This window comes from Botryllus schlosseri, chromosome 8 (genome assembly GCF_051294905.1).
Source record: "Botryllus schlosseri isolate E-star chromosome 8, Bs_hap1, whole genome shotgun sequence".
Classification (NCBI taxonomy): domain Eukaryota; kingdom Metazoa; phylum Chordata; class Ascidiacea; order Stolidobranchia; family Styelidae; genus Botryllus; species Botryllus schlosseri.
In genome coordinates this window covers 12,547,438-12,807,097 of record NC_137243.1, presented here as the reverse complement: position 1 = coordinate 12,807,097, position 259,660 = coordinate 12,547,438, and the positions used below count along the sequence as shown (strand labels likewise).

Here is a 259,660-nt window from a genome sequence, read left to right as displayed (position 1 = left end):
CAACAACTGATTTTTTATGCGAAACCAGACCTAGAATACTGACCTTTTTAATTACTTGTGCTCGGAAGCCTTTACTTGTAATTGAGTAGAAATTCAATGAAGTTACTCCTACCTCTACTTGAGCACCAACGCTGAATACTTCGACCACCTTCGTTAGTTAGCCAGATGTGGTCAAAGTAGGCACTGATGATACCCAAGTAAGTAATGTCAGATCTTTGTACTCTATCACAAGTAGAAGTGTCGATTTTCCATACACACAAATAACACTTCAGCGGTGGACTGGAAAATACTCAAGTAATTTGGGGTACATTGAGACGAGGGGTCGCTAACTTCATCTTGTCAATCGCCAGTCACGCGCATAAAGATTGCGGAATGCATCTTTGGGACTAATGCATAATGACTAGGGCAAGTTTTTGTTGCAGATAAATCCGTGGAAAGTTGCATTTATTTTACACAGAAGTTGCAGTAACAAGTTGCATTTATCTTTCACAAAAGTTGCATTAGAAGACCACATTTTGGTCGGTTGACTAAAAAAAACAGGCCAACTTTCCGGCTCAGCTCACGAATTACCCGCTAGAGCGTTACCACAGTGCTGATTTACGGTATTTCAGTCGAATTTGGCAGTGCATTTCACAAAAATTATCATAAAACAATGACACAATCAAGCGATCTATTTACATATACTGCCAAATATTTCCAGTAAAAAGTTGGTTGCATGAAAAATCGAAAAAGTTGCGAAAATTTGCATGAAAAAAATGGACAAAAGTTGCACTATAAGATTCCTTCAAACAGCATTCTATATATCTTCCGAGTATTTAGGATGCTGTGAAAAAAGTTGCAAAAACTTGCCCTAATAATGACTAATGGCATCACAAGTAGGCGGTGTATTCTGCAACCTTGATAGAGGGACTTGATAATTTACTGGAACATAATAATTGGGGTTATCATATTTTGGGATCCGAAAAAGAGGACCCTTTTCAAAAATTCTGAAAGTCCAGCATCGGAAAAGAAAACTGGGGATTTCAACTAATACTACCAGTGTTGACTAAAATAAAGGTCATCACTTCGGCTCCACTCCCCAATTACCAGCTTTTTTATGATGTGTGGTGGTGTTTACCAATTTTTTTTACGAAAATCTAACGTCCGCTGCGCCTGAGGTAGAGTTTTTAATCACATTTTAATGTATGTTTTCGAGAAATAGAAGACAAATTCCCAACAAAAGAACATTTAGGTGTCCTACGAGGACACTTTCAATCTATTGAAAAAAGAGGAAAAATCGTCTTAATAGAAGACGTATGGTAACCCTAATAAGTAATAATAATGATACGACACTATTCAAACCCTGCTTTCTAATTAAAAAAAATCTATATTATTCAGTTGGCTTCAAAAACTGTTACGCTAGTTAAAGTAGTGTCAAAGTAAAACCACATGAGTAAGTGTAGCGTGTAAGTCAAGTGATATGCAAAACTAATTGGCAATCTACACTCTAAAGAAAAGATGCTCTATCCTTCAAAACATAGTGCAAAACAACAGTATCCAACAACTATAATATATTTAAAAATTAGCTCTCAACGTGGTAAATACATGCATTTGCTGACGTCAACATTGCACCTAAGGTAATAGATTGTTAGGGTTAAATAGAATGTGCTCTTAGTACCTACAGACACACTACCGTGAACGTAACATACAAATGACAGCTCACACATCATCAAATATATTGGTGGGAAATCGTTTTTTCGAAGCCCCGTAACTGCTACTAGGCAACGTGGAATCTGATGAGAATCCTTTTGACGTACTTTCCCCGGGACTGTCCAGCAGCGCGGTCCGATCGCTCGAGTTATGCGTCTTCGAATTCCAATCCTCCGCTTCTCTCATAAATCTACCTTGCCACTGTCTTGTAGAGATATCTTCCCCGACAGCCGGCTCTTTGGCGCGCCTCAAACTCAACTCCAGCCGGCGTTCTTCACGAGACACGAGTCTCCGACCCTCTTCTATCAGATCAGTCGTGAAATCGTCACTCTCGTCACCATCGATGAACTGCTGAAATCCGAGGGCAGACAGACATCTGTGGCCCAGACGGAAATAGGTGGCGAAACACAATACAACCACCAAGATGGGGAAATATATGTTGAAGCCATTGGCGATAATCGGGATGAAATCTAAATGTCCCATGATCATTGTGTACGCAGTTTCGTTTGTGGATACCCGACTGATATGAGCGTCCATATGTATCAGACCCAGAAAATTCAAACACAACGGAGGCGTCAAACGACACAGCATAATACCAACAAACATGATGCTAGTTTCGTTAGTTTGGTGGTGACCGGCGATATAATATATATTAAAAATCTTCATTCTAAATACAGTATAGTAAGCACACACACATAGATATGTTATGATTGCACTGCATACGAGCTCCATACAAATATAATTTTCACTAGCTTTCAGATGGTTAATGAAAATGGCGAAAAGCGACAAAACTGGCTCTTCCTTAAAAAACGTACATTCCGACCATATCACCATTAAGGAGACAATAACAAAGCAAACAGCCAGTGATTTGAATAAAATTAGCCTGATTTTACATTCCCAGTGCCACTTAAAGTAAGGATTGCAGCGTGACTGTGATAGTGTTGAGTTTTTGTTAGAAATCCAAAGGTTAGGTTTGGCAAGGTTGGATATCACCGTATTCAAATGCAGCGCTCTATCCATCAGTATCTTCCACTGAATCGTTGTTCTTTGTTCTGTCTCTAAAACTCGGAGAAGCTTAGTGTGAAGTTGAACCAAGTACTTTTCAGTTATGGTACTTTCCGAAGCGTCATCGTACCGTACAAAGTCATTCATCCCGTTTCTCATTTTTTCACGAAATTCATGCGGACACTTGGAGATGATCACATCCAAAAACTTGCGTAGCGGATGATTGTACCGCACAATATCTCCCGCTTTTTCAATCTCCACCAACAGATCATCCATGTTCTCCTGGGCCTCTTGCTTCTCCGTGCTTAGTTTTGCAAGCTGGAAATATGCGTGTGCCCTGGTAAGCAACGGATTGCCAGCCCGCCAAGCGCTCCGCGGCACCTCCACCAGCCCATATCCGAGTAGCAATATGAGCAAAAACATTCCCCATGTGTTTGACGCTGTGATGCATATGACTTTAAGTCTCGAAAAATCCAGTCCAATATTGGGACTTGCTGCGACATATATAAGAAGTACAATAACGATGAGTAAATACGTGCCATAATAAAGAGCATTGCGTATCAGGGAATCTTTCATTTTACCAGCAGTGGAAAACTGCCCCGATGTCGAGTATGATTGCATGAACGGCAATACCATCCACGTCAAAGCCTGTGATGTCCAATATACAACTCTCCATAAAGCAGGCAACGTTCCTTTTGGAGTCGTGCTCCAAGGTTTTTCGCATTTTGTTGAAGACACTACGGTGTTCCTCGCAGTCTGATTCATCAAATCAGACATATTGTCTTTGTAAGTCATACTAGCGTTTGTACACGAGTTATAGAAAGTTGAAGACACGTCCAGTGGTAGAACGAATATTATAATGAGACTGAAGTACCATGCCGTCAGTGTTGCGAATGTCACTACAGGATGTTGCTTCTTCACGTTGCCATAATAATGGAGGAGCCAAAGTGCAATACAAAACACCACGAAAAGTTCTGTTATAAGGGGCGCAATGCTCATGGTTTGAAAATTATGAAAGAAGCTGTAGTGCAAGGATCTAGATTGAGAGGATGGACATTAGATACAACAGACATACCATACAAATGATATTCGGACACAATGGTTCCATTCACTTTTGGGCAAATTAAGCAGAAAATCAATTGTCCGCTTTGTGGTCATATACGTAAAGGCAGACAACACATTAAAAAGGCAGCAATGTTGTATAATAAATGAAATGCAACTGCGCTATTCTGCAGTAATTGGCACTGACTGCATAGCTCATAACCTTCAGGTTAGTTGTGTTGAACAAGAGTATTTTGACACCTAACTATTCAACAAATATTGAGTTGATGTGCAACACACACAGAGGGATAAACTTCAAATTGTACAAAATACTGTAATTACCTACAGTACTAAGCCATGCAGCAAGGGCTGATAATCTTGCAAAGTCATTTTGTTATCGTCACTCCGGCAATACTTGATATGTCATATATTATTCAAATTTTATAATTTCACAATATATTGTCCTTGAATCTAGAGGAATTGCTTTTCGGCATTCAATATCGATTTAGTTAAAGTTGACCAGTGTCATTAGTGTTCGGTTTTCTTGATACTTTACAATTCAGTTTTGATTAATTAAAATTCAAGAATTATTATATATAGCTTCAAGTCGTTTCCATATCAGGCAGCTGTTCAGTACTGTTGCCTTATAATGTCTAAATTATCAGTACTGGTATATGCCTGATCTAATCCAGGCCTTCATTTCTAAATGGCTATGAAACTACAATACAATATATATACAAGTATGGTATGGTGTACTTGTACATCAATACATATCGACTAACTATTAAGACTTATATCGGCTCAGAACCTTTCTCTAAATCTATGATGGCCTCTTGAGATTTCACTTAATCTGCTATACCGAGCATTGACGCGTAAAGTCTCTCTCTACATATATTTGTCGAATATACTGGCTGGTATAATTTCACTCACAGAACTCCGAACGAAAACAACAACTGCGGAAATGAAAACGTGTCTAGAGAGTACACATACTGGTGCACAAACAAATAATAATAAACTATTATTACTATGCAATATATATCAACTGCAGTTCATATACACGTCGTCCACCCCAGAAAACTATATAGCTGCTATCACGACCGATGATTGAATGAAGACCTGAATCCTAAATCAATAACACATATTCTGACCTATGACCTCATCTTTGTCATTCAACCACTGAGCACTGATAACTTTACATAACATCGTTGAGTTATATTTTTCATCTGAACAAGTCACACACAATCAGAGATGAGCGGATTTGAAATTTCTATGTCCTAATCCAATCCAAATCCGAACCTTCGAATTCAAATCCTAATCCATAACTTTTTTTTCATATTCAAGTCCACGTCCAATCCTAATCCGATTCCAACTGGAAATTCAGAAAAAATACCAATTTATGCAATGGAGGGATTCGAAAATTTTCTTTCACAACCAACGATTCACTTGATTCAAGATAACTTAGTAACCAAAAGTACTTTAATAACTGATCTGAATAAAGTTTGTCGCCATTCGCCACACGACATTTCAATCTCCCCGAAAATCGGTCAATCCAATCCAAATCCTAATCCGTTCTGAAAAAAATGTCTAATCCAAATCCGACAAAATTTCACAAATCCTGTTTTTTCAAAACCTAATCCTAATCCATGCTCATCTCTGCAGTCACACAATGTACAATGCGATGTCACGAACAGATAGATAGGAGGAAGTCGAACGACACGCATCAGTAGCGATCCTTTACTCTAACATCCACCTCGGCCTAGAGTGCCCGACGACCAGAGATGGCCACAGTCCGGTTCAGGAGCCGGAGCCGGAGCAGGATTTTGATGAATTTTACTGTGGCCGGATCGGAGCCGGATTCTGAAACTGCCTTATGAGCCGGATTTAAACAGGATTTGATATTCATAAAAAATATTGGGTGATAAAGGTTCCAGATATCTCATATTCAATGAAAAAAGCTGCTTCGATATTATTTCCGTAGTTAAATGCATTCATTGCTATGGATCAAGCCCAGGCTGGTTCCGACAATAAATGACAACGTTGAAGCCGCTGCTACCGGTCACGTCGTTGAAATGCGTAAGCAACATAAGTAAAGTTTCTGCAATGAAAAGATTACTGCTGGATGAGATGAGGATTGAGGACGAAGGCAGGCTCCAGCAAGCGAGCTGCAGAAGTGTTTGTTTTCGAATTCAGTTGTTCCTTAGATGTTGATTCTTATACTTCCTGTTCATCAGCCATTAGGGTACCTGATACCAGTTGTCAGGAGGACAGAAAAGCGAGGTATCGGTGTTGTTGCAGAATGCAGAGGTAGCTCATGGTGATTCTGATTTCTGATGTCATTTGGAATGATTGTGTGGTGTGGTAATGTATGAATATATGCTGGCATGGTCAATTGGTCATGTTTATGATTTCGGAAACACACTAGAACTGAAGTACCACCGGTACTCTCTGATTGATTGTGCACATCATCATGCTGAGTATATAATATTATATATATTTCCTATTCATTGCTGCTCTATCAACTCAAGTGATCATTTAGATTGATTCATCCATTTTATTTGATACATGTTTGTTCTGTGAAAATTTAGCTCCATTCTTCAGTAGTACTATTGGCCTAGTTGTCTTGGCCAAGTCACTTGCACAATATCTGATTTTGTTGTTGGCATCATGGCATGCCTGAGTTACTATGTTTACCCTCTCCGTATAGCAATTAATATTGCTTTCTCTGTTCTCACAGTCTTTTTAGGTCATTTCCCCTGCCTAGTTACTACTACTCGCATTTATATTCAAGATATATACCGTACCTAACATTATTGATTCGAAATGTGATATAAATAAACCCTTGTAAGGCATTACTTGATACTAATTTGTTGATTATAATATTCATATCTGTTTTGCAGGCTATATTTAATGTGAAATAGCACTAAAGCAATAGCAGGATTTTTTCGGATCCTAATTTTGGTGCTCAACTGTCGGGCTCCGAAATCCTATTTGACTGTCGGATCAGGACGGATACGGATTCCCAAAATCTGGAATCCGCCCATCTCTGCCGACGACACAGTTCGTTTCGATGTTGATCTTTTTTGAAGCCGCGGCCCTTTCTACTAGTTTTTCGTCACCGTAACAACGGCAACGGCGGGGGAAGAGGAACCAAGATAAACCTCCGACGGGAATCGAACCCGCTTATCGTAACCACTACACTATCTCCCCCGAGTCGATATCAACTACTAATCTATATAAACAACATAAATAAACATCACCATCATCAATATCAGTTTATTGTATATTTTTATCGTTTCAAAACACCACCATACTGCGATACAATGAAAAGATAGGAAGGTGTCTTTGAAATCAGACACCCACCTGGGCCTTGCTAGGCGTTGTAAAAGAGAGGCATGCACTGCATCCTGAATGAAAAGTAATGTAGAGAATATAAAAGGCAAGTGACAAAATGAGGTGTAATGTGGCGAAATGTGAGATCGATATGCTAGGAAGGACCGCAAGTGCCGCACCCCAACCCCCCAATTGAGGGGGGCTAAATCATTTCGTGAATGAACATAAATTACAGATGATTTTTTTAGATAGATAGATAGATAGATAGTCTTTTATTCGTCACATCAATAAATAAAGAAATATACGAAACAAATATTGCGGTATAGACTGGGAGACGACGAGGGGCCGTTAGGCCTTTTAAATTGATGTAACTTTATTCTGACGATTTCATCATCATCATCATTGGTTTATTAGCAATTTTATCAGTTCAATACACCACAAAAATGCGATACAATGAAAAGACAGGAAGATGTCGAAGCGACAAGGAGTAGTCTATGGAATCTGACACCCACCTTGGCCTAGGCGATGTAAAGAGGAGGCATGCACACTGAATGAAAGTAAAGAAGATAGTATAGAATAAGAATGCGACAAGAAATAGGGCGGCATGTCATGGGAAGCGAGATCGATAGGTCAGTCGTGGTCCGGTAATTTTGAGGATGGACTGTATTTATTTAGTAGTAATTGCTTGTATTTCGACTTGAATGTGGACATGCTCGTCGACTGTCGAATGGCCGGCGGGATACTGTTCCGATTTGATTCTTATATTATTATCATCATAATAATCTGACATATCCAATGATAGCCACCTAAACGGAAAGATCTCTATAGTTCCACTGCGGCCACTGCCCTGAAAACTTCAATGACTTCTTTACCTCGGTATCAAAAGTGCGTAAGTACGACACACGCGCGTTTCGTCGTCCAACTATCATATGCTGGTTGACAAAAAAGATCATCGCTCTATAAAATATGCCGGACCTGAAGTGTGGAACAGCCGACTATCCGACGGTCGTCGAGCATATCCATTGTCCACATCAGCACCGTACTGCCGCACCCCAAACCCCCAAATTGGGGGGGCCGAGCTCGAAGGGGGCCCAAAATTATTTCGTGAATTAGCATAAATCATACGGTATTTTTTCAACATTTATGCAATTTTTTCAAAATTTTTTCGCGCTGCGCGCGAATTCAAGTAACTGTTTATCTTTATTATTGGGTATTGGGCCATTACCGCGCCACGACCCACCAAGACATACGCCCAAGTTTTAGGCCATATAACATGCGACTCCAAGAAGTGTGCCAGAACGATAGGCAGCGAGGAAACCTTGGCCGAAAAGGTCTATGCTTTCCGAAGACTTCGTTATGTACACAAAATACACATAATCGTCCACAGGCGCCTAAATTATTATTATTATTATTAATATTACTACAACAACAGTGGCGCTTATAGCCTGTAGCCTTATAGCTTTGTGCTCCACGACATGATAATTCAACGGTCCGGTTCAATGCATTTCTTGTGGTCTTTTTACTTCGTTTCTTGGACTCTCTCAGGCACGCTTCATCGGTTCTGTTGCTGCCGAATTATAGCTCGGCTCAGTGCAGTTGTACTTTTTAAGTCACTGCTTAGCAGTGAGGTCGGCGATGAGGAGCCCATATAACCACCGACGCATAGTAGTAAGTCCGAACCGGGAGAGAGAGAGAGAGTCTTTATTTTCATCGAACCAAAATACATAACAAACGGCAGTGAATGTGGTACAGAAAATATGCGTGCACAGTATTCGGTATTAGATAGGAATGATCGATAAGACCGTGAAGGTCATCTAGTCTGATCACACCAGCATCAAACAGGTACACTTGACTCAGAACAGTCTGGCTGTAAAAAAATGTTTAGTTAGGAAAGGAAAATAGAAAAAAATTAAACAATGGTAGCAAATTATCAATGAAGCAATGTCTGGGCGAGGTAGGGCAACAGTGTTAGTGTAACGACAAGAGGTGATCAAGTAGGGCTTTTTTGAATCTATTATAAGGCAATTCACGGATATGTGATGGTAATGCATTCCAGATGATAGGTCCCGAGTAGTCGATAGATCTCTTAGTTATTCGAACCACTGCCATTGGTGACGTGACGCTGGTGCTTAACCAACTGCGCCACTCGTTTCCCAGGCACCTAAATGACTGGCGCCGAATGTTGCTGTCTGCAATCTGAACCTCACAAGACAAATACCATCCCGCTGAGAAAAATTTTATGCCAGTGAAGAAATACCAATTTGAAATCGTGTGCGTCTCTTAGTTTAGAAGCCTACGTTTGGGCGATTCTGTATTTTGTGATATAGCAGACTGGAAGTCACGAAATAACATCATGCAACGAAGTCATATCAACGGGTCCGCCCGCCCGAAGACGTTTAATTATCATTTACGGGCCCTCCCGTTTTCACGACACTTCACTCAGCTCTAACGGTAAAACTAATTACGTGAGTAGAGAGGACAATAAATTTATAGCATAATATATATGCAATCGCCGATCTGATTGACCGATTTTATCATAAATTATCGAAAATGTTCGCGCTTCGCGCTGCCTCACAATACAGTACAGATGATTTCGTGACAAACGCGAACAACGTGATGGGAGGTCGTTTTACACCCTATGGGAGCCCAAGACCCACGTTTTTGAGGGCCTGACGAGGTACTGTTTCGTTCCTGCCAACGGGTAGGGCCTATACGCCCGAAGATGTTTAATTATTATTGAGTGGTCCTACCTTTTCAAACACACCTCACTCAGCTCTACCGGCAAATCTGATTACGTGAGCAGAGAGAAGATAAAAATTGATAACAATATATATGCAATTCCCGATCATACTGACCGATTCAATCATGGATTCTAGAAATTTTCCGCGCTTTGGCGCGCTTAGGCGAGAAAATCTGATTCACTAAACAAACTCCCAATGAATATGAGAAATAGCGGTAAACAGTGTATCGCCGGAGGGGGGTACACTGCAGTGTTGGGATGACTCGAGTCATGACTTGACTCGAGTCACATTTTTCGTATGACTTGACTTGACTCGAGTCACTTTGCTAAAATGACTTGACTCGTCGTATCAGAAATGTGGATTGACTCGTGACTCGGAGCAAAATTCACGAGTCAATTTCAAGTCATCAAGTAATCGGTGTTAATAAAAATCACTGCATCTTACATATCATCGGATTGTTTGCGAAACGCTGGTGTAACCCGTGAGAGCGACCAATCAATCAATGATCGTGCGTTTTACTGAGCCTCCATTGTTAACTCACAAAAAATTGGCCGCTAACGAAGTGATCGAAGCTTACAGCTTACGTTGTCGTAAACTAGTATAGTTAAGTAATTTAATAGCAAAAGGTCTATTTCTGTTCTCTGTTCCTACCTTAACCAAACCTCCTGTTTCATTGAAATTGAATTCGAATAAACTTTATATAGTACTCAACCATTGGCGCAAGCTCGAATTGTATCATATCAATTTGTAAATGGGTAATGTATTGCATCTTATCATTTCGTTTCTCTATTCTCTATTTCGGTTGGTAATTATAAACCGAGTCTATGCAATCCGCAGTTTTACGTATATGTGAGCGATACAATGCCTTCTTGCGTGTATATTCAACTCTATATTCGTTCATCTGTTCCCAATCAATGACCACGCAAACGGTACTTCAGACAGCTAGCAAAATGCAATGACGTAACCATGCCTCATACTTCGAAAAGGTAACTTGACTTGAATTGTGACTTGACTCGTGACTTGACTTGACTTGACTCGACTTGACTCGAGTCACCTGCAAAAATCGAGTGACTTGACTTGACTCGAGTCACCTTCGAAAATCGATTGACTTGACTTGACTCGAGTCAAATTGTGCAATGACTCGAAATGACTCGTGACTCGAAGGTAGTGACTTGATCCCAACACTGGCTACACTGTCCAGACGTTCGGCCTATAACCCTATGGGGGCCCAAGACCAAGTTTGGAGGGGTCTGACGAAGTGCTGTTACGGCCCTGGTCCACATTCAAGTCGAAATACAAAGACTTTCTGTTGAATAAATACTATAGTCAGCCCTCACAGTTTACCGGACCACGACCTGACATATCGATCTCGCCTTCCGCCACTGCCACCTGATTTCATCGCTTGCCGATTTATATTATATCTTCTTTTACGTTCATCCAGCGTGCATGCCTCCTCTTTACATCGCCTAGGCCCAGGTGGGTGTCTGATCTTAAGTAGGCTATACTCCTAGTCGTTTCGACATCTTCCTATCATTCATTGTATTGCAGTCTTGTGATGTTTTGAAGTGATGAAATTTTATGAATAAACTTGAACTTGAACATGAGCATATCGAATCGCTATTCGCATTAGATATTGCAGAAGCAGTCGGTCGGTTTCGTATTGGGTGAATTGACTTTCAAACACCGTTGTCAATTCGGCTTTTACTGCCGCTGTTTGATGACACAAAGTGGATACTGTACGTGTTGCGACTTTCGTTTTATACGTTAGATTATACTATACAGCGTTTTACATTGTTAATTCGAGTAGGGCCTATACAAATATGAATTCCTGGAGATGCCAAAACTGCCAAAAATAAAATCTGAAAAGTGCCAAAAATAAGCTATTTTTGGTATTTTTGGCATAAGTCAAAAATAACGCGGCCTGAAGGTACGCGATTTTGCCCAGCCCTAGGGATAGGTATAGTAAGTTTTCAGCCTCACTTCCCTCCCCTGACCGCACGTCACTGTACAGCAATATATGAGCTACATTGCTAGATATATTTTATTTTGCAAGATATAGTCAGTAAAACTATAATATATTTACTATCATCTGTAACTACATTTACAGGTGTACTATACATAACTTTTCGTGATCTCTGTATCACAAGATTCGTAAACGACGTATGGATTAACAACTGCTGCATGCATCATTATCATATAATGAGAGAGCTCATGCATGATAGTATACGTATAGGCCTGTAGGCCAGTGGTTCTCAACCGCCGGTCCGCGGACCGGTGCCGGTCCGCGACGACATTCCTGCCGGTCCGCGAGGAATATTACAATTTTATACTTTAAATTCAAGATGCAATGTTGAATTTTGAACTGATTCAAAACTTCGTGAGGTAACATTAGGGCTAGAAACATTTTCGATTCGACTTAAAGTACAAGACGTTTCATTTGACGACATGCGAGCGACAAATCCAGAACAGATACGAACTCACTCATCGCTAAGCAGCGCAGTTTGATTATTCATTTTCGATTCATTTATTTTTGTGCAGGACCGTAACTGGGGAACCCCAAACCGCCCAATTGGAGAGGGGCCGAGCTTGAAAAGGGCCCAAAATTATTTCGCAAATGAATATAAATCATAGCGTTTTATTTGAAAATTTTTCCAACATTTTTTAATTGCTTTTCGGGCTTTGCACGATTTAGTGTCCCTAAATGTCTTGCTTATTAGGTGCCCTTCTCCGAGAAATACGCATGATTTATAGGCATTTCGGCGTCAGCCATTGCCGCACCACGACGTATCCACATATAATGAAGTTTAGGTTAACATATGGGACTCCGAAATTTGGGGATAAAATTCGACCTCGAGAAAAGCGCTTCAGTCGTGAATGATCGAAAATTGTCGCCATTGTCGCGATAAGCTACGTAAACTCTCTGCTTACGGTGAGTAGAATGGATGTGATCACAAGTACAGGTGAAAAAACATCCACCAAAGTGTAGGGTCTTGGGGCGAAGCCCCCGGAAGTTTGGCATATCGGCGGTTATCGCCCTGTGGGGGCCCCAAGATCAACGTTTTTTGGGGTGGGCTGACGAAGTGCTTTTTCGACCCGGATTTGCGGATGGCCGGTATAGCTGCTGTAATGTGTTTTCTTGCGGCACGCACTGTATTCGCAGTTGTCGGAGTAGCCTGCGTCTGGTGGCAGTGGGCAATGAGCAAGGTAGCACGACAAGGTGCTTGGTTCGAATCCGATACGCTTCTTCTCTTGATACTGTCGGTCGGTATTAACTTGGCGTGGCCGTTTAAACCCACGGCCTTTGGCGCGAAAGACTGTAAACGACTCTCAGCGGTAGCACGTTTGTCTGGACAAGGCTATTTTACCTCGACTTGGCAGACTCTTTACCATAAAATCACATGGATCCCATCATGAATATTATTAAATACGATCATAAACCCTCCAAATGTCACTCTTTAGCATCATATAATTGCCAAAAATGGTTGCATACTTTACATTTTGGCTTCATTTCAATTTTGACAGTTCACCGGTCCACCAGACATTTTTTGAAATTTTACCGGTCCGCGAGGCGAAAAGGGTTGAGAACCACTGCTATAGGCTATACTCTTTTCTGGTGTTTACAAGACATAGATATATTTGATATGGTCTTTAATAAGTTGACATGATAGAGATACATTTCATGGTCTTTGAACATATTCATAACGAATTAGGATGTATTTCAGGAGGCATTGTTGTGGCGCACTCCATTCATTATATTCCTATCCCTTTTTCGGGGCCGTGCTGTTGAAGTTGTTTGGGAGTCATTGCAGTTCCCAACCATGAGAGCTTCAAGTAACATCGCCTTGCATGCATCAGAATTTCTAATCAACGGTTTGTCATAGATCGCATGTCGGAGGAAACGGCTTTCCAGCTCGTGGAAATGCACGTTTTGCAGTAGATCTGGTAGATATATCCATCTACCAGCTTCGTGGTGTTCAACCCATTCGATTATACTCAAGGCTTTGGTCTCTTCGGGACATCTCAAATCACTCGACTCCAGCACGAAGCAGAACTCTTCAAATTCAAGGGCGACGAGGCCGTTGTGGCTGCGTATGCTGCTGAAATTCGAAGCAACGAAGCTTAGCGTAATGTGTGTTATTTGTTTGTATTGTTCCCTGCCGTAAAGTTTCACAGTTTGGAGGAGAACAGACCAGTTCTTGGTTGTGATAAAGCTCGGTTTCAAAACATTTTGCATCCCCGATAAGAATAATTCCGCACATTGAGGGGAGGCTTTGATCATATCGTTTTCGTGTAAATATCTGTACAATATGCTGAAAGGAAACCCTTCTAGTTTCAATCCCCGTATCAAAGCGACTAGCTCCACGTCATCGGCAGTCTCATTTTCGCGAATCCACTTCATGATGCCCTGGATTTGGCGTTCTGGCGTGGTTGAACTAATTTCAGGAGAATTGAGCAAGTTTAAGACTTCTTCCAAAGTGAGATCTTTGAAATGTGCGCTTTGCGTCACCACAGTGAAGTTTGCCGACATGAATTGTTTCACCTTGTCAATGAGTTCGGAATCAACATCTTCACGTGTCTTCAAAATTGCCAAGAGTTCGTACCAGTTTACGTGGTTGATGTCGGAATACTTCATGTTCCTTAGCATTGCAGAGATACAATGCTCTTTACAATGCTCATTATGCTGAATACGAGACTGGCACAACACCTTTTTCTCCAGGAAATTGAAGTCGAAGAGATCCAGCTGAAGATTTTCGACGATTTGAACAAGGTACTGCACCCTCGTTTCGTCGCGACATACCCACGAATACATAGGTTCCCATTTTTGTGAGGGTGAGTATCTTCGGAATATTTCAGAGTTGAGGATGTATTCAATCGTCTCGAAATCCAAACGAAAGAAATATTGTTGTGCTGCGACATCCGGGAAACACATTACAAAGTAGTTTCTGATCTTTGCAACAGCAGACAATACCTCTTCGGCCTCAAAGTGCTTTGTCAACATGAAGAGATCATAGCAATTTTGGGGTGATATGTCAGTAGTGTTCATCACATGAAGAAGAGCTAATGCTACTACCTTTTTGCACGGGTCAGACTCGTGAATGAGCAATTCATTAAACACGCATTCGTATAGTAATTTGAAACTCCATTGATTCAAATCCAGACACTTCAAGATTTCGGGCAGCAACTCCTTCCTTACCTCGACATCTCTGTTGATCCAATTCTTTGCAGCTTCCCATTTTACGGAATCAGCACAAGCTGTCTTCACTTCCGGCCTTTGCAGCAACACCATCAGGTCGACAGGCGAGATTTTCCCGAAATACTCGCACGACGAAATAAGATGAAAGTTTACGCTTGCGAAGGTTAAAATCTTCTTCGAACAGTCTGGTTTAAACACGTCCTCGTGAGCTTTAGAAATCTCAAGTAGATCAAACCAATTATTAGGAGTGATGTCTCCTTCCTTCATGAGACGCAGGAGAATTTTCGCCGCATGAATACGACACGTTTTCGAGTGTTGAATAAGAAAGTCGCGAAACACGTTGTGCAAGAAATACGAAAAGCAACAATCCCACTTTATTTTTCTCATAATTTTACCCAGGTACTTGCGCCGACACTGTAAGTCGCTTTTCACCCAAGCGCTAACACTTTCCCATTTAACTTCAGCCGTGAATAATTTGCAAGTGTCAGAGCCTAATATTTCCAATAGGTCTTCTCCGGGAAGGTTTCTGAAACCGTCGGTATCACATAGGCGGACGTAATTCGCCGCGACAAAGTCGTAGATTAATCTCCTTTTTTCGGTAAAGTCAGTGTGTGTCGTAAATGCTATTTCCAACAGAGAAAAGCAATTTTCCAGGGTCAATTTCGAAGCTGTTATATTCTTAAAAATCGTGTCAGCTAATGACAGACGACATTGTCTCATTTCCGCTATCGGACGCTCGGCCCACATCACATTGAAAACAAATTCGAAGGTACAGTCTGGCAGGATAATCTCCAAAAACTCGGGGAAATCAAACCGTCTGTTTGCAAAATCAGCTTTCACCCACAATAATGCCGCTTCCCACTTTTGCTCAGGACTCATCAAGTTTTGGATGTAAGACACAAGATCTTGAGATCTCAGACTGCGAAACGCATCGGTTCGAATGACGAACTGGAAATATTGGGCTGAATACTTGTCGGCAGTATACTTTAACGGCATCATGCCGCTTTTGTGGGCTATTTTGGACACTCTTAAACAGCTTCCAACAGAAACGGTAGCCAACAAGAACTTTGAGGAGGCCTTCGTGAGTCCATGAAGTTTCAATTTTCCCGATGCTTCCAATACATCTTCCACGTTTTCTATTGACAGATGTGCCTCGCCTTCATACATATAATTCAAACAGAATCGAAATGCCTCCGGTTTGATTCCTTGGATTTCAACCGGGGAGTCAGTGGTCGGAAGAGTGGAGAAATATTTCACGAAGAAGTCGGAAGACGCGGCCAGTACTGCTTTATGCGCAGGCACCAAATCATTACCAATCACCAGCTCCACGTCGCAGATAAAGCGGTTTCTTTTCAGTTCCTTCAACATTGCAAGAACCGCAAGAGAATGTTCTATCCTATCGAATTCCATTTTGCTATTTAGTATCTGGGAGAGAAAAAGCAAGACGCAATATTCACTGTAAAAACTGGGCCCTCCTCAAGAAGTGGTAAAATGATGCGATTTTCACGTAGAGAATCGTGGAAAATTTTTCACCACACAACCCGGATAAACTATCCCTGGTAGCCTACACTCAGTGATAATCCCTATCCCTTTCTCATTGCGGACAATATACAGCAGGTTGACTCCTGAATGTGCAGTGTGCACCTTGTTAACTTGTATTATTATTACTATTAACTAATAAATCATGGTATGGTGCTTATCACAACGAAAGTCTTCTGCGCCACAAGCTAGTTAATTTCCTCAACTAACACAAGCTTGTATAAGAGTTATACATATACGGCAAGTAGATATAAAAAATCTAATCAAGATTCTGATGGCTTTATCTGCACCAAACCATACAGTCCGCTCTTTCTTTTCTCGGGGCATGCATGGAAAAAATGGGATAAGAAGATTCAGGTGCATCATAATAATCCCCTACCCGCCGGCTGCACTTTTTAAAGTATCCCAACGATCTCATTTCAGTAAATTATGCGTATTATTTTATTTCAATTTATGTTTTTGGCAGGGGAACCCATATTAAATTCAAAAGATAAAGTGACACCACTATGGTAACACTGAATCGCGGGAAGCGCGACGAAATTTCAAGTTGGAACAAATCTGCCAGTCTTCAGGATTACCGGACCACGACCTAACAACGACCTCGCCCTCCGCCACATGCCACCTCATTTTGTCGCTTGCGTCTTATATTCTCTGCATTACTTTTCAGTCAGTGTGCAACTGTGCATGCCTCTTATTTACTTCGCCTAGGCTAAGGTGGGTGTCTGATCTTAAATGCTACTCCAAGTTGTTCCGACGCCTTCCTATCTTTTCATTGTATCGCAGTCTTGTGATGTTTTGAAACGATGAAAATATTAATAAACCTGATTGGTGGATTGATTGATTGATTGCCCAAAAATAATCTCCTTTATGTTGATTTACGAAAAAAATATTTAAGCTCCCTCCGATCCCATGGCAGTTACGGACCGGCTTACCTGATTACACGAAATATTATGTACTGCCAAAAGTTTGCTGATACCTCAATTGTTAACAAAATTGAGGTTTCATCGACGTCCGAATGCGCATTACAATGCGTAGAACTAATAAGAAGCGAAGCAAATGCGACAAAATTGCTCAACTCATTGTGATTCGTGCTGAATGTGGAGGAGGAAGTCAACAGCGTTACGAACGATAACTCCTTATCATTTATGATCGTGAACCACCATTTCATATCAGTTGATTGCCAAGGAAACACACACTTGCGGTAGCACCAGGCAAACACGACGGCTTATTGATATTTGTGATCAACAAGTGTCGGTCGGTAAGACCAGACTAAAATACAAATGCGCTCACGACACCCACGATGCCCATTGTCCAGGCTATTTCATTGTGTCGTGTGTATCGCATTGTATACATTATGCGTCCTGAGCGGATAATACTAATAGTATCGCTGATTGATTGATTTGAATTGTTCTACCATCAGCTTCTTTATAGGAAGGTGATCTCCGGGTCGCGGATTTTACAAGCCGACGCCAGGGTCGCTCTGGAGGCGACCGAAAGCCAAATATCTCCTAATAAACACGAATACGTAAAAGCCGATTCCATTGTCGGATTCGAACATAGCCTTTCGGTGTGATTCATATAAATGCGCCATTCACTGTCTAGTATTTATTTGTGGTACCACGTACCAGATATAGTCTAGGCTAGGGTTACCATATGTCCTCCTTTTAGAGGATTTGTCACCCTTTTTCAAGAAATCTATGATGTCCTTCGAGGACGTCCAAATGTCCCCCTTTTTGAGTTTTTAAACTACTACCCACCACAACGTGGCTGTGATAGACATATTCAAGCCTTTTGAACATAAAGTCAAAATCGCACTACAGACTTGATGTTGTAAATATAGTGTTGTGTTCAAAACCAAAATCTATTGAAAACCAACATGTTTAAAACAAGGATCTTGTTTAAAACATGTTTTTATTGTATTTTTTAAGTAATGACGTCACGAATATTCACTTATGACGTCATAATGTATTGACAATTGAAAATATAGGGTAAATATAGCTCCTTTGACGAAATAGGCTTCCTAGTGTTTCCCGGTTCCAACGAATTAGGGTCCGTATATGAGGCCTTAACCGATCGGATTGCGTCTACCAGACTTCCCATTGAGCGTCTCAACGAATTGACGCCGCCACGAACTGACTCCGTTACGTGGTGTCCTTGTTCTCAGCTAATTTAGAATTACTTCTAGCCTGCTTCTAGCCGACAACAATGACAAGCAATGGAAGATATCGCCAGCTCCGTCGATTCACGTGACTAACAACGTGTTGAGTGGTATTTGATTGTTCCGGGAAATAAAAGAGAACTATTATCATTTTTCATGAGCCAGTTTCCATGGCGCAGTCAAATATTACCATTGAACAACGTAGTTGATCATTGACGTATCAACTCCACACAAAAGATATTTGTCGTTGTGGTATTGCCGCTGAGACGGGCAAAGAAAGACCTCAGTAAACGACGCGGTTGTAAACCAATGTGCATTTGTGCATGCCTCCTATTTATATCGCCTAGGCCCAGGTGGGTGTCTGATCTCAAAGACTACTCCAATTCGTTTCGGCATCTTCCTGTCTTTCATTGTATCGCAGTCTTGTGATTGTTGAAACGATTAAAGTTGATTTTTATAATAAATACTAACCAAAACGCAAAGTGGCAGCCCGTACGACAGGCATCCAAGCTATTCATCATTGCAAAATAAGTCATTCTGGATAGAGTTTGGTTGCATATGCATATACCTTGTGGTACCCCAGTATAGGCGTGCTACCTGGGTAGCCAGTTTTAGCCACCTGCGCAACTTTCGGCATCGAACGTATGGTCTACTATTGTAGGTTGGATATTGTGACATGATTTTTACTTACGTCACATATCTGCTTTGTCGCTCCCATCTCAATGCTCGTAACGAGCAACACCACCAGTTAAACCTCAGATTATGCTGTATAATTTCTACCATGACGGTCCGGCATTTGCGTTTTTAATATAGACTGATTGACTTCTCCTCAAGTCGTTTCGGGTTGCATTTAAAACAAATAATGTTTTCCAACAATTTGTTTAAAACATATTTCAAACAGTGTTTTAGAAAAAATGACCTAAAATGAAATTGTTATGGAATTATGCCATAATTGTGTAAGTACTTTAGAAAAAACATGAAGTATTAGCCTGCGGTCGATTTACACCCGATAGAGTAAACGTATTATAGTTGATTTGCGTTCTGAAGTAGCAAAGTAGCGTAACGATAGACTGTAGGTAATGCGGCGCTGTACTAAACTTAATCGTCAGCTCTTGTAAGTTCTTGAACCAAGAGATTGCTCAATACAGATTTATTCGTAGTGTAATATTTTGTAATTAGTAAATGCTACAGCATGCACAATGTGTAGTACGTGGTGTATTTATAATAGCTTCGTGCTAGATATTGGCTGGGTGTCGCCGAGCAACGGCAGTATACAATATGGAATGGTTAGAACCCTTGAAGTCATCGTCGGTTCAACAGTTATAGCACGTAGATATATAGGTTATTGGTACGGAATGGATGTTCTGCTGATGATGACCGCCGACAGTAAGATGCTGCATGACGACGAAGTCCTGGTTAAAGATAATTTCTGTCCGATTATGACAGAGCTCGGAAACCTTTTTCGTCGAAGGAGCCATATTTACCCTAGATATTCAATAGTCAAGGTAAACCCCGGGTGACGTCACAACTAAAGATTCGTGGCGTCATGACTAAAAAACCAGTGAAAACATATTTAAATAAGGCCAATATTTTAAACATGTTTGTTTCAAATTGATTTTTTTTATAATTGCAACCCTTTTTCGACTCCTGCCTTCATTATATCGCAATCTTGTGATGTTGGATTTGATGGAATTATAAATAAACTGAACTGAACTAAGCTGATATAGCATTTTGACCGACGAACTTGGGAACGAGGGAGCTCCGACGCTGCCATTTTACTGATATAAATAATCTAGTGAAAAATTAAGACCCGTCATCGACAGATTCTCCAGCTCTCGAAAAATAGTCAAATCAGCTGTATTAGCGCATCGCGGCGCTAACCTATAACTCGGCGACATCCTGTCATCTCCCTTGTTGTAGGGTTACCCTTACCTAAATGTCCACACCTTTTTGAGATTATGCCCTCATTTGTTACAATTTTGGTTAAACACAGGGCAAAATTCGACCGAGATAGCATAAAATAGCACTGAACTAACGCTCGGGCGGGTGTTTCGGGAGTTGAGCGAAAGGTGACTTTTTTTTAGTCAACCACCTGATAAAGCGAAAGAAAACAGTATTTTGGGCGCTGAGCGAGAAAGTTGACCTTTTTTTAGTCAACCGACTACGAATTGGAAAAAATTTACCATTTTATATGGATTTTCCATCGGCATTCTAACTTTGAAAATTTTGAGAAAGTGTCCTCCTCTCCCGATTCCAAAATATGATAACCCTACCTCATTGCATTTAAATTGCAGCCGAGTCTCACCCTAGTCGCGTCCTGTAACTAGAGCAAATCAACACTGAATTCACTGAACGCTCTTTCTATACAAGGACATTCATTATTATCGCTCAGCAGAAAGAAACACATTCGGTGGTTACCGCTTGCTGTGTACATAATACCCTTCACTCCCAACGATACCTTGGTATCGGGAAATTCGAGAATTAGGCTGCGCGAGCCTGTCTTCTTCTACGCGGGACGTCTTATGTTACATTCCAGCAGCTCCGAAACGATGTTATATATATATATATATATTAAAGGAAGCGATCTCGCGCACAACACAAAGTCATCATAGCGTATGCAAACTATATTATATATATATATGGTATATTGGATTGTCTCATGCAATGACAAACCGCGACCATTACTATTGTTTCGAATAACAATCATCGACCGTGTAACTATTCTATTACCTCACGCCTCCCGGTCAATCATTTTGAGTTACAGTAGCAGAGTATATGAAATACCGGCGCAGTAAAGAGAATTTCCTATTGCTCTTGCCTGGCGCGGATCGTAGAGATAAGTTCATCAGACGTGATACTAAAGAATAATTACCGCGTTGGTATAGCCTACTTACTGCATGCTTATTGCTCACTGTCAGACATGGGACGATTGCTGCATCATTGCAATTACTATTATGATTACAGTCATCTCCCGGTTAAGTACGCAACTTGATCCTGAGTAATTTATGCGAACTTATGTGGTACGGCGTACTTAGCAGATATACAGCCACCTGGGGTACCAAATTCACAAATTTTGCATTTATTAACGTAGTCATTCACTGTGCGTTGTCCATGTGCGGTTTTGTATGTCATTCTTTTATGCTAGTGTACAGTACAGCACAAGTAATTTGTTGGGTACCATTTTCTCGTTTGCATGATGTCAGGTAAAGGTAAGTGTTGAAGGAAGTAAATCCCAAAGATTGGAAGTCATCGCCAAGTTGTGTGTGTATAGGGATTGTATTGTGTGCCGTCCGCTCCGAGTAGAAGACGTCTCGCAAGATAGTATGGCGCGAGTGAAGCTGCTATCCGAAAGATTTTGAAAAACCGGGAAGTTATTCGAAAGCGTTCTGCTTTGATGTCTGAGGAGACAACGACAAAGAGTTTTGAACATTACGTTGGTCGGTTTCCTGAGCTGGAAGATATTTTATATCTTTGGATTGATAGCATGCGCCGTGCAAGTTTTCCCGTCCCCCTCACTGGTCTTTGCAAAATCAAAACATCGCTCAACAATTATCGATATCCGGAGATGATTTTCAGGCATCGTGGCAGTGGCTTAGCCGATTCATATCGCATCAAGGATTGCAGAAATATCTTTTTCATGGCGAAGAAGCTGGGATAGAAAAGAAGACCCAGAGCTTTTGGCTGCACCGAATGCTTTACATGTTATAATTGCACTTAGGATCCTGAAAATGTCGTCTGCTACCTACATATACCTTGCTTATGCCATTCGTATATCTCAGCAGCATCCGAGGGAAGAAGAAAGCCGTACACCGGATGTCTCTGGTTGTTTGTGCAAATGCCACAGGAACACACAAAGTCCCATGCACATTGATTGGGAAGCCTAACTCTCCGGCCTGAATAACAAATCGGCGATTCACATGCGATTTTGGGTGACGTGAATGAGGTGTTGGAAACGATGCAGACTGAAAATGACACTGACGATGGCCCAAGCAACAATTGTGCGCCTGTCGAAAACACCATCGTTTTTCATGGCTTTGTACAACTTTAAAAGAAGGTGTCTCAAATTGAGGATCAGTTGAGTGTCCTGCCTTACCAGATCAAGCAGCAGATGCTTACGATAATCTCAAAAGCACTCTGGAATGCTTTCAGCGAATACTATGTGACGGGTGACGTGGGAAGCCAAGCAAAAAAGAACGCAAAATATGCGTCAAATGACTGTGCACGATATGTTCAGGCAGTGAACTTTTGTTAAGTTGACTTTCAACTTTTCCTGACATCTAGTTCACTGTTTAAAATGAATGAATTGTTGAACAAGTTGAACCCAGAATTTGTGAATAATTTTTGCGTACTTATCTGGGATGCGAACTTAAATGGGTGCGTACTTAACCGGTAGTTAACTGTAGAGCAAAATCTTGAAGTAGTCAATTGCGATTACAAAGTAGCCTAATCACGATTACTAACGAATACATTTAATTTGCTCATTTGAACTTAAGTCTTGAACATGGGCAGTGAACTTTATAGCCGACGAATTCCCGTCCTAACGATTTTCATCCGATACAACCTATACAATCCAACCCAAGTCATGTGACTCCAGACATTCTATATGACATGATTCAAGTCATTCTATATGACATGATTCAAGTCATATAATTTAATAGCCTATCTCAAGTGTCTCATATTTACTCATGCTGGTTTTAGAGATGCGTTAATCCCACAATTGTTGCATGAAAATTCAAGCTTTTGAGATGCCTACAACACCCTACATGCAGCATGAGCAATGGGCATTGAGCAATAATCATTTTATGTTTAGCACAAGTTCAAGGCTTAAATCATGCCGAAGTAGGCCTACTTCGTTACCACCCTGTTACTATATCACCAATATTATCAAAATCATACAGCTGTTAGTCTATTTTTAATGCCTATGTCACTCTAACACAGGGCTGGGCAATCTTTTTAGGCCTACTTCTACTTTTCGATGATTTCACCTTTCCACTACTTCCTCAATTCGTTATGGTTTTGACTAGGCCTAGAATACTTACTTTTTACTTACTTGTAAATACCTACTCCTACTGGACTACCGACGGTGACTACTTTGGCCATCCCTGTACACCACACGGCCAAGGCAAGCATTTCATTGTAACTTCGAAGAAAAGTAAAGTTGCCACATTATTGGTATCTCGTCTATAAGTACCGATACTTGAAAAATAGTGCCATAAACCGTCTTTTATCTGTTAAAGCAAACATATTAAGAGTGAGAAAAATTCGCAGTTTATGAATGCCGGGCATTCGATATCACCATGCATTGCAACCGTAGTTGTAAAAAGTGAGTTGAACACGACTAGAACTCGAGACTGAAAAGAGAACACTATAAGTTGAACTCGGACTTGTCTTGGAGGTGAATTGAAAATCACGTGACTTGACTCGAGTCAAAACTATAAAAGTAAGATTGACTGTGGCTTATTGCTTTGATACGGATGAAAATAATAGAACCGTCGATTATTAGGCTATCATTATAATTGATATTCTATATTCTCATTTGCGTTGACGCACACGACCTCACTCACAATCATTTCCACGAAAACACAACCACGGGTCCATGTGGCAAATTGATGTATTACGTAACACCAGCCCACAAATTCGTCACACTCGATATGAGACGATATAAATCTATGTTCACCCACGTGCCACGAAATAAGGACAAGTCAACACTAAAAGAGTTGGCCCGATAAAATATGTAAAAATCACAGGAAGGCTACCTTGTTTTTATTGTCGATGATCATGCCAGCTGTGATACTGCCAATCAGCATCCCACACAGGGCCACGGCAATTGATACCAGCCCGCCAACGTCGCGAACACTTCTGACTTATCGTATATGAGCGCTGTCAACAGTAAGTGCTCATGATTCATTATTATCAACTCGTAGCGAAACTTCAATAAACGGCTAATTATGGAATCACAGCAGCTACTGCTGACACGTCATGAATTGCGTCAAATGTTTTGGGCCAATCATCACCAACGATCCTCCCCGGAGCTCACTTGTGGAATCGCATGTTTACCGACATCTAACATATGTGCGTGACCTAGCTCGGAGAGGCCTGACGATGAAATGTCAGTTAGGGTTACCATATTTTGGAATCGGGGAAGCAGGACACTTTTTCAAAATTTTCAAACTTAGAATACCGGTGGAAAATCCTGAAAAATGGTAAATCTTTTTCACTTCGTAGTCGGTTGACTAAAAAAAGGTCAACTTTCTCGCTCAGCGACCAAATACTGTTTTTCCTTCACTTTATCGGATGGTTGACTAAAAAAGGTCAACTTTTGCTCGGCTCCCGAAATACCCGCCTGAGGGTTAATTCAGTGCAATTTTATGGTAGGCCTATCTCGGTCGAGTTTTAACTAAAATTCTAAAGAGGACAAAATCTCAAAAAGGAGGACATTTAGGCGTCCTCGGAGGACATATTTTCAAAAACCCGAAAAAGGAGGACGTATATGGTAACCCTAATGTCTGTCCCTCACGTGGGCTGCACACCACTAGACTAGACTAGGGTAGGGTTACCATATTTCTGAAACCCAAATTCCAGACACTCTTTAGCGCCCACTAGTGGATTTCAAAATCAGTTATGACGTCACACTAGCAAAGCTTTGCTCATAGACCAGAGGGGGTCACGATCCGGTTTGAGAGTATGAGGCTGCGTGTTGTGTAACCGGGACCGAAAGCACATGTTTTCAGCCCTTTCCCACCCAAATAAACAATGATTTTGAGCCCACACTATAGGGTAATCGATGCCACTTCTGGGGGGGGGGGCTTGTTAGATGAATCTGGTTTCTATATGCATCTGGTCGTTAAATTATTTGAATGAATTCTGTCAATAATATTGGTTGTTCCATATATTACTATATAGATACTACTCTCCACCCACATGATCAGAGTTAGCGGTAGAGCTGGTGGAGGATGATGAGTTCGAAAATACAGAGAGCGTAATTGCACATCGTAAAGTCATGTTCATGTCCTGGCGATAAGATTGTTTATCAGCCAAATGCCGAGGCGCACCTCGGAGCTTTATGAACACCTCGCATCCGGTGGTTTCCAACCTTTATGGTCGCGACTCCATTTCCAATTTGAAAATATTCCGGCCGTGGCCCAGCTCAAAATTTGATGAGCTAATTACTAATTAAAGGTCGGCACATTCGCGCAGAGTTAGTCACGGCCTATTTCGGAAGCTGATTACGTTCAACATCTTCGCGAACCCCGGAATAAAGGCAAACTACCCCTAGTTTAGAACCACTATCTTTGAATGTATCCATACGGCCTAAACCGACTCTATGAATATGGGGTTATCATGTAATTGCGATTACAATTAGACTTATTTTTGTAAATGAATGTTATTTTTATTTATTTTTGATCGCAGATTTTGCAATGGTGGTAGTCAGCATATTAAATCCAATATACGTGCTACTAAATCGCGTAGAGAGTGGCGAGATAGTGCAGTGGTATAATCCGCGGCTGCAACACCAATGGGCGCGGGTTCGAGTCCGACCGAGGTCGACTTCCGAATTCCGATACCTAAGTGTTGGAGGTTTACCTAGGCTCCTCCTCGCCACCTCATCCGCGTCAGCGGTGTCTTACCAAAAGCCTAGAGGTGGGTCGTGCTATAAGTCGGCAGTTACGGAAAAATAAGATGAATATCGACCTGGTGTAAATGACCATAGTAGTCGACAAACACCATGGATACCCCAAAACAAACAAACAAATCGCGCGGAGCGCGAAGAAAAATTTCATGTAGCATAAATCTGTCCAAAATTAATATTGTTCATGTTGATTTACGAAAAAAATATGAGCTTACTTCAAGCCATTAAAATTCCGGACAATTAGGCATATTTCAGAAATTCCTCCCGGACGCAACTTTAACAGTGAAATTCCGGACATGTTCGGGAAACTCCGGACGTATGGCAACCCTACACTGACTGACGCATGCCAACAGCGTCAAGTAATACCGGGAACAGTCCGTCCTCTCCTCATTGCGCATACAGTTACACTCCTGACAGCACCGTAACTGCCGCACCGAGCCGGGCGAGCTCGAAGGGGTCCCAAAATTATTTCGTGAATTAGCATAAATCATGGAGTATTTTTTGAAAATTAATGCAACTTTTTCAACATTTTTTCGCGCTGCGCGCGAATTCAAGTAGATATTTATCTTTATTATTGGGTATTGGGCCATTACCGCGCCACGACCCCCCAAGACTTACAATCAAGTTTTAGGCCATATAACATGCGACCCCAAGAAGTGTGCCAGAACGATCGGCAGCGAGAAAACCTTGGCCGAAAAGGTGTATGCCCGTATGCTGACCGAAGACTTCGTCATATATACAAAATACATATAGGTTTAATTGTCCTTAGGCGCCTAAATGACTGGCGCCGAATGTTCCTGTCTTTGCAATCTGAACCTCACAAGACAAATACCATCCCGCTGGGAAAACCTTTATGCCAGTGAAGAAATACCAATCTGAAATCGTGTGCGTCTCTTAGTTTAGAAACCTGTATGGGCGATTCTATATTTTTTGATATAGCGGACTGGAAGTCACGAAATAACATCATGTAACGAAGTCATATCAACGGGTCCGCCCGCCCGAAGATGTTTAATTAATATTTACGGGCCCTCCCATTTTCAAGACACTTCACTCAGCTCTACCTGTAAATCTAATTACGTGAGTAAAGAGGACAATTAATTGATAGCATAATATATATGCAATCGCCGATCTGATTGACTGATTTTATCATAAATTATCGAAAATTTTCGCGTTTCGCGCTGCCTCACAATACAGTACAGATGATTTCGTGACAAACGCGAACAACGTGATGGGGGGGGGGGGTCGTTTTACACCCTGTGGGAGCCCAAGACCCACGTTTTGGGGGCCTGACGAGGTACTGTTTCGTTCCTGCCAACGGGTATACGCCCGAAGATGTTTAATTATATTGAGTTGTCCTACCTTTTCAAACACACCTCACTCAGCTCTACCGGTAAATCTGATTACGTGAGCAGAGAGAAGATAAAAATTGATAACAGTATATATGCAATTCCCGATCATACTGACCGATTCAATCATGAATTCTAGAAATTTTCCGCGCTTTGCGCGCATAGGCGACAAAAGCTGATTCACTAAACAAACTCCCAATGAATACGATGAATCGCTGTAAACAGCAGTGTATCGCCGGAGGGGGGTCTGGGGGGCGAAGCGAAGCCCCCAGAAGTTAGGCCTATAACCCTGTGGGGGGCCCAATACCAAAGTTTTTTTGGGGGGGCTGACGAAGTGCTGTTACGGCCATGCTCCTGATACAAGAATTGAGTTGTAATGGCACACCGGGACGCCCAAAATCTAAGATAAGTTGGCAATACTGGACGACTGTGCATCACACCGCGGGCATCAGTCCTTGTGGTGTTTTGTGCCAACACTGTTTTCTTGTGAAATACCTTGTGCATAAAAGTTCTCAAGTAGAAGCAGAACGACCTCTCAGACTTTACTATTCGCCCCGAAATCGCGAGTATTGATGGTATGAAAAGTGAATGTCATTCGTGTGGTGGCTGGAGTCGGAGTCGTGGAAAAATCCTGACTGGAGTTGGAGTTTGTGAAAATGACCCTGACTTCGACTCCAACTTCTTTGTCATGAAAACAATTGCTTTCAAAGGTAACTACTAATCTATGATAGGATTTTTATATACCTTCAATCACTGTTATTGGTACGATGCAGATCAGGGGCAACCGAACCGTGCCCACAGGCCAAATGTGGCCCGCGAGAAGGTTTTGTGTGGCCTGCGACGTAATTCTCGAAATATACTATAACATCAGGTGAAATTGCAAGGCCAACCAAAATTTGATTAGCCTGACTGCGAAATTTGATGATGGCTTTAACATCAATTTCGACGCATTGGCGTAACCGGGGGCCTGCCACATTCATCGTACCATGTTTATTTTGACTTGAAATTTTTCTTAGCACTTCACATGATTTATTGTCACATTTCTTACATTTAGCATTGGAACCCTCCTGGTAATTATACAAACGCGTTCTTTAATTTAATTGAGTCCAACGATACTCGCAATTGGGAGATAACGTGTCGTCCAACATGCAACTTCGATTGTGCGCTCAAAGCGAGATCGTTGGCGATGAAACATTTGCACAAAATGACAGAGGCATGGTCACCAAAACTGTCGATATTGCTATGTCTAAAACGTCAAGTAATCCTGTACTTGCCAAATGAGCCCATTGCTATACACAGGCACCCCAATATATCATAATCAACGTCGATATACTAGGCTACGTTACAAGATTTACCGCACAACGTGGGGTCGTCGATTACCGGCCCTATAGGCACGAATCACACTGCAGCTGAGTTTCCGCGTATTGACACTGACAGTGAAATCGAAAATACACGAGACACACTTTTCCTATTCTGTATTGCACGGCGATCACTGTCAAAAATACCAAGGCGAAATAAAATATACAGAGCACGTAAGAAAGAGTCGAAACGATGGATCGACTATATTGAAAAAATAATCATTCTTCTAGCAAGGCTTTGGTTTTAGATAGTCGGTACGGAGCTATTGCACGCGATTTGATTGTACATCACCTTGGCACATAGATACAATACAATACAGCATCGCACACATCTGAATGGAAATGTAGACGAAATGCAGTATATGCGGAGCTTCGCGAAATAGCTGATCCCTACATATACCAGGGCAGCGGAGTCGGAACAGAAATTATGGAACACTCTCGAGTCGGAGTTGGGGTAACGCATACTGGCTCGGGAGTTAAACTGCTCTGACCCAATCCCAACTACTTTAAAAATCGAACACGTTCTCAAATGTTACTGCAAAGTGACGTTACAATTCGGATGTTATCAAGTCTTCCACGTAAGCCGACCTTTACACAATTAATTTCTTTCTGTGAGCACAATTTTACAGTAAAAAATAGGCTGATTCACCGGGTAATCAAAATAATTAATAATGTATTAAACGTTTAATTTTCCAAGTCGATTTACAGGAATGTTGGATTGACAGTTCTTAATAGAAAATATTACAGTAGGAGTGTTTATTTAGACTTTAGAGCAGAGGTGGCGAATCTTTTCAGCCAACGGGCCACATGCAATTGACGAAAAATTGCGCTGGCCGCAAGCCGCGCGAATTTATTTTCAAAGTTCATAGGTCAATAATGTTGTTACTTGAGTATATTGCGGGTCTGCTGTATATCACCGGGCTCAGTTTGCAAGGACAGGACTTTCCGGCGTCTGGACATATCGATATCGAAAGTTTCGGCCTGGTTTCGGCCAACATGCGTCAATCATTATGTTGGACGAACCTCTCTCTCGACAACATATGCGGGAAGCGTGGAGAATTTTTTTACTTTAGATAAATCTACCGCAGAATATCCTACTTTATAGTAATATACGGAGATTTACCAAAAGGTGACTGCCCCATGGATCTGCACATGCTGATGCGTCGGAAATGATATCTTAGTCAACAACATCCCAAGTGTTGCGGCCACAATAATCAATTTTTTGGTTGGCCTTGCACGTTCACAATCTGGGAAATCCATTTTTAATAATATACCTAATTTTGAAAATAGTTTGCGCGCCACGGTTTGGCCGCCCCTGCTTTAGAGCGTCCGGAGACGGAGTACATAGATTCAAAATGTCCGTAGTCGGTGGTAAAGTGAACAGACTCAGCAGCCCTGCTATACACATAACACTCCAAACTATCTGCGAGGATATGACATAAAATATAATGTAATGAGGCAATTATTCCGAGCAATATTCATTCGCGTCTATCCTTGAGCTAAAAAAATCCCGACTCATCATCAAAATAGTTTCCGATAAAACCCAAAAGCAGCGTAAAAGCATCAGGCGACGGTGGGCAGAGGGTTTTCGTCGTCCGAACTTGAACAGTTGGCGCTGCTGCTGTTGTTTTTATTGCGGTTAGTCGCCGGCCCGCGATTTACGGACTCGTCCTTCGTGGACAGCCTTTCGTAACGAGGCCTGTTCCAGTCTTGCTCCTCGCCCGACGCCATCAGACTGAACAAGATTGCGCCCACCACGTACACGCCGGCGGCGATGAAGAATACTATCCTCCAGGCGGCTCTTGTTTCCTATCAAGCGGAGGTGGACAAGGTAGTCAGAGTTCTTGCTCAGGTAGAAGTAACGCCATAACTTTTAATTGATTAGAAGAAGCAGCTATTTCCAAGAAGAGTAAAACTACTTCGAGCGTAAATGGAACTTAAAAAGGTCAGAATAGTACTCGCCTACTTTTAGCAGATTAGCCTGTGGGCCTTAAAGGGGCGCTGTGCTCTAAAAATGATGTTTCAAATTGCACCGCAGATCGAAGAAAATATCTTTGGCCGCAGCCATTAAATGGATTTTGCGTAAGACCAACTGACGCGGCTGCGCGTCATCGTTTCTTAACCCGTTGCGAAATTTCTGAAGCGATATCTTCACCGTCGCACTTGCTCACACAACCTTCACGTATATTGCAGCTCAAATTCTTCATGTAGTATATGGTAAACATATGCTGCGACGCTCGGTTTGCTTCCACGTGATACAACAGCACGGACTCTCAATGCCACTTGCAACATATGCATAATCACTGTACGGTATACTGTCGAGGCTCTGTTGTACACTACCCGTGCACTGCTGTGCAAATTCCGTCTGATCGAATGGGGAATTAATATAGATGTCATGTATAATTTGACAATATATTAACGAATGCACAATTCACAAGAATGATATAACGAAGGTGGTGCCTATCGTGCCTCATTATAATGGATGTAAATGATAGCATTTTTGTAATGCTTACGTTACAGTACTGCGACAATACTTATTGGCCAAGAACGTTCGGTGGCTGTGACTTCATCCGGATAATTCCCGGTAGACGCCTGTTTCTAATATTTATGGCGAATTTGAATGTGTCCTTGAGAATGTTCATTGTTTAATCGTGGCTAGTGTCAGATCATAGGACATTAGCACGGCACAACACAGTACCTGTAGCGTACAACCGAGCCTCGACCAGTATGTTGATTATACAAATGCATACATATGTTGCAAGTGGCATTGAGAGTCCGTGCTGTTGTATCACGTGGAAGCAAAATGAGCGCGACAGCATATGTTTACCGCATACTACATAAAGAAATTGAGTTACAATATGGAGGTAGCGTCGAGCAAGTGCGACGGTGAAGATATCGCGCCTGAAATTTCGCAACGGGTTAAGAAACTCGGTAGCTGGAGCAGAATGGGTCTTATGCAAAATGTCTTCAATTGCAGCTCCATCACGATGGCTTTCTGAAGAAAATGGCCGCGGCCAAAAATCTTTTTCAATCTGCGCTTCAATTTGAGACCACGTCATTTTTAGAGCGCAGTGCCCCTTTAACCGGGGTTTGCTGAGCCAGTCCCAGGGATTTGGCGGAGGTCAAGTCACGCATTCAACTGATTCTTTATAATCACCTTGTTTTGTGTGAAAATCATGTTTCAATGATTTTGTTCTTCCACCACTGTTGTTTATGTGCAGTTCATTTTGTGCAACAGTATTCTGTAGTAATTAATGTATTAGATGTGAAATATGGTAGGTGTATATTAGGGTTGCCATACGTCCGGAATTTCACTGTTGAAAGTAGCGACCGGGAGGAATTTCTAAAATATGCCAAATGTCCGGAATTTTGAAGACTTGACGTAGGCTCATAATTTTTTCGTAAATCAACATAAAAACATTATTTTTGGGAACATCTATGCTGATGCATGATATTTTTCTTCATGCTTTGCGCGATTTACCATCACATTTATTGATTTTATTATGGGGACTACCACCCCTGCCAAAACTGCAATAAAATATAAATAAAAACAACCTTCATTAACTGGAATAAGTCTAATTGTAATCGCAATTATACGAGAACGGTATATTCCCAGAGATCGTTAAGGCCGTTAAAATGCTTTCTTCAAAGATAGCGGTTCCAAACGTTGGGTCGTTTGCCTTTATTCCGGGGTTTCGCGAATATGTTGAACGTAATCAGCTTCCAAAATAGTCCGTGAGTAAGTCTGGGCAAAGGTGCTGACTTCTTTTAGTTATCAGCTCGTCAAATTTTGATCTGGGCCACGGAACATTTTCGAATTGGAGATGGAGTCGCGACCATAAATGGTTGGGCACCACTGGATGTGGGGTGTTTATAAAGCTCCGTGGTGCGCACGGGCAAAACGCTGATAAACAATCTTATCGGTGGGACATGAACAATTGAACATGACTTAACAATGTACAATTACGCTCCCTGTATTTCCGACATCATCATCATCCACCAGCTCTACCCCTAACTCTGATCATGTGGGACGAGAGTAGTAACTATATAGTAATATATGGAACAACCAATATTACTGACAGAAATAATTCAAAAAATTTAACGACCAGATGCATATAGAACACACAACACACAGCCACATACTCCTGAACCGGATCGTGACCACCTCTGGTCTATGAGCGAAGCTTTGCTAGTGTGACGTCACAACTCACTTTGAAATCCACAAGTGGGCGATAAAGAGTGTCCGGAATTTGGGTCACAGAAATAAGGTAACCCTAGTTTATATGTGTGTGACTTGGTGTAGCCGAACTCAACACGTACGTCGTACATATGATTCGTGATGATACACCCGTCTTGGCCTTCATTGCCTGTCAGTAATTTCGGGCGGTCCATAGGCGAATTACGGCCGCTGTGTGCAGTGGTGTATGCAGGGGAGTTTGGGGCTCAAAATCGAAACACAGTCCTTTTGAAAAGCCAATTTCAACTCCAATATACATTAGCCAATTTGTAATCAAGCAATTGGTATCGCACTTTTGTGTTTCGAACGAACAATACGATGGAACTTCCCAAGGTGAAGCCTATAGCATTTCTGAATTTGTCCCTGAAAGTCAACAGCAGACGTCGCACTGATCTAAGCAGTGAATATTCATTATAATCGTTTTGTTTGAAAATAGTGTTTTAATGGTTTTTTTCTTTTAACACAGTTGTTGATGCACAAGTCATCTTGTGCAACAGTATTCTATTGTAATGTTAGATGCGTAATGTGGCAGAATTTTGTTTCCACAACTCGGCAAACGATTGCATAGTTCACAGAAGGCCTGCAGATTAGCACAAGGTTCTGCTCTAGATTGGGCGAGACACCACAGCTACTTACGTTTTCGCCTGTCAACTTTTGCACGACGAGCGGCGATACGAAGCCGGGTATCGTGGCTACAGTGTTGGTGATGCCCATCAAAATACCAGCGTATCTGTTGGCAGAAATAGAAGCTGTTCGTGACACAGCGCTTACACTCGACACAATGCACTGTCCATTTCACTCTCACAAGTCACGCCGTTTCGTATTTACAATCTAGAGCTAGAGTGATGGCTGTCAAGGTCTGGAGTTTCTGAACAAGTTAAGAAATGTTGCAAGCACTCGGCAACGAAATTTTCAGGTGACTCTCCAGGGCTGGTCAAAGCAGTTGATGTTGGTAGCCGAGTACGAATAGATGTTCAAACATGCGCGAATTTTTACTCAATTACAAGTTGAAGTAAAAATTTCTGCGACGCGTCAAATCTACTTCGAGCGGAAGTAGAAAAACAAGGTCTGAGAAGTACTACAGGAAGTAGTTTAAAAAAGTAGAATTGGTCAATGGGTGGCCCACTTTCGCACCGGCAGCTACTTCTAGAATTGCAGCACTAGTCTCCGAGACTGACGTAAAATGACTTATGATAGTTGGTGCCGGTTGTTATGCCAGTTTTGCCCCCAAGAATGACGTAACGTGTCAGAAAACGACATTTTACCTCTACTACAAACTAAGTAGTTTTACCTCAAAAGTAAAAGTAGCATTACCGGTATTTCAAAAGCATAACCGCCTGGGTGGTAATGCAAGCAGGTAAAACCTACCAGAGTACTCCAAAAAAGTATAAGTGTTTCGTTACTGTTTGCGGAATGCGGAGTAGGCAGCAGAGTCGGAGTATCGATTCCAAATAGAACGGACTCACCATTCAGAGGGGAGGGGGGTTAGCGCGGAACATTGTGTGACCCCCCAGCAGCGGGCCATAAAAGTGTAACCCGCGAGTGACAGGATGACAATACTTGCTTGTCGCAGACTTTTCGCTATCCTCATCTACTCCAAGTAGTTGTAACGTGCCCTGAAAATAGCTACTTCCGCTCGAAAACAAGCAGAAATGGTGTGGCATTACCCCAACCTCTATTCCGCTACTAACGATAAATGCTTTGACCGCCTCTGCTAATATCAACGTCGGCAAATTACGACAGCCAGAAACATCGACCAAGCGTAGTCGACTGCTGCACGCGTTACCTCGAAGCGATATCGATATGGTTGGAATTGTATCCGGAGAAGGTGCATCCGTTGAACATAGTGGCGATGCAGATAAAAGCGACCGTCTGCATGTTGTCGCAGCCGGTGTAGCCAGCGGCAATTAAAAATACGGCCGGCCCGAGCAGACCTGGAACGATATCGAGTAATCACGGAGGTGGTCAGCAACGAAGTAATACTACTACCGTCATTTTCAGAATAAAGTGCGCCCCCATGTATAATACGCACCCTTAAAATGGCGTGTAAATTCTGGGAAAAAGCCTGCACCCATGTATAGTACGCACCCTGCATTTGCAGTTCATGAATAGTTATGTTTTAGTATTCGATGTCACTGTTGAACAATCATGACATAACCATCGCTAATCATTATACACTTAACGGCATTGTCTCAAAACGATAGTAGATAGCAGCCAAAGCCTGCGAGGTCCGCGACGCGAAAGTTCAGGCCAACGACCAATGTTCCCTCTAATTTTTCACGAGTCTGCGCAAATACGCCAACTCACTGCGCAGGCCCTTGGACAACAGTGCGCAACCAGGCCCCCCCATAGGGTGATAAACCGAACTTCTGGGGGGCTTCGCCCCCCAGACCCCCCTCGGGCTGCACGCTTTCCCCCGCTACTAATCATCTGTGTCTGGTATTCGTTTAGTGGGCGTTCCAACTAAACGCGCGAAGCGCTAAAATTTTCTATAATTCATGATCAAATCGGTCAATATCATCGAGAAATGCATATATTGCTATCAATTTTAATCCTGTCTCTGCTCACGTAATCACATTTACAGGTAAAGCTGATCGAGTGAGATGTGTTAGTAGTATAATTGCTCGCTCGTGAAGCGTAAAATACCGGAAGTCAAGAATGTTGCATTTCGAAGCCAGAAACGCAGCATTTTGAGCTAGCTAGCAGTCGAAAATCAGCCTATGGAGCTTCGGAAAAGCGTCATTGTGGTGCTTCATGGACGTGCATTGTGTATTTCGTGGAACTAATTACACTGTATATCGTGCATATTGTTGATTTTCCACGATCGGTTTTGAAAACAGGTGTTTTTAATGTGTAGTGACCTACATATTCCGCGGGGACAAATGACTATGGTATCCTGTCCACTGAATCACTATAGTGGTTATATCGCGAATTGTTTCCCGTGGAACAGGTTGGTCTAGAACAGGGGTCGCCAACTCAAAATAGGTCGCGGGCCACTTTTCCAAATTCCTGGAGGCCGCGGGCCGCATGACATCAATATCGATATAAAAGTAGGCAACGCAGTTCAACAACCACGTCTGATAACTCTACGTTATTACAACGCTGTGCTTTCTAACATAGGCGACGGTTATAGTCACCACAAAAGAACTAATATTTTATTGAACAAACACAAATACAACAAAAAGTATCATGATCATCAATGTCATTATATTTTGGACTATGAGCTGTACACGATACCTGACAATGACAACACTCTTTAGCCGCTAAAACAGGGGTGGCCAACATTTTTGTAATTCACGGCCGCATTTCGCGTACTCATGTAGCCTGCGGCCGCATACCGGTGGTTAGTCGTGATAAACTAGCTGGGGCCAAATACCCACGTTATCATGTCCATGTCCATTGCCGGTACACTCCGAACTAATCTATATGCACATATCGGCTTACTATGCGCACCAAATCGTTAGTAGTTATGTTGTAAAGAGCCACAGAGAACCAATCTGTAGTCGCGCGAAGCGCGAAAAATTTTTCATGTTCATGAGTGAATTTCGTCAATAAATATTAGTATAGTTTCACATATTACTATAAAATATTTATCCTTTCTCGGCCAATGTGATCAGATTCCCAGATACAGCTGAGGCAGGGGGTATCTGCGAAAACTTAGGGTTGTTATTACAAGTGTCGACAGCCGCATAATATTCCTTCTACTGCTGCAGATTGGCCACCCATGGATTGAAGAATCAATATTGGGGTTAGCTATACACGGTAGGCCTACTTGCTAGACAACTATCTCCTCGTAAAGCATGGTCTTTTGGAGCGCCCGAAGTCGTTTTGCAGGCGTCTCGGTCTTGGCAGTGGTGGGCCATTGCACGTCAAGGCAATATGCCCATTCGTACCAGCAAATTCTTCATCCATGGAATGATATTACCATGCCGAAGCCGTATCAACTAGTGAGTAATAGTGATAGTGGGCACATAGAATGGCTCACTTTGAAAAACAACAACATTATGTTTCAACTGAAATCAATTTTAGCGTTTCAACATGATTTACTAAGCGTTTTTCTGAATTTTTTTCAAATCAGGTCGCGGGCCGCAAAATAGGACCTCGCGGGCCGCGTGTTGGAGACCCCTGGTCTAGAAGCAATCCGTGAGCGTACACAATACGAACCAAATACAACCGCTCAGCGCAAAACTGACTCACTGTGTTAAGTATATCACGAATCACAGATGTATACATTTAATGTGTTTATTAGGCACCTGTAATCAAGCTCTTTACAAAAACACGAACAATTTTATCATTCTCACATTTTTTATCACCAAAATAATTTAGATACTGTTCAGTTGAAAAACCTTGACATCTTTTAATTAAATATGAAATACAATGATCAGTGCACATATCAGATTTTTTACTTTGAAGCTGTTGCCTGGTAACGGTGAAGTCCTCTGGACCTAGAAACTCGACTATCTGAGGTTTTAGGGGTGGGATCATAACCGTGTTAGCTTTAAACACGCTTCTACTATATATGTGTAGATTTCGCGCCCCCTTATCGCCATATCACAAAACGCAACCAGCATGCTATAGCCAACCTAACGGATAGTTTGGTGGCATGGGAGGTTACGACTATTGATGAGAGATTTTTAAATATGAAATTCATACTAAAATACAGAGCTATAATTATGAATTGGAAGTAAATCGCGCAGAGCGCGAGAAAATTTTTCTGTTGAGCTCAGCGTCGCGATCCCCTTCAGATGCTTTCATGACCTCAAGGGGCACGGGTCCCCCAGGTTGAGACCCACTGCCTTAGAATTATCATGGTGAAATATAGCCTACTAAGAATAAGTTTAATCAAGTCCCCGCATTAATTCGATTTTTAGTACGCATTTTATCAATATCTTAGTAAGTTTCTTCAGACTCTCGCGGGCCGCACAGTCTAGATATCCCTGAAAGAAGGTTTGGTTACTTCTTGTGACTTTAATTGTAACGGTATAATTTGCTACTTTGACTTTACTTTGAATCTGGATTAGGCATGTGAGGTACGTATAGGCTGCGTAATCGCAGCATGTTAACGAATGGGCTTGATAGTAAACGAATTTCAGCTTCAATTTATACATCCTATGGTTTTAGTCCATACACAGCAACATTAAAAAGTAGGTTTTATATTTTCAATTTCAAGCAACCTTTCGCGGGCCGTACAGAATAGCTCCGCTGGCCGAATTTGGCCCGCGGGTCGCACTTTGCTCAGGCCTGGTATAGGGTATCTTGGGTTTGGAGAGGTGAATAAGACTTTAGATTAGTTCATCATCTCCCATCAACTACTACCATATGCATCGTAGTGCTCCGACAAGGCAAAAGTTCGTTTAATCCTGAAAGTCGTCATTTTGTGGCTATTTCCCTGAAAAATTGCGTTAAATAATCCCCAAAGGCAACACGCTTTCAATATCAAATACTGCCCCTCAATATCCCCTCTAATTTTTCACGAGTCTGCGCACACTCAACAACTCACTGGCGCGGTCCCTCGGAAAACAGTGCGTAACGACAGAAAAAAAGGTCATCACTTCGGCTTTCTTGTGCGCGGGATACGTTTTTCTGTGCGCGGAGACTTCGTCAGCAGTGCGCGGCCGCGCACGCGCGCAGCTTAAAGGGAACATTGCCAACGACGATATTTTGCGCACGAGGCCTATTATAGATGCGATTGCCCAGGCAAACAATTATGTTGTGCGCACCAGGCCTGTTGGAGATGCGACTAGAGTGTTTAGGCCAGCGATTACATCCTGCGCACATGGCGTGTTGTTAATGCGATTGTTCAGGCCTGTCGTTGACGCGATAAATTAGTGAGCATTGCCGCGTGCGCGTACAGCAATCCAATGACTTAATTGCGCTCGTACAAACGGCAAACCAACTCAGCTGAAGATCGCTTGCTGTTGTACATCGCAGACGCTAATTGGCAACACGTGGTATCGCGTAACACTGATAATACGAATTACAGGGCGAGGGCATGATGTCTGAATGTGATGCGCGATTAAAATAAACATGAAGAAAGGGTGATTTCAAGTTATGCTTCGAGGGAGACTTTTTTTAAGGAGTGTTGTACCCATGCATAATACGCACCCTCGATTTTAGGCCAAAGAATCGGGAAAATTTTGCGCATTATACATGGAAAATTACGGTATTTCCTAGTACTAAAGTAGATTTTACCTACTTACAATACTTACCTGCTTACTCACAGCACTAGCTACTCCTGCTTGTAATTTGGTGTAAATTTACAGTATCACTTTTACTTTATTTCAGTAGCAACGACAACTACTTTGACCACCCCTTAGAAGTTACTTTGGATATGAGAAATCTTCCCTGAGGCGGGCAGGTTGACAACATCGTGAAAATCGATCTAGCAGCAATATTATAATTATTATGGATGCAAGATGTATTTGAGCGGGACGCATTGCAGCATCTCATTTTGAAGACATTACTGGCATTTACACAATGCTGGGACCTACCTACGGTGTTAAAAAGCTTCCTCGTTTGAGTCGTATTGAGTATGCCGCGCTCTCGTAAAAGATCGGCGACGAATCCGGATACATTGATGGAAGCCCACATCACAAAATACGGAAGAGCTGATATTAGTCCATTCTGTATTACAACAAATGCTCCATTACATAATAGTTCCTAAGTACTAAAAAGCCGACTAATTTAATTTGGTCAACTGCCGTGTGTTATCTTCTCTCAAAATTCAGAGGCAGTCAGTTTCAGTAACAAAGTAATTCTACTTGTTCAGAGCACTGAAGTAGGATTTGCCTGCTTACACTACTCAGTCAAGTGGTTATGTTTCAAGAGTAGCTTTACTTCCTCTGAAGAGTATTTTTGGCGGAGCCACTTTTTTCAGATTTTGGTTCTCGTAAAGTGGAAAGTAGACTTGGGGTATATTTTTATCACCTTTGTGAGTAAAATCGTCAATGCAACTGTGCAAAGTAATCCCTGTACCAACGGAATGGAATTTATGTTCGAAAACAGCACCTACTTGTGGTGTCATTAGTCATTTTACGTTAGTCACGAAGATGCACCCTGCAATTTCATCAGTAATCTCCTCCGATTTACTGCCAGAAATACGAAACCCCTTGACCAAATCTACTTTTACAAAATACTTGCTTGATTACTTTTCAGACATTCGCGATTTGTTTCCACTCAAAGTACTTTTGACATGTCTCGGTAATTGTTACTTCCACTTTTACTTGAGTACAAACATGCCTATTTTAACTACCTCTGACAAAATTCCAGATTTTAGCATATTTCCACTATACATTGTCCATTGGCAAATGAAATAGCCCAGGACAGTAGCGTCAAATATAATTTGCGTATGTAAGGAATGCTGCACTAGTCGACTAATAATATTGTAGTAAAAGTGCTCGCACTGCCGGGTATCGGCTGCAAACAGATACATCGTGCCTGCTTCAGAATTTGAAAAAAGGTCGTCACCTGTGTCATGTCAAACCGCAGAACGTACTTGAGGTACATCGGCAAGCATGTGAGAAGAGTGTAAAATCCCCAGTTGTTGGCGAAGTGCGCGCAAACAATTCCCCACAACGGTACGCTCGTTAAAATGTCTTTCCACGGTATATCAGACATTGAAGTCCGTTCCTGATACGCAACGGATCAAAGTATTGAATTTCAGGAAATCAGGTCCGATCATGATTCATACCATGCGAGTTGATAATTCAGTGGTCGGGAACCTTTTTTGTCGAAAGAGCCGTATTGGTCCTATTTTTTGATTTCAACTCCCAAAGAGCCATACATGTCAATCAACTGTTATGTCACAATTGAAATTCGGTGACGTCATTGTAGCACTAATTCGAATTATAAGGGATTCGTCGTGTGCGTCACATTTTCTCTGTAAAAACTCGGATTAATCATGCTGGTTGCCTTATTTCAGCTTGATCTTTAAACTTGTGTTACGAGAACTAAGTTTGTCGTTTTCTCCTTTAAATGTGAGAACACATGATCACATGCTTAGGTAGGTGGAGCCAAATATGTTTACTACAGTATTATATATCCATACCCACTCTTAGTTGTAATACATCAGCGACGTCAGGGGAAGCAAGTGGGGCGGTACCTCGCCTTTCGTCTGGATGAGTAAACGAAATTTGTGAAACGTTCAATTACTATTGCTATATTTTATCGATTTTCAGTTCATGAATGACAAGATTATGATCATTTTTCTCCGAAAATCACACAATTTGCGTATTTATTGCTCGGAAATATATCGCGAAACGAGAGACAGACCTACGGACGGGCCAAGCTTCGCCATTGGTAAACAATTCATCGAAAATAGCTTTCAATTTATTGTTATTGTTATTGATGTCGAATTCTCAAATCTCAAAGAATTCGGCAGTAACATATAACGTTGCGCTGCACGCCTACATTTTATCGCCGGTACTAGAGAGCTACTTACCATCCAAGAACGTGGATAGCTATGGCGTTGTTTGTAATTCGAGTTTGTTATTGTGAATGTACCGTGCACGCCAGCTCATTTCGTACCGTAGATCAGGAAGACAATGCGTATTTGAAAACTGCCTTGTCATATGAGCGTCGCCATGACTGCTGTTCTCTCTGATCAATCAACGGCTCGTTCAATTCAAGATTTCGAGTAGGTTACACCAAATTGGCGAGTGATATTGGTCGCTGGCGCGGCAGCAACTTGAATTTGAGGATTTTGAAAGAGGGGTCCGAACCCCTAAACCTGAATACGGATTGCCTTAGCCTCTCAACGACATGTTCATACTGTCACGAGAATAATTATTCTGCCAGTGATGAAAATTTACTAAAAAGTAGCTGCAATATTGATCAATTCAATACAAAAAATAAATATTTGGCAAAGAGCCATACCGGTATCTTATACCCAAAAGAGCCATATATGGCTCGCGAGCCATAGGTTCCCGTCCACTGGGATAATTGATTAATGTCGACATCATCTACCAGACTGTGAACATGTGTGTGTGTGTGACATTTATCAAACTGTGAAGATTACAAGTTCCCCTTCAAAGGAAGAGATGGCTACAACTCACACACAGTACCATTTACCATTCCCCGGTTCACATCAGCGCTGATGAAATTATGCTAGTGTCTGCATATAGACATGCATTACAATATGTTGTAATTGTCAACACCGCGCACCTTGGATAAGTTGCTTTGCGATAAAATAAGGTAACAAAAATAAATTCAAGGGTCAGTCATTTTAGTCAAGCTTCATTGGAGAACAATAACATGGAGCAATGAATTTCCAAATAGTTTATTTCTTCATCCGGAATAGGTTAAATTTTTGACTTTGTAATTTCAATCATCAAGGTTATAATTTTTGGAGATCCGGCTTACTACTACGGCATCTGTATTTGAATGCCATCCCCAAGTAACTTAGTTTATAGTTGAGTTAATCAATACTTGTAGTGTTATCAAGTTAGTCGGTTACATTTCCCAAATTTACAAGTCTGACAATTACCGCATGGTAGATGACATCCGTCAATATGCATATAGCATATCGGAAGCGAATTGCATTAAAAAATGTTTAGTCGCATTACAAATTAATGCTGTACGACATTAAATTTTTTCCAATCAATTGCAAAGGTGTGTTGTTGCCGTGTTATAAACAATTCAGGCTGCGCCTGATGCAGTATATTAATAGAATCAAATGTTTGCTCAATACATATGCAAGCACAACACTTCTCAAGTTTCAGCGACAAAATGTAGTCATGTGACCATGCAATCTGATGATCAGTTTGTTTGAACTCAATTGTCAAATAATACGAGAACGAATAATAGCTGGTCAACACAACGGATTGTGCAAACGATTGGACAATTGCCACATGAAATATTCAGAATGCATGACACATAAGAGTAATACGGGGTATTGCGATTTGATTACAAAGCACCAAGCGTAAGCTTATTTCTTGTGATTGTGCTAAATGAATAATGACTTTTCACCATCAATCTGAAGTAGGTATTAGAAAAGAAACTATGTCAAGTGACAGATAGGTGGTGGAGTGCTCTTGAAAATCGATATCGAGGTCACACAGAGGACCAATTTTCTCACCAAAACCTCTGTATTTTTCCACCATACCTGAGACACTTGACTCTCGATGTATTCCAATTCTGCGCTACTAATTCTAGGATGATCGCGAGGCCTGTTATGAATGAGAATGGTCCACATGACACACCAGACCAGCGCGACACTGCCTGGAAATAGACAATTGAATACGGTGAAACTTGAAAATTCAAACGCTGGAGGACATAGCTTATGTAGGCCTAGTGTTGGGATTGGCATATTTTGTCTCGCAAATGACAGGTCGAATAATATATTCATATTGAAATGAACCCGAACATTTTCGGCTGACACTCGTCAGGGGTAATCGTCAGCAACTAGTAGAGAATTCAAAAGAACAGCCTTTATCAACAATCGTAACACAAAATATGACGTCACCGGCACGAAATGTCGAATACGAGAGCGTTCAATGTACTATTTTTAGATGATACACGAACTCTTTTGATGACACAGCCTTGGCTGGTGTATTTTGATAAAAGTCGACTCCAAGGCACACAGATGAAAGTGTGAGGACCCTTTCCAATGACAGGTCGTTAAACTAGACAGAGAGACGCAATCGACAGGATATAGGAAAATGTGTGAATTGGTCTGTTTGAGTCGGTCATAAAGAAGTTGCAGAAATTGTGCGCATACTGTGCAACCATTGCACCCGACTAACAATCTCATAACACTCCAAGCCTTTAGCAAGAATCCAAATTTTTTCTAAGGAGTAGTGAGGAATAGATGATTTTCAGAAATCAATTTTTGGTAAACACATTACTAGATTGCACACTGGAAACTTTGATGACATGATATCAAACAAATACCACTGACCAGATGAATTTTCGTAAATCTTAACTGCCAAATTAATGATTGCAAACGCAATCCAAGAACTGTACACATGTGAATTCTGAAAAAATACCCCCTCTAACACACAGACAGGGATAATAGCAAACAGTCATTCTCAAAGAATAACAAAACAACTTACCAAATAAATAAAATACAGATGGCCATCCGCCAAGAAAATCCGACGCACACAAGATGCCTGATATCGGCTGAGCGATAAAGGTGCCGAAGTGACAGCCGGCATATCCGAGAGACACCAAACGGCTTCTTTCCAACGGTGGCACCCATACTCCCCACATCGCATGCATTGCCGGAAATGTGACTCCCTACGGAACGATAAATATATCACAAATGCAACGCAACTCAGTGGCTGAGGGTTCCATGCAGTCAAAACTACTCAAGTAGATGTAGAAAATGAAGGTCGACAGTACTCAAGTATTTAGTTTAAAAAATTACATTTAGATGATGGGTCACATACTTTTAGTAACAAATGATACCACAAATAGCTGCAGTTTTCGAAAATATATTCAGCGACTGCGAGACAGGGCTGTTTTGCCCAGTTGTTAGTACAGTTTCACTCATAAAAGTGGTGCAAAGATATACATAAAACACTTACTACTTCACAAAACCAAAAGTTTAAGCAGGAAGTACTTAAACGGAAAAACTGTGAATTAGAAGTAATTTAGAAAATTAACGACTTGGGTATGTATTGCAGGTAGGCAAAACTATTTGAGTGATACAAAAAGTAGAAGTACTGCGCTTCGTTACTGACCACCCCTGGTCACAATACAATTGTGCCACCTAAATCCTACATTTCTTGTCCATATTCACCGTAATGCGAACATTACACCACAACATCGTGCAGTTTTTAAAAGCTCTGTAATTCCCACAATCACGCGTAAGTGTAACTAAGGTGAAGTTAAATTTGTGCTTCAGATATTTGATATGAGTCTGATAAAAAATTTCACACCTCACCAAGCCCTTCAATTACTCTTGTCGCAATGAGAAGAGCAAAACTTGTTCTGGCTGCGATAGGAGTTAATAAAGTGAACAGGGTGGTGCACAATATCCCACATCCAAACAGCCATTTTCCTCCATACCTGTAGAAAAAATATTGTTGAAATTGTAAAATAAAAAAGGAATCGTGCAACCAGATCTTTCCAGTATAACTTGCACAGAGGTTGACGAAGTAGGCTATACTGGCTGAAGATGTGTTATATTAATACAAATCAGCAGACTTGTAGCAATCTAAATCACATACCTAGATGCCAAATATCCTCCTAGGACCTGTGTGCATATATATCCATAGAAAAATGCGCCAAGAATTAGACCTTTTTCAGAAGATGTCCAATTGAACTCTCCGGGCTGAGAATGCAGAGGTTAGTGTTCGTTATAGGAAACTTATCACATAATGTATATCCTTACTTTAGAAGTCTTGTTAGCGGAAGCACTTGGGCATTCGTCGGAGTACTTGTGACCATCGTCTGTGGTGTTTGCCATTGAAACAATAGCCACACTCAGATTGACACGCAACGCATACACATTGAAGAATCCAAAGAAGGCCATGTATGCAAGGCAGTAACGTGTGGAAGACCATACTGGAACTGAATAAGAAATGTATTTACTGATAAGCAGAGTTCAACACTTGGATGAATCAGAACTGAGTCTAGCGCTCATTCTTCTAGAAAACAATAGAATAAGGGGAACACTGGTTTGTGATGGTCGCCTTGTTGTGGATAGGAGAGTACACTAGAGCCGCAGGACTTACCATTGGCGGGAACTCCTTCTGGCTTTTTCTGAATATTGGTAGCTGAGCCATTGGACCTCCATCCTGATGTTTTATCTTCATTCATACTTGAGATATGTGCTTGTTGAACTACTTGAATGAAAAGCAACCCATTCGCGCGTAGGATAGGCCACAGCAAATGCCTGGCATTAAGCTATCCACAACAAAACAAGCCAACCAAACCAATCGTGCGCCTTCGTACTTTGCACCAGCTCCAGCTGAGCAGCTGTTTGATTGACATGTTTTTCTACAACTATAGTGCGGTGCAAGCGCGACGCCTACCGGAGCTCAGTCAGTCATATCATAGCAATTTACAACGTTCTAAATTGCTATGGTCATATATTGATATTGTTATTGATTCAAAACACCACAAGATTGCGATATAATCAAAACATAGGAGCAGGGTTGTAACCAAGTCACATGGTTCCGAGTCACGAGTCAATCTTACTTTTGTGGTTTTGACTCGAGTCATTTTCAATTCATCAATTGAGTCGAGTCCGAGTCCAAGTCCCCGTTCAAAGGGTCAAGTCCGAGTCATAGTGTTATGACTCGAGTCCGAGTCCAAGTCACAGTATTGAAGTCATGTTCATCCCATGTTTTCAATCCTGCTTGGGTGATATCGAATTCCTTGCTCGCCAAACATGCTTATTTTGTCCCTGTCAGAATCTTGGCACATGCTCATTTAGGTAGATTACAGACAGTTCCTGGCCTCATTTACCGATACTACAGATAGACGAGACAGGCCGTCAATATGATAACTTTACTAATCTTAGAACTTCAAATCAAATATCTGTCTTGTCAGTCTGATACATCACAAATACAAGCATTCAGTTTTTATTACGAGCACATCGACGACAGCTCACAAATAGCTGATTGAGAACCAACGAATTCAAGTCTACATAATATCTGATAGAGAACCTACGAATTCTACTTGAATGTGGACACTGGACATGCTCGACGACTGTCGGACAGCCGGCGAGATTCTGATCCAAATTTTAGGTCCGGCGTATTTGATCGCGATGATGATCTATTTTGTCGACCATATGGTAGTTGGACGACGTGGACGCGCATGTGTTGTAGGCCTAGTGTGGAACATTATCTCGCCGGCTATCCGGCAGTCACCGAGCATGTCCAATATTGTCCATATTCAAATATAAATACAAACAATTTCTACTGAATCAATATTAGTCAGCCCTCTAGTTTGCCGGACCAGGACCTGACATAGCGATCTCGCCTTCCGACACACATGCCACCTATTTTTGTCGCCTGTCCTTATATATTATCTTCTTTCAACTTTTCATTCAGTGTGCACTGTACAATTATCGAATGTATACATGTTTACATTCGATAGTGCATGCCTCCTTTTTTACATCGCCTAGGCCAGGTGGGCGTCTGATTTCGAAGGACAACTCGAAGTCCTGTCTTTTCATTGTATCGCAGTCTTGCGGTGTATTGAAATGATTAAATTGTTAGCAATAAATTTAATTTGATAAGTTTTCAAATCGTTATTTTTTCTGTTGTGAATGATCTGGAACCCGAATCTAATCACTGATGCACTCGGTTTTGTGTAGCACTAGTCGCGTTATTGGATGTATATAATCCACTGCTTCGTCACGAAAGATTGATATGAACTCATCTTTCATACATAACGAGGTCTGGCGCCGCCATCGGAAACCGTGTTCATTCCTCTTAGTCATGTATTCATCGAATGTCCAACATTTTAGCATATGGACTTCATACCTAAACCCAACCCTAACTAGCTTCAACACACCGCATGAACAAGAATAGAGAGATTCACTGAAAATCCCGTCGATTCGGCGCTCAGCATTAAAATCACGGACATGCAAAATTTACAGCACCTAGCTTTTCAAGCATACGTGTTTCACGCAACTTTCGACTGAATCGTCCCATCTTTCAGAGCCACGCTGACAAAGCATATCGACGAGCTTAGAGGCTACCTGTGATTATACGCGGTTCTTATCCGCGCAGGGCAGCGTGGTTGTTAATTGATAGACTTCACAAGGTGTCTCAACTCTCCTATATCTTTCTATCGTCTCGGGGCTTGTAGCGTTTCGAACCAAAGACGCAAACCCGGTGCTTCGTCACGACGGATACCTACGAACACGTGACGTAGTCATGCCGAGCCACCAATCCTATAGCCAACATCACTTCAACCATTCCGACGTCACGTACGATCAATGATCACGCTTTCCCAGGCGCTCGCTAGGTCAGCAGTGAACTGCTCAAGTGCTCATGCTCCCTAAATTTCTGAAACTCAAGATACCCGCAACCCGAAAATCGAACACAGACTTTACGATTCAGTCCCTGTCTCACGACCGACACACGCCGGCCAACAAGAATAGTGCGATTCACTGAAGACCCGTCGATTCGCCGACTTGACTAGTAATCACAATCATGGACTCCAGACAAAATTCACAGCGTCGAGTTTTTGACACATACGTATGTTTAGGCAAATTTCAACTGTAGCGTCCCATCCTCTGTTTACACTCCTTCAGAGCCTCGTTAAAACCTTGACAAAGCGACACGTCGGGCTGGTTTTGCGCACAAGCCATAAACTGATCCAGCTCGTAAGCGCACGCGGATTGTTGTTGATTATACTGAGGCGGCGGATTGCCGTACTGCGCTGGTGGCTGTTCTTGGTACGTCACGTCCTGGCTAGGTTCGGATTTACTACCCCCTCCGAATAAAGCACTCGAAATTCCGTGCCCCACCACGCTTCCGATCGCGACACCCCCAGCGGTAGCGGCCATCTGCCCCATAAGTCCAGGACCCTGCTGAGCTGGTGCCGCCATCTGTGTAGGTGGGGCAGGCGCGGGTGCTGTTGTTCTTTGCATGGGCCGCTGCGGTGGGGGGCTGGGTCTTCTTTCGGCGGCTGGTCTGGGGGACGCGGCCCGAGGCGCGGCTCTTCCTCTTCGCGGCATTGTCCTTATAGTTTTGCGACACTAGATATGGTATTGTAGTCCGATATATCTAGATAGAATAGAAAACACATTATGCGGGTGGATACGTACTACTCATGAAACGTAAAGAGCGATACATATAACGATAATAATACAAGACATCGTGAGTCGGAAAGAATTAGTCAGATAAAGATAAGACACCAGTAGCAGTGCCGGTTGATGCAGTCAGCATTCTTAAAGTCAAAGTAATTCGATACATTTCTATAAATTTCAGTTACAAGTACATATTGCAATTTCCAGGATATGCCAGAGCTACTTCAAATAGAAGTAGAAAGTAACAAGTCTGAAAAATACTCAAGTAGTCTTAAAAGTAGATTTGGACAAGACCCAGCATACCTTTATTAGTCTATCGGATCTGGCCACTTTCAAAATTGAAACCATCGCGACCAACACAAAATTGCCAATATCAATGAAAACAGATGCACTGTTTGAAAAATATTCAGAACAAATGATACACGAGCTATTCCATTCGGTTGTCATGACAATTTCACTCTTAACAGTAATGCTAAACCACTCCCAAAACGTCTTTCTACTTTACAAAAGCTAGTATAAGTAAAAGTGGAAATGATCAGAATACAAAAGCACTCAAGAAAAGTATCCAAAAGTTACCTAAGTACTCGGAAAAAGCAGAGGTACCTCAATTACGGAACCAGCCTCAAAATCAAAATTATTGAAGCATTCTGTCGGTGCTTAGACATCTCTCCCTCAGCATCCAGTCTACAGTGTAACTTACAACAGTAAATGCGGTATACAGATGATAGCAGAATAACAATTGATACAACAAAAACGCCAACATTGAGCTCAAATGGTCTCACTAACTTAACCGTAATTCAATTTGCACTGTTTGTAAGGTGAAGGATGCCCTAACAACATAACTATTGAATCAAATCGTCGCCTTTATGCCCCTGTGAGGATATAAATTTGTTCACTCAATTTTCATTTTAGACAGAATATGACTGAATACAAAAAATTACCACTGTAATAATGAATATTGCAGTAGGCTGTAAAAATGAAGCAATGAATCACAGATGAATGAAATACCTTGGTGATGCAATTATACATGAAATGTGATTGAACGACAAGTAGATCAACGCAATGAGAATGATAAAAGCGATCGAAATGCAGATCAATCAATATATCCTAAATCCAATATAATGTGCTATGAATACAAGTTTAGCGTATGGAAACAGATTATTGCTATTGATATATTTTAAAATATACATATTCTTTGTTATAAAGAGATTGCACGAATGCCGTTGTAAAGGCAGATTGTATAGTTAGAAGTTGAGTAAAATGGTACCCTTGACAACGAATTTAACATATTCGGAAGACATTAGTAGATACGTCAGATACTAGTCACTTCCTAAAACTATTTGCAGAATTAAAAGCATGGATATCATCGGGAAATAAAATCATTGGGAACACAATGAAATTTGGATATATCATGCTATATAATTCGACATCACATATAAACCATTGTCATGGTAAAATAGGTAAGTTTTTCAAGTATTTAGAATTTCATTGATAAAAATGGCCTACATAGCACTAGTATGTATTGGATTCAGCAGTCCAAATATGTTATTATTTCATCGTTTTGACATAATATCTTCGAAACGAAGTTGTTTTGAAGAGCCCTTGAACCAAGGTTACAGTAATGTCATACATTGCACCATCATTACTGAGCAAACACTGTATTTTCATCATCCGACGTATCATTGCCATTCAGGATAACACGGTACGACTCTGTGTCTTGAGTTCCGCAAGCCAGCCATCCTCTCGAGAAAAGCAGCTGGATTTCTTCCAGAGGTTTACCTTTGGTTTCGGGAAGATACAAAAACACAAACAGAAATCCCAACAATGCAAAACCGGCGTAAAGCAGAAACGCTCCTTGGTATGTGAGACTCTGAGATATATGCAAAAATGTCAACGAAATAGCGACATTGAACACCCAATTAGTGCCAGTGCTAAATGCATTTCCAGTACCACGAGCCCACTGCGGGTATATTTCAGAATTCACAGTCCAAGGAACTGGTCCAAGTCCAGGGGCAAAACAAAACAAATAAAACACCAACCCAAAAAGGGCCATCCACGAATACTCAGTGGGGCAGTAGTTCTCGGCGAAAAATGGCCCGTATTTACTATCGGTGGTATTTTTGCATCTACCAATAGTTGAATACTTTGGGTCCGTCGAAGTGGGTACACAAGTTGATTCAGTGACGTTTCCGCCTTCAAATTCCTTGTAACAGAAGCCACAATTTTCATCAAGCATACACGGCTCACAGGTATGATGCAAGTAGCAACCGTGTGTATCGAAAGCTACGTCCGTCGAATTCATGTTGACCTTCGGGGTATGTATCGCAGGCAGAAGGAAGGCTAAAGACAGCAATAGCAACGCAAAAAAGGATCCAGCTAAACTCAGCAATAACAATGTTCTTCTCCCCAATTTTTCAACCAAGTATATTCCAATGGCAGAACCGAAGAAATTCATTGAGGCCACGGCAGCAGCTAGCCAGATAGCAACTGTATCATCGCGTACGCCTGACATTTGAATAATTGTAGCAGAGTAATACATCACCGTGTTGATACCCACTAGTTGTTGAATCATCTGCACACCACATCCAACAACTAAAGCACGTCGTACCGCGGGCTCGGAAAATATCCGGAAGCACGAAGCTTCGCTTTGATCCTCCATCGTACGCTGTAGCATTTCAACCTCGCGCTTTGCACGATTGCTAGATCCGTGAATTCTCTCTAGCGCTGCCGCAGCGCGCGATAACTTGCCTTTCTGAATCAACCATCGAGGGCTCTCGGACAAGGTTAGGAATCCGAAAAATTGCAAAATCGCAGGCACCGCCGCGAGACCCAGCATGTAGCGCCATCCATTTTCTTGATCACCGCTGAACAGCCCGTCAACACAACTGGCAACAACCTGACCCCCTGTTACAAATAATATGTTCACGGTAACCAGTCTGCCTCGGATTTCCGGAGGTGACGACTCGGCGATATACATTGGTATCGTCATAGACGACATACCAATCGCAGCACCTACTGTGGCCCGTCCAGCCAGTAACATACGTTTGTTTTTCGCAAAACCAAGAATTAAAGAGCCGGCAGTAAAAACAAGACTTGAAATTAAAATAACGCCTTTCCGGCCGATCCAGTTATTCAACGGACTGCCAAGAAGAGCGAATATAGCAGCAAAGCCTACTGTCACAGCCACTATCAATTCCTGCCACGTATTATTCAATCCGAATTGCTCTTTCAGCAATATCATTGCTCCGCTGATAACTCCAGTATCGTATCCGAATAGGAATCCGCCAATCGCAGCAATGACAGTGAGAAGGTAGAGGTAAGCTCTCGACTTGGGAGCGTGATCATCTCTTCTGATGAGAATGGGACCGTTTCCCACTTCCTCGGCGGAGTTACCTTCAAAGTTGCCCATGCTTATCCCATTAAATAGCCTCAGTGTTTCCTATGGATGCCACAGCAGACAGTGGTATGAGATAAAATATGGTAAACACCTGCTTCACCATGAAATTTTGTTGAATTGATTCGAACTTGGAAGTAGTGAAACAGAAATCAATATGGCTTTGAGTGCTTTGACAACCAAGACCTTAAATGTAGGCTACATCTATTTTATGCATGCCGACTAAGTCACAAGTAGGCCATGTCACTATTGCTACCCAAGCTCACATTCCTATGTTTAGGCAGGGAATGCATGTTTCGGATCAAAATCAAGCCGCTATGGAATCTCGGTTCATTTTTTGAAATAAATCCTGTGTGATAAGAGCTTTTCTGCATAGAATAATTAAGTAATTAAACAGAAAGTTATGCGTGACGTTGCCACCAATTCCACTCTGGAATCAAGGTATAGCGTTTTTACAGACTGCTGCACTTCAACAACAGGGCCGTATTTGATTGCGATAATGCATTCTGAATTATACTACTATCGTTTCGACATGATTTATCCTCCTTACTCTACTACTGAATTCGTCTGTTAGCACTATGGTAGCCTTGCAGTTAATAGCCAATCTCAACAGTTACTTGATTTCATTTGCTGTGAATCTGCTAATCTATGCCCTGCCTTAATGGTGCATAGTGCATACCAATGTGAAATTGTTGCAGAACTGAAGTAATTGTTATATCGTGTTTTTACAGTGGTTTTACTTCTAGCTACTGTAACGTAAACAAAGTTGTAGACCAAATACAATCAAAAACCTTCGAACTGTTCACGTTAGCACACTATATCAGCGTGCAAACGTTACAGAACCACTGAGATCTGAGATCACGGACTTCCTTCCTTCCAATTTTCACCACATGATGCAAACACTAACCGAAACCACATACTGAACCCTGTTAGATACCTCACTTCCGCAAAAATATTGGAAACAATTCATTCATGCAACGTTGCAAGCCCTAAGCCATCAAGTTCAAGCCATCACACAGCTCGGTGTTATGAACCGATCACGAGCGGCAGATCGGAGCTGCGGAACGAGAACCGAGAATACGCAGAAGGTCAAAACTTTCATAACACAGCGCGTGATGGCGTAATCATTATGGCTCTTGTTATCGGCTGCACATGTGCATGCTGCTCCTGTTGTGCTGATACCTGTATATATATAGGCTTACCATACGTCCTCTTTTTTGAAAGTGTCCTCGGAGGATGCCTTTTTGTCCTCTTTTTTGAAAATTTAGGCAGATTTAGAGCAAATTGCGAGTGATATGCCGCATATTAGCACAGAAGTGAAGCTCCGACGGGTATTTCGGAGTGAAAAACGGTGATTTTAGCTGTGAGCGAAAAGATGACTTTTTTTTTTTTTTGTCATCCACCTGGCAATGTGGAGTAAAAAACGTTATTTTGAGCTCTGAGCAGAAGTGATGACCTTTTTTTTTTTAGTCAACAAAATGGGAAAAATTAACCGGTTTTTGAGAATTTTACTCCGGTTTTGCAAGTTGCAAATTTCTGAAAAAGTGTCCTCTTTTTTGATTTCCAAAATATGGTAAGCCTATATATATATCATTGGCAGATACACTCCCCAACAGAGGTGAGGCTAGTTGACTTTTTAGCAAAAACACGCAGAGAAATACTTGGTATGGCGTAGTCTTATTGCAGTACCTAACGCAGACATCGAGGAACGAAATTCTTCACTGTATAAAAGTAGGGTTACCATATTTTGGTATCAGGAAAGGAGGACACTTTTTACAAATCATAAAAGCCAGATTACCGGACCAGAAAACTGCTGATTATACATTTGTACTAGAAATCTTGTTATGTTGACTGAAAATAAACTCACCTTTCTGACTCGCCTGCCGAATTAGCCACTTTTTTTACCTATACTGATGTGGTGTTGAGAAAAATAAGGTCATCTTTCCGACTCGATTCCCGGATCACCCAATTTTTTAACAACGATGCTGCTGCGGTGTTGACCACAAAAAAGTTCATTTTGCCAATCCTACTTCCGAATGACCCCCTCGAACGGCCGCATTACAGATTTCGCGTCATTTATACCATTTTTTAGTTCAGCCCTGGCTGTCAAAGCTATGGAGGACATTTTCCATTTCCTGAAAACGTAGGACATTATGGTAACCCCACTAAAAGTAGCTGTTGATATAGAAGTTACTTTTCTTGCAGAAAATTGAACGTCAGTGAGGCTCGACTGTGAACGGAAGATATAGCCGAAACTAGTGTCACGATCAAGTATCACGTAAACCGCATACAATACATAGAAATGCTAACTTGGCGAGTACTGAGCAGCAATGATCGAGCGCTGCAGGTATTCCCAGGCAAGCCATTAATACGGTGTACGTTGGCGCCCATACTTTACGTTACAAGTCTAGCCTCACAACCAAAAGAACTGTCACCCATACTGCTGCAATCAACATCTACTGATACTGCAATAAAATATTACTCGTTATCGAATATTAGCTATCGTTATCAGTCACTGGATGAATTTCGTAAGCTGATGTCAGCGCCGCAATATGACAATACAACACCAAGCATTTCTGCTGGAGAGTACCAACCGTTGCGGAGCAGGCGCATCGAATATAGACTCGCCTCAAATTAAATCCAACACCGTGACAATGCTACTGCGACTAGTTTAAATGATAATATTGCTAACAGCACCAGAACCAATGAGTAGATCGCAAACTAGTCAATCATTGCTATTCGCAACAAATCATGGGACAAAAGTCTTGCATAATAACCTAGCCGATTAACTAACGTCTTTTTACAATACATCAAACTCTTGTGGGCTCGTTAGGCTGACTACTAGCATCTTCGCATGAATTCTGCTATTTCTGGCCCTGGACCTATACCAATAGACAACACACTGGACACAAAAAGTAAAAGAATGCCACTCAAGCAGCAGCTCAAACATTCTACATTGCTACAAAAATAAAGTAACGCATGTACAAAAGAAAAACACTTCTAAAGTGAACTGAAAACTGACACAATTGATATCATTACACGCGTACATTATACAGTCCCACGAAGCTATAGGACGTCACAAATGGCGAGATAGCCTCGCTAAAACATCACCTAATCACAACGGGACAGGCAGACTGTAAATATATCGTTGACACAAAGAAACAACTCACACAGGTGCTAAAATCTACTGAATGAAGCAGGCCTATATATCGTCAACGGGGCGAGAATTCTCACATAACAACCGCGCTGACGCAAAAAGATCACGAGTCACACTCAATCCGACAAGGGCGTATAAAAACATTTCAAAATCATGGTAGTAAGCATCAGGAAGGTGTCAGACACCCACAATTGTTACAAAAATGATTTCCGAGCTCCCGCTACCACTCTAGATTTGACGACTGCATTGCTTTGGAGGGATAGTACTAAAAACCGCATCGGTACGCGGGTCATAAGTCCCACTTCATTCGCTCCGATCCGAACCCGCATTTTCAGACTTTGCCTCGACAACCTCCTCCGGGTCCCCCGCGCCCGAATCAGGTTTCCGAGCGCTGTCCGAAGTCTGCTGCATCGAAGTGCACACCTCGGGCTCTTTGTAGTCGTAATCATCTCCGGACCCATCTTCTTCGTCCTCGCCACTGCCGTAGCTAGTCAGCGGCTTAGTCTCACTGACTGACAAATCCAAGGTGACCGGGTCTGCTGATCCGCGCGAACCAACATTATCAACCTCTGCCACAGCACCACCGACTTCGGAATCTTCGTTCTTCTCATCGCCGTTCGAGGATGCGTCAGACCCCAGCACAGCCACTTTTTTAGTTGGTCCGTCTTTCGGGGTGGACACATCCCCACCACCATTACCGGGGCTATGTCCCTCCCCACTCAAGTCGCGCATCATATAAAAAAACGCGAGCTCGTTAAACAGCACCTCGGACAGACTGACGATTACATCTTCACCACAAGAACCAACGCGACGCCCAGCAAACTTAGACAAGCACTGGTCCAGAACCGGTTTGAGCTGACGGGCGAAAAACTCACCCACGCCGGCCCTGTCCGCGACTGACGCCTCGCCCCGGCCCAAATCGCCTCCCGACACACACCTGAACACTCTCCCGCGCATTTTTCGCAGCAGCCTGTCGTCCACGGTCCGGTCGTGATTCGCTTTCAGGACCGGTATGATTTCGGACACTATGTTTTTGATCCAAGAACGCAAAACTTTTGTGTCGACCTGCGGCATTTCAGCTTTCTGTGCAGGGCCGGTCACCGTTTTCAACTCTTGTTTCAGCCTTTCCACCTCTCTCATGTGTCTCAGTGCGGCGTCCAAGTGTATCACAGTGTCCCCCAAGTCGTCGTCGGCGAACGGGGCGTTGCCTACGTCTGACAGTGACGACAATTCGCTAGCGCTGGACACTTTAAGGGAGAAGTCGTAATTAACCCCTTCAGACATTTTCGGCTTTGTATCACGAAAATAAGCGTCATCGCTGGCACCGCCACTTTCGCTGGGAGTATTCTCCGAACAAGACGCGCTTTTACCGACTTTCTTTTTGCTGACATTTGATCGATTGTTACCAGGATTTTTCTCTCTCCCAGGGCTGCCCGGCAGATAACCTCTCACCACGTCTTGCAGGGCGTACAACGCGTGCTGACGCAGAAAATCTGTGTCGAGCCTCTGTAAAGTGTGAAACAGCTCCACTAGGAAATGAGGACGCGATTCGTTTTGAGATATCAAAATTGCGGCTTCCGAGTAGATACTGTCGCGCAAGGCTTCGAACAAGTCTGCCTCCGCATTTTGTACCTCTCTCTTTGCGTTGCCGAGGCTGTTGTCTGCTGTGTCGCCAGGCAGCGTCACAGATATGTCGTTAAAAAGAGACAAATTCGCCGGTTCCGTGGTAGGAGACTGTACTTGAAGACAGAATTCATCGTTAGCGCCGGGTTTAAAGTTACCTGCGTTTTGCCGTTGATTCAAAACATTCGGCAGCGTGGACAACACATTGCTCGGTGCCGGCATATTTCGATAAGCCCCATATAAGTCGCCGCCCTTAGTCACACTGTACAGTCGCCACTGCAGTTCCTTCGTCTCTTCGAGAATAGCGGCAAACTGTGCCGAACAATTATCCAGCTGGTAGATCAGAAAGTCGGGTGATATCCCGTAGCACATCTTGCTAGGCGCGTAACTCCTTTGCAGTGTTGAGGCGTTCAGCAGAAGCTTTGACAAAGCCTGCTGGTCTTCGAGCAGCACGTGCATTGTGGCATTTGACGCATACAGCTGGTCTTGTATCTCATTCAAGCCGATATCTGCGCCTTTCTCCGAAACGATAGACTTACTGCGAGCATCCGGCTGCGTGATGTTTCTTCGGCGACGTGTCGGTGGTCGAAAATCAATTTCGTGTTCCTGGCGAATGTTCATTTGGGTGAACGCGTCCTTTACCGATGTACTTGATGAATGGTCCCTATTTAGTTTCGTACTCGCTTTGCTCTTTGATACTACTCGAGGCGCCGACACAATTTCGTTTTCTTCAACATCATCATCATCGTCGCTACCAGAAGTCGAGCTTCCCCAGGTAGCCGTAGTCTTATCGGTTGCCGGTGCAGTCGCCCCTGTCATTTTCTGATTACGGATTAAATCGATGAGTCTGGCAGTGTCAGCGTCACTAAGACCAAAAAGCTGACTGCTTTGATTAGCTGCGTCATCTTTCTCGACACAATCCTCTGCGCAATCCTTCTCGGATACGGACCTATTTTCAAAGTTTGATCCGTCAGTAGATTTGATACTTGCGTTTGTGTTGTTGTAATCCTCTGCGGGTTCGAGAGCCAGTGGCGTCTGACCGCTTGTACTCGCCATGCTCATGAGATTCTCCAACTCCTGTTTTCTCTCTCTTAGCTCTTGGAGGAGCTGTTGGTGGCGGTTCATTTCTTCAAAAAGTTTCAAAGTGGCTTCGATATCTTCTGGATCATCATCGGTAGATTTGGCAGCGGTCTGTTTCACCTTTTTCACCTGACTTGTGGACGACTGATTTGGCTTTTGATATGGCAGGTACGCGTTCATCGAATGATGCCCGTAGTCTTTGGATTTACGTTTCGGCGATTTGAGAGACGGTTGCGAAGGGCTGTTGTTATCCGATTCTTGAAATTGCACCACGCTCACTTCGGGCAGTACTGATTGATAATCGGGGTCGTAATAACCCTTTGCTGGCGAGGGTTGGATCGCATTCGCGAATACTGGCTCCATGGTCGCGGCCGGTTTTTTCGCGCCGTCACTGTTGGAACTCATCACGCCGATCATATCTTTCAGTTCCGTCAGTTCGCGTAATGCTTTCCGAACTTTAGTCGCCTTGTCTCGATTTTGTGGATTATCGCCGCCTTCGCCTTGTCCAGTGACTTCAGCCGACTTGATAGTAGTTACAAGCTGTTGTAGTTCATCTAGCCTCGTTTTTGCTGTGTTTAGTTTGCCGAGTTTTTCTTCTAATGACTCCTCAGCTGTCGATTCCATATCGGCCAATTGCTTTTGGAGCATCAGCACGCGTCTCTGACGCTCCTTCAGTTCTTGTAGTTGTTTCTGTTGATCTAACATGCGATCCAGTAATTCCTTTTCGTTTCGCAGCTCTTCCAAATCTGTGTAAGACTCATTCAACGACATGGATTCTTCGTTTCCTGATTGGTCGCCGTTAGGCGTTTCGTATACGCTCGACCTCGCTGAACTGTCGTTGTTCATTCTCGAATATGTTCGCGTCGACATGGCACTGCTGGATTTCACAGCTCTTTCGGGGACGGCTGGTTTTGTTCTCGGTACGTACAGGCTTCTTGGCATCGCGAGGAAGCCGGGACTGTTTTTGCTCTTTTTTCGACTCATTATATGTATAGAATCGTATCAAGTTGAAGCTGAATAAATCAGGATCACACGAAATTGAATAATGTGTTTTGTATAAAGATACGGTAAATAACTTCGACTCTGACACTTCTCAAGGCTCAAGGGTAATCGTCAGCGACTATATAGTAAATAATAAAAGTTGTATTTATTTTCAAGTTGCTGACGGACGACTTAGTCCCTGTCCAGACTGGAATTGGTGGCAACTTCACGCAGAACCTAATTATTCTATGCAGAAAAGCTCTCATCAGACAGGATTTATTCCAAAAAATGAACCGAGATTCCATAGGGGGTCCCTGTGATGAGTGTCAGATGAAAATATTCCGTTTCATTACTTATCAAATGCAACTAATTGTCACGCGCAACTTATTGCCAAAAACAGGCACTGTTTCCAATCTGGTCCTATATGTATTCACCAAGTCAAAAAATAGATCAATTTTCAAACGATTCTGATGGGTCCGAATCGAAAGTTGAAATATCAATTCTTATATAAGACAATGACACAGTCCATTGTGTTACTTCAAGAAGACACTTCACTGTCAGCGATGTGGCTAAACCATGAGTTGCCTAATTCAAGAAGAAAAAGCGGTTACCACCACATATACGCCAACCAAGAGCATCTTATGCTATGGAATAGCCAATAGAACAATTATACGTAAACTATATACAGACAAGACGCCCACTCTGGAGACCGAGAAAACTCTTTAGCTAAATGGCCCCGAAAATCTCACGACGAAACTAGCTATAAACTGCAGCCATTACAGCAGAGTGACCAGACTATCACTCTAGCCACTCGACTAATGAAAGGTGTCAACTATGAATTTGCAACCGTCGAATCCGAATAAATGCGGAAAGCGCGTCTACAGTAACCACATGGTGGCGATATTTCCTTTAATCATTGTTGCTCCAAAATACCGTTCCTGCTAGTTCTAATTCTGACCCACGGATCGGAAAAATACAACGCGTCCTAAATTTACCACTACATGACGAAAAGGTCGGAATATGAAGTCGTTTTACCCATGGATTCAGATAAAACGAAGCTAAAACTCATCCCGCAGTTCTGCGAATGTGCGAGGTAATGTCGTCGATTTCTGTGAGATATCTATTCGTGCATGGGTTTTACCGTTATTTGCACCCCTAAAAAAGAAATGCCCTAAAAGCTACGCAGATCCATTTTCCGCACCTATTTTTGACTGCGACTAACCGTAAGGTCTCATAAAATGACCAGATGTGGGGAGAATGGCCGAATCAGTAATAGACATATAACCTCCACTGTGTCGTTGAAACGACCAGCAACATTGTACGGAGTGTTCGCAATCCACATTGCACACTAAACATTGGCGTCTCACGCAACTGCTATGCACGGCCTGGCCTATCTATACCAGCAAGAAAAGATAACCACTGAGACAACGTTACAGTATAATATTGAGATAGGCTCAACAAGGGAGCATTCCACAGAAATAAAACATGATCACGAACAAATCATTCAATCAACCAGTTGGCAATCATAAATATTCAAAAATACTGCTAAATTGAAAATACAATTGGTAAATAATATTGCTCGCCAGGACTGCGCAGTGCACATAGCTATTTCACAATAGGATTCTGGACGGCTTCATCCTTGTGGTTCATTCCATTTTCACTTTACTTCTGCTACCTTCGTCACCAAGATATTTTTGAAGTCTACATGAAAAGTTTCTCACTATCCAGTCGGGGCACCATTTGATAACCAGCATCTGGAAGTGAAACAATTTACATATTATGGCGGCAGATGTGTGGCAAACATAAAATTTGTCATGATTTATTATTACCCACCATGAATATGAATAGTCATTTTGAAAACGGAACTTGATTGTAAGACTAGGATCGGACTAATAATACGGTTTTTGCGAAACTGAATCAGGGTATCGATGAATTCAGAAAAATCTCATGACAATAAGTTTCGTTAGGTTGTTTAAATCAACACAATTTTAGCCCCACTAGATTAGGACATAGCTCAGGACTTGTAAATTCTGAATAACTCCCGACATTTAACAAATTTTGATTTGTACATGATACGCATTGGAAGTAGGACTTCGACTCAAAAAGTCCAAATACGTTACTAAGGTAGCAATCTGAGCGGCAAGATTGTACAAATGTACATACCAGTTTACGTACATCCGCGTATTGTGATATCGGACTAAAGAATATCCAGAAATATAAACTAAAATATGTAACACCGTGGATTCGTGCTATTTTCAGCAAAATTACCTGGATTGTATGAGAATAGTAGGCAGTGGTTGTTGACGATCTTCCCAATGCCTTGATTGCATTTTTAACGTACGTCCTTGCATCGGGATTCATCGAGCTCAAAGTCGACGAAAAACTGGTCATTCTTGTCGATACATACATTGGCTCCAGCGTCTGAACGCTGATGTTATGTGGTTTGACCTCTGACGCCAGAGAAGACGTAAAATGACTTGTGAAGGCCTAAAATTTGAATAAGGCAAAATAATGAATGTACCTCTGTCAAGCATCAATGTTGGTATGTCAGCAACTAGTTAGTTTGAAATTTAATCAACAGTCATCTACAGTCTACGCATGTGCTATTAGACTCTTGTACCAAATCGGAAATATGATTAGAGAAGTAATAATATCTATCCACAGCTGGTCTGAAATCGATTTGGAAACTACAGCTAGCAGGCAATATGCAGACTTGACCAACACTTTATTCGTTCCTCGATTCAGAATAAATGGAAACTCCATATGAATTTATAATCGGTCAACAAAATGCAATGGCTTTGAATCATGTCTCGTACTTTGAAAATTCAACTTGACTCGACTCGTGACTTGACTCCAGTCAAAATATGCAATAACTCGAGATGACTCGTGACTAGAAAGTAGTGATGCGGAATGTAACTGTCATTATGTACAATTGTACATATTTGACATTTTCATATCATTCATGCTCTTATGACATCATATTTAGTGATACTGGTACTCTAATACTCGACTCGAAGCCGAATCAAATCACTCAGGTACTCAATTTTGCTCAGCCCTGGGTGTTTTCGTACGGCCTGAATGGTGGTGCTCAAAGTTGCCACTTAATTGCATGTAGAATCAGCATTGTGTAAATGAAAGTAGTCTAATAGCAAAACAACTTTAAAAGTAGTACAAGTTAAGTAAAATTTATTGAGTACACTGTTAAATGAAAGTCTCCGACCATTTGGCCTTAAATTACACTAAGTCGGGTGAGCGAGTCACAATATCATTCTCAGTAGGCTAAAACGTATTGAATTCTGTCATCTAAATGTGCTCACTTTTGAAGCAGAGTAAAGTGAAATCAATGAAAAAGGTTTCCACCCGGAACCAGAAGAAACGTTGACGATCAGACCTCGTCTTCTGGCAATCATCAGAGGCAGTACATATCTTGTGAGCATTACAAGTCCCGCCATATTAACTTGGTTAATCGCGCTCACTCTTTCGAGAGGGACCTAAAATAAGAAATTCGGTGAATGAAATAAGACTGGCAATGAATCCAAGAATTTGAAGAGCAAAATTTGTTTGCTCTGAACGCTAGTGGTTCACAAACAAACTGAGATTTGTACAACAGATTTGGCGTGTACGTGTACGTGTACACATAAGTTATATGGTAACGTGTGGATTATTAACTGAGATCCGTGGAACAGATTTGGTATTGTGTAAGTTGTATCGTAAGATATGGATTTTTAGGAACGTATCAGAATTCAAGACTATATATATTCCACTCTTCTTCCACAATCCACAGAATAAAAGGCCAGTGGGGTTAAAAAATAATGACAGTGACAACATCACATAACATTACGTTTAACATACCATAGAAAATGTCGCTTCACAACAAATGAACATGCAGTAAGCAGTGTGAAAACTGATCTGAAAGCTTTTGATATATTTATAGCTTTCCCAGGACTAAGATTTATACCCCATATTTTTATCTGAAATCCCAAATTATCTAAACATTGATCTGATCCTACCATGCAGAATCTACAGAAATCTTTGGGAGCGGTGACTTTTATAAAATATAGGCTACGGTAACATTGTTACATAGCACTTCGGATGTTTCCGGATAGAGACAAGTGTGCTAAATCCTCAAATTTTCAACTTTCTGGGATGACAATAAATGGAATCAAAGCCTTTACGCATTTCTTTGCCCAGTATTTTTTTCAGGTTACACATCAGTAAAATAACACCGTATTTTTCATTCTGGAGCAGAAAAATATGATTGCCGCATGTAGGCCTATTAAATGTCCTTGGCTGAATATCACTAAAACATCATTTACCTTTGAAAACTCCATGGGAAAATCATAATGCACTCCTGCATTATTAATTAATACGCCAACATCAAGATGATCAAGTTCTTTCGAAATTTGTGAGTAATTGTCAAGTTTTGTGGTATTGAAGTCATGTATGATAACCAGCGTACGAACTCCATACCTCTTTTCAATAAACCTGTATATTGCAATGATTTCGATGATGGATGAGAACACAGAACAATAGGCATATATATTTTACCTTGCTTGTTCATTGCATAAAATATCATTTCGTGCAATTAACACAATATTCAGGCCCCGGTCTGCCAGCTGGTAGGAAAACTGCTGCCCGATTCCAGAGGTACAACCTAAAATTGAGTTTGAGTGGAATCTCAGAATGATTCTTTACTGCAACACATCACTTAGTGCCGTTAGTGGGTTGTATAGGTTTGATTTATGGAATTGATGCATAAGGGATAAATAAACAAGTAGAAGTGCACAAAACGCACTGCATGATATGAATGAAGTTATACGATGGCGGTATAGCAATGTGATAGTACCGGTATCTAGTTTAACAATGAATAGTCAAAGAAGAGCTACCATACCTGTAACTATGGCCCATCGTCCATAGTCTTTAACAAAATTTCTTGGGCGACGTATAACTGCGCTGATATGGGTAACGGTGTGGTAGCCGACGTCAACAGCGAAACGAAATGCGTACCACGCACCTATGATTGTGACTACATCGATAATTTGTCGTCGGTGCTCGGAACAGACATAAAAAATGCTGTCAGCAAGAATGTGAAAGGAATCTACGATTGCCATTTATTGCATAGGCAACTCGTCGTCAACTTCTTTACCAACTGAAACTATATCCGAACCGAATAAAATCTGAGGTACAAATACTGTGCCCTCTGTGCGCTTATAATGTCATCACACGATTCAGCTTGGTCGAGCAAGAGGAGCAACGCAGCGTTTGCAGACCGTTTGCAATTTTGTGTTGGGAATTCATTGCAGCTGACGTTCGCGAGCTGGCAGTACAGAGAAGGGCGGATCGTGAAAAACTAAAGAAACATAGATCGTAAAGATGTACGGATCATGGTTTTTCATAATGCTGATAAAATCCTGTTCAACATAATGGAGTCCCGATCCAATCCGCTTCTTGTTTCTGTTTAAATGTGAAAATCCGGATTTGAAATAGCATTCTACTCAAGGATAAGCATCTGTTGACGAAGCAATAAAATCTCTGTCGCTGTTGTCCCTGTAGCAATGTATTGTATATGTATCATTGTCATGTAGTCGATATTTTTTCTAATGATACCGATACAATGATTTTTCTAAATTGTGTATTTGTGATGCAATGCAGTATCCGGCCGAATTCATCCTTAAAAATTGAAGTAAAGAAACAGAAAGTCACTTTCATGTCCGCATTCAAGTCGAAATACAAGCAATTTCTGCTATAATCATCACCATCATTGGTTTATTAGCAATTTGACCAGTTCCATACACCACAAAAATAGTAAATAAATACTAATCCCGTAGTCCGCCCTCAAGATTACCTGACCAATACCTGATCTATCGATCTCGTCTTCCGTGACATGCCACCGCATTCTTTTGTCGCTTGCATTTTATTATACTATCTTCTTTTACTTTTCATTCAGTGTGCAGGCCTCCTCTTTACTAGGGGCACTATGATTCGAGTACTCGAATCTGAATCGCGTATTAATTCTAATGATTCGAGTAGTAAAATTCGATTATTTTCGTCACTGAACGTTAATTTATCAACGAGGATTATAGTTTCGATTATATTTTCCATTGTATAGAAGCCTTGAAACATTGATTAGTCGAGTCGCAGCATGCGAAACATCGTACAAAGCTGCGAACGTTGCTGGAAATCACACATTTCCGAAGTAGGCTACTGATCATCCCAAAACATTGTCACAAAGTTCAATGAAATCGGTAGGGTCGGAAAATTACCAAAGTTTCTTTAAAATGATGGATAACAGACATTATATTCTTGTGGTGGCATAAAAGGTACATATTTGACATATTACATTCTGTTATGACGTCATAATGAGGCATACTCGAATAGTCGACTCGAAGCAAAATACGTGATTCAGAATCGAATCTCTCATAGTCATAGGTACTCGATTTTGCCCAGCCCTATGCTTTTTACATCGCCTAGGCCAAGGTGGGTGTCTGATTCCAAAGACTACTCCAAGTCGTTTCAACATCTTCCTATCTTTTCAATGCATCGTATTTTTGCGGTGTATTGAACTGATAAAAATTGCTAATAAACCGAACTGAACCGTACTGGAGAAATTGTACATTGTGTGTGCGTCTTGGGCAGATGAAAATATAATCTTACGATTGATTGATCCTCTCCTGATCCGGATCCGGCAGTCTGTCAGGCATTAAAATGGTATATCGAAATTTTGTCAACAGTCTAAAATATTGCCTCCAAAGTCCTAATTTTGTTTTTTACTGAAATGCTTTATTATCAAGCCTATACATATAATAGTCATATGCATTGTAGGTATTACTGTCCATAGGGTTCAATTCTAGCAAACAGTGCTAATTAAACGTTGAAATAAATTGACAATTGAATCGTGAAATCAAGTTCATGTATTAATTGTAACTTTTTTTAATAATCATTTTTGAATACTTTTCAGTAGCCACATTTCTTTGTAATTATTATTTAGTTCCAGCATCAATATGTAGGCTAGATTCTTCTCTGTATCTGAAAACAGTATGGGGTCGCATGTAAATTATGATTTCATTCCCCTTTAAGTTAGGGTCGCCCGATGTCATACCGAACGACCAAAGCAAATAATTAAATCGAATTTGGTTATTCTCTTTGAGCTGTGAATGATTGACAGGCCACATGCACACAGTTTTCCACGGGTGGATTCTCGAATTTCAGAATCCGAAGAAGCTGAAAAATTTGAAATGACTGAACTGCGAAATATTGCTGTATTTAGACATTTCGGTAAAATATTCCTCCTAATATAAGTCGCTAGAAAAATTGAAAAACGAGGATACTGTCCGCCTACACGTTAAAATTGGATTATTACTCGTAAGTCCTGCTCCATCTTCCGTAGAGGTGATCACGATCTGACTGCAGAGGACATAGACCATAATGTCGGCCCACTAGAAAATTGCTAATTTCGAAATTTGGAAATTGTAGCTTCGGGAGGAATGTGGAATCAGCGTAAAAATGTAAATGTAATTATTCAATATGATGACTAGGGATGCATTCAAAACAAATGGTAAACAGTGTTTTAAACAATTGCCGATTTAAATAGAACAGAATCGTTTTTTTTTTCAAAAGTTGTATAATCATGCAATATAGTTGTGTAAATACTTTCGAAAAAAACATGTAGTATGAGCTTACGATTCGTACCTGATATGGTCGGCTTGGCCTACTCCAGGGGTCTCAAACGCAAATTTTCTAGTTGTTGTTGTTGATGACGCCACGGGCCGCAACCCGCAACCCTCAATAATAGGGGTATTCAATTCATTCATTACACTGGGCAACAATTTTTAGCGAAAAATGTGTTGACTAGAATTTTGCACTTGATTTAGGCCAATTTTGGCGTGCTGATTCCCAAACTGCCGCTGGTTTTCTTCTATCACGACAAGTTTTTGCTCTACGGCATATGCCAAAAATATGCAATTTTCACGAATTTAGCCATATTAATTTTTCATACCATATAGAAATCCACACTTTGGTCATATAATAAGTTATATAGCCTAGGGGTCAATTGAATTATTAGAAAAGAAGGTACTGGTATCTATATAGGCTGATCCTTTCACCAATGATTTGGTTAGAGCAGTGGTTCTCAACCTTTTTGACTTCGCGGACCCCTTTTGACCGTCACGGACCCTCGCGGACCCCCTCAAGTTTTAGTTCAATTTTAGCTCTATTATGGTGCAACCTTCATCTGTCTCGTAAAAATATGAACTGTAGGCTTGTGATAAACAGCAAAATAACGATTTTTCTCGAAAATAAGATCATACTATTTATGTAGAAATTGGTAGACTTTTGTTATTTCAAAGTTAATTTCGCTGCTGTATTTCTTGAAGTAGCCTACTGGTCGTGTCTTGAAAATCCGCGTCTTCGTTTTGATATGAACGAGGATAGATGGAGGCTACTGCAATATTAACGCATAACGCTTCCGACGATACGTTTGGCGTGATCTTAACATTTATGGCGCCAAAATGAAGAAACGTATATTTTATGAACATATCACGTCCAGCATCTAGCGCAGCGACGGGCAACATACGGACCGCGGGCCGGATTGGGCCCGCGACAGCATTTTGATCGGCCCGCAGAGAGTTTCAATCGTCAAAGAGAAATTCTAGTCTAAAAGTATAGACAAATTTTATGCGCCAAATAATGGATCCAAGTTTTTCAACCTGAGAAAGACTGTCATGAAACGACTTGTTCTAATCGGGTTTACATATATATTTACGAGCAAACATTTTCGACCATGAACAATTGAACATTAACAAGGCAAGGCTGCATACAAATATAACTGGTGATATGAATTGCAGGGTTGGAGCGTAATGCTTTGATAGCAACGAAACACTCCTTGTTCACAAAAAAACGCCTTGTCGATATAGGGCATCCGCAATAACAGTGCGCCAAATCTGATAGCCGAGCTTTAAGAGCAGGTATATCATTTTCCGATTTATGACGAGTATCAGCCGAAAATTTCGGGCTCATTTCAATATGAATATACTAATCAATTGTATATTGAAGTTCTGTAACTCCAAGAAGCTGTTCAAATAGTGGTTATGTATATCACAGGATAGAATAGATTTCGTGGCGAGGTTTCAATCCCGGCATTGGGACAAATTAGGGAAATACTTCGGAAATTTTTATTTCAAACGACTGTACACTAATTTGATGAGACTGACAACTTCAAATCGAGAAGGTTTCGCAGACATTACAAAGTCACCCTGATTGACGTTACTATCTCTATATTTTTATTTTCTTCACAAATCTCAACAAAACGTCTCTAAACAGCAATATGTTTGTATCAGCAGGTTGATGGAAAATTGGCAATGAAAATTGATTTTCACACGACGATGGTTCATGTCAGACGATTATTATGATATGAGTCATGAGGTTTTAGCAGTTGGGGTGCGGAACTGCCTCATGCTTTCTCAAATTAAAAAATAAAATAAAAATTAGATTATCAACCATTATAAAAATTTAAAGGTCTCGCGGAGCCATTGAAATTGCTTTGCGGACCCCTAGGGGTCCGCGGACCCCCGGTTGAGAACCACTGGGTTAGAGGATGCAATAATCCGATGATATTTCAGACACATATTTGATGCAAACTGCAGGATGTGGCAAGAAAAATAAACATTACATTTACTATCAGCTATAGGTCCAATGCCCCATCCAGCTTATCCAGTGTGATTTGAAACTCCTATACGCTCGATAATTTGGATTAAGATGAAGATCTTATGGATAGCAGGCCTAATGATGAAGATTTTGAAATCGAAGATGATTCAGAACGTAGCGTAGTCCATCAACACAAGTTAAATGATCTGGCATGGGCTTTGGGACTTGGAAGAGAAATATTCGGGACTTTAACCATCCTTGCGAATTGAGAAAGGATTACTTGGCAAGAGATAGAAGATATCTCATATTCGATCATGAGAAACGGCGTTTTCGTCGTATATAGCTCGACTTTCGGTAGCTTTATGTATTGACGTGGTACTGGCATTGGCATGATACTGTTACCATGGGTTGCTGGAGGAGTTAGGAATCCCGATTTACAACTCAAGTGAATGGAAAATGGCTATTGCTAGCTCAAAAAGGATCCTGACGTCTTAAGTGCAGTAACAATTTCACACGCAGATTTTTTCGTGAATAATATAGAAAAATTGAGAATAAAACAGAAACATTGAATTGTTGCAATATCACAAGCACGATTGGATCATATGTGTCAGCTTTGAAATATTTTGTTTACTTAATGGTCCGACAATAAGGATGCACATGTAACCCTGATACATATGTGCCACTGCCATATGTTTATGTCGGACAACAGACATTCAAAAAAGCTAAAATATCGAAATAATTTCCCGGAAAACTTTGGTACAGTCAGCGATGGGCAAGGAGAAAGTATCCCCCAATATCTGAAGATGATGTGGGTACGATACCAGAGTAGATTGGAGCTTACATATATGTTAGCTGACAATTGCTCGAGTATCAAACCAGATAACCCACAGAATTATGAGTTATTAGCGTAAATTTTGACCCTGAAACTTGCGTAAACTTGCATAAAAGCAGTACTTTTATGTAGGCTATGAGATATTGTGGTGGCTGCCTAACCCAAAACCTTGACGTGATGGATAAAAACGGAAGTCATTTTTGAATTCGGTGCCCAAAAGTTAGTCGAAATCAATTGTCTGATCAAAGTCAACAAAAATTGTGTTGACCAGTGTTACGTATAAATTCCAAGTAGGCCTTATTTGACGGGACCCAAGCAGACTGGCATGCTACTAACATCGTAGAGATGTACTATTCATGCTTGACACAAAAATGAAATCGTATTTTCAAGTATTTGAATAAAATTGGTTTATATGCTGGTCATAATTTGTCACAATAATGAGTTATATACATGATCGATGTAGATATAGATATGTAGCAGTTGAATATATTGTCGAATATTTTAAAATACAAAATGCCGTCGCATGCTGCATGCGGCCAGCGTGTTTGAGACCACTGAGTCACTGACGTACACGATATGGAATGGTTGGAACCCTTAAAATGTTCGTCGGCTCCACAGTTATAGCACGAAGTTATATAGATCATTGTTACCGAATGGACGTTCTAAGGATGATTACCGCAGACCGTTAAAATGATGCATCACGGTAGACCTGGTCAAGGATAATTTTGGTCCGTTCGAGACAGGGTTCGGAAGCTTTTTTTGTCAAAAGAGCCATATTTACCCTTATTTTCAATTGCCAATTCCATTCACGGTGACGTCACAATTAAAGATTTGTGACGTCATAGAGGATAAAAAATAATAATATTGTTTTATATTGATTTTTGTTTGAAATGCAGCCCTAATGACGGCAATTTCAATTCCGAGTATCTTCATGTTGCTTACCTTTGCTTACTTATTCAAAATTATCAACTCATTAGTTCCAACAAACTTCTGAAATGCTACTGTATTTTTGATTGGCAAGAAAAAACCATCAAAGGCATCGAATGCAGGTTGTCGAAAATTGAAGTAGTATTTTGTCACAATCGAAATATATATTGCTGGAGTATCTTGGGTCACTGTTACCGCATGGCAATATAGCACTTCACGCGCTACGGGAGACCGTCCATCCATAAATGCGTTGGTGAGTACTGATAATCAATATCCGTCTGGGTAGCCTCCTTTTCTTGCATCACAAACTGCTGTAAGATATCCTACGTCCCTTGTTGATTTTATGGATTGGATAACGGATCCACGAGAACTAAATGACTGCGCTTCATGGCCCTTCTTCTTCAAACCTTCAATTATATCCTGAAATGATACATGCTATTTGCTTGTACAATATCTTCATACAGTCGTCGTTGTCACCATAGGCGCCGAGTTACGGGGTGGCGGGGTGGCGCAGCCACCCCATGACACATTTATGGGGTGTCGGCCACCCTATACAATTAGAATAAACGCCCGCCGTCTGCGATTTCAAATCATCAGCGCTGTCAATTAGCGAGTCCGTGATAGCGCGTAAATGCCAACTATTTAGCATTAACAGATACGCGCGCGAATATTTGAATACGCAACTTCGTCGGCGACGACGAACTAGTGCTTAAAACGCTCCAATAAGTTGTAATCCGTGATTAGTAATCATGCAGACAATCGAAGCAACCGCGTTTACAACGTCGATTTCGACACGCTGGCGCTGAGAAACACCATCTTCTATCTCGACCAGAGGAGCAAATTCACGTTCTCATCTCTTAATTAAATTGTATTTGCGCCCATATTCGTTTACAAAATAATTCTCGTAGTTCCGTGATAGTCTCTTTAATTGGAGGCTTGGAGCGCGAAATAGGACATTGTGTTTGTGTATGCCTGCGAATTGAAAGTCATTCCGGCGCAAAGTGCGCATAATCATCACTTTAACAAAGCTTTGCCAAGCCAAGTTTTATCGGAAAATGCAACGATGCAGCTCAAACCTCGTTATAATGAGCGAACAATTGTCGCGATGTCAGACTAGGAAGATCCAAGTTGGAACCCCATTGTGCTGTACGCAAGTTGAATAATTACTGATTAGTAGGGCAATTTATTTTTGACCTAAAAAACGGAAGATTTTGACCTAAAAAATCTAAATTTTGACTTTTTTTGACCTAAAAAAACTGAAATTTGACCGAATTTTGACCTCACGTATGCAAATTAGGTGTTTTCGCATATAATGTTAAAATTGTACTACTTATCTTCATTTCTGGTTGGAACTGTCTGTCCTTACAAAGTAGATTGGCCTGAAAAAATGTTTTTGGCTCAAAAACTGACTGATTTTTACATGAAAAACTAGTATTTTAACGAAATCTGTCCCTATGAAGAATTCCAGTAGTTACATTACGTATTCTGGTGGAAATAATTAAAATTTGTTGTAGTACAACGAAAGATCCTTTCCTACATTCTCGGGTAGAAAGTGTCTGTCCTTACTACGTAGCTTGCCAAGAACGGAGAAAGAACGTTCAACAGCAGCATTTGTTGGCTGACAACACTCAACTTGTGTGCACACTGCTGGTGACAAACCGTGTTGCTTCATTTTGACAATGTTGTCTATATCACAATTTTTCAGCTTGCGCTTCTTGATATAAGAACCATGCAATGGCCAAGCAGTCTTGCTTCAGCCAGGATATTGCGGTACGTTGACCATAAAACCATGTCACTATTTGTTTCATTTGACCATTTATGATTCACAATGAGCAGACGATGGTCCGTTTACAACGGTAGGCCTATAAAGTAGGCTACAAGCTGTAAAATATCAAATGATAAGTTCACCGACAGCGCAAAATCTACGATACAAACGAAATGCAGAGGTCAAAAAATGTTTGAATTTGTAAACAATTTTGACAAATTTTGACCTAACGCTACAATTTTGACCTAATTTTGACTTTTTTTGACATGTCAAAAAAAAAATGCCCTACTGATTAGATGCGCGCTTTCTCGTTTGCTATCATCTGTAGGCTACTAATTCTTGTCTGCTTCATAAACTCGTATTCCTTAGGTGTCACTTGTCAGTGTATGATTTGTTATTAATACCGCGCATTGTGCAGTGCACGGCGTTGAATTACGTTGTCAAATTTTGATGCAACACGAGCTTCTCGGCGGCGCAAATTCTGAATTTATTCGATTAGTTTTAATTAGTTTAATTAGCTTAATTAGCTTTTCATTAGCCTAATTAGCTTTTCATTAGCTTAATTAGCTGCATTAGCTTTTCATTAGCTTGCATGTACAAAATAAAGGCACCCATTTTTGTGATAAATATTCTCGGAGCGAAAAGTTCAACAGTGTTTAATTTTGTGTGCCTGCTAGTTGGAATTTATTCCAGTGCCCTTGATATTAATCCAATTATGCTTTGCGAACGTAAATCGGGACATGCAACAATGCAGTCGAAATCGATGTTTTGAATAGCAACCAGCAATTGCCGCGATGCGAGCTACTCAATACTAAGTAAAAACCCACTGTGTTGGCGGTAAGGGATAATTACTGATTGACCACGCGTGTTTGTAATCATAATTCTTGTCTGTCTCTCGTGTTCTAGAATTGTCGCGTCGCGTTACTGCTCAGTCCAGCGACGAATGCCGAGTGCGCGGCAATTAATGACACAATTTCGCAATCGTCGTGATACGAATCTCGCTAATTGGTCGCGGCCCGCGTAACACTAATAATACGACTTGTGGAACTGAATATTAGCGTCATAATGGTCATTCCAAAAGGACGGGGTTTTGTGTTTCAAAAGGAGGGGGTCTCGACACTCCCCTGGCTACGCGCCTGCCGCCACCCCATGCAAAAATAAAAGCCGGCGCCTATGGTTGTCACCATTACATGGTTTAAGATTGAAGAAAAAATCGATGTTATTATAATTATACTTTTGTTTAAAACACGTGTTAAACACGGTTTCTTTTTTAAAACACTACTTGTTTTAGAATGAAACCCTATCCATACCATGTCGAATCCCTCCTCGTATTGAATGTACTCAGGATACAGTTGATGATGAATTCTCTTTTCGTTCGTTGCATCTTCGAGACCTTTTCCAAACCAGATACTTTGCATAATCACCTGTAGTCATTTTGAGTTACTGTCGAAGACAACTCTCTTATTTTCTATAGTGTAGTCTAGAGGTCGACCGATTATCGGCGCCGATATTTGGAACTTTCTCGAATATCGGTATCGGCCAATCTAGGCCGATATCGCGACCGATATTTTATATCTAACTACAATCTACCTTTTCTGAACTGATCTGCAATTCTGTATCATGTTTTGATTTTCGGGTTATCCCAAATTTCAACGAATGTTCACAATTAAGCAATAAGTCTTTTCGATTTCAGTTTTCTCGTTTGTTGTTCACCTTTCTGTGGCATGAACAAGTGCCACCTTGCCTAATATATAATCTTTTTGGCGAAATAGTTCTCTGCTCCTTCCATATTAATATCGGCCTATGATATCGGTTATCGGCCTTGTGAGAGTCGAAATATCGGTATCGGTATCGGCCTGTAAAAATCGATATCGGTCGACCTCTAGTGTAGTCATAGTGATCATTTCATTAAAACATTTCATTAAATATTGCGACATAATGAAAATATAGGAGGATGCCGAACCGTGACCCGTACCCTGTGCAACCCGTGACCAAGTCTATAATTATTGACAAATACACTTCTACTTCTACTTGAGTAGCAATGCTGAGTACTTTGACCAACTCTGAGTTGAGTATCACAAGTCATATCAGATCTAGTTGGCCTACTGGTTTTGATTCGCCCCAAACTCCTATCGTCGATGTTGTGTAGTCTTAACCGTGGCCAAATAGAGAGGATTACTTACCAGCGCTGTCCCGGTGATTATTTTGGTTCCGCCCGCACCACCAGTCACGAAAACAGGCCTTTTTGAATCTTTCTGTAGAACTATGCTGGGCACCATTGAAGACATTGGCCGCTTGCCTGGGGCGATGAAATTTGCTTCGGACGGCGGAAGGCCTGAATATTCAAAATATTGAACATCGCATAGATCTACTAGATACATGTTCGCTCACGAGGCGATACGCATTACGCATATCCGTTATTTTTTTGGATAAAGCATTAACAGGACGCGGAAAAAAAAGAAATTGAAACGCTCAGAACTCACAACGGAGTGCGAGAAAATGTGCCGATGCAAAATTCATATTGTGCCTGCGTCAGGGATGTGGAAAACAAATTCAGTCACGGGACGGTTCCAAACCTTTTGATCGCTTGCAGGACCGACCAGTCAAATAACTGTAAAAATTTAGGGTTGCATTTAAACAAAAATCGATTTAAAACAAACATGTTCAAAACACGGCCCTTATTTAAAACATGTTTTTATTTATCTTTTAGCCACGACGTCATGACGTCACAGTGGATTGTCATTGACAATTGGAAATATAGGGTAAATATGGCTCCTTCGATGAAATGGGCGTCCACCGTCATAAACAGACCAAAATATCTTCAACCAGGACAACATCGTTATGCACCATTTTTATGGTCGGCGGTCATCACCACCAGAATGTCCATTCCGTACCAATTTTATATACCTATAGTTGCTATAACTGTCGAACCAACGACGATTTGGAGGGTTCAAGCCACCCCATGTCGTACACGTGGACTATTTTGGGTGCAAATCGTCTGAATAGGCCAGGGGTGGGCAATTATTTTCCTCCGCGGGCCAAATGAGAAGCAGAAAATATGTTGGCGGGCCGAGAAATTTTAGCTGTATTCTCCAGCGTATTGATTTTATTTTTAAATTGAAAGCTTCGCCGTCAGACCAGACCCATCAGGATGCATGTTTTTAACACTACTCCTGAGCGAGATTTCTTATATACACTAATTGGCAACGTTTTACGCCCTAATCGCGCGAAGCGCGGAATTTTTCCATGTTTCATGATTCAATCAGTCAATAATATTCGTAATTGCATACATATAGCTATGTTTTTTAAATCTCTTTCAGCCCGCGTACTCAGTTTTACCGCTAGAGCAGAGTGAGGTGCTGTCATGGAAATAATATTCCAGAGTGCCTGTTGGTATAATTACTTCGTTACATGTTATTATTTCGTGACCTATACCGTCTGCTATGTGAAAAGATATTGAAATCACCAAAGCGTACCAAACTAAAAGACGCACACGATTCCCAATGGATATTTCTTCACTGGAAAATATTGCCCATGGACAATTGGACATCGTGGTTATTAGTCAACATGAGAGCAGTCCTTTTGGGCCAAGGCTTTCTCGCTGTCGAGCTTTTACTTGGTTAATTTGATCAGCAGTTGCAATTGCACTGCCTTCTCAGAATCCCGTGTTGGCCTAAACCTCATATATCTTGGTACGTCGTGGCGCGGTAATGGCTGACGCCGAAATACTCAATTCTATAACCATTGATCTCGAAATCGCACCTAGCGCAAGAAAAATTTGAATTAAGTAGCATAAATTTTCAAAAAATACTCTATAATTTATGGTCATTCACGAAATAATTTGGGGCGCCCTTCGAGCTCGCACCCCAATTGGGCGTTTGGCGTGCGGCAGTTTCGGTCATGGGAATGTTTCAAAGCATATTGTCTTGGTAGCTGGTTTCCGAGAAGTGTGCAGCTTGCCGAAATGGCCGTGTTAAGCCAAGCTTGCATGCAGTTATTGCGAAATTAGCCGTCCCTTGAATAAGTGTAGGTCCTATGTCTTCGTGTTTTTGTCATGGAACCGACTTGAATATTACTCTTTGAACACGGCGACGTACTCGGCATTAACTATACTAAAAAGACTGGTAGTCATCAAATATTTAGTCCTCCGAACCAACTTTTATTTTCAACTTTCGGCTTTCATTTTTGGCATCCTTTATTGGTGGTGATATACTCATAGAAATCACGGGCAGTTAATGACTTGTTAAGGATTTGGAAACTCAGCACGTAGCAATTTGAAACACAGACCGTGTAATTCGTAATGTGACAATGGCAACAAAAAGGTTTTGTGACTTGTTGTGACTTTAATTGTAACGGAATAATTTGCTACATTGACTTTACTTTGAATCTGGATTCGGCACTTGACGTATACGTAGGCTGCGTAATCGCGGCATGTTAATGAACATTGAACAGGCTTGATAGTAAACGAATTTCCGGTTCAGTTTATACATCCTATGGTTTTAGTCCACGCAGCAACATTAAGAAGTAGGTTTTATATTTTAAATTTCACGCAACCTTTCGCGCGCCGCACAGAATAGCTCCGCGGGCCGCATTTGACCCGCGGGCCGCACTTTGCCCAGGCCTGGTATAGGCTCATACTACATGTTTTTTGAAAGTATGTACTCAATTATGGCACAACTATTTAAAGTTCGAAGAAAAATCGTAATTTTTTTAAGGAATTTTAAACACCGTTTGTTTTAAATGCAACCATAACTAAAATGCTATCTTCAAATCCACACATTTGCTCCATTATTATCACACCCATTGCTCTATTCTTGCAACACTTCTACTCGGGAACAATTTAATTGGCAAGAACACAATGATTGGCCGATTGAATACAGTCATATACTATCAAAACGGTGGTCACGAGTCACCACGAAATACATTGGCGTATTTCTATGCTCCCTACGTTTATAATTGGTCCTGTTCAGTGTTCATGCTATAGGTTATAGGAGAAGAGATGCTGGACTAATTGTCACTTGGACTTGAAAATCATTGCATAACTTCTGTCATTCCAATTCTTCATATTCAATCACTTCTACCTATAAAACCGTAGCTCTTGTTAATTCTTCGTTGGCCTTAAATTACCATCATGTATTGTAAAGGGAAAATAATTTTACTTCACGGAGTTAAAAATGCACTGGTTTTGTGTGTATTTACGAGTTTTACCGCGAAAAAAAGACTATAGCTATAATATCTCACGATAAAAAAGTTAAGCTAGTTATCCGTGCTTACCAAAGTAGTTTGTCACAGCCGGAGCGGAAAAGTCGTCCATCTCATTATTGAAAATAATACCGGTGCGAATGCCACGAATTTTTGAACCAAATCTGTATAACAATATGACTTGAGTAGTAAAAGGCTATATACCACTGCAGTGTCGGACAAGGTGATTAAGACCCGTACACGAGAAAGTCATAACTTCGCTATAATTAATCCTAAAGCCCATATAGGGCGATATGTGGCACCGGTAATCCAAGACATACGACCAACATAGAACGAAATCCTGTGTGAATGACATAAATTAGGGTTGGTGTAAATCGGTGATATGTGATGACAACCTTGTATTTATAGTGCTTGTTGCGGACACTGCACTTCCATCACTACCGACGACACTTATATGTGAAGTTCCGCTGTCGATTGCGAAATCGCCACCGTATTGCGTCGAGTTGTACGTTACATCGTCCGATATTTTGCTTCTAAGTTCATCACCATATTCCGGCGAAAGCATTCTTTCAACAAGCTGTAAATGCGAATGGAAAGATGGTCGCCGTTTTCATTCATGACACTCTGGCGACTTCGCAAAACCTCAGTAATGTTTTTGTTACTTCTTTCGTCTCCTAGTTTAGACCGGTGAGCAAACGCATGCTTGAAAGCTTCAACGATCCGGTGATATGTCAGTATTGATGCTTCTTTCGTCTTCATGTCATCGGGAGTAAAACCGTAGCCTTGACAAGAATGGCATGCTTTTCAAAAGCTCGTCTACAAGGTAGATTTGTGACTACACCGTCGACGATATACATAGCAATCACTACCGCACTCGCACAGCTGCGGAGATTGAGTATAAGAATTATTACCTCTCAATATATTAAAAATGACACCAAGCACAGCGCCACTGCTTGGGGTTCCGGGTGTGAAAAGTGTCAAATCGCCGATTGTCACATTCAGTAGCGGCTTGACATCCAACCTATATGAATGAAAAATACCATTGGTGTATATGGACGTTAGGGTTGATTGAAAATAGCTTTTTTTTCTTTAAATTATATTAGCTATATGATAAAACTGCTAAGTTGGCTAATTTGCAATCATAAATACTATTTTTTTCAAATCCAAAGTTTTGTACTCCAATAACTTCGCCTCCATTGGTTGGAATATTAGCCAAATTTGGTGTGCAGCGTATTTACAAATGATGCAAATGCTACAAATGTGTTGTATTCCGAAGCTAACTTCCGTAATGGCGACATACGGTCTCATGAATACAATACAATTCCATATCCGAAAACTGTATAATTTGTACTTGAATAAGCCTGAATATAGAAAGAACAAGAACATTGTGGTCGATAATTATTATGAAATTCGTATCGGAGTCAAAGTAGTTTCCACTCTTTGTTGGAATATATGTTTTTGCTGTTAGCCCTAATCTCATATTAATACAAAATTCCCAATCGAAAAGGTCTTACTTACGTGTAGTTTTTTAAGTCGTGGAGGGTGATTATCGATTCTTCCACGGCGTCATCTATATCGGCTATAATTCTCTTTGCGAGATTACCGTGATAAAACCCTTTGTATCCATCATCTGCGATTGCTCGCAAGGTTTGTGCCAGTGTCTCCATCACTATAGTGTCGCCCTGTTTCTTGAGACTTCCATTTGGATTCATGAATATTGGCCTAGAAAGGTTATGGCACTCATGATTATTGTCTGATAGCAATTATATACTGAAAAAAGTTTGTACGCTGTCTGGTTGACGAAGTAAGCGTTATCGTTTTTGGTTGAAGTGAGCGTTATCTCATGGTTTAACTGTAACTGTGATATTTTCAGTGACAGGCATAGTCACCGAATTACATACACCTAGTACAGTGATTCCCGAACTTTTTTAAAGCGCGGCCCAAGTCTTGCGAGCTGCAACCCAAGCCTCACACATCGGAAATAATGCATGTTTTAAATGTTTTTAAATAAATATTTATACAGTTATTAAATGAAATATACCCAACACCCATATGCACTAATGTGTGTGCGCCGAGGTCAGTATATCTCTGAACACAGCGAGAGATTGAGAAAACCTCACTGTATAGGATAGTGTACGACTCTTATCACTGTGAACCCTTCACGACAGCGACTTTTGTTTTCTATAAATAAGGGGTAATTCGAAACCTATATGCACTACACCAAAGTTTATCCCCTCAATGACCCATGAGTATCGCTAATATCTCGTATAAATTTCTGTGAGTTATATTCAAATTAGCCAGAGTGGTCACAAAAAAAAAATTCAAGCGGTAATAACCGTGTCCGCCTAACCATAGCTATGCAATGTGCATCGAATATGATATTAATCAGTAGAGTGAGTAGACTGTCTTGATCCGTGGCTAATATACAGGCTGGTGGTCATAATTTATTTGGATGCCGACCTCAAAGCAGACCTTATTACAGGGACAGTTCACGATCCTTTCTGGAAGTGAAATATCTTGATTGTTGGATTACAGCACCAGCAATCTAAGAGACGATGCATTAACGGCGTCTCATCCCGTGAGAAGCCAGGGATATTTGGCTGCGTATTGGAATTCCCGTAGAAGTAGATGATGCCTTGAAATTTTCGAAATAATTAGCGCTTCTGAACTATTTTTATTGCTGCTTGAAAGAACAACTGAATGATTCAGTCAAAAAAATCCTGAATATATACTTATCGTATTCACTGGACACCATATGCTATTGCTACTATAATCAGCACAGGCGCGCCCCTTGACTGCCAGCAACATCACATTCATAAGGTTATAGGATTCCTCATCCAAATTGTGGCAGAACAGTATTCTATGATAAACGATTTTAAATGTAGCCTATTTGTGAAATGGTAGCACTGGTAGCCCAAACACATTTGCATCGGGGGTAGCCAAACTGCGGTTCTTCGGGCCTTATTGCGCACGTACTTCCTCGTTTTGCAAAGAGGTAAACCTCATTATAAAGCATCATGTATTATTCCACGTATATATTTACAATATGCGAATTGTATTCGTATTGTTTCTTGCCTTACGGTTTACGAAATGATTGGATATTGTACGCGATTGATGTCTCATTCATGTCGAGTTCACATGAAAATTTTACTTGCGACGGTTTTCCATGTCCATTGTCCACACTCCACGGTGATCAACAATGAAGAAAAGAAATAGGCACAGTAGCGCAGGCCACGCTCAACCCAGGGCGGACAATGGTGAACGCTAATATTAGATTTGGATTTTACTCCAATACTAACGAAACAACCCTGTGATAGTTTGAAGAATTGTTTCACACTGCTTTGACTTCATATCAGCCTAATTTCAAACACCTGGAGTCTCACATTATCACCATACATCAAAAATTATTCTTTGATAGCCGACACCTCATTGTGAGTGAATACATTGCTATTTTAGTTTTTATTTTGAAGCTCTTGTAAAACAGGTCTGGTCACACCTGTTAGATACGTACTTGAGATTAAATGTTGAATTTCTGACGTATTTTTCTTCCTTTTTGATGTCTGTCTCTAACGCAGCATGAACAGTGATACCTTTTCGAGCCAGTTCAATAGAATCCTCGAACAGACTTTTCCAGGGGAGTTTACCATACCGTTGATGTGCGTGCCAGTACCCGGCCACTTCCCCCGGAACAGCAATTGACAATGAACCTGGAAATAGCGCAAAGGTTACGTTCAAGGAGTATTGCTAATGTAGCATTTGCTAAAGTAGCATTCCGGTGTGAGGATAATAGGTTTAATACTTAACATAAGTGCATTTGCAGTATCGTATGTAAATGAATTCGAGAATATCTTTCTCGTCAGAGTTTGACTTGTGTTTTTAGAAAGACCTTTCAATACGCCTAGCAATCCAGCATGTCATGTTTACACTGTAATGTCACAATTAGCCTATTGTCATTGAAAATTTAGTTACAATCTAGTATAGATTATTCTAGTAGTGTGGATGTGTGGAATATAGCCCGCTACACAAAATTTACCAATATTTCAGTCTAGTGTATGATAATTGTAGCCTAATGAGGCTCACCTATTAAGGAAATAAATCCATTCCCATTATACATGTCCCGGTGAGATTTGATTGGAGCAGTTTCTCTGCTGTCTATGAAAACGGTCTCATTCGTAGAAGCGATGTAAATGGCCATAAATGACCCCCCTCCGATCCCGGCACTGTAAAATGAGTGGACTGATCTATATGAAAGGAGTCAAGTTGTATATGGTTTGGTTCTGGGGCATAACATTTAGCTAGCGTGAACAATTTCATCGGATTAATAATGCCGACCATATATAATAGCCTACATTCAGATCTGTATAGCAGGGGTGTCAAACTCAAATTGCTTCGCGGGCCGGTTTCAAACCTTCAAATAGCTCACGGGCCGCACCAATGAAATTATTCCAACATTTGTTAAATATGTGCTGGATAATATAGGCTTATATTTCAATCTACTCAGAATTGCTTCGCGTGCCGGATGCGGCCCGCGGGCCCATGTTTGACACCCCTGCTGTATAGTGTATATGTCACACCTACACCGCCAGCATGCTACACATGCTCGCAGAGATGATTGATAAAACTACATTCACAGACATGTTTCAAGTATAAGGATAGGGTAGTCGCAAACATAATTATGGTAAAATAATGATTTGCGAGTGGAAGCGCTCTCTGAATAGTAAGTATTAAGTAAGTGATCAAAGTTTTTAGTTACCCCATGATCATGCATTTAGGTACCTACCTATAGGTATAAGAGTCTGGCTACATTATGAAATCGATTCTCATCGCATAATCTTGGATCTCGCACCTCGAATTATGGTCTTCAAAACCAATATCTATCTGTAGACAGCGAGTAAATATACCATTTTCCATTATCGTCGCGAATGCCGACAGACAGTATCTGTGCTGCATCATACTAACCGTATAAGAGGTGCATATCGAATTTGCGACGCAGTTAACAAACGATACATTAACTATATTGTGTACTGTTGTCTATACTACAAAAATCTATATGGAATCGACCAAATGTTCAATCCATATTGCACTACGAACTCGATACCTTTGGGGATTAACTACCCCACCGCACACCATAGTCGCGATCGCGGCATCCACGACCGAACCCCCTTCCTTCAATTTCTTCGCTCCAATTTCAGAGCACGGGCCCGCGTCCGATGCAACCGCTGCTGCTTCAAAACTTCCTTCTCCTTTCCTAGATGCAGTACCGGCTGACTCTTCTGAACTTTCTGATGTTGTAGCCGGTTTGAGAAGAAAAAATAGTACAACACACACCGCAGCGGCTAGTAAAACACCAAGTGCAAATCCAATCGCGCAGTATTTTCGCCGGGAAGCCTGAACGAACATAGTTAACATTACAGGCGTGGCCTACAGTCGAGTATTCCAGTACTGCATAGTATGACGCCATAACAGTAGAAATGACTTGAAAGGTTCAAATATGTATACCTATTTTGCGACGGCAAGGAAAATTGTGCCAGGTCAATTCGTCACCCAAAACATTTATTGCTGAACAAAAACTATTTCGTAGCGCATTATGATAATTTTGAGAATAGATCATTATTGGACAGAAAAGTTGTACCGTCATTACGAGTAGCTTTACGCAACATGTTTTTCGATATGCCGAGATACGGCCGACCGTGGTTTCGATGCTCCAACGATGGGAATAAACTATTTTTGATACTCGACTCGACTTCGAGTGTTCGAATCGCTGTGCCAAGCTTAATTACGACTGGTGCATTTTGTGACGGTTATGTGACTACGGCTCATCGCGATAAAATTGAAATAACCCAGGATATGCTCATGTTCAAAGTATATCTTCTATACAGCACTGCGCACATATATTGATGATGAGACAGATGTCCGCGAATGGGTCATTAGTGCTTCTCTGATGGAAGCTGGAGATATAAATGACAAAAGGACTGCAAAATTATACTGCAGTGCAGGCTCAAGTCAGGCTGAAACTACATCGGGCAGAAGGGGAAAACTGGAGGTTCGAGAAGAATTCAATTGAGCTGTCTGTGTATAGGGCTGGGCACAATGATTCTATAGTACTCGAATCTGAATCGAGTAGTAATTTTAATGATTCGAGTCGAGTAGTAAAATACGATTTTTTCGAGTAACTGATATTATACGCTCCTCGCCACTGAAAGCTAATTTATCATCCAGAATTTTAGTTTCGATACTAATTTTCATCGTTGAAGCCTTGAGACGTTGATTGGCCGCATCGTAGTCGTAGCATACGAGACATGAGTACAAGCTACGAACGCTACCGGAAATAGCACATTTCCGAAGTCATGATCATCCCACAACATTGTCACCAATGGCAATGAAATCGGTATGGTCGAAAAAATATCAAAGTATCTTTAATGTGATGGATAACAGGAATTATATTCTGTGTATGGTCGCATAAAAGGTGCATAATTGAACTTTGACATACTACAATCTGTTATGGCGATTACTCGACTCGACTAGAAGCATCTTCCGTGATTCAGAATCGAAACACTCAGGTACTCGATTTTGCCCTGCCCTATCTGTGTACTAACGCGCGAAGTGCAACATCGTCATCTTAATTACTTTATATATTAATACATTCATTCTTTATATTCGAAATAATGCGACGCTATCACGCCAGGGTAGCATCATTCCGGAATGTAGGATTGAGTTAAAGTCGTAAAAATCTAGGACTCTATTGCGTGGAAAGACAAAACGATTGCACAAATGCACAATACCTTCTTAGCCTTCGTTGCGGCTTCGACCTTGCTCATTTCGCCCTGCAAAGCGATGCTCTCGTGCTCCATAATCTGACTTTTAACCTACGATGCATGAGCTGCAATTAAAGGATTCTGCATTCAACTAATTTACTGGATAAATCTACGGTAGCCGCCATCTGTCATTAGGCAATAACTTATTCGAATCTCACGCATAGGCCTATATTACGACTTCTGATGCTGAATCCTGTTGCAATTTGCTAAAGGCATTCGATTTTCATTTCATTTGTAGGCGTAGGTGAGAAATATCAATATTCAACATTGTTTATTATCATTACCTGGAATTGTTGGGGATATAACCAATATAACCATCGTACGAATCGATCAAAGCAAGTATTGTGAATTACAGGCATCGGTTGCAATTTGTCACTGGCTAAGGTAGGACACGGTTGAATAACTTGTTATAGCCCAGAATGCGTTACTGAATGTAATGCTTGTACTTGGCTTCTACGACACGGAGACAGCTCAGTCGATTTGGATTTCTTTAGGCAGTCGCATCTGATTAATTGTATGTTTTCAGCTAGAAGGCAATTATCTAAACCGCGCCCTCCTTGCCGCATAACAATGCTACGAGATCCACTGCAATGCGGGTCTAAAATGAATGCCAATTCCTTCGCGGTCGTTATTTTAGTATACATCGTCTTTTGGTTTCTATGGTCTTGGTCATTTTACCCCAGTCCGATCATCTCATTGTTTATCCCTGAACTACCGATTCATGACACGGCCCACTTTCGTTCTATATCAAAAATTCTGTATAAACACCGTCTATGACAAGCTATACGCACAATAGTTTGCATATAGTAATATCCAACTAAGTACGATATAAAATGTTTCGAAAAATGCAATTCCATGACAAGACAATTATTCTGCACGGTTAATTGCCAATTCCCGAGTTGACAGCTGACTATATAAAAAAAAAACTATGAATGGGCAGACGGAACTATTCCTTTTCCATCTCTCCATCATAGACCGATCGAGAAATTCACTTTCTACTCGTAATGAAAGAAGACCTTTCGTTCTTTGAATTTTCTGCTTGGGTCGCTATCGTTATGTAGCCGAGTGTTGCCGCGTAACGGATATCTGCTTTCAGTTGCAATGCGTTGAAGGTCATTGCATGATGGACAGTACGCAAATAGCCTGAATCTATTTAGAAGTAGCGAAACATGGCTGATTTATGTAACTGATAATGCGAAATGAGTACTCCCTGTGCTTGTTAGTCTCGTATATATAATATATATAGTAGGAACAGTAGTACAGAAAAGAGCTCATAGCCTCATAGAACAGCGATGAATGTATCTGACGCTGACACGTGATCAGTATAGTAGGGTTATTGTCCTGCAAGCTAGTAAAGCTTAGAGGTGGTCAAAGTAGTCAAGAAAGCTACTCAAGTAGAAGTAGAAGTAGCGACGAATAAATCTACTCAAGTACGAGTAGAAGTACTTCTTCCATAAGCAACCTAAAATTACTTGAAGTGGAAGTAGAATTGACTGACTTTAAATCTACTCAAGTAAGTAAGTAGTTGTGAAAACGATCGTAATTCGTACACGTGTATTGTCAATACGTGCAAATTGAGCTATGCGAAAGGTGCCGAGCTTGATTCATATTGATGCATACCAGGAGGTATACAATTTTCAACAACATTAAGCATTCGTCCGCATCATGGGATGAAAATGATAGTATTGATATGAAAATGCGATACTAATCCTCTGTGTACTCGAACAGCACATTTTAGAAAGTATCATGGTAGGGCGCCCTCCCCCATATTATAATCCCAGTAGTGTAGTCGAAGAGCAATACGGAGAAGTTGTATAGGATATGGTGTAAACGACTTGCGCGATTAGTAAACGTTAATAAAAAATATGCCGGATCGTAAAAATGGCATACTGTGTAGTTTTATTTCCGGAAATTAAAGGCAATACTACACTTGCTTTTATACTTCAACATGGATGTTATCCAGACCAAAGAACTGATATTAATTAGTACTCAACGTATGATACTCGAAATTGAAAGTATATGATACTGGGAGTTGAAAGTGAAATATAAATACCACTTCTAAAAGCGGAACATGTATTTCATGTCTTTAGTCCAGAAAGTTTCGAAGGTTGGTATTCTAAAACAGCTTCAAAACTATAAATAAGTCATAGTCCACTTTTCCAGATTAGGACACGCCATGGACTGCTAGATTACGATATAAGTAAATGCTAGATTGCAAAACATCAGTTTAAAACGTTATGATGAGCCATAATATTATATACTGTGATGAAGTATTTGATATGGCGAAGGGAGACAATGCGGTGTGAACGTAACCACGCCAACCCGCTACCTAAATTATATTCACCGATACTGCCGTGAAATCATACTGGTCACCCCGTAGTCACTGAGCACGAAGCGCGACGAAAATTCTGGGCTTTACTCAAATTTTATGAAAATTAAATGTTGATGCTCCGTGGAAACAGCCCCGAAATTCCTCAGGCTATCTTCCTGATAAGAGGATTAAACTACTTCTACTTGACAAACTGAAAATAGCGAAAAGTAAGTAAGTAGATCACAAAATATTACGAAGTAGAAGTAGCGAAAATCAGATCTACTTGAGTAAGTACCAGAAGTAGAGGAAAACTACTTGAGTACTTCGAAAAAGTAGAAGTACTTCGTTACTGACCACCTCTGAGCTTAATCCCAATAAATTTGTTTCGAGGCAATATAGCTGCTGAATTTCTCGAAGAGGATGAATCGGCGTAATTTCCACTTCAGAAATCATCACAACTTTCCAGCATGGTACTAAAACATACCGCGGATGGGAATAGGGCGCAAGAAATAGTTTTCAACTATCAAGCGACATCACATGATAAAAGCATGATATAACGGAAAAATAAGCCTAAATCACAAAATGGAGTAGGCCCATATGAGCGCTTTCTTGACCTCCCTCGTTACTCTATTGGCAGATAGTATTTTACTTTCCTGGCATGACGGCGCAGATGCACAATTCGCCCAAAGTAATCCTTTATCCCAGCCGATTTATGAAAGTATATTTTGGTATCCGGATCAAACTACCTTCACAGCTACGCGATTCATTTTCTACTGCTTCCTGAGCATTATAATCGAACTCGCAAAAAGTATATCAACTACTATGAAAAATCAGCTCATCTTTATACTTGGATGATATTACCCGTTTCTATATACCTTGACTTTCCCTGCATAGGGTGTTATTTTAACTGTCAGAATAAGCGTGCACTCTGCACTCTGCACTCGCTATACTCTGATGCGCCATCGATTCGTCACGGTGTCGCGAAAGAGCATTTTATCGCAAAATATCCAAACACTCTAGCAGATAACATTTTAAAGTGTGCTTTAGGACTGTAAAATACGAGATAATAATTAGGACAGACAAATAAAGTTCTGCCAGAGAAAACATATAGCACTAACGTGTCTTGAAAACACCATGTAATTAACGTCAGCTTTTATTTCATCAATATATTTGCAGGTGATGAATAGTTAACAGGCGTAACTAATTGAAGAGTAATGAATGAATCGTGTACTTTCCGTACATGTGTTAGGCATAAATCGGTCTTGATAATCTTACATGTCAATGTCGCGTTTATGACTAATATGGCCTGGAAAGGCGACTTGCGCCATTACCTATTTGTCGATGCGCGATTTAAAAAAACGTAATATGGAATCTTCATGCTAAACTATTGCAATTTATTGCGCTGCGTGTGTACTGCGACCTTTTGTGTGAATACTAGGGGGTCGGTAAATTTAAATTTTGGAACAACTTATATTGCTTCGATAATGTTACGGAGGTTCGCTGGTGGATGATATTGAATCCGGTTGCTTATAGGATGTGATTCAAGACATAGAACGCATGTTGCACTATCATCCATCGATCAAGGTTTTCACAAGGAGATATAAAGCTATTGGTATCTCTGGGTTGTCAACTGCGATTCTGCCTAAGTAGGCTATCCCTTTCTTGATTTTCAAGGATGATTCTTGTCCTCCGCTTTAACTTCGCATAATCGCATCGCTGGAAACTATAGCCAAAGGCGCACTCGCATTTCATCTTTTCTAATCCTCTTGTGATCATACGTCAATCCCAGTAGGATGGCCGTCGAGTCAAACCGCTAGTCCAAGTATAGGGACTCGCAGCGATTTTCAGTAGGTGCTGCAAGAACCTTATGTACCGGCTAGCTAGATAAAGATCAGCCATTCAAAATTGTAAACTGCTCTTACAAACGTATAGTTCGCTCTAATATCAACTTGAAAGAGAATTTGATGTATTTGTCGTGGTGGGCATAGATGTATGGCATAAAATCAGAATACGCAATCTGGATTCACATTCACAGATATTCTTCACATAAATATCGAAAGGTTGCCCGGAAATGGGACCTTACTGGGACACCCAATTAAAATTACCTATAATCCAGCACCATAACACTTGTAATCGGAGAAGTAAGCAAAGGTAACAATTATAAATAATTGAAATAAATAAATAAATGGAATGAATAAATACATGAAACGAACAGGTAGGCCTATGTTTGGCAAGCTTGCATCAGTTGCAAAAGCAGCGCAGGTATCTGCACGCCCATTTTTGGAAGAATGGGTCCTCAATTGGGCGTGATCAGCCTGCCAATGGAGTTGGAATCAAGGTTCTCGACCTCGTCCTCTATTACGTAACAAGCATCGCCGATCAGACGAATGGAGATTCAGTCCGACTTGAGAGCTTGTTCTTTTTACTTGCCGAATCAGGCGTCATGTAAGGAAGAATTCCTGTAAAATTGTATTCGTTTAACAACGACCTTGTATTGCTTATTGTTCAAACGTATAGCCTACATTCCATCCGGTTATTATGCTTGATTTCGGATTATCTGAACTATATACAGACCGACCGGGTTGCCTTCGAAATGGATCCAAAAATAAGGGCAAACTAAAATTCCGTGAAATTTCGGAGCCTGCTGACTAAAAAAGGGTCATAGCTTTCGCCCAGCCCCAATTATGGATTCATTACCACACAGAGGCGGTGTATTCGGTGTGCTTACTGACTAAAAACGAAGTCAACAGTTTCTATCAGGTTTTTATAAGGACGGCATGACAACCATGCGTAGGAGATTCAATACTTTAATACTATCATGGACCTGATTTGCTTGCTTCGCTGGGGTCAAGGAGAAGGCGGAACAAACATATAGATGAGCAAATATGTAGCCACATAACCGCAATATATCACTCCCGCCAACCAGCACTCTCCATATAAGTTTGACCGCAGGTACTCACCGCTCCAGCGAAGAAATGCAACTAATGGTATCCATATGATGCTGCAAAGTATGAGAAGTACGATGACAGCCACGCCCCACCAAGGATACTCCGTATCCACGCTCAACCCTGCAATGAAACGAAATTCTAAAAATGCAGCATGGTTATTGAGGTGAATATATAATTCCCATGTCATTCGCGCTATATAATTAGCGGAGGAGACTGAAAAGCGCGGCAGTCAGTAAACATGCATCCCTTTTGTCGTATTGATAGGGTTGTCACAGCTGCCATCTTGTCGATTCCCACAATTTTAAATATAATGCGGGTCTTTTCGTGACACAGCTTGGGTCGGCTAAATGTGTGGTATTCATCGAGCACCCCATCAATCTTTGTAGGCTACTTGCTAGACGTTCAAGCCAACATGATGTTAGCATAAACCGATTTCTCTATTCCAATTCTTGTTTATCAGGTGTCTAGACCAGTTGACCTATTTCTATTAGAGTATTTAAGAAATATCGACGCATGGATTCAATTTTTCCCATACTATATCTTAAGCAAATACATTTTCATTTAATACCCACGCTACTTGAATGTCTGGCTGTTTTCGAAGATAGACTAGCCTATGTTTATAACGCAATAGTTGCGATTTTGCAACTCTAATTCGTGTGAGTATCAGCTGATAGCTATTTTAGTCCTTTACCTGTCTCATCATCGTACGATCCGTACGTAGGCGTATTGAGACCAAGCGACACCACGGAAGATATAAAAAGCACCGCCATGCATATCGGCGAAACCGCGTACCAGGTGACTTTCCAAAACCACCCCGGTGGCCCATTTCCCATCATATCATCCAAGTCTTTCGAAAATCTGAGAATGCAAAGGTCGTCAGTGCGTGTATACATATAAATACGGGTTCGATTCCACTCTTACCGTTCCATCCCATAGACGTAAACGACGGCTATGTTTTCGAAAAACGCTATCAGCAGCAGCGGTAGCGTTCCGGCGTACGAATCGAAGAGGTTCACGACATACATTCCCGATCTCAAACAGAAGATCAGCCCGACGGCGAAAGATACGAAGCATATGATGGCTGAAATAGTTGGAGGATAACGAATCAAATTTCCGTTACGTGTGGTCAAGGAAATGTTAATTCCCAACATCCTGTGCTTGCTCGGGGAGTTTATGATTCTTGACACAATGACTTAATGAGTACGAGTGATAAATTCATTCTTATATTACGTTGTTGCGTTAACCTCCGGATACGGTGTGACTATCCGTGATAAAATCTAATTTTTATTGTAGCCGGAAGAGAGTTGAATAACCTGTCTATAAGGTGACGCATGGTAATCCGTGACGTCACAACGAAGATGAAAGATTCGTCGTTGTGACGTCACATTGAGAATTTGAGTTGAACGCATGTGATTCAACCTTTGAAATCGCGGTGTGCCACTGCCCGCTATACCGACCGATATAGAAATCAGTGTTAATTGGATGTAAATATCGTTCGCAAGTCAAATATCGGTTTCATCGAATGGAATGTTGGTACATCAAAGACGTTAACTATATTTTGAACGGAAAATTTCCTGGATTCCCAACCAAATCCAAGTCACTCACCAACACAAATCTCCTTCCTAAGTTTGAGTCCTAAATCCTTCAGAGGAGTGATGATGCCTTCCATGGTCCCGAACATGGAGCCGAGACCCAAATTGATGAGCATCGAGAAAAACAGAACGCTCCAAAACGGACCGCCCGGCATTTTCGTCATGGCTTCAGTGAAAGCGATGAAAGCCAGACCGGGTCCGGAGACAGCCTGAAACGACAATAAGAACACGCTAGCACCATGAAGAAATGAGTTTGATCAGAGTTGTTACCTTGTCCAATTCAGAAGACATGCTGCAACTTTTGAAGTCCGTCAGAGACGTGTTCGTGTGTTCAATCCATTCCTGTACAAAGAATGTTGGCTACATTAGCTTCGGCAACGATAGTGTAATGTGTATACACAATTGTATATATAATGTCATTTAGGTGTCTTATTTCGCGTATAAAAAGTAATTGTTGTTGTTGTTTATTCATGAATCAAATAATTTATGAATAGCGAAGCTGTAAGACACCCCGTTATTAGGGTATACTTTTCTAGGTCACCTGTGTAATAGTCATAAGGTTAATAGCCCGATCTTAACTGCTATTTACACACATCCCATAGCAACATATGTGGATCAAGCGGTCTCTCACATATATTATAATTTTACACTATATTTTTCTGGGGTTAGAATGATGTGAATTCAATCTTGTGGTCGGTGTTGGTGTCGAGACTACAGATAGGTTAGTCATAAACGTTAGATTTCAACTCACTATTACCATCAAGCGGATAACCCGTATTATAGGTATGGCTTACGTTCAACATTGGCGACTGGTTAAGATGCATCGTGTTGTTTACATATTCGATGATTTCGTAGTAGTTGTCCGCGTTCAACAAGTTCAATACGTGCTTTAAATCGGCGGCGTCGTCGCGCTCGTTGAAAAAGGAATGGATGTGTTCGATATTCCTGAAATTATTTCCAGCAATGTCATAGTATATCGGAATTTAACAATTTGTAATAAAAGAGCGTTACCGTTCATTGCACTCCTTGTTCATGGCATGAGCTTTGAATCCAAGAACAGAGAACACTACGACTGAAGCGAATATGCTGGTGGCGGAATTAATGAGGGACACAGTGAGAGCGTCTTTGCGACAATTGTTCTTGAAGTCATTGTATGACGAATACGCTATTACCCCACCGAAGCCGAGGCCGAGCGAGAAAAAGATTTGGGTGGCAGCATCGCGCCACACGTTGGGGTCTTTCAGCTTTTCATACTAAAATATTGATAATAAGGATAATTATGTTAAAGCCTTCGACAAAGACACCTTCGTCACACTTACATCAGGCGTAACCATGTAAGCGAGGCCGCCAACGGCTCCATCTAGCGAGATAGCGCGAAAGAAGAATATCAACAGTACGAGATAAGGGAAAGTTGCGCTGAAGTACACCACCTGTAAAGGGAGTGAAGGTGAGCCCGTGATCTTTTCGGATACCGCGCCAATGATAACTGATTGCATATATCATCCGGACACAGAAAAGCAATGACAACACCTGCTGCGGTTAAGTTACAGTTCTACATAAAACCCACATTTTACAGCATCACAAAATTCAGCAAATTTATTGTAGCGGTTTGGTTATCCTCACCAGTCACCATCAGAATGCTAGCAAAGAATTCCGAGGACGAGCTGGCTAAATATATGACTGCTTTGAAATACTAATACACTAAAGGCTACACCACAGTAACGCCTTTTTCGGCCTATCTTCAAACCACAGGAAATTCTACGCGTGTGGGCAAACTGGCGACTATTGTATTGTTAGCGTGGCTGAACGGAATAAGCAGAATCTACGCCATGCAATTATATAGTATATTCATATTGAAATGAACCCGAATATTTTCGGAATTAGTTTCGTCGCAACCTAACCATACACTGCGACGAAACTATTCGGTATACTCTCGGAATGGCAAATTCACACCACAATTTCTAATGAAGTTTTTGAACTGGATGATACTATGATGCTGATGTCTCGAGGCGTATTCCGGGCGGAGCCGGTGTATAGTGACGTACCTTATATCCGCCTACCAATGCGAAACCGTTCCTTCAAAACATCCATACTCCGGATATTTTGAAGGTGACATAATAAAGTTCCAAAACCGCAGCAGTGACGTAATTTACGTCATGAGGAATGGGAATTTCACTATTCTCAAGGGTGTTTTGAAGGCTGAACCTTGATACGCCCCCGGCAATTAGCGTCTGGTATGACATTTCGGAAGTTATGACTCGCAATCTTCAATTCAAGATATTGAAGAGGTTATACGATTCCGCAATTGGGAATATGTAATAACTTCCAAACCGCGGTGGGCGTGCTGAGCAAATGGCGCCAAGCGAACACTCGCGAAGTCATGAATCTTTCATTCTTCGCGAAGATGAATAAGCCAGTCGTTAATGCTGCGTGAGACATTGTCTCTAAATAATGCTCACGTGCTGTCCCTCTGGTCCGTAGTGAAATAATGACCTTCGTGGTGAACTCCGGTGAGACTAATGACTGAGGCTAAGGGTTTACGAAGGTAAGAATATACTCCCAATGTAGCGTCGTTGCAATTGTTATGCCTAAATTGCTTGTGCGGATAGAATCCGCTTTGTGCCTATTCGACAGAAAGTCAGGCTTTTGTAAGTGATTAGATTTCACGCAACTAGTGGAAATGCAGCCTGTTCAGTGTTCAGTGTTCATTTTTTCGGTCAAGAGTTTATACGCTGTGACCACATTGTTCCAGCTCCAACATAGGATAGGAATCGATATCTCTGGGTGTCATCATGCTTTATGAGCTACGGAAAGGCCTAAAAATACTATCGATCTCCGTTACAACAGAAGAATCTACAAAGCTGTTGAAATTCTAGCTACGATCGTGACGTTGACCTGATGTCTAACCGCATATTACCTCCGGTAGAATACGAGGACCACGTAATGCCATGCCGTTATTGAATTTTCTCCCTTCTGGAGATTCCAATCTATAATCTACCTATTGTACTGCAGGCGAATTATGCGTCATACTTACAGCAGCCTATAATTCTTAGTCACAGTACCATTCATAGTCTCACAGTCAATGGGGTATCTATTGACAATATCAAGTTAAGAAATTCCATGTTATACGAAATTGAGTTGTAGTTCCGTCGAAGAAATGTGCATGTCATTCACATATTCATCTGAACATTTATCCCTGTATTGCACGGGTACAAATCTATTTCGTAAACATCGAAATCGCGGGAGGTACGTCAGTGTGATGAAGCAATGCAAGTACTCTATGCTTCGAAACCATACCTTTCCCGACGATTTGATTCCTTTAAAAGTTCCAGCGAAAACAATCGCCCAAGCCAAGAGAAGGCACAACACCAATTTCCACTCCGGGGCGCCGGGCTCCTCGATTGACGGTGATATATTTAGCGTATTACGATACCAAAAGTACGAGGTTGGACTTGAAATCGCGCATTCTTGAACTGAAAGGAAATAAGCCATGGACTTCCAGGTTGTGGAAAGTGTCGGAAAAATAGCATGGTGTTCTAGCTCGACGGAATACGATATTTGTTCTATCATATATGAGTGTGCTCGGAAAATGGGCGATTGGGGATTGATTGCGATGCTCGCGTGGAAAGAGATGTTATAACTCATCCCTGTCCTCATCAGTCATCTATTTCGTTATACATTTTCGCAAGTACTAATTCGCTAGTATTGCAGGTCCTGCCTCAAAATACATTGAACGTATGAAGAGCAAGTATCCTAGCTTGTTATAAGGTATACCTTCTGTGAAATTCCCGAGGTCATCTTCAACCACGGGGCAGCTTTCCCAAGGCAGGCTTCGAAACGAATTCAGAAAGTACAAACTTGCCCAGGCGATGATGACGTTGTAGTAAAGAGCGATGAAAAAACACACCTGGAAGATTTGAATAACGTTATCGAACCCTGTATTTCGAGCCGATAAGGAGTCCCCAAATAGATCGGTGGGCGTACGTCATTGATTAGGTGTATTTTTGGAACTGCGCGACGACCTTTTTCAACCTTATTAATGACGCAAAAGAAAATTTATCAGCGCTGTCCCCTGTTTAAGGTCGGATACGCCCGCATTCCACCCCTTCATGATAGCGGGATGAGGCATATCCTCTTCGAAATTGTATTACATGCATGTTTTCATTGTTACTAATATAAATTCAACGAATCGAAACTGAGTCCGATTATTGTAGCGGTGTGACTATCCAGCATCGATACCACCATGCCCGCAAGCACGTGGTATGAAATCTCGGATTGTGGAAGTAACGAATTAATTTAGTAAACAAAACATTTGGTATTAGACGATAAGTGCATTTACGATACAATATTGACTTGCATAAGATACAATCAGCTGTCGTAGTACCAAGGCTCAAATCTGGGATGATTAAAGGATAACATTAACGGCAATTACATATTCTTGATTAATGATATTTCGGTGCATAACTATAAAGAATGTAATCGCCTATACTCGGAATTACCACTTCATTACCAGATATTAATAGGTCACGACGGCGAATGATATGTATGGAGAGAATAAATAAGCGCAAATTCAATACGTGTTTTTGGTCTGTCATGAACTCTGCTAATCTATTGTATGAAATGACTTGACCTTTTAATGCTAAGCACGATAATATACTCACCACCATGCTCGCGATGCCTACGCCGCCGAGATACGGGTGGATATGATTCCACACTCCGACACTTCCTCTTCTGAGTCGTTGCCCGATAGCGATTTCCAGGTAAAACAATGGTATGCCTTCGATTATCATCATGATGAAGTAAGGAATCAGAAACGCGCCGCCACCGTTTTTCTGACACAGATACGGAAATCTCCATACGTTACCGAGGCCGACCTTGATAAAACGAATGTTCCATTAGCGATATATAAAACGCATCGATCCATATTTGGCGTATACATAAGCGCCGAATAGTATTGTGTATCACTCGGAAAGACTCAAGATGCGTCACCCCGGAACATGTTTCTAAGAACTATCTGGTGACAGGACACCTGTGCGGAATGTGAATTGAAATTCAGTTTATGACACGGATCGCGTCACGATAAACTATAGCTTCTATCCGAAATCTGATCTATGAATTTACGAATTCAGCTGATATTTACATGGACCGCTATAACGAGTAATCTCCAGGATATCCGTCACAATATATAGATTCACTACTGCTGGATTATAGATACGTTATCACTCCAGCGACGACAAGCTTCTGGGTACAGATGTATGGACATTATCGACAATGATAACCCCTGAACAACGTTCAAGTTGATGTAACCAGATTCATGTCCGCCATTGGTAAGCTTGCTCCAAGTTCGGGAAAAGTATCAAATCGACGGGTTCTAGGTCTTACTGCGAATCCAATCTGCGCGAGAAGGTACTGGATCTTGTTGTCCCATTGCGTCCGCGTTTTCTCTTTGTCTTCATCCATGTCAGGATCGGCAGGTACTTCGGTATCCCTCCCTACCAATGTCGCCGCTGAATCAGTTCCGACATTTTCTTCTTCGTCCATTGCTATTTGTCAGCAGTATTTGAATGAATATAACAGTTTAAGTAGCAGAAATCTATAGACAGAAGGAGAATGCAAGAAGTTTTTCGGATACAGTACCGCCAACAAGGCAGGTTCGTCAGAATCCAACTCTTTCCGTCCAGGACAGGAGGTGGAAACGAGATGTGATTCCTGGCGTTATATACTGACGAAGTCTCTCGTTTTGTCACACCTCCATCCGCGTAAACAACACCCACTGACGTACGGAATATACGTATGTGCGTCGTTCTCTTCTATTTTTACGTCTACTCTGGAGCTGTAATTTCTCCGGCATGCGCGATCAGCAGACTGAAGCACACTTCGGGTGTCATAATGTGACCTGTTAGTAAAATATTTCGTGCGCATATATGAAATGCGACGTATACTAACGTGAAACCACTGTATGCGTGAATATCATGGCGTGGGTGTCGAGTTCGTTTTGCAAAAACGCTTGCGAGCTGTCTCGAATTTTACTAAATTTTGTAAGTTTTACACTCTACAGGTTGGATTTTCCTGAATTTCTCTCAAGCTTGTTCCGCCGTTTCGTTGATTGTGATCATACATAGAACAGAACAGTCTGACCCTTTGCAATATCATCTGATTCCATCGTGGCCCGATGCAAATCATAATTTCCAAGTAGCCTGCACCGTGCATAATGCATGCTCGCAGAATTGGGGTGCGTGTTTTCCGTATAGTCACCATCGCATTCATAAACATTTCCCCTTCATGATTACATTCGAGGCGTTGCAGATAGGCTGCGACAGCTTATAATATTTACCGACCTAAACAGATTAACTCGAGGCCACGTTTTGTCGTCGCGAAATTTGATACTCCACATCCTTTTGCCTCCTTCCCATTCATAAAATGATGACAGGAACTTTCGTCATTCATTTTACGTCTGACAGGATGAAGTCATATAGAAACGTGTTGGCACGGGTATTTCGAATACGACGAATAAATGTAATACGATTTATCAACTTGCGTGTCACGCTAAAATGTTCAATGATATATCGTACTTTTTTTTCTTATCTTATCAAATATATTAAAATGTATCCTCAGTCACTCGTTTTCCACAACGGAAGAGGTTGTGTTACTTACCAACAGACATACAGCATCAAGTCTGTGGACAGCATGTTTCGGTATTATCAGTCCATCTTCAACAGAGTCGAAGTCATCGCGACTACTAATTTTTCACGAAAATTGCAATGTCATTTTGTTCGATAACAACGTGACGTTTGAGTCAATTCGCAAACAACTTTGAGCTTGATAGTTACAGTTACACATAAGCGATAACAGATGTTATATGTCGAAATTTAGGAGATTCGTCCGACGCTTTCCGGTGAGTGAATTTCTGACGATGATTGGAAGCTCAACAATACAGATTATCATGAAGGAAGCGACCATGATTTCAGACTTGTATTAAGGTATGACCGGATCGTTTCGGATTTTATCATTTCGCGTTTTATCCGGACGTATCAGGACATTGTTTCATTCTGTTAGAAAAAGTATCAGATAGCAAAATTTCCTATTAGAACGACCCTGTTGCGAATGTCAACAAGGTATGGATAATGATTCTCCCCGTCGGAAGCGAGTTGTCCGCTGGATCACACACATATATATATTAGGGTTGTCCAAAATTTGGAAAATCTTACAAATCCTCCGTTGCAATGTCTTATTCTATAGATTATTGATAAAAAAAACGACACTGAGCCCGAAAGAAGCTCACAGGACGGCCGTTAAGATTTCGAGCAAAGCGTTTGAAAGTTGCTGCTGAAGAATGGGCGTGCCACTGACCATAGAACGGCGAGAAGACTAGCAATCACAAAACCACGGCTCTTGATTGGCTAGTCTGCTATGCTTCAATGACCACTACAGCAGCAGCTTGCTGTGTAGGTGATCAAGGAGTCTGCTACCGGCGGCTATTCTGAAAGCGCATTTATTGTAGGTTGACAGATAATGATTTAGGATTAATTCAGGGTATGTTGCGGTACGAAATACATGATGAATAAACAACAGCTGCTTCACCAAAACGTCTAAAGCCAGACCGCTTTATTGTGAAGGGAACCGCCATAGCCCATATGCCTTGTTTTCAACGAGAGAAAGCATAGGCGCTTATGCAAGTAGAGACGGATTCCTAGTTCCAGAAAGAATATATCATTATTGAATACAAATATAAAGCTCAACAATCACACTGAGCTTCTTTCGGGCTCAGTGTCGTTTTTTATCAATAATCTATAGAATAAGACATTACAACGGAGGATTCGTAAGATTTTCCAAATTATGGACAACCCTAAATATATATATATATGATGTTCTTTGTCGCCTGCGCCATCGAGATGCTTCGACGACGAAGACGCGATACGATACGACCATAAGGTCACCTAGTCTGCACACTCGTTTTTTCTCGTGCATGCTATCCGTGGATGCTGAGCGCCTAGCAGGATAGCTGCGAATATCAGTTTTCGAGTCTTTGGTCGGACCCGCCCGGGGATCGAACCCACGACCTATCGACCAAGAAGCCGGTCGCATCACCATGGCACTATCTCGCTCGGTATAACCCGATCCAGTGGTTCGCAACAGGTGTGCCGATTAGACTATTCTTCTTCAGTATCCCTCTTGAATTCATCCTCCATCGGGTTAATTTTTGGACTTTTTTGTTATCACGCTGTGAGCACAGCGGCGCATAGGGAGGTCATACACCGTCAATGGCGGTGGAACGCCAACTCGCCTAAGTATAAAAGCATTTGGCCAGGCAAAAACTATACAAAGGCCATCACTTTGGCAATTCGACGGTGATGTTGACGTTTGGCCGAGGGTGTTTACCATTTTTCAAGTCACCCTCATCAGAACCAAGAGCTGAACAGTGTCATGATGTTGGTTGCAGTGTTGGGATCAAGTCACTACCTTCGAGTCACGAGTCAATTCGAGTCATTGCACATTTTGACTCGAGTCAAGTCAAGTCAATCGATTTTCAAAGGTGACTCGAGTCAAGTCAAATCACTCGATTTTTGGAGGTGACTCGAGTCAAGTCGAGTCAAGTCAAGTCAAGTCAAGTCACGAGTCAAGTCACAATTCAAGTCAAGTTGCCTTTTCGGAGTATGAGGCATGATTACATCATTGAATTTTGCTATATGTCTGAAATACATATTGAGTGGTCATTGATTCTGAACCGATGGACGGATATAGACTTGAATATACACGCAAAAAGAGGCTGCATCGCTCACATATTCGTAGAACTGTTAAGTAATTGCATAGCCTCAGTTTACAGTTACCAGCCAAAATAGAGAATAGAGAAGCGAATGGATAAGATGCAATACCCCTTTACAAATTGATATGATACAATTCGAGCCTACGCCAATGGTTGAGGACTATATAAACTATATTCGGATTCTATTTAAATAAAACAAGAGGTTTCGTTAAGGAAAGAACAGAGAACAGAAATAGACATTTTGCTATTAAATTCCTTTACTACTAGTTTACGACAACGTAAGCTTTAAGCTTCGATCACTTCGTTTGCGGTCAATTTATTTGTGAGAGAACAATGGAGGCGTTTCGCGAACAATCCGAACATATGGAAGATAGTGTGATATTTATCCTCACCGATTACTTGATGACTTGAAATTAACTCGTGAATTTTTCTCCGAGTCACGAGTCAATCCACATTTCCGATACGTCGAGTCAAGTCAAGTCAAGTCATTTTACCGAAGTGACTCGAGTCAAGTCAAGTCATACGAAAAAGGTGACTCGAGTCTGACTCGAGTCAAGTCATGACTCGAGTCATCCCAACACTGGTTGGTTGATGTTGGTTGATGACTAATTTTCCATTTCATTTATTTAGTCGTCCTCTTGCCAAATCTTGCACTCAGGGTAATCTTTGGTTTTTTAGGTTCATGGTGTTTCGACAGGATATTGCTTATAATGATTCCTGAAATGCTAACTTTCAGAACGTCCCACTTTCACTCCAGAGGTTTTGTATGACATCGCTTACGCTGATCAGATGGTGAAGAGGAGCCTAGATAAACCTTCCAACACGTGGCGAGATAGCGTGGTGGTATAATCCACAGCTGCAACTAGAGAGAGAGAGAGAGAGAGAGAGAGAGAGATATGATATTCTTTTTCGCCTGCACCATCGAGATGCTTTGACGACGGAGTTGCGATACGGCCCCAGGAGGTCATCTAGTCTGCGCCCCCGTTTTTTTTTCTCCTCCATGCTATCCGTGATCGCTGAGCGCCCAGCAGGATAGCTGCGGATACCAATTTTCGAGTCTTTGGTATGACCCGGCCGGGGATCGAGCCCACGACCTACCGCTCGAGAAGCCGGACGCATAACCATTACACTATCTCACTAGGGTTGCATTTAAAACAAATGGTTGTTTAAATCACTTTGTTTGAAACATGTTTTAAACAGTGTTTTAAACAAAGGCTCTTTAAAAAATAAATTCTGTTTTTTAAGTTGTAAAATTATGCCTTATTGTGTAAATACTTTCCAAAAAACATGTTGTATAAGCCTACGGACACGGACAATTACCACCCGATATAGCCGACGTATACCGATATCGGATGGCTGGAAGCCTCAACAGCAATAGTACAGATATTTCGTCAAATGAGCTATATTTACCCGATATTTTAAATTGTCAATGTCAATTCACTATGGCGTCATAATTGAATATTGGTGACGTCATGGCTTAAAAAACAAAAAAACAAAAAAAAACAATAAAAAACATGTTTTAAAAAGGACCTAGAATACTTTCTTGTTTACTTACTTGAAAATAGCTACTTCTACTTGCATACTTGAGTAGAAATTTAACGACCTAACTTCTCTTACAATACCAATGATGACTAATTTATATGCTATTATATAGTTATTAGTTTATTAGGCGACGTAATAGAGCTACCTAAACATGAAGATATCGATGACAATGTATAAAACTCCGCTTCGCAAATCCGAAAGCAGAGAAGGTATTCACCATATATAGAGATTCAACTTGATATCTTGGCCCCCGGGTCTCAAATTTTAACCGTGATCTCGCAAGTATACGATAAGGCGTAATTCACATATTTCAGAATAACAGCTAGATCTGTCGTCTGCCTCAACAATATAGTGCGACATTGCGTCATCGCATAAGTGAATGCAATAATAAGTCCTCACTCCTCACCTTCCTTGAAACGTGATAGCGTACGTCATTAGGCACTGTATTGATTCGGATTATTACAACAACAAAATCAGTTCAGCGGATGCATGACGCTCCGTGACCTCATGTGTATTTAATTAAGTTAAGCATAAATAGTCGCAAGGAAGAATTCTTTCGGTTGAACAAATATCAATGTTGAACTTGAACGAACGTTGGTTTCTTTCTGGTTTTGTGTTATAGTTTGTGGTGATAAGCAATCCCACGGGGCATAATCGTGTCTCGAGTTGTAACTCGCGCGGAGATCACGTAACGCACCGTGCCGAGCGGTGGAGCTGTGGAAACAGTTCTTTTTGGATGTATGAATTTGGATTACACAGATACGTAGTATGGACTAGCGCAAGAGCAACAAAAGGTATCTCCTATTGAGAAAGCGAGTGCACATTGTGCAGTGGGTACGCTTCCGATGTAATGAAACTTGAAACCAGATAATCCATAATAGGATGAAAACCAACTCCAAAGGCTGGCGAGTTTCAAAAATTTTATGAGACTTCAATCAAAAAATAGCGAGCGGCGGCGGTCGGGAGAATTTCTCTACAACTCGAAATACGGACTTTTCATTAATGAAACCGACTGACTTGTATTTTGTTTGTTTTATTAACGCAATTGGCTTTTATCAATATCAACACTTGGGTCATTTGTGCCCGCACAGTAATTTCATAAGTTTGAGTCTATTGAGGTCTTTCCGCTTTTTTTGCGTACTTTTTCTGGTCTCTGGTCTGGTTTCTGATCTCTGGTTCCTGGGCTTCTGAAGGCGCTTTATTTACAGCGGAATCAGTGGTGAGGAGGCCAGATAAACCTTCGACACTGCGCCACTCGCTTCCGCAGACTTGAATTTAAATCACTGGCTCTTAACCCATTAAATTAATAAGTCCAAATCAGCCACCCGACCCTAACTAGCGTTTCCCTCTTTTGATGATATCCGAAAGAGGTGGTATGGACAACTATAGTACTAGCTTCCAGGCCACTTTGATATATGCTTTCTACGTCGACATGTCATCTAAATATGGGCACTTGCGCAGCGTAGGTTGAAAGCAAACTAGTGCATCTCATCGGGGAGTAACCTGCATACTTTAATTCAATTACCACCGCTAAGTGTTCTTGTGTAGTGTGCGGCTATAGACGACACCTCAATGGAATACAATATTATTTTACTTTTATGTTAGAGGTATAAAGACATTGGGCGAATCGCCACGAGCCTACACATGGAATTTTGTTTTTAGTTTTATCGCTTTCCTGAACGAGTTTCTACCGCATGACAGAGCTTCAAAAGCAAGTGAAAATCATGTCCGTAAGGCATCGTGAGTCTTCATTCTTGTAATATTTGCCGGCATTCTCACATGAAGAAGCACATGTGTGTAGCGAAGTGCTCTGGATCGTCATCATTTACTGATTATGGTGCTGGGCGGGTAAATATCACCTGATGCAATATCCACATTCCACAATCACAGATGTTAATTCATGACCAATTCCATAGAAGAATTTGTAAATTCCGACGTTTAAATAGCATTTCTTCATTGAGTATAGTTGGAGTTTAGCCGGCTAGCCAGCGGTATGCTCTCCATACTCTTAACAATATGGAGTGCTTAGGATTGCGACTTATTTGAAAATTGAGGACCGGCGTTCACAAACTGCTCAAAGTCACCTGACATGATAATTGACTTTCACCGGAAACAGCCTGTGTTTGCTGAGTCATGGGGCATCGACTCTGAAGTATGAAATTTGCAAATATTGCCGCGTCAGAATATTTACACTCATGTGCAATCCATCCCTATAGCCAGACGGCACACAGTGCAGTTATGCATTTGAAGTAGCATCAGGTGTGCGGAAGCAGGTTTGTGTTTCGTGACAGAATGAACTCGACAGAGCAAATTGATCACGCTATAAACGAAGTATTCGCAAAATATGAGAGGTATCGTATGAGTGTGTATGATTTTCAATAGCATGTACTGTACGATTGGGAACAGTCCTTCATCTATGACAATGCATTCAAACTGAAATTATTTGTAACATGGCTCGTAGTAATATCAAGGTGAAATAGATCAGTTCAGCATTAGAAATTGTTGCTATTCCATACTGGCGTATTTATCAAATCAAAATGCGGAAAGTGTAAATGAAACTTATATCGGCGGCATTTTATTGCTACATCGGCTTCAGGTGGGCCAACGTGAAGTACGACGGCGAAGAAATCACTCTGTTGGAGCATTCCCTGCAAATCGCTGCACTCGCCGAAGAAAACGGAGCTTCCGATGAGGTATATAGCTATATACCTGGGGCAAATGAGGGCCTGCGCAACAGATGGTGATGTGCGTGCATGCGTTCTCTCGCAAACTGGTGTATTGTTGGTTATTGTTGTGAACTCGGCCTCGATATTGATATTGACAGGAAGTTTTTGTGTTTAGTTGACGGTAATATTCAGATGCTATAGCCGTTGAGTTAGTTGCAAGATTCACCGCGCCGGGTACGGAAAAGCACTCTATCAAAAGGTCCACTTTTACTTCGCAATCGAGGTGTCTGACTTGACACAACAGTAATACAAGTGTATAAAAATGACTTAGCTCTTATTCAAACCCAAAAGGCGATCACACTGTCAACACCTGATTCATTGAGCACTCGACTCCGAGAAGATTGATTTCAACTATGGATATAACTCACAGATTCATCTCCGTACGCCCGTTAAACTAACGGGACAAGAGTGATGGTGGAGTTACTACTATGTTTTTGTTTTCCACACCATAATCTTTAATCGTGCTCATATTTCACAAGTTCTGCGCCGTTGATGGTTTCCAAGTGCCTTCAGATGGGACTGTTCAGTTTTCACCTGGCCTCAGGATAGGTATATGGCATAGCCTACACATAAGTCATCTCTCTAATCAAATGGCTCTTAAACTTTTCTCCTTGGCTTCTCCTCAACTAACCGATAACGATAGTTTCGCGTACGCCCCCATCCTTCAATTCATTCAAGGTTAAAATCTAATGAGCCTCAAGTAGATGCGTTCATAACCTATAACACTTTGGTGGCGTAGTTGGCACTGCTTCTTTGTGGCATAATCCTTCATTTGGGTCTCAATTCAAGGGTATAAAATCAACGGGAAGTGAACGCACCAATTGCCTGTATTATTTATATAATTATGAAGTTGCTGGACGACATTCTATAGTACAGGGGTGTTCAACCTTTTCGCTATTCACGGCGCATTTCTATTACATATTTAACGTCGGGCCGCTTCCCCGCGGGCAGTCGTAATGGCCCACCTGGACGCCAATATATTCATGCTAATTAATTGCTTAGTGGGGACTGAGCATCGCAGACAGCCCTTGTGGTTCCATATTGGTTTATCTTACAAATACCTTGCGAATACAAGTTTCAAATTGCACAATCAGAAAACTCCATAGGCTTACCGAAATCGCTAGTGTTGTGAAAACGTATGTTGCTTACTCGCGTGGAGAGTTCGTCGATAATGTTGGTAGTTGCACATATTACTATCAAATATTAGCCTTTATCAGTCCTCGTGATCAGACTTACCGGTACAGCTGATGGATGGGTTTCTTCGAAAATTTTGGGCACAAAAAAATTAGAATGCATATTCGGGTTTTCACTTTGTTGCATTTCTTGACCTCCCCAGGATTGTCGGTACAGTCAAAAATATAAATAGGAATCGCCCAAGCGTACCATAAAAACTTTCACTCGCGAGACGCACACGATTCCAACGCCTCCTCTTCCTCTACAGTTTGTATTTTTACTGTGGGGCTCGAAAAATCAAGTCACGACGAAATTTTAGAAATTGAGTTGAAATTCCTCAAACTGTGTGATCTGAATATTTCATTCGAATATCATGTTGACGCCCGTCAACACACGCTAATTTAATTATGCGTTGACGACCGCAATTTTTTTTCTTCTTCTGTCGCATGTTCTGTACGGCCACTGGTTGGTCACCCCTGCCTCAAGCACAATGTGAAAAACATGACTTCCATCTTACAATCAGTCAGTGGCTGAGAATGATTTTGGCGATCATCTTGTCATAATTTAAATCAATGATTAGAAAGCTTACAGACTAATTCTGCAACCGTGCGAGTCTAAGGGCTTCTGGAGTCGCAAGACGAAGTCAAGTTGTACTACAGCCCCCTCCTGAAAATTAGCTTCATCATCATTTTCTAAATCAAATCAATACACAAGATTGTTATATAATGAAACAATAGGAGGGTAGTGAAACGACTTTGAGTAGTCTTCTAATCAAACACATGCTTGCACCTCCGGTTAAGAACCGTTCTCAAATCTTAGCGAATATTCGTACCGAAATGTCTTTAACACGTTGCTGAATTGATTAATTAGGAGAATTAGGAGAATTCTATGCGCTGCATGCAATTATAATTCTGGATACCTGTCACTCGAAATATGATACATTCCCATATGCGTATATGTTGATAGAGATATCAACCGAAGTGAAGTCTTACTTCATTTTACATTTGGCTGTGATTTAAAGCGCACTGGCATGTTGCCTTCCACTACTAGATATTAATTTTATTGGGGCGTTTTTGTCCATTTTATATATATGACCCTTTTAGAAAATGCGATTACTCGTTTTACCCAAAATATACGTGGTATTATATGTTCTCAATATACACTACACGACATTCGTAAATACAGAAATGGATTATTTCAACATATTTTATTTGAATTCATTTAATGCGACGATGCCCTTTTCTGTTATTTGTAATAAACCGGTGAATGTGTTTTGATAACATGTATTCATGACCACGAACGCCACCAATATTAATTGTAGGAGATGCCTGGCGTGCTACGGTTGTCGTGGAGAAAGTCAAAATAAATTACACGAAAGCAAATCACGCTAATCGCAAGGAAAACATTTAAAGTTGAATAACGTATGGCGAATTGGGTCAATAACGCTTTAGCGATAGACACGCGCGACGAGGTGGCCGAGTGGTTAAGGCGATGGACTGCTAATCCATTGTGCTCTGCACGCGTGGGTTCGAATCCCATCCTCGTCGTGGGGGACGTAGCTCAGTGGTAGAGCGCACGCTTCGCATGTGTGAGGTCCCGGGTTCAATCCCCGGCGTCTCCATTCATTTTCATGATGCGTTTTCACATTATTTCTCAATAAGTCACCTGACACGAAGGGCTGTCTGGGCTGTCTAAGCGGTAAGGTGATAAACTGCGTGTGTAGCTGCACATAATACACCTACAAACTATATCCAAGCGATCGTGATTCACAAATGTATTACGCTTACTCCTGACGCGTTACCGTTCGAATATTAACATTCTGATACATTCGTACCGCTCTGACTTGCACGCTCAAAAGGTGCCAGTCAGAGAGCATGTTCATATTATTGTTGTTGTGATTACAGATTGAGTGTAACTGTACTTGTCTGGCGTTCTCAGTATCGAAATGAGAGTTACGTAGTTAGTTAACTACTCAGTAGGAAACGAGTTCCTACATTGGTAACCCCGACGTGCTCTTGAAATGTTTCGTGTTCCGGAAAGGCGTTTCAGTCATCTGAACATCGACCTCGTAGGCCCCTTGCCTCACTCGCGGGGATACTCGTATCTCCTCACAATTGTCGATAGGTTCACCAGGTGGCCCGAAGCCATACCGATTTCCGACATTTCCGCCGCCGGATGTGCCCGCGCACTGCTGTATAATTGGGTGGCGAGATTTGGCGTTCCGGCAGATATGTCATCTGACCGAGGGCCTCAGTTCACTTCCAGACTATGGGACGCAGTTTGTGAACTTCTTGGCACCAAACTTCACAGGACCACTTCGTACCATCCCCAAGCCAACGGACTGGTGGAACGCTTCCACCGTTCTATGAAGGCTGCCTTGCGTGCTCGATGCACGCATCCAGGCTGGGTAGACGAGCTACCGTGGGTTTTACTCGGACTTCGAACCACGCCAAAAGCGGACCTAGGGTCGACTTCGGCGGAGCTTGTGTACGGTGAGACAATAGCAGTGCCAGCAGATTTCATGGCCACGCCTGAGACCGTTACAAACTACAATCCACTGCTTAACCGCCTCCGAGAAACTGCCGGAAGTTTGCGCCCAACCCCTACCTCGTCTCATGGAAACACATCAGCTCATGTGACTTCGGACTTATCAAACAGTAAATTCGTTTTCGTGCGAAGAGGCGCACATGGGCACCCGCTGACAAGACCGTATGACGGACCATACGAGGTAATCTCCCCAAGAGAGAAGGTCTTCAGACTGAGGATTGGCTTGCGCGAAGAACTTGTTTCGGCGGACAGACTCAAGCCAGCCTACATTGACAAAGAGCATCCATTCGTGGCGGCGCAACCACCTACAAGAGGTAGACCGCCCTTGCGTGATCGTTCGATACCATCTCCAGATCATGAGCAACGATCACCCGAAAGCTCCCAACGTGAACAGGATGACACGACGTATACGCGCAACAAGCAGATGAAGACTCGCTTCGGAAGAATGATTAACGTGCCCCCTCGATTCCGAGCATGAAAAGGCTAGTCACGATATGGTGGGGGGTGGTGTAGCTGCACATAATACACCTACAAACTATATCCAAGCGATGGTGACTCACAAATGTATTACGCTTATTCCTGACGCGTTACCGTTCGAATATTAACATTCTGATACATTCGTACCGCTCTGACTTGCACGCTCAAAAGGTGCCAGTCAGAGAGCATGTTCATATTATTGTTGTTGTGATTACAGATTGAGTGTAACTGTACTTGTCTGGCGTTCTCAGTATCGAAATGAGAGTTACGTAGTTAGTTAACTACTCAGTAGGAAACGAGTTCCTACACGTGTGCGTATCCATTGTACCCTGCTGGAATTCCACTTATTCGTAGCACGGTGCGCAATGGTTCCCGATTCAATCCAGGCCCCACTTTACTTTCTTACTGTTGAAACACTCGAATTGGATTATTTTAGATCATTTCTAAGGTACCACATTTTATAATCACAGATCATTCTCGGGGCATTTTTTCACGACCTCGGACATGTGCTTGAAGTTGAGCAAAGCCACCAACCGCAAACTCAGTGGAAGATAACAGTCGGTAGACACAACCTGGTGAGATCTACCTATTCCCGTCACGCATATCTGAACAGGAAATGGTATGTATATGCCTACATCACCTTAGTAACTCCCTGTACTGGGTATTTAGACCGGATATCAGTATCTGATTGATGATGGATTTCCCGAGTCTGTCGCCTCTCCCGCGTTATACCACGTCAACGCGAAACGTTATCTTGTCAAAAGAGAACAGGACTACTATAACGGTAACTCATCACGAAATATTGATATTACTGTTGATGTTACTGACTCTCTTTATCGGGAGACATATTTAGGTCTGTCAGAGACAAGCAAACGTACCCTTATTGATCAGGGTGGCCCGATGACGGAGGAAGAAGCAAGTCTGTTTGAGGCCTTGCCGTTTTGCCAAGCAATCACGCAAGTTCGAAAGTGGGACGATATGGCAAAAGTGATTGACAAGGAAACGCGTTCTCTTGATTGGTATAAGAGCCTTTGCAAAAAATATCTGATTCGAGTATCCGGCTGCGTTAAAAACTGATGGACCCAACCTCGCGATGATATATGTAAGCTATTCAAGCCGATGTGACTTGATCGTTAAATCGGTTATCATGTATCTTATTAATGAATGGAATATTATGTCAGTTCGTGTATGCGATCTACGCATGTCGCATATAGGACTACTGCTCGCAGGGCACGAGCATTGCAACAAATGGAAATATAAACGTTTGGAAGCGTTTGAAACATTAACGTGAATTCCCTTATCTTTCAACTCTAAACTTGTTGGTTTCTGACTCACTCAGGAGAGAGAGAGAGAGAGAGAGAGAGAGCGAGGCAGGTGTTATTTTTCGATCTAAATATGCAGTGAACAAATATGAAGAGCAAGATGACACAATGCTAATTGGTTAATGGTCAGAACTTGGGAAAGTTTGTGAACTTGGATTTTAGATCATATAATTCCAAACTAGATGCATACAGCTCAAAAGAACAATGCCTATAGGGTAAACCTGGGGCGTCAAAATCTTTATTTTCGATGGGCTACATTCCGTGTGCGAATAATTGCGTGGGCTACTTCTGTGTTTATACAGCGGATAAGTAATCATCGAATAAACAGTTACAACGTTTGGCCTAACTGAAGACTTTTCAACGAAACGTGACTCGCGTGAAGAAGTTGAAGGCTGAGCGACCAATGGATTTTTATTACATCGAGAACAAACGAAATATTTGGAGCATATTGAAGAAACTATATTTTCGCACCGTCAGGACCGTAACTGCCGCACCCCCCCAATTTTGGCACCGGATCTTATGCTGGTGCTAAGTGGTGGCTAATTGGTGAAGATGATGAACTGATTCCTCATTGTGGCGTGGGTTCACGAGTCATTCTGTGGGGACGTAGCTCAGTGGTAGGGCGCACGCTTCGCATGTGTGAGGTCTCGGGTTCAATCCCCGGCGTCCCCATTCGTTTTGAAACTATACTGTTGGGACAAATATTTTTTTCTTCATGTCGGATGACGAACAATAGTCCTAATTGCTGACCTAGAGCCCAACATAATGGAATGGCCGACTGGTTAGGAAAAATCGGGACATTTCAGTTGACTTCGAATCGGACAAATCTAATTGCGGGCAATGTGGGCATAGAACCAGGCCACACCCGTGAGTTCGAATCCGATGTCCGTCGCTAGGGGAAGTAGTACGATCGGTGGTAGTGCGCATGGCTCGCACGTGTGAGGTACCGGGTTCAATACCCGGCGTCTTCACCTATTGGAAACTAAATTACTCTAGGACAAGTGAATTTTTTAGTGTTGCGTGGCTCCGCACTATGTCGCATTGCGGGCCAAGAATCACGACGGGATGGCCGAGTGGTTAAAGCGATGGACTGTCAATCCATTGTGCAGGGGGTTAGAATCAGGTCTTTTTAGCCGGAGTGGCAGCAAGGATCTGGAAATCAGGCGCCGATGAATTTCATAAGATGCTATTCTACTACTATGGTTGAATTCACATAATTTCACAGCAACCCTTCGTAGAATTGTTGCCTCATTTGAGTCACCTGTTCTAGCCAATCACGTTGTTGGGGATTTGATAGTAGAACTATAGAAATTAAACATGGAACGGCAACGACCGATTTTGCAGCTTCGTTCCGCTTCGCCGGGGCTGGAGTGGAGAATTGTTTTGCGTAAGCGACTGTAGGATTTCTGGCAATCCAAAAGCTATCTTCCCAAGCGCAGAAATTATTGAATCTGGTCTTGATCGAAAGCTACTGTTGCACCGATTCCGAAAATATCAATTAAAATATTGAACGGGCACTGGTCCACCTAGAATCTGTCCTCCAAGTCTGAAATATCGGCATTGTTTAGAACAATTGGGTAACCGCATCACAATGACCATAACAATGACCCGTTGCGACTCTCCGATTGTTCGAACAATGCCGGTATTTCAGACTTGGAGGACGGATTCTAGGTGGATCAGTGCCTGATAATTATTATAATTTATCATTTCGGAATCGGCGCAACAGTAGCTTTCGATCAAGACCAGATTCAATAATTTCTGCGCTCGGGAAGATAGCTTTTAGATTGCCAGAAATCCTACAGTCGCTTACGCAAAACAATTCTCCACTCCAGCCCAGGCGAAGCGGAACGAAGCTGCAAAATCGGTCGTTGCCGTTCCATGTTTAATTTCTATAGTAGAACACTGGCATGTTCATAGCTGCAGCCGATGATACTGGCTGACCCATTTGATAGTTTCACTCAGGCATCCAGAGATCAGGTGCTGGAACCGGAGCAGTGGTATCAATGAGCTCGGGAGCTGGAGCTAGACATAATTTATGATAAAAGAAAGCTCTGGAGCTAACGCAGGAGGAATTAAAGATTTACGCCTGCTCCAAATCCCTGGTTAGAATGTAATCTTCGTTGCTCGGAGACCTAACTCAAACCCACGTTTCGCAAATATAAGATCTCTGGTTCAATAGTCGGCATCTTTGAACTCGTCCACACAGAACAGGTGGCTCCGTGCGCTCGAATACCATACTCGTCGCTCCGACACGTAGCTCATTGGTAGAGCGCACGCTTCGTGTGTATGGAGGACCGGGAAGGGCTGTGACGGCGGTTCAATTTACCACCAACTCCGACTCCAGGCATTTTCAATATAACGACGCTGACTACTGAAACTTTAAACACTCCGTTTCCAAATAATGTATTCTCAGAATTCCGACTCCAACATTCCTCTAAATCTACTCAGAAATTACACATTTATTACCGTACAGTTCAAAGTTAGTTATTGTTGCCATTGTTACATTGCGGACTTCATGGTATGTAATTTCTCATTGTTGCGTCATACTTTGCCGTTCTGGTTTTGCTTTTCATTCTGCTTAAATCCCTTCAATGTGCCGTTAACTCTTGAAAAGAGGCACCCGAAAAGTCTTCGAGTTCAATAAATAATTTACTGCAATGGATATTGTATTGAAAACATTTATTAAATTTTTATTTACCAAGTGAGTCAACCTAATTCTTCAAAAATCTGATTCCTAATAGCAATGATTGTGCATTGCAGTATTATATTATAGTATTATATTAAAAAGGCATTGAAACAGTCATTGAATTATTATGTTATTTAAAAAATTACTAAATTGTGTGCCCAATATATAATATTAATGAAGTACGTGTATTGCCGTCCAAATTAATTGCAATCAATATAGAAAAAGACAGACGGACAGACAGAAACTTTTATTGTTGTTGGTAAGGTTAATTTCAATTTTATTCAGTTAATTTACATTTCTAAGAAACAAGATAGGAACTTCCTTCATCGACGCCCAGATATCAAATTTAACTAAATCCAGTGCTAGTAAAACTCTTACAGCACTAACTTTAGCCTGATTTTAATTATAATCCAATGTCTGGTTTTCCTGAAAATACTACATGTTATCTGTATAGTGCGAAACAAGTGCAAGCCAAGCTTGCTGCACGTACAAGTACATACATCAACCAATATCCTGCTTATGGGAATAGAATCTGATTTGTTACGAACTGAACTTGATTCAAGATCCAAGTTTTCGCGAATTCAGTTATTCTAATTCTATTCCAATTTGGAAAAAAACTGCTCACCTATATTCTAGTTCCAATCTACTTCGAAAAAACCTGTGTAGCTATAATTCTAATTATAGTCTAATTTGGAAGAAACTGTGATGCTAATGCTAATCTAATGGATCTAATGTTAATATGATTGGAAAAATATGAAATCTTGTTAGCTGACCAACTCTGTTCCCGGCCATGCATCAGGTTTTGCATCCCAGCGATACCGTGAATGTAACTGTTATTATGTAATAGAAAAATATTATATGCTTAAACTGGCCAGTGCGGGGATCGAACCCGCGTCATTAGCGTTAATAGTACGACGATCTAACTAATTGAGCCATTCGCCCACCCATGGTGATGACACGTAACTAATCCCAATCAAAAATTTACTGACGTGGAGCGGCCTGCACAGCCGACTTGCTCGTGGCTTCGATTCTACAGATAAGAAGAGAATATATAATAACTGCTATTCTGGGAACACATAGTAGTAGGAAACGAGATGAGGATATCACTAGGATACATGTGAATCAAAGAGTCGGGTCACTTTATAGAAGGGGCTCTTAAAGTATGGGTCGCAAAAGTTATAATTCTGGGTCTCGACGGCACCAGAGCAACATTTTAATATGTATGCAATATTTGCCGACTTTCTTGCAACAGCAAAAGAATTCATCGCGCTACGAGCGATGTCCTGTTTATAATATTTGGGCGTAGCCTATCCGAGGGACGAGTCGTGTTATTTGATTCACAATTAGCCTATTGGCCAGACAGTCCTGTATGGCCTACACTGCGGGGTTACACTCAAAAGCTTTGAATTTGGTTATGTGATCCATATATAACACGGGGGTAGGAAGACCAAATGATTCTCCTTCCCATCGATAACTCACAGCCATATGTCGAAATTTAACTTTCAATTTGATGTATCGATGTGTGTACACTGCGTATTAGTTTTTTCGTTTCCACATTTATCACGTTGACCTGACTTCCCGTACGATCTTCAGACCAAGGGGAAGTTTGCCGTTTCATATATACACTGTGCTAGAATTGTTCACTTGATTTCCACATTTGAAGTCACATCTTTGCGTTATGTGTTGGTTTCCCTTGTGATCTTTAGATCAAGAGAAGTATGATTGTGATTAACGTAATTGTGTGCTTCCGACGCTCCGGTCACGCGATCGACAGAACGGGTGCGAACTGCGAAGGCGAGAAGTCTGTTTGTGCGGTTTTACTGGAACGTTTTATAATACATTGAACTATATTACACATTCGACGAACATATATTAAATTGCATGTTTAGCCTCATCTTCCTTATCAGATAATCATATTTATCGAATAAATTCATGTACGGTTGTAATGATAGTATATGCTATATTCAGGGGTCACCAACCTTTTTGCAACCAAGAGCTACTTCTTGGGTACTGATCGAAGCGACGGCCACCATTTAGTCCCGCCGTTTACATGTACCAGACTGAATTTCCGCTTTTATATTGATAGCACTGGGCAGGAATCACACAGCGGTAAGACTTCTAAGAGAGTCTTTTAAATCAAAACATCAACTATAGTTAGCCGCTTAGATTTTTTAAGAAATCATGAATGACTTCGCACCATGTTGGTATTAATTATACAACAACAGTCAAATCAAATTTTAAAATAAATCATGTCACACTTTAAACCGGACATCATGTTATCTTTTTCTATATCAGTCAGTGGGAAGCCTGGCGCTGCATGCTATCAACTATAGTGCGCTGTACTCTGGTATATGTAGCTTGACACTGCAACTCTGAGTGAGTGTTCAAGGTGTGCATATGTTCTGTGTTTGTTTTTGATCAAGTTCATGTCCGAAAAGGCTGATTCACAACGATAAGTTGAACCAAACACGCTTGCAACCTTCATAGCTGCTGCGCAGTGCGCATACACAACTGTACTTTTCCATGTCAACATGGTACCAAAAGTTTGCTGTAGCCTGGCGGGCTTTGAGGTGGAGGTCATTTTGCAGCATTACAATTTCAATCTCCAACTGTTCAGCCTCCAGACATGACAGATTTCATTATACTGGAAGGCAGCAACGTTTACAGCAAGTTAGAAACAGTGTACCGTACCTAACTGCGTTGAGTGTAAAAGAAACAAGCTGTGTCAAAAGATGCAATACATAGTGGGCGTACAGATGTCTGCAAGTACGTCATGGCTATCTGGAACCGAATAATAATGTTGTTTACTATACTTTGTCATTGTCCTGGAAGTCGAGCTACCATAACGGAACCCCCCGCCATTTCAAGAAGACTGTGGATGGCATTCCGCTATGCCGCCTGTATAGGCAGTGCGCCGAATCCTATACGTCTTCGACATCTTGTGATTCTATTACATGTTGGCATATTACTAATTGTAATTTAGGATATTTGATATCATCATTTTAGGGGTGGATTGCACAGATGCCGATTGAAAAGTAATCACCGATTGCCTTAATCGGCGATAATTTAATCAGCGAGCAAGGTCACCTGGTGACTCTGTGGTACAGATACGGATTCGCCTGTGAGTTATCTTTAGAGCCCGACCGATTATCGGCTTGCCGATAATATCGAGTCGATATCACGCTTGGAGAGAAATATCGGTATCGGCCATTGAAGGTAAAAAAATATCGGCCATTTTAGTGACGTCACAACATGGTGGCAGGGAGTCAGAGAAGTCGATAGAAGACGTGAGGACGGTAAATTATAAAAATAAATGGCCAAGCTGCATATAATGCATACTGCATACAGGCAGTAGGCGTGCCTATCTGAAAAATATTTTAGATAACTAGCCACCGTTATGCCCCACTGACTTCGTGGGAATCCCCCTGCAGTAATCGATCACCATGAAGACAGAGAGCAGCTGGATGGATAGTTGTCTGCAGAAGATTTCAATCAGTAAGAAAAATGAGAACTTCAATCATGCTGGACTGACCCTCGTGATGATAGAGAAAAGCGTCGCGTCGAAATGTTTCTCTGTAGATAGTGCTATTGGTTCGGTATCAAGACCAACAGAGCTATTTATACCAGTAATGTATGAAGTTCGTCTGACTGAGGCCTGCGGGGCCACCATGATAGGAAATATGCGAGCATAGAGGGAAAGAAAATCAAGCAAACGTGGAGTAAAGCCAATAATTGATACGAAAATATTTGATTCCATGCTGACATTGGCCAACTATTATTGATCAATTGATTGTTGAAATGCTGGTCATGGTCAAGGCCTAAGGGCAAGGGGATGGGTGGAGCAGTTGGGTCAGATCATGTCAAGTGATCCAAGCCATATCCCCCACCATCTCGAGCCGACATGAAAATTGGCATGATTACAGAGCTTTGTTTTCTGATTTCAGAAAAACAAATTTTGTGAAAATCGGTCGAGCACAACCGAAGATGTGGCCATTCAAAAATTGCAGTTTTTGTGATCGCTCAAGCGGAAAAAATGTCCGAAATTTACACATGTAATTGAAATTTGCTATATTTTGGTCAAATTGAGGTTGTTGAGGGTGAAACTTCCACACTTGGTCATTTACATCCTACTTGATACTTTGCCCCCTTCTTTGACACCTGGGGTTGCATAGTCTGACCTTTAACCCCGTGAATCTGTTAATGTCTTCAAAAATCACTCATGTGTGACGTCATATTTAATTGCAAATATCTTTTGGCTGAGAGGTGATGTCATCAAGTGTTAGGTGTCATTGGAAAGCTCTTGACAAGGACTTTCAAAATCAACAATAACTTTCCTCGCTAAAGAATCATTATATTAGAAAAATTTGTTGTAAAAAAGTGTTGAAAAAATATTTGTATTTTGAAATGTTATTACAATTTTACTTTTACAGGCTGCACGGTATTGGATTAAGACTTATGTTTGTAGTATGGATACTTGTAGTATAGGCTCTGTTTTGGAAGCTGTTTGTCACATAAAGGCCTACCGATATCAAAAGCAAAAATTAGTGTCACTGGATGATCTAAATGATGAAGAACGAGAGCTTCGAAAATCCGGGTTGGAGCAGAATGCAACATCAATACTAGTACCGGTGCTGATCTTCTGACTACTGGTACAATTTGCACGTTTCACAAGTATAAATTTCTTGACACTTATTCTGCATCATATAAATCCTGCTGTGATGTATTTGAAGGCCACACAAGACCTATCAAAAAACAACTAGGCATCATTTCTTTGAACTGGTTTAAACGAATTAAGCACCACGACAGTAGCTTGAATATAATTCCGGGCAGGAAACTGTGCAAGAATTGCAGATATAAAATGGAAAAAAAGCTTGAAGGCAATCCTGATACATCATTGAGTACTAGTGGAAGTGAGTTGGAAGAAATACAATCACAGTTTGAAGCAGATTCCTCACTATCATCTCTAAATAAGAGTCTTCATGCTGTTGGTGAATCTCCACTAAAGCTGCATGCTCTTTCTGGTAATCGGAAAATCAGATACGGCAAAAGAAAATTAGAAGAATTGAATCTCAATGTTAGAACAAAGCTTGCCACGGTTTTACATGTTGATGAGATTCAAGAATTAGTAGAGACGGGAAAAGAGGAATATGAAAATGAAGCTGCTTTTGAAAATATCATATCAGAAATGAAAGAAAAAATCAGTAGCCCTAATTCAACAAGAGCTCAAAAAATTCAAGTCTTAACAATGGCTCCAGAAAATTGGCCAAGAAAGAAAATCTCGGAAATTTTTGGAGTAAGTGAAAGGTTAGTGAGACATGCGAAAGAGCAACGAAAAGACAATGGAGTTTTTTCTTTACCACCACCACGAAAAGGGAAGATGCTTTCAGATGAAACAATTGAAACAGTTGTGAAGTTTTTTGAAAACAACGAACACAGCAGGTTGATGCCAGGGATGAAAGACCGAGTTAGCATTAAAAAGAAGGTGTATAAACAAAAACGTCTACTTTTGTGTACTCTGAAAGAATTGTATACCTTGTTTAAACAGCAAAACCCGCATGTGAAGATTGGATTCACTAAATTTTGTGAATTGAGGCCAAAATGGTGTGTTAGTGCAGGATCATCTGGAACACATGCAGTATGTGTCTGCACCATACATCAAAACGTTGTTCTTATGTTGCATGCTGCCCACATTGAAGAAACTTATAAAGATTTGCTTCAATTGTCAGTCTGCAATATTGAAAACAGAGACTGCATGCTGCAGCGTTGTTCGAACTGTCCCGGATTTGAACCAGTTCAGGAATTACTCAACTCAAAATTTGAAGATGTGGATGAACCAATTTCTTTCAAACAGTGGGTGTCAGTTGACCGAACTGATCTTATAACTCAAACCTTATCAGTAACTGAGTTTATTCAATTATTATTGAAAAGGCTTGCGAATTTAGCACCACATCATCACATTTCGCATTCACAGTCTTTATATTTGAAAAAACGTAAACAAGATATGGATCATCAAACAGCTCTTGTATTAATGGATTTTGCAGAAAATTACTCTTTCCACATTCAGGATGAAGCTCAGGGGTATCATTGGACCCACCGAAGTTGCACTGTGCACCCAGTAGTTTGCTACTACAAGTCTGCAAGCAATGAAATTTTGCATTTTAGTCTCTGTTTTCTATCCGAAGAGTTGTTGCATGATGCAGTCATGGTTTATTTGATTCAGCGTAAAACAATTCAAGTTCTCAAAGCAACAATTCCCGATTTGGACAATATTGAATATTTTAGCGATGGTTGTGCTGCGCAGTACAAAAACAGAAAATCTTTTTACAATTTGTGCAAGCACAATGATGACTTTAAAGTGGACGCCGCTTGGTCCTTTTTTGCCACCAGCCATGGTAAATCGCCATGTGATGGAGTTGGTGGCACTGTCAAAAGAGCTACAGCAATGGAAAGTCTGAGACGCCCACTGAATGATCAGATTTTGAATGTGGAAGGAATGATGTCTTATTGCGTGCCAAATCTTCAAAAAATAAAATTTATAAATTTGCTCAAAGACGAATTGGATGCTACAAAATCTTTTCTGGAAACTCGATTTCAGCTCGCAGCCACAGTCAAAGGTACTCGAGCCTTTCATCATTTTAGGCCATTGTCATCAACAAAGCTAGGAGCAAAACGTGTCAGCCAAGATGAGCACTATGCGTTGGAAGTTGAATTGAATGAAGACTCTGAAAACCAAGAACACATCCTTCAAAGTGAAATTATTCAAAACCAATTTGTATGCGCGGTTTATGACAAAAAGTGGTACATTGGCATGGTCATAGAGTTGGATAAGCTAAACAACGATGCTTTGGTTAACTTCATGCACCGTAAAGGTCCATCTCTGTTTTTTCACTGGCCACAAAATAAAGACTGTTGTTGGACACCATTCCAGCACATTTTGTGCACAGTAGACGTTCCTTCTTTAGTCAATAGTCGGGGACAGTATGAACTGTCAAAAGAATCAAAAGTGAAAGTGGATCGAGGTTGGGAAAAATATCATAAAAGATAAATGTATCTGATGTGTGAAAAGTAATCATCGCTGCACAATATAAAAACTACAAAACCCACAGGACATTGATGTTTATTGTCATGCTTAGTGCTGATTGTCACTCAAATCTATTGTGTAGACACAAAAAATATTGTATCTCATCATTGTGTTAATTTGGAATTCTTATATGTTTATGAAGTATTTTGTGTATTCACCACAAACTGTGCAGCAAAAATTCCTTCAATATTTGAAAATCGGTTTGTTCTATAAGTACGCAATGTGAGAATTTTTCATTAAAACATGCTATTTGCAGGTTAGTTTCATTGCACTCTTACGGTGTGTAATGGTTCTTTAGCGAGGAATGTTATTTTTGATTTTGAAAGTCCTTGCCAAGAGCTTTCCAATGACACCTTATACTTGATGACACCACGTCTTAGCCAAAAGATATTTGCAATTAAAAATGGCGTCACACATGAGTGATTTTTGAAGACATTAACAGATTCGCGGGGTTAAAGGTCAGACAATGCAACCCCAGGTGTCAAAGAAGGGGGCAAAGTATCAAGTAGGATGTAAATGAACAAGTGTGAAAGTGTCACTCTCAACAACCCTAATTTGACCAAAATATAGCAGATTTCAATTACATGTGTAAATTTCTGACATTTTTTCCGCTTGAGCGATCACAAAAACAGCAATTTTTGAACGGCCACATCTTCAGTATTACTTGACCGATTTTCATAAAATTTGTTTTTCTGAATTCAGAAAGAAAAGTTTTCTAAGCATACCAATTTCCATGATAATCTGAGATGGTGGGGGCATAAATTGAAATTTTTCTGGATCACTTGACATGATCTGACCCAGTTGCAGATGTGGACAATTTGAGTTGATTTGGTCATCCTCTTTCAGCTATTTGTTAATGGTGTGCTGAAGGCTCCAGGTGCACTGCCAGAAGAATATCAATATTTAGTGAAACCTTGAAGGAAAGATCCCCTGCAAGGGAGCGGTGGAACCGAAGTGAAGACAGATTTCCAATTCTTGCTGTGCCACTAACTATGGTACCAAGTGGAAGACTGTGTTTAGTACTATATACATCATTTATGGAAGACCACAGAAGTTCACTCCTTGGAGAAAGGGCCGAGAAATTGTGCTTCGTGAACTGTAATCTGCAACTGCTGGATTGGTGCTTTTTTGATATATTTTTATAGCCCCTAAATCATTTATTTCATGTTCAAGCATATCAATGGCTTTAAAGTTGTTGAAATAAATGCTCTGAGGTGTTAAATATGGGCCTTGAGCTAGATTCCACATATTTTGAATATCGGCTGAATATATCGGCGTTATCGGTGGAGGTACTGGATATCGGTGTTATCGGTATCGGCTCAGAAATCCAATATCGGTCGGGCTCTAGTTATCTTATCGCGGATTACTGACGCAAATCGACGCAAATGACGTACGTTACCAATCAGCTGTTTTCGGTCGGTGGCGATATGAAGTGTGTCGTCATAACGGAGAGATGCGCTCTTCATGGATATGAATGTTTAGTGGATGTCATGTGCGTATAGCAGCTAACTAAACTGTTGCTACTGCACAGTGTAAGGTTATGAACGTCAGAACCCGTCAGAACAAACGTTCTGAGGTTATGAAAAGAGGTATTGTAGGAATAGCGTACCAAAATCATCGTCTTATACCGGTATTGCTGTGCCAAAAACTCTACTGCAAATTTCGTATATTGCAGGACATTTATCTCATTACTCAGGGATATCTAGAACTAGATAGATACGTTCAGATATAATTTTATTTTCCGTTTATTGATGCATTAGTCATGATAGCCGCTTCACCAATGTGATTACATACAAATTGAGTTCATACACACACATTTGCATACGATTTTGATTTCTCCAAACCTATGACGATTGGCTCTGCAGGAGTGTATAAGTAAATTTCAGCCATTGCAAGGATCTAACTGTTGTGCAATGTGACGATGCTATCATATAATAAGTCATATGCATACATGTGCTCAAGTGCTGTAATACATTTATGTTACAATTTGCAATGCAAAGTTATCTGCTGTTACCCATTCGAGTAATCTTGTTTGTTGACAGCCGAACCCCACTTCAGTTTATCAAGAATTTGGTCAACCATAAAATTCAATACAACCTGTTTTATAGAGAGCTACATTAATATAGTGCAATATCGACTGAAAATAACAATGGATCCATACCTCGATGTTCTTGCTACCCTCCAGATGTTAGAGAGCCTAGCAGAAGAGAGAGTGCCAGTAGATTGGTCAAAGACAGAGCAAATCAATCCATTGGAATATACCCTGGAGGTTAGCGACACCGATAACGTGACGGCACAACCGAGCACGACTTCAGCGCAGACAGATTGTTCAAAATCACTTCTCTGGAATGTCTCGAGTATTTCATCTCGTGTTTGAACACAATAACCACACATTCAATTCCTCGTCAATTATTTTTATTACGAGATCCAGTAGCCTATGCTGTAGTCAGAATTGGACAACTAGAAAATCGGCTTTTCAAAATTAGACTATGATGATAATTATGGCTGCATATTTTTACAAATTAGAATAGAATCATAGACACGGTGGTTATTTTTCAATTAAATCAGAATAGGGATTACTGAATATGTGAAAATTTGGAAATTGAATCTGCACAACTCGCTTAGTATTGCAGAGTTCTACTGTAGAATTTTCAGCAAAACCAGAAATTAAGTTAAAAATATATTGCTGGCATGTTGCACTTACTATTCTAATTATATACAGCCAATTAACTAGTTGTCCAAGTCTGGTTTTTGTGCTATTTCGATTCGTTGGTGTATCTTCTCAATTTTGCAGTTCTTTTTCCATTTCCAGTTTCTGGTACTTGATATGCATCTGTAAGTCAAAATATTCCATTCTGATATCATGCTGCTCCTTTGCCATTTCCAGGACGCTCATTTCTGAACACCACATTTTGATCACCAACATTATAGTTAAAATGAGAATTTTTTCATCAACACACCTGGCTCTCTTTTTCGAGACAATTGGCGTTGAGCTTTTTGTGTTCACTGTTTCATCTTGCATGTCTGAAGGTAGTAATGAATAAACTGTGGGTTGCATCACCATCATTGTATGCTAACACTTACCGGTCTGGCGTTCTATCCTGAAGTCTGTCGAGGGAACTGAAGGAAGCGTCACATCGCCATCAACAACGAAAGGGCAGCAATTTCATTGGCTGCAAGAAAACTATGGTTAACAACAGTTGTATTGATTCAATAGAGCAATGTTAATGTCAATCAAAACAACCCACAATGTTCTATTTGAAGTATTCGTGTGGCTATGTTAGTACCAACACGATTCATATGGATTTCAAATTAGTACCTCAACTTACCATCGCTGTTGTGACATGAAGAACCAGCCTCTGTGTTCACATCCTCGTCGATGATGAAGGTGCAAACTGAATCTTTAGAATATGCATCTGAATAAACATTTTATTTGAAAATTTTAGTTGGAAATACATTAGAAAAGTTACTTTCAAATTATTTTTTCAAGGTTTATCTTAACCTCGCGAAACAGAGGAAGGATGGATGACTAAAATCATGACTTGATTCGAGTTGGAATAGGATGAATGGATTTGACTCGAGTCACTGCTTCAATATGGCATACAGTATGAGAAATCCTGACTCGAAGTCAAATCTTCAAGTCAAGTTGCAAGCCTAACAATAATATGGATAACGATACTGCTCAGGCACCTGCACTGCACAGTAGCAAAGCCAGACTGTTGCAAGTTAAAATTGGATGCAAGTTCCTCTGCCGTTGGTTGTAACATATTAAAAAAGTTCATGTCCCAAATGCACTCACCATTGTTCGTGTGACTATCGAATACGCAATCGTAGTCATACCGATGTTTCAAACATTCAATTTGAGATGGAATAAGGTCAGAAAAGTGATAATAAATATACCAGTGCTATAAAAATCAATTGCAGATTGATCAAGGAGTGGTTCAGATTAGGAATTTGCCGAGCAGTGTTCCCCATGTGTCGTTTTCGTATAGCTGATGACGTGCAACAGTCTCTGGATATGGTTAGTTTGTTGGGCATTACAAAAATGTTTTTCATGATCATCAAAATTTGTCTATTCAGTTCAAAACGAGCGTGAAAACGTGAGTATGAAGCACGCAGAGAGTCACGATAAACACAGATGGAAACAATACATCTCCTACTGCGAATTTTAAAGAACTGCCAGTAAAATTACCTATTGAAAACCTTTTCCAAGGAGTTCGTCATCTGAAGGTCCGGGCCGTTCGACGCGTCGTGATGCATATATCTTTTTTGCTTTTCGTTTCAAATTTTTCAATACATTCTGGATTTGGCCAGTTGTACGGCTGCACGCGCAGAACCAGTATTCATAGCTGCATATTTCTTACTGATTACATCTCAGGCCGCATCTTTTTGTTTTGCCATCAGTCTTTTTGTCTTCCTTGGTTTCAAAATATTCTTCTATCCATTCAATTATTCTAAACTTTTCCTGTCTGTTGCAATTTTCCGTCCTCGTATTTTATTTCCAAAGTATACTATCGAATTCTGTACAGTGTACAGTACAGTCTGTAAAAAATGTCATACCAATAATCCTATATGGAATCTCTGTCCATTTTTTGAAATAAATCCTGCGTGATGAGAGCTTTTCTATATAGAATAATTAAGGAATTAAACAGAAAATCCTGCGTGACGTTGCCACCAATTCCAACCAGGCCAATAATCATAGCATAAGTTACTATCGGCTGTGGTAGGCCCACGCCGATAATATGCGCCAACAGTTGTAGTAGTGTCTGAGTACAATATTTTCAGCTAATACCGCAACTGCGCGTCAGAACATCCAGTTAACACCATCTCAATACCAAATACTAGTGTGCCTATAGCCAGCCCGGACCGCAGTCAACGCGAAGCACACAGCCGATTAACTTTCTAGACACCTCGCTCGGCGGATAACATTTGGCCGATTAAAATTCACCGATTAGTGGCAGATCGGTATCTGTGCCACGGAAGCCAGCCGATTACTGACGTTTAATCGGCGATTAGGGATTAATCGACATCTGTGCAATCCACCCTAAGTGTTTATATATATGTATTGTCATTTGTAAGTTACATGTTAGTGTGATTTAAACAAGAATAGCTAAATCAATCAATCAATCTATGTATTTAAAAGCGCACTGGTAATAATCTGACGAATATTGTAAATGCTGCTATTCAGCCTATTTTTAGAACAGGCTTGCGGGCTACTCATCTGGTCCTCACGGGCTACCTGGGGCCCGCGGGCACCGCGTTGGTGACCCCTGTGCTATATTATTCCAACAGCCGAGGCCATTATGACATCACCGGGGTGAGCAAACTACGGCTAGCGGCCCTCGAATGCCTCAAGAAACGGTGTAATAATATTGGTAAAATGCGCACTAAAAATCTTATTACTGTGGGTATTTGATTAAACTTTTTTTAAATATATTTTAACATATATTAGTGATAAGTTATATTCTTACCATAATATTTTTTGACTGCATTGATGGTACGATAGCCCCACCTCGAGGCACATGCAATTTGAAAGGTTTCAACTGCTAAACATCCAATAAAGTGAAACGTAAATGACCCCCCTCAAAAAAATACGCAAGATTTATACAAACGGGCATTTCGGCGTCAGCCATTACCGTGCCACAAAGCACCAAGACAAATACACTTTTAGGCCATGATATATGCGACTCCAATAAATGTGCCAGAACGATCAACGGCGAGAAAACCTGGGCCGAAATGCCCGACCGAAAACTTATACATATACATAGGCCTATATGTTTAACTGTCCATAGGCGCCTAAGTGGCTGGCGCCGAATGTTCCTGTCCTGGCAATCTGAACCCCAGAAGACAAATGCCTACCCGCAAGTAAAATTTACTTGCCAGTGAGAGATCGTATGCGCCTTATAGTTTAGTACGTTTGGGCGATTTCAATATCTTTTGACATAGCAGACAGGAGGTCACGAAGCAACATCATGTAATGAAGTTTTTATACCAGCCGGATAGTTTAATTATTATTAACGTGTCCTATAGTTTTCAAGACACCTCATTCAGCTCTACCGGGAAATCTGATTACGTGAGCACGGAGGAAAAAAATTGATAGCAACCTATATTCAATTCCCGATCATATTGACCGATTCAATCATGAATTGTTGACAGTTTTCGCGCCACGCGGGTTTAGATGAAGTAATGCGCCTCAGTAAACAGTACAATAAATGTGGGTGATAAGTTGCGGCAAGCACGACTAACTTGATGGGGTTTGGCGGTCGAAGCCCGCAGAAGTTTGGTTTATCACCCTGGGGGCCCCAAGACCAACGTTTTTTTTTGGGGGGGGGGGGGGCTGACGAAGTGCTTTTACGGTCCTGGTTGAAAGAATATAATACTTCTACTTGACAAACTGTGAATAGCGAAAACCAAGTAAGTCACAAAATATTGCGAAGTAAAAGTATTCGAAAATTTGATTTAGTCGAGTAAGTACTGCAAGTAGAGCAAAACTAGTTGGGTACTTCCAAGAAGTCGAAGTAATTCGCTACTGAACACCTCTGGAAACGCACCGCAGTCAATAATGACACGCAAAATCACGTGAGTTCGCGGCTAATTCGGGGTACCAACAGCCTTGAATACATAAAGCTGGCATGTTCTAGATTGCTGATATAGCTTGTATCTTTAGAACGCCATAACGGAATATATCTTGGTAATTATCTTGCCGAATATAATTGTCACGTAAATTAAATCTCATACATTAGCTTGAAACGATATTTAGGAAGTAAGACCCCGGTAGGACAAGGTGGCGTGATATGCTATGTGTGTCGTGTGAATTATCGATAGGACGTAAGATACATCGTGTACGACCTCGTATTCATGCGATATATGTATGTGCATGGGATACAAAGTATATATTCAGTTCATTCGATTGATTGATTCGTCTTTGATTCGACGTGATTTTGGAACTATTCAATAAACTGCAAATCAGGAAGACAGTAACTAAAGGAACGTTGTCCATGTCATTAATTGACGTACGTGGAAGACAGGCTCTGTGGTGCGTTAGCCAACAAGCCGTTCACTGCCTGTCCGTCGTAAGTGAGATAGACACAGCGAATTGTACAAGTAACCTTCCGGAGTTAGATTACCCAAGTTTAACATCACGAAGACATTCGCCAAATCGTATGAGTTGAGAATTTTTGATCGCATGTCCAGGCCTTTTTTTTAGACCGTGGCAGTGTGATACATAGAACCTGATATTGAAGTTTTTGCAGTAGACAATGTGCTTTTTCTTACTGCCATCACCCCAGCAGGAAATACCATAACAATCAAGGGCATGTAAGCATATGGTAATCACTAATGCTTATCATATCCGAGCGTATGAAAACTCTATCATGTGAGTCACTTGCTCGCTCAAAAGCGGAAGATTGCTTTTTCTTTTCATCAGTATAGAACTCCACATAATGAGGCAAATAAGCGAATGAATATTTCTTGCTGTGAATAGGTTTCATAAGAAAAGCCACTTCCAGTCACAATCGCCTCGCACGTCCGGGTTTCTAAATAAGTAGTCAGGAGGATGTCCAATTCATGCTGTAGAAATAGAACAGAGCAGCAGATAGGAACGATTCATTCATTACATGAGACGATGCAAGGAAGTGAAGTGATTGATCCAAACAAACCCGTTGTGAACTGAGATTCGCTTGACCAAAGTGATTTATAAAATGTGGCAGAAAATTTGGAGTCTTTTGCTGTTGGGATCCGTGATCTACCCATTTTTGTCAGGTACGAAGAATTGAAGTTTCAATTGGAATCATAGTTGGAAATTGCTCATTTTTAGCGAAATTTTGCTCGAAAAGTTACATCAACGGTAAATGGATCACAGAGGGAGATTGTGGGGTCAGTATGCAAGTAGTTGTACGCAGGACCGTAACAGCACTTCGTCAGCCCCCCCCCCAAAATAACGTTGGTTTTGGGCCCCTTACATGGTGAAAACCCCCCAGACCTCCCTCAGGCTATACGGTTTTTGCCGCAACTTGTTCTCTATATTGGATGTCCGTTTAGTGAGTGAGCTTTGTTTCACCTAAACGCGCCAAGCGCGAAAATTTTTCCATTATTCACGATTGAATTGGTCAATGTGATCGGGAATTGCATATATATTGCTATCAATTTTCATCCTCTCTCTGCTCACGTAATCAGAATTACCGGTATACCTAAGTGAGGTGTGTTGCAAAAGGTATGACCCCGAAATAATAATTCAACATATTCGGGCGTACTCGTTGGTATAATGACTTATTCGTTACATGATGCTAATTCGTGACCTCCTATCTGCTATGTCAAAAGATATTGAAATCACCCAAACGAAATAAACTAAAAGACGTATACGATTTCAAATTGGTAATTCTTTGCTGGCAAAAATGTTCCCTCAGGGCAGTTGTCATGTGCGGCTCGTATCGCCAGGACAGGCACATTCGGCGCCAGCCATTTAGGCGCCTGTGGAAGTTTTCTGTCAGCACAAGGGCATTCCTTTTTCGGCCAAGGTCTCCTCGCTGCTGATCGTTCTGGCACACTTCTCTGAGTCGCATGATACCTGACCTATAACTTCAAATGTCGTGGTGCGGTAATGGCCGACGCCGAATTACCCATTTCTATTAATCATATGTATTTTTTTGTTGTTGTTTGTTGTTAATCAAGATATTTTACAACATTAAATCGCGCACAGCGCGAAAAATGTTTTGAAAAAGTTGCATAAATTTCCAAAGAAACCTCATTGATTTATGTTAATTCACGAAATAATTTTAGGCCCCCTTCGAGCTCGCCCCCCTCCAATTGGGGGTTTGGGTTGCGGCAGTTACGGTCCTGGTTGTACGTCACTATTGAAAGCTATATTCTGTGTACGTTTCATGAAGGGTCCGGAAATGATGTCGCAGATAATGAAGGAACTTCAACTCAAAGTAGAAGATGAGAAGAAACGGGCTGTGAGTAGAATCTGGGCATTATAGAAACTGTGTTTCATACAGTCGATAACACCAAACAGGAGGAACAATCCAGAGCAGCATATAAGAAGAAGAAGAAACGGATTTCAGATAAGAAATGGACCGTGAGAAGAATATAACATTTTTTAAGATAGAGTTTTCGCAATGTCGTGAGCAAGCTCGTTTCAAGACGAACAAAAGTTCGAGGCTCAATAACGATAACCTCGAACTCAGAAAGAATTCGTGAGATTTCCGATAATTTGATTGTTTACTTAACTTGGTTGCAGGTTTTCCAGCGACGAAAATACGGAAACGTGGATTTTTTCCGAGGTTGGGATGATTACGTGAAAGGATTTGGGAATCGTGATGGAGATTTCTGGCTCGGTAAGACGGTTTTTGAATTTTTGGTCAACTTTTGTTGTTCTTATATCTAATGAATTGCACCCGGCCTTCCAACATGGCTGTTTTATTACGACTGTTAATTCGAACGAATCTAAATCGAGTTATCCTTATGCGTCATAGTGATTCAATATCACAAATGTGGTAGCCCCAAAATTTTGAAGACTATATTCTCTAGTTTATTCTCTGCCGACCACGTTGCGCTGCCAGCTGTCCACGCTACGGTTGTAAGTCAAACACACATCTTCTTGGATGAAGTTCGTTATTTGATGATACACATTTCAAGCGATAAAACAACCGAATTATTTATAGCAAATTCGTAATTTGAAATACAAAAATTAAATACACGTCAAAAAATCTAGCTTTTTTATCATTATCATGAGCTAGTTTCTAAGAATAGCGGAAAACGGAAGATTTAAAATAACATTGAAACATATCTCTAGTAAGAAATCAAGCATACGGACTAAATAGTTTACGCCCAAATACCAAATGTCTGGACTGGGTCATCATTAAGATGACTATTGGGTTGAAATTTTGAATTGGAATGACTATTGGGTTGAAACAGAATTTCGCAGGTTTTGGTGATTTGGGATAATATTTGACATTTTTTCTGTTACGCCATAAACCAGAGTTCTTTCATTCTTGAACCGATCTACCATTATCAGATGTATTATTCTGTATTATGTTAGTATTATGTCGGTAGTGCCAGTATGTGATAATCTCCTCTATTTCAGGCCTGGAAACAATGCACCAAATGACTAAGGGAGGAAACATGGAGATGAAGATCGAAATGATCTCGAAAAAAGATGGAATTAATTGGGTTGCTAAATACAGGTGAAAAGTATATGGATATGTATCGGAAGCTACGGAATAAAAATGAAGAAGATCGGTCTGGTGAAAATGGCGACAAACTCCATCAATAACACAAACAAACTAGCAAACAGATGAATTGTGTATATTCAGGTGCATTTCATAAATCCCAATATTAAATTGAAATTCGCAAATTTAATTGAATTCTTTTTCTCGTATTGTCAGAAATTTGTCGCGACACTTTGATCATGGACTTTGACCTTTGAACCCAATGAATCGTAACAATTCCTATTTCCCAGCCACTTCCGCGTCGGCCCCGGATCCGATAACTACAGACTGCGCTTTTCGACTGGATTCTCCGGGAATGCAGCCAGAGATACTTTCCGGTATACTGTCCTTCAACAATTCACAACGAAAGACGCAGATCACGATCGTGCGTCATATAATTGCGCTCACGTTCACGGAGCAGGCTGGTGGTATCGCAGCTGCGGCGAGAACAATCTGAATGGAAACTTCAACGAAACAAACGAAACAGGCCAAGAGGGATTTCGGTGGGATCGGGGCAGCCTCCTGCGCTTCTCGGAGATGAAGATTCGAAAAAGATTCTAAGGAGTTTCGGAATTTTGCTACTTTTATCATGGACTGTGACCTTTGACCTCAATTCCGTAATTGTTATTTTCCAGCATTCTGCGCTTTTGATGACGGGAAAATCGACATTTACTGTTACTGAGCACCGAAGAAGGTCAATAGATGTTTCCCCGCCCTTATATTATATCATTATATATTTGCTTTATGAAAACATAGAATTTTTTATGCCTGTGACGTCGTATTCGATTATATGATTGTTGATATGCAAAGTTCTTTTCAATTCTCACTAGTTGGCGACGAGTTGCTCCTGACGAGTGTCAGTCGAAAATATTTGTGGTTATTTCAATGTATTGTACAATTGTAAATACTGTTCTCTATTGTTTTTTGTGATGTTGAACTATAACGGAAGCATTAAAACAGAAGAAGATTGAATTTTCATTTTTATCATCCGCGAAAGACTGAGAAATTGTCAGCACAAAGTTTTAACAGTGGAATAGGACGCTGTTTATTTTTGTCCTTGGTGGTTTTGAGGCATATGCAGTTATACACCGACTCATGATATGATAAATGTTCCCTCTAAGCTGTGCGCGTGCGCAATTGCGCAGAGCCGGCACTGCGCACAGAAAATCTAAGCTGCGCACAAAAAAGCCGAAGTGATGACCCTTTCTTAGTCGTTACGCACTGTTGTCCAAGGGACCGCGCAGTGAGTTGGGGAGTGCGCGCAGCCTCGTGAAAAATTAGAGGGAACACTGGATATGATATACACAAGATCTGTGCATATGCATTACGCATACCATGAGTGCATGATGTGGATATGCCGCTGGACAAGGAAGGTGCAGAAATAGCCTGGTAAGACTTTCTAATTCTTGCACCACCCCTCCATGCTATCCCGGTAGTTCTGAGCGCCAAGCGGAGAAGTTATGGATACCAGTGTAACTAATCAAGTCTCGAAAAGGGCCCCAAAATTATGTCGCAAATCAACATAAATTATGGAGTATTTGTGGAAGATTTCCTACAAGTTCGTATCCCTAGACATTCAGGGCACTGGGCAGGGTTTGCGCCCTTACTAAGGACCGACATAACTTTCACTCACCAGGACTGACAGTAGTGTTTTCGGGCTCAGTTGCGTTGCCGCACTGCGCGCTAAAGCGCCAATATCCGTGTCGAGTCTCGGGAATATTAACTATATTCTCGTTAAGCCTCTGGGTAGGCGAAGACGAACAACGCCCCGTTCGAAAAATGCGTTCGTAATGTTCTTAGGGTTGACAAAAGTAGTATAGTAGATCGGTCGTGATGCGCCATAGGGTTCTTATGGGCGGGGTCGCATGCTAACGCGAAACCGGGGGTGGCATGCTAACGTTTTCGTCTTATGGCGGGGGTGGCATGCTAACGTTTTCGTCTTATGGCGGGGGTGGCATGCTAACGTTTTCGTCTTATGGCGGGGGTGTCATGCTAACGTTTTCGTCTTATGGGTGCGGTCGCATGATAACGCGAAACTCGTGGTGGCATGCTAACGTTTTCGTCTTATGGGTGCGGTCGCATGATAACGCGAAACTCGTGGTGACATGCTAATGTTTTTGGTATACGTGCGGCGACATGCTAACGACGATAAATGTGCCTGTCGTGTATTCTTACGGGATCTGTGGTGATTCACCATGTGTTCTTATGGGTGCGGTCGTGATTCGCACTTTCAGACATCTCTCGCGCGGTGTTGAATATGTACGAGTCGCCAACAATAACCGCGCGGACGGAAACGTGGTTTGTTGTGAGGATTAAGCAGTGCGACCTATATTTCGAATGACCTGCGCGCTGAATTATTTCTCGTCCAGACGCTACTATCGATTATTACACTAGACCGGTCAGTGTGAAATAGTTTGATCGTAAATTATAATATATGATGTAGTTTAGTCGTGTCAAATGACCGATCGTGTTCTCTTTCCTCGCTATTGATTGCCACCTGAATAATACTTTCGGCTTATTCACTGTTTCGCACCTATAGAATAGTCTGCTGTTCACAGTCACAACTTCATCGCGATAGCACAATTTTCACACCTCGATCAGTAGAACAACACCGCACTAACCCAGTTGTCGAATCACATAGGTCATACATTTTACGCGAAATATTGTATTGTGGTATACAAATATGCAAACTATTCTTTCAATTCAACAAGTCTAGTTAACGAATCGATTTTCAAGCTACCGACACAGTTTTTAACACGAGTGAGTTGATATTTCTTCCCGGGTACGAGCGAGGCTTTGTTCCATTGATCCAAAACCACCTCGCCAGTATCATCCTTCAATGTAAAACTGTATAATTTCAACTCCTTTCCGGCACCAGAATTGACCGTCTTCTCCTCTCGAGAAACACAAGTAGCAGCGATCGAGACGTATTCATCTTTATTTCCGTATACCGATTCACAGGTCAATAATGGGTATTCTTCGGTCGTATGTCTCGATTTTCCATGCAGAGTTACTGACGAAGCCCGTCCCAGTAATACAGCGGGTTTTCCAGTAAACTTGTCAATTTGGACCCAACCGGATTTGACCATGAGTTTTTTTCGTTTGGCGAATGCTTTCTCAATGACCCCGAACAAATCACGATTGAAACACGTGAAAGATATCTCTTCGTTATTGCCGTCGATGAATATACCTTTGAGATATTGGCTAACGCCACCTCTTTTGGGCGATGAGACGAATTTGACGCCGACGTGAAAATTTGAAGTTGCTCCGACTCGCATAGTGTTAATGATGCTGTTCGATGCCATATCGTTTGGTGAAGTGAGAGTCATCAGCAAACCCGCCGACATTTATAGAATTAGGTGCGTGGTATTGAGTGAGTTAACAGTCTTTGTATAATCCTGATGACCCGCGTGAATAGACTTGGATTGAAACAAAATTTACAGGAGTTCTGTAAGAAAGGATACCGTTCACAAGTGACAAACGACACGAATGAATTTTCTTCTTACCCAGTCACTTATCAATGTACTGTAGTGAGTATTCAAGACGTCTGTTGCTAAATCTCTGTACACCGCTAGGGTGCTTATGTCACTTTTCATCGCCGCAATGCTTATGACACTAAAAACCCCATTCCAGTCGATACCGTATGATCGAATCGAGTTAACCAATGCGGTAAAATCACACTTTCGAACACGGTTCACGTTTTCTCCATGTACATAGAAATCTAGTACTCCGTGGATGAATTTTTCCGTTTCGCTCAATGTGGGGGTTGTCAAGTTATGATAATAGAGAAGGTAATTCTCAATAATCGCGCTAGTTGCCATAACGAGTATATGTAACTATCAACTGAAAAAGTAAACCATGAGAATGACACCGCAATGTGTTAAAATGGTGAAATACACCACTCAGATTTCTAAAAAACAGATGTCCGTGGCGGCGTTTTGATCTGTGTGACACACTAAACACATCCGATTCTGAAATTAGGAAACGCAGCCTGTTTGCAAGAGGATTTACGCAGTGCGTGCGCGACCTATATTTCGAATGACCTGCACGCTGAATTATTTCCCGACCAGCCGCATGCTACTATCGAAATAAATCTATAAATAGCCAACACCACGATCCGATTGTTATACTTCGCTGTCGCAGACATAAACGTTGGTTGGAGCAGTTAGATTAATTATTGTACAATGGCCGAGGTTCAGATAGACAATATTGATAAATTTGGTTATGAACCAAATGCATTCGAATTGCAATTTGAAGAGAACGCGGGTATCTTTGATACGATTAATCCTGGTGATCTGATGACACCTGATTTAAGAGCTGAATCCGCAGAACGCGACCTTACGCCAACGATCGAAATGCAGTCAAACTATACAGATATAGCGCGCCAGGCGTGGCTGAAGTCGGGCCAACTAGCTAGAGAAAGCGTGATTAACGATCTCACGAACTTGGTGACGATGCCGTGCGTACCGACCGACGAGACAGCCGTTAGCAACGAATTACCGAATCCCAAGAAACCGTCGACTTCTGGGATGACGATACCACGCCCCGCGGGGTCGCTATCGGTGACTGATACTCCTAAATCTGTATCAACCGGCAAGTCGATTCGAAAAAGAACAACAACGACGGGGGTGGGCATACCACCGGCTAAACAGCTTCGTAATGGGAAATCGAAAATTTTGAATCGTACCGAACCCAAACAGAAGGTTGGTAAGAAACCTGCGAAATCTAAAAGCGCGAGTGACGATGATTTTCGCGACGACGTGAAGGGAAAAAAGAAGCAGGAAGAAAAGTTATGTCAATACACAGTTGACAAGATGGTCACCTACCTCCAGACTATTGATGTTGTTAAGCCACATTTAGGTTCAATACTATGCTATGTTGATTCGTTGACGGAGAAAAAAAATTTAACTGTCGCAAAGCTCATGACTGACATCAAACGATTGCTTACTGTCAAGGGTCAGCGTTGGAGTCTTGATGAGATTCAGCCTGAATTAAATACCGCAACCGATGAGTACTTGCATCGACTTCTAGAAATTAGAACTAAATTGAAGTATAATTTGTGCTGAATGATTTTCGTTGTTGTGCGTGTGTATTCTCAATTTCTGTTTACCGTTTCAGATTTTACATTAGAGCCATAAATCATAGCTTCTGAAATTCAACCACTAGTGGTGCTGGCGCTCGTGTAATCTCGAATCAGTGGTTTAGGTCTTTCTCTCCCGGCGTCGAGCGGCGAACAACGTGGCTTACTGTCTGGGTATATTCGATCGCGAATTGGTGGATAAGGAGTTAATTAGTAAGTTATTCGGTACGATTACTTTGATTTATGAACGTAATATGTTATTCGTTTATCCTACAGACAAAACAAGCGTCGGAATTGAAGTAAAGAATTACATAGGTGAGTTATTACTGTTCAGAACTAGTGAACATGATGTAATGATTTTGTTGTTGAACAGACAGAGCAACTCAAGTTGAACGCACGAGTCTACTGGTAAGTTATCTGCTATAACACAACGTTAGTGGACATAGATTGATGTGTTACTTGTTTTATTAAGCGTAAAGAATCGAAGACACCAACAAAGAAACTAGAATGTAAGTATGACTAGTTTCATGGCCCTCCAAGTGCTGAAATTGACCACGTGTTATTAATTTTACAGATGAGTCGACGACGGAGAAATCGTGTTCGCGAAGAACCAAATGCACCACCAGAGATTGGCGACGAATGCCAAGAAGTTGTAAATCAGAACTGGCAAGCGATAAAATCGTATGTAGTGAAAAAGACCAGTCATGTGTATAATATTCGAGTTATCGATCGTGAGCTAACAGATGTTTACCGCGATATCCAAGCGATATTTTTCTCCGAGTCACACACCTTTAAAGTGAACTACGCACATGCCTTCATTTTATATCACACTGAGACTCTGAGATTTCGTTATTTTCATGCGTCGGCGAATGTCGATAGTGTATTAGAAACACCAGCGCTAATTTCAACATTACCCGAATTCGATGAATTTGTTGAATCTATTCGCTTGGAAACCGCACTTGATTTGTTACAAAACTCTCGAGCAGATACAAAGTCACTGCCAGTCTGTCTGACTAATGTCCAGTTTTATGTATACCCCACGGATCATTTACTGATTGGTTGTGCTGGTATTAAGCTACCGACATGGCTTACAAAATCGAAATGCATCTTGACAATGTTAAGTCGACCCAATCGACATCTGTACAAGGACAATCTGTGTGCTTTTCGTTGCATCGCCCACTCACTAGGCAAAGATGCAAAAGCATTAGCTCAACAATTCACTTCGGTTTATGGGGTCAATGTAGAATCTGGTGTAACTCTTGACATGTTGGACGATATCGAGGATTTGTTTAATGTTGCTATAACCGTGTACAGCAAGACTGAGGGTAAAGCTAGCGCTCTCCGACGTAGTACGTTTGAAGGGAAACCTGTGTACCTACATTTAGAAGATCGCCATTTCTGTCTCATTACTGACTTGAGGCGGTATGTAGAGACCTATAAATGTGATGTTTGTCTACGATTGTTTAACGAACAGTATGAATTGACCAGACACAAATGTAAAACGGGTGTCGTTGAAGTGTTTCCGGGTGGCGTGTATACACCTCCTCTGAACATCTTTGAAAAGCTTGATCTAGAAGGGGTGTTCGTTCCTCACGAACTTCGTTATTTCAAATACCGTATCGCGTTCGACATAGAGAGCATGTTTGAGAAGTGTGATATTCCAGATTCCTCCAAAACTTCATGGGAGTGCAAACATATTCCCATTTCTGTTAGCATATCATCTAATGTGGAAGGGTTCTTGGAACCGTATGTAATTGTCTCGAACGGTGACCCAAACGACTTGTGTGCGGAAATGGTTGATCATTTTCATGATATTCAAAGTGAGTCATTTAGGTTGTTACAGATGGAATATCAACACTACTTGGACATGCTCGAATGTAAAATTACCGAAATGAAGGCACTCGACCCCGCCGAGAGAAAAATACCACTTGAACGTTTACAAGAGGAGTTTATGCGATATTTAAAACAAATCCCTGTTTTGTCGTTCAATGGCGGTCGGTATGACTTGAACTGTCTCAAAGAGTACTTGATGGGTTTACTCGTTGATGAAAATCTGAGTGTATTGAAGCGCGGTAACAACTTCCTCTCGTTGACAACTAACAGACTTAAATTTTTGGACATTGTAAATTACTTGGCACCCGGGTTCTCGTACGATGCTTATTTGAAAGCCTTCAAATGTAGCGCCGCTAAAGGTCATTTTCCGTATGAGTTTCTGACTAGTTTGGAAAAGTTGGATTATACGAGTCTACCTAGCCACGATGAGTTTTACAGCTCGCTAAAAGGTCGTAATATATCCACAGCTGAATATGAAAACTGTTTGAAGGTTTGGAACGATAACAAAATGACGACTTTACGTGATTATCTCAAATGGTACAACGCAATCGATACTCATTACTTCATTGAGGGGTTAGAAAAACAATTTCAATCTTTCAAAAGTCAATTCAGTGTGGATATATTCAAGGAAGCTGTCTCCCTACCCGGGGTTGTATCGAGACATCTTTTCAATAGCATTCCGCGTGATTTCACATTGTTCAATGATAAACACCAGGATCTGGTTTCGCTATTCAGAGACAATTTAGTGGGCGGACCGTCGGTCATTTTTCATCGATATCAAAAACAGGGTGAAACTCGAATCAAAGAATTTTTTTATAAGGAAAACGCTCAGATTACCCAACATGTAACAGGGCTGGACAGCAATTCGTTATACCTTTTTGCTTTGAGTGAACCTAGTCCAACTGGTTTCCCGGTGCATTGGCAACCACTTGATGCTGAGTGTACTAAATTCAAACCTGTAAAGACCGCACCGAAATGGGGGGAGACAGCAGCTCAATGGCTAAACTGGTATTCGTATATCAATAATGTACATGTCCACCATGGTTTGAATGGACCTGAAATCCGCGTAGGAGCCCGTAATTACCCAGCTGATGGGTTCTATCGTAATTCAGCTGGTCAAGGGGTAATCTTGTCTTTTCTTGGATGTCATTTCCATGCACATCAGTGCAGATTTGGCTGTGATGATTTGGAACGTCGAGAACGGACTAAACGTGTTCATGATTATTACAAAAGCCTCAATTATCAAGTCATATGTAAATGGGAATGCGACTGGCGCACGGAGAAACAGGAAAATCCCGATATTGTGCGATATCTTAATGGTATTCAACCACAATTGACTCGAACCAAGTCTGTCACCGCACAAAAATTGATGGAGATGGTAATGACTGGTACATTCTTCGGATGTTTATCAGTTGATATTTTTACGCCAAAACATTTGCAAAGGAAGTTTGTTGAACTATGTCCGATATTCAAAAATACGATGGTGTCTCGCGAGCATTTGTCAGGTCACATGAAACAGTTCGCCATTGATCGTAAATTACTCACCAAACCCACGCGCATGTTAGTTGCTTCATACTGGGGCAAGAAAATCTTGTTGACCTCTGACTTGATCAAGTGGTATGTAGAGCACGGGTTGCTTATATCAAAAATTCATGAGGCGGTCGAATTCACCAAAAAGACATGTTTTGACAACTTTGCGAAAAATGTCTCAGATTGTCGACGAGCTGGGGACCGCGACCCTAACCTTGAGATTATTGCCCTGACACAAAAATTAGCCGGAAACAGCAGCTATGGTCGGGTCTTGATGAACCCGCGTAAATTCAAACGAACCTCCTACTGTGATAAAAGTGAATTGGACGTCAACGTGAAGGATCGCTTTTTTGTGAAATATGATGAATTGAACGCTGATCTATTTGAAGTAACGAAGAAACCTAAAACGATAAAGTGGGGTAACTGTATTCAAGTGGGATTCTGGGTTTATAACAACGCTAAGCTCAAGATGCTCTCGTTTTTTTATGACTGCTTGTGTAAATATTTCCGTGACGAGTGCTTCATGCTATTAATGATGGACACAGACTCCCTCTATCTTTCGCATTCAGCCTCATTCGACGATATCCTTATCCCCGAGAAAAGAGATGAATTTTATGTGGAATACGAGAACTGGTTTCCGCGCTATTTTTGTGACGAACACCGAACTGAGTTTTTGGCTGATCCGGTTTCTTTTGACCGATCGAGACAGTGTTGCAAAGACACGTATGCCTATTACCTTCGTCAACCGGGTTTGATGAAAGTGGAGTATGAAGGTGGTACATCTTTCTGTGGTCTCCAATCCAAAAATTACTTTTGTGACGGTCCAAAGAAAAAATTGGCTTCCAAAGGTCTCCAGAAATCCAACCCAATCGATTTCGAAACTTTTCTGCGTGTCTTGACATCTAGGCAATCTGTCGGAGGAGTGAACAAGGGGTTTCGGTGCAGAGATGGAGGTGTCTATACGTACAAACAACAGCGTAAAACATTCTCCTATTTCTATGCCAAACGCCGAGTGCTCGAGGATGGTGTGTCAACCCTACCATTAAATGTGTAATTGTATATTTTGTGTGTTATTGCATTTTATTTGTATATTCTGTGTGTTTGATTTTATTTTGATTTACTTGTATTTTTTATGTGCTAATGTGTCATTTGTTTTCCAGATGGATAACGCTATTTCATATATTGAGTCAGTAATGTCAGAATTGGATTTAAATAGTTTGCACAAAGAGACGCTTGAACTGGAGCAGGAATTAACACAACTCTCGATTCACGGTACCGACGACAACTCACAAGACCGCACGATACCCGATCGATCCAAGGCGCGCCGGCAGGAACTAGACGAGAAATGGATCCGTGTCCGAAGTGTCTGCATAGAAGCGCTACTTCAACTACAATTTCCTGATCGAAAGACACCGAGTGATAACCACATCCTATTCAACAGAGCAAAGCTGACAAATTATGTGGTCTTGGGAAAAAATTGTTCGTGGATACCGCTTTTCGATCGCGAAGAGAGACAAGCCTACTTGAGAACCCGCAAGCGACATCGAAAATTCCAATTTTTCCTTGATCAACATAGAGTCGCAAACAGTTTGAAACGACCTCGTTCTGACTCTGAAAGTAGCGATGCTACAACCGATGATTTTTTGCAAGCATGATTCTCTTGGTCATTGTGAACACTGATAGTTTTAGGTGAAACTTTGTTTACAATCTGTGGGTGTTTTCGAAATGTTGTAACTAAAACATTTTAGTAACAATATTTGCTGATATCTGTGTCTTGTTTTTACAGATGGCTAGTGATTACATAATAGCTGTTCTGGAGCAAGCAGATCTGACTCGGTTACACGAAAAGACACTTGTACAACGTCGCGATCATGTCCACTTCGTGGAGCTGTATTTGAAACGAGAGATATCGCATGAATTATACGAACAACACGTATCGAGACAACATAAAGATTTGAAAGAGTGTTCAAAAGGTGAGATCTATAGTTGTTATAGTAACGCTGTTAGATTTTAAAGCGCTTTGAACGTATTATGAATCCTCTTATGTGATTTATTATTTTACAGATTGGGATCAGTTGCTTGACGACTTGAATAAAGCGTTCGTAACACTACAACTTCCACTGACGAAATTACGAGGGACAGACGAAGATTTCATAGCCCGGGGAAAATTGTTAAATCGAACTCTACTGGGTTTATATATTCCACTAGAACAAGATGACTACAACAGTGGATATTCCCAACCTTGTTGATATATAAACACATGCACTTTATCGAGTTTCAATAAACAACAAATGATGGAATTGATCCACCCATTCGCGTGTATTGTGAGTGGTCCTTCAAGAAGTGGGAAGACTACTTTCGTTACCAAGCTGATTAGACATGCGACATCAATGATTAAACCTAGTGTGTCCAGGGTCGTATATTGTTACAATAATTATCAGGAGGTTTTCAAGACGATGCATAACGTAGAATTCCACGGTGGTCTAGATATTTTAGAAGAGTTGAAGGTTTGCTCTGAAGACACCTTGATTATAGTGGATGATTTCATGACCGAGACAGCGAAAATTGCAGACTACTTTACAAGATTTTCTCATCATTCAGCCAAGTCAATTTGCTATATCACGCAGAACCTGTATCACAAGGGCAAAGGAGCGCGTGACTTGAGTCTTTCAAGCTCGTATATGGTGATTTTCAAGAATCCGCGCGACCAACAACAGATCAGTTTTCTTGGTCGACAAATGTATCCAAACTCTAGATTTTTAACAGAGGCTTATCGTGACGCTGCTAGACAACCTCATAGTTATTTATTCCTCGATCTCACACAAGAAGCACCTGAAAATCGACGCGTTATGACCAATATATTTCCTGGTGAAACCATGGTGGTTTATAGCCCGATGGTATAAATAGCCAAGTACAGAGCCGACTTTAAACGCAAAATGACCAAGGTACCAGCTCGGACACGGCGGCATATACCCACACTAGAGTTCCTACATAAAAGTAAACCCGAGATACGCAAGCAAATTATATCGGGGGCCAGCAAAGAATTGATCGAGTGTATATGCGATTGTACAAAGAACATTTTAAACGGCAACATCCCTCTTTCAAAGTATAAAAGAAAGCGACTATCAGCTCATAAATGTAGTTTACGTCGACTTGTCAGGAAAGACATCCCTATTCGACATAAAAAACGTATGGTCAACCAGAATGGGGGTATGTTTATGACTCTATTATCAAGCATCCTACCCGTCGTCACTGGTTTACTCGGTAATCTTTTCAAAAAATGACTTCTTTTAAAAAAATCTTCATAAATCCGAGCCCGATCAACGGAGCTGACGTTCAGAAATTGAATTTGGATATCGACAAATGTATGAGCGACATATTACAGATGAACATACCCCAAGAACGAAAATTAGCCTTATATAACGACGCACTAAATCGTTATCAAACAAAACACGACACACTGAATCAACCGATGAAAATCGATATATCAGAACAAAGGAATCTATTTTCGGCTAGTGAGTTGGATGCACTGCGACGCCTGATCAAGGGTGAACCATCAAGGATTCCTATACCATCGCCGAGTAGCCAACGAAGCAAAGTAAAGACTCAGCATGCCCCGACGAAAAGCGGTCGTACACCCAAGACCCCGAGACGATACGGATGGGAGCCATACTAAGTATTTCACGCCAGGGCTACCTGGTAGTTACCGCGGTGCATACGTATTCTCTAGAGGGCGGAATAGAGCCAAAGTCAAGGAGTTTCTTTCGAGCAAGGACGCGTACACAAAACATTTTCCCTACCGAAAGAAATTTAAGAGACCTAGAGTGATTACGTCGGGTCTTGGTGTTCAGTATCAAACCGATCTCATGCATATGCAAAACCTTTCAAAAGAAAACGATAATTTTAAATATGTATTGGTGACGATCGATTGTTTCAGCCGCTTTTTATATCTGTATCCGCTCAAGAACAAAACCTCGCAAGGTATTATTCGTGGATTCAAGGAAATATTTAAGGATCGTATACCTCATGTTATTCAAAGTGATCAGGGTTCTGAGTTTACTAACCGCGCGTTTCAGACTTTCTTGAAAGATAACAATGTGCAACATTTTCATACAAATAGCGAACTGAAAGCATCGATATGCGAGCGTGTTATTCGTACTGTGAAGCAAGTGTTATATCGTTATTTCACACATAATAAGACTTTGAATTATGTCGATGTCCTGTCCGAGATATGCCGAGGGTATAACACTACTTTTCACGTGGCTATAGGGTGTCCTCCAGCGGATGTTAATTATTCAAATCAAGAACAAATTTTCCATAGGTTATACGGTGACATGACCCCTAAAAAACCCAAACTAACTATCGGTACCCCCGTCAGGATTTCGAAATCACGTGGTAATTTTGTAAAAAGTGCCTTGGCGAGTTGGAGCGAAGAAATCTTTTTCGTATCTCAATGTCGTAAAGGTGACCCTCCTACTTATCAGTTGAAAGACTACCACGGTGAAGTTATAGACGGTCGCTTCCAGCGTGAAGAATTACAACCAATAACTAAAAATAATAATATTTACAATATCGAGAAAATCCTGTCTACTCGCAAGAAAGGAAAGAAAACGCAATATCTTGTAAAATGGTTGGGTTACCCATCTAAATTTAATTCCTGGGTCTCGGATTTGTATAAATAGACGCTGAAAATGTTGTTCAACCAAACTATGGATTCCGATTCCGTCTCATCTCGCGTGGGTCAAGTCTCGAACAGTCTGAAAAACCAGATTGTGTTTATTGTACAGATTTGTATGTTAGTGTGTGTAATCGTGTTTTCGTTATATCAAATTTCTGTCGGGGTGGATCGTGAAATATATTTAACGCTACTGTCTTCTTCACTTGGGTATTTATTACCGAATCCATCACCTCACCGTATATGTTGAAAGAAACAATAAAATGTTGTTGACTCTACCTTCGAATGCGAGTTTGGATAAATTTCCGAATACTAGCACAGATTTTCAAACGGAACTTTACAAAGAATTAGAAATGAATCGCCATGAGCTAGGATTATGTGAGCTGACCTTCCCCCATGATTTTCAACCGCGAATTGAAGTGACAGCGAAAAGTATCGGTTTTGGATTTGTCGATGTGAATGGATACACCGATCGGTATTATATTCCCGAAGGATCGTATTACAGCATCGGTGAAATGTTAGAATCGTACGAGAAATATTACATGGGGGACATTTTCATTTTACAAGGATTCGGAGACTTTAGAATCACATTCAGAAGATTAGTCACGAGTAAAAAAAGATACAAGCGGGGTGTACCCATAAATACCGATACCGCCGACTCTAGCGCCAAACACATACCCCGTACCACACATGATTCACCCGAGCCTTACGGATTGATACCACTTGGTTCTGTGTTGGATATAATAACATTTAGACGCGTTGTATCTCGTCGCCGCGGAGTGGTAGAATTTATCTTTACACCCGCGATAAAGTTGGAACGGATTGATAAGGTTTATGTGTATTGTGATCTGATACAACCAAGACCACACGGTAACAAGCTGCAACAACTTTTACGGGTGGTTACTGTAACCGCTAAACCGAATGAAAACCAAATCAACATATTCCCAAAACCATACTTCTTTGCTTTAGCGAAAAACAATTTTAGAACAATACGAATTTATCTACGTGATGCGGCTGGCAACCCCATTAAATTTCGAAAAGCACCAGTGACAGTGACCCTACGCTTCCGTCGTAGAGCTGTTGATTCAATATGAGTTACATCACGTTGTCTGGCACCCAGGGCGAATTCTCAGTGGTGTTACCGAATGAAATTATTTGTAATGAACTCGCATTGATGGATATGAGTTTTGTCAGTGAATCTCTTGATCGAATTATAATCAATCACGATCAAGCACTCTGGGAGCTACATAATGAGAAAGATCGAATAGTAGATGCGTACCTAACACCACTTGGGAATTATGCAAACAACCTCGAGTTGACGCGAAGAATATTAGCTGAAAGTTTCAAACACTGTTTCACCGAAAGAATCAACGATGAACTTTTCCGAATTCGTTACTCGAAACGTATCACACTCCACCCCACGGATATATTCACGAATTATTTCAGTGTAGTTGATCAAGTGTCGACACCAGTATGTAATGTCACGTCGATCAAACCTAAACCAACTCAACCCCACCTCAGATATCTTTTTGTGTATATCAATGTACTACGACATCATCCGGTGGGTGATTACATGAGTCAATTGCTTCGTGTGATCCAAGTAAATAACGAGACGTGTATGAGACAAGAAGTTGTATATGAAAAGCCGTTTTATTTCCCAGTGTCGATTAACCACATCCGCGATATAAAAATCACCATCCGGGACCAATACGGTCAGTTAGTACATGATATAGAGACCACATTGACACTCCACGCACGATGAAAATAGTGACGTTAACCACCTCTATGCTTGGTGTTGATTTTGAACACAGACTACTCACCGTCAACAACATCCCGACGAGATATTGTGAATTAGCCCTCATGGAGATCGATTTCACTTTAACCGAACCGGCGATTGGTCAATATTTGTTTGTGTATTGTGATATTATTCACCCTCACTTACTTGGAGATACGTTAGCGCGTTTATTACGAGTTATACCGCTGACAACTGGTGATGTCACGCATAATTGGGTAGCGACAAATCCGTATTATTTCCCTGTTTCAAAAGATGTTGTAGATTCTGTATGTCTTTACCTCAGGGATGAGTTTGGGGAACCTATAAATATAATAAGTCGTTCATTGCAAGCTACATTTAACATTAGGAAGCGATTATGAAAGTTGTTTTCACGTGTGATCATCATTCTGTCCATCGTCATTATAACCAGACAGGCGATGGTTATGGATATTTCAGTGGTGGAGTTCAAGCCGGTTCCGGTATCGGGAGTTTGTTTAAATCACTCGGTCGTTTAGTGACACCTATTGCGAAATACGCCGGTGGTCAATTGTTACGGACTGGAGGTGAAATAGCGAGAGATCTATTACGGGGTAACTCGATCAAGTCTAGTGTTGTCAAGAGAAGTAAACAAGCTGGTGGTCGAGTGATTGATAAAATTTTAACCCCAAAAGCTATAAAAAGGAAAAAAACAAAGTCAAAGAACACTTCATCCAAACGTCGTCGTAAACAACAGGATATATTCGACTAAGAACTATGTTGATGCATGCGGGTTCCCGAGAATGTCATAACTCCGGATTAAACATATTTAGTATACCCCACACACAAACCAGTATTGAGGAATCGCAATATGTCGTCGTCAAACCCCATAGTTTAGGTAATGTCATGGAAGTACAATTACCAAGGACGGATCGATATATGGATCTACAAAACACGTTCTTGAGATTACGTTTGAAGCTCACTAAACGCGATGGAACTGATTTAGCAAACGATACACAAGTGGGGCTGGTCAATAACATGTTGGATTCTCTTTTCAAACAAATCGATGTAACTATTTCAAATGAGGTTATCACAAATTCAGATAATTGTCATGCCTACAAAGCTTATATCTCTCGGTTGTTGAATGATACTCACGGTGCCTCGGAGAGTTTTGTGCAAGGACAAGGTTTTTATAAAGATGTCGCTGGATCTATGGATGTTCTTGGTGCAGCGAATACTGGATATGTTAAACGAAAAGACCTTACAAAAAACAGCACTCCGTTAGAGTTGATCGGAAAAATTCGAATGGGTCTTTTTGAACAGTCTAGATGTATGTTGGATAATGTCGACATGAAATTAAAATTTACACGTAACGAAGATAATTTCTGTCTGCTCGGTGATGCGGAAGATGTACAAATTGTTTTACTCGAAATGGAGGTGTATGTCAAACAGATGAAGATCGCTGAAAGTGTAAGCTTAGCACACAAGTCTGTATTACAGAAGAATACTGCAAAGTATCCCTGGATACGCTTACAAATGTCGACTCATACATTCGCGGCGGGGTTGTCGAAAATTGATAGAGAGTTAGTTAGCGGCACCATGCCAAAGAAGATCGTAATTGGTTTAGTTGAGACCACGACATTTAACGGTGTTCGGACCAAAAATCCATTCAACTTTAAACACTTTGATGTTCAAAATCTTTCGTTAAGTGTGGATGGGCGTCAAATTAACGGACGCGAATTTCATTTCGATTTTGATAAACACGGCGGACTCGAAGGTTATATGACACTATTCTCTCAGACAGGTCGCTGGGAATCCGAGGCACCTTTAAATATTTCACGCAAAGATTATGTCAACGGATACACTCTTTTTGTGTTTGATTTGACACCAGATAATAGTTTGGGATGTTATCAACTTCATAAGACAGGAACTGTGCATCTGGTTTTGACTACCTCGAAGCCGTTACCAACCTCCGTAACCTTGTTATGTTTGAAGGAGTTTCAACATCTTCTACAGTTGAATCAAAAAAGACAAGTCGTCGAAATATGAATACGTCTGAGATCAATGATATTCTCTATAACCACCCTGACACACAAAGTCTATATCTAGGAACTTATCCAGTAGATCAGCTACCGAAGAAACCAACTACCGGAAAATTCGCTATCATCATTAATTACGACGAGTCGAGTTTGCCTGGGTCTCACTGGGTGTCTATATACAGAGATGACGATACTCATTTTCATGATTCGCTAGGTTTCGGACCACTAAAACCTCAGATAATCGAATTCCTGGAGCCGGATGAATTTTCCGTGACTGGGAAACAGTTACAGAGTAAAACTTCGGATGTGTGTGGAGATCATGCTATTGCATTCTTGATAAAAAGAGCTCAAGGGTTTTCAGTCGAGGAATACTTGGATAATTTCGGTGATGATAAAAAAGTGAATGATACGATTGTACGTGTTTTTGTGAAGAGTTTGATTTCAGAGTAATAAACGAATGTGTAAATGTGTATACTTGTGATTCTTGTTGTGGTTGTGAACAGCAGACTATTCTGTAGTATTATTCAGGCAGCAATCAATAGCGAGGAAAGAGAACACGATCGGTCATTTGACACGACTAAACTACATCATATATTATAATTTACGATCAAACTATTTCACACTAACCGGTCTAGTGTAATAATCGATAGTAGCGTCTGGACGAGAAATAATTCAGCGCGCAGGTCATTCGAAATATAGGTCGCACTGCTTAATCCTCACAACAAACCACGTTTCCGTCCGCGCGGTTATTGTTGGCGACTCGTACATATTCAACACCGCGCGAGAGATGTCTGAAAGTGCGAATCACGACCGCACCCATAAGAACACATGGTGAATCACCACAGATCCCGTAAGAATACACGACAGGCACATTTATCGTCGTTAGCATGTCGCCGCACGTATACCAAAAACATTAGCATGTCACCACGAGTTTCGCGTTATCATGCGACCGCACCCATAAGACGAAAACGTTAGCATGCCACCACGAGTTTCGCGTTATCATGCGACCGCACCCATAAGACGAAAACGTTAGCATGACACCCCCGCCATAAGACGAAAACGTTAGCATGCCACCCCCGCCATAAGACGAAAACGTTAGCATGCCACCCCCGCCATAAGACGAAAACGTTAGCATGCCACCCCCGGTTTCGCGTTAGCATGCGACCCCGCCCATAAGAACCCTATGGCGCATCACGACCGATCTACTATACTACTGACAAAGCCATGTTCAACTGCTGTCCATATGAAACCCTTCTCCGCTTCCACTTTTAACTGTCTCATTTCAAATGAGTCATTTGAATATTAGCTATTGCGACTGTGGGCTACTCAATTGGCTCTCGCGGGCCACCGGTAGCCCGCGGGCACCGCGTTGGTGACACCTGAATTAGACAAATAATAGCGAAATGCCGGTGATCCAGTTCTAATCTAATTTGCTCTAACTTTAATTATAATCTAATTTCTGGTCTATCTGAAAATACTACAGGTTAACTGTATAGTGCGAAACGAGCCAGGCTTGCTGTACATACATTAGCCCTGGGGTGGCCCACGAGGTAATTTTCGAAATTAGTTATGATATCAAAAATGGATTGCCCAGATTGTGAACTTGCAACGTTGCAAGGCCAACCAAAAATTTGATTAGTCTGGCCGCAACATTTGAGATGTTATATCACTAAAATATCAGCTCCGACGCATTGACAGATCCATGGGCCAGTTACATTTCGGTATATCTTCGCACATTACAATAAAGTAGAATATTTAACGGTCGATTTATCAGAAATAAAAATTTTCTTCACGCTTCGCGAGATATGTTGTCACACGATTTCTTGCTTTCAATATTGGTACCCCTCCTGAAAATGAAAAAGAAAACGCCTAATGTAATAGATTGAGTCTAACTATATTCACAATCACGAGATAAAGTGTCGTCCAACATGCGACCCTGCGTTTGCGCTCGCAGAAAGACCGTCGACGATGAAAACTAGGCACAAAATGAGAGATGCATCTTGCAAAAGCTTTCCATATCGATATGTCCAAGCGCTGAATAGTCCTGTCCTTGCAAACTGAGCCCAGCGATATACAGTAGACTCGCAATATAATCAAGATATAACATTATTCACCTATAAACTTTGAAAATACATCGCGCTTAGCGCGGCTAGTGGCCCGCGCAATGCGTCGTCAACTGTATGTGGCCATTAGGCCGAAAAGGTTGGCCTCCCCTCTGCTATTAGCCATTACTATGCTTATGAGGATAGACTCTGATTTCTTACGAACTGGACTTGATTCAATATACAAGTTTTCGCGAATTCAATAATTATAATGTAATTTGGGGAAAAACTGTACAGCTATAATTGTAGTTCTAATGTAATTTGAAAAAAAAACTGTGTAGCTGCAATTCTAATTCTAGTCCTATTTGGAAGAAACTGTGATGCCAATCTAATCTAATGTTCGTCTAATTGGGAAAAACTGAAATTTGTTCCCGTGCGTGCGTCAGGTTTGGCATCCCAACGCTATCGTGAATGAAACTGTTGTTATTATGTAACAGAAAAACATTGTAAAACTGGCCAGTAAGGGGATCGAACCCGCGACATTCGCGTTATTAGCACGACGCTCTAACCAACTGAGCTAACCGGCCCCCTCTTGAAGCGATGCGTAACTTAATCATCAAAAATTTACTGACGTGGAATGGCCTGCTCGGCTGACTTGCTCGTGGCCTCGTTTCTGAAGATAAGAAGAGAATATATGATAACTGCTAGTCTTATTATCAATAGGATACATGTGAATCAAAGAGTCGAGTCGTTTTATACCAGGTGTTCTTAAAGTATGGGTCGTGACGGCACAAGAGCGACATTTTAATATGTTTGTAATATTTGTTGAATTTCTTGTGACACCAAAAACATTCGTCTCGCTTCGAGCGATGCCGTGTGGGGTTGCCCGACATATGAGCATGCGACACAATGGAAAAATGCAGTTCAGCATGGAACACAACAACATGCGTCACTTCAGCATGTGACTATATAACCCAAAAACTGACCCTAACCCGAAGCATAGCACTGAAATTAACCCTTATATATATCCTATATAACCTAAAGCCTAACTCTAACCCAACCATAAATCCAACCCAAGCCTACCCCTAACCCGTAATTTAACCCACATGCTCATGTGTCGTATGCCAAATTGTCACATGCTGTAATGTCGCATGCTCATGTGTCCACGGACCGTCCTGTGGATATCATCATCATTGGTTTATTAGCAATTTTATCAGTTCAATACACCACAAAATGCGATACAATGAAAAGATAGGAAGGTGTCGTAGCGACTTGGAGTAGTCTATGGAATCAGACACCCACCTTGGCCTAGGCCTAGGCGATGTAGAGAGGAGGCGTGCACACTGAATGAAAGGTAGAGAAGAAAGTTTAGAAAAAAGTAAGCGACAAAAATGGGGTGGCATGTCATGGAAGGCGAGATCGATAGGTCAGTCGTGGTCCGGTAATCTTGAGGATAGACTAGTATTCATTCGGTAGCAATTGCTTGTATTTCGACTTGAATGTGGACATGACCGGCGGGATACTGTTCCACAAATCAGGTCCGGCATATTTGATGGAGCGATGGTCTTTTCGGTAGATCATATGATATTTGGACGACGTGGACGCACGTGTGTTGTACTTGTGCGCTTTTGATTCCGCGGTAAAAAAGTCATTGAAATATTCGGGGCAACGACCGCAGTGGAACAAATACATAAACTTTCCGCATATCTTCTATGGACACTGAATCTCTTCAGCAGCAACTTGTTGGGTGGACAACCAGGCCCGTGTGGGGCTCTAGCTATGATGCGGAGCACCTTTTGTTGTAGTTTTTGCAGTGGCTCGAGTGCAGTTTTATTGGCAGCCCCCCAACAAAGGATGCCAGATTGTAGCTTCGATTGGATTAAGGATTTAAAGAGTATCGGAAGAACCCAGGCTGGCATGAAGCGTCCAAGGATGTAGAACAGGCCGCACTTCGGTGATAATTTAGTGTCTAGGGACTGAATATGACTCTTCCATAACATGTCCGAGTCCAATAAAACCCCGAGATATTTGGCATTATCTGTGTTGGAAACGGGCTGACTTGCGATGTTAACGGTTAGGTTATTTTTTGAATTTGCTGTCAGCAATTGGGATTTCGAGGCGTTTATGCAAAGGTTATTTCGGGCCGTCCACTCGTACACTTTGGGCATTTGGTCACCAGTCAGGGCATCCAGCTCTGCCGTCGAAGATGCGTAAGAGAGGAGGTGAGTATCATAAGCGAACAGTGTGGTGTTCAATGAGGAGGTTTCAAAGATGTCGTTGACTATAAGGTGACATATTGCTGTCGTTGACAAACTGTTTGTGCGTATCCGAGATCACTGTGTTAGATAGGCTATATACCAGTGGTTCCCAAACTTTTTCGGTGTGAGGGCCAAATTTAGAATTTCAGAGTACGGTCGGGGCCGCACGAATACTACGGCTATGAAACGGACCCAAGCAGTCGCCATGGCTATTTCGGAGTAGTTTTATTGCCCTGGCGAGATTTCAAAACTGTACACTGTTTACCGCTACTTATCTGCTGCATTGGGTGTGCGTTTGTTGAGTGTATCAGTTTTCCTCGCCTAAACGCGCGAAGCGCGAGAAATTTCTTTAGTTTCATGACTGAATCGGTCAATATGATCGGGAATTGCATGTATTGCTATCAATTTTCATCCTGTCTCCGTTCACGTAATCTGATTTATCGGTATAGCTGAGTGAGGTGTGTTTGAAGAGGTATAGGCCCCCTCAATAGTAATTAAACATCTCCGGGGGTATACCCGTTGGCAGGAACGTAACAGCACTTCGTCAGGAGCCCGGGCTCGCATAGGGTGATAAATTGATCTCGCATCACGTTGTTCGCTTTTGCCACGAAATTAAAATTGTACTGTTTAGTGAGACAGCGCGACGCGCAAATATTTCGATAATTCATGATAGAATCGGTGAATAAGATCGGGAATTGCATGGTTGTCCTCTTTGCCCACATAATCAGATTTTCCGGTAGAGCTGAGTGAGAGGGGTCTTTGAAACTGCAGACCCCGTAAAATTAAACATCTTTGGGCGGGCGGACCCCTAGGTCTGACTTCTTTACATAATGTTATTATGTTATTTCGTGACCTCCTGTCTGCTATATCAAAAAATGTAGAATTGACCAAACCTAATTAGCCGAAAGATCACACGATTTCAGATTGATATTTCTTCACTGGCATATAATTTTCTTTCCTGCGGGATGGTATTTGTCTTGTGAGGTTCAGATTGCCATGACAAGAACATTCGGCGCCAGTCAATTAGGTGCCCATATGTGGACAATTAAACCTATATGTATTTTGTATATATAACGAAGTTTTTGGTATTTCGAAGTTTTTGGTCAGCATAAAAGCAGTCCTTTACGGCCAAGGCTTTCTCGTTGCGGATCGTTCTGACACATTTCTGGAGTCACATGTTACACGGCCTGAAACTTTATATGTCTTGGTGCGTTGTGGTGCGGTCATGGCCAATGCTGGTATGCCCATTTCTATAAATCTTGCGTATTTTTTCTTGGGGAAGAGTACCCAATAATCAAGATATGGGGCGAATTGAAATCGCGCAAGGCGCGAAAATTTTTTGAAAAAGTTGCATAAATTTTCAAAAAATACTTTATAATTTATGCTAATTCACGAAATAATTTCGGGCCCCCTTCGAGCTCGGACCCCATCAATTGGGGGGTTTGGGGTGCGGCAGTTACGGCCCTGACTAAAGGACTACCAATTATGCTGCTTTTAGCCGGCTAGGCAGTATGCATCTCAGCGTATTCATCCGTGAGTCACGTGTTGCACATCTAGTGATTCTTTCAAAGTGTCCCCGGAGGACGCCCAAATGTCTTCTTTTTTGAGGATTTTGGTTGCATATAAGGCGAAATGCGACTGATATACATTATGTCAACACTGTAGGAACGCTACGGCGACTATTTCGGGAGCTGGACCGGAAAGTTGACCTTTTTTTCAGTCAACCACCTGTTAATGTGAAAGAAAAACTGTATTTTACAGGAGCTGAGCCTCTTTTTGATTTTTATTCAAGCGACCACGAAGTGCAAAAATTTACCAATTTTTCAGGATTTTACTCCGGTTTTCAAAGTTATCAATACCTATTTATATCTATAGCTACTCCTCGTTCAACTTGAAAGTTAGGGCACATTGCATTGAAACAGTAGTAACGTAACGTTAGCAGTCTATACTCACAACATTCCTGCAATTCTATCATTAACAACTACAGAGGCCAAGCCAAGGAAGAGTTTTTATAAATATAAATTTCATTTTTTTGTCATAAATCGACTTCTTAATATATTTTTGGGGCCGCACTTGGGAATCACTGCTATATACTATCGCCAATTAGCGAGGACCGTAAAAAAGTCGTTTCTACAATACGGCCTGATCTTAAAAATGTGCCGACCATTGTATTACACAAATTGCAGAAATATGACACATGACATAGGTATTTCGAAGTCAACTCCTTTTCCGCCGGGACACATGAAGACAATAAGTTTTGGCCAACATACGAGCTGAGCAAAGGGCGGCACCAAACAGGTCAGGGGCGATAATACCCTGGCCAAAACTTTTCAACGATGTTCGGTCAAAACCTTCGATATTGGTATGTACGGTCGTCGAAATGGTCGGCACCGAATAGTCCGGTCCTTGAAATCTGAGTTGATAGGAGTAAAAATGCCGTAAAATGCGACACCCAGTGGAGAATAATGCACCCCAATTTGAAATCGCGCGCGTCAGACATGTTTCATAGAGCTGCGCTGCGAACAACTGTTGTCTGCGCGTTCTCCATGGCATATTTAACGAACTATATTGTTCCCTGAACTGAAACCTGATAATACTTTTGTGAGTCGTATAATTTGTCGTGTGAACGTAGATAAAGAAATATGAAATCGTACGACGTTGGGTTCATTTCGAGATATACGTGTGTAATACCACGTAGAGAAATTGATGTATACATTCATGATTATTAGCTGACTCGGAAGTCGATATACATTCATGATTATTAGCTGGTTCGGAAGTCGATAGACATTTATAAGTACTTCGCTAATGGCGAGAAATTAATATTGCATTTTGAACCGTACGTGATATTCAATAAAGTTACAAGCCGGGGAGACGGAAACAAAATATATTCGTCAGTGTGATACATCGAATACGTGTGCAATAGACAGGCCTGGTGGTACGTCAGCCAACAAGGTCGTACGGCGTGGGTTACGCCGGTCGTCGAACGGAAGAAGAAACACGCAGCGAATTGTAAACGCAACCTTCTTGGAGTCAATAATACATTTGGAGTCAGATATACAATTATACAACTACAAACGTTCGCTCTGCGTTAAAGTGGTTGACCTTCCGACGTTCAATCAATCAAGACGACCGGCCGGCCGAGCGACAGATAAATATTCGCCTTGTACGACGGCGAGAAAGAGCAATACAGCAACGGACCACGGGAACGATCAATATATAGATTCGCCTTGCACGACGGCGAGAAAGAGCAATACAGCAACGGACCACGGGAACAATCAATATAAAGATTCGCCTCACACAACGACGGGGAGGAGGTTCAATCAGCAATCAGTGACTAGGATATACATCAAAAGTCAGCGCGACGTTCTCGCAAGAAGAATTGACAACGAAGAGACGATTGCCAGGAAGAAATGCAGCTGGGTTGTGCTCCCGACGATCAATACTCCAAAGAGAAGACAATAATGAAGGCAACGTTTGCAGTGTCAGAAATTGGTCGGAAATCGCAGAAGTTAAGCAGATTTGCGGACGGTGGTGCTCCAAGCATGCATCACACGGATTAGAAAAATGTAAGGTAGATCGATTTTATTCTCTTGCGCTACGACGTTAGTTGGTTACTGTTATTGGGATATTGACAAAGTATAGTTTTGTAAAGTAGCTTGCAATCATTGGTTTCTAAACCCAGGTAGGGGTCGCATTTCCTGCGAGTCTAATCGTCCGCTGCTAGAGCCGTAGGACGCAGGTGCTTATATAGCATAATGTTTTGTTAAGAGATGTGTGCGGGTAAACCCGTGGCAAGAAGGCTACCCTATTTATTCGATGCCATGATGCATCCAATAGCTGAATAGCTTGATATGTATGTGTGATGAAAAATGATATATTGCAAGCCTTTTGAAGAGATATTAGGCCTCTGCCATACGACGATACCCTTATGTTGAGTATATCATTGAGAAAATATGCACCGCGGTAGTGCATGATATTTGCAAACATTGCTTTGCATGTAATACAATAAATAGGGCACACTCTCGTTCTGTTGGTATATACCAATGTTAAATGCTTCGTGATATGAATTAGGAAGTTTCATATCAATTTAAAATAAAATGATTGCAGGTGAATATTCGATTTTTTTATACCCATAACAGTATCTTGCTAATTAGTTCGTGTGCGAGTGATATTATCGGTTTTCCGAATGCCCAATGTAATGTATACTTTAATGTTGCCGTAATATCGTGTATGTATTGTCTGAGGTATTGTGATGTTTGTGATTTTTTGAGCGCCTAATGTTGTTGATTTGTATTTCAGTAGTCTGCCTAAACAGAATGATGTTACTTCGAGTCATTTCAAGATCAGCCGAATACTATGTTATGATGGTATTTCGTTTTATTAGTTACTTTGCTCCTGCATATAAAATTGTTACCTGTCGCCAGTCCCTGATTAGTTATAACTCTACATAGAAGGTTTTGAAAGGTATGTTCGTTTTTTTTTTACACAAAGTTCTTTGGCTGAAAGGGGATAATTTATAACCGAACATTTTGAACAATATATTCGTTTTTTTTACACCAAGTTCTTTTGGTAGCAAGGGGGAACTTTTAACGAACTATATTGTTCCCTGAACTGAAACCTGATAATACTTTTGTGAGTCGTATAATTTGTCGTGTGAACGTAGATAAAGAAATATGAAATCGTACGACGTTGGGTTCATTTCGAGATATACGTGTGTAATACCACGTAGAGAAATTGATGTATACATTCATGATTATTAGCTGACTCGGAAGTCGATATACATTCATGATTATTAGCTGGTTCGGAAGTCGATAGACATTTATAAGTACTTCGCTAATGGCGAGAAATTAATATTGCATTTTGAACCGTACGTGATATTCAATAAAGTTACAAGCCGGGGAGACGGAAACAAAATATATTCGTCAGTGTGATACATCGAATACGTGTGCAATAGACAGGCCTGGTGGTACGTCAGCCAACAAGGTCGTACGGCGTGGGTTACGCCGGTCGTCGAACGGAAGAAGAAACACGCAGCGAATTGTAAACGCAACCTTCTTGGAGTCAATAATACATTTGGAGTCAGAAATACAATTATACAACTACAAACGTTCGCTCTGCGTTAAAGCATACATGCCCGTAAACAGGGCATAACAATATTAATATGTATTACTTTTGATATGTGGGGTTTCAGAAACACTGCTTTATACTAACAACTCCGACATTTACAATATGCTTGTTCCGACTCTGACTGTAACTCTTATGTACATTTCTGTAAATCCTCTCAGAAAATAATACGTTTACTACATTTTTAACGTCCACGGTGACTTCACATGACGTCACTGTAGGAAATTAATTGCTAAGCAATGCTTTCGGCCATGTTGTCACTTGTCATCGGTTCACCGTATATACAGTCCATGGTTACGTAACAAAGTTCGCTGCAAAGCGATGCAGTGCTTGATTATATCTAATCGGTTTATTACAAAAATTTGTGTGACTCCAATCCATAGGGGAAAATAGTACGGAACTGCGACTTCGAATCCACAACCCCGGTCCCGGGTTCAATCTAGTGTTCTATTTCTTTGGACACTATCTACTGCCCGGACACAAAAACATGTTAATTTTTGATAACTTCCTAATAAATGTCTCTGTCGGCCGTATAGCCATCCCGTGAGACGGGGTGGCTGAGTGGTTAAGGCGATGGACTGCTAATCCATTGTGAGTGGGTTCGAATCCCATCTCCGTCGCAGGGTGACGTAGCTCAGTGGTAGAGCGCACGCTTCGCATGCATGAGGTACCGGGTTCAAACCCCGGCGCATCCATTCGCTTTGAAACTTATTATACAAATATATTTTTGAATAGTATATTGATATTGAAATAAACCCGAATATTTCGGCTGACACTCTTCAGGGGTAATCGTCGGCAACTAGTTGAGAATTGGAAAGAACATTGTATATGAACAATCGTATAACAAAATATGACGTCACCAGCATGAAATTTCAAACGAGAGAGCGTTCAATGTGCTATTTTCAGGTGGTACGCGAACTCCTTTTGTTGACAGAGTTGACAGAACCGGGGAACCGGGAAGGACTGTGACGGTTGTTCAATTTACCACAAACTCAGGCATTTCCAATGTACCGACTAGGCATGGTGCAAACCTCTAAAAGGTTCAGGTTCGTGTGAACGTGAACCTTTTGGAAAGGTTCTATGTGAACGCGAACGTGAACCTCATGTGACGTCATATTACTAATTCCAACCCTACATTTCAGTGAAGTGATATATCTATGTACAACACGATACCCAGCGACGACTCGGGCCACATAATGCCACAATGCTGAAGTGCATATTGACGTTTTAAACGTCGCCAAATGGATCAACTGGGGCAATCAAATGATATAATAATCCCATGAAATCAATATCTTCTGTCGCTTTGCCAACAATGTCGACGAGGACTTGTGTAAAAGGGTTTCTGTACTTGCCACCGATATCAACCCTTTAACAAGTTATACAGCAATAGCCAACACCCCAATCGCACGGATTTGGTTTACATGATACAATAAACATATGAAATCAAGATTGACGCCGTACGACTGCTAGAGTTTTTTTACATCAGAAAACGATATCAATTTGATTGGTTGAATAAGCATCATTTGCTGACTATCTCAGAGGTGATCGAAGTAGTCAAGAAAGCTACTCAAGTAGAAGTAGAGGTAGCGACGAAAAAATCTACTCTAGTACGAGTAGAAGTACTTCTTTCATAGGCAACCTAAAACTACTTGAAATAGAAGTAGAATTTACTGACTTTAAATTTACTCAAGTAAGTAAGTATAGTAATTCGTTCGTATGGACTGTCTAACGCTGCAAATTGAGGTATGCGGAAGGTGCAGAGAGCTTGATTCATATTGATGCATCCCAGGAGGTGTCAATTTTTGACAGAATAAGCAGTCGTCCACATCATGCGATGTAAATGATAGTATTGATATGGAAATGCGATACTAGTTCTTTGTTTACTCGAACACCCCGTTTTAGAGAATATCATGGTAAGCCCTCCCCATGATATTAGACCCCTACTTCAGTCGAAGAGCAATACGGAGAAGTTGTGTCGGATATGGCTTTAACACTTTACGTTAATTCAAAATATGGCATATCGTAAAAATGCCATATAGTGTATAGCTTTATTTTCGGAAAATGTAATGCATTACTACGCTTGCTTGTATACTAAAACATGTATGTTTTCCACACAAAAGAATTGAAGCTATAATTAGAACTCAACGTATAATACTCGTAATTGAAAGAAAAATACAAATACTACTTCTAAAAAGTGGAAAATATATTTCATGTCTTTTGAGCAGAAAGTTTCAACGGTGGTCTGCTAAAACAGGTATAACGTTGAAAAAAAAGTCGAAGTCCACTTTTCTGGATTAGGTATAATAGGTTACTGCTAGATTGCGAAACGATAGTTTCAAACGTTATGGCGGACCATACTTACTGTGATGAAATATTTGGTATAGGCGACAATGCGTTGTGAACGGAACCACGAAACCCGGCATCTGAATTATATTCAGCGATACTTTCGTTAAAACATATTTGTTACTCCATTTCTACTGTGCGCGAAGCGCAACGAAAATTCGGGGTATTACATGACTTTTACGAAAATTAAAAGTTGGTAATACGTGAAAACAGCCCCGAAACTCCTTAGGCTATCTTTCTGATTGGGGGATTAAACTACTTCTACTTGACAAACTGAAAATAGCGAAAAGTAAGTAAGTAGTTCACAAAATATTACGAAGTAGAAGTAAACGTAGCGAAAAAAGATCTACTTGAGTAAGTACCAGAAGTAGAGGAAATGACTTGAGTACTCTAATGTTAATCTAATTGCGAAAATCTGAAATTTTTCAAGCTGACGTACTCTGTTCCCCGGCGTGCATCAGGTTTGGCATTACAACGCTACCGGGAATGTAAATGTATTATGTAATAGAAAAACATTATATGTTAAAGATGGCCAGTACGGTGATCGAACCCGCGACATTCGCGTTATTAGCTCGACGCTCTAACCAACCGGCCATCTCCTAAGCTGAAGCGTAACTATTCTGTATCAAAAATTGACCGACGTGGAGTGGCCTGCTCGGCCTACTTGCTCGTGGCCTCGATTTCACGGATAAGAAGAGAATATTATAGTAACTGCTATTTTGAGAACACATAGTAGTACGAAACGAGATGAGCGTATTAATAGGATACATATGAATCAAAGTGTGAGGTCACTTTATGCCAGGGGTTCTTAAAGTATGGGTCGCGAAGGTTACAATTTTGGGTCGCGACATTTTAATATGTATGTAATATTTGCTGAACTTTTTGCAACATCAAAAAATTCGTCCCGCTTCGCGCGGTGTTTTGTGGATATTATTTGTGCGTGTGCGAAGTCACCGTGTTAGGTATGCTATAGCCAACAGGCGAGTAGGGATGGGCACAATGATTCGAGTATTAATTTTAGTGATTCGAGTCGAGTAGTAAAAGAAGATTCTTTCGAGTAATGAAATTATACGCTCCTTTCTACTGCAAGTTAATTTATCAACGAAAATTGTAGTTTCGGTACTATTTTCAACTCTGGGAACCTTAAAACCATGATTGGCCTATCGCAGCATCCGAAACATATAGTACAAAGCTATACGAACGTTCCTGGAAATAACACATTTCCGAAGTCCTGATAATCCCACAACATTGTCACGAAGTACAACAAAGTCGGTATGGTCGAAAAATTACCAAAGTAATGCATAACAGCGATTACATCTAATCGGTTTATTACAATATTTGTGTGACTTCCAATCCATAAGGGAAAATAGTAGGGAACTGCGGATTCGAATCCACAACCCCTGTCCCGGGTTCAATCCCGTGTTCTATTTCTTTGGAAACTAGCTACTGCCTGGACACCTAAATATGTTAATTTTTGATAACTTCCTAATAAATGTCTCTGTCGCCCGAATAGCTATCCCGTGAGACTGGGTGGCCGAGTGGTCAAGGCGATGGACTGCTAATCCATCCTCGTCGTAGGTGACGTAGGTCAATGGTAGAGCGCACGCTTCGCATGTGTGAGGTCCCGGGTTCAATCCCCGGCGTCTCCATTTATTTTGAAACTGGTTTGGACAAATATTTTTCATTTCGGATGACAAACAATAGTTCTAATGGCTGGCCTACAACCGAGCCCAATATAACAGAATGGCCGAGTGGTCAAGGAAAATCGGGACAAAACGGAGAAATTCTAATTGTGGGCATAGAACCAGGCAACACGCGTGTGTTCGAATCCAATCTCCGTCGCTAGTGGATGTAGCTCAGTGGCAGTGTGCACGGATCGCATCACCTTTCCTAACCAACCACGTTGTTGGGGATTTGCCAGCAGAACACTAACATGTTCAATTGTTCATAGCTGCTACCGATGATACTGACTGACCCATTTCATAGTTTCGCTCAGGCATTCGGAGATCCGGAGCTGGAATCAGAGCAGTGGTATCAATGAGCTCCGGAGCGGGAGCTGGGGACATAATTTATGACAAAAGAGAGTTCTGGAGCTGAGGCCAGAGGAATTAAATATTTCCGCCTGCTCAAAATCCTGGTTACAATCCAATCTTCGTTGCTCGGAGACCTAACTCAAACCCACGTTTTGCAGATGTGAGGTTTTTGGTTCAATAACCCGCGTCTCTGAACTTGACGACACAAAACGGGTGGCCGTATTTGATCAATGCACGGGATTCCCATACCCGGCGTGTATGGGGAACCGGGAAGTACTGTGACGGCAGTTCAATTTACCACCAACTCCGATTTCAGGCATTTTCAATGTACCGACTCTGACTGCTGAAACTTTAAAGTTTAAACACTCCATCTCCGACTCCAATATTCCTGTAATTATACTCAGAAATTATGCATGTATTAGATATTTATTTACCAAGTGAATCAGCATATTTCTTTTAAAACTGATTCCTATTAGCAGCCGAGCGAGATAGTGTAATGGTTATGCGTCCGGCTTCTCGAGCGGTAGGTCGTGGGTTCGATCCCCGGCCGGGTCATACCAAAGACTCGAAAAATGGTATCCGCAGCTATCCTGCTGGGCGCTCAGCGATCACGGATAGCATGGAGGAGAAAAAAAAAACGGGGGCCGTATCGCAACTCCGTCGTCAAAGCATCTCGATGGTGCAGGCGAAAAAGAATATCATATCTCTCTCTCTCTCTCTCTCTCTCTCTAGTTGCAGCTGTGGATTATACCACCACGCTATCTCGCCACGTGTTGGAAGGTTTATCTAGGCTCCTCTTCACCATCTGATCAGCGTAAGCGATGTCATACAAAACCTCTGGAGTGAAAGTGGGACGTTCTGAAAGTTAGCATTTCAGGAATCATTATAAGCAATATCCTGTCGAAACACCATGAACCTAAAAATTAATAATTAATTGAATTATTGTGTTATTTGAAAAATTACTAAATTTTGAGTCCAATATATAATATTAATGAAGTACACGTACTGCCATCTAAATGAATTGCAATCAATATAGAAAAAAAAAAAACAGACGGATATAGACAGAAATTTTAATTTTATTCAGGTAATTTACATTTCTAAGAAACAAGACAGGATGGATCTTCTTCCATCGACGACGAGAGATCAAATTTAACTAACTCCACTCGGGAAGAGTCTTACAACACTAACTGTAGCCTGAGGTAGTGCAGTGAGTATTGTTGCCACATTTTTTATTTTATCAGAAAGATCCTAATCACTTTTGTAACTGCAACGACCCTTTTGAGTGACATTTGGGAACATTTGATTCGATTTTAAAGTAGCCATTATCCTGCTTATGAGAATATAGAATCTGATTTGCTACGAACTGAAGTCGATTCGATATCCAAGTTTTCCTGAATTTTAGACTTTATGGAAAAATACTGTACAGCTATAATTCTAGATTTAATCTAATTTGAAAAAAATGTGTAACTTTAATTAAAATTCTATAGTCTAATTTGAAAGAAACTGTGGTGCTATAATTTTAATGCTAATCTAATAGCGAAAAGATGAAATTTTTCTAGCTGACTAACTCTGTTCCTGCGGGCGTGCATCAGGTTTGGCATCCCAACGCTATCGTGAATGAAACTGTTGTTATTATGTAACAGAAAAACATTGTAAAACTGGCCAGTAAGGGGATCGAACCCGCGACATTCGCGTTATTAGCACGACGCTCTAACCAACTGAGCTAACCGGCCGACTCCTGAATTAACACGTAAGTATTAATTATCAAAAATTGACCGACGTGGAGTGGCCTGCTCGGCCTATCTGCTCATGGCCTCGATTCTATAGATAACAAGAGAATATACAATAACACCTATTCGGAGAAAACATAGTAGTAGGAAACGAGGTGAGGGTATTTATAGTATACATTTGAATGAAAGACTCGGGTCGCTTTATACCAGGGGTTCTTGAAGTATTGGTCACGTAGGTTACAACTTTGGGTCGTGACATTTTAATATGCATGTAATATTTGTTGAACTTTTTGCAACACCAAAATCATTAGTCGCGCCTCGCGCGATATCCTTTCGATGTTACTAAGTATGCCATAACCAATAAACGAGACACGTAGAAAAGTGGTTTCTACAATACGGCTTCATCAAAGAAATGTGCCGACATTTTTATTACACAAATTGTTTGAATTAATGATAGTTAAGATTTGTCAGACATTTTGGTTTCCCTGTAAAAAACCATCGGAGACTTTTGGGATGCTTCAGTGTAGTAGTGTGCAACGAGCGGATGCGGGAATATGATATACAGCTATTTTGAGGCCAGCCCATTCCGCGCCGGGACGCATGAAGGCAATAAGTTCTGGCCAACATACGGGTTGAGTAAAGTGCGGCACCAAACAGGTCGGCGGCGATAAAACCTTGGCCAAAATTGATCATCGCCGGTTGGTCAATACCTTCGATATTGGTGTGTACGGTCGTCAAATGGTCGGCACCGAATAGTCCGGTCCTTGCAATCTGAGTAGATAGGAGTACAAGTGCAGTACAAATGCGGTCCCCAGAGGAGAATAATGCACTACAATTTGAAATCGTCAAACATGTTTCATATAGAGCTGCGATGAGTACAACTGTTGTCTGCGCGTTCTCTATAACATACATGCCCGTAAACAGGGTATAACAATATTAAAATGTATTCCTTTTGATGTGTGAGGCTTGGGTCGCGAGATGCCATTGAATCTCAGAATGTGGTCGCGGTCGAAAAAGTACAAGAACCACTGCTTTACCAACAACTCCGACATTCTCAATATACTTATTCTGCCTCTCACTGTAACTCCTATATACATTCTTATAATTCCAGAGGTGGTCAAAGTAATCACTGTCGCTACCTAAGTAGACGTGGAAGTAACGCCGAAATTTATAATCAAGTAGAAGTAGGAGTGGTGGTTGACAAGTAAGTAAGTCAGTAGGTATTCTACGCATATTTTACCCTTAAAAAACTGAAAACTGTCAAGTAGAAATAGAAGTAGTTTAAAATCAAAACTACTTAATAAGTAGTGCGAGCAGGCAAAATCTACTTCAAGTAGAAGTACTTCGTTACTGACCGCGTCTGTACAATTATGCTCAGAAAATAATACGTTTACTACATTTTTCGCGCCCACGTCGACTTCACATGACGTTACTGCAGGAAATTAATTGCTAAACAATGCTTCCGACCACTATGTCATCGGTCCACCGTACAGTCCATTGTTACGCAAAGGTTCGATGCAAATGGGTGAAGTGCTTGATTACATCTAATCGGTATATTACAATATTTGTGTGGCTTCCAATCCATAAGGAAAAATAGTAGGGAACTGCGACTTCGAATCCACAGCCCTCGTGTTCGATATCTATGGAAACTATTTACCGTTCAACAGAGACGGGAAACCACAACAAACGCTTCCACCAAACGGTAAAGACGACGTTTCCCTCAATGCACAGATCGCGTTTGTATGGAAAGACAATATTCCGTCTCCGATACGGCCATTGGCGCTTGGAAGGGCATTTTTAAAAAATAGGATGCATCGACACGCCTTTGTGTAACTTATGCCTAGTACCCGAGTTCGTCCTGTCCAGCAATGTGTTAATTTAGCAATTTATAGTTAAATGATATTCGACATGTAATACGATATTTTTGCCGTGCCGCACCAGACCAATAAGGTGATAATCGCCACAATGTCTCATTTTTACAATTATTAGTGATAATAATTCACTGCCTACATGGACTACTAAATATGTCAATTTTTGATGACTTCCTAATAAATGTCGCTGTATAGGCCTGTTGACTGTCCCATGAGACGGGGTGGCCGAGTGGTTAAGGCGATGGACTGCTAATCCATTGTGCTCTGCACGCGTGGGTTCAAATCCCATCCTCGTCGTAGGGGACGTAGCTCAGTGGTAGAGCGCACGCTTCGCATGTGTGAGGTCCCGGGTTCAATCCCCGGCGTCTCCATTCGTTTTGAAACTTGCTTGTACAAATATTAATTTTTTCATTTCGGATGACGAACAACAGTTCTAATGGCTGGCTTACAACCGAACCCATTCGTTTTGAAACTTGTTTGGACAAATATATTTTTTTCATTTCGGATGACGAAGAATAGTTCTAATGGCTGGCCTACAACCGAGCCCTACATAACAGAATGGCCGAGTGGTCAAAGGAAAATCGGGTCAAAGCAGATGACTTATTCGGAACAATTCTAATTGTGGGCATAGAACCAGGCCACACGCGTGTGTTCTAATCCAATCTCCGTCGCTAGGGGATGTAGCTCAGTGGCAATGTGCAGCGTGCACGGATCGCATCACGTTTCCTAACCAACCAAGTTGTTGGGAATTTTCCAGCAGAACACTAACATGTTCAATTGTTCATAGCTGCACCCGATGATACTGACTGACCCATTTCATAGTTTCGGGCATTTCGCTCGGGCATTCAGAGATCCGGAGCTGGAATCAGAGCAGTGGTATCAATGAGCTCCGGAGTTGGAGTTTGGGACATAATTTATGATAAAAGAGAGCTCTGTAGCAGAGGCCGGAGGAATTAAATATTTACGCCTGCCCGAAATCTCTGGTTACAATCCCATCGTCGTTGCTCGGAGACCTAACTCAAACCCGCGTTTCGCAGATGTCAAGTCTCTGGTTCAATAATCGGCGTCTCTGAAGTAGACCACACAAAACGGGTGGCCGTATTTGCTCCGTGCGCTCGAATCCCATACCCGGCGTGTATGGGGAACCGGGAAGGGCTGTGACGGCGGTTCAATTTTTCACCAACTCCGATTTCAGGCATTTTCAATGTACCGACTCTGACTGCTGAAACTTTAAACACTCCGTCTCCGACTCCAATATTCCTGTAATTCTACTCAGAAATTATACATGTATTAGATTTTTGTTTACCAAGTGAATCAGCATATTTCTTTAAAAAATGATTCCTAATAGCAGTGATTCTGTTTTGCAGTATTCTATTTAAATGGCATTGAAACAGTTATTGAATTATTGTGTTATTTGAAAAATTACTAAATTTTGAGTCCAATATATAATATGAATGAAGTACGCGTATTGCCATCTAAATGAATTGCAATCAATATAGCAAAAAACTGACGGATATGGACAGAAATTTTAATTTTATTCAGGTAATTTACATTTCTAAGAAACAAGACAGGATGGATCTTCTTCCATCGACGACGAGAGATCAAATTTAACTCCACTCGGGAAGAGTCTTACAACACTAACTTTAGCACGAGGTAGTGCAGTGAGTATTGTTGCCGCATTTTTTTATTTTATCAGAAAGATCTTAATCACTTTTGTAACTGCAACGGCCCTTTTTAGTGACATTTGGGAACATTTGATTCGATTTTGACGTAGCCATTATCCTGCTTATGAGAATATAGACTCTGTTTGCTACGAATAACTGAACTCGATTCAATATCCAAGTTTTCGCGAATTCAGTAATTCTAATTCTAGACTTATATGGAAAAAACTGTACAACTATAATTCAAGTTTTAATCTAATTTGAAAAAAAATGTGTAACTATAATTAAAATTCTAGTCTAATTTGGAAGAAACTGTGGTGCTATAATTTTAATGCTATAATCTAATTGCGATAAGATGAAATATTTCTAGCTGACTAACTCTGTTCTCGGGCGTGCATCAGGTTTGGCATCCCAACCCTACCGTGAATATAACTGTATTGTGTAAAAGAAAATATTATATGTCAAAAGTGGCCAGTACGGGGATCGAACCCGCGACATTCGCGTTATTAGCACGACGCTCTAACCAACTGAGCTAACCGGCCAACCCTTGCGTTAATGCGTAACCATTAATTATCAAAAATTGACCGACGTGGAGTGGTCTGCTCGGCCTCATGGCCTCGATTCCATAGATAACAAGAGTATATACAATAACACCTATTCGGAGAACACATAGTAGTAGGAAACGAGGTGAGCCGTGAGGGTATTTATAGGATACATATGAATCAAAGACTCGGGTCACTTTATACCAGGGATTCTTGAAGTATGGGTCGCGTAGGTTACAACTTTGGGTCGTGACATTTTAATATGCATGTAATATTTGTTGAACTTTTTGCAACACCAAAAACATTAGTCGCGCCTCGCGCGATATCCTTTCGATGGTACTATAGGTATGCCATAACCAATAAACGAGACACGTAGAAAAGTGGTTTCTACAATACGGCTTGATCAAAGAAATAATGTGCCGACATTTATATTACACAAATTGCTTTGAATTACTGATAATTAAGATTTGTCCGACATTTTGGTTTCTCTGTAAAATACCATCGGATACTTTTGGGATGCTTCAGTGTAGGAGTGTGCAACGAATGGATGCGGGAATATGATATACAGCTATTTTGAGGCCAGCCCATTCCGCGCCGGGACACGTGAAGGCAATAACTTTTGGCCAACATACGGGGTGAGCAGAGTGCGGCGCCAAACCGGTCGGCGGCGACAAAACCCTATCCAAAATTTATCATTGCTAGTTGGTCAAAACCTTCGATACCGATGTATGTACGGCCGTCGAAATGGTCGGCCCCGAATAGTCCCGTCCTTGCAATCTAAGTAGATAGCAGTACAAATGCAGTACAAATGCGGTCCCCAGAGTAGAATAATGCACCCCAATTTGAGATCGCGCGCGTCAGACAACTCGACTCAGAAAGATAATACGTTTACTACATGTTAAGCGCCCACGTCGACTTCACATGACATCACTGTAGGAAATTAATTGCTAAACAATACTTTCGGCCATGTTGTCATCGGTGCACCGTACAGTCATTGTTGCGTAACAAAGTTCGCTACAAAGTGGTGCAGTGCTTCAATCAGACTCGGACAACTAGAAAATTTTCAGCTTTTCCAAATTAGATTAGAATTAGTATTAGAGCTACACAGCTTTTTCCAAATTAGATTAGAATTAGAATTAGAATTACTAAATTCGCAAAAACTTTGAAATTGAATGAAATTTAGAATGAGAAATATAATTACAGCCAAAATCAAGCTCAGTTCATATCGAATCACAGTGCATTCCCATGAACATGAGAATGGTTAACGTCTTCACACCAAGCTTGGCTCCTTCTGCACTATACCAGAGGACACCAACACGCGGGCCAGATGCGGCCGGTGATATGATTTGTGATTTTGGAAGAACGCGAAGTAAATCATTTGAAAAGCTGAAATTGATTTGAAAGCGTGGTCACTGGTCAGGCATCGTACGCAGCTCATAGCTCAAAATATAATGAAGTTTATGATCATGATATTTCTTGTTGTATTTGTGCTACTCAATAAAATATTACTTCTTTTGTGGTAACCATGACCATCGCCTATGTAAGTGAGCATGGCGTTGTACTCACGTAAAGTTTTAAAAACGTACTTGCCCACATGTGTGGCCTATTTTGTCTCGATATTGCATTCTTTCGATCACGGCCTCTAGAAAGTTTTATAAAGTGACCCGCAATTTGTTTTGAGTTGGCGACCCCTGCACTATAGAGTTCTCTTGTATGGCTGAAAGCTATTTCCGGTGGAGCTGATGTTCCAGTCCTGTCTCGACTCTCGAGCAGCAGCCTTGAGATGAGGAAAACGATTTTCTCATTTCCAGCAACTCAAAACATTACAGTCCAGGCTCTTACTCTCTGCTTCGAAATATTTTTCCACTTCCACTTGTGATCGAAACTAGAATGTTGTTCGCAGACTACAAGCTACTATGCCAACATGGCTATTTTCGTCACAATGACTACCATGATTGTACATTAGGGTTGTCCATAATTTGGAAAATCGTACAAATCCTCGGTTGTAATGTCTTATTCGATAGATTATTGATAAAAAACGACACTGAGCCTGAAAGAAGCTCACAGAAAGGCCGTTTAGATTTCGTACAAAGCGTTTGAAAGTAGCTGCCGAAGAATGGGCGTGCCACCGACCATAGAACGGCGAGAAGACTAGTAATTAAGAAACCACGGCTCTTGATTGGATAATCGGCTATGCTTCAATGACCACGTCAGCAGCAGCTTGCTGATTAGGTGAACAAGGAGTCTGCTACTGGCGGCGATTCTGAAAGCGCATTGTATGTAGGTTGACAGATAATGATTTAGGATTGATTAAGGGTATGTTGAGGTACGAAATACATGATGAACAAACAACAGCTGCTTCACAAAAACGTCTAAAGCATGACTGCTTTATTGTGAAAGAAACCGCCGTAGCCTATATGCCTTGTTTTCAACGAGGGAAAGCATAGGCGCTTATGCAAGTGGCGACGGATTCCTAGTTTCAGAAATAATATATCATTATTGAATACAAAGATAAAGCTTAACAATGACACTATAAGTTAGGTGATCTTATTGGGCTCAGGTTGCAGTACATAGTTGAAGTTTTGAATGCTCTAGCGATCGGCTGAATCAGACGGTTAGGCTTAGCACTCATCAGATGTTTGCAGCAAATTGAATTCACTTGTAAATGTTTTCAAAGTCCCTAATGATGTCGCAGAAACGAGGTTTAAATGCATGCACAGGCCCTGCTTGATATGATATGCAAACTACGCTGGATACTATGCACTATGCAGCATTGTCTGTTTTTACCTTTACACCCCTTTTCTGCGCGATTATTAAGGAATTTGACATATCATATCCGGCATATTATGTGCTTACTTTTACGCCTCTTTTCTGCGTCATCATCAAGGACTCTGACAACACTTGCAAGTGAATACAGTTTGATGCAAGCATCTGACAAGTGCCAAGCATAACCCGCTGATTCAGCCGACCCTTAGAGCTTTCAAAACTTCAACTATGTACTACAACCTGAACCCAATGAGATCACACAAACTATAGTGTCATTGTTAAGCTTTATCTTTGTATTCAATAATGATATATTATTTTTGAAACTAGGAATCCGTCGCCACTTGCATAAGCGCCTATGCTTTCCCTCGTTGAAAACAAGGCATATAGGCTACGGCGGTTTCTTTCACAATAAAGCAGTCATGCTTTAGACGTTTTTGTGAAGCAGCTGTTGTTTGTTCATCATGTATTTCGTACCTCAACATACCCTTAATCAATCCTAAATCATTATCTGTCAACCTACATACAATGCGCTTTCAGAATCGCCGCCAGTAGCAGACTCCTTGTTCACCTAATCAGCAAGCTGCTGCTGACGTGGTCATTGAAGCATAGCCGATTATCCAATCAAGAGCCGTGGTTTCTTGATTACTAGTCTTCTCGCCGTTCTATGGTCGGTGGCACGCCCATTCTTCGGCAGCTACTTTCAAACGCTTTGTACGAAATCTAAACGGCCTTTCTGTGAGCTTCTTTCAGGCTCAGTGTCGTTTTTATCAATAATCTATCGAATAAGACATTACAACCGAGGATTTGTAAGATTTTCCAAATTATGGACAACCCTATTGTACATTGTAAGTAATGCGATAGCGGCTTGGCAGTGGGTTTTCTTGCGCGAGAGGGATATTCTTGTTAATTCGCTGCAAAATGCCTCGGACAGAGAGGCATTTTCAGGAAAACAATAAATTAGATTAGAATTGAAATTAGAGCATAGGAACAAGTTAAAAATTAGATTAGAATTAGAACTAGTGCATAAGAGCATTTCACAAATTAGATTAGAATTAGAATCAGAACATAAAAGCTTTTCACAAATTAGATTAGAATTAGAATCAGAACATAAAAGCTTTTCACAAATTAGATTAGAATCAGATGACTTGCATTTCGCTCTAATTCAGTGAAATTAGACAACTAGAATTATCTAGTTGTCCAAGTCTGGCTTGATTGCATCTAATCAACGCAGAAAAGTCAACAGAGCCTACCGAACGAACAACCAAAGATGTTTACACACATCTACCTTGGATAGGGCCTATATTTCCACCCGCTTTGAAAAGCAATTGATATAGCGGTCAATAAGTGTTACGACACAGTGAAGACCAACGTGATTTTCACGACAACGCACTGCTCCCTGCAACACGTAAAGACGTGCTTCCCGCACTTCAACAAAGCAATGTAGATTACGAATTTACGTGTCACTGTGATTGTGGCTACGTGGAAAGAACGTCAAAGCGCTTGCAGGAACGCATAAATCAGCATGTCCCTAGATTCATTAGAACACGCTCGATGAAAAGCTCACCGTTGACTCATCCGCTCAAGATTGATGCGGAACAATCAAAGGCCATAAATTCGGCAATTGGCAAACACTTGTTGGATAATCCTGCCTGTGTAAAAATTATCGAGACGACAGATTTCGCATACTCGGAAAGGTTCGTTCACACTTTCAATTGTGTACTTTGGAGTCGACTTTTATCAAAATACACCAGTCAAGGCTGTGTCAACAAAAAGAGTTCGTGTATCATCTGAAAATAGTACATTGAACGCTCTCGTATTCGACACACCATGCTAGTGACATCATATTTTGTTGTACGATTGTTGATGTTGATGTACGATGTTCTTTTGAATTCTCGACTGGTTGCTGACGATTACCCCTGACGAGTGTCAGCCGAAAATATTCGGGTTCATTTCAATATGAATATACTATTCAATTCTAATCGGTTTATTACGACATTTGTGCGACTTCGAATCCATAAGGAAAAATATTATGAAACTGGGACTTCGAATCCACAGCTCCGGTGGTCCCGGGTTCAATCCCGTTATCAATTTCTGTGGAGACTATATTTAATGCCTGGAGACCTAAATATGTTAATATTTGATAACTTCCTAATAAATACAGTCCATCCTCAAGATTACCGGACCACGACTGACCTATCGATCTCGCTTCCCATGACATGACGCCCTATTTCTTGTCGCTTCCTTTCCTATACTATCTTCTTTACTTTCATTCAGTGTGCATGCCTCCTCTTTACATCGCCTAGGCCAAGGTGGGTGTCCGACTCCATAGACAACTCCTAGTCGCTTCGACATCTTCCTTTCTTTTCATTGTATCGCATTTTTTGTGGTGTATTGAACTGATCAAATTGCTAATAAACCAATGATGATGATGATGTCTCCGTATGCCAGAAAGCTATCCCACGAGACGGGGTGGCCGAGTGGTTAAGGCGATGGACTGCTAATCCATTGTGCTCTGCACGCGTGGGTTCGAATCCCATCTCCGTCGCTGCTGTTTGTGATGATCATGGTCTTCTTCGTTTTCGGCTGCAATAGTTATTTACATCAGACCCATGTTCTCTATTTAGGTTCCATAGTTGCCGACATGCAGCACAGCACACTTCGTTGGGCGCCCTACCTCGGTCGCTCGAAGATGTAGCGCACGTTCGCATGTATGAGGTTCCCGGGTTCAATCCCCGGCATCTCTATTTCTTGAAAAACATTATCTATCTTCGGGACGCCTATATATTTTAATGTCTGATGAATTCCGAATAATACTAATTGCGGGCCCAAAACTAGTGCATATTTGGCGCGGTTGTCGAGTTGTTAAGGCGATGGAGTAGCCTACTAATCCGACGCAGCTCAGAATAGTGGAGCGCACGCTTCGCATGTGCGAAGACCCGGGATCGATCACCGGCATCTCCATTTATATGGTAGCTTTTTCAACATCGGAACATTGAAATTGGATCGTATGTGATATTGACATAGAATTTTTCATCGCCGGGTCTGGTCAGGAAAAACAATCCTTGGCACAAAAATGGCGAATTTTCTTTTTGGTGCCGCTAACGCCATTTGTCTGTCCACGCGGAATGTTGATACGCAGTGGCGTAGGAAGGAACGTATGCTGTCATTCCTGTTTTTTTCGTTGAAAATGCCACCCTAAGACTATTTCAAATCTTGAAATAGTTTCATGTTCAAGCATTATTTTCAAATTTCAATTATAAATAATGTGCCGTGTCTCAGAAGTTCTATAGATTACTTGGTAAAGAAGCCGCACTGTCTCAGCGTTAAGACCAAAAATAAAACACACAAAATGGAAAACAAATTTACTAGGCAAATAAAAGATCAATAGTCACCTCAAAATTGAACTTCTCGAGCTTTCGCCGAAGTACTTGCCTCTATAGAAAGAATCGATAGAGCTGATAGTCGATCATCATTCACCATAGAGCTTAAATACGATTTCATCATTTTCAGCTTTGAGAAAGTCCTCTCACAGCTCGCAATTGAAACACAAATGGTAAGATAAAGTTTCAGACACAAGCAGCATAAATATGGTTTCGAATCAAGTAAGTGTGATTTAGCTAACCACTGTAAAACATCAAACGCTGTTGCATTACGATCAAACGTGGTTTCACTGCTTCGCACCAGCCTCTCAAATCTGTCAATTTCCGCAGTTAACTCCAAAAAGCTCACCTCGTAATCATAAGTGCTTTAAAAGCGTTGATGAATCCGTTGTGACTTTCGATTTGCAGCAAGTGGTGTGGGCTATGCCGGTAAACCTAGTTTCAGCTTCAAGTCACGCGCAGCATATTGTCGAAAGCAACCACCGCTTCCAGTATGGATAGTAACAAATAAGCTCGCGCATCTGTCCGTGCTGTGTGCGGTGTTCATGTGGACTGTGCAGCCTCATTTTTCTGCCGCTGACGCAGAGCCGGAACCGCCAGGTGGCTGCTACGCCACTTATCGTACAATAGAATGCATACTGTTGGATTCGACCGTGCAATATAATGCATAGACCTACTGCTGGATTTGACTTGTCAGAGACGTGGACATTGGACAAACAATATGGATTGTTGGATTATTGGATTGTCTTTTCCAGTACTTCCTGACAGTTATTTTGGAACTTGCACAATGTTGGATTCGATTTTTCCGAACATGTCTCGTTGATGCTTAAGATTATGATCCAAAGCGTCAGTGTGCGTAGGTGGGTATCCCATCTTCTTTTGCGGACACCGCAATGGTAGAGCGCACACTTCGTATTTGTGAGGTCTCGCGCGGGATACCCAATTTTGATAACTTATGTGTCTACCTGTCTAACTCTAGCTTGACCAGATAGTTACCAAATATACCATCCTTACAGACCGGTATATAAGCTCCGCTGATTCAATAAAATATAACGATTGGGGCGTTTTTGCGTCTCGGGATTTCACGGCTGAAGATCGAGACTTAGTAGAGTTGTCATTACAAGCCACACAAAGAAAATATTTTGGAGCCTTCGTGATTATTAACAGCAACATACAGAGGTGGTCAGTAACGAAGTACTTCTACTTTTCGAAGTACTTCAAGTAGATTTGCCTACTTGCACTACTTCCTCACGTGGGTATGATTTTACTATTGTTTTTACTTCTATAGTTGACAGTTTTCAGGTTTTTAGTCAAAACTAGGCCTACAATAGGCTACCTACTTTTTACTTACTTGCAAATCGCTACTCCTACTTCTACTTAAGGGAACTTTCACGGTGTTACTTCTACTTGAGTACTGCCGGTGACAATACTTTGACCACCTTTGGCAACGGACGTAGAACATGACGCATGTAAGAGCGAGAGACACTGGTCGCAGAAAGCATACGTGAGAATGCAAGTCGCCCGAAAGCTTACAAGGCAAAGACCAATGAACATTGTAATAGTTATTATTCAGTGCCATGGCGCGAATGTTTGAAATGGCGATAAGTGACACTGCTACATATGTGTAAACAAAACAAAAACCGGGCCTAGTCGACTGAAATATATAAGCGACTAGGAATTACCTTGATACTGTAAAACTGCTATACTCGACCTCTCGTGGTTTTGTGGATATATATTTACTGCACACTCTATCACCTGGGGCGGGGTGACATTCTTTGCTTTGTGTTATACCGGTAATACTGTAATACTATTGTTCGATGAGGCCGATTTCAACACAATCTCACAATTCGTGAAAATGCGTTCGCGACGCAGCACCATTTGAGAGTTTTTCAAGTGTGTGAGGATACTTCGGGCCAAGGCCCTCGAAATAATTGTTTTAGGCACTTCATTGAATTGTACTTCAGCGAAAGAATTTATGGGCGCCGTCGTCGGTTTAGAAGATAGGCATGGGTCAATGTCGAACTTAGTCAGATGTACGTGCTTACGGCTAATTTCGGCACGTGAAAGGGATTTTTGTTGTTTATGCAAATACGGTATATCGGATTCTCACAGGAAACACTATTGGGCGCATGGCTGAAGCTGAGAACCGAACTATTGGTAAGTAATACTTAGTACTTACCATTATATAATGGTCATATTTTATCAAGAGTTGAGCTCATTGTTGCCAGAAAAGTATGAGATTATACAGAAACACACGTTCTGCCAACGTGCAAGCTTTCGCGTGATATAAAGTGTTCTGTTTAGGATCATGCATTTCTTGGAACACGGAGGTTATCGGACAGTTCCAAGTTTTCAGGAACGATCCGATAATGCTGCATAGCATCGTGTGGTTCTGCGGGGCGATAGGATTGCTGGTTGTCTGCCTGAATTTGATCGTCCTATACTCCATCCTAAGAGCAAGAGACTTACGTCATAACTCCGTTTATATATTCATGTTCAGTTTAGCAGTAGCGGATCTATTGACCGCTTTCGTCTTCGTCTCTATTTTTTTAAGTAAGTGAAAAAGAGAACGTTTTATATTTACATATTGCATCTGGCTTTAGGTGCCAGGATGACATAGCTACTTAGTCTTTTGCCGTTACAATAGGTATATGTAAACTTCCCGACATCAATGGTCTATCGGTAATAATCGTGTTGAAACTTTTAGAATTCCACGTTGTTTCGACGGATTTCGTAGATCAGAATACAACAGCAGCTTATACGCAGGAGCTCATAATATCTAATGACAGGAATCTCAACGAATATCTAATAAAATTGACGTTGGTAACAGCTTGCTTCACTGCGTCCATTGGAAGCTTGGCCTTGACAGCCGTTGACAGGTATGTCTGAACTGAATAGGTTTTAAGATCTAAACCTAGAACGCAAAAGTCAACTATGCGAGAGAAGGCCTAAGTGCTCTCAACGTCCATGACCAATAACATTGCCGAGATAATATAGCATAATGTTGATTTTCGTCGTAGATTTCGTAATTGCAGAAGCGTATCAGGGAATAGCACGGAATTAGTATACAATTTCGCATCAGACTGGCTGATAATTCTTAAGCTCGACTTGAGGCAACATCGCCCAGCGAGCTAGCATTGCTGGTCCTCGCATTAGGCAACGCGCCATAAGTCACAACTCAATAATAGTGCGTATTTTAGATTTATTGCAGTTCTGAAACCTTTCGAACACAAAGTGATTGCCACAAAAAAACGATGCATCATATCCGTGATCGTGATGTGGGCCACGTCGATCGCGGTCTCATGCCTACCAGTGGCTGGTTGGAAGTGTCGATTCGGGTGTCTCGGATTTCCGAAATCCGGTTGTTCGCACATTTATCCTGGGATATCACAAAGCTACCTCACGTTCTACTTATCATTTGTTAGTAAGTCCGTCCGCACTTTTTATAAAGATTAGTTCCGAAGTCCGCACTCAGTCAACTGTTTATTACAGCATCGATGTTACTTTTGGTGGTGTTAATGTACCTCTACATATTCATTATCGTATGGAGACACTTGAAGAGGAATTACGGGTTTGAAAACCCTGTTGTGAATGACAATGCCACGCGACGGAGCGTCAGACTTCCCAGAAAAAGTTCGATTAACAGCCTGTACGATTTGCAAATCGCTGATAAATCACCTGCCAGCGCTGCCAGTAAAATTCATGAGAGGCGGCAGTACTATCAGCTGCGGAGAGACAATTTTCGGTTCGTTCTGGTTGTCGACGAAAGTCAGACCAGCGCGAGAAACGACTTGTCGGAAAGGGATTTACAGACCTGCTTCAGGGGATACATCTTTTACGGCGGGGAGTGCCATCGGTAAGCAAAATCAGTTGATCCACTGATCGACATCTGTCCGCAATCCTTGTACAGGAAAAAAATACTTTGCGAAAGAGGCGTTACGAAAAAGTCATGCATTTCAACGGGGGGCAGTGTCGGTGACTCGGCGTAATCAGTAGCCTTGAATTATGGTCGCATGCGTAACAATCGTGTTTAAACACCTCCATTTAAAAAAATTTCAACCAGTGTTCTCACAGTATCACAGTATTCTGCACAATACACTGTGGGTGTCGTACTTCGCCGGACCACACGTACTAACAATATAGCACAGTAGGTTCCTCTTGTGCTACCCCATTTTAGGTTCTGACTTCATAGACATTGAGCGTAACGCTACACTGCACTCGACGTTAATTCCGGACAGATTTATCACTTATGTATGTATGTATACTTATTTGCAGCAAGCGAAAGAAAAATGCATTCGCGAACATATCTCCGGCCATAGCTCGGAAAAGAACAAACAGGAGATTGAACCAAGCAAGGAGTAGGAATCAGATGCAAATCGTGCAGACTCTAATACTAATCCTTGGTAGGTGTAGGCCTGCATGAAGATACTCCGGAGCTCGAGTATAACGGCACGGAGAAGTTTCTAGATTCCACATATAGCCTATGTATTGTGCAGGGTTGTGATGACTTGAGTCATTTTCTCAAATCACGGAAATGACTCGACTCGACTCTAGTCAATCTGTGTATTGACTCGACTTGGACTCGAGTCATTGCGCATGACTCGAACCAACTCATATGACTCGAGACTCAGACGGCCAAGACCGACATTTCATTGTAATTTCGAAGAATAGTAGAGTAACCACACTATTGGGATTTCGTCTATTGGTACTGGTACTTGAAAATGCGACCAGAAACTGCTCAAAGTGAGGAAAATTAGTATATTATAAATGCGAACCATTCGATATCACTAAACAGCGTTATAAAAATGACTTGGACTCGGACACGAGTCATAATACCATGACTCGGGCTCGACCCTCTGGTCACTGACTTGGACTCGAATTTGACTCGGTGGTGAATTGAAAATGACTCGACTTGACTGGAGTCAAAACTATAAAAGTGAGATTGACTTGTGACTCGGAGCCTTGTGACTTGGTTACAACCCTGGTATTGAATAATTGTACATATCATCGCCAGCTGCTCTGCGCCGGTCGCATTGGGAAGTTCTCGCTCGCTTAATATATTAACAGTTGCAGTTGAAGGCCTTTGACAATTTGTGCTACGTTTGGTCTTCGAGTGTACTTTTCAATGTTTTCAATTCATATATAGCTACCCCAAGTAGCCCCTGCATACTTTCATCGTATCGAAGCGGTAAAGTAACGATTCCACTTCTAGCTTTAGCGGGGTACCCTGTTTGCTCAATATTATCTATATTTTGTCAAGTAGGGGGACATTATGATTGACTTATTGCATCATTTTACCGGGGAGATCTTCATAAGCTGTGTTACTGTATACTGGCAAGACCAGAGGTAGTCAAAGTAGTCAAGAAAGCTACTCAAGTAGAAGTAGAAGCAGTGACGAAAAAATCTACTCAAGTACGAGTAGAAGTACTTCTTCCATAAGCAACCTAAAACTACTTGAAGTAGAAGTAGAATTTACTGACTTTAAATCTACTCAAGTAAGTAAGTAGTTGTGAAAACGATCGTAATTCGTTCGCATGGATTGTCAAAAGGTGCGAATTGACCTATGCGAAAGGTGCTGAGCTTGATTCATATTGATGCATACCAGGCGGTATTCCATGTTCGACATCATAAGCATTCGTCCGCATCATGGAATGCAAATGATAGTATTGATATGGAAATGCGATTCTAATCCTCTGTTTACTCGAACAGCACGTTTTAAAAAATATCATGGTATGGCGCACTACCCCATATTATAAAGCCCGTAGTTTAGTCAAAGAGCAATATGGATTTGTATAAGATACGGTGTAAACACTTTGCGCGATTAGTAAGCATTAATAAAAATATGGTGGATCGTAAAAATGCCATATTGTGTAGCTTTATTTCCGGAAATTAAAGTCATGACGACACTTGCTTTTATACTTCAACATGAATGTTATCCAGACAAAATAACTGATATTAATTAGAACTCAAAGTATATGAAACTGGGAATTGCTGAAAGTGAAATATAAATACTACTTCTAAAGCGGAAAATGTATTTCATGTCTTCAGTCAGACAGTTTCAAAGATGGTATGCTAAAACAGCTCTAAAACTAAAAAAAAAGTCAGAGTCCACTTTCCTAGATTTGGACACGCCATGGACTGCTAGATTACGATATGATAAGTAAATGTTAGATTGCAAAACATCAGTTTCAAACGTTATGATGAGCCATATATACTATGATGAAATATTTCATATGGGCGAAGGGCGACAATGCGGTGTGAACGGAACCACGTCAACCCGCTACTTAAATTATATTCACCGATACTTTCGTGAAATCATACAGGTTACTCCGTATCCACAGAGCTCGAAGCGCGACGAAAATTCCGGGCTTTACTCAACTTTTATGAAAATTAAATGATGATACTCCGTGGAAACAGCCCCGAAATTCCTCAGGCTATCTTCCTGATAAGAGGATTAAACTACTTCTACTTGACAAACTGAAAATAGCGAAAAGTAAGTAAGTAGATCACAAAATATTACGAAGTAGAAGTAGCGAAAATCAGATCTACTTGAGTAAGTACCAGAAGTAGAGGAAAACTACTTGAGTACTTCGAAAAAGTAGAAGTACTTCGTTACTGACCACCTCTGGGCAAGACTGATTTAACGTCGAGTCGAGTAGCCTATACATCCACATTAAAAACACATTCGTGTATAGGGGTGGCCATTGGCCAACCTTTTCGACCAAAGGGCCACATGAGATTTACGAACCATTGCGCGGGCCACATGAATGTAGGTAGATGTTGTTTTTTAGACATCTGATAGGAGCGAACCGGATAAGGTAATAGTAAAAATAGTATTTCTATCACTACGCATCAAATTCGATAACAAGCATGTCATGAAAACTCTGTGAGTCTGTGTATACTGTATACACGTCCTAGCCGCACTAAGCGAGAAATTTTTTCAAAGTTAATGAAGGAATTCGGTCAGTATAACAATGTTAGTTGCATATATTGTGGGTCGCCTTTGTATACTGCTGAGCTCATCTGGTCAGGACATGATTAATCGACGCTTGTGCAAGTTACTGTACAGTGTACGCCTACATATCAATATCGAAGATTTAAGTGAACATGCGCGTCTATCATTTTGCACGAGGGTTTCATCGACGACTACCTTTCTGCTAGTGCAGACGCGAAGTCGCACGTTCGAGAATTACCCTGGTGTATAGCCCCATCCAGGCTAGTCCAAATCCGAACCATTCAGTAACACCATCACAAATAGATAAACTCCATGACACACTTTGTTGATAAGAAGCTGATGAATAGGTTGAAAGGACCCAAGACCCAGTAGTTTACTAATCAGACGCGCACCTTGGTCGAGAAGGTGTAAATAAAAGGCATGTGTCGGTATGTCAAATCGTAGTCGCGTGCTGTCTAGTAAAAGTCCGAGCGCAGTCAATCGAGGCCTCAATGTTTCGCTGGCGTTAACCAAGTACCTGCTTGAGTAATATGGTCTTCTCTTTCTAAGCCTCCCGTTCGGGTTTGCTTCTCAAGTCGATTATATATTATACGTTATTCAATATTGTCACTGTAATCCATCATGTGTCCGCCTGCAACGCAGCCCAATACAGCGGTAGTGACCAAACGTGAAACCATAGTGTCCTATATGGTGTCGACACAAGCAAATCTCACGGCTCAGTGAAATTGTAACATGTCACATTGTCACACTTTCCATTTGGCTCAAGGCAATTTGACGGTAATTTTTGACCGACTTGCCGAGCATCAAATTTGATAAAACGGGTATCAATCGAAAGCTGACGATGTACTGCTTGCGAAAATATAAATTTTATTCCGCTCATGGTCCTGGAACCCCAACAATCAGCCCCAAATTATGCATTGTTGAGGATATTGGCAGTGTGACGCAACAATGCTGTCTGGCTCTCACTCTATAGCAGTGGTTCGCAACGTGGGCGATATCGCCTTTCAGGGGGCGATTTGGCGGTCTAGGGGGGCGAAAATGGACAAAGGGGGCGACAATAGCGAAGGGGGGGATGACGCGTTAAAACGGCTATATTGGAGTCAAGTCGGAGAAATGACCTTTTTTTTATAGTCAACCCACGAAAAATTGGTTGCAAAAGTGCAAAATTCGACATCGAGCCGATAAGTTGACCTTTTTTTTTCTTCAAGTCAACCCACCGGTGATTACAGTTTGTGGTTCACAAAATTTGGGGGGCGATGATCGGTGTTGAACTAGAAAAGGGGGCGATCGGTCGAAAAAGGTTGGGAACCACTGCTCTATAGTGAAACGCACTAATTCCCTTCAGGGGTACTGCTAATCTGTTGGATACCGTCCCTAACGTTCATGATCGCGGATCTGCTGAGCGAGATGAACCAAGGAATGAAAAAAGCCTTCGCCTTCCTCGCACTGCTAACGCTACTCAACTCGGCGATAAACCCGGTGATATACGCCATCAGGTACGAGGAGCCGAATGCTACCCTTGAAGCCATAACGGAAATACACCATCGCTTTCAGACTGAAAGAACTGCGCACTACCCTGAAGAAAGCTTGTAGTTGTCGACGAAGCCACGGCGAGAACCAGTCGCCCAACTAATGTGCCGTCACAACAACGCTACCATGGAATAGTATATAGTCTTTATTGACGATGTTACTGAAAACGGGGGAAAATGCGCGTTAAACGTTACAATGGCAGTTAGGCGATTGCGGAAGGAAGATGCATGGGTGCAGTGCAGGCGTTAGTCAAGGGAAGATCCACTGCCAAAGTTTGAATCCGTGATCAACCGTCATATATCTTACAAAAAATAATAGAGCATTCGTATATTTGGTCAATATAACTCAACATAGACTCTCTCGAGTTTTCGAGTAAAAGTAGTTACCACTGCCGGAAAAGAAGCTACATAGTTGGATTGCCTTCGCTGATGGAATTCGCCACACTAACATGTCTCTAAACAATATAGTTGGGATACTAATGATTGACCCATTCCCTACAACGAGCGGTGTGCAATGCACTGTCTGTGCAGCGATAGCCGTAAGCATGACCGTCTCCAATGATTCTAGGGCGGTTGAAATTCAGCGCAGGCTGGCCAAGCACGCCATCAATTTCACCAATGAATAGACACCATCACAATCACGTCACAATGTCCAAAATCGAGGACGAACGAGAGAGCACGCTTCTTCTTCCGCTACAAAGACAGCAGCCTGACGGGCAGACACAGTTGAACACACCAAAGCTGGCGCCAAGTATAATTCTCGATTATACTCGCGATCAACATGAGCCGTACCTATCCCATTGCGGCTATCTCCGATAAAATTCCCAGAACAACATCAATATAGCGACTTGAAGTGAGCGGAAACAAAGACAGCACTCTGGTTTAATGCGAGCATATCGCACGCGAGTAGTTGGAAAAAAGAGCGTCGAGTAGCGACTTTACTGTAGTTGACAGAAAAACTGTATAGAACATAAGGAATTTAGTATATAGGAGAAAAAAAACGTAAAACTGCCACGATCGGCACGTTATAAAAAATATCGTTACAAAAACCCTCGTCCCGAATGGAAAGCAGCGTGTGTGTGTATTCGACAGGCATTGGTGGATTACACGCAGTCTCAATTTCTCTTGTACTTGGTGAACAGGTTATACAGCACGCGCAGGGTCGATTTCAAATCACAGTTGGCCACATCTGAAAGGCAAGACGGTATCGCATCATGATGGCAATTCACTCCCAGATATCAGTCACAAGGACAATGTGACCAATGTTCTTGCTGGCTATAATATTACTGTAAATCAAATCGAAATATACATATACTCAAAGCGAGAGGTGATCAGTACCGAAGTAACTACTTGTGCTACTTACTAAAGTAGACATGCTTTCAGACTACTTCCACTTTTACAATGGATATTCAAAGTACAAAAATAGATTTCAACGAAACAAAAATGATCAAACCAAACGTTGTCGATGACCAAGAGAGCAGCAGCATTGTCATTGTCGCTTTTGTGGCAAAATTGTTGAAATCTGACCGCATTTTCGGATGCTAGTGAAAAAATGGATTTCAAGGCTGAATTGTCTGGCAACATAACACACAGAACCAAACAACTTTGGAACTGGCAATTCGCAGTTGTTACAAATTGTAACGTACAGTCAGTTTTCCATGAAATTCTTCGATAAATACCACGGTATACTGCTTCTGAAGCTGGTTTTGGAGGTACGGAACTTCAATATGCAATTGAACGGTATATTCGTATTGAAATGAGCCCGAATATTTTTTTGTTGACACTCGTCAGGGGTAGTCGTCAGCAACTACTAGAGAATTACTTCTAGAAATACCTGTACCATACCCAATCAATCAACAAGAAGTCACCGTTTCCTTTACGGCGTCATTTTGGCCGTAGAAATTGGCGGGTATGGCCGTGGAGGCTCATTGTGAGTGACCAGGCACCACTGTCGAGTTGACGCAACAGTGACCCGACCCTATATCGCTGCCGACCAGTGACGGATATCTAGTCCATCCCGTCTAAAATCGCTGGACCAGCACTGCCAAGGTGTGAAGCGCAATGCAGAATACGATACCGCACCTTCCGGCCGGGCTTTCGGCTTGGGCAACCCCGCATCCGTCATGAGTTCGAACGCGAATCGGACGTTGTGAACCTTCTGCTCGAACGACTCCGGAGTGAGGTTAAAGCTGTGCAACGGCACAAAGTATCCCTCCAACATTCCCATTAGCAGCACCAAGTACACGCCGTCAGCAAACTGAAACGCACACAGTCAGGAGCCAGGTTCGCCACCGATGTTCCAAAAGCACCCAACAACCAGATGTCAGTATTGAAGCGATTCTACCATTTCGGAGTACTGAAGTTCTTATTTGTTACGTTTTTATACTACTTTCCCTCAAGGGAGACTACTACTTTTTGGATTTTTATATTTTACAAGTAGAAAGTAGTTTTGCGAAAACATTGCATTACTTTTACGAGTGAAATTGTCGTTAGTAATTTTGTGTTATTCGCAAAAATGTATCTTGCATTTCCAAGTGCCTCGTCTTGGGAATCGCTAATTCTACTATTAATTCTCAAGTAGAAATTTATACCATTACTTCTACCGAAATACCAATTGTGATTACTTTAACATCTGCATAAGACCATGCCATTTCCAAGTGCCTCGTCTTGGGAATCGCTAATTCTACTATTAATTCTCAAGTAGAAATTTATACCATTACTTCTACCGAAATACCAATCGTGATTACTTTAACATCTGCATAAGACCATGCCCACTTCCATCTATTTGATTGCACACCGAAGAGCGAACTGTCGTTTGTAAAACCAAACTGACGTATTGTAGCACATATTATATAATATGTATTAGGCCACCCTAAGTTAGGGCTACCATATTTTGAAAATCTGAAAAGAAGACACTTTTTCAAAAACTTTTCAGACTATCAATACCGGAGGAAAATCCTGAAAATGGTTAATTTTTTGCACTTCGTTGTCGGTTGACTAAAAAAAAAGGTCAACTTTCCGGCTCAGCTACCGAAATAGCCGCCGTAGCGTTACACCAGTGCTGATTTACTGTGTCTCAGTCGAATTTTGCTCTATATTTAACCAGAATTCTCAAAGAAGAGGGCAAAACCTCAAAAAACAGGACACTTTTAAAAAAGTCAAAAAAGGGGACAAATCCTCTCAAAAGAGGACGTATGGTAACCCTACCATAGGTAATCGAAACATTGTCTCGCCCCACTGATTGTACCTGCGTGTCGAGGTCCGCAACCGCAAGGTTGAGCTTGTCGAGATGTTTGTTCGCAAAGTCGATCAGAGACTTCTTGACAATATTGAGTTTGTCTGGGGCGTGATCGAGCAACGTATCAAAAGCGTCCCGCTCTAAAGGACACAATGAAGTTATAAAGAGTTTCAAACAGAGGACGAGAAAATGCCGGTCTAAGGCGAACCCGGACGAAAATGGTCACTCACCGAATTTGCCTCCGATCATTTGACTGAAACGATAAAAACCGGGGTTATTCTAAGTTGGAGAGCGACAAAAGAACTGTTACACTCACTCCATGGTGGAGGTGATTTGTTCGTCGACGATTCTGTGCTCCAGCTTACCGCCGTGTTTTTTCACAACTACAACCTAAAAACATGGACAATTTGAAAATTTATTTCGGCCAGGTCCCATCCACCAGCTCCGGGACACAGTCAAGAGAGAAAAAAGACCACACTGGACAGAATTTATGTGACTTCCCACTCAACCAGATCGGACCTATTCCACATACGATGGCATTATCTTTGCGAAAACAACTAACCTTTATATGGACATCTTCCGGCAATCTGATGGGAGCTTTATAATGAGTTGCTAATGCGACGAGGAGATGAAGAATAGCGATCAAGTTTTTCGAATGTATACCTGAAAAATGAAATCGGAAATTAGCGAATAGCATTACAGTACCATTATAGACACTTTAAATTTAGTTTTCGAGTAAACTTGATGTGTAGTTTGTGAATTGGCAGTTCAGTTCGGTTCATATCTCGACTATGCTACAAGAGTAGATGCCGAAAATTTCCTTCCTAAAAGTCACAGATCAGTTTTTCAATTAAAAATGAATGTTAGTTTCTCATTCGAATGTTGACAAGGTCGCTCAGCTACCAAACGGCCCTCAGCAGTATCATAATATATATAGCAGATGATGATGCAGTTAGCTGATTATAGGGGCAAGATCAAGTGTGGCAAACCTCAATCTTTTCAATATATGACATTTTAGCTTTCTTTCAAGTCAATATCACAAAGTTTATTCATCTTGACCAGGGCCGGCCAACACATGTGGCCCGCGAGGTAATTTCCGAAATTAGTAATATTATCAAAAATGGATTGCACAGACTGTGAACTTGCAAGGCCAACCAAAAATTTGATTAGTCTGGCCGCAACACTTGAGATGTGATGACGAACATATCAGTTCCTACGCAGTGGCAGATCCATGGGCCAGTCGTATTTTGGTAGATCTTCGTACACTACAATAAAGCAGGATAATTTGCCATGGATTTATCATGAGTAAAAATTTTCTACACGCTTCGCGCAACATGTTGTCACTCGATTGCTTGCTTTTAATATTGTTACCCCTTTGTGAAAATGAAAGAACGCCTAATATATCAGATTGAGTCTAACTATATTCGCGATTACGAGACAAAGTGTCGTTCAACATATGCGACCTTGCTTTTGCGCTCGCAGAAAGACCGTCGACTATTAAACGTAGGCACAAAATTATTGATGCATGTTGGTCAAAACTTTCGATATCGATATGTCCATTGTCCAGACGACGAATAGTTCAGTCCCTGCAAACTGAGCCCAGCGATATACAGCAGGCCCGCAATATAGTAAATTGACAATATTGACAATATTGACAATACCTATGAACTTCGAAAAATTTTCGCGGCTAGTGGCCCGCGCAATAGTTCGTCAATCGAATGTGGCCCTTTAGCTGAAAAGGTTGGCCACCCCTGATCTTGACGATTAGCATGGTCTATTGAGTATCAACATTTCTGACATAAATTGAATCCAGTTGGCGATAGGTCAAACATTGAACAAAAATATTACTCTAGTGTAACCGGCAGCCGGCACAGTGCATAATGGATATCAAGCGAGCGATGAAGTCGCACAAAGTAGGCATACATATATTATTCTTCCACCAAATTTGTAAGAAGATCTTGATACACTAGTAAATAAAACTTGGCATATTTACCTCCAGCTATATCATATGTAGCCTAGGCTAAGATAAAAACTTTTACAAAATGTTGCGACCAGTTAAATCGACTTTCAAAATAACGATGCGGTCCGTACAAAAGAAATTGCAGCAGGATACTCGTACTCACTGTCCACACTCCATTTCGTTTCATTCCAGCTCTGGATTTGCAGTTGTTGGCTCACTTTGTCCAACACCGCTCTTAATTTATCCTTTTGACCTTGTGCGGTCTGGGTTACCTCTGGTACCTGCCGATATAAAACACGTTCAATGACGGTATAGTCATGCGAAGAATGAAGATCTTGCCATGGCAAATGAAGTTATTTGGAACAAGAAAATACGATCTACGGTAATTCTACCTGGTCGGGTATCACCTCTGTAATACATTATGAAAAAGTGTAAATCTCTAATCGTGACATGTTTTGAAATGAACTCATACCATCTATAAAGTCAGTTTCACAGTGTAGTATACTGAAATCTTATGAAAATCCCAACTTGTCAGAGAATTGTCAGCATGAACATGGCAGAGAGGATATTCAGACTGGTGCAACTATACCAAAACATCAACAATTTGTTTACACATGATTTAGAATCAGTAATTGTTTTTAGTATTAACAATTTTGAAATAAGAGTTGCTCCCAGCATAACCTCACAATACATAGCTCTGGAAGACATAAAACAAAGCCATATAGCAACAAACGAGCAATAACAATTGACAAGTTCACGTATGCGGTGAATATCTAGATTTCAAAATTTCATGACGAACCTGGAGTTTGACATCTCCCAGTTTTTCTAGCAACTTCTGAAGAACCTGCCCGTCAAATAAGTCTTCTTTTATATCTTTGACGATGATTCGTTGGTCGACAAGAACGTCATCAATCCATTCCATAAGAACCTGTTTCGAATAGAAATATTGCATGTTCATGTTTATAATCACACATACAGTCGACCGAATGTATTATATATCTAGCATACTCATATGACTAAAGTTTAGCAAAAGACAGGCTTGACTTGTACAATCTGCTATGTGAGTGTTTAGACCAATAGTTCTATACCTCTTCAGTTTACAGACCGGGAACTTTTAATTATGAAAATCAGCCTAGAATGTAATCAACAAAAGCACTGAACTCGATAAAAAAGAATTGGAACTTGAAATATGATGCTGTCTTTTTGATATTACACCTGTTATGTGTGGATACAGTGTTTCTGCAATGCTAAGTCCTGTAAAAACCACCAACTTAATTTTCACTTCTGGGTGTTTTTTGAAAGAAATATGTGACTTCGTCATTTGTTACATTCTGTCAAATGTCGCAAACATGTAGTGACGCATTTCATCAAATTTTAGAACGTCTCAAATATTCGGTGTTATTTCTCTGAATAATGAAAAAGCCTTTAACCTCCTGAATTCTGCAATTGAGAATAAAATTGAAATAAACTCGGCTGAACGGACAATGAGAACCCCTGGTTCAGGCAGTATTACCAAAATATGGTTAACAACATCATCGCATTGGAAAATGTCTGCCTGTGACGCTGACTTTGCCCACTGAAATTTAGACATATCAACCCTGGCTACCAATCCTTACAACTGCAAAGGCTTTTGCAACCCACCCTTTCAAGTTCTTTAACATCAGTAGCGTCTCTCGATTTTCGGTCAATCATGGAACGTTCCTCTCCTTCCTCCAAATTAAAGCTCTGCGGATCAATATCCTCCGGAGCGGAACTCCCCTCGATAGCATCTCTTGCTTCAATGTCGAGAGCATTCACTGGAAATACAAAAATTTCAAATCACATTTACTTATCAAATGCAGGTATTGAAAAGACAGTGTAATCTAATGTTTTTTTTCAGTTTGTGGCACACTAGAATATTATAAAACGCTAGCGACATACTAGCATGAAAATAAAATCTAATTTTCCCATGGTATAATACAATGGGTGTAACATATTGTTTACACATACAAATACGACTGAAACAAGGTTGCATTGTTGACAAACATTCCCGCATTTGGCATTTTGTTGTCAATTCCCAGCAATCTATCTCGTTTACAGCTTATAATTTCACTTAAAACAGAAGCACCATGTTCATATACAGCCTGCAGGAAGATGCAATTGAAATTTTGCACCAATCATGGAATAATATTGGGAAGCTTACAGTCAAAAACTCATCCATTTTTAGTGGAAACGGTGTTTCAAATGCTGAAATTGGTTTCATCTCCACATCGCATATGCTTATTTATTAGCAATTGAAGCAGTTTAGGCCGTCGACATGCTTCATTTAAATATTTCTATAGTTCTTCGACTTACCAAAAGAGACGGAGAGTCTATGGCAGTAAATGGTTTGGGAATCATTGATATAAATGGACGACTATGTTATGTAATGAATGATAAAATATAATTAGCTCAAAGGATATAGCTTATTCACCGGAATCTCTTTTCTTTTTCCGGCCAAGGGTCAACGAGAAAAAGCCCTGGCTTTCTGGTTCTTTTCGGGCTGGGGATCTCCCATGGGTGTGGGCCATAGTGAATTTCAGATAATATGGTTTATCGAATATATGTCAGTAGTGTGAGCGCCTCACAATCCAAACTAATCAGTTAATCTGATGCTGCCTCACTCGTCTACCCCTCAGTGCTAAACAACAACCGGCGTAGCGAAAAGTATACAGACTCAAAATATTGTGTGGTTCACTGGGCCCAAATATGGCTATATGACGTCACAGCTCATTACAGATAAGTTGGTCAAATTATCGAATTCTTATTGAATTGCTTATTCGATGGATATCATCACATAGATAATAATAGATAATGAGCATTTGCTGATTCCGTTTCTTCAGCGATCATATCGCTATTCGCCTTACAAAAAATGTATTCATGACTTCCAAGAATAAACGGCACGTAATATTGGCCTCGCGTCCATAACAGCTGGACGAGAATATGTTCAGTTTAGTTTGTTAACAATTTTATCAGATCAATACATTACAAGATTGCGATACACTGAAAAGATAGGAAGGTTTCGAAATCAGACACCCACTTGGTCCTGAATGAAAAGTATCCAACACTTTGTCCTCCCCCCACCTTGTTACCTGTGGTGTTCCGTAAGGCTCTGTTCTTGGACCTGTCCTTTTTACTTTATATGTCAATGATATCTTTGAAACCTAATCATTGAATACCACACTCTTCGCTGACGATACTCACCTCCTATCTCACGCACCTACTACCGCAAGCTTGAATGCCGTCACCCGTTATCAAATGCCCAAAGTGCATGAGTGGACGTCCCATAATAGCCTTCGGGTTAACGCTGCCCCAATTATTGGTCGTGAACTCCTGCGATAACCTAACCGTTGACATCGCTGGCCAACCAATTTCCAACACTAAAAATGCCAAATACCTTGGTGTTTTACTGGATTCGGACATGTCCTGGAAGAGTCACATACAACCACTCAAATCACAACTATCGAAGGTATGTGGCCTATTTCGCCGCCTTAGCTACACTCTGCCAGTCAGCGTGCTGCTGATACTCTTCAACACTCTATTCCTATCAAAGTTACAATACGGAATTATTTGTTGGGGTGCTGCCTGCAAGAATACAATTGACCCAATGCAAAAACTTCAAAATCGGATCATCCGTATCATTGCCAAAGCCCCACGGGGACCTAGACGTGCAACTGATAAATCGCTTCTCAAAAGATTTGGTGTTCTAAACTTAGAAGATATGAAAAAGCTAGAAATTGTCAAGTTTATGTATCAGTTCCATTGCGGTCAATGTCCCTCAAATTTCAACGAATACTTCACCTCGGAGACAAAAGCGCACAAGTACAGCACATGCGCGTCATCGAAGAACAACTACCATATGATCAGGACTGAATACAAGAAAACGCATTGCTCTATCAAGTATGCCGGACCCCAATTGTGGAACAGCATCTCGCCGGCTATCCGACAGTCGTCGAGCATGTCCGCATTCAAGTCGAAATACAAGCAATTTCTTCTAAATCAATACTAGCCAGTCTTCAGGATTACCGGACCACGACCTAACATCGACCTCGCCCTCCGCCACATGCCACCTCATTTTGTCGCTTGCGTCTTATATTCTCTGCATTACTTTTCATTCAGTGTGCATGCCTCTTATTTACTTCGCCTAGGCTAAGGTGGGTGTCTGATCTTAATGGCTACTCCAAGTTTGTTTCGACACCTTCTTATCTTTTCATTGTATCGCAGTCTTGTGATGTTTTGAAACGATGAAAATATTAATAAACCGGATTGATTGATTGAACATAAAAGGATAAAGCGACAAAATAAGGTGGCATGTGACGGAAGGTGAGATAGTAATAACATAACATAACATGGTTGGGTTATATTTTTGATCTGAACAAGTCACACACAATGTACAATGCGATAAGGAACAATGCGATGTCATGAACAGATAGGAGGATGTCGAAAGACACGCATCAGTAGCGATCCTTTACTCTAACATCCACCTCGACCTAGAGTGCCCGATGTCACAGTTCTTTTTCGATGTTGATCTCTTTGCAGCCGCGGCCCTTTCTACTAGTTCTTTCCATTCATTGTGAGTGCTTTCTTTCGTCGGGTCTTTGTCTGGACTTTTTTGTCGCCGTATGAACGGCAACGGCAGGGGAAGAGGAGCCCAGACAAACCTCCGACGGGAATCGAACCCGGTCCGTCTGCGTGCTAGGCGCTTATCGTAAATTCGTAACCACTACACTATCTCCCCCACAATGTCAGATTGTTGTCCGGTAATCTTGACGTCTGTTTTGTAATAATTGTTAGTCCACCCAGTGGACTGTACTAGGTAGTCGGTATACCTGCACTACCGCCAAGCAAATAATGCCAAAGTTAAACAACAGCAGTGCTACCGAAGGTGTAGAAAATAAACGGTGGATATGGATACTTGAATAGGGGGGGGGGTCGATATGACATGAGTTTTCAAAACTAATGACACGCTCAGGTCGCTCAGCTGTGGGTGAGCACTGAGCAGCATCGGCTGCATCTGATAATTTCAGTGCGTATAAGCACTGAAAAGAATAATTCGAAACTAACAAGATATTCGATGAATAACCTCCATCACTATAAAGTCAATATTCGAAAATATACTTACATCCTTGTGGTCCCCACCTAGACCACGCCATCGTTTCAATATGATTATGATTACACTATGATAGCAAAATTCCCAAGCTGTGATAATAAGAACTGTATCAAATTATATGTTGCTCATAAAAATTTCCATATTTGTGTGTCTGTTATCGACTGTAGAGCCCATACGCGATAGGCCTATCGGATTTCTGAGCCGATGCCGATGAAACCGATCACCTTCACCGATAACCCAGACATATCCAGCCGTTATTTAAAATATATAGCATAAGGTGCATCTGCAATACTTCAGATCATTTAAGATCAACAGCTGCATCCGGACATCCTAGTTATCTGACTCCCTTACCTAGGGTTACCATATTTTGGAATCGCAAAAAGAGGACACTTTTTCAAAATTTTCAGCGGTAGAATACCGAGCTAGGTAGTGTAATGGTTATGGGTCCGGCTTTTCGATCGGTAGGTCGTGGGCTCGATCCCCGGCCGGGTCATACCAAAGACTCGAAAATTGGTAACCGCAGCTCTCCTGCTAGGCGCTCACCAATCACGAATGGCTTGGAGGAGAAAAAAGCGGGGGCGCAGACTTGATGGCCTCACGGCCGTATCGCAACTCCGTCGTCAAAGCATCTCGATGATGCAGGCGAGAAAGAATATCATATCTCTTTTCGGCGTACAATCCGGAAAAAAGTAAATTGTGCACGACATTGTGGTTGGTTGACTAAAAAAAGATCATCACTTTCGTTCGTTAGCGTCATTTATGCCCATTGTCGCCATCGAATCTATCCGCGCTATCTTAGCTCTAAATGATGTAAAGGAGGACGAATTTCCAAAAAGGAGGACATTTTCAAAAACCTGAAAAAGGAGGGCAAATCCTCCTAAAGGAGGACGTATGGTAGCCTAACCCGGCCTTACCATGCTCTGACATCACGAAATTAACGATATTTATTCAAAGTGTGATATATATTGATCGATATTATCGGCGAACCTCTAATCAATTATTATCGACACGCAACAATTTAGTACAATATTTGGCTATCCAATGTAGGCTAACTATAGAAATACATATGGTAATTCACGTGATCGAATATAATGAAGCGTTGTAACCAATAATCGCGATCGTTTCACAGTATGCGCTAAGCTGCACTGCTACATCAGTATACGTATAAATGCTATTCTTACACATTGATATGCGCATTTCCAAATTTTACTATAATAGTCCTCTTCGCTGCAAGACTCAAACGCCTGTGGATAACGTAAGATCGCTATTGTCTGACCAGCTCTTATTATATACTGAGAAATATATTTTGAGCTGTTTCTCCGTTTCATATCGTAAGTCGGTCTTTAATACCAATCTCACAGGAAATATAAGTTGATGCAGTCAAGAAATTCTATGCATCACACCGTGCAGTTGGTTTGAAAGGAATAGCCTATAGTATGACGCATTCACTCACATATCATTCACTCATTACGTCATAGAAAGTATCCAGTCGTCTGCGTGGGTGGAAACAGAAAATACGGAAACGTGTTATGCTTAGGCTATTCTTGATATGTCTGAGTTCTGCATAGTGGATGCTATTAACTCCTCCCCGTTGATGAATATACAGAGGTGGACACTTGGCAAAGGTTTTGGCATGGTCTTCATACATTTCTATTAATAACTCAAGTTCAGAGGCGTCCATACTGGTCATATTAACGATGAAGTATACTTCGGCTTTTTGGAGGTATTCAAGCACGTGGTTTGCCCCGCTCAATCAAGTGATCATGTTTTCAGACGACTTGCTCTTCTACTTCAGCAGAATTTAAGCCAACTTGGCAACTTTGAAGTAGCCAGGGACATAAGGGGGGTCATGCCCCCTCATAAGATTCATGAATTTTCGTAAGCTAACATAGATAAGTAGAGTATTTTTCGGCAGACGAGTACAACTTGAAATTTTTCTTCGCGTTTCGCGTGATTTAATTAGTGTCACTACATTTCTTGATTTTATCAAGGGTACCCTCTCCTCAATAATTTATTATTTTCATAAATACGGATAATATCGAAAAATGGCTCTAACTGTACTCCTAGCTTCGCACGAGACCGTTGGAATGCCATGTATAGGGGTGTTGATAATGCGGGTAGGGACAATTAGGGGTACCGGAATTGTGGCGTCGGCCATTTTCGCGCCAGAACACACAAAAACATATTAAGCATCGGCCAACATGCGACTCCGCAAAATGCGATCCCAGAGAGACGGATGGTGATAAAACTGACGCATGTTTGCAAAAGCCTTTGATATTTATATGCTCAGTGGCGCCTAAATAGCATGTCCGGTCCTTGCACTATGATCCCATCGGTAAAATGCGACTGGTACAGGAACATAATGCCCCCGTGAAAAATTACGAATTTGGAAGGGTACAAGTCTGACCAAAGGAGCTTTTTCTTACTTTGGTCTGGTACGTGTGAGCGATTCCAATGTCTTTAAAGTAGCGACAATCTCCACCAGAGGTCATGAAATAACTATTGCTTTAAGAATTAATTAACAACAGTTGACCAGCACGAAGCTAACGTGCGTGAACCTGTGAACCTCGTGAATATATATTTTATACTGTGTGGAATGAAAATTACTCACGTGCCCTAAAATATTCCAAAAACAGTACCACTTGATCAGATCACGTATATGCAATACATGCAATTAGAGTTGCATTTAAAACAAAAATCAAATTAAAAAACAGACGTGTTTAAAACATGACTTTGTTTAAAACATGATTTTTATCGCTTTTTATAGTTTTTATGTTTTTTTAGAAATGACGTCACGAATCTTTAGTGGGGTTCAGATTGCCAGGACAGGAAAATTTCTCGCCAGCCATTTAGGCGCCTATGGACTATTAAACATTTATGCATATTGCATATATATCGAAGTTTTCGGTCAGCATAAGCCATAAGGGCTGTCCTTTTCGGTCAAGGTTTTCTCGCTGCCGATCGTTCTGCCACACTTCTCGGAGTCGCAGGTTACATGGCCTAAAAATTTATATGTGTTGGTGCGTCGTGGCGCGGTAATGGCTGACGCCGGAATGTCTTACTCAGACTTACTCACGGCCTATCTTGGAAGCTAATTACGTTAAACATCTCCTTGAACCCCAGAACAAAGGCAAACTACCCCCAGGTTTAGAACCACCATCATCGAATATATCATCCAAACGGCCTGCCCGAAACCGACAAAATGGAGATACTGTTATCTTGTAATTGCCATTACAATCAGACGTCTTTTTGTAAATAAATGTTATTTTTTATTTGTTTTTGATCGCTGTTTTTGCCAGGGTGATAGTCCCCATATTATAATTAATATGATGCTAAGTCGCCCGCAGCGCGGAGAAAAATTTCATGTAGCATAAAAATGCCCCAACATAATCTTGTTTATGTTGATTTACGAAAAATTATGAGCTTACTTCAAGCCTTCAAAATTCCGGACATTTAGGCATATTTTAAAAATTCCTCCCGGACGCAGTTTTTACAGTGAAATTCCGGACATGTCCGGGAAATTCCGGACGTATGACAACCCTAGGCTAGCGGCTCCCAAATGGGTGCCGTGGCCCCCTGATGCCCGGCGAAACCTTGCCAAGTGCGCAGTGAAGAAATGATTGAGTTGATGCATATATTTTATGGTGTGACGCCCTGGCTCTCTCTCATCTGTATATCACGTGATTTATGTCTTTCTTGTCGTACCACGTGACTGACCATGACCATTTATCAGCCCGTGCATTTCAATTATAAGCCAGAGTCATATGCGATATCCTAATCTCCATGCATATTCGACCAATATACCTATCTGAGGCAATACTGCCGTTGCATTCACGTTGAAGTTGTCAGATCAAGGACTAACGCAGGGTCGTGCGTCTACTACTAAAAGAGCTCAGTATATCTACCCAGCCACACATTACGTGGGACTCAGGTTACAACTCTAGCAGGTTATCAGACGACACGACTCTCCGCAATGGTAATCTCTCAGATATTGCGATCTGATTTTTAAACAAGCAAGGAACACAATATGATCACTGATCCTTTTTCCCACTTTTAAAATCCCAGATATCATCTCAATTTGGCTGTATGTCTTCGTGCAGAATGCCAATGGTGATACTGTCGAAGGTTTACATTCGATCGTGATACTACACGGGGAGATAGCGTAGTGGTGAGCGTCAGCGAGGTTATTCTTGGCTTCTCGTCCCCCGTGGCGTTGTTCCTAGAGAAAAAAAAGAGAAAAAAAGAGCAACCAATAGCTTCTAAAAAGGACCGACGAAGAAAGAATAACATCGAAAAAGACTGTGACATCGGGCACTAGGTCGAGCTGGATGCCAGCTCAAGAGACCCAAAATGGTTGGTCGTTCGGCATCAATTCCCCTATCTGTTCATTAAATCCCATTGTGTGTATTAAATTAAAAGAAGACGATATATTTTTCGAACAGGCTGAAGACTGTTATGCATCACCCCATTTTCAAACAACTCACTTTAAGCCCTTTGGTTTCACACTTGCATTATATTGAAATAATTTTATCACTTTTTCAGGATGTTCAAATGTTTTATGGCGCAATTTGCCGGTCACTCTTCATCACCCGTAATCACCGGAGTATCCGGACACTTATCATCACAAACCGGCCACGGACGAATGATCCGTTGATTGACATATCCCTCTGAGATTCAACTTGTTGATGAATACAGGAAGGCAATGGATATCGTCTCTGAAGAATTAGAAGAGATTCGAAGGTCTATAGTGGCCAAAGTGTGTGGATGTGAGCTCATATCTTGCCACAAAAATTTGGTCAGTTTCAAAATTACGTAAGTTTGTTCAATGAGGTCTCGTTATCACGAGTTCTACAACCAGCTCACTACACTTTATCTCACGGACTTTCAGGAAAACAAAATATAAGGTTCTGACGGCATGCATTCAGTTTCCAGCAGATTATCCCAATCAGCCTATCCTCACGGAAGTCAAAAGCAAAGTATTCTCTCCTTCTCTAACGAATGCACTTATAGAAATATGCGATAAAGAGGCAAAAAAGCATATAGGGAAAAAACAGGTATGAAATAATTATGAATGCATTCTCAATCATACGATTGCATGCCGAAATACCTCCGACAATTATTTACAGGTCATACTGATAGCCAAGTTCCTGTCTCAATTTATCAATGATAATCCATTACTGCCTTGTCGTGATGAGTGGACCTACATAAAAAAGAACTTCTTGAGAGTGAGTTTCAATTGAAACGTATGTATATAAGTCTATTACAATATACATGTATTTCGTCAAATTAGGAATGCGATGCGGAAAAGGTGAAGCAGAAAAAGGGAATCATAGACATAACAGCTCATCAAGAGCTTTATTTGTTAAAGGTAACCTATGATACCGCATACCGGTACATTGTTTATGTTTACACTTTACATGCCGTATATCCTATTACTAGCAGTACTACTAAGATGTTGTGAATACTACTTAAGTTTGTGCTATTAGGTCAGATACTTATATGTGAAATTCACCCTGTCTATCAGTTCAACAGGGCTATGATAAGACCTAGAAGTCGGTCACCTGTTGATGTCATTTTACCCGTTACTATGTTCAGTGTCACCTATTGTAATTGCTGTTGCTGAATACATTGGTAATGGCTATGCAGCTGGTCTCGTCAGCGTATTAATAATAGGTTTTACTGAATTGTTTCAAAATACAAGCTTGTCAATTTGATATTCATTGAGATCGTGAAAAGCCATCATAAGCAAAAGCCTTCACATGTCTATAAGTAGTAGAGTTGGTAATTTCAATTAATGTACCCCATTGACACAATTCATGTCTCAAGTGTCAACATATGGCAGATAAAAGTATTCCGAGTCGATAAGATAAATTTGATATTAACACAACGTCAAAAGCCATGAGCTACTTTGATATCATCCCACCAACTTGTGGAGCAATAGCAAAATTACACCTCCAATTGAAAGTAGAACTGACTTGGTTGGGTATACTATATAATGCATATATATGATTGAGTAAGCCTATATTTCACTATAAACAAATTTGTACGAAAACCTCCACATAGTCAAAAACACAACATACAGAGTAGCCCGTGTAGTATCTGCATTCTGTCTGTGGCACTTATGTTCCCGTCCCCAATTTATTGCATTCCTTGTTTAGATCCGCGCCGTCATACCGGACAATTATCCAGAAGAGCCTGTCCAGCTATCATTGGAAGAACACAATTTCCCTAGTCCGATGGCGTACTACTTCATATGTCAAGCCAAAGAATATGCCCGACAGGCTACCGAACCGCCATTGAGAAAAAGTTCCAAGTACAGATTTTCATTTTTTCATCATCACAAATGTTGATCACTGTCGTGAAATACTAGGGCACCGCCATTTCAAGCACTGCCGCACTTGAAAAAGGTGATGGAGTTTTTAATAGTCAACTGTTGTAAACGGTTCCCCCAAGAGTGTTGCCCACTTTGCACGGAGCAAGCATTACCAGAAAATCCAAAAGTGAGTTGGCGAGCACTCACTACTAACGGTTGAGATCAACTGCGATTTTTACACTGGCAGGACGTCATAACGGACGGGAAAGACGAGAATTACATCGAAAGAGTGTACTGCGGGCATTTATTTCACCATGGATGTTTAGACAAGTACATGAAGACGCCTCCTTTTGAAAGTGAGTGCAAACGATACCGAAATTCAAACATATAGTAAGACCTGCGGACAGGGGCGGTTATAGTACCCAGCGTTGGAGGAAGTAACGCCTTCAACTTTTACAAGTAGAAATTCCAAAGACATGTTGAAACTACTTCAAGTAGAGGTAGAACATGAAAATCCGAATAGTACGTAAGTGGTACTCAAAGCCTTTCAGCAGTTAATCGAAGGTGGCCACTTTCGATAGCACTACAAACAGGTGCAATTTTTTCAAATAAATATACCATGTTGACGTAATACAAAGGCCATTTCGTCCAGTTGTTCATGATATTCCCACTCATTAAAGCGATGCAAGCATATCGCCAAATCAATTCCTGCTTTATAAATTCCAAAGTGCAGAAAGTGGCAATAATCTAAAAAAACTTGTTACTTGAGGTATGTATTACAAGTGGGCTAAACCTACATGCGTACTTTGTTACTGACATGCTCTGCCCACAGATCACAATATTCGACCAAGCCACTCGACGATACTCTCTGATCCATAAATTTGACTGCGCACATTGTGACATTGGTAGCTGTGTTGTGCCACTTGTAGGACTCGATGGCAGCGACGGTCGCGTCAGTTCTCAAATTTTTCAGACGGAAAATCGTGTCCAAAATGCGGCGTGCGGATATACCACGACAAATGGAACATAAGCCCCAGGCTCGCGGAAGCGCGCTGGGCTCACAAGGAGGCCAGGCAGAGGGAGCTCGACGAAGTGGTCGACTTTTTATCGTGACGTTTCCCGAATAAAGTTCCGACCGACAGCACTGCTCGTTATATCCTGACTCGGTGTCTTTTCAGTCCCACGGCCGGCCACCTGATCATATACCCATGAATTGCCGTTGACAAGCGCTCTGTCCCGCCTCTTGGTACTCTTCGAGGGTCAAGAAATGTTCGCGAAAATTGTCCGTCTCCGACCATGCCAGGCCACCGCGGCACGCGTATTCATCAGGACTATAGAGGTACGAAACGAAAGGGAATTAAAGATTCGATTTGGTATAAAAAAAGGTTCTTACTGGTCCGACATTGTTATACGTGTGACGTAGGCCGCTGGTGCCAGGCTTCTTACCTCTTTCTCTACCCTCTCGCGAAAGTTTGGAAACCGGCAACTTCCCCCGGTGAGAATTATGTTACGATAAAGGTGCGGTTGAAGTTCTGTGATAAGGTGATGGTTATCACAGGCTCTCACATTAAACAGCTGGCCAATATCAGTTCTGTATATGATTTGGATATAATGTTGCGTTGAAACTTATGTTGTACGGTATCATATAGTTTCTGGTGATGACAATGCAGTTATGACCAGAGGTGGTTCGGGACTCAAGTAGGTTCGGCCTATTTGTACTACAAAGCGAAGTGTTTATGTTTATAGACTACTACTTGAACAGTTTTTCAGGCAGAGCTACGTGTTACGATTTGGATAAATTTTGCTGGTCTTCACTACTTCAATCTGCAATTGAGTACAAATGCACAGCATTGCTTCTACTTTGATGTGAGTGGCCACGATAACCGCTTGGACCACCTCTGATCAACATTCGGCACTTCGATGATTGCCGGTTCGTACCTGGCGGACATTTGCTGATGCTGTGTATTATAGCTTCTGGTATTCCCATTTGAGGTATACCGAGGTCGGAGGGGTGGAAAAGTATTTCTGGAACCGACACCCTCTCCCCGGCCAACCTAATGGACTGTTCTTCTTTCTTGTTTTCTTTGCCCGCTTTAGTTTTCTTCTCCTGAAATGCAACAGGCCTCGGACATTCGAACATTTATCTCGGATCATTGTCAATATTTGTTCCAACCTTGATATAGCCTCTGTGCGTGCTTGTGTAATCGGGCAAAACGTACTCGCACAGTAGAGGATTGGCATCTCCCTTCAGTCTTGCGGAATTCATATCGCTTATAAAATCCATGCTGACGAAGCAAGCATCTTCTTTTACCTGCCGATGTACGGTAGTGTTGAAAAGGTTGCATGCTATATACAGTAACCGACCTAACATATTGACAATGCCCGACATATTGTAAGTCAAAGTTTAATTGCAGAGATGGTCAGTCCTACCATTACTTTTGGGAAGTATTCAAGCAGCTATTGTTACATTACTTACACAAGTGGTTATGAGTTAATACTCCCTAAACAGAAAGTACGGTAGCATCTAGCATTTACGTAGATTTGTATCACGCTTGCACCATGATAACTATAATGATTTCGAAAACTCCACCAATTTTTGCTGCAATTATTCATTGTGAATCAGACGTGCAGATGCACTTGTTCAACTTTGAAAGTTGTCAACCACTATCGGATGACAAAAGTAAGCAACTACTTGATCCAATCAACTCCGAATTACTTACAGGAGTAACTTTCAAACCTTTTATTTTTTACTTCAAGTAGCTTTGGCTAGTCTTGCATATAATGACATGTAGGCCTACTTGTTATTGGGTATCATAAGATTGCTGTAGGCATACAATTGGCTCATCAATACCTACTTGATTCATGACATAAGTCTCATCCATCACTTGCAACTGCCTATAAGATATGATCTCTTTCAAATGGTTTGTCAACAGCTTCCCACCAACATCAACTCTGAAACAATATTCACTAATATAGATCTGGTATCTACGAATGAACGTATTTTCCACCTGTCAAAGGTGAGTCCCTTACCTAACCAGAGCATTTGTCAACTTCTTTCCGCAGTGGTATGGAACGATATGGGTGAAGGAATAACCGGTATCGACAATAATGCAGCAGTTCTCTAATGGAAAGTCCTTCTGGAACTGCAAAATTAAAATTCCATCAATCCACACACACTCAATTTCGTATTGGAATTTAGAATTATGGCTGTCGGTTTTTACAGCACAGACATTCAGGGTTGGGCAATCAATTGTCAGATTATATTTTCATCTGCCCAAGACACACAATGTACAACGCGATATACAAGAAAAACAATGCGATATAATGTACCTCAGCTAAACCTATGGTACTTCTCCGTTGAATAAATTCAAATGTCAATATAACAACAGCAGAAGAAATCACTAATCAACACACTGTTAATATCATCTAATATCTTCTTTCATCAGTATCATCCGTTATATACTACAAATTTCAGTAGATTAGAGTTTCAGTAGATTACCCCGTAATACGACAGTGTAGTGGCGTTCGTTCTCAGTATGCTCTGAAACTCGTACTCTTCAAAGAACAGCTCATTCATTCCTTCTTGAATTGTCGGAAAATTGAAATGTGGTTCCGTTAGGATGATGGACGTCTCAGACGGTTTGATCTGTAATTGTGAGACGTTTAAATTATCATTTTGCTTACCGTATTTGTGAAGGACACAAGGTAAACTTATTTCCGGTTAAGACCGTTTCAAATAGAATATTTCAATCCGCAGTCATCTAGAATTAGTTCCAGTTAAATTGAATAACTTCTTTTAGTTGGTCAGGGTTCGAATAAGCCTTAGCAAAGTCAGTGGAAAGAGTTGCTCATTGCCAAAGACAAAATACGTGTCCAGTGAGCAAATCGACAAGTATGGTGACTACAGAATGCAATGTCCTTGTTACACGGATATAGAACCAATATTGGACATTGTCCCAGTGATTATACCAATTAGATTTAGATTGCGGCTTAAAGACTATGCATTTAAAGTTGTAAGTAGCTTGAATAGTGTGTATTATACTCAAATCATCATAACGACTAATAAGTGGGCCCCAAATTTATACATGATTAATGTTAAGTTTCAATGTGGTACCATGAATACGTAGGCTACAGTGCTACACACATCACATCAGCTAGGGCATCACCAACATTTGAATAATTTAATATAAAATTCACTAACATTCAACTCATCCTTGCCAAACGCATGATCCCATATTTGCCTTTGTATATCCCAATTTACGAGATAACCTTTCTGAAAAGGCAGCATGTAGAATAATCCCGAATGGTCTTTGCACGACTCGATTTGACTTGATATGAAGCAGGATTTTCTTCTTTCAACTTTTGATTTAAAGATGCAATTTGGTATTGATCTGTGCAATGTACCAGTGATGATTAGTACTCTTTTCATTATTAATTTTTAGAAACGAAATGAGCTCTGTACCTGACTTGGCTTTTATGTCCCATCTTTATACTGCAGGCACCAATATCCAATACGACAGTACTTTTATCCATCATGCTATATTTGAAACTTTGAAGAAATAAACAAAATGAGTGTGTAGCATGATTCCGGCTGCGCGAGAAACTGCAAGCAAGGTAGTACGTAGTAGCAACGAAGGTATGAACGAAAATATGACGCAAACACATGGATAAAACAAGATTCTAGAATTCCCACGTAGAAAATGGACATATGCGACCCCCAATAAGAAATAAAAAGTAAATCGCAAACATGTTAGCTAAAATCACTACGGTGGTAAGCTGAGAGACAACAAACTATATTACTATAGAATGTAAACGTTTACATTCTATAATATTACTCAACCATTGCCGCCATGCAAAGATGAAAATCGAAAGATCAATGTATACATGAAGTGCTTTGAACGATCGTTGGAGATTTCGATATAATGATGTGGGAAAATACATTCACGTTGCACTACTCTTTGATATTAAGAATATATTCAGGTTTTATTTGTTATTTCAGTACCGGTCATTGAACAGCGAATCGATTTATAGATATCGTCGATTTATTATATTGATGTAGCCTAATGATGAGCCATCAGTCATCCAATTAGAGAATGCGATTATATTTCGGTTAAAACCCTTTATGATACTGATTACTGACCTGTAGTGATCATATCAATATCCTAACCTAACCTGGTCCATGATAGTCCATGATAAATGATACTGCAGAAGTAGAAAACCAGTGCATCGAAGCGCATCAATCACATGATGCAGAAAATTGCAAACTCAAAATATACCACTGTGATGCTAATAGCACATCAGCAGAAATATGATGACCGCGTGAATCATTGTGAATGTACATGGATAACATGATTTTTTTCGGTCTATAAAATTTGGGAATAACTGGAATATGTGTTGCCAGATTTCAAAATTCTCAGAAAAACCGGTTGCCAGCTCATAATATTTAGAGCTGGTCAACAAAAAGGATCCTGTTCCGGCAAATTGACATCCAAATGCCTACATTCTAACGATAAAACCGAAAAATCATATTCACCCCTCTGCGACCCCAAGGGCAGATCCACTCCTTGCTACAAGTCGAAATGACTATCCCAACATTACCCCAAAAAATATTTCAGCCTTCGGAACACAATAGGGGACCTAGCAGAACCTTTTGAAAATGAATATTTTTCTAAGAAATAGATGAACATGATGATATTATAACGGATATTTAAAAAATCATTTTCACCCTTCTGCGGCCCCAAGGGCAGAACTACTCCTTGCTTCAAGTCGAAATGACTATGCCAATCTTACCCCAAAAGATATTTCAATCTTCGGAAGACAATAGGGGACCCAGCAGAATCTTTTGATGGATATTTTTTCAAGAAATAAGGATGCCCGTAATGATATTATAACGGGTATTTCAAAAAGCATTTTCACCCCTCTGCGACCCCAAGGGCAGATCCACTTCTGGCTACAAGTCGAAATGACTATCCCAACATTACCCCAAAAATATTTCAGCCTTCGGAACACAATAGGGGACCCAGCAGAATCTTTTGAAAATGGATATTTTTCGAAAAAATGCCCGTAATGATATTATAACGGATATTTAAAAAATCATTTTCACCCCTCTGCGACCCCAAGGGCAGATCCACTCCTTGCTACAAGTCGGAATGACTATCCCATCAATACCCCAAAAATATTTCAGCCTTCGGAACACAATAGGGGACCCAGCAGAATCTTTTGAAAATGGATATTTTTCGAAAAAATGCCCGTAATGATATTATAACGGATATTTAAAAAATCATTTTCACCCCTCTGCGACCCCAAGGGCAGATCCACTCTTTGCTACAAGTCGAAATGACTATCCCATCATTACCCCAAAAATATTTCAGCCTTCGGAACACAATAGGGGACCCAGCAGAATCTTTTGAAAATGGATATTTTTCGAAGAAATAGGGATGCCCGTATATGATATTATAATGGATATTTAGAAATTCATATTTACCCTTCTGCGACCTCAAGGGCAGATCCACTCCTTGCTACTAGTCAAAATGACTATCCCAACATTACCCCAAAATATATTTCTGTCTTCAGAACACAATAGGGGACCCAGCAGAATCTTTTGAAAATGGATATTTTTCGAAGAAATAGGGATGCCCGTATATGATATTATAACGGATATTTAGAAATTCATATTTACCCCTCTGCGACCTCAAGGGCAGATCCACTCCTTGCTACTAGTCAAAATGACTATCCCAACATTACCCCAAAATATATTTCTGTCTTCGGAACACAATAGGAAACCCAGCAGAACCTTTTGAAAATGAATATTTTTTTAAGAAATAGATATGAACATGATGATATTATACCGGATATTTAAAAAATCATTTTCACCCCTCTGCGGCCCCAAGGGCAGATCCACTCCTTGCTACAAGTCGAAATGACTATCCCAACATTACCCCAAAGATATTTCGGCCTTCGGAACACAATAGCGGACCCAGCAGAATCTTTTTTAAATGGATATTTTTTCATGTAAGAGGGATCCACATATTAATATCATAACGGATGTTCAAAATATCATATTCACCCCTATGCGGCCACAAGGATAGAACTACTCCTTGTTACAAGTCGAAATGACTATCCTAACATTACCTTAAAAATATTTCAGCCTTCGGAACACAAATGGGGACCCGGCAGAATCTTTTGGAAATGGATATTTTTTCAAGAAATAGGGATGAACGTAATGATGTTATAACGGATATTTAAAAAAAGAATCCAATAGTGGAAATGTGTTTGGTCCAATGGGTATTTGACGGTTCCTGCGGAGCATATCACCCGGCGACAAGGCAAATGCAAACCCCGCAGCTGCTGTTGTCTACCTGCTTCAACACTTTCCCTATCTTGTTTCGTTTCTTGAATACTGATTTGACGAGTTGGTGATTTGGATCGGAAGTTTTAGCTTTCGATGAAGACGATCCCTGAAACTTTTTTTGCGTTTTATTTGATTTACCGTTTATACTTTTTATGGAAAACTGTATCGCAACATCTCTCACAAGACCTTGACACTTCGTTGCGATATGTTAGAATCAATTTATCCAATGAGCATTTCGATGTGGTATGTTCAAAGTAAATATTTTTCAATTGAAAAAAATGTTCCTCAGTTATTCCTTGGGTTCGATTGTTTTTACATATACACTGTATTACCTTATCATTACTTTGCTTTTCGAGATTGTTGTAGAAATTGGAATATTTTGCATAAAAAGCAGTGACAGAATTTTCAAAGACATGTCGCGATAAATCACCAAGTAAAAGGCGGGATGTTTCTGCGAGTTTCGACATCAATTTTCCATAAAAATGTCGGAGAAGTATGCATTTTCCTCGGATAATTTTTCTTTACAATTTCCGTTTCTGTATGATTCACTGTGCTTGAGTTCGTTAATCATTTGCTCATATCGTAAATAAAAGGCGACTTGAGCTCCTGTTTTCTTTCCAGCGACGCAACATTGTAGAAAAAATCTCCATAATTGCCGAAATCGTCAGATTATTATTCTTCAGACGTCAAGTCGCGTGATCTGTCAATACTATTGTGTTCTTGTAGACGTCCATAGCACGATAACCACTTCTGGAATGTTTTGTCTTGATAGGAGGATACCGATCAAGAAGCCGGACACATCGCCATTACACTATCTCGCTCGGTATATGGTAACCTGGTTTCCCTGCAATACAGCCATACCACTGAATACCACAGAGTAAGAGCCCCATCGATCAAAAATAGTCCAGGATTCGCTTTTGGGGGAGCAGCATCCTTGAAACGCAGTAAAAATGTTACAATACTTATAGTCGCGTGTGGTGCTGTTACAAAAGTAGCAACAGGGAATCCAGGATAACCCTCATATGGATATCGCACAAGCAATGGATAAATTTGGCATGCAGGGTGGCCGCAGCGAGAGCGAATTACACTTGATGTGCCGTCAAAATAAACTCCGCCCTTCCGACATAAGTCTGCGAATAGTTCCAACTGCGCTTCGCTGAATAGCGTTGCCCCTGGTTCGGGAAATCCTTCCCAGTGACGCAAAAAGTTAGAACCGTCGTTTTTATAATCCTCGGCCGGAATATTAAGATTTTGGAAGACAACATGTGTCCAGTTCTGAGGCAGTCCAATACTACTCTCTACCTGTTTGAGAACAGATGCAGATGTGATATATGTATACGAGCCACAAATTCTCTCGGTTTCTGACAATTGACCCCTTGAATCAGAGGTCTCATACACGCGGCCCGCGAGACCATTTTGTGCGGCCCGCGACGGCATTTCGAATTTTCATGTATTCGACAATATTTAACTGCAAAATATAAATATTTTTTATTTGAGAACTGGAAATTTGTTCTATAACTACTCCAGAAGCCTGAAACTACTCATCAAACTTAACTATTACATCATTTTCAAAAGTTACCACGCAGTAGAAGAGCAATTACTACGTTACACTACTTGTTTATGATGGTAAAACATGACCCGCTGATGAATCGTGACTGAAAATTGAGATTTGGACTTCGGCGCGAATGTTTGTAGAATTACTCGATCCCGGACGCAATGTGTGATAAAATGAAAATGACTTGAGTTGAGTTGGGTCAAACGTTATAATCAGAGAAGGAATTATTGTGACTCAGAACCCCTGGACTTAGTACAACCACCGACGCACCAAACTATCAAACTGGTATGGGGAATGGTTATCCGCTAGCTGCAAAATTTTAACGCGACAGCTTTACGATGTCCTGATTCATTTGTAGACTACTGTGCTTTGGTGTCTACGACTAAATATACAACAAATATGCCAAGTACACCAACAATTTTATTCAAATATATTAAAATGTGATTTTTTTCGTGCCAGGCGTGAATTCACAACAGTAAATCACATTGTCACGATGTTTGTGGAATGCCGGTCTGCAAGGTCCCGTCAAATAAGGCCTACTTGGAAATACATCGAATTTCCCTATGATCGATGCTGCGGCCCGCGGCGCCATCAAAAAATAGGAAATTGGCCCTTGGGGTCGCAGAGGGGTGAAAATGATTTTTTAAATATCCGTTATCATTACGGGCATCCATATTTCTTCGAAAAATATCCATTTTCAAAAGATTCTGCTGGGTCCCCTATTATGTTCCGAAGGCTGAAATATTTATTGGGTAATGTTGGGATAGTCATTTCGACTTGTAGCAAGGAGTGGATCTGCCCTTGGGGTCGCAGAGGGGTGAAAATGATTTTTTAAATATCCGTTATATTATCATTACGGGCATTTTTTCGAAAAATATCCATTTTCAAAAGATTCTGCTAGGTCCCCTATTGTGTTCCGAAGACAGAAATATATTTTGGGGTAATGTTGGGATAGTCATTTTGACTAGTAGCAAGGAGTGGATCTGCCCTTGAAGTCGCAGAGGGGTAAATATGAATTTCTAAATATCCGTTATAATATCATATACGGGCATCCCAATTTCTTCGAAAAATATCCATTTTCAAAAGATTCTGCTGGGTCCCCTATTGTGTTCCGAAGGCTGGAATATTTTTGGGGTAATGATGGGATAGTCATTTCGACTTGTAGCGAAGAGTGGATCTGCCCTTGGGGTCGCAGAGGGGTGAAAATGATTTTTTAAATATCCGTTATAATATCATTACGGGCATTTTTTTAAAAAATATCCATTTTCAAAAGATTCTGCTGGGTCCCCTATTGTGTTCCGAAGGCTGAAATATTTTTGGGGTGATGATGGTATAGTCATTTCGACTTGTAGCAAAGAGTGGATCTGCCCTTTGGGTCGCAGAGGGGTGAAAATGATTTTTTAAATATCCGTTATAATATCATTACGGGCATTTTTTCGAAAAATATCCATTTTCAAAAGATTCTGCTGGGTCCCCTATTGTGTTCCGAAGGCTGAAATATTTTTGGGGTGATGATGGTATAGTCATTTCGACTTGTAGCAAAGAGTGGATCTGCCCTTTGGGTCGCAGAGGGGTGAAAATGATTTTTTAAATATCCGTTATAATATCATTACGGGCATTTTTTCGAAAAATATCCATTTTCAAAAGATTCTGCTGGGTCCCCTATTGTGTTCCGAAGGCTGAAATATTTTTGGGGTAATGTTGGGATAGTCATTTCGACTTGTAGCAAAGAGTGGATCTGCCCTTGGGGTCGCAGAGGGGTGAAAATAATTTTTCAAATATCCGTTATAATATCATTACGGGCATTTTTTCGAAAAATATCCATTTTCAAAAGATTCTGCTGGGTCCCCTATTGTGTTCCGAAGGCTGAAATATTTTTGGGGTAATGATGGTATAGTCATTTCGACTTGTAGCAAAGAGTGGATCTGCCCTTGGGGTCGCAGAGGGGTGAAAATGATTTTTTAAATATCCGTTATAATATCATTACGGGCATTTTTTTAAAAAATATCCATTTTCAAAAGATTCTGCTGGGTCCCCTATTGTGTTCCGAAGGCTGAAATATTTTTGGGGTGATGATGGTATAGTCATTTCGACTTGTAGCAAAGAGTGGATCTGCCCTTTGGGTCGCAGAGGGGTGAAAATGATTTTTTAAATATCCGTTATAATATCATTACGGGCATTTTTTCGAAAAATATCCATTTTCAAAAGATTCTGCTGGGTCCCCTATTGTGTTCCGAAGGCTGAAATATTTTTGGGGTAATGATGGGATAGTCATTTCGACTTGTAGCAAAGAGTGGATCTGCCCTTGGGGTCGCAGAGGGGTGAAAATGATTTTTTAAATATCCGTTATAATATCATTACGGGCATTTTTTCGAAAAATATCCATTTTCAAAAGATTCTGCTGGGTCCCCTATTGTGTTCCGAAGACAGAAATATATTTTGGGGTAATGTTGGGATAGTCATTTTGACTAGTAGCAAGGAGTGGATCTGCCCTTGAAGTCGCAGAGGGGTAAATATGAATTTCTAAATATCCGTTATAATATCATATACGGGCATCCCTATTTCTTCGAAAAATATCCATTTTCAAAAGATTCTGCTGGGTCCCCTATTGTGTTCCGAAGGCTGAAATATTTTTGGGGTATTGATGGGATAGTCATTCCGACTTGTAGCAAGGAGTGGATCTGCCCTTGGGGTCGCAGAGGGGTGAAAATGATTTTTTAAATATCCGTTATAATATCATTACGGGCATTTTTTCGAAAAATATCCATTTTCAAAAGATTCTGCTGGGTCCCCTATTGTGTTCCGAAGGCTGAAATATTTTTGGGGTAATGTTGGGATAGTCATTTCGACTTGTAGCCAGAAGTGGATCTGCCCTTGGGGTCGCAGAGGAGTGAAAATGCTTTTTGAAATACCCGTTATAATATCATTACGGGCATCCTTATTTCTTGAAATAATATCCATTTTCAAAAGATTCTGCTGGGTCCCTTATTGTGTTCCGAAGGCTGAAATATTTTTGGGGTAATGATGGGGTAGTCTTTTCGACTTGTAGCTAGAAGTGGATCTGCCCTTGGGGTCGCAAAGGGGTGAAATTGATTTTTTAAATACCCGTTATAATATCATTACGGGCATCCTTATTTCTTGAAAAAATATCCATCAAAAGATTCTGCTGGGTCCCCTATTGTCTTCCGAAGATTGAAATATCTTTTGCGGTAAGATTGGCATAGTCATTTCGACTTGAAGCAAGGAGTAGTTCTGCCCTTCGGGCCGCAGAAGGGTGAAAATGATTTTTTAAATATCCGTTATAATAACATCATGTTCATCTATTTCTTAGAAAAATATTCATTTTCAAAAGGTTCTGCTAGGTCCCCTATTGTGTTCCGAAGGCTGAAATATTTTTTGGGGTAATGTTGGGATAGTCATTTCGACTTGTAGCAAGGAGTGGATCTGCCCTTGGGGTCGCAGAGGAGTGAAAATGCTTTTTGAAATACCCGTTATAATATCATTACGGGCATCCTTATTTCTTGAAATAATATCCATTTTCAAAAGATTCTGCTGGGTCCCTTATTGTGTTCCGAAGGCTGAAATATTTTTGGGGTAATGATGGGGTAGTCTTTTCGACTTGTAGCCAGAAGTGGATCTGCCCTTGGGGTCGCAAAGGGGTGAAATTGATTTTTTAAATACCCGTTATAATATCATTACGGGCATCCTTATTTCTTGAAAAAATATCCATCAAAAGATTCTGCTGGGTCCCCTATTGTCTTCCGAAGATTGAAATATCTTTTGCGGTAAGATTGGCATAGTCATTTCGACTTGAAGCAAGGAGTAGTTCTGCCCTTCGGGCCGCAGAAGGGTGAAAATGATTTTTTAAATATCCGTTATAATAACATCATGTTCATCTATTTCTTAGAAAAATATTCATTTTCAAAAGGTTCTGCTAGGTCCCCTATTGTGTTTATATAGCTCAGTGGTTCCGAAGGCTGAAATATTTTTTGGGGTAATGTTGGGATAGTCATTTCGACTTGTAGCAAGGAGTGGATCTGCCCTTGGGGTCGCAGAGGGGTGAATATGATTTTTCGGTTTTATCGTTAGAATGTAGGCATTTGGATGTCAATTTGCCGGAACAGGATCCTTTTTGTTGACCAGCTCTAAATATTATGAGCTGGCAACCGGTTTTTCTGAGAATTTTGAAATCTGGCAACACATATTCCAGTTATTCCCAAATTTTATAGACCGAAAAAAATCATGTTATCCATGTACATTCACAATGATTCACGCGGTCATCATATTTCTGCTGATGTGCTATTAGCATCACAGTGGTCAAAATATATAGCTGTCAATCAAGCTGCTAACACCTGACCGGAAATTGTGATAGAGTCGAATTCACTAAGTTATTGCAACTGTTGATTTTCCAAAATAGAATAATGGAAGAGTTTTGGTTAATAAGCGCTCCCGGCGACCGCACGCCGCAGGAGACTTTTGATAAGCTAGTATCAGCGACAATTAAAAGCCAGCCAGAACCGTTGACTCAAGCATACAAATTCGAAATTCCCGATCTCAAAGTGGGAACGTTGGATTCTCTCATAGGCCTCTCCGATGAACTGGGAAAGCTCGATAACGTGGCAGAAGTCGCTGCAAAAAAGGTCTCGTCCTACATGGTCGACGTTCTCGAAGATCAAGGTGACCAAATACTGAGCAATCTCACTATTAATGGCAAATCGATCGGAGAATATCTATGTCACTTTCGATGGGATGCCGCTAAATATCCCGTTAAACAGCCGCTAAAAAATATCGCCGACATAATCGCGAAGTCGATCACTCAAGTTGAAAATGATTTGAAGACAAGATCGCAGGCCTACAACGGAATCAAGACAAACCTTATGAATTTCGAACGAAAATCGACTGGCAGTCTTCTCTTGAGAAACCTCAGTGACATGGTAAGACAGGAAGACTTCGTATTGGATTCAGAGTATTTAGTTACGGTGCTCGTTGCGGTCCCGGTGTCATCCTACAACGAATGGGCTACTTCTTACGAGAAGCTCACCGATTTTGTTGTTCCAAAATCAAGCAGGAAACTCTTCGAGGATAACGAATATGGAATTTGGAACGTCACTCTTTTCCAAAAAGTTCTTGATGACTTCAAGCGCGAGTGCTCGCGGAACAAATTTTTCGTCCGCGACTTCCAGTATAATCCACAAGATGTCAGCAGTGAAAAAGACAAAGTCACTAAACTGGAATCGGAGAAGAAAAAAATGCTCGGGCCACTTTTGAGGTGGTTGAAAGTCAACTTTGGGGAGGTTTTCGGCGCGTGGATCCACGTGAAAGCGTTACGAGTCTTTGTGGAGTCTGTGTTGCGTTACGGGCTGCCTGTCAATTTCCAAGCCATCGTTCTAAAACCGCAGAAAAAACAACACAAAAAACTGCGGGAAGCGTTGCGACAATTGTACCGCGATCTGGACAGCACTGGATTAAACACAGCCATGGATGACGACCCTATGGTCCCCGGTCTGTCTGTTGGGTCTCAAGAGTATTTCGCTTACGTATACTATAGTGTTGTGTTACAATTCACGCCGAACAGAAAATGATAATGTGTGTTTGTTCACGCTGTTGACAAATGTGTATGGTGCAATATAAGATAGATCTTCATAAACTCAAATTCCAACCGGGATATGTTCACCAGTCTCTTTGTATGCATTATATTTGTGATGTCGATGTCAACTTTTGGTATAGTACTTCATGCCACGTATCATAAATCCTATATTGCTGAGTCTGTGAATTTATCTGCTTTTCGGGCTTATAGCTTGGAGATCTATAATGCCAGTCTATGATGCTATCTACCGACCTTTAAAGCTGAAAGTAAGATCATGATTCGTCCTGATGCGTGTACCTATGATATTCATGGATAGATATGTATAAATATGTAGCTACGATACATTTCTTATTTTGCGAATTTGTGAGCGTTTGCAGTATGCACTGTAGCATTGCAAAGAATTTGTGTGTGTTACATTTTGCTCATGTGTGGGATTTGTGTAATGAGTAATAGAGTATAGTCAATGCACATTGTGTTTTCCATTTTGTCTGTCGCCTAACTGTTGTGGTCTTGTGTGTTATAGAATAAGTTTGATTTAGTCCTAATTATGGAATGGATGTTGAAGGTGGCTGTTGTATGCTGCTGCGTTATGCTGCCGTATGCAAGATATAGTCCTACATGGGACTCGTTGGATACCAGACCACTGCCTGCTTGGTGAGAATGTTTTCAGTCAAGTATAGGTATTGCTTACATCATGTAGCTAGGCATGTATAAAGTCATGTCTTCAAAATGAATATTTGGACTGTACTAAATATTGTTTATATCACATAATTATAGGGCATAGCTAGTTATACTCAAATTCATATGAGCTACTTATCACCAAGTAGGCCTACTATAAATTTTCGATTGTTTTATATTAAAATTATAAGTCAAAATAATTTATGATGTCATCGAATGGGTATGTGCAAGAAAATTATTGTTGACCACTCGCAGTTTTATGTAAATTATACTGGGCGATGAAATATGGTAGGTGTCTTGAATAAATAATGACAAAGCAACAATAATATTGGCTGACAGCTATCCTGAACTGGATCCCTAATACATCTCTAACTCAATTCCCTGCGGTTTTACAGCTTCAGGTCATATATATACTTGTAACAAAAATTCAATTTCATCCTTATTGTCATGGAAAACCAAAGATTTCAAAAATGTAAATACTAGCGGTTATGGGATTTTCGCCAATTTGAGATCATGTTGACAATTGTCACAGGAGCAACTAGATGTATTTGATGTTCGACTATAGTTAATGTCAAATCAACGCGACAATTCGTAGCAAATATAGCGATATTGTATCTATTTATCACTGATCAGTAACTTAAATTCTCTTGCATCCAGGTATGACGAAGCCAAACTCGGAATATTTATACACTTTGGTGTATTTTCGGCTCCAAGCTTTGGATCCACTCAATCCGGAGCCACCGCTTCCGAGTGGTTCTGGTGGTATTGGCAAGGGCAGCGTTCTAAAGCCTTCATGGACTTCATGGAGAAAAATTATCCACCAGGCTTCACCTATGCCGACTTTGCTCCAATGTTTACCGCCGAGTTTTTTGATCCCGATGAATGGGCCGAAATATTCAAGGCAGGTTTGAAGTAGCTTCCCATGTTGATATAGTACGAGGTAGCCTATTTATTACAAGTCATTTCAAATTGATTTCAGTATTCTTACTGGGGTCGTGTATGTTAGCATCGTAAAGGTGCTGGACAAGGATGCAACGGGTCATGTGAACTGCAATTCTGTTATATGGCAATCATTGACTATATTGATCATTGAAAACATGGCTTTTAGTAGCATTAGTAGGGTTTACTGTAAGGGGTGAAATAATTCAAGAAATCAATAGTAACGCTGATCCTGGGCAAGTATGTGTTGCCAGGCAACCTAAAAGCAATTTTTGGTGTTATGATTCCAGGGAACTATGTAAGGGCCTATGCTGATAGATGCATGTTTACATTTTAATGATTTTGATAGTACAACGCACAACTGTCTTGATTATGCTGCCCACGCTTACTCGGACTATGTCCCAGAATCTTGCTATATTCTGTTTTCGCAACAATATGTTTTGTGGTAAATACTTACAGAATTCGTGTCGTAATTCAATAAAATCCGCCAATGCCAATTATCATGCCTCAGCTAAAATGCGAGCTAGATTGTGCCGGCTACTTTGTAACTTTGGAAACTTTATTGCCATGACAGGTACCATATCACGTGCCTTATAATCACAGATCATGTGTTGCATTACCAAGCTAGATTGCCAGAGTGCAATTCAGCTGGACAATGTTATTCGGTTGCAAGTAAACTTGAGAATGTTTTTGAGTTCAACTTGGTGAAAATCCAGCAAGAACATATGATTCATTATTACAATTACAATGCAATTATGGTGTGTTGTGTACAGTGTACTACTATTGATGAAGAGAGTAGCTAATGGACCGAATAGCTGCACTAACAAAATTGACTTCACTAGTATAATTGAAAGCTCTAATTCTTATGTCCGCTTCATGTAGTTTTAGTCTGCTTCAGAAGCCATAACTATTGTAACATCAGTGACTTGTTTAATCAATGATCACGTCTGCCTTCATATGAGCTGTTGCACCATGTAAGCTCTATAATCTTGCAACCCTTTCAGGCCTCTGGTGCAAAGTATATGGCTCTCACCAGCAAACATCACGAAGGCTTCTGTAACTGGCCGTCTGCATCTTCATTCAACTGGAACTCGATGGACGTCGGGCCGCGTAGGGACATTGTCGGAGAGTTGGCAAACGCTATTCGGAATAAAACCGACATAAAGTTCGGGCTGTACCATTCCCTTTTTGAGTGGTTCAACCCGCTGTACCTGGCAGACAAAAAGAACAATTTCACCACGCAAGACTTTGTCAAGTATGATGACTAATTATTATCTGTGGCAGCTCACTGTATTGGATAGCAGTCTTTTCTAGACGATAAAACATGGAATGCACTGTCTATCGTTTCAGAGAAAAGACCATTCCCGAACTTTACGATATTGTGATGAAATACAAACCTGAAGTGATTTGGTCCGACGGTCAGTGGGAAGCGGATTCCAAATACTGGACAAGTGCGGAATTTTTAGCTTGGCTGTACAATGACAGCCCTGTTAAGGTGGGTACAATAGTTTGAATGTACCTTACTTCTGTCGTGGTTCTTTTCAAGTTTCTAATGCAAAAAATGGATGGAGCTTTTGTGAACTGAACTGGTATGCATTTTTATAACTTACTACTTTCCCATCAACACTTCAGTCGTTTGATCTCGGGATTGGGTTTTAGTTACATTGCACGAATGCGCACACCTCAGAAAGAAATTGAGGTGATTATTTCAAAGACGTAGACAGGACATCGCCACATTGAACAAGTATAAATTAAGTATTTTGCTTTTGGTATTTTTAAATTAACTACGTCAAATAAGTCTATCTAGGTGTAGAAATCAGAGTTTGCTAAAAAGGTAAAATACGCAGGAAGGTGGGAAATCACCTGTTAACTATGTGTCAGCTTGGAAAGTGAAGTAGCAAATGCAAGTATCTTCCCTAAATTATTTAATATCCAGATAGTGATAGCCTTGTGTATTTTTAATTGCATGATGACCTGACATAAATGTCGAATACTATTTTGGATTTTGAAATAGAATGTTCCTTGTCTTTCACTTGACAGGACACCGTGGTGACAAACGATCGTTGGGGTAAGGACACCACTTGTAAGCACGGCGGGTACCTCACGTGCTCGGACCGTTTCAACCCAGGCACATTGCAGAAACGAAAGTGGGAGAATGCGATGACCATCGATAAGCTTTCATGGGGATTTCGTCGTAACGTTGATCTGTCTGCGTACCTGGCCATCGAAGAGCTTATTCAGGTATTCCGATGATCTGTAACACTCAGGCTCTTTAAAAACAGCTGTCTAGTCTATAACTTATTCACTTGAGTAAGCTGTGCAAATAGTTTCAATTGCATTAGACACACGGTCAACGGTATGCGGCCGTTTGACATATTTTTACTATTATTCTACGAACATTAAGACGTTTGTGGCCACAATAAGCTGCGGGGGAAATCTTCTGATGAACGTCGGACCCACCAAGGAAGGCACCATCCCTGCCATCTACCAGGAGAGACTTCTGCAAATGGGCAAGTGGCTCGGCGTGGTGGGCGAAGCCGTCTATGCGTCCAAACCGTGGACTCATCAAAACGACTCTGTGACAGAAGATGTGTGGTAAGAGTTTTTCAGTGATAACAATGATGCAGTGAAATTTGAATACCTAATAAACAACATCCATATATATATTTATCTCTTCTCTTATTTCTGAGCTTGCAGTCATTATAAACCAAAATCCAATTTGGGGGCAGATATTTCCTGTCCACACATTCTGCGATGTCATTGTTACCGCTAGCCCGTGTACAGCAGAGGCAGTCAGCAAAAATTTCTTTTATGTGCTCAAGTGTTTATGATTTTAGACATCTACTTCACAGTTTTCAGCGTATTAGGAATAACTAGTCTTAGAATATGGTACTTACTTTTCTGCAAACTTGGAAATCGCTACTTCTACGTACTTGGGTCGAAATTCACAATGTCTCTTCTACTTCTACTTGAGTACCAACGATGACTGCTTTGACTACCTCTTGTCTATAGGTTTTTGTGCGTAAGTGAAAAATTTAAGATACGTCGTCGTCCATAATTAATGTGTCAAGTGTCTTATGTTTAATTACGTTTAAATAATTCGATCACTCGACCGCTTTCCTATTCCTATGTTTGAAAACTTTTGCTGTGTTTCATCATAAAGCGTCTTATTTCAGGTATACCTCCAAGGGAGACACCGCGTACGCTTTTTTCTTCAACTGGCCGGAATCGGGGTATCTGTATTTGGGTTCTCCCACCGTGAAAGCCACCGACGCCCGGGTCATGCTGCTGGGAACTCCGATCTCGCTTAACTGGGGGCAAACCCAACCGCCCGGTATTACCGTGGAGTTGAAGAGCATCTTGCCGCAGCAGTTGCCCAACCAATGGGTGTGGGTTTTGAAACTGGAAGGGTTCCAGTGAAGTGATGCATGAGATTGAATGCAAATTTTTATCGGTATTCATAATCGTATAAATTTTGGCAGCGTGTTGATTTTATCTGTCGAATTGGGCTCAGTAAAATAGAATGTGCAACTTGTTGAACCTCAGTTGCTGATTGACCTCTGCGTAGAGTATTTGATTCATATCTGTAAATGATATAATTAGCAGTAAAAATCACTGATATTTTTCAATTTTGTATTGGTTCGTAGTGTTTTATGACCACAAAGACATTTTTCTTGATTCGTTTTATTAAAGTGATGCATTTTGTAACCGAACATTATTATATATCCTCTAGTACCTATGCTATAGAGCTTTTAATGATACCGTGATCTAAATTTCTTCTGGTTATTATTCCATATTCTAGTATGCTGTGTTGTGTGGAATTGATCACTTTCATTAGTGCCTTGCCTGTTCCAGTGTCGAACAACATACCGTGTTATCGCCATTAGCGTTGAGTTTGCAGCTACCTTTGCCATAGCTTTACTGTCACTGATATTGCCAATCGGTGCATACCAATGTACCTGGTTTGCTTTGCTAAGAAAGTATCATGTTGACCCGGGTATCTTTTGTTTTAACCTTATTTATATTTTGGCCTCTGGTTACCAACTTCAACTACTTAGTCTTCAGCATAAATGGAATTTTATATTTGGCAAATTGACAAGGTTATGAAGTCTCTTCAAGTATGCGAATATTGATTTATATGGCGATTTGGCGTGCATGTTTCAACCACCCAAATAACTGCTTTGCCCGTTTTGTCTCATGTATTTGATTCTGTATTCCAATGTCAATGCCACGTATTCTGAAATTAACATTTTATAAAGTGATTTTCGATGACGATTATGCAGTGAGTCCACTCTTAATTTGTTTATCTTGTTCATCATTCTGTGCAATCCGTTCCGGTATATATGTATCGCATATTGTAGATCGACTGCTATGCTATTTGTTGAAAATGTTGCTTCAGTTGTCTCTTTTTCTTGTGCAGGGGCTATAGTGTAGGTAGGCTTTCATTCACTGGTGTCCTTGAGCCCTTCGACATCTCTTTAACTGAAGGTAATATGTGGAATACAAATTTCTGTACGTTGACATGCAGCGTTGAACATTGTTTTATTTGCGTAGGTATGAAGATTTACTGGTTACTGACATTATTGGCTGTCACTGCCTATGGAAGGTACGAGCCCAACTGGGAATCACTTGACGAAAGGCCCATACCTGAATGGTATGTATCCTTGTAGTTGTTTTTCCTACCTGTTACCTGGTATCTTAATAGTCAGGATATTTCATTAAGATGATAATGTGCACCCTCAGATGTAAACAGTACTCATAAGAGCAGCTGATGTGCTGCACAGTACTTAACTTACCCGAATTCTCTATCATCCAAGGTATGACGAAGCCAAGCTCGGAATATTCATACACTTTGGCGTCTTCTCGGTTCCAAGCTTTGGGTCCACCCACACCGGAGACACCCTCGCCGAGTGGTTCTGGTGGTATTGGCAAGGGAAACGCTCTAAAGACTTTGTCGACTTCATGGAGAGAAACTATCCGCCTGGCTTCACCTACGGCGACTTTGCTCCGATGTTTACTGCAGAGTTTTTCAATGCTAGCGAGTGGGCCGGAATATTCAAGGCAAGGTTGAGCTCGGGGTCTAAAATATGCGACCGCTTACGGTGTCAGTATAACTTTACTGATAAATTCATCAGTTCAAACCACTTCAAGATTGTGACACTTATGGTTGTCTCTTAATCAGACACCTACCCTGACCTAGAAGATGTAAATAAGAGACATGCACATTGCATACCGAATTGAGAGCAACATAAGCTAACATTAAAGGGATGAAAATGAACTGCAACGGACTGCAATTCTCGTGGCATGAATCTTTGTGCAGTCATTTATGGATGGTGTTGAAATGCTTGACTAGACTTTACTGACTCATCTTGAAATGGAATTGCTTAGGTACAGCTATCTGCATGTGGCGATTCGAATCTTGGCAAGTTGGTGTCGTTTTAGTGCGGTTGGCAGAATATCAAATAAGTAGGTGCGAAACGGTTCAATACATCAATAGTAACTTTTAATGAAGGCAGTTGAATTTCACTCATTAATGGCACTCAAACATCCCAAAACTGCTCTCTACTTTAGTAAATAGAAATTGTTAAAAGTAAGTAGTTTTGCGTAACAATGGTTGCTTAGAAGTGCAACATAACCACTTGATAAAGTAGTGCAAATAGGATAATATAATACACTAGTATGGTACAGTACTTAGTTACTGACCACCTCTGGGTCGAACTATAATCTGGCGACCCTCACAGGCCTCTGGTGCAAAGTATATCGCTCTCACCAGCAAGCATCACGAAGGCTTCTGCAACTGGCCGTCTGCGACTGCTTTCAACTGGAACTCGATGGACGTCGGCCCTCACAGGGACATTGTCGGAGAGCTGGCCAACGCCATTCGGAATGAGACCGACATAAAGTTTGGGCTGTACCATTCTCTGTACGAGTGGTTCAACCCTCTGTACCTGAAAGACAAAAGGAACAACTTCACGACACGAGACTTTGTCAAGTATGTCAAACAGTTACATGTAGTGGTCTACTGTGTTAGATCGTGTACTATTTTTTTATTGTGAATGGTGAAACTGAACCGACTACTTGTTGTCATGTCAGTGAAAAGACCATACCAGAACTTTACGATATTGTGATGAAATACAAGCCCGAATTGGTTTGGTCCGATGGCGAGTGGGAAGCAAATTCCAAGTATTGGACAAGTGCCGAATTTTTAGCTTGGCTCTACAACGATAGCCCGGTTAAGGTGGGTGTAGTAGCTTGAATTCTGCTTGACACAGCTATTTTTTCAGTTATGACTAGAGCCCGACCGATTATCGGCTCGCCGATAATATCGAGATGATATCACACTTCGAAAGAAATATCGGTATCGGCCATTGGAGGTAAAAAAATATCGGCCATTTTCGTGACGTCACAACATGGCCGTAGGGAGTCAGAGAAGACGCGAAGTCTTCACTGAATGTCAGTAAATTATAAAGATAAATGGCCAAGCTGCAATGCACAGTCGCCCTATGTGAAAAATATACTTTCACCGTTATGCCCTAGTCACTTTAGTGGGAATCCCCCTGCGGTGATCGAACACCAGAGACAGAGAGCAGACATCGAGTGAATGGAAAGTTGTATGTAGAAGATTTCAATCGATTCACTTGAGAAATGAAAACTTCATTCAAGCTGGACTGACCGTCGTGATGACAGAGAAAAGGGTCGCGTGTAAACATTTACCTGTAGATAGTGCTGTTGGTGTCTGTGTAGGAAGCTCACAAGCCAAGGCTCGGTACGGTACCAACAAAGCGAAAATTAGCAGTAATGTATGGAGTCATCTGACTGAGGGGCCTCCATGATAAGGAATATGCGGCCATAGAGTGCAAGAAAATCAAGCAAAAAGGGAGTAGAGCCGACATTTCATACGAATGTTTTTGATTCCATAATGACATGGGCCAATTCTGACAGTGTGTAAAAGATTGATCAACTGATTGTTGAAATGCTGGTCATAGTCAAGGGGATGGGTGGAGCGGACGTGAACAATTTGAGTTGTTTTAAACATTCTCTTCAGCTGTTAATGATGTTCTGAAGGCTCCAGGTGCACTGCCAGAAGAATATCAATATTTGGTGGAACCAATGAAGAAAAGATCCCCTGCAGTCGTGGAACCAAAATAAACAAAGATTCCCAGTTCTTGCTGTGCTACCAACTACGGTACCAAGTGAAAAACTGTTCACTGTGTTTAGTACTGTATAGCCTACATCATTTATGAATACCACACAAGTTCACTCCCAGGAGAAAACGCCGAAAAGTTATGTTTTGTGAACTGTAATCCGCAACTGCTAGACTGGTGCTACTGATGTATTTTTATTGCCCCCCAGATCATTCATTTCATGTTAAGTATAGCAATGGCTGTAAACATGTTCAATTAAATACTCTTGAGGTGTTAAATATGCGCCTTGAGATAGATTCCATATCTTTTGAATATCGGCTGAATATATCGGGGTTATCGGTGAAGGTACTGGATATCGGTTTTATCGGTATCGGCTCAAAAATCCAATATCGGTCGGGCTCTAGTTATGACACCAAAATTTGGTAATAATAATTGTTGCGTGCTAAATATTGCCTAGTGAAAGTTAGATTTAGGATGCACTTTAATGACGCATTGGTACGAATGATTGCGACAAGATAGCGTAATGGTGGAGCGCCCATCCCAGGCCGGGTCAGACCAAAGTCCTGATTAGTAACACAGGTATCATTGACTTCCCTGCTTGCCGCTCATGCATTACCGGGATAGCATGGAGGAGTGGTGCAAGACTTGGAAAGCCGTTAAAGGCTGTACCTTCCTTGTCTAGATGCCTCCGCATATCATGCACTCACGGTATGCATATGCTCAGATCGTGTGTGTGTATATCATGAGTCGGTGTATATGCTCCAAAACATATAGGGCAAAAATTGACTACGTCCTTTCCTACGAAGTTGAGAGAACCAGTAAACACGTTCCCTGATTTGATCCTTTTTCACTTTTAACAAGCTGGGATGAGCCAGGTATTGAGATGCTTTGCTATGAACATCCGTTGATTATAAATTGAACCTAGCAAGAAGCTAGCCTGGCAATAAAATATAGTTGATTGAACATTGTAACAATTTCTCCCCCTATCACATCCTATATACTTTTGGTGCCACTAATCGCCCCTTTTTTGCCCTTATGTGTCTCAAAATTGCCCACAAGGGGGCGATATCGACTTTATTGACAACTTCTGGTCTAGAATGTGTCAGCATGTAAATACGAACAAAATATACATACAATGTTTATGGCAGAGGTCTCAAACTCAAATGTGCTCGCGGGCCAATTTCCTAGTTTTGATGACGCCGCGGGCCGCAGCATCAATGATAGGGGTTTTTATTGGCCTTATTTGACGGGATCTTGCAGACAGGCATTCCACAAACATCGTGGAAATGCAATTTACTATTGTACTATTAACGCTTGACACGGAAAAAAAATCACATTTTCAAATATTTGAATAAAATTGTTTTTGTGCCGGGCAGAATTTTTTAATTAACGAGGTATAGACATCATGTGAGAGGATGCATCATGACATCGTAAAACTGTCGGGTTATAATATTGCAACTAGTGGACCTATGACAACAACAACTTTATGTAGTCTATTTTAAAATCTATTGATGATTGATCTGATATCAGAGCTTTTGAGCGATGTAGCCTAATCCTATGGTTTTGATATCGTCGTAAACACCCTAAATACTACACTCATTGAGCCATAGTAATAGCAAATGCTTCATAAACTTTTTAGTGATCGTGTACCTCTTGTGCTTCCAATAAGATTTCTCGTAGCCCCTGTCCATTTTCAACACAATTTCTGATGGTACCAATCTAAATCAGAAAGCCCATTCACAAAATCGCGCGAAGCGCGAAGATTATTTTCTAGTCGAATAAATTAGCCAAGAAAATATTCCACAGCATATCGGTATACAAATTCTACAAAGCATCTCTTACTCCCTGATGTGGTGCTTCATACCCCCATGGGGTCTACGGACCCTGGTTAAGAACCACTCGAATAGAAATGTCTAATCGACGAAGAATTCGTTGGTGTTACTGCTGTAGAGCGTACTACCACCTTACTCGTCACCGATAATAACATGGATGATGAGAAAAAAAACATGCATCATGTAACCAACTATTTACGTCACGGGGGGTAACAGAATACCCATGGTTGCAATACTTACCAGATTAAATATATATACCCTACGCAACGCAAGCTACGACCTTTTGATATATTACTATTCCCCATGAAAGTTGCATAGATTTATGCGTCCGTAGGATTACCAAGTCACCATTCCGAGTCGCAAGTCCTTCTCCGATTTCAGCGTTTGACCAGACTCAACTCGAGTCATGTTTTTAATCACCGAGGCAACCCGAAATCAAGTGATTTTACGAGAAGGTCGCACCAAACCAAATCACAATTTTCAGTCGCGAATCATCAACGGGTCATGTTTTATCATCATGAACTAGAAATGTGACGTAATAGCTGATCTTCTACCGCATGGTAGCTTTTAAAAGTGATGTGATAGTGATGTTTGTTGGGATTTCGGTGATTTTTATAGTAGTTTTTGCGTGAACTTCAAGTTCTTATATCTAAAAAAGATATATGGCACTTAAATATATTGTTGATTACTTGAAATTTCAAAATGCCGTCGCGGGCCGCACAAAATGCTCTGGCGGGCCGCATGCGGCCCGCGGGCCGCGTGTTTGAGACCTCTGGTTTATGGTGATATTCTGTACTAAGAAAGTATTAACCCTGGGGATTCGTAACAATTTAAATAATTCAGGACACCGTCGTGACGAATGATCGTTGGGGCAAGGATGTCACATGCAAGCACGGTGGGTTTCTGACATGCTCGGACCGCTACGACCCGGGCACGTTGCAGAAGCGAAAGTGGGAGAACGCCATGACTATTGACAAGCTTTCGTGGGGATTTCGTCGTAACGTCGGCCTCTCTGCGTACCTCACCATCAAAGAGCTGATTCAGGTATAGCAATTGTTGCTGTGTGTTGTTGTTTCAGAGTGGACTGCGCTTGCATTTGCTATTCAACCACGTCAGTGGTACATAACGTTCGATTATTCCAGGATTTGGCTTATATTGCTTTTTCGCCAAAGGTGGTCAGTAACAAAGTTGCTTTATTGCAGTACTCAAGTAATTTTTGCCCTTTTGCAACTGGAGTGGATTTGTTTGAAGATGACCTCCCAAAACTGCCTACTTTTTATATTTTCAAGGGAAACTAGTTTTGTGATTAGTTTGCATCGCTATTATGAGTGAAATTGTCCTGATAACCAACGGAAATAGATTGCACATAGATGTAGTCGATTAGTCATTTTGCATTAGTCGTGCAGACACATCTTGCAATATCATTTACCGGTAGTAATATTTCTGATATTCGTTTGACATGTAGTCTTACATTGCTGTGACACCTGACCCCGGATATTTAGACGTTCGTGGAAACAATCAGCTGTGGCGGTAATATGTTGATGAACGTCGGACCCACCAAGGAAGGCACCATCCCTGCCATTTACCAGGAAAGGCTTTTGCAAATGGGCGAATGGCTTAGCGTGGTGGGGGAAGCCGTCTATGCGTCCGAACCGTGGACTCATCAAAATGACTCCGTGACGAAAGGCGTATGGTAAGAGTTCCGTTACAGACATATTTTCTCATTTTAATATGATAACTGTTGTTGCACGAGTGACACACGTGGATCCAAGCCTATAGTTTTGTTGACGCGGTATCTATCAATTTTTCTGCAGTTGTCATTTTAATTAAATTTTGAGCACTCTATAACAGTGCTTGTCAAACGTTTTGGCACACCCTTTTAACGTTTATACAAAAGTTATACACCCTGGTCCAGCCGTTGTACATAACATCGATGCTGAGTATCTTGAGTCGGCCCGGTTGAAAAGCACAGCTGCGTAAATCACCTTTCTCTCTCTTTCTATCCCAAGCTAGTCCAATTAGACAGATTGCAAGGAACCCCTGTTGCAATTGAAATCCAAATCTACTTTGTACAGACAGGTTTTCACGCAATTTCGTGATGGTCGCTATTATCGTGTAGAGCAGTGGTGTATGGGGAGTTCGTCACTGCTCAATGGAAAGTTTGTATGTACATAAAGGATCAGAATTTTAGTGATTAATATCACTGATCCAAATTAAAAACACAAGTTATCTTTTTCGTCGGAATAAGTGTGTTGTTACTGCCTTATGGCCACCGTTAGTAGGCTACAGCTACATGAGCTGCGATAAATTATCAACGCTGAACATTAGTGTTTTTTTTAAGACCCATACACACACAAAAAATTCATTTTGAAACCAGTCGGCAGAGCAAAAGAGGTTCCCGAGCCTGGTGTAGACACTCTTCAGACTCCCTGCACCGGGACATAGCTACGAAAAAATGCTCTGTGAACCAGAGTTGGATCAATTACAATAATTCAGTTCAATTACAATTACTCCCTTGCGTGTTTCAATTACATTACAATTACAATTACTCAATGCTAAAAATATCAAATTACAATTACAATTACTGTTACACATGTAATAATTATTACAATTACTGTTAAACATGCAATTGACTCAGTAGAGAGGTGTTCTTAGACAACCGTAGCGACGTAATTAGCAACAATCTCAAGCTATTCATGTTTCATTCATTATAAATAGAATACCCTTTGATAAAAAAATAACTCGAACGTATTCGAACTATTACTAATCATGAGTACTGAAAACTACAACACAGAAAAATGTTTCAAGCAACTCTTAACAACCAAAAATTTGAGCGACTAACAGCGAATAGGCTGCTGGACAGTTGATGAAATGCAATCAAATGAACAGGCTACTCAAAGCTGAGTGAGGATAATGAAATGTAATTGGTAAGGCGTCAGCGATAAGGATAATATCGATGGCGATAAGGTGTGTAAAATTAAAATAAATGCAAAAGGAAAGAACCTCCTGATAACTACGAATTACAACATTTTGGTTCACATTTACATTTTCACTTGCTCGGAAACTGTTGGATTGCATTTGATGAACATTAGGGTGCGAAAAGTTTCTGGCCCAAGTAAATTTGGCCAAGATTGCGTGATCAAGTTTGATAAAGCCTTGGTTGGAAACTTGAATTTCTTTTTGCAATTGTTGCAGCAAGCTTCGGTACTGGTCAGAGATTTAAATAAAACTCGTGGTGTAGGAAATGGTTCAGCACAGGTTTCAGAAGAGGTTATTTGCTGTTCATTCATTTTTGAAATATTAAGATTTAGTTTAGCCCACTGGTTCTTTAACTTTTTTAGACACGCCCCTCTTTATAACAGTGAAATATTTCGTGCCCCCCTTATCGTCATATCACGCAATGAAACCAGAATGTTAGCAATCCTTACAGATAGTTTGATGGTATGGAAGGTTATGACTGTTGATGAGAGATTTCTCCAATATGAAATTCGGAATATACACAGAGCAATAACTATAAAATGGAGGTGAATTGCGTATAGCGCGGAAAAAATTTCAGTTTACCGGAGCTTCGCGCCCCACTTCAGATGCTTTCACGCCCCCCAGTTTGAGAACCACTGGTTTAGCCTGTATTGTAATTCACAAAGTTTTCTGTTGCTACTGAAGTATGGGAAACAGTTTAGCACGGCTGAATGATCTAGTGATAACGCGGCACGTATAGAACACCAATTTAAATAGGCTAATTATTACAGGTGACGACTGTGTACTAAGGCCTTAAGGCATTGCGGCCCCTCGTCATCCTGGTCCGTACCAGATTTTCACTGGTGTGACGAATAAATGATTGATTGATTGATTATTTTATGTTGTGATTGTCAGGTTTCCATAACAATGTCATTGAAATTGTAATTGAGTAAAATTTTAATCAAATTACAATTACAATTACACAAAATAGAAATGCTTCAATTACAATATATATTACATGGAAAAATGTAATTAATTACATTCAGCCCAATTACAAATTACAATTGATCCAATTCTGTGCTGTGAACCATTGTTGAAGACACATTGCGATTTACAAATCTTGTTTCCTGTACTTCTGACCAGTATCAGTCTCGAGTCCATATCATACTGTAATCGTTATGTGCCTGACCACCGACTAATAATCCATGTCGAAAGCTGATGCCACCAATCCGATTCCTAATTTCGAAAGGCTCCAGCAACGTTTCATCGCAGAAAACTCGTTCCAGGTACACCTCGAAAGGAGACACGGCCTATGCATTTTTCTCCACCTGGCCAGATTCGGGATATCTGCATTTGGGCTCGCCCACCATGAAAGCAGCCGACGCTCGTGTCACGCTACTTGGAACCTCGATTTCCCTTCATTGGGGGAAAACGCACCCGACAGGTATCAGCGTGGAATTGCGGAGCGTCTTGCCGCCGGAATTGCCAAACCAGTGGGTGTGGGTTTTGAAGCTCGAAGGATTTCAGTGAAGCGACACTCGTCGGTATAAATCTGGGGACATTTACAATTTTCATCCGCTCTCAAGGGCTGGGCAACTGAGAATACATTGAATATTCAATCTGACTTGGTAGTTGACCTTTGAATTGAGAATTTGAATGATATCGATTAACGAAAAATCTCCGTGCCTTTCAATTTTCTATTTGCTCCGTGACCGCCTGACAATCGTGTCTGTTTCACTTTTCTCAAACGATACGTGTGCCGTGGGCATCGCGCACTTAGAATATAGCCTCTTGTGACAATGTTCCAGCACTGCCCATTCGTTTTATTAATATTTCGTCAATTCAAACTGCCGATACTTTGCTTTATAATGAAAAAGAGTCAAAATAACTTGGTCCAGCCACTAATCAAGTCATACATTGACCTTCATGTTATAAGTTCTAGAAATACTCATGTTAAAACGATGCATACTCAGTGGTAGCACAATTTATAAGACCGTAACTCTTATCTCAATTTCAATCAATACTCGTCTCCGACGTTTGTGCTGAGCCCTATTGAGCTTTGAAAGTGTTATCCGTATTTTCGTTGCACTCCTACAATTTATTATATTATTTGCAGTATTTTTTAGAAGTACCATGCTTGCCTGCTCGTGTCTCTATCAATATTATGGCAATATATCATATTTTTATTAGCATTGCCAGTTACTCTTGCCATCTATTTGCTACCAATGAAATTTCCCAAGAAGCACTCGATATGTTTGGATAAGAACGGGTCATGAATATGTTGTCCTGGTATAATCATTTTGGATTCTATTTTGTACTCAATTGTTGTATCAGACAATCTCTCTCTCTCTCTGTAAATTGCAATATATATTGTATATTCTGTAATGCATTCCTTGATGACAAAATTGCCGTGAATTTACTCTCGATGCATTTACCTTGTTCATAACTCTGTGCAATCTTGCTTGGTACATGTGAACCGTACGTTGTAGACTGACGCTATGCTATTTTTGGTGACAGTATTATAACTGTATGTATTCTTTTTGGGCAGGGCCATAGTGTAAACTACTATTTTATGGTCTTCTCAAGCACTGTCACGTCTTCGTAACTGAAGGTAAACCGCGTTATTTCAATTTCTGTACGTGAACAATTTAACATCCATTGTCATGCATGTTTTATCTGCATAGATATGAAGATATTTTGGTTGATATCATTGTTGGTTGGTACTTCTTATGGACGGTATGAGCCCAATTGGGAGTCACTCGATGCAAGGCCCCTTCCCACATGGTATGTATTTACTCAGAGGCAGTCGTGTGTTACCACTGCATATAAATATTTGCTTCTTTTGGTGCTATTTTCACCTATTTAAACCCATTCATATTCAGTACAGTTATACCCAACACTTCTGTTCTGATTTCACAGTTAGTCACATATCGACTGTCATAATAGTGAACCATTCAAAATCTTATAGATTTTATGGTTTTACTGTATATACAGGTACGACGAAGCCAAGCTAGGGATATTCATCCACTGGGGCGTGTTCTCGGTACCCAGTTACGGCAACGAATGGTTTTGGTGGAATTGGGAAGGGTTGAACATCACCGACTACGGCGAGTTTATGAAGAAGAACTACCCGCCCGGGTTTCAATACTCGGATTTCGCGCCACAGTTTACCGCGGAATTTTTCGATCCCGCCAAGTGGGCCGAGCTGTTCAAGGTGATACAATTTGTGCCACTACGGTGTTTCAGCAATGGTTGAGATTTAGGTTCGCATACGTGTAAGTTCGGTCTAAAATGACATTTGTATGCCTCGGCCCAGATTGATTCCATGATTTGCGTAATGGTATTGATATGTGTACTACGTTGCCCTTCCTTATTCACCCAGCGAAAATGTGGGAGCGGACACATTGTTATTAATTATCACTACTAAATTCCAGATATTTCGGGATTGCCACTGGCTACATGTGTGACATCTCTCATCTTTCAGTAATTTTAATAAGATTCTCATTTTTGCAGTCAATAATTTGATCTATTTGATAATATGCATGATGGGCTGTCTATAAAAGGTGCTATTCCAAAGTGTTCTGAACAGCTTCAATTTCTTATCCTATCAAATCGGCCAAAACGGTAGCCAGATCCAAAGCTGAGCTCAAAACTTTTCTCTTATTGATAGTAATGCTTTGATGAATGCAAAATATCCAAATCGAAGAAAAAAAATTCCGAATATTCTGAATTTGTACTTCTTCACGTCACTCGTATCGAGAGCGGTGTGTGTTTTCGCTTCATTGATTCATTTGAATCATTTATTTAAGTTAGCAAGCACCATTTTATATCTCTCTGAAATGCTGTCTTCATTTAATGTAGTATCATAAATTTTGCTTCCGATTCAGATATCTGGTGCGAAATACGTGGTGCTGACCAGTAAGCATCACGAAGGGTACACAAACTGGCCGTCCGCGTCTTCCTGGAACTGGAACTCTCTAGACGTGGGTCCCAAACGCGATCTCGTCGGAGAACTGGCCGACGCGATTCGAAATAAGACCGACATCCGTTTCGGCATTTATCATTCGCTTTTCGAATGGTTCAACCCGCTCTTCGTAAGAGACAGAGACAATATTTTTCATACCAACGACTTTGTGACGTGAGTCGATCAGTCTCGTGCAGTTTCGCGCTGATTACTTTTGACTCGTCGTTTTTCTCAGGCAGAAGACCATGCCTGAATTGTACGACTTAGTGCACCGGTACAGGCCCGAGGTGATTTGGTCTGACGGACAGTGGGAAGCCAGTTACAAATACTGGCAAAGCACGGAGTTTCTCGCTTGGTTATACAATGATAGTCCGGTCAAGGTACTGTTTTTTCAATAAATTTCATTTTTGAATAGGTCTGTTACTAATGCATATCATTGATTTAATTTGTCGGTGGGAGTTCATTTTCCAATATAAAATCATCCCGACAGTGCTGTTTGATTTATTGCATTTGTCCAGAACTCAAATGTACGGGTATCAAACAGTTTTGTATGATATTTCGCATTCCTGTCACATATATGCTTTCGAATCGGTATTAGCAAATTATATATTTGCTCATGTTAACAGCATCTAGATTCTAGATTGTACAATTCTATTCTTAAGTTACCATTACTCAGGGTTACCATACGTCAGGGGCGGGCAACTTCTCCATCTGGCGGGCCGGACTGGGCAACATGAACATAAGGCGGGCCGAATTCCTGATTTTTTTTGTGTGATTTTAGGGGAACTCCTCCCGTGGGAAAGAGCCACATATCCGTCCATCATACACGGCACTATCCTTTGTACATACAATTCAGAGACGCACACATTCCTGCAATTGCGAAATATATCTGGATTGGGCGCCCGATCGGTGATATGAATGTGATAAAAAAATCAGAGTGAATTGAGCTTATCGCAGATTATTCACCTCGAGCGGGTTCATTTTTATTAATTACGTTGTTGAAAACTCCTGCAACCCAACGGCCTCAGGCTATTATAGTGTAGGCTATCTATGATACTGTATTCTCGTAATCAAGACACGTACGTGGAGACACTAAATCGCGCGAAGATGCGAATTTTTTTTAGTTTGAATCCATCTACTCGAAAATATTCCACTATTTACAGATATTACTAATATTTTCGAAAAAAAGTGGGAATGGCATGGCCCCATTCGCCCCTGGCCCTGTCAATGCGATGAACATCAGTTGTATTGGAACGTCGCTTTGCCTTGCTAATGTTCATGATCGAAAATGTTTGCGCCTAATTGCCTGTAGACGGCGACGCGGGCCACACCATCACGTAAGACCGTAAACTGTCGGCGGGCCACACAAAATCCCGCGGGCCATATGTTGCCCGCCCCTGCCATACGTGCTGTTTTTTGAATTTTTTGAAAGTGTCTTCGGAGGACGCCCAAATGTCCTCTTTTTTGAGATTCTGTCCTCTTTTTTGCGAATTTTGGTTACATACAGGGTAAAATTCGACTGAGATACAGTAAATCAGCACTGAAGTAACGCTCCAGCGGCTATTTCGGGAGCTGAGCGCAAAGTTGACCTTTTTTTTTTAGGCAACCAACCGCAAAGCCAGGAAAAATTTACTATTTTTCCCGGATTTTACTCCAGTATTGTGAGTCCGAAAAAGTGCCCTCTTTTCAGACTTCCAAAATATGGTAACCCTATCATTACTTGGCATAATCTATTTAGTATCGAAGCGTTTAGATTGCATAGTACATTATCGTACAATGATTTGAAGCTCAAAATTACCAAGTAACGCAAGCAGAATATAGGCTCCTTCTACAGACACATCATCAAATGTTATTGACTTGCATGTAAGACCCATCCCATTTATTTGTATATATTGTTACAATAGTAGTTTGTTCACCGCCCTGTATATTTATATATAATAAGCATGATGCACATTGTTATCGGTAGTAGAATTGGAAAGGGAATGAGTGATATATTTATGCTGCACACTGCACACGATTAGGAAAAAATTGAAAAAAATTACACAAATCAGTTCTTCAATATTAAATATGTGCTGGGTGGAAAGATGATTCCTCTTAGATGTGTTATTAGAGCTAAAAAAATGGTGTGTATCTCTCGCAGGACACCATCGTCACCAACGATCGGTGGGGCATGCTGACGCCTTGCCAGCACGGAGGATACTACACGTGCAGCGATCGGTACAATCCGGGGGTCTTGCAGGCGAGGAAATGGGAGAACGCGATGACCATCGACAAAGTCTCGTGGGGTTATCGGAGGAATGCGAAATTCGAGGACTTCCTCACCATCGACGAGCTGCTGCAAGTGCGTTGTGTGATTTTTTGTCGATTTGGTATTTTTCGAAGATTGGTCTTTGAGATTGCTGAATTTGGTTTGAAAAGAACTGAGAGGTCTCGTTAGGATGGAGGTTATGAACAGATATGGTCAGTAACGAAGTAATTCAACTCTTGTGGGGTACTCAAGTACTTTTACCCAACTTTCACTTTTACTTGATAGTTTTTTATAGCATAACTTTGTCATGTTTACACTTAAAATTTAGTTCAAGTAGAACAGTGGTTCCCAAACGGTGGGGAATTCCCCACTGGTGGGGAATTCAATGGTTTTTGGTGGGGAATAGACGCATTTGTTCAAAATTATTTAGAGGACAGTCTACATATTCACGGAGACACATGCGCAATTACCGTTACCAGTTAAATGCTCTGGAATGTATGTATCGAAAATTATTTTGCGTGTTGTTCACAAAACCTCATTTGTAACTCTGGATGGCCAATCATGGCGTCACAAACGCATCCAGCACGACTAGTTTGACGTGAGATAACGCTTTCACGAAATTTCGATCGTTACTGGTATCAGTTCACAATACGTTTAATGATGCAGTTATAGGCGATTGTCTTGCGTACTGGTGTGGTTGTGTGTCTTGTATACCAGCAAATAGCTGCTCTGTGATGACAAAGTGCTGGGTAGTGGGGAACAGGACCGTAATTGCCTCACCACAACCCGCCGCGATTTAATATTGCCGAATATCTGATTATTGGGAACCCTTCCCCCATGAAAATACGTAGAATTTATAGAAATGGAGACTTCGGCGTCGGCCATTACTGCGCTACGACGCACCAAGGCATATGAAGTTATAGGCCATGTAACATGCAACTCCGAGAAGTGTGCCAGAACGATCAGTAGCGAGAAGACCTTGGCCGAGAAGGAATGCCCTCCTGGTGAACCAAAACTTCGATGTATATACAATATACATTATACATAGATGTTTAATTGGCTAAATGACTGGGGCCGAATGTTCCTGTTCTGGCGATCTGAACCCCACAGGACAAATGCCATCCCGCAGGGAAAAATCATTTGCCAGCAGTAAAGCAATACCAATTTGAAATCGTGTGTGCCTTTTAGTTTTGGCGATTTCCATATCTTTCGATATAGCACATAGAAGGTCACGAAATAGCATAATGTAACGAAGTCAATATACCAACGGGACCGCCCGAAGATCTTCAATTCATATTTAGGGGTCCTACCTTTTCCAACACACCTCACTCAGCTCTACCGGCAAATCTGATTACGTGAGCAGAGAGGGGAAAATTGATAGCAAAATATATGCAATTCCCGATCGTATTGGCCGATGCAAACACAAATTATATAAATTTTTCGCGCTTCGCGCGTTTAGTCGAAATAAGGCGACGCACTAAACAGTAGACCCAATGTAACTGATAAGTTGCAGAAAAAAGCTTACAGGCTCAGCGGGGCTGAGGGGGTTCTCGGGGCCCAAGACCAACGTTTTTTTGGCTGGGCTGACAAAAGTGCTGTTACGGTCCTGGTGGGGAATGAAGGGTCGGAATAAATCTGAAGTGGGGAATGAAGACAAAAAGGTTGGGAACCACTGAAGTAGAATGTATGGGATATGGTTGCATCAATTGTATGGTAAAATTGCCATAAAAATAATGAGAAATAGCGTCAAATCAGAATAAAGAATCAGACATTACACCTATCGCACTGTTCTTGGTCATCTGCATTCGCAGCGAAGATGCATCATGCAGTTTTGAAAGTATCCACTTCCTATTTTATGCTAAAAGTATGCGATTACTCGACCGAACCCACTTTTTGAAACTATTCACAGTGTTGCTTCTGCTGCTACTTGAGTAGTAATACTGGCCTTGTGGCTTTCTGAATAGAGTATTTCGTACCATAAAGTTTTAATGAATAATTTTCAGACTTTTGTATCGACGATAAGTTGTGGCGGCAATATGCTCATGAACATCGGACCCACTAAGGAGGGAACGATTGTGCCGATTTTCGAAGAGAGGCTGACCCAAGTGGGACAGTGGCTCGGCGTCGTCGGCGAAGCGGTTTACTCGTCCGTGCCTTGGAAACATCAGAACGACTCGGTCACTGCTGGAGTGTGGTGAGCAATGGTGTAGAGGGCTAATGTTGCCGAGTGTATACCGTATACTTTTATGTCTTGACTGACAGAAAAAAGCGGGTTTAGAGCTTTAAAAAAATAATTGCCATATGTGATTGATACATTGTGTCATACATCAGTGGTTCTCAACCGCCGGTCCGCGGACCGGCACCGGTCCGCGGCGACATTCTTGCCGGTCCGCGAGACATATTTCAATTTTATATCCTGATCTCAAGATGCAAGGTGATGAAACAATAACTTCATAGTAGTAACTTATTTAGCAAATGCCTTTCAACCGACTCACATCAGTAGCCAACATCTCGAATACGGGGAATCAATTTCGATACGTTTGTAGTATATCCTGTGTAACGTAGTGATGAAAATACAACTGCAAAACAGCGAGGTGAGGTAATTATCAATTCCGTCTTGGGAGTCAGTATGACAACACAATTGCCACAGAAGCGATAGTTCCGGCGGCGCGTCAGATGTCATATTACTACACAGCACATAGCAATCACAACAAATCTTTAATATCGAGTTCTTGGTCGCTTCGCATAGCGTTTCGCATTTCCATCATTACTTGCGTTCGATCAATGTCTTGGTGCTAATCTCTCACCTGAGCAGCAGTATGGAAAAGAAATAAATTGCTTATTTCTAATTCGCGCAAGTCACCAGCTAGTTTAGGCGTTTACATGCCTAGCGGAATTCAGGGTAACTGCATACCCAAAACCTTGTCTGGGTATGCGCGGTATACGTAGCCTACCTGCGTCCGGCGTCAATGATCACAACACATGCTGCTGGTACAGATATGAATTGTTGTGTACAAACAATTGTTTGACCTGTAAGTGTCGAACTTCCAAGACCAGTTGTATGTGAAGGCTAAGAAGACTTTGAGCAAAATGTAACGAAATTTGACCGTTCAATTTAGTGAATATTGACATTATTATGGAGTGTAGCAAACAGAAATGTATTGAGCATTTCTTTCGAGCGAAGGCCAGCAATCAAATTGAAGTTAAAGGGTCTACCAGCACAGAGGAAGGATGTACTTCAAATTTACCACCTAGCGTGAAGCGATCGGGCAATGCTGATACGGCTTACCCAGAAAGCAAGAAGTGAAAAGTTGACTTCACAAGGCAGTAAGATAGTAAAGTACTTGGAGCTCGGATTTGCTATTGCTCCAAGCAGTGAAAAAGCACCACTTCCCATGTGCTTGGTTTGTAACAAAATACTTTCAAACGACGCCATGAAACCTTCAAAGCTTACTCGACATTTTCACTCACTGCATGCTGACCTCGTTGGGAAGCCTGTTTCTTATTTTAAAAGGCTGCTGTACAAAGTTTAAAATGAAAGAATTGATTTACAAAAGATGACAGCTACTGATAAACATCTTCTCAGATCATCTTATATAATTGCCCTCCTAATTAGCAAAGCGAAAAAGCCTTTTACTATTGGAGAAGATTTAATAAAACCATGCCTGTTAGCAGCTGCGAAAGAGGTTTTGGGTCCGGAACTAGCTAACAAACTTAAAGCCATACCACTATCAAATGATTCAATTCAAAGGAGAATATTGGATATGGCAGTTGATGTGGAACAACAAGTTATTGAGCAAGTAAACAATTCGAAATATTTTGCTATACAACTTGACGAATCTACGGATTTGAGTAATTGTGCAATACTTGCTTGCTTTGTTCGATATGAACATGAAGGTAGTATCATTGACGAATTTCTTTGTTCCCCGAAACTACCTGGACGAACGACCAGTTCAGAATTATTTCGATCTCTCGATACTTATGTCCAAGAACAAGGTTTGTATTGGGAAAGATGCGTCAGTGCTTGTACTGGCGGTGCTGCTAACATGACGGGATGCTATTCGGTGTAACTGCGAAAATTAAAAAAGTGGCAAACACGGATCTGCTCGTTACACATTGCATTCTTCACAGGGAAAATTTATGTGCCAAAAAAATGTCTACTGAATTGACCGAAGTTCTGAACGTAGCAGAGAGAATTATAAATTATATACGTGGCCGAGCATTGCATTCAAGGCTTTTTGAGGCTTTGTGTGATAGCCTGGGAGCGCAACATCAACATCTTTTACTTCATGCAGAAGTAAGGTGGCTCTCGAGAGGACGTGTTCTCACTCGACTATTTGAGTTGAGGGAGGAAGTCAAGCAGTTTCTGTTGGAGGGAAATTCTCCACTAAAAGAACTCCTATCAGATGAGATGTGGATCGCAAAGCTTGCGTATTTAGCAGACATATTCAGCCGCATGAATGACCTGAATAAGTCGTTGCAAGGAAATCACACCAACATATTTACGCTGCGTAACAAAACCGATGCCTCCCTCAAACGCAAACTGATGTTTTAGAAGAGCAATGTTGAGAAAGATGATATTGATATGTTTCCCTCTTTGGAAGACGCCGTTTCCAATGCTTCTGTAGACACACAGGAGTTATTTGCTATCATACGTCAACACTTAGAGCAGGTACAGGTCAGTTTTGACAAAGATTTTCCAGAAAGTGTTGACCCGCGAAAGGGAAATCACTGGATTGTTAATCCTTTTACAACCGACATTAATGAGTGTAATCTTAACAATATTGAGAAAGAATCGCTAATTGAGCTTTCCTGTGATGCAACCCTGATGTCTAAGTGTAAAGACGAGCCGTTGTCACAGTTTTGGATATCACTGAAAAATGAATATCCCGAGCTCAGTGATAAAGCTATGAAATTACTGCTGACTTTTTGCACAACATACCTATCCGAAAAAAGCTTTTCATCATTATCCCTCATCATGACCAAACAGAGAAATCGTGTGGATGTCGCTGCTGTACTTCGCCTAGCAGAAACTTCAATTGAACCACGTATAACACGAATAATATCGAAGAGACAGGAACAAATTGCTCATTAACTTGAAGTTTACATTCTCCATTTGGAAGGGATGGCTACGGCACTGCAGGCTACGGCATAAAGATAAACTCCAGAAGATGATGATTCCTCCTCATGTTGTCGTCATTGATGACTTGCATTGATTCTTTGAATTGGGCACCACATTCAATTACAACCGTATTGATGTTTGTAACTGAAATTATCATGATAATTTGAAAACACCGTGCACGTATAGTTTCAAGTTATTTCCTACGTGTAGGAAAGGTCGTCTGTACTTGTGTCGTTAGCAAAGCACCTTGTGTTACTTTCGGAGATTTATCGCCATTTCATAATCAAATTAGGCTTTGTGCTTCCTAATGTTCAGTCGGAAGTTTCGTCATATTTCAGTGATTTTACATCTCAGGCGTGGAATGCAAGGTATTGTGAGGTTTAGTATGCCGGTGCCGGTAGATGACAGAATATGCCAAAGCACTATTTCTGTGCTGTGTTGTGCTTTATGAGGGGGTGGTGGGGTGCAATCATGTCATTACCCATACAAATATATACATTTGTTTTCGATATTTGGTTAATTTTTGGTAGGAATGAAGTTGGCGACCTGCTGTGTACCACGCCTCCTCACTGATATATCCTGACTCTCTGATGCCTTCTTGAGGATCAGCGGTTAAAAAATCAGGGAGATATTGATTTTCTCTGAAAAAGTTAGGCATATCGGGTCATAGCAGACCACAAACTGCGATGTCATGATGGTGCTACCGGTTATGTAGGCCTGAGCCAGCATCATTACTCGTTTTCACGGCCCAAGGGACCTTGTTCTAGTCTTCGGAAGGTATATAAATCTGAAATAGGAGAATATATTGCCCAATTTGGGAAAAAGTGATCCTTTTCGTAATTATATTTTGGGTTGATTTCAGTTTTCGAAGACCCGCCGGTCCGCCGACTATTTTTGGAAATTTTACCGGTCCGCGAGGTGAAAAAGGTTGAGAACCACTGTCATACGTTGTATTTTTTGTGATTCAGCCGTACTTGATTCTTTTTATGCAACTGTCGTGAGGTTATGTGTGGCGATCTGTAATTTAGCAATAAGCGCGCTGTTGCCTTATCATTGCCATGCCATTCTTTTCTTTTCCGTGCTGTCGGTTGCTGTTTAATGTTGCCGAAAGCCACATACATTGGTTACCTTTACTTTAATAAAGCAATAGTCCGTTATGAAAATACAATAGTGTGGTCACGACATTATGCATATTGCGATCCATTAGCTTGAATCTGTCCTTCAACACTCTCTGCAAGAGTGAGAGCAATGCTACAAAATCAGCCAAAGTATTGTTTAAATTTATGCATCCCTCAATAATGACGGCTAATATTATGACTGATGCTGATGCGATTCGAGCCATATTTAGAGTATTCAGTTGGATGTAACCAGATCATTAAATAGTTTTATCAGGTGTTATTAGATATATATGATATGATATCGGATATTTTAATTTGTTGTGTGATGAAGTACCTCCTGAGAGTTGCACATCAACTAATTAGGCTACGTCGCTGAAATTTCTGGTGGAAGCTAGTGGTGCATTTTTAAGACACGGTCTACCCTATTCATGATCAAAGTATGTTCTATAAGAATTTATAGGCTTTTGTTCTAGAGGTCTCACTTTGCTGTGCACTAATCAGGAATATTCCGCTGCTCTTTTCCAGGTATACCGCAAAAGCGAAGAATATCTACGCCTTCTTTTTCGATTGGCCGCAATCGGGGTCACTGGTGCTCGGATCAGCCCAGCCGATTTCCAATGCCGCCAACGTTACGATGGTGGGCACTACGACGCCTCTGAAATGGAACCTGTTGAAAACGACCGGAATTTCTGTGCAATTGGACAGCCTGCCGCCGAAACAGATACCGAACGATTGGATTTGGGTTTTGAGATTGGAGGGATTTTGAATTTCAGCCCGTTCGACCGCTTTGTGATATGCAATTGATTTTGAATTCTTTCTCGGTGGACTTGCGAGTCGGTTTTTTGCTGTATTTGGAAATTGATATACCTCATTGTGAAATTTTGCAGACTTCACGCTATTGTATGCTGAACGAAACGGCATTTAATGTTCAATTCTGGGTGCAGTATTGCGATGTGATGATGTGCATGTGTTTTAAATCGCTTTTGATTATTATTAGTGTCAGCAAAGTGGTATCTTTGTCTTCAAACAGTTTTTGAATTATGCGGTACATTAATGTGATATAGCCTAATAATGAGTTTATATTTTTATTCAGTTTTGATCGTCATTAGTACCGGTACCGTCAGTTTTTGGAGCCATGTACTTTCGGTATTTCCATTTTTTCCGAGTAGTAACTGGTTTCTGGCAGTTTCGATGACTACTCAACCCGCATCTGACGATAGATTTATATTTGTTATCAGTTCCGATTGTGCATGAATCTTGTCGGCGTTTTAATATTCTATCCTGTTCTTCGTTTCCGTTGACTCTGCGAGCCTCATATGCAATGAATTATCTCCCTATTTCAGATCACTGTATAGATAAGTCGTAGGTCAGTCATGAGCGACGAATTTCGAGTCCATCACAACGTAAATCGGATTCTGCAGCTTTTGAAGTATGTGCCGGATTAGCTTGAGTTTGGTTTTGTAATAGCTGATGATGTTATGTCTTGCAGAGTTGACAAAGGTAAGGCGGAGGAGCACACGGAGAACTTACTGCAAAATAAGTCGCCTTTTACAACGACACAGGTATGTCTCAATAGATTTGGTTTATCATCCATCTAGTTCAGTGGTTCCCAACGTGGGCGATTTGTCGGTCCAGGGGGGCGAAAATGGACAAAGGGGGCGATTGCTATATTAGCGTCCATGACCGTAACTGCCACACCCAAACGCCTAATTGGGATGGGTGGGGGGGGCGAGCTCGAAGGGGGCCCACAATTTTTTTTGTGAATTGACATTAATTATAGAGTATTATTTGGAAATTTAGGCAACTTTTTCAAAACATTTTCGCACTGCGCGTCATTTCGTGGTCACATGTTTCTTGCTTGTTGGATACCCTTCCTCCAAGAAGTAATACGCATGAGGTATAGTAATGGGCATCTCGACGTCAGCCATTATCACACCATGACGCACCAAGACATATGAAGTTTCAGGACATGTAACATGCGACTCCGAGAAGTGTGCCAGAACGAGAAAACCTTGGCGGAAAAGGACTGCCCCTCTGCTGACCGACTTCGATATATATACGATATACATATATATTTAATTGTCCGTAGGCACCTAAATGGCTGGCGCCAAATGTTCCTGTCCTGCCAATCAGAACCCCACAATAAATGCCATCTCGCAAAAAAAAATTGATTGCCAGCAGTGCAGAAATACCAATTTGAAATCGTGTGCGTCTGTTAGTTTAGTACGTATAGGCGATTTGAATATCTCTTGACATAGCAGACAGGTCACGAAATGTCATTACGTAACGAATTCATTATACCCACGGGTCCACCCGAATATGTTCATTTTTGTTCAATTATTATTTACGGGCCCTACATTTTCCAAGACACTTCACTCAGCTTTACCCGTAAATCAGAATACATGAGTAGACAGAGGATAAAAATTGACAGCAATATATATTCAATTCCCGATCAATTTGACTGATTCAATCATGAATGATAGAATTTTTTCGAAGCGCGAGTTAGGCCGACCAACTACAGAGTCCAACAATTTGTGCTGAGAAGTAGCGGTAAAGAGGTATCGGGGGAGTCTGGTCTGAGGGGTGCAGAAGTTTGCATTATCGCCCTATGGAGGGGGTCAAGACCAACGTATTAGGGGGGGGGAGCTGACGAAGTACTGTTACGGGTCTTTTGGAATCAAGTCGGAGAAATCACCTTTTTTAGGAGTCAACTCACCAAAATTTAGCTGGAAAAGTGTAATTTCGAGGTTGAGTTGAAAAGTTGACTTTTTTTCTTAGTCAACTCGCCGGTGATTTCAGTCTGTATGCTCATTTGTCGGTTCCCAATATTTGGGGGGCGATTATCGGTGTGGAGTTTGAAAAGGGGGCGATGAGACGAAAAAGGTTGGGAACCACTGATCTAGTTGATGAAAATTTCGTCATGAGGAAGCTATCAAATTTTCTGGTTAACAATGTCCACGATTTTCGCTCTGCCTGTAATAGTAACTGTCGACACCGGGCAGTGGGCATACTTGTGTTTTGTGTTGCAATCCTTGTACCTCAAAGAGATTCTGATAACCACAGCGGTAATCTGCCTCCAAAACTATATATATATATACATTGTCACATCAGTTTTCTTTTGAATCCAGCACAGTCACCTCAATTGTAGTTTCTTTTTTGGCGTCCAGTATATAGTGAATAGCTATTTTCACAAATATTATATTGCTGTGATGAAGTCGACTATGCATAATTCAATCAAGTCATGGTATTTGGACATCTGGGTGTCAGTGTTGAGCACAGTTATTGGTTCATTGTATCGACGTTGATGTTTATTTGTCAGTCAACCAAGAAGTCTCCGACGAAGTGGTTTGCTCATGAATTGGCGGTACGTTCAAGTAGAACTCTAAGTATAATTTGATGTGTCTGCGCAATAGCTTTGGTTTACCGTGATGTTTACTAGGATGCACTTTTGGTATACTGTTTACTGCTATTGCTGATTAGCTGTGAATGTCTTCTACTTGAACTGATTGCTCAAGTAGGCTGCCTGCACGCGTTCTTGAATATGTTTTAATACAGTAACCAGACTAGTTGCTTGCAAATTTCTTCGCTCATGGCCTAGGTCTTTCATTGAGTCTCAACCTTTTTGATCTCTGAAAGGGTTAACAGTATATGTCACCATAGCACTTCAAGAACCCTTAATTACAGGCTCATTACCAGTTGGAATGTAGTGATTGATGACCTGTTTTTCATATTCGGATGTCCTTAATTTCGGTTATATGTCGTCGCATTAAGAACAAATCCATTTGTGTGCATAATTTTAGGTTGCATCCCGCAACGCTGCCAGGGAAGTCTGCGAAAAAGCCTCCAAACCCACCGAATTCCTGAACAGATATGAAGATTTGAAGTCGAAAAAGTAAATTTTGTTTTGTGCGCATGTTAAGCACAACACTCACATACAACTTCTAATGTCCAGCACGCGAAATTTGGATGCGGCCGTCCATCTGTTGTCGAGCATTAACGCCAGCCCCGGCGTGCACGGCATGTTGACGAAGAATGCAGAGGACCGTGGCGAGGCACAGAAGATGATCCCGGTGAAGCCAACGATCGACGGGGTCTCCAACATCACATTGCCAGCATCTGGGACGAGGGTCGACAATAAAGAATTGTCAGAGGTTGGTGAATCGTATGCGTTGTTATTGTATGTTTTCCTAGCCATATTGTTAACATTTGACTGCATTTTCGGACAGTTGGCCGTGGCAAAGAGCATGTTACACCCAACGTGTATTTGGCCGTTAACATATCTTACTCGGATTATTCACGAAATGGCGCCAAACAACTTCGTAACCATGATAAACGGTTATTGCTTGCAAAGTATTGTCAATTGTTCATTGACACTAATGCTCACTGACTTTTCCGTGATATTTCAGTAATACTTAGATCAGGGGTCACCAACACACGACTCGCGAGATCATATTTTGCGGCCTGCGATCTGATTTGAGATTTCTGAATGCTACGTAGACGCATTTTGAAATGTTGAAATTGATTTCAGTTTAAAAATATTGTTGTTGTTTAAAATAAGCTATTGTCTTGAGCCTAACATCACTATTCCCCTCAAGCTTATACGGCTTCAGCAATCGTAATAGCATTCAAACGAGAGACTGACGTCATACAAGCATTGCATAACTAATATATAGTTACGATAGCATGCACGACGTGTAGTACGTGATATAGTAAGGTCTGTGCTAGATATGGGGGTTGGGGGTGGGGGTGTTAATTTACGACTATGCTAAATTGCCAGAGCAACTGCAATAGAATTAAAAAAATGATAATTTATTTCAACCGGGTGCTTGTAATGTCACTTGTGCTCTCTATGCTGCAATGATTTCGCGATATCACGTCATTAAAAACTAACGGTTCCATGCTGGGTAGTTCGGGTAATATTTTACCCGCCTTGCCATTCCAGCTGAAGAATATGCTGCGAAAGGCGACGGACGACCGATCGAAAATGGGCATGTTCCCGTCTCTGGAGGCGTTTCGAAAGTCTCTGCGGGAACAGCACAACGCAAGGAGGCCGCGGCAACACCCGATACCGGTGATACCGAACTGGATGGTGGCCGGCAACGGACGGAAATATTTATCGTACGACTTCATCTACAGTTCTGCCTCACCTCAGCCGGTAATTCAGCAATTTAGGAAAGACATATATAGTTGAACAGTATATTCATATTGAAATGAACTCGAATATTTTCAGCTGACTTTCGTCAGGGGTAATCGTCAGCAACTAGTAGAGAATTGGAATGAACGCTGTATATCAACAACCGTATTCGTGTTCATTTCAATATGAATATACTTCTCAATTGTACATTGAAGCTCTGCGCCTTCAAGAAGCTCTTTAAAGAAGTAGAAAATACAGGTGCATTAGTTGAGTTACTTGGCACCTCCTAGATTTGCTACTCAAGTAGAAGCTGAGGGTACTGCTGTAAATTTACACTCAATTACAAGTATAAGTAGCGATTTCCAACACATGCCAAAACTACTTGGAATGAAAATAGAAAATGGATGGTATGAAAAGTGGGTGGATTGGATTTACAATTTTTTCAAAACTGGATTGGGATTATGACCGATAATTTGGAACTTCCAATCAACCTCCGGATGAATTCCACATTGCTTGATTTGGATTTGAAAGTATCAACATCGTAATCGACATCTTATGCATGTCAAGTCAAGTCTCGTTGATCATGTCTACGTTACGCAAGTAGCTATCATGCTTCACAGACCGCGTCTATTGGATCTTTCGACTATCGCACACAAGAACAGGAAGTGATCCGTGACCTGGTGTCTGTCCTGCTGGGTAACGAGGGAATTTATATTTCGGTGAAGCCGCCCGAGGATAAATACGGACCCCGGCGTTTCGTCCTGGACTCGTCCATGGGTGAGGTGTCTTTGTAAACTTTTTTCGATGTTGTCGACTGAAATTTTTTTTTATTGTGACTTTGTAGATATTTCGCTGGCCGACATCGCGAAATCTCTATTGCCGATCGCGTCTTCGTATTCTATCGTTGCTAAATTCATCGAAGGTACGGTATTCTGTTATTACTCTCTTGCGGACAAAAATACACGCAGATAACGTTGGTAATTTGGTTAGCTATGAATACCGTAATAGCTGTAGTTTTATCACATCTAGTCGCCGTTTCTCAAAAAACCATATACTTCAACCTAACATTTGCAATTTTTGTTTAGAAAAATCACGTTTTGAATACGGACAAGTCAACCACGCGTTGACATCTGCGATGAACGGCATTCTAAAGGTCGGTACACTTTGCCAAATTGAATATCCTTTTAATGATTAAATTTTCATGATGAAATTTAATCGGATAGTATTTGGTATGATCTGTCGATGGAAGCGTGTCGTGCCACCATATTTGTAGCCTGGCGCAACCGGTTATTGTACGGACTAAGCCTTCTTAAATTAACTAGGAGCGTGTGCTGAGTGTCATGATCCAAAAATACTTTTCAGTAATAGCTTAATTAGCGACAATCCATGAATCCTAGACCTAGACATAAGACTGCTAGTGACGGATATCCTTTTGAGAATTTGCGATTCTTCAATGATATGTTCATTAACGATGTGAATCATATACGATAGTATTGATAAAAATGGGTCACTTGGCATGATTGAAGGTTTACCAAATTTTCAAAATGATTATTGAGAAACAATTTGAAAATTTTGAAATTCTTCAAAGCATACAGGCATTCCCTTCGCTGCGATTAACCACAGGATGTGATAACACCGCCACCGGCCAATCACTACACTGGTATTGTTTCCTCACAGGACTACCGGTCTAGCATCGCTCAGTTGGAAGGACAGTGCGACATCGGCATCGTCACGTTGCAACGGATGGTTTTTCTACTGCAACCGGCTTTGGAGCAGATGGCAAAGCTGGCGGACATCGCGATATCCATTGATAAGGGACACTGCGTCGGGGGTGCGGTGCTGTCTTTGCTGCATGAAAGAACCTTGTCTTCAATCGGGTGGGTCGCGCGTTTCTGTATTTGGTTTTGTATGGCGCATGCCTTTAACCGAGTACTTCCAAATGCAGTTTATCTTGCAATATCAGAAGCCGCCACCGATCAACTGCTACTTTTTCGAGTACATTTTTACTTTTACATCTAATGGAATAGCAACGCTTTTTAACGACCTTTGATTCAAACAAACGTCCGTTCCTCTCTCATATCCAATTCTTTCCGGCAGGGACAAAGTAACCGAACAATTGTGCGGGTACCTAACGCAAATATCAAGCGTGCCATATCTGGAAATGTTGGAGAAGTGGATATACAGGTAAGACGCCAGACAGCGCGTAATCCTTAGGGCTGGGCGCAATTATTCCAGTACCGATGTCCAAATGGAGTGGTAATTAATATAATTTCAGTTAAGCTTGTGAGATGATTTTTTCGAATACTGAAATTATACGCCCCTTGCAACTGAGCTGTGTATTATCAATTAGAATTATAGTTTCGCTAAGTATTCTTTCCACCATGGAAACCTTGAATACTCAGCTGGCCGTATAACATGATACAAGACAAATCGAAGCTACCCATGTTGTGGAAATAACACTTCTGTGAAGGATCTAACCGCCTACCGAAACCCAAGCCCGACTTATTTCGTGACAGGGGCCAAATCAACGACCCGTACGGAGAGTTCATGATCGAGGAAAACACAAAGTACAGCAAGGAAAAACTGCAGGAGGAATACAACGACAAATACTGGGAGCTCCGGTACACGCTGTGTCGCGACAGGATACCCGTTTTCCTTCTAGCGGTACGTTACCATTGGAAGCTGTGGTTTTACACGCAGTTGCGACATGTTAATGTGTTGCAGAGCGCGGAGGAGATTTTGAACACGGGCAAGTACCTGAACGTGGTGCGCGAATGCGGGAAGCAGATAAACTGCCCGGGCGCACGCGAGGTCGTCTACAGCCTGCATAAGAAGGAGTACATCAAGCAGATTGAAGAGGTGATTTTTTATCTCTGACCTTGCGACCTTGAGTGTTAAGTAGTGATAAGCAAAGATTTGGATCAGAAAAAAAGATTTTGGCCAAATTTGGATCGGATATGGATTTCTTGATTTGCACTAGCACATGAAATTTTCAACTTCTTCACTTTCCATGAAAAGTTTTCACAAATTCAAGCCATGACCGGGTTTGAACTCGAACACAGAAGTGGTCATTGGTCAGTAACAAAGTACTTGTACTTTTTGCACTTTGGATTGGATTTCTTAAAGTAGCTTCAGGATAAATTTAAGGGAAATTGTTCTAAATAATGCTTGAAACAGCTTCTCCAATAGCACAGTAACTGAATATATATTGAAAAATTCCAACAATTTGCTGTGTCACTAATCATTTTGGGCACGTCGCGAAGACGCATCTTGCAGTTTTGAAAGTATCTATACCCATTAGTTGCAAAGAGTATCGGAGCCCTCGAGCAAATCTGCCTTTTGAATTAGTTCCGACGTGTCTTGGAAATTGCTACTAGTTGTAAGTAAATAGAGATAGTGTTACTTCCACTTGAGTAGCGACACTGACCAATTGAACCACTTCTGATTGGACAGTGAACACACACGACAAGAAATTTATTCCTGATTCGAATTCTTGAAATCTCAAATCGAAATTTTGCTCTTCCAGGCTCACGACTACGCCAGCAAGCTGCTGCTCGACCTGCTGATGCAAGAACACAACCTCCGCCTGCGTTTGAAATCGGTCAAACGTTACTTTCTCCTCAACGAGGGCGATTTCCTACTGCACTTCATGGACCTCACCGAGGACGAGATGAAAATGCCGATGGCAGGTGAGTGTATGCGGATTCGGGTAGAAAATATCGATTGAAAACCGCTCGTTTTAGATATAATGCCGTCGCGACTGCAGACTCTACTGGAACTTGCGTTACGCATGAGTGCTGCTGACCGTGATCCCTACAAGGACGATTTGAAGTAGGTTGAATCGGCGATGGTCATGTCATGTCTGCGTTCAGACTCGACTAGACTATAAGGCTCCGAGTCTATTATCACTCATGATGAAGGCATAACAGTATGAATGATGTGGATGGTTGAAATAGGGACCTTTCATGGGACCACAAACAATATAATGCCAGTTCTATACCACATTGAATATAATTTTTCTTTTTTTTACCTTACTTAGTGACAATGCTTTGGTTTGATTACGGCTTTACAATCATGTCATTTTCACCAACGTATGTAGTTTTGTAGTACATGTTCCGCATGTTGCGGTACGAGGCTTCAAAGTGTCCTTGGTGGAAAATAGTATCAAAAGTATATTTCTAATTGACAAATTAACTCTTTAGTTGCAATGAGCGTATTATTTCAAAAAATCATCTCTAATTATTCGACTCAAATCTTAGAATTATTACTCTATTCAAATTTGAGTAGTTGTTACTTGAATAATTGTTGTTGTAACGAGTACTCAAATTTATATTCTATTTATATTAATTTATTTATATAGTATTTATTGTAATGATTCAAGACGTGTAGTAAGAGCTTATTATTCACCATTTCTGCCTGAGTACCAACGGTGACTGCATTGACCACACCTGTGCTCATTCGCATCCGTATATTTTCTAGGATCGTCCTCTTGAACTACGACCTCATAACTCAACTGGTACGCATCCTGTCGATAGACACAGACGAGGAAAGTGGTGAGTCCGACCCTACCATACACTTGTGCGGCAAATGTCAAAACCCCCGGTCTTTTTACAGCCTTCAAAAGCCTGGGACCCACCGAGCTGAACTTGAGCGGGCTCGAGTCGTTCGCGTTCAACTACACTGTGCGCTGGCCGTGGTCGCTCGTGATCTCGAAAAAGTCTCTCACCAAGTACCAGGTGGGCGTGTCTGCGTTGATCTATGGCAGGGGTTCTTGAAATGAGGTCTGGTTGTAAGGGATCCTTGAAAGGCTAATGTTGAAACTACAATTATCGACTGTGAAACTATATTCAGATGTGGTCAGTAATGAAGTACTTCTACTTTTTGAAATACTTTAGGTAGGGGCCTACTTAACCTGCTTGCGAGTAGTTATGATTTTAAACTACTACTGCTTCTACTTAACAGTTTTCAGCTTTATAAGCAGAACTGGAGGCCGGAGCTCTTTCTTTTTTGAGCTACTTAGGAATCATTACGTCTCCCTGTACTTTGGCCACCTCTGACTGCATTGTCCTTTGTTTATAGAGTTGACCAGGCGGAAGTGTTGCCTTTTTAGGTCACTAGGTAGCTCTTCAACTAGCCCAGATACCAATGAGACACCATTGGCACCGAAAGAGATGACCTTTTTTCTTGAGTCATCAACTCCCCGAACATATACTCATATTTGGTCTAACTGCAACCACCAAAAACAGAAATTTTTCCCCGCACTTGAAAATCCATGTTCTATGGAGGCATCCAGCATCACCACATATTCCTTCCGCTTATTAGATGCTGTTCCGTCACTTGTTCTACATGAAGCACGTGGAACGGCAGCTCAGCGACGTCTGGTTGATGTACAAGATCACAAAGAAGGAAGCGGTGTATTCCAAACCGTGGTATGCTGATAAGAGAGTGTCTATCTGTTAAGCTCGGTTTATTGATAATTTCATTATTCATATTCATTTTGTCCCACTTTGTAAGGCGCTACACTGTAATTACACATGTGTGGATAATAGGTGTATTTACTAAACTGAAGTGTAGGATGCAAATCAGGCCGTCGGCACTGTCAGATGCCTAATTGTACTTTCATGCTCATTCCAATGGGTAAAAAAAGTCAAATACATAAATCCTTATGGAAATATATCCCAGCGTTTTTTTGGTGATAAATGGAAACAGAACCCACTATACCCTGGGATATATATTAGTGATGTTGCGAACCCCTGAAAGGTTCAGGTTCGTGTGAACGTGAACCTTTTTGAAAGGTTCTGTGTGAACGCGAACGTGAACCTTGTGACGTCATAATGCTAATTCAACCTTACATTTCAGTGAAGTGATATATTAAATACACGATACCTAGCTATGACTCGAGTTTGGTTGAAATGCAAAGAATTTAAACCAAAGATGCTATAATGACGTGAAAAATTGTAATACATGAAAAGGTTCACTATGCAGTGCAGAACCAAGGTTCGTTTGTGAACGTGAACCTCTGTGAATCCCTAATATATTACGATAGAAATTGGTGTTTGACTCGTTTCCTCCTTTTGGAATGGGTGTAAAACAAATTTTTGTAGCAGGAAGTGCAGTTGACCTAATCATCACCCTAGGCTTTGATGAAAATCGACAAATTTCCCGATTTCTCTGTCCAATAACTGTTGCGGCTGGTTTATTTCAACAGGCTCATGAAGGCGTTCATGATCAGACAGAGGATGTATCATTTCATTTACAACTTCCAATACTATATGATGAACGAGGTGCTGGAACCGAACTGGTTCGAACTGGAAAGCAAATTGGAATCGGTATCTCATTATTGAATAACATATGCGAATTTCCCAGAATTCAAATTCCACATCCAATTACAGGCCAGAAACGTAGACGAGGTGTTACGGTGTCACAACGATTTCCTTCAGCAATGCCTCAAAGACTGCTTGCTCACCAACACCACTCTGTTGAAGATATTGAGCAAACTGCTGATGTTGTGCGTGACCTTCTGTAATTTCATGCGGGTAACGTGATTTTGCGTGGTAAATTTTATGCTGCTTCTCATCAAATTACTATTTTGACCGTTTCAGAGCATGCACAGGCAATTGAGTAGTGCCGCGCTTACAGAGTCTTTAGAACATTCCACCCTGTCCGGTCCACCGACGCAAGAAGAAGTCAGAACGCAAGCGAAAACTATTTCCACAACCGCCAAGGTCGGTGCAATGCTCCCGAATCCTTAGCGGCACATGCCAGACGGTAGTCCGCGATATTTCTCCGGTGCTTTGTAGGTTGTGTTGCATAAATTGTTCGGCAAATGCGAATTGTGAAATTGTGCATAGGCGATCAAAGCAGTAAGCGTTGCTAGTTGAGAATAAATAGGAATAAGCAGGAATTACATATCATTTCCAAGACATTTCTCAATAAGTACTTGGTGTGGAAGTAGAACGTGAAGGGTCTGAAAATTACTCGTATAAGCAGTTTTAAAAAGCAGGGTTGTAATTTTCTAAAAATACGGAAATTACTCGACTCGAGTCAATCTGTGTATTGACTCGACTTGGACTTTAGTCATTGCGCAATGCGCATGACTCGAACCAAGTCATATGATTCGAGACAAAGAAGGCCAAGATTGACATTTCATTGTAATTTCGAAGAATAAAGTAACCACCCTATTGGGATTTCGTCTATTGGTACTAGTAATTGAAAATGCGACCATAAACTGCCAAAAGTGAGGTAGATTAGTATATTATAAATGTGAACCATTCCATATCATCAAACAGAGTTATGAAAAGTGGGTTTAACAAGATTGACTTGGACTCGGACTTGACTCAGTTGTGAGTTAAAAATGACCAAATGACCCGAACTAAAAGTGAGATTGACTTGGAGCCTTGTGACTTGGTTACAACCCTGTTAAAAAGTAGATTGGTCGATGTAGCACGTAATCGGAAGTGGGGACTTCCAAAATTCCTAGATGTATCTTCACGACTTGCCCAAAATGACCAATGGTACCACAAATAGCTACATACCACATATAGGGTACGATTCTTGAATATATACTCAATCAGGGGGGCTATTTCACGCTAGCTTTCGACAGTTTAATCACAAACGGGATGCAAATTACTGTCAATTTTACAAAACTAGAAGCGTAAAAAGTTGCACGTAACTAGGAATAGGGAGTTGTATTTTTGTACCTGATGTTTCTGCGACATATACACTGACTCACAATATACTGTACATACAGACGATCTGTGCATAATGCATATGCAATATACATCCCACATTCCCATGAGTGCATGATGTGCATAGACCGCTTGACAAGGAATATAGCCTTGTACGGTTTTTTAAGTCTTGCACCACCCCTTCATGCTAGCCCCGAAATGCTAATCGTAGCATAACTTCGTTGATTGCAATCGTTGCATAGCAATCAACTCCGCCCTGGCACTCTTATGCTGTCAGCTGCTTCAATTTGTTCTCTGCTTTTCTGAGCAGGAAGTGACGGGCCACCTCGGAGAGGTAGCGTCGTCCGAGGAATATCAGCTGAACGTAGCAGGTTTCGAGAAGGACTTCAACGAGAAGTTTTTGGAACTGCTGGACCGGGTCAGCTTCATCAGCCGCGAACAGGGCCAGCACGTCATGTTCAACATCGTTCACAGGCAAGCGCGCTTCGATATTTTCTCTCGGTAACATTAAAATGAGAGGCAGTTGTACTCCAGTACAAGTACAAGTAAGGCTGTGAATCTCCGCTCCATTGCAAGCAGGCGAAGTCATTTTCAATACATGAAGTTACCTGAAGTCAGAGTAGTTGTGTGCCAGTTCTGACAATTTCAGGCATACAAGGGATGCAAGCATATCTCAAAACTACTATCTGCTTCAGAAAATGCAACATTGCAAAGTAAATAGTTTTGCTTAAAAAATTGAGTAGAAGTAGAAGTAATATAAAAACGTGACCTCTTGAGCAAGTAGTAACATTGGTCAAAACCTGCTAGAGTACTCGGAAAAAGTCACAGTACTTCTTTACTCACCACTTCTTTACTCACCACTCACCACGTTCTCCCTGCACTCCAACAAAGTAATGTAGTGTACGAATATAAGTGCCACTGTGATTGTGGCTACGTGGGAAGAACGTCAAAACGTCTGCAGGAACGCATAAACCAGCATGTCCCCAAATTTATCAGAACACGTGCATCACGCTCAGTGAAAAGCTCACCCTTAACTCATCCGCTTAAGATTGATGCTGATCGATCAAAGGCCATTAACTCTGCCATCTGCAAACATCTGTTAGATAATCCGATTTGTGCGAATAATTATCGAGACGACCGATTTCGAATCGTTGGGCGGGGCCGTTCACAATTCCATTTGTGTGCCTTTGAGTCGACTTTTATCAAAATACACCAACCAAAACTCTGTCAACAAAAGGAGTTTGTGTACCGCCTAAAAATAGTGCCTTGAACGCTCTCTCTTTCATGCTGGTGACGTCATATATTGTGATACGATTGTTGATATACAATGTTCTTTCCAATTCTCTACTAGTTGCTGACGATTACCGCTGACGAGTGTCGGCCGAAAATATTCGGGTTCATTTCAATATGAATAATGAATATACTATTCACTCACCACTTCTGTATATCTCGTATATGAATGTATTATTGAAATGTAGGCTATATCTAAGTTTCTTCAAATCTGGTGTGATGTTCGTTTCCAAGGCGACCTAAATAATCAATAATCGTCAGATAGTATTTTCATCTCATCAAGACACACACAATGTACAATGCGATAAGACACAATGCGATGTAATGAACAGATGGGAAGATGTTTCTCCACAGAAACTGCTGCAGTAAAAGTGAAAGTAGTCTGAAATCATCGGCCTCTTATGTATCTGGAGCGAGTACACAAATCCTACTTGAATATCACTTAATAGCAGGGTTGCCATACGTCCTCCTTTAACCGTTTGGCGCCGGCGTGGGTATTTTTACCCATTGCCGGTACGAGGGAAGCGTACTGTAATAGAACCACTATATATCCCGTTCTAATCGTGCTAGGTCGCTGCTGTTCATTTCTGCGGATAGATATTGTTTGTGCAAGTTCATTGTTACCATATTATTTGATATATATTATATCTAAGACGTCGAAATCGGATATCAAATACCGTAGATAAATATGTTGCAAAATACACTGTCTCGGCAACGCGCGCGTCATTGACCACTCTCACATAACGTACTGTATGTTTTGTTCTAGCCGTCTTAGAGCATAGTTGTTTCTTTCTGTGAAAAGCTAGTGTCCATACAAGTTCACTCATATCTTCATATCTGATATTAGTTACATATAAGGTGTTCAAAATCTATGTGATAGGCCGCGTGACACAGATATCCGCCGACCGCATCATTTCGCGGAAACGCGCGTTCCCGATACCCATCATATACCCCAGGGATGGGCAAACTTTTGGGCTCGCAGGCCGCATTCAACATCTGAATCCATTCGCGGGCCGCACTATATATAAAATTGGGATTATAAACCAAAACGCAATATTGGTGTTTGATTACATAGTGACGACATACAGATAATATATGTGCTTATTTAAAACAAACTAAACATTGCGTTGATGATATCGTACACGCGCCAGAAACACAGTGGCGAGATTTCATAGACTGGTCGACATCAATAACCAATTTGTCCAAACTATAGAGATGAAAGAAAGTCGGTTGTCCCGATTCTTAGAACAGGATTGAAATTTAAATCTGTGAGCAGCGATCTGTTTATAGATTTACTAATTCCAGTTTTAGTTCAGTTCCATGACACACAATGCTGACAGCATCATAACCATGTTAGCTTCGAACACGCTTCTACTCTGTGCAGATATAATATATCACTACCCCAATTCTACGATACGGAGGAGGAATCTACCTGAAACACGCGCAAATCGCTTTTATAAACACATCACCAAAATAATTAAAAATGGATCTGAAAGCACACCCGTGATCCGAATTATGTCAATCTCGTTTAGGATTTCAGTGATATTTATATTTAAAAACAATTTTAGTGGCGCATATAACAACTATGGTCTTTTGCATTAAAACCTTTCAAACTGCGTGGGCCTTGAGATCGGGCTGTCGCGCCAAAAATTAAACATAAAAAACAATATAGGAAGTATTTACCTTAGAACAGTGGTTACCAATTTTTAGGACACGCTTCCCCCCCCCCCCCCCCCCCATATGATGGTGAAAGATTTCGCGCCCCCTTATCGTCACATCACGAAACACAGCCAGGATGGCATGGAAGGTTACGACTGTGGATGAGATATTTTGAAATATGAAATTCAGACTAAATACAGAGCAAGAAACATGAATCGGTTTCAGTTTTGCTCAGCTTCGCGCCCCCTTCAGATGCTTTCACGCCCCCAAGGGGGGGGATGGGCGCCACCCAGTTTTAGAACCACTGTCTTAGAAATATCATGGTGAAATATACTAAGATGAAGTTAATCAAGTCCCTGCATTATTTCGATTTTTAGTACGCATTTTATCAATATTTTTAAAAAGTTTCTTTTGACTCTCGCGGGCCGCACAGAACGGCATTGCGGGCCGCATGCGGCCCGCGGGCCGTAGTTTGCCCACCCCTGATATACCCTGTCGTATATTTGGTTGTATTCGTCATAGCCAGTTGTTGTAGTTTGTTTCTATGAATTGAATAGCGCTTGTCAGCTTCTGATTTTCGTGCTAAAACAACTATACTAGTTATGTCTGCATCGCTCAAGGTTGCATTTGAAAATCGGGAAGATAATTCTCGCAGCCTACCGTACCAGCTTCAAGCAAATGGATGAATACTGGTCACATAACGGGATATATATCGAGTTCTAATAGTGATATACCTTCATAGATTGTGTCTGTGAATAGTTGTTGCCTATACGATTCTAAATAATGGCTAATAGTCAAGTATAATTCGGAATAAATACAATATTGCTCAGCGCATATACCTACGCAAAAGTGTGCATCTGGATATACAAAGAGCTGTCGTATAACGATATATATCTTACGTTGTAGTAATGAAAGGCATTTACGGATTATCTCTTTCAATAGAACTAGCCAATCTCCACCTTCATGGTCAAAATAAACAACATTAGTTATGCCTATGTCACCCCAAGGCCGCTTCTGAAAATCGTGAAGAGAATTCCTGCAGACTACCACACTAGTGTCAAACGCAGGGACGAATATCCGTAACATAATGTGTTATATCCTGAATTTTATCGGTACTTGACATTCTTAGATTGTTTCTGTGGAGAGTACATGCCCATAAGATTATATCTACATCAGACTAGCAGCTAATAGTGATGTATATATGGCAACAAGACCAATTCCACACGCAGTATTCCGCGCAAACGTGTGTATCATGTTTGTATGAAGTGCTACCAACTAACGTCATAAACCTTACGTAGTAGTAAGATATGCGTTTGTGGTTTGTCCTTATGGTTAGGTCTTGACAATCTCCGTTTATCAATACTAAAGTGACCCATTTACGTGCTCTATAAGCTTTGTAAATGCCCTGGAAGGCTACGCTACCTAATAAATACACGCGCGTCACTCGCTCACTCGCCGATGACTCATTCACTCTGCGGCCTGGTGCGTGTTTATTGTGCAAACCGTCAGCACTGTATCTATGAGATAATGGCGATATTAGGGCGTATTATATCGACTGAGCCATCTCCATGATCATGATTTCCTCGCCGATATGATTCACAAGAAGCCTATGTCACCAGATATCCATGTTAAGGTTTATAAAGAGTGCAGTAAATGTAATACGTTTCTCATCAACGAATTCTCGGCTTGCTCTTGATATAAGCGGCCAGACACAGGGCTCAAAATGAATTGAGTGGCGCAATCGGATCCGTGTTGACGTTCTGATTCGAACGCTACCTTGGCTACTGTGTTCCAATCCCATTAAGGTACAGTTTTTCGTTTTTGAAAATTGAAGCAAAATTTTTCGAAAATTGCAGCCAGTGCCAATGGGTTAAGAGGATTTGTCCTCCTTTTTGAAGAAATGCTCTTCCTTCGCCCAAATGTCCTCTTTTTTGACAATTTGACCTTTTTAGCCTAAAATGCCCCCAAAAAACACAAAAGACTTTATAAATATGGTTTTCTATTCCGCTTCAGCAACTTTTGGAGCCTGTGAAAATTTTCCCCCTTCCCGAGTAGATGTAGTCAGTCACTCTGGTTAAAATCACTCTGATCAACAATGAAGAAATTCATCACTTCCGTGATTGGTGTTATCAATGTCGATTTTTCCGACAGGTTGGATTTCAACGACTATTACACAAGCAAGCTTCAGGAGATGTCGGGTGCTGCGAACGAGGTTCAGTGATAGGAAAATTGCGTTCGGGCTATTGTGCTCCGTGCTGCTACGCGCTATTTGCCTCGGGAGAACGCAAGACTAGAAGTAGCTGTGACCCGCGCCCTCCTATTATTTTCGTACTTAGAGAATTGATAACACTGTTTTTTGTATTGAAGCGTCTGATGGTTCTCAAAATACACCTTTTTTGTGCGATGAGAGTGCTTGTTTTAGCCAGTTATGGCTCTGAAGGTAAAGCTTTGTCGAAGAGTAAAATTGCAAGAGAGAACACGCTTGTATGTCGCAGACAGGGATGTCACTGGGATGCTTCGGAAACATACAGATGTAGACGCTAAAGCTGAGAAAATGTAAACTGACAGTCATTAATTACAGTCATATTGATATAGAACCAAGTTTTAGCCCTTAATATTGAAACTACAACAGTTCATACTATACATTTTGCTCGATTAACAATGCGAATCCCACAGAAATATATGTAGTTTTCATTACGTTCATCACGTTCGACCTGTTTTAGTAGACCACCGTTGAAACTTTCTGGACAAAAGACATGAAATATATTTTCCGCTTTTTAGAAGTAGTATTTGTATTTTTCTTTCAATTACGAGCATTATACGTTGTATTCTAATTATAGTTTCAGTTCTATTGTCTGGAGAACATACATGTTGAAGTATAGCAGCAAATGTAGTAATGCCTTATATTTCCTGAAATAAAGCTATACACTATCATCACTATATGGCATTTTTACGATCCACCATATTTTAATTAACGTATACTAATCGCGCAAAGTGTTGAAGCCGTATCCGGCACAACTTCTCCGTATTACTCTTCGACTGAACTGGGGTCCTTATAATATGGGGGTGGGCGCCATGCCATAATATTCTCTTAAACGGGGTGTTCGAGTAACCAAAGAATTAGTATCGCATTTCCATATCAATGCTATCATTTACATCCCATGATGTGGACGACTGCTTATTCTGTCAATAATTGACACCTCCTGGGATGCATCAATATGAATCAAGCTCTCTAAATCTTCCGCATAGCTCCATTTGCAGCTTTTGACAGTCCATGCGAACGAATCAGGATCGTTTTCACAACTACTTACTTACTTGAGTAGATTTAAAGTCGGTCAATTCTACTTCTACTTCAAGTAGACTTAGGTTGCATATTAAAGAAGTACTTCTACTTGTACTTAAGTAGATTTTGTCTTCGCTACTTCTACTTCTACTTAAGTAGCTTTCTTGACTACTTTGACCACCTCTGGTTGTGGTAGGCTATTTCGGATGGGGAACATACACATACTCGTTTTAGTTAGGCTTACCATACGTCCTCTTTTAAGAGGATTTGTCCTCTTTTTTGACTTTTTTGAAAGTGTCCTCGGAGGACGCCCTTTTGTCCTCTTTTTTGAGATTTTGTCCTCTTTTTTAGGATTTAGAGCATATTTAGAGCAAATTGCGAGTGATATGCCACATAATAGCACAGAAATGAAGCTCCGACGGGTGAAAAACGGTGATTTTAGCTCTGAGCGAAAAGATGACCTTTTTTTTTTTTTTTTTTAGTCAACCGATCACAGAGTGGGAAAAATTAACCGATTTTTGAGAATTTCACTCCGGTTTTGCAAGTGGTATATTTCTGAAAAAGTGTCCTCTTTTTGGATTTCCAAAATATGGTAAGCCTAGTTTTAGTATCCATGGTGTTACCATTACTTTCGTCACTTCACACCTGACTTACGTTCTAACGTATAGTACCTGAACAACTGTCTTTCAGCGCGGTCCACTTCATCGTTTTTGGCTTTCGTAAGGCAATGCTTCCGAGGAGCCTAGAATGAGCTCGAAGTTGGAATCGTTCCAATTTCCATGCGTTTTGCGGTGACAACTGCAAGTTGTTACTGGTGTTGGAGCATCTATTAGGCAACCAGTGACTTTAGAGCCTGCCAGTGGCACCGTAGGCCTACCAACAACTGCTCTGCGCTTTAATCGTCATCGGAAATGACGCTTGCAGTGGCTGCAGAGCTCTCGTAATGGCGGAGCACCGTCATTTTACTTACGCAAGTCGACTGCTGGCTCGTATGAACGTGTGAGGTCACCATCGGACTTGATGTCGATCCGAAGCATTGCGTGGTTAATGTGCATATGATGCAGTCCAGCTGGACGTGAGATCGACGGTCGAGCATGTGCCTAGCAAGCGTGTAAAATCGATATCCGAAGGCACAGGCCGCCAATTATTGGCATCATACAATACACCAACTTGGCACAGAAACAATAACTTCTTCATTATAATATGATATTCGCATACGTCTAATTGTTGTTGTTGATGCATCATTCTTCATCATGACCCGCTTACACTTCCGGGTATGAGATGGCGAGGATGAGCCTAGCCCAGCGAACCTTCAATAATGAAAATTATCCCAAATTGCAATGATGAAAAATGTAGGCAACCAAAAATTAAATTTGGAAACTTCAGTTAATACTGCATTTTTATATTAGCCGTGTTACACGTGTTTCTATAGATTGATGGTTTTGCAAGGGGAAGCGGGTATCAAACCACTAACCTGTGAACGAAATGCGAGTTTATGTATGTTAGTCTCCGTTCTACTGCTTAATATCGCTAAACTGTAGTAGCCTACCGTCTAAAGTTAACGATTATTAGTTTATAGGTGTCGTGATAGCTTTCGCATGCAACTGTTCCTAGGCGGCTACCTCCGAACAGTGCTTCAGCACTTGCAGCATTGTGGAGTACGCTAAGACTAGAGCAGACCAGAACTCTATATTACGAGTATTATGACACCATGCAGAGAACTACGTTTCCAATATAGAAATCAATTTAAAATATGATCTTTCAATTCTTCAAGTAATGGACTAGCGTCCATCTTCTTGCATTTTGGAATTGGGATAAGAAAGTATAATATATTTGGCGGACCGGCTGGAAACTTTCCACTAACCGGCGGTTGAGAACCAATGACCTAGATATCACACTCGTGTCCTTGTCAGTCAAATATCACATGGTCAGCGAAAATATCGAAAGACTCCGACGGGCAATCAGGTTGGCTCTTGGCTAGGCCCAAATTTGTTGACGATATAATACACGCGCTAGCAGATAGTCATCGATCACCTGTCTACCTCCAAGACGACCGTCAAGCAGGTCTAATATGCAGAAGTGATCAGAGTAGTCAGCATTGCTTCTCAAGTAGAAGTATAGAAGCAGCTATTTTCAAGACACGCCACACTATACTTCTAGTAGAAGTAGAAAATTACTCAGGCATGGAGTTACATTTGGATTAGATTTGGTCGGAAGTGTTGCCTACTTTTACCAGTAAAACGAGTAGGTCTGTTAATATATTCGCCGAAACATTTTCGACTGGCACATAGGTAGCGAACGTTGGTAATAGGGTGAATCGAATTCGAAATGCAGGAAATATTTAGTCTTAATGACGTAATTATAACAAAAATAAGAAATGTCAGACAAGCAAGATATGACAGTAACAATACATAACAACCGCAGGTAGCCCGCATGCTTTTGCGTTGCAGGCATCAGGGATTTCGTCATGAAGATTATCCGAGGTTCCACTTGTGAAAAACAATGGCTCACTGATTTGTTATGTATTGTTACTGCCATATCTTGCCTGTCTATTAGT

General features: G+C 41.1%; 19 protein-coding genes, 2 long non-coding RNA genes and 10 other non-coding genes across 41 annotated transcripts; 19 read left to right on the top strand and 12 right to left on the bottom strand.

Moving 5' to 3' along the window:
* Positions 1-1,535: 1,535 nt before the first annotated feature.
* On the bottom strand, positions 1,536-4,120 carry LOC145444707 (G-protein coupled receptor-associated protein LMBRD2-like). The gene has a single exon (XM_080322715.1). It carries the CDS (start codon positions 3,691-3,693, stop codon positions 1,699-1,701), a length of 1,995 nt encoding a protein of 664 aa, XP_080178841.1. The 5' UTR covers positions 3,694-4,120; the 3' UTR covers positions 1,536-1,698.
* Positions 4,121-29,133: 25,013 nt separating this feature from the next.
* LOC145445640 (sialin-like) lies at positions 29,134-46,194 on the bottom strand. Its single transcript, XM_080323843.1, has 11 exons — positions 45,946-46,194; positions 45,603-45,781; positions 45,439-45,542; positions 45,148-45,277; positions 44,320-44,503; positions 43,371-43,486; positions 40,736-40,897; positions 39,760-39,892; positions 35,055-35,202; positions 33,905-33,998; positions 29,134-30,840 (listed from the first exon to the last, which is right to left on the bottom strand). Exons 1-11 carry the CDS (start codon positions 46,028-46,030, stop codon positions 30,595-30,597), a joined length of 1,581 nt encoding a protein of 526 aa, XP_080179969.1. The 5' UTR covers positions 46,031-46,194; the 3' UTR covers positions 29,134-30,594.
* A 2,079-nt stretch (positions 46,195-48,273) lies between these two features.
* Positions 48,274-48,907, bottom strand: LOC145445641 (coiled-coil-helix-coiled-coil-helix domain-containing protein 2-like). Its single transcript, XM_080323844.1, has one exon. The coding sequence runs from the start codon at positions 48,903-48,905 to the stop codon at positions 48,441-48,443; it is 465 nt and encodes a 154-aa protein (XP_080179970.1). The 5' UTR covers positions 48,906-48,907; the 3' UTR covers positions 48,274-48,440.
* Positions 48,908-48,953: 46 nt separating this feature from the next.
* Positions 48,954-53,407, bottom strand: LOC145445639 (proton myo-inositol cotransporter-like). Its single transcript, XM_080323841.1, has one exon. The coding sequence runs from the start codon at positions 52,384-52,386 to the stop codon at positions 50,620-50,622; it is 1,767 nt and encodes a 588-aa protein (XP_080179967.1). The 5' UTR covers positions 52,387-53,407; the 3' UTR covers positions 48,954-50,619.
* A 1,880-nt stretch (positions 53,408-55,287) lies between these two features.
* Positions 55,288-59,991, bottom strand: LOC145444704 (uncharacterized). The gene has a single exon (XM_080322710.1). The coding sequence runs from the start codon at positions 59,213-59,215 to the stop codon at positions 55,832-55,834; it is 3,384 nt and encodes a 1,127-aa protein (XP_080178836.1). The 5' UTR covers positions 59,216-59,991; the 3' UTR covers positions 55,288-55,831.
* A 641-nt stretch (positions 59,992-60,632) lies between these two features.
* LOC145444712 (inactive hydroxysteroid dehydrogenase-like protein 1) lies at positions 60,633-247,174 on the bottom strand. Its single transcript, XM_080322721.1, has 7 exons — positions 247,163-247,174; positions 64,104-64,410; positions 63,761-63,866; positions 63,529-63,697; positions 62,530-62,703; positions 61,481-61,699; positions 60,633-60,966 (listed from the first exon to the last, which is right to left on the bottom strand). Exons 2-7 carry the CDS (start codon positions 64,321-64,323, stop codon positions 60,859-60,861), a joined length of 996 nt encoding a protein of 331 aa, XP_080178847.1. The 5' UTR covers positions 64,324-64,410; positions 247,163-247,174; the 3' UTR covers positions 60,633-60,858.
* On the bottom strand, positions 70,675-84,738 carry LOC145444071 (glutathione hydrolase 1 proenzyme-like). Its single transcript, XM_080321982.1, has 13 exons — positions 84,680-84,738; positions 84,363-84,460; positions 82,679-82,968; positions 81,661-81,800; positions 81,092-81,287; positions 79,099-79,302; positions 78,492-78,601; positions 78,223-78,362; positions 77,976-78,157; positions 77,653-77,744; positions 74,562-74,713; positions 73,689-73,802; positions 70,675-71,033 (listed from the first exon to the last, which is right to left on the bottom strand). The coding sequence occupies exons 2-13, from the start codon at positions 84,429-84,431 to the stop codon at positions 70,881-70,883; spliced, it is 1,842 nt and encodes a 613-aa protein (XP_080178108.1). The 5' UTR covers positions 84,432-84,460; positions 84,680-84,738; the 3' UTR covers positions 70,675-70,880.
* Positions 88,656-96,882, bottom strand: LOC145444070 (sodium-dependent neutral amino acid transporter B(0)AT2-like). Its single transcript, XM_080321981.1, has 13 exons — positions 96,629-96,882; positions 95,908-96,120; positions 95,021-95,153; positions 94,544-94,719; positions 92,566-92,676; positions 92,258-92,499; positions 92,041-92,191; positions 91,517-91,588; positions 91,260-91,455; positions 90,576-90,735; positions 90,346-90,512; positions 89,667-89,774; positions 88,656-89,165 (listed from the first exon to the last, which is right to left on the bottom strand). The coding sequence occupies exons 1-13, from the start codon at positions 96,785-96,787 to the stop codon at positions 89,086-89,088; spliced, it is 1,968 nt and encodes a 655-aa protein (XP_080178107.1). The 5' UTR covers positions 96,788-96,882; the 3' UTR covers positions 88,656-89,085.
* LOC145445044 (2-amino-1-hydroxyethylphosphonate dioxygenase (glycine-forming)-like) lies at positions 102,031-110,126 on the top strand. 2 transcript variants are annotated; one of them, XM_080323139.1, is made up of 5 exons: positions 102,031-103,400; positions 104,149-104,245; positions 108,946-109,050; positions 109,145-109,259; positions 109,329-110,126. In XM_080323139.1, exons 1-5 carry the CDS (start codon positions 103,387-103,389, stop codon positions 109,550-109,552), a joined length of 555 nt encoding a protein of 184 aa, XP_080179265.1. In that variant the 5' UTR covers positions 102,031-103,386; the 3' UTR covers positions 109,553-110,126. The 2 variants fall into 2 exon arrangements, with proteins under 2 accessions (XP_080179265.1, XP_080179264.1); XM_080323138.1 differs by lacking the exon at positions 102,031-103,400 and adding an exon at positions 103,479-103,903.
* On the top strand, positions 106,917-106,998 carry Trnas-gcu (transfer RNA serine (anticodon GCU)). The gene has a single exon. It is a non-coding gene; the product is annotated as a tRNA-Ser (tRNA).
* On the top strand, positions 107,001-107,072 carry Trnaa-cgc (transfer RNA alanine (anticodon CGC)). The gene has a single exon. It is a non-coding gene; the product is annotated as a tRNA-Ala (tRNA).
* Trnaa-cgc (transfer RNA alanine (anticodon CGC)) lies at positions 110,398-110,469 on the top strand. The gene has a single exon. It is a non-coding gene; the product is annotated as a tRNA-Ala (tRNA).
* Positions 121,354-123,458, bottom strand: LOC145444384 (uncharacterized). Of its 3 annotated transcripts, none has more exons than XR_013916666.1 (5): positions 123,364-123,458; positions 122,894-122,980; positions 122,649-122,737; positions 122,525-122,588; positions 121,354-122,462 (listed from the first exon to the last, which is right to left on the bottom strand). It is a non-coding gene; the product is annotated as an uncharacterized LOC145444384 (long non-coding RNA). The 3 variants fall into 3 exon arrangements; XR_013916667.1 differs by having other exon boundaries at positions 121,354-122,397; XR_013916665.1 differs by having other exon boundaries at positions 121,354-122,588.
* Positions 126,760-130,744, top strand: LOC145445576 (uncharacterized). Of its 4 annotated transcripts, none has more exons than XM_080323764.1 (8): positions 126,760-127,325; positions 127,381-127,439; positions 128,471-128,518; positions 128,578-128,640; positions 128,803-128,899; positions 129,649-129,748; positions 130,024-130,110; positions 130,194-130,744. In XM_080323764.1, exons 1-8 carry the CDS (start codon positions 127,265-127,267, stop codon positions 130,564-130,566), a joined length of 888 nt encoding a protein of 295 aa, XP_080179890.1. In that variant the 5' UTR covers positions 126,760-127,264; the 3' UTR covers positions 130,567-130,744. The 4 variants fall into 4 exon arrangements, with proteins under 4 accessions (XP_080179890.1, XP_080179891.1, XP_080179889.1 ...); XM_080323763.1 differs by having other exon boundaries at positions 126,762-127,325; positions 128,450-128,518; XM_080323765.1 differs by lacking the exon at positions 128,578-128,640 and having other exon boundaries at positions 126,761-127,325; positions 128,450-128,518.
* Positions 133,195-140,558, top strand: LOC145444718 (uncharacterized). Of its 3 annotated transcripts, XM_080322724.1 has the most exons (6): positions 133,195-135,065; positions 135,129-135,167; positions 135,226-135,260; positions 135,325-135,361; positions 135,427-140,188; positions 140,280-140,558. In XM_080322724.1, exon 5 carries the CDS (start codon positions 135,427-135,429, stop codon positions 139,267-139,269), a length of 3,843 nt encoding a protein of 1,280 aa, XP_080178850.1. In that variant the 5' UTR covers positions 133,195-135,065; positions 135,129-135,167; positions 135,226-135,260; positions 135,325-135,361; the 3' UTR covers positions 139,270-140,188; positions 140,280-140,558. The 3 variants fall into 3 exon arrangements, with proteins under 3 accessions (XP_080178850.1, XP_080178852.1, XP_080178851.1); XM_080322726.1 differs by lacking the exon at positions 140,280-140,558 and having other exon boundaries at positions 135,427-136,251; XM_080322725.1 differs by having other exon boundaries at positions 135,129-135,361.
* Positions 156,651-156,723, top strand: Trnas-gcu (transfer RNA serine (anticodon GCU)). The gene has a single exon. It is a non-coding gene; the product is annotated as a tRNA-Ser (tRNA).
* On the top strand, positions 156,726-156,798 carry Trnaa-cgc (transfer RNA alanine (anticodon CGC)). Its single transcript has one exon. It is a non-coding gene; the product is annotated as a tRNA-Ala (tRNA).
* Trnaa-cgc (transfer RNA alanine (anticodon CGC)) lies at positions 160,024-160,095 on the top strand. The gene has a single exon. It is a non-coding gene; the product is annotated as a tRNA-Ala (tRNA).
* Positions 164,296-164,377, top strand: Trnas-gcu (transfer RNA serine (anticodon GCU)). Its single transcript has one exon. It is a non-coding gene; the product is annotated as a tRNA-Ser (tRNA).
* Trnaa-cgc (transfer RNA alanine (anticodon CGC)) lies at positions 164,380-164,451 on the top strand. Its single transcript has one exon. It is a non-coding gene; the product is annotated as a tRNA-Ala (tRNA).
* Positions 166,210-166,283, bottom strand: Trnai-aau (transfer RNA isoleucine (anticodon AAU)). Its single transcript has one exon. It is a non-coding gene; the product is annotated as a tRNA-Ile (tRNA).
* Trnas-gcu (transfer RNA serine (anticodon GCU)) lies at positions 171,513-171,594 on the top strand. Its single transcript has one exon. It is a non-coding gene; the product is annotated as a tRNA-Ser (tRNA).
* On the top strand, positions 174,209-181,272 carry LOC145444459 (cannabinoid receptor 2-like). The gene is made up of 8 exons (XM_080322445.1): positions 174,209-174,586; positions 174,734-174,982; positions 175,137-175,308; positions 175,630-175,853; positions 175,922-176,285; positions 176,705-176,832; positions 180,730-180,880; positions 180,939-181,272. Exons 1-8 carry the CDS (start codon positions 174,559-174,561, stop codon positions 181,015-181,017), a joined length of 1,395 nt encoding a protein of 464 aa, XP_080178571.1. The 5' UTR covers positions 174,209-174,558; the 3' UTR covers positions 181,018-181,272.
* LOC145444461 (beta-parvin-like) lies at positions 181,042-188,975 on the bottom strand. Its single transcript, XM_080322446.1, has 10 exons — positions 188,564-188,975; positions 187,753-187,907; positions 186,911-187,039; positions 186,275-186,392; positions 184,714-184,814; positions 184,468-184,541; positions 184,382-184,404; positions 184,161-184,291; positions 182,996-183,170; positions 181,042-182,102 (listed from the first exon to the last, which is right to left on the bottom strand). The coding sequence occupies exons 1-10, from the start codon at positions 188,658-188,660 to the stop codon at positions 182,029-182,031; spliced, it is 1,077 nt and encodes a 358-aa protein (XP_080178572.1). The 5' UTR covers positions 188,661-188,975; the 3' UTR covers positions 181,042-182,028.
* LOC145444937 (uncharacterized) lies at positions 195,827-198,936 on the top strand. The gene is made up of 8 exons (XM_080323001.1): positions 195,827-196,051; positions 196,128-196,293; positions 196,366-196,464; positions 196,530-196,607; positions 197,398-197,552; positions 197,610-197,739; positions 197,800-197,908; positions 198,526-198,936. Exons 1-8 carry the CDS (start codon positions 195,942-195,944, stop codon positions 198,663-198,665), a joined length of 987 nt encoding a protein of 328 aa, XP_080179127.1. The 5' UTR covers positions 195,827-195,941; the 3' UTR covers positions 198,666-198,936.
* On the bottom strand, positions 197,840-202,159 carry LOC145444936 (actin-related protein 6-like). Its single transcript, XM_080323000.1, has 9 exons — positions 202,015-202,159; positions 201,754-201,943; positions 201,052-201,198; positions 200,583-200,695; positions 200,408-200,504; positions 199,726-199,863; positions 199,491-199,659; positions 198,946-199,084; positions 197,840-198,883 (listed from the first exon to the last, which is right to left on the bottom strand). Exons 1-9 carry the CDS (start codon positions 202,086-202,088, stop codon positions 198,751-198,753), a joined length of 1,200 nt encoding a protein of 399 aa, XP_080179126.1. The 5' UTR covers positions 202,089-202,159; the 3' UTR covers positions 197,840-198,750.
* Positions 210,786-212,513, top strand: LOC145444711 (V-type proton ATPase subunit C 2-like). The gene has a single exon (XM_080322720.1). It carries the CDS (start codon positions 210,880-210,882, stop codon positions 212,038-212,040), a length of 1,161 nt encoding a protein of 386 aa, XP_080178846.1. The 5' UTR covers positions 210,786-210,879; the 3' UTR covers positions 212,041-212,513.
* LOC145444708 (alpha-L-fucosidase-like) lies at positions 212,560-227,407 on the top strand. Of its 3 annotated transcripts, XM_080322718.1 has the most exons (8): positions 217,081-218,150; positions 218,217-218,316; positions 218,480-218,723; positions 219,404-219,654; positions 219,756-219,900; positions 223,483-223,683; positions 224,142-224,332; positions 226,884-227,407. In XM_080322718.1, the coding sequence occupies exons 2-8, from the start codon at positions 218,219-218,221 to the stop codon at positions 227,125-227,127; spliced, it is 1,374 nt and encodes a 457-aa protein (XP_080178844.1). In that variant the 5' UTR covers positions 217,081-218,150; positions 218,217-218,218; the 3' UTR covers positions 227,128-227,407. The 3 variants fall into 3 exon arrangements, with proteins under 3 accessions (XP_080178842.1, XP_080178843.1, XP_080178844.1); XM_080322716.1 differs by lacking the exons at positions 218,217-218,316; positions 218,480-218,723; positions 219,404-219,654; ... (2 more) ...; positions 224,142-224,332; positions 226,884-227,407 and adding exons at positions 212,560-212,699; positions 213,381-213,624; positions 214,667-214,917; ... (1 more) ...; positions 215,703-215,903; positions 216,067-216,257 and having other exon boundaries at positions 216,839-218,082; XM_080322717.1 differs by lacking the exons at positions 217,081-218,150; positions 218,217-218,316 and adding an exon at positions 212,569-212,699.
* LOC145444716 (uncharacterized) lies at positions 220,018-221,108 on the top strand. The gene is made up of 2 exons (XR_013916767.1): positions 220,018-220,428; positions 220,471-221,108. It is a non-coding gene; the product is annotated as an uncharacterized LOC145444716 (long non-coding RNA).
* On the top strand, positions 227,414-239,393 carry LOC145444710 (alpha-L-fucosidase-like). Its single transcript, XM_080322719.1, has 8 exons — positions 227,414-228,208; positions 228,282-228,381; positions 228,592-228,811; positions 229,485-229,735; positions 229,797-229,941; positions 231,702-231,902; positions 233,813-234,003; positions 238,575-239,393. The coding sequence occupies exons 2-8, from the start codon at positions 228,284-228,286 to the stop codon at positions 238,813-238,815; spliced, it is 1,347 nt and encodes a 448-aa protein (XP_080178845.1). The 5' UTR covers positions 227,414-228,208; positions 228,282-228,283; the 3' UTR covers positions 238,816-239,393.
* LOC145444706 (gamma-tubulin complex component 2-like) lies at positions 239,341-256,224 on the top strand. Its single transcript, XM_080322714.1, has 22 exons — positions 239,341-239,478; positions 239,539-239,611; positions 241,850-241,941; positions 242,002-242,200; positions 242,992-243,204; positions 243,804-243,960; positions 244,028-244,105; positions 244,269-244,336; positions 244,861-245,060; positions 245,281-245,367; positions 245,700-245,847; positions 245,908-246,042; positions 246,710-246,872; positions 246,927-247,014; positions 247,663-247,736; positions 247,798-247,919; positions 248,506-248,612; positions 249,392-249,512; positions 249,576-249,719; positions 249,786-249,908; positions 251,182-251,345; positions 255,972-256,224. Exons 1-22 carry the CDS (start codon positions 239,423-239,425, stop codon positions 256,039-256,041), a joined length of 2,682 nt encoding a protein of 893 aa, XP_080178840.1. The 5' UTR covers positions 239,341-239,422; the 3' UTR covers positions 256,042-256,224.
* Positions 256,225-259,660: the final 3,436 nt, after the last annotated feature.

Coding starts and splice junctions, on each gene's coding strand:
- LOC145444707 (XM_080322715.1), bottom strand. CDS start 3,693: ATGAGCATTGCGCCCCTTATAACAGAACTTTTCGTGGTGTTTTGTATT.
- LOC145445640 (XM_080323843.1), bottom strand. CDS start 46,030: ATGAATGAAGATAAAACATCAGGATGGAGGTCCAATGGCTCAGCTACC. Junction 44,504..45,147: donor TAATTGAAGGGCTTGGTGAG/GTGTGAAATTTT, acceptor ATCGTTCCGTAG/GGAGTCACATTTCCGGCAAT. Junction 39,893..40,735: donor TGCGGTTTGACATGACACAG/GTGACGACCTTT, acceptor GTTGTAATACAG/AATGGACTAATATCAGCTCT.
- LOC145445641 (XM_080323844.1), bottom strand. CDS start 48,905: ATGCCGCGAAGAGGAAGAGCCGCGCCTCGGGCCGCGTCCCCCAGACCA.
- LOC145445639 (XM_080323841.1), bottom strand. CDS start 52,386: ATGGGCAACTTTGAAGGTAACTCCGCCGAGGAAGTGGGAAACGGTCCC.
- LOC145444704 (XM_080322710.1), bottom strand. CDS start 59,215: ATGAGTCGAAAAAAGAGCAAAAACAGTCCCGGCTTCCTCGCGATGCCA.
- LOC145444712 (XM_080322721.1), bottom strand. CDS start 64,323: ATGGCAATCGTAGATTCCTTTCACATTCTTGCTGACAGCATTTTTTAT. Junction 63,698..63,760: donor TTATGCAATGAACAAGCAAG/GTAAAATATATA, acceptor TGCAATATACAG/GTTTATTGAAAAGAGGTATG. Junction 61,700..62,529: donor CACTTTACTCTGCTTCAAAA/GTGAGCACATTT, acceptor TTCAAATTTTAG/GCCTTCACAAGTCATTTTAC.
- LOC145444071 (XM_080321982.1), bottom strand. CDS start 84,431: ATGGAGCACGAGAGCATCGCTTTGCAGGGCGAAATGAGCAAGGTCGAA. Junction 78,602..79,098: donor CACGACTTAAAAAACTACAC/GTAAGTAAGACC, acceptor TCATTCATATAG/GTTGGATGTCAAGCCGCTAC. Junction 78,158..78,222: donor GTAACAAAAACATTACTGAG/GTTTTGCGAAGT, acceptor TCGCATTTACAG/CTTGTTGAAAGAATGCTTTC.
- LOC145444070 (XM_080321981.1), bottom strand. CDS start 96,787: ATGGACGAAGAAGAAAATGTCGGAACTGATTCAGCGGCGACATTGGTA. Junction 91,589..92,040: donor ACCAGTCGCCAATGTTGAAC/GTAAGCCATACC, acceptor TTCTTTGTACAG/GAATGGATTGAACACACGAA. Junction 91,456..91,516: donor TGTCTTCTGAATTGGACAAG/GTAACAACTCTG, acceptor TTGTCGTTTCAG/GCTGTCTCCGGACCCGGTCT.
- LOC145445044 (XM_080323138.1), top strand. CDS start 103,845: ATGAACTCGACAGAGCAAATTGATCACGCTATAAACGAAGTATTCGCA. Junction 109,051..109,144: donor CAGTCGGTAGACACAACCTG/GTGAGATCTACC, acceptor CTGGGTATTTAG/ACCGGATATCAGTATCTGAT. Junction 109,260..109,328: donor AGAACAGGACTACTATAACG/GTAACTCATCAC, acceptor AGACATATTTAG/GTCTGTCAGAGACAAGCAAA.
- LOC145445576 (XM_080323763.1), top strand. CDS start 127,265: ATGTGGCAGAAAATTTGGAGTCTTTTGCTGTTGGGATCCGTGATCTAC. Junction 128,900..129,648: donor TGATGGAGATTTCTGGCTCG/GTAAGACGGTTT, acceptor CCTCTATTTCAG/GCCTGGAAACAATGCACCAA. Junction 129,749..130,023: donor AATTGGGTTGCTAAATACAG/GTGAAAAGTATA, acceptor CCTATTTCCCAG/CCACTTCCGCGTCGGCCCCG.
- LOC145444718 (XM_080322724.1), top strand. CDS start 135,427: ATGAGTCGACGACGGAGAAATCGTGTTCGCGAAGAACCAAATGCACCA.
- LOC145444459 (XM_080322445.1), top strand. CDS start 174,559: ATGGCTGAAGCTGAGAACCGAACTATTG. Junction 174,587..174,733: donor AGCTGAGAACCGAACTATTG/GTAAGTAATACT, acceptor TGTTCTGTTTAG/GATCATGCATTTCTTGGAAC. Junction 175,309..175,629: donor GCCTTGACAGCCGTTGACAG/GTATGTCTGAAC, acceptor TGCGTATTTTAG/ATTTATTGCAGTTCTGAAAC.
- LOC145444461 (XM_080322446.1), bottom strand. CDS start 188,660: ATGGCCCACACCCATGGGAGATCCCCAGCCCGAAAAGAACCAGAAAGC. Junction 187,908..188,563: donor GAAAAAGAAAAGAGATTCCG/GTGAATAAGCTA, acceptor TTGTATTTCCAG/TGAATGCTCTCGACATTGAA. Junction 182,103..182,995: donor GCCGAAAGCCCGGCCGGAAG/GTGCGGTATCGT, acceptor CTTGCCTTTCAG/ATGTGGCCAACTGTGATTTG.
- LOC145444937 (XM_080323001.1), top strand. CDS start 195,942: ATGGATATCGTCTCTGAAGAATTAGAAGAGATTCGAAGGTCTATAGTG. Junction 196,052..196,127: donor TTGGTCAGTTTCAAAATTAC/GTAAGTTTGTTC, acceptor ACGGACTTTCAG/GAAAACAAAATATAAGGTTC. Junction 197,740..197,799: donor CATTACCAGAAAATCCAAAA/GTGAGTTGGCGA, acceptor TTACACTGGCAG/GACGTCATAACGGACGGGAA.
- LOC145444936 (XM_080323000.1), bottom strand. CDS start 202,088: ATGATGGATAAAAGTACTGTCGTATTGGATATTGGTGCCTGCAGTATA. Junction 200,696..201,051: donor CTACACTGTCGTATTACGGG/GTAATCTACTGA, acceptor TTAATTTTGCAG/TTCCAGAAGGACTTTCCATT. Junction 199,864..200,407: donor AGACTTATGTCATGAATCAA/GTAGGTATTGAT, acceptor GTACATCGGCAG/GTAAAAGAAGATGCTTGCTT.
- LOC145444711 (XM_080322720.1), top strand. CDS start 210,880: ATGGAAGAGTTTTGGTTAATAAGCGCTCCCGGCGACCGCACGCCGCAG.
- LOC145444708 (XM_080322717.1), top strand. CDS start 212,593: ATGGAATGGATGTTGAAGGTGGCTGTTGTATGCTGCTGCGTTATGCTG. Junction 212,700..218,479: donor ACCAGACCACTGCCTGCTTG/GTGAGAATGTTT, acceptor CTATCATCCAAG/GTATGACGAAGCCAAGCTCG. Junction 219,901..223,482: donor ACAACGATAGCCCGGTTAAG/GTGGGTGTAGTA, acceptor TAAATAATTCAG/GACACCGTCGTGACGAATGA.
- LOC145444710 (XM_080322719.1), top strand. CDS start 228,284: ATGAAGATATTTTGGTTGATATCATTGTTGGTTGGTACTTCTTATGGA. Junction 228,812..229,484: donor AGTGGGCCGAGCTGTTCAAG/GTGATACAATTT, acceptor CTTCCGATTCAG/ATATCTGGTGCGAAATACGT. Junction 231,903..233,812: donor CCATCGACGAGCTGCTGCAA/GTGCGTTGTGTG, acceptor AATAATTTTCAG/ACTTTTGTATCGACGATAAG.
- LOC145444706 (XM_080322714.1), top strand. CDS start 239,423: ATGAGCGACGAATTTCGAGTCCATCACAACGTAAATCGGATTCTGCAG. Junction 244,106..244,268: donor CGTTGCTAAATTCATCGAAG/GTACGGTATTCT, acceptor ATTTTTGTTTAG/AAAAATCACGTTTTGAATAC. Junction 245,368..245,699: donor TTGGAGAAGTGGATATACAG/GTAAGACGCCAG, acceptor ATTTCGTGACAG/GGGCCAAATCAACGACCCGT.